This window comes from Camelus bactrianus, chromosome 16, assembly GCF_048773025.1.
Source record: "Camelus bactrianus isolate YW-2024 breed Bactrian camel chromosome 16, ASM4877302v1, whole genome shotgun sequence".
Lineage (NCBI taxonomy): Eukaryota > Metazoa > Chordata > Mammalia > Artiodactyla > Camelidae > Camelus > Camelus bactrianus.
Genome location: NC_133554.1, coordinates 36884056 through 37170380, shown reverse-complemented (window position 1 = coordinate 37170380; position 286325 = coordinate 36884056). Strand labels below are relative to the sequence as shown.

The 286325-nt window shown below is 41.9% G+C and overlaps 8 protein-coding genes and 3 long non-coding RNA genes across 44 annotated transcripts in view; 7 read left to right on the top strand and 4 right to left on the bottom strand.

The window, feature by feature from the left end:
• Nucleotides 1–34540, top strand: part of ATAD5 (ATPase family AAA domain containing 5) — a 35027-nt gene extending 487 nt beyond the window's left edge. Inside the window, exons 2-23 of one of the 2 annotated variants that reach the window (XM_045519071.2) lie at nt 2658–4579; nt 5200–5308; nt 7900–8055; nt 9694–9817; nt 10337–10418; nt 13363–13547; nt 15192–15349; nt 15840–15999; nt 16442–16771; nt 17696–17792; nt 18986–19065; nt 19287–19429; nt 19534–19684; nt 21173–21349; nt 21579–21712; nt 22140–22233; nt 23185–23249; nt 29046–29226; nt 31287–31468; nt 32097–32962; nt 33395–33550; nt 33663–34540. In XM_045519071.2, the coding sequence (XP_045375027.2) occupies nt 2658–4579; nt 5200–5308; nt 7900–8055; nt 9694–9817; nt 10337–10418; nt 13363–13547; nt 15192–15349; nt 15840–15999; nt 16442–16771; nt 17696–17792; nt 18986–19065; nt 19287–19429; nt 19534–19684; nt 21173–21349; nt 21579–21712; nt 22140–22233; nt 23185–23249; nt 29046–29226; nt 31287–31468; nt 32097–32962; nt 33395–33550; nt 33663–33741 (5631 nt within the window). In that variant the 3' untranslated portion in view covers nt 33742–34540. Of the gene's footprint in view, nt 1–2657; nt 4580–5199; nt 5309–7899; nt 8056–9693; nt 9818–10336; nt 10419–13362; nt 13548–15191; nt 15350–15839; nt 16000–16441; nt 16772–17695; nt 17793–18985; nt 19066–19286; nt 19430–19533; nt 19685–21172; nt 21350–21578; nt 21713–22139; nt 22234–23184; nt 23250–29045; nt 29227–31286; nt 31469–32096; nt 32963–33391; nt 33551–33662 lie in introns of both variants that reach the window. The other variant, XM_045519070.2, reaches the window with a different exon arrangement.
• Nucleotides 118–1849, top strand: LOC105071611 (large ribosomal subunit protein eL39-like). Its single transcript, XM_045519081.1, has 2 exons — nt 118–206; nt 1675–1849. The coding sequence occupies exons 1-2, from the start codon at nt 118–120 to the stop codon at nt 1847–1849; spliced, it is 264 nt and encodes an 87-aa protein (XP_045375037.1).
• Nucleotides 23399–42749, bottom strand: TEFM (transcription elongation factor, mitochondrial). 8 transcript variants are annotated; one of them, XR_006726067.2, is made up of 7 exons: nt 42585–42687; nt 41362–41825; nt 39003–39152; nt 36395–36840; nt 35983–36068; nt 32209–32310; nt 23399–29799 (listed from the first exon to the last, which is right to left on the bottom strand). XR_006726067.2 is itself a non-coding variant. In XM_010958346.3 (5 exons), the coding sequence occupies exons 1-4, from the start codon at nt 42634–42636 to the stop codon at nt 36403–36405; spliced, it is 1104 nt and encodes a 367-aa protein (XP_010956648.3). In that variant the 5' UTR covers nt 42637–42687; the 3' UTR covers nt 23399–29799; nt 36395–36402. The 8 variants fall into 8 exon arrangements, 4 of the variants coding, with proteins under 4 accessions (XP_010956648.3, XP_074199176.1, XP_074199173.1 ...); XR_012499529.1 differs by having other exon boundaries at nt 23399–32310; XR_006726064.2 differs by lacking the exon at nt 32209–32310.
• Nucleotides 42675–50613, top strand: LOC105071600 (uncharacterized). Its single transcript, XR_835540.3, has 3 exons — nt 42675–42755; nt 46444–46512; nt 47829–50613. It is a non-coding gene; the product is annotated as an uncharacterized LOC105071600 (long non-coding RNA).
• A 3419-nt stretch (nt 50614–54032) lies between these two features.
• Nucleotides 54033–55425, bottom strand: LOC123617807 (uncharacterized). The gene is made up of 2 exons (XR_012499528.1): nt 55179–55425; nt 54033–54285 (listed from the first exon to the last, which is right to left on the bottom strand). It is a non-coding gene; the product is annotated as an uncharacterized LOC123617807 (long non-coding RNA).
• Nucleotides 54374–77349, top strand: ADAP2 (ArfGAP with dual PH domains 2). Of its 3 annotated transcripts, XM_074343068.1 has the most exons (11): nt 54374–54555; nt 55432–55562; nt 57201–57292; nt 59157–59236; nt 60159–60271; nt 66717–66863; nt 69836–69919; nt 72753–72815; nt 74145–74222; nt 74946–75174; nt 76218–77349. In XM_074343068.1, the coding sequence occupies exons 1-11, from the start codon at nt 54462–54464 to the stop codon at nt 76250–76252; spliced, it is 1146 nt and encodes a 381-aa protein (XP_074199169.1). In that variant the 5' UTR covers nt 54374–54461; the 3' UTR covers nt 76253–77349. The 3 variants fall into 3 exon arrangements, with proteins under 3 accessions (XP_074199169.1, XP_074199170.1, XP_074199172.1); XM_074343069.1 differs by lacking the exon at nt 74145–74222; XM_074343071.1 differs by lacking the exons at nt 54374–54555; nt 55432–55562; nt 57201–57292 and adding an exon at nt 57601–57726.
• Nucleotides 77350–84456: 7107 nt separating this feature from the next.
• LOC105071603 (mitochondrial Rho GTPase 1) lies at nt 84457–184857 on the top strand. 14 transcript variants are annotated; one of them, XM_074343054.1, is made up of 25 exons: nt 84488–84902; nt 89267–89392; nt 90418–90580; nt 97720–97818; nt 121390–121448; nt 123090–123171; nt 125410–125453; nt 125766–125819; nt 125976–126028; nt 130124–130232; nt 130555–130656; nt 136012–136110; nt 136637–136745; nt 137514–137634; nt 140374–140458; nt 140825–140970; nt 141944–142044; nt 143451–143581; nt 144270–144353; nt 146031–146150; nt 147125–147327; nt 148388–148483; nt 150131–150253; nt 159587–159730; nt 161173–162269. In XM_074343054.1, exons 1-25 carry the CDS (start codon nt 84570–84572, stop codon nt 161288–161290), a joined length of 2904 nt encoding a protein of 967 aa, XP_074199155.1. In that variant the 5' UTR covers nt 84488–84569; the 3' UTR covers nt 161291–162269. The 14 variants fall into 14 exon arrangements, with proteins under 14 accessions (XP_074199164.1, XP_074199155.1, XP_074199154.1 ...); XM_074343053.1 differs by having other exon boundaries at nt 89267–89410; XM_074343057.1 differs by lacking the exon at nt 89267–89392.
• Nucleotides 184857–188900, bottom strand: LOC123617808 (uncharacterized). Its single transcript, XR_006726069.2, has 3 exons — nt 188761–188900; nt 188507–188607; nt 184857–185915 (listed from the first exon to the last, which is right to left on the bottom strand). It is a non-coding gene; the product is annotated as an uncharacterized LOC123617808 (long non-coding RNA).
• Nucleotides 188901–189847: 947 nt separating this feature from the next.
• RHBDL3 (rhomboid like 3) lies at nt 189848–230140 on the top strand. Of its 3 annotated transcripts, XM_074343064.1 has the most exons (9): nt 189848–190289; nt 191824–191847; nt 205684–205842; nt 209496–209720; nt 212698–212846; nt 214543–214655; nt 219937–220037; nt 226539–226599; nt 229715–230140. In XM_074343064.1, the coding sequence occupies exons 1-9, from the start codon at nt 190179–190181 to the stop codon at nt 229984–229986; spliced, it is 1215 nt and encodes a 404-aa protein (XP_074199165.1). In that variant the 5' UTR covers nt 189848–190178; the 3' UTR covers nt 229987–230140. The 3 variants fall into 3 exon arrangements, with proteins under 3 accessions (XP_074199165.1, XP_074199166.1, XP_074199167.1); XM_074343065.1 differs by lacking the exon at nt 191824–191847 and having other exon boundaries at nt 189850–190289; XM_074343066.1 differs by lacking the exons at nt 191824–191847; nt 205684–205842 and having other exon boundaries at nt 189851–190289.
• A 5513-nt stretch (nt 230141–235653) lies between these two features.
• C16H17orf75 (chromosome 16 C17orf75 homolog) lies at nt 235654–247168 on the bottom strand. The gene is made up of 10 exons (XM_074343067.1): nt 246962–247168; nt 246185–246265; nt 244295–244420; nt 243104–243247; nt 242843–242900; nt 241542–241661; nt 240829–240893; nt 240557–240693; nt 239597–239700; nt 235654–237817 (listed from the first exon to the last, which is right to left on the bottom strand). The coding sequence occupies exons 1-10, from the start codon at nt 247099–247101 to the stop codon at nt 237602–237604; spliced, it is 1191 nt and encodes a 396-aa protein (XP_074199168.1). The 5' UTR covers nt 247102–247168; the 3' UTR covers nt 235654–237601.
• A 12408-nt stretch (nt 247169–259576) lies between these two features.
• On the top strand, nt 259577–284398 carry ZNF207 (zinc finger protein 207). Of its 9 annotated transcripts, none has more exons than XR_012499527.1 (14): nt 259577–259762; nt 261205–261331; nt 265400–265538; nt 266415–266585; nt 266705–266780; nt 267278–267325; nt 268371–268441; nt 269925–270082; nt 271255–271347; nt 272332–272574; nt 273196–273355; nt 273499–273982; nt 276734–276788; nt 280637–284398. XR_012499527.1 is itself a non-coding variant. In XM_010958320.3 (12 exons), exons 1-12 carry the CDS (start codon nt 259722–259724, stop codon nt 273657–273659), a joined length of 1485 nt encoding a protein of 494 aa, XP_010956622.2. In that variant the 5' UTR covers nt 259577–259721; the 3' UTR covers nt 273660–274348. The 9 variants fall into 9 exon arrangements, 6 of the variants coding, with proteins under 6 accessions (XP_010956622.2, XP_074199149.1, XP_074199151.1 ...); XR_012499526.1 differs by having other exon boundaries at nt 280634–284398; XR_012499525.1 differs by having other exon boundaries at nt 276734–284398.
• The last annotated feature ends 1927 nt before the right edge of the window (nt 284399–286325 follow it).

Genomic DNA, 286325 nt, shown 5'->3' with positions numbered 1-286325 from the left:
TAGGGGATGGGTGGAAGGTGATTCTGATTTAGGATCTATGAGGGAAAAGGAGGGGCGAGGCTCCACAGTTGTGCCATTATGTGGAACAGTTGCTAGAGCGCGTCGTATCTTACAGTCATGATAGGTCCCTACAAACATTGGGATTGTGAGATGTTTGCGGGGACGTTAAGATGTCTCGTTAAGGACCAGCTCCCAGATCCTGAAATGTTGGTGAAACTTGATGTTTTGGGCTTTTGAAATGTCCTGGAGGATCCCAGGGTCAAGTCTGGGTTCATGATAAGGAATTATTAGAACTTTAGCGTTGAAAAAAATCTTTTAAGTTTTTCTAGTCACCTATCCACTGTTCTAGGAATACCAGTTAGATTGTCACTACAGGAATCAAAGTGCTTGATTTAAAAATCAGTTTCTCATTGTTCTAGAGCTTAAGATACTGCAGTTAGAAGTTGCAACCTGGCATGCTGTTATTCTCGTGTGTTCATCAAGTTTCAGTGAAATGCACTAAGCAGTCGTTATAAAGAGATTCTAATGCCATGAATTAGTGGAGTAGCATCTTACAGTAGACAGCTGCTATATTTTTACACCTTTTCATCTCAATCCAGCATTCTAACTGAAGTATGCATACTGGTATCCTTGAAGTGAGCCAAGATGTATGTTCACTTATTTAGAATTGAGTGTTTTTTTCTGCTTACTAATAGTTGTTATACTGATACTTGTTTGTTGAGTCAAGGCAGTTTTTCAGCTTGGATCAGGTGTGAGGAAGGACTTTTGATACTAGAATTATACAGTTTTGGGTTTTTGTTTGGTCAGTTTTTCTTTCTTTCTTTTTCCATTCCTGTTCCTTCCTCCCCAAATCCTGGTCAGTTTTTCAACCTTTTTTTTAGTTTCTGCTTTTGGTGCCCTGCTTCGAGAGCCTATTTCATAGTAATGATGCTTACTGTTTAGTATTGTAAGAGTAGGGTACTTATACACATTATTTAACTTAATATCAGCCTTGTGATGAGATGTTATTATCTATATTCTACAGACGACAGAAGGTTAAGAAGTCATTTAAAGTAAGTTAAATTAAGTTAGAAAAAGTTAATTAGAAAATTGAAAGTAATTTGCTTAAGGTCCCACACTGGTACGTGTCAGAACTAGCACTTGAACTTAGATCTGACTCCAGGGCCTATGGTCTAGCGTCTCTGATACAGCTCAGGATAATAATAACAACTCATTAGCATTTTCTTTAATACATTTACCATTTCATTTTAAGATGTAAAATTTAATCTGTCTGTAATTTATTTTGCCTCCTGTTTATCTAGATGGTTAAAAATTTGTCCCAGTACTATTTATTAACTAATTCTTTGCCTTATAACTTGAATGCTACAATTATATACCAAATTCTTAAATATATGCTTGTCTTTTTCTGATCTTCTCATCCATTCTATTAAGTGGCCTGCTTGTTCATGCATCAGTGCTATGCTTTTAATCATGGTAGCTTTACAATATATTTTAATTTTCCAGAAGTATAATTCCTTTATTACTTACCTTTTTAGAAGTTTCCCTGTTATTCTGGCAAGTTTATTCTAACAAATGAACTGAGGGCAGTTAGAATTAAAGAAAAGACTGATGGAGCTTTTTTTTAAGGGTAATAAACAGTGTAGCTCTCATCTCTTCTCCGCCATCCCGTGTGAGGTTGGGTTTGCCCCTCGCCACGTCTTCTCACAAGACTTTCAGGATCAAGCGATTGTTGGCCAAGAAACAAATGCAGAATCATCCCATTCCCCAATGGATTCGAGTGAAAATTGGTAATAAAATCAGGTACAGCTCCAAGAGAAGACGTTGGAGAAGAACCAAGCTGGGTCTCTAAGGAGCCCCCCACGTGAGATGGCACACGTATTTACATTGTGTTAGGGTCACTTACGTCTTACCATGTCACTCTGAAAGCATCACTGCTATCTGAATGGCTGGATGTGTTTAATTGGGAAAATGATTTTTCTCTTTTTGTTAGTGTTTCTGCACGAGTGCTTTGGCTCAGTAATAAATATGTAAGACCTTTCGTTGGGAAAAAAATAGTGTAGGAGGCAGGCAGCAACAGTTTTAATAGCAAATTAAAACACTGGAAAGTCTTATTTGTTTTATTTGTAGTAAGTGTCCATCATAATTTTTACTTATTAGTAAATTTTGGGATCCTAGACTTGTTCACTATGTACCTGTTTCTTGGAAATAGAGTAATTTGTTTATTTTTAACTCAAAAAGTATAAAGGAAATAGAAATAACATTTACAGAGTTCCTACCACGCATCAGACTTTACATGTTTGTATGTAACATGTTCATTATAAATTCTGTGCAGTGGTGTTACTAATCAAAGATCACAGAGTAAACAGAAGCCAGCAGTAATTAACACATTTGTACACAAGTGTACTGGTCTTGAAACTTTTCATTGAAGTATAATATATATATGGCAAATTGCACAAATTATAATTGTATAGCTTGATATGACATTGAGATTTGGATGTAGGTTCAACTTTAAAGCATTTTTTTCTTCGTAATATGTTTATCAACTAAGGGAGTCTTTTCTCATTCTATTACATAAAATAATAGGTCCATGTTTAAAATGTATGTTTTGTAGTATTTTGCTTGAAATAAGTGCTTTTTTTTTTCTTTTAAACTGATAGGCATGCAAGAAGCGAAGGAAAGATGATGACAGAAATTCTTGCAAAACAATTACAAAATATTTATCACCAGTGGGGAAGACTGGAGACAGGGTTTTCTCTCCACCAAAATCCAGTAATATCCTGGATTATTTTAAAAAGACTTCATCCACAAATGAGAAGACTCAGACAGCAAAAAAGAGCAAGATAAAGTCATCCACACCGTTGCCTGCTGACAGTGGCAAAGACTGTAAAACACCTTTGGAAATGTTCTCAAAGACAGAGTGTAAGAAGAGAGGGAAGAGAGTTAATTTATCTCATCAACTAAGTACTATTAAAACTGAAAATGAATCTCCAATTGAAATTAATAGTGATGATAGCAAAGAAGACTTTAGTTTAAATGACAATTTTGTGGAAAGTAGTTCTGCTTTACTCTACAAGAAACATGTAGAGATACTTGCAGAAAGTATTCAAGGTATCAAAAAACAATCAAGCACTATGACCTCCAAAAAAAGTTCTAAGAAAGTAAATCCTAAACAGGAGCCCACAAAAAATGATTGCAGAAAATTGAGGAAAAGGAAGTACAGAGATATAATAGATCTATCTGAAAGTTTACCCTTGGCAGAGGAACTAAATCTCCTTAAAAGAGATGTTCAAGGTAGTGAACGGGTAATACCTGGCCTAAGTAATGAGGTCGGAAGTCCTGCGAATGTTGCAGAATCAAGGGATAATATAACTGAAACAGCCCAGTTAAACGATAGTACAGTAACTGTCTCGTATGAGGAATTTTTAAAAAGTCACAAGGAAAATAAAGTGGAACAGATACCAGACTCTACAATGTCAATTTGTATTTCTTCTGAAACTGCTGAAGATACAGGCAAAAGTGGTTGTGTGAGTGACCCAGAAACCTATGAAATTTCCCAGCAGGCTCGCTTTAAGACAGTCACCGTTCTTGCACAAGTTCACCCTGTTCCTCCCAAAAAGACAGGGAAAATACCCTCAATTTTCCTGAAACAAAAGCAGGTGGAAATGGAAAGTAGTCTGTCTGATCCTGAGAATGAACAGACGATTCAGAAAAGAAAATCTAACGTCGTTATACATGAGGAAGAACTTGAATTGGCAGTGTTGGAGGCTGGAAGTTCTGAAGCTGTGAAACCAAAATGCACTCCAGAAGAAAGACAACAGTTTATGAAAGCATTTAGGCAGCCAGTATCAGATGCACTTAAAAATGGAGTCAAAAAGTCTTCTGATAAGCAGAAAGAGCTCAATGAAAAACCTTCAAGTGAGGAAGGAAGAGACAATAATTCTAAAAAAGTCATGCAAAGTCCTAATATTCATATGGTTTCAAATAATGACAATCCACAGTCACACACTGATAAGGGAAGTTTTCCTAAGGAGAAAAGTAAAAAGCTGAAGAAAAAGAATAAAAAAAGTTTAGAATCTGGTGCTACTCCAGGTGAAAATAAAAAGGGAAATAATCAAAGGAAAGAAACAATTTTTTCCCTTAAAGAGAAACAAAATCAAAACAGGCTTAGAATGAGTTTAAGACAAAAGAAAACAGCAGTTTTCAAAAATAGCACATTACGTACCCATGAAAGCCTCATTTGTGAAGATGCAGCAAATGATGGCCCTATAAAGATTTCCTCTCTGTGTAACACTAAGGCTCCAAGGAAAACCAGCATACCAGTCAAGGATAAAGTTATACACTCTAAAGGTGGAACTGAAGACAGCTTGGTAAATGTTTCCACACCCAGATCAAACAGAAGATCTGTAAGAAGTAGCAGCACACCAACTACAATAATCATTAGAGGTACTGATTATGAAGATGCACAAGACGATAGTCCAGTAAAAGCTTCCACTCCAAAAGCAGCCAACTTATCTGAAAAGCGTAGCTTATATACAGCAGAACTGATAACAGTATCCTCTGATTCAGAGAGCCCTATTAGGTAAACTTCTGTTTTGTTCTGAAATTCTGAGTATTCTGTGTATATTACTAGACGGGAAGGAAAATACTTCAAGCGTTGGAGAGTATTATTTTTCCCTAGAACACAACTGATTTATAAGAAAAAGAAAACAGAGTTTCAAACATGCTGCTTAATTTCCATATTTGATTTAAAGTCAGGCATGGTTTCAGAAGTACTCTATATGTATTTTAGATGAGTTTTAAACTCTTTATCGCAGTTGCTAATTCCTGGAGAAACATTCTCCAAATATGATTTCTGTGCATTTAACAAAGAGAAAAAATAAATTGTAGAACTTTATTTCTGAGCCATATACTATGAGGTATATACTTGCAGGGTGGTTCTTGCTAATGTAAGAGTGATCCTACGGGCTAATTTTCTGTAAAGCTTATGATTTATAAAAGGAAACTATATTTTCTAAGAGTTTAACATTTGGCTTACTTTTGAATTAGTGGCTTGAAACTAATGGGGGTGTGTTTTAGTTTTTGTTTACTGTTTCAGAACTGTCCAGAAACTGGAGCCCCACTCGGTTCTTTTCTATATTTAATTGAAATTCTTACACATTATAATCGTGAAAATGTGTCTGAATATCTTTTTTTTTTCAGAATGAAATTCACCAGAATTAGTACTCCCAAGAAATCTAAGAAAAAATCTAAGAAAAGATCTAAGAAATCTGAAGCAGCTGAAGAAGATTTTATGTCTCAAACTAGAAAGGTAATTGAAATATTAGAGAGTCCTATAAGTGATAATATATTTCCGGGAACAGCAGCTTCTACTATTGGAAGTCATACACCAAAACAAGATACACGTATTTCATAGACTGGTTATGTTAACTACAACCCTATATTATTTTTCATATTATTAAGAGATCAACATATCTTATTGTGAGATGAAAAATTAATAAAGATAGTATAGTTTACTTAGAAGAAATTTTCTTAGTGAGAGTTACATTCCAATCATTTTTCTTAAGACTGCTTATGGAAATAAGCATGATTGACTTTTTGGTTTATTTCTATAGATTAGAGGCTAAAAAGTGGGGTCTCTGTCCTGGTACTGTTGACATTGTGGGCTGGATAATTCTTTGGTGTGGGACTGTCTTGTGAATTATAGGATGTTTGGCAGTAACCCTGCCCTCATGAGATGCCAGTAGCACTCCAACTCCCCTTGTTATGACAACCAAAAACATCTCCAGATGTTGCCAAATATCCTCTAGAGGGAAAAAATCACCTCCAGTTGAAAACCACTATCCTAAAGGGAGAGGTAAGGTATTTAAGAATATGTTAGCTGCTTTTGCAAAATAAGCTTCTTATCCCCTCCATGAGAGAACTGGACTCTCTCCAGGGTGAGTAGGTACAAGTATGTATGTTTTGCAGAAGTCACCAAGGTGATTCTGGTGTAACCCTTGGGTGAAAGTCACTGCCACAGAAAGTTGGTTTCTCTTTTGTTTTTATTTAACAGCTGTTTGTTTTTTGGTTTTTTTTTTTTTGATTGCATGTTACATTCCAGGTACTATGAGTAGTACTCATAGCATTAATCTCATAAAGTAAATATTTAACCCTGTTTTGAAGGACAGTGGTGTCACAGGAGGTCAAAACATTTTGAAGAGTGATATACAGTGGAATTTCAGCTGGGTGGCAAAGGAGAGCAGGGCAGGGCTGATAAACAGGAAGAAAGTAGAGCTGTTGGGACCAAAGTGCCTGATGTAGTCAGGAGAAACCACATAAGAGCTGGGAGGACAGACAGCCTGGTCGGAAAGGAGGCTGCTGGGAATGACTGTTTTTTGAGGTGTTAGGATTATGGTTGATCTTCATTCTCTTCATTTTTCTGTTTTCTGTTTTTTTGTAAATATGAACTTTTAAAAACTTTATTAGAAAAATAACTATTATAAAAAAACAGATTTCTACTTACCAAAATGTGTATTTTTTTTTACACATTCACTAAAACGTATTTCTGTGTATAACTGTTTCAGTGATTCTATTGTTCATTTAAATGTAGGTGGCTTATTTTGAATACTAACTTATCATAAGGCCCATCAGCCTGTCAAAAATTTTGCTAGCAGAGCAACAACAAATCTGTCACTCCACTACTATAGAAGCAAATCTTAACATTCCTAACCTTACATGTGTTTTAACTATCCATGTCTCTTCTTTTTAATGCTTTTTAAAAAAAAAAAGTTAAAGTTAAAAAAAAAAACCAGCAAACATTTGTTTAAAAAACAGTAGTGTATAAAATTAAAAGAGAAAACTTTTTTTCCTCTTCTCTCTCCTACCCTCTAGGGGCAGCCCACTTTTAATAGTTATATGTTCATCTGTCGAGACTTTTTCCTATGCTGAAATAGATAAATGTTATTTTTAAAATATAAACTGTTTTACAGCGTGCTTGCTGTATGTTTCAAATCCAAAAGTAAAAACTGGTAGAACTCAGAATGTGGAAAACACATTATCTAGAAGATAGTATTTAAATGCACAAGATCACTTAGTACATCAATGGCAGAGCAAGATCTGAAGGCTGGACCTTACTCTTTTCTAGTGCTGTTCTCCATACCTAATGCCTTTTCAACCTCTCTCCAAAGGATTCAGCCTGAAAGTGACTAAAATCAAAGAAGAGATACCATGAAGATGGTGGGGAAATAACCAACAATCTTAATCTATACAGACATCTAATACACATATCTTTCTGGGTGTTTTTCAGATAAATTATATTTATCTGGATAGATTTCAAGTAAGAAATAAAGGCAAATCAAGTATCACTAGACACATTTTAATTTAATTTCCTTGGTAAGATTTGAATGACCTTTTTTTTGTCTTTCATTTAATGTGATTTGTGATTATATATTTCTATTTGTGTATTTGATGGGCTTCATTTTTTAGAGCAGTTTTAGGTTCACAGAAAAACTTGAGCAGAAGATACAGATTTCCCATATACCCTCTGCCCACACACATGCATAGCCTCCCCTGTTATCAATACCAGAATACTACCCTTGTTACAGTTGATGAACTTGACATTGACTTCATTATCACCCCGAGTCCATATTTAAATTAAGGTTCACTCTTGGTGTTGTACAGTCTGTGGGTTTAGACACGTGTATAATGACATGCATCCCCATTATAGTACCAGACAGAGTAGTTTCACTGCCCTAAAAATTCTCTGTGCTCCGCCTATTCATCCCTTCTTTTCTCCTTAACTTCTGTCAACCACTGATTTTTTTTTTTACTTTTTTCCAAAGTTTTGCCTTTTCTGTTTTTTTCTATTAAATATAAAATGTTTGCCAGTGACCTCAATTATTATTTCACATTTGTGTTTAGGTAAGCAGTGCTTCCAAAAATGTATCAAAAGCAAAACAACTCATTGAAAAAGCAAAAGCATTACACATTAGTAGGTCAAAAGCTGCTGAAGAGATAGTGACACCTTTGAGGCGTTCGTCCAGACATCAGACACTTCCTGAAAGGTCAGCAACACAAGTAAGTATTCCAAATATTTATTGGTTTAAATTCTGTCCTGTTCTGCTGTTTGGAACAGAAGAAGGAAACCACTCTTAAGTTATAAGGTAGAATTGTACGATGGCCTTGACGTGGTGGAATATCATTCTCAGTTCTCTTTTAAAAGTGTTTAGCTCTCTTTTGCATACAGAATATAGTCTGAATCCTTATCAAGTCCTTCAAGATTCTTCATAGGCTAAACTAGCTTTTCCCTTTCCTCAAACAATCCCCTTCCTTAGATACACTTTGCTCTTTCATACTAAATTATTCATTTCTCCCTAAAGGGTGCAATTTTTCCTTTTTTCAGTTTGTAGTCTCTCAGCTTGAAATGTATCTTAGGTACTCTCTTCTACCTGAGGAATTCCTACTCAGATTTTTTAAATCCTGCTAAATGCCACCATCTCCTCTTTTATTTTATTTTACTTTATTTTTGGGGGGAGTGGTAATTAGGTTTACTTATTTTTAATGAAGGTACTGGGGATTGAACCAAGGACCTCGTGCATGGCAAGCACACATTGTACAACTGAGCTTTACCCTCCCTCCTCTTTTTTTTAAAACAGCTTTATTGTAGAAATATAATTTGCCATTTGAAGTGTGCAGATCAGTCACTTTTAGTATATTCACAGAGTAGTGCATTCATCACTACAATTAACTTTAGAATATTTTATTAATCTCAGAAAACCCTCTTCCCCTTAGCTGTCACTTCCCAATCTCCCCACCCCCAACCCTAGCCAACCACTAATCTATTTTCTTTCTCTATAGATTTGCCTATTCTGGACATTTAATATAAATGGTATCATACAATATGTGGTCCTTTGTGTCTGGCTTCTCTCAATTAGCATAATGTTTTAAAGATTCATCCATATTGTAGCATAAGTATTTCATTTCTTTTTATTGCCAAATAGTATCCTATTATGTGGATATACCACTTTTCATTTAGCCATTCATCAGTTGATGGATATTTGGGTTGTTGCCACTTTTTGGCTATGAATAATGCTGTGAACAATTCAATATCTCCTTTTGAAAGCCTTCAAGACAGATAGTTTCCTTCCCTATGTGTACTTTAATTTACTTCCTTTTTTTTTTTTTTTGTCAATATTACTCTTACCATACTGTATTATACCTAGTTAAACTAACTATTCATGGACTAGCCCCTTCTCTGTCCCCAAACCCTGGTGTAACCTTGACACCAGCTCTTGAGTTTCATTTGGCTGTGTGTTCTCAGTAGCTGCTGTATTGCCTAACACATAGTAGGCGCTCCATAGAGGTATGCTGGCCACAGGAAAACTTGTCAGACTTTATCTAACATTTCTAGGATGTATAGAATTTTTATAACTTGTATTGATTCTTTTATCTGGAGTGTCGTCTGTTAGTTGCTTATTTAAAAAAAAAAATCTGTGGTCATAATGAGTCTACTCTTTGATCAGGTGACCTTGTATGATACACAAGACTACTGCCATTCATATCGTGGTTTTTTTTGTATCAGATAGTTTCGGACGGAGTTATATGGAGTTGCTAATGTAATTACCTTGTCTATGTCTTCTAGCACTGTAATCCTTTTGAAATTTGAATGGCATTAATTGTATATCACTAAGAATTTTTTTTCTTATTCTGTCTTAGGACTCTGTAATGATAATAGATTCAAGTTCTACCTCTTTAAAGCATCCTGAGAAAAATCAGAAGAAACTTCAGTGTCTGAATGATGTGCTAGGAAAAAAACTTAAGACTCCTAAAAACGTCCCTGGTAATCAGATTTGGTAGCATTGATGATGAACATTAGAACGTTTTGGTGGGGATTACATTGTTCTGAAAGGTCTCATTTTAATTTAATCTCTTATCTTATAAAATATAACCTTTTAATTAAACATTTCTATTTTAATGAGTAAAGTTATAATGTAGTGAAGGGTTTTACAGAGGGTAGCACTCAGCTACCCTTTGTAGTTACTGCATTTCTTTCTGTTTAGCCTGTTCGCTTCGTAGTTCCCAAACTGACTGAAGATCAAAATCATCTGGATAAATCTTTAAATCTTTAGGTCCTTTCCTAGACTTACTAAGAATCTCCAGAGGTGGGTTGTGGGAATCTGTAGTTTAAAAAAAAAAAAGCTTCCTGGGAGATTCTGATACTGATACTGCCAGGTGGAGAGATGAGCTTATTATATAGAAAATTTTTTGGTGAAAAAAAATTTTTAAGAGTTTTGAAAGTAGCTGGAGGTAAGTGGAGATGATAAACCTTGATGCTAACCTAAGTATTTATTTTTCTAAGGACAAATGAAAGTTGCTCCTTTATTTCTTACTAGAAGGGCTCAGAAAACAGCTGATCCAGGCCTTGGTTTTGATGAAAGCAGGTCAGTCTGATACAAATTTTTAAGTTGCCAAAATATTTTATGGAATGTATTTTGTTTTTATTCATTTACTTTGATGAAAAGGCATGTAAATTACCATTTGAAGCTTTAATAAGTCCCATTTTAAAAGATGACAATATTGACAATGCTACAACTGCAATTTGAAGATCTTGATCTTCTGTAGACATTTTGTGGCCATCTCTAGACAAAATAGTGAAAAAATAAACAGGCAAACAAATACCAGGACACTGACTTACGAACTTACTCAGTAAATATTTAAATACCTGCTACGTACCAGACACGGTTTTTGGTACTAGTAATATTATGGAAAATAAGACATATTCCCTGTCTTCATGAGGCTTACACTCTAGAGGAAGATAATTTATGATTAAACATTAATTGGGCCAACCAATGAAAAATTGCAGTTGTGCTAAAAAGGAGAGGTACAAAGGTTTATTAGATTAGGCAGATTTGGTCTGGCCAAGAAAGATTTGCTGAGGAAATGACACCTGAATTGAAGGGTGAGCAGGAGTTCATTAGTTGGCTAGCAGTGTTCCAGCAGAGGGAACAGTCTGCAGAGTCCCTGTGGCTGGAAGGAGCATGGTGAATACAGAAGGTTGGGAGAATTCCGGTGTGGCCTGAGCACGGAGAGCAGGAGTGAGAAGAATGTGAGATTAAGCTGGAGAGGTGGCTGCCTGCCCATGTAGGTGGGACTTTAGGCCATATGGAAGAATCTTGTCATTATGCTAAGAGCCATAAGAAGCAATTAGAGAGTTTTAAACATGAGTATGGACATAAAATTTGGATTTTGAAAGTTTAATCTGACTGCTGGATTAACTTGGCTCTTGTGTAAAGAATGGAATGTAGGAGGAGTTAGAGTGGATACAAGAGCCTTGGTGTGAGATGATGGAGGTGTGGACTCGGGTGTTGGAGATGACGCATGAAAAGATTTTAGGAGATAAGTTTAAGAACCCTTGATGATTAATTAATTAGACACGGGGGGATGGGGATGGGAGAGAGGAAGGTAAAAGGATGACATTTAAGTTCTGGTCTGTGCAAGTGGATGGCACATGGGAGAAGACCAGGTTTAGGGACATAAGTTGAGGTTTTTATTTTTATTTTATTTTTTTCCTGTTTCAGTTTTATTGAGGAATAATTACTTAGTGTTAAATACACAAATCTTAAGCATACAGTTTTGATCAGTACACTGTATCAAGATAGATATAACATCTTTCTTTTACTCCTGAACAGTTAAGTACTTTTTTTCTGTTACCCCCCCCCACCAACACCACAATAAAAGATTACCCCTAATTCTATTACCATCGAATAGTCTCATTTCTGTTGCCGAGGGTTAGTCTTGTCTGTTTCAGAAATTCACATAACCTTTATATATTCTTTTGTGTCTAACTGCTTTTGCTCAGTACACAAAACACAATTTTTAAAAAATCAGCTTTATTCAGATAGTATACACACAATCATTTGCATCCATATTAAGTAAACACTTTGAGGTTTAACAAATACACCTGTGTGATCACCACCACAATAAAGATAGAGAACATTTCATCACTCAGAAATTCCCTAGTGCCTCTTTGCAGTTAACCCCTGACTTCCACTCCCAGTGCCGTGCAACCTCTGATCTGCTGTTGACACGGATTAGTTTGCCTTTTCTAGAGTTTCATAGAACTGAAATCATACAGGAGGTCACTTTTTTCTTTTTGATTTTTCAGTTTTGGGATTATTTACTGACTTTACACTGTGCAAAATAAGGATCGAATCTTCTCTCCTTCTCTTGGCCCCAGCCCCCCCAACCACACAGGACCCTCTGCCCATCCTCTGAGGACGATTATATTCTGATTTTGCCTGGATCAGCATTCAGTGTTTACATCTTATGACTGTGGACATGCTAATCACAGCTGAACTGAACAGTGGAAAACTGTGATTACTTTTCCTTCCCTGTACCAGTTTGTTTTCTCTGGAGTGCATTATTGCCTCATTTTTTGTTTGGTTGCTAGCATCTCAGCTTCCCAGAATCCTTTACCACTGGTCCAGGAGGTACACTTTTGCCTCTGGCTTCTTTCTGTCAAATGCTACAGTATCCATAGGCTCTTTTCATTGCTGAGTGCTATTCCTTATATGAATACATCACAAGTTGTTTGTCTGTTCTTTCACTGATGGCCATGTGGGTTGTTTCCATTATTTGGTGTTATTCATAAGGCTGCTATGAACATTCCTATACACACGTGTGGACAAGTGTTCTCATTTCTCTCACATAAATTCTTAGGAGTGGAATTGCTCTGTTGTTAGGTGGGTGCGTATTTAGCATAAGGATCTGTCAAACTGTTACTACAGTTCTCACTCCATGTATGGCAGGCTAGGAAGCGGGTGTACACCAGCACCACACCCTCTGTCCCCTCCACCACGCCATAGTCCCACCCTCCTCTGCCCTTGCACCACTCTCCCACTGAAGTTAACATTCTTATAGTTAGCAAGGTAAGCCAGGTAAAACCGAGACACAGCACTAAGGGCCCTAATGTTCCTGCTATTATATAGGAAACAATATTACCTTAGAAGTTCTTGTATTAACTTTGAGAAATATGGCACCAATTCTGTTTTCTTCTTATAATATAAATGTATGTTTTTTTCTTGAAAAAAAAAAAAGAAAAAAGACAAGAAAAAACTCACCTACCAATCAAACATAGCCTCTTAACATTTTGGTAGATGTCCTTCAAGTCATTTTTCTCTTCGTATACTTATTTTTTATTTAATTTTTTAACATTGATAGATTTTCATTTTTATGATACGCAGGAAAAGAATTTGACCAGCTAACATGTCAGGTAGCTGATTAAATTTTTTCAAGTAAAATTAAGAAGTATTTATTTTATAGATAGTTTATTTTCTTAATGTTTATAACCTTAGCTCTTGTATATTCATGTCATTTTCTTAAAAGTCAAGATGCATCTGAGAAGTCTCAGGATTGTGATGTACAGTTTAAAGCAAAGCGTGACTTTCTCATGAGTGGTTTGCCAGATTTGTTGAAACGACAGATCGCCAAGAAAGCTGCTGCATTAGACGTGTACAATGCAGTGAGTGCCGGTTTCCAGAGAGTCGTTCACGTTCAGCAAAGAGATGATGGTGAGCTTTCTACTATTAAATATTTTAAAATGTTAGTAGTAATATGAAACTGTGTAAGTTGGCTTAAGGTGAGACACAGGTTTAAATATAATTCTTACGGTGATTTTAGTGAGAATTTAAAGTTGTGTTTCATCCTCTCTTCTTCAGCCTTGGACTGAGGAAAAGGGTGGGGCAAGAAAGCCACAGGCATCTTACCCCTGATACCAGGGGAGGGCCCTTCCCTGATATGAGGGGAGGGCAGGCACGCGTGCGAATGTGAGCGCTGACCTTCAGGGAATGTTGTGTCCAGAGAGGCAGTGTGTTCTAAAGGAAGGGAATTCCCTTCTGAAGTCATAGCAGTGTGTAAACAGACCATCTGTAAGAATCTCTCGGCGGAGCACCAGCCCGGCCTTTGCCCACCCTACTGCTGAATGTTCAAGGGAAATCTGTGTGCCTCCTTTCCAGCGCAGCTTTTGCTGTTTAGTTCCATAGAAGTGTCTTCTGGAATAGGTAACAAAGAGCAGGGCTTCATTGCTCTGGTCTGCTCTCTTCCCACATGGCTGTGCACAGACCTCTTGTAGGGTGGTGTTAGCTTGATCGTAATCTAATTCTCTTTGGATTCAATGCCATGGCAGCCACAGTCTTACTTCACTTAAATAGTTTTTAATTAGTAATGTACAAAGCCTTACATCTTTGCTTTGTTGTTGTTCCTAGGTAGAATTATTCTTTTGCCAGCATATAAACATATTCTTCTCAACGGCCTTTGTGGTTTGGTTTAGGGCCCTCCCTCTACTCCTGAAATGTTCACTGTGTTCTGTTCTTCTTTTTTCCCTTTTATGTTTCTGACCTTGATACTTTTGGAGTTTTGTTTAGCCTCTGTTTTGTGTGGGGAACTTCCCAGTCAGTCTTTCTTATAATATTCTACTTTTCCTTTTTTCCCAGTTCTCTTACTGGCCATTCCATTGATGAAGCCTTTCTTGTTACTTTTACTAGTGCATTTTTAATAGCATTTTCTAGTAGTGTGTTCAACTATAGAAATTAGTTATAATTTTGATAAACACATTTTCACAGGACTGCTACTGTAGAACTTAGCATATCGATTTGTAGATGAGCAGATGAGGCAAGCACAGAGAACTTCTTTTTAGAGCCTTAAGAATTATTGAACATCCACTATAGTCTGGCATTCTTCTGAGCACTTAACATGCATTTTTAGTTTTATCCCCATAACAGCGCTAGAAGGTTGAGTGTTATAATTGTCACCCCCACATTACAGATGAGGAAACTGAGGTTTAGGATCATGCCCACTTACCTAGCTAGTGAGTGGCAAAGTCTGGATTTGAATCCAGGTCTGACATCAGAGTTTCAACTTTAAACCAGGTTAACTGGCCCTGAAATTTTTACCCTGAGTAGTAAGGTTGATTTAAAAGAAAAGAAAATTTGTTAATATTTGCTTATTTTTAACAATTGGAAGGCAGGACCACGTAGTTTTTTATTAGTTGCATTTGTTGGAGGCGAGGATTTGTTCCCTGTGTACTCATTTGAATTTTGGTGCTTTTGTGTTAACTAATTGTTGTCAAGTCTGTTTACATTTATATACTTGGCGTTTGATAAATAGATAAGTATGAGAATGAAGGTGATTAACATAATTTTTCTCTTTTTCTTTAGGGTGCCACCTGTGGCATTTGAAACCACCCACTTGTCCTCTCTTAACTAAACTTAAAGAACTTAATACTAAAGTGGTAGATCTCTCAAAATGTGTTATGGCGCTTGGTGAATTTTCTACATTAGACTCAAATTTGAAAAATAATAATTCTGCTGTTGTGGTAAGTATTAGAGAGGTCATCCATTGTAGGATGTTTCCTTCACATCTTTCAGAGGAAAAAAAAAGTTGGATATCTGTTGTAGCCTAAACTTCATTTTTTCCTTGAATAATACAATTTCAAAAAGTAAATCCTAATTGAAGTACATACCTCTTTTAAATACTCCTAGTGCTTTAAAAACATTTCAAGGATTAATGATAGCCAGTTTCAAAAGAATGTTAGTTTATATAGTACATTTAGATACTTTGTAAGTCAGCATTATAGCCAAATAAATGTGTAGAATACAAGTATTTGAAAAGAAAGAACAATAAAAATATGAACTAAGTCTTTCTAAAGCTATGCAAATGCAGCTTTGCCATCAAGGTGGTGTTTAGTGACTGAAGCTAATCCTGCATTGGCATAGACTTACTATAGATAAAAAGTAGTTGGCAGTATTGTGATTATTATTAATAAACAATATGTGTCTAATTGAGCATTTTATTCTTTATTGCAGTTTATGGGGAGAAGGAAAGATTTGACTGAAGAAGTAAGGAATCTTTTGCTGGAGGAAATTGTGTGGTCAAATCCTGAATGTTCTTTGAGGAAATACTTCCCTTTGCTTCTAAAAAAACGAACTGAGCACCACGTACTTTCTGAGTGTCATCGTAAACAAGGTTAATGATCATTATTATCATTTCCATTAACATTTCAGTTTTGAAACCACTAAGCTTAGCCATTGATTCTTGGAAGTGGTCACCATGGAGAGAATTTCTTGTGGTTGACAGGGAGAATTGTTCAACTGAAGAAAAGCATCTAGTGCCATGCAGTGTTAGCTACCAGAGTTGCCAGCCCAAAGGCAGCTTTAATTATGTTCAAATATTAATAATGTACTAAGGGAAGCCTTAGATGAAGTAGTTTACATAGCCTGTACCAAAAGGAAGTCCAAATAACAAGATATCCAGCTTGCTTTCAGTATGCCATGTTTGATCCTTGCCTTTTCATTTACAAAATAATAAAACTATTAGATATTTTGAAGTGATATTAAGATTATTGTGCATTAAAGTTTGTTTTTTTGTTCATTAGTAAGCACATGCATTTCTATAATTTTCCAAATAGAATGTCCACAACTAGAGCCCAGTGTCAGTCAAAAAGAAACTAAAAGGAAACGAGTGGGAACGGAAAATCATAAATCCAAAAGAAAGAAGCCAAATGAGCATTCCGAAAGTCCAACAAAGATGAGTGGGAAACCAGAAGACCTTGACAAAAGAAATAACTCCAGTGGGTTAAAGCTAGATTCTTCCAAAGGTTTATCTTCTAAAACATCCAGAAAGAAACAGACTGCTTTGAGTACAAGGTGTGAAGTGGAAACAGAAGCAGTAGAAGATTCTGATATTCTGATAATAAATGACGACAGAGAGTCTGCGTCGGAAGGATCTTCTGTTCTGGGTAAATTGGCTTTTCTCCTTCTGGTCTTAGAGCCTTTTCTTTCTTTTTTTTTTTTTTCCTGTTTTTTTGCCCCTCGTTTTCCCCCTCTCTCTTTCAAGATTTGCTCATTGCAACATTCAAGCAATGTAGAATAAGAAGTGATAGCCTCGCTGATGAGAGTCTTCTGTGACCACATGGAACAGAGTGGTGTTTGGTCTTTGGCTTTTCTGTGCTTCCCTAAATACGTGTGTTTTTTTAAAACCCTAGAATCACACCATACCTATTATTTTATACCTGTTTCACATATTTCTGACATATTCCCATTTGGTTATCTATCTTTTCCAAAGTATTCTATTGAGTTGACTGTTTCACCCATTTATAAAGCTTTAGAATATGTTTTGGTATTTGTACAGCAAATCTATCATTTTTTAAACTGTTTTCCTGCATTGACCACACTAAATGAACTATAGATTCCCTTACCCTACAAATTCCATTGGGGTTTTGATTTTGCATTAGTAGATAGATTGATCTGGCATCTTCCCAACATTCAGTCTTCTCTATCAGGAGTGTGTCATATCTCTTCATTTACTCAGGCTGACTTAGTAGGATGTTTTAATGTATCCTTTTAGGGGTTAAAAGAGGCTCCACAAAAATTATGCTGCATTTGTTCTTTAAATTTTTTTTATGGTGGAACTTATTTTTCATATTTTGTATTTCTTGAGTGGCTACTAAAATTTTTAATGTGTACTTTGAAATCTTATTGTCATGAGACCTTAATGGTGGTTAGCTTTTAAGGGGGAAGGGTTTTGAAATGCCTTTCTAGCAATTTGTAAATATAAATATTTGTACAAATAATCATTTTTATGTGAAATAATAATGTGAATGTCTAAGAATATACGTTTATGTCTAGGGACAAAATACTTTAATACGTGTTTTTTGCTTTAGATTCTGGAACTGAAGACATGCTTTGGACAGAAAAGTATCAACCTCAGAACTCCAGTGAACTCATAGGCAATGAGCTAGCTATAAAAAAGTTACATAGGTTGGTAAAACTTATAAAGTAGCTTATAAATCTAGTTTTACTATTTCATTTATTTTATTTGTACTAAAATGTAGAAATTATAATTATAAAGTAATACATCACATGGTAAAATCTTAAGGAAAAAAAATAAGAATTTTAAGTGGAAAGTAAATGTGCCTCTCTTCTCCTGTTTCTACTCCCTAGAGGTAAATGACTATTAAAGGTTTCTTGTAAAACCTTCCAGAAAAATTTTTATGCCTAAATTAGTTCCTTTCTTCCTAACAAATAGGATCATATTACTACTAATTCAGGTCATAATCCTTTGTCTACAAGTCCCACCTCTAAAAAGTTCTGAAAAGTGTAAGTTTATTAACTTTATTATATACGTAAAGTTTATTATAGTCTTTATCAATCCCACTTAGTAAGAGTTCATATTTTTTTAACGAGAATTATTAAGTCATTATGGACGCACTGCCACAGACCCACTAGGGGTATTATGTTACACATGGTATGTGTACCAAATTGCCTTTCTAATACCTGAAAAATACTGAATTCTAAAACTCACTTGGCCCAAAGGATTTCATATAAGGAGTTGGGACCCATAGTAATAAACACTCTGAGATTGGCACTCTTCTAAGTACTTGATCATTCTTAGCTCATTTAATCCTTAGAACTATCCTATGAGGGTAAATATTGTTGTCTTCATATCATAGATGAGGAATGAGGTCGAGAAAGGTTGAGTTATTTGTCCAAGGTCACACAGCTGGAAAGTGGTGGAGCTTAAACTCAGGCAGTCTAGCTCCAGCCTAGAACTTCATCTTTCTACTCACACTTAGCATTGTGTATTAGACATCTTTCATGTCATCATACAGACCACCTCAGTTCTTCATAGTTCCTCTGTACTGGCTTCTTATGTAAGCGTGCCATAAGGTATCTTTTCCTCTACTGAAGGTTTTTCCTTCTGGGGGCTATTATAATGTTGCAGTGAATATCCTTGCACATAGACTCTTGTGTATTTAGGCAAAGGTACTTCATTTTAAAATATTCATGCCTATGTAAAATTATTTAACTATGTAGTTGATTCGGAAGCACCATGGAGTTCTTAAAAACTGACTGTATACCATCACTGTCCCCAACAATCATTTCAACATATAGTCTAAGAGATATTTATATTCTGTGAATTATTTTTATTAACATACATTTTCTTATGGTAGTTGGTTGAAAGACTGGAAAAGAAGAGCTGAGTTGGAAGAAAGACAAAATTTGAAAGGAAAAAGAGATGAGAAACAGGAAGGTATTTTGAGTCATTTTTTTTCCATTTCACTGAACATTTTTAGAGTTAGATTAGCTAAAAATTTTTATAAAGCTGCTTATTTGGCATTTTACATTTGGTCTTCTAGTTTTTGTTTCCAGCATTTATTGGCAAGAAGTTTGTGGGATTTGGTCATTGAGTTTGGTGAGATAGGATTGCTACCTAAGCAATTACTTTATATGTGTTTTTGAATAATTTTTCAGATGCCTTGGATAGCACAGATTTTAAGGGCAGTTCAGATGATGAAGAAGAGAATTGCCTTTGCAATACTGTTCTTATAACAGGTCCAACAGGAGTGGGGAAAACTGCTGCAGTATATGCCTGTGCTCAGGAGCTTGGGTTCAAGGTCAGTGACGACTACGGTGGACAAACGTTAATGTGATAATTACCCTTGGGGAAAGAAATGAAACATAAAGCATTCTGCCTTTTTTTCATACATTCTTCTTTTAGATATTTGAAGTGAATGCCTCTTCTCAACGCAGTGGTAGACAAATTCTGTCTCAGCTGAAGGAAGCTACTCAGTCCCATCAAGTAGACAAGCAAGGTGTAAACGCACAGAAACCTTGCATTTTTAATAGCTACAACATAGGCAAGTCACCAAGTAAGTAATTTTTTTCCTTAAGTCATAACCTTTTAAAAAATTAAAATTAAGAAATATAATTATCAGCATTTTGCCATTCATTTTTTACCTTTTCCTACACATACGCATGCCTTTTTTATTTTTCTTAGACTTTATGTTTTAAAACAAATCTCAAGACCATCATATAATTTTACCCATATATGTACAATATGTATCTCTAACGGATAAAAGCGTTTTAAAAAGCATTATCAAACCTAGCAAAATTAACTATATACCCTAATTTGACCTAATACATAGTCTAATTTCAGTTTTCTGTTGTTTCAAATGGTTTGTTCAAATCAGGATGCAAACAAGGTCCACATCTTATATTTAATTCATATTTCTTAAGTTTCTTTTAATCTCTTTAACAGTTCCCTCAGCCTCTCTTTTCATGTCATTTATTTGTTCAGGAACATTAGTCATGTGTCATAAAATTTCCCACATTTTGGATTTGACTGATTATGTCTTCATGGTATTAGTTAACACATTCCTCTTCCCTGTATTTCTTGTAAATTGGCAGTTAGATCTGTGGACTTGATTAGATTTCTCTCCATTTCGGTGCTAGCATACGCGTGTTGACGGGGTGTGTACTTCCTGTGGTATCATAGCAAGAGATACATAACAACTGGTTATCCCACTCTTAGTGATGTTTTAAAATATTTTTTTGAGATTACGCCTCCTTCCTTGTGTTAGAATGCCCTGTTTTTATGACATGCTAGTGATGTCTAAGATAGTTTTTTCAAGCTCAAAATTTTCACTGGGTTTTTCAAACACCTATGATGCATATGCAAGGATATATGATAAGACACATGGAGATAAGGGTACAAAAAAAAGAAGAGGATACAGTCATGGAACTGTGCATGTATGCTGGTACTGTCAGGAAGATCCTGCTCTGCTCTGAGGCCATATGATGGTAATTAGGACCTTTAAAGACTAAATCAGGTATTTAGGAGAAAAGGACATACCCTGGAATAAATGCCAGGCTGTGGTTGAGCTTCTGAAGGGTAGACACCAGCCATTTGTTTTTTAAGTTTGTATCCCTCTTTCATAGCATATCTAGAAAAACATTTGTTTGCTTGCAGTATCAGTTACTGTGGGCTAAAGTTGAAGTTGGACAAGAAAGTCTGTAATGTGCTCGGTTTGTACCATTATCACTTCACCTCCAGACTCTTCTGACCTCAAGCAGACGTAGACAAAGTGAGCAGAGGGATTATGAATGTTATTTGCTTCAAGAATGTATGTTTTTCTGGAAAGAGTATCTTTTCCAAATGACTGGTTTTACCTTCTCTGCCGGTAGTTTAACTAATAATATGGTAATATTTGAGTGTACAGACTGTAAGAATGGAAAAGAATTTTTATATCTTTGATTTTTAACTGGTACGAGTAGAAATGTAATCTGTGGATAACTCAATCTTGCCATCTGTTTAATTTTTAGAATGCTTGTCTTTAAGTGCAATTTATTTTTGGCAGAAAAATTAAGTTCCCCCAGAAAAGTTGTTACATCGCCAAGAAAACTTCCTCCATCATCACCACAAAGCAGTGGACCAAAGCGGGCACCTCCACCTAAGACTTTGGCAAATTATTTTAAAGTGTCTTCCAAGCCAAAAAATAATGAAGAAATAGGAGCACTTCTGGAAAATAATAAAGGTAAGACATTACATTGACAAAGACCCTGATAACATAAAAATATGATCATATTTCATGAGTTCCTATTGCTGTTTATCAGACTTCAGCTGCGCTGAAGGTCCTACATATGAGTCTTGATACTGTGTTTCAGTTTTGATGGCAGATTTCAGTTTGAGCTTATTCTGTGGAAATATCCAATGTTCTATTAAAATTTGATTTGATGTAGAATGTTAATGTTTTATTCATGCAGGAATCAAAAGTTCTTTCGAACAGAAACAAACCATTCTGACTAAGTCAACAAACACAACTAATTCAAATGTCAAAGAGTTTGGGGCTGAGGAACCCAGCAGGAAAAATGCAACATCTCTTATTCTTTTTGAGGAGGTAGGCTTACAGAGTATACATCTGTGGTCTCTCATGATGAAAGCTTACCATCTTGGCTGTAAAATAGCCAAGAAAGTCAGGAGTAACTGTCTCTATTGAAATTAAACTGAATGAAACTATCAATCATAGAATTTTTCAGGAACATGATTAATGCAATCCAATTACTGTTCAGTGTTTGTAGAAATTATTCTGACCCATACTTATCCAATTACAGGTGACTGCATTAAAGAAATGGTTTTAATGTTTGATAGTTTTTTTTACTCTTTTGGTAGTATAAGACATTGTAAGCTTTTGGCATGGGGTGAATTCACACTGTTTAGAAATTCGTAAATTTTGTCTCTAATGGATGTCTACTGTGTATTTACAACCGATATCCATTAAGTGTATTGTTACTCAGTACATTAATATTCTAATAATTGGTTCTTAGGTTGATGTCATTTTCGAAGAAGATGCTGGGTTTTTGAGTGCAATCAAAACATTCATGGCAACAACGAAAAGACCTGTAATCCTTACTACAAGCGGTAGGTAACCGGTGATTTTACACTTAGTTACTTTTGGTTAAAATATTTGGGGAAAGCTTCTAATTCTAGTTAGATATGTTTCTTTAGAAGTCTGCTGGTAATTAAGTCTTTTTTTCTAAAGTGAGGAGGCTTCTAGATCATTTTTAAACTAAGAATTACTGAAATGTGCAGTTGATTTGCAGCCTTGAGTAATGACAAAGTTAATATATTGCCTTGCAAATAGCAATGACTTGAAAATCACTGAATCATTATGTTGGGTGTTCAATATTTAGGAAGCCAACAACAGCCTAGAATGCAGACAGACAAATTTATGGATGCAATGGAGGGGTTTTGGCAAGGAAAATGACATATTCTTCTCTTTACCTCTTCCTCATACCTATAATATTAAATAACCAAACCTCATTTACTGGTCAGAATTTTTTATGGAACCCAGCCTTTCTGCAGTTCCTTAATATTGAACTTGGCCATTTCTTAGCTCCTGGTAACACTTCCATATGGATTAATTGCTTATTTTAGCTGAAGTAAACCATCATCAACCTAAGAGAATTGGTCTCCTTTCCTAATAATTAGAATTCAGTGTTTAATTTTAAAACTCATATAGTTTTTTCATTCTAAATATTATAATATTGTTTTCTCATATTTTTCATTGCAAATTCTCAGTAGAATATCTATGCTATCGATTTCTGTAGGAAAATGTGTTTGTTAGACTCTATTTACAAACTGATAGCCCATTTGATAGTTAATGATTGTACTCTAAAAATAATGATAAAAATCATACTAATCACAGTAGTTTAATTAACAGGTCAAGATAGAAATTCAATTTCTTAATGATTTACTTATAATTTGCATGTTTTATTTTCATTACTGATGAAGTATAGAATAGTGTCATAGAAAAAGTATGACTAGAAAAAGTAGTAGTCTAAATGTTTAAAAAAATTTTTTCCCCTATAGATCCAACCTTTAGTTTAATATTTGATGGCTTCTTTGAAGAAATTAATTTTAATACTCCTTCCCTGGTAAGTTGAATTTTCATGATCATAAACTATACATTACATTACATAAAAGGTGGTTTATTATAATATTTAGTTATAATTTTAAAATGTAGTTACTAAAGGGTGTTAAGTTTTTTGTTTTAGAAAACTTCTGATTATTATTTTTTGGTTAAAAATTTTTTTTTTTCAGAATTCAAATATTCAAATTTTTACTAGATGCCTGTGTTCATTAGGTCTTTTTCATAGTAGCCGGTGCTTTATTGAGGTGAAGTTTACATACAGTTAAGATGCACTTATGTATACAACTTGAAAAATATGAACAGAGGTAAACATCCATGTAACCATCACTCAGATCAAAATACAGAGCATGTCCCTCCCCTCTAAAAGTTCTCCTGGGTGGTTTTAGTCACCACTCCCTTCCCCACCACAGATAACCACTGTTCTAGTGTATTGGATTAGTTTTGTCTATTCTGAAATTTCAAGTAATAGGAAACATTTTGTGTCCTTTTGTAGCTGGTTTCTTTCACTTAACATGTTTTTTAGATTTATTCTTGCTGTTTGTTCTATCAGTGGAATTGTTGGCTCATATGCATTATGTTTGTTATTTGGTATTTATTTAGCTTTTAAAGAATCTGCCAGAGAGGTTTACAGTGCATGAGAGTTCTGGCAGCTGTTGTCAGTCTTTTAAACTTTGGCCATAGTAGTGGTATCCATCTGTGTGTGTGTGTGTGTGTGTGTGTGTGTGTGTGTGTGTGTGTGTGTGTGTGTGTGTGTGTGTGTGCTTGCTCTCTTGCTTGCTTTTTATTAATTAGCTTTGAAGTATGATTTACATATAGTAACATACATATAGTAAAAGACACCCACTTCAAGTGTATGGTTCAGTGAATTTTGACAAATGTAGATACAGAACATGTCCATCGAGACACACAACATTTTCATTACTTTCATCTGAAAGTTCCCTCCTGTGCCGTTGTGTTCTGTCCTTTGTCCTAATCCCTCGGCTTTAGCAACTACCGGTTGGTTTTCTGTCACTATAATTTTGCCTGTTGTAGAATTTCATGTAAATGGAGTCTAATATATAGTGTTTTTTATTTAGTTTCTTTTACACACCATGATGCTTTTTCAGATTCATATTATCTTTGCCAGTAGTTTCCTTTCCTTTTCATTAACAAGCAGTGTTCCATCATATGGACTTACTTTACATATATGAATTTGTGTCTGTCATATTCACCAGGTGATAGACATTTGGGTTGTTTACAGTTAAACTAATAAAAATAAAGCTGCTATGAATATTCAGTGAAGCCTTTGTCTGAACATATATTTCTATTTCTTTTACTTAAATACTTACAGAAGAGCCTGATGTATACTGTTTTCTAATGATTTGCATTCCTAGTAGCAGTGTATGAGAGTTCAGTTGTTTTTCACATACTCACCAGCACTTGAAATTGTCCATTTATTTGATTTTATTCATGTTAATAATTGTATATTGGCATCTCATTGTGGTTTTAATTTGTGTTTCCTAAATGACTTATGATGCTGAGCATCTTTTTCATGCGTCTATTTGCCATCAGTATTTCTTCTTTGGAGAAGTACCTATTCAAAGCTTTTGCCCATTTTTTAAATCAGTCGTTTGTCTTATTGAGTTTTAGCAGTTCTTTTTATATTCTGGTGCATGTTTGTATTAGATACGTGTTTTGTAGATATTTTCCCCCAGTTTGTGGCTTATCTTTCCCTTTTTTCTTTTTTTGTAAAGAGTAGAAGTTTTTAATTTTAATGAAGTCCAGTTTACAAAGCTTTTCCTTTATTTGTTGATGATTTTTGTATCCTGTTTAAGATATCTTTACCAAGCCTAAGCTTAGAAAGATTTTGTCTTGGAAGTTTTGTAATTATACCTCTTACATACAGGTCTTTGATCTTTTGAGTAGTTTTGTATGCAATATGGGGTAAGACATAAGATTCATTTGTTTTCCCAGATCTCCAGTTGTTCCAGCCTTGTTTTTTGAGTCTTTTTCTATTGAAGTACTTTCCATTTTGTCAAAAATCAATAGACTTTATATATAATCTTACTCTGTTCTATTTGTCCAGGCAAAAATATGACATTGTCTTAGTTACTATAGCTCTTTCCCAAGTCTTGAAGTCAAGTAGAGTAAGTCCTCCAACTTTGTTCTTTTGCAGAATTGTTTTGGTTATCATAAATCATCAATTTCTTTTAATTTTAGAAACAGCTTATCAATTTTTACAGGGTTTTTTTTGATGTTTTGATGGGAATTTCATTTCATCTATGCATCAATTTTGGGAGAACTGACATTTTAATAATAATTGAGTTTTTTTACTCATAAACAGTTTACTTTTGGGGAGAGGAGTTTAATTTCTTTCAGCAATGTTTTATAGTTTTCATTGAACAGACCTTGCACATATTTTGATAAATTTAGTCCTAAGTATTTAATGTTTTTTGATGTTATAATAAATGGTATTCTAAGATTTCAATTTCCAGTTTTTTGGTGGTATATAGAAATACAATTGATTTTGTATCCTTGCTAAACATATTTGTTAGTTCTAGTAGTAGATTCCTTAGAACTTTCTATACTATATTTTCAGGTCAAGTAAAACCATTTTAATTTCTTTTTTTCCAGTCTGTACCTTAATTTCTTTTTGCTCTATTCTAGTGGTTAGAGCCAGTGTGCCTTCAGTATTGAATAGAATTTAGAGTAGACATCTCTACCTTGTTCCTGATGTTGGGAGAAAAGCACTCTTTCTTTTTATCAATTAAGTGTGATATTTACTGTATATTTTCATAGATGCTCTTTATCAGTTAGCTGAGAGTTTTTATTGTAAATGGTGTTGAATTTTGTCAAATACTTTTTCCTCTATCTTTTGAGACAATCATATGGTTTATCTTTTTGATTCTATTCATATGGTGAATGATGTTGATTGATTTTTTTAATGTCAGACCAGTCTTGTGTTCTTAGGATAATATAGTCATGATGTGTTATGTCCTTTATATATTTCTGGATTTGCTCATATTTTGTTATGGATTTTTGTGTCTATGTTCATGAAGAATATATGATGTGTAGTTTCCAAGTCATATGAAATGGGTTAGGACTTACTTTTTAGTAGTTTCTTTAGACATTAAAATATGCATTCTTAGGGGTGGGGGTATAGCTCAGTGGTAGAGTGCATGCTTGGTGTACATGAGGTCCTGGTTTCAATCCCTGGTTCCTGTGTTAAGGAAAAAAAAAAAAGGGAAAAAGAAAGAAAATAAAGGAGAAAATATGCATTCTTAGATTTTCATAGTGTATTTGGCATTAATACTATAATAATTTACAGATAATCTAAGAACTTTATAAAAAATATAAGTCCATTTACCATCCCTCTTTTATGCTTTAGTTTTCAAATGTTTTATGTTTATACACATTATAAACTCCCTGATACAGTGCTTTATTTATTTTTGCTTTAGCCAGTCATATGTTTTAAAGAAATTAAGAGGATAAAAAGTCAACTTTTATGTTCACCTGTATACTTACAATTTTTATGTTCTTCATTTCTTTATGAAGATCCAGGTTTTTCTTTGGTTTTGTTTCTCTTCAGCCTGAAGAACTTCATCAACAATTCTTATAGAGCAGGTCTGCTGGCAATGGATTTTATTAGATTTCTTTTATCTGAAAATGTCTTTATTTTCAGTTCATTCTCAAAGGATATTTTTCTTCAACCTAGAAGTGTTGTTTTTTTGGTCACCATTGTTTTTGTTATGTCAGCAGCCTTTTTTTTTTTTTTTTTTTTTTGTCTCATATGCAATATATCATTTTCTTCTGGATACCTTCAAGGTACTCTCTTTAGTTTTCAGCAGCTTGCCTGTGATGAGCCTAGGGATTATTTTTCTTCATATTTATCCTGCTTGTGATCTTACATATCTACAATCCTTAATTATATCTCATTCCTCTAGTTAGGGAAATTTGTAGGGTTTTTTCAAATTTATCTTATGTTCATTTTCTCTTTTTCCCTTCTGGGGATTTAAATACAAGTTGGTTAGACATTTTACATTGTCCCACATGTCACTGAGGTGTGCTGTTGCCCCCCCTCACCACCACTGCCCACCCCCCCTTTTCTGTTTCTACTTCTGATTTGGTCATTTATATTGATTTATCTTCAGGTTTACTGACACTTTTTTCCTCTCACCTCCTATCTTCTATGAGCCCATCCAGTGAAATTTTTATTCTAATATTATGGTTTGTAGTTTTTCAATATCTATTTGCTTCTTTTTTTTATAGTTTCTTTTTTTCTGCAGGTTTTTTCCTATTTGTTTATTCATTATGAGCATGTTTTCCATAAACATAGTTTTATTATAAGCAGTTTTAAAACTCTTTGTTGCTAGTTCCAACATCTTTGTCATCTTGTGATGGGTCTCTATTGATTGCCTCTAAAGGGATTGGTTACTTTTCCTATTTCTTTGTATGTCTAGTAATTTTAGATTTTTATCCTGTACTTTGTGAATGAAATACTGTACATATTTTGGATTCTGTTATATTCTTCTGAACAAGTATTCTCCTGTAGTATATAGCAGCTAAAATTTTTATTCAGTTTTTAGTTTTAGCTGGGCTGCTCTGAGACAAGCCCATGCCTGTTAGGATCAAGCATCAACCAGTGATTTGCATTCTCTTTTATAGCCAGGATTCCTGATTCTCTACTTTCATGCACCTCCCCTCACTTTCCAACCTTTTATTTCCCTTCAGTTTTATTCTTCCTTTGGTTACTCTCTTGTCCATTCAAACCATTGTAGTTGGCTTTTTAGACTTTTTTGTAGTTGATTATAGAATTTATAGTTATTACTGATGGCAGGGTTTGTCTGATAGTAATTACTCCTTTTTACTGAAAGCAGAAGTCCCAGGTGTATGCAAGAATAATGTGTATATATTGTAAAGTCAGAGATATATCATAAGGGAAAATTTTTTTAACTTATTTATTTATTGGGGAGTTAGGTTTATTTATTTACTGATTTACTTATTTATTAAAATGGAGGTATAGTGGGGATTGAACCCAAGACCTCGTACATGCTAAACACACACTCTATCACTGAGTTATACCCTCCCCTATCCTGGGAGAATTTTTTTAATTGTCTTGTTTACTGTAATGTAAAAATGCTAGTGGTCTCGTAAAATCTGTGAAATGTAAGTACAGTTTTACTTCTTTTACCTTTTCAAGATAAAAAGCTTTTTATAAACAACAGTGGGAATAATACATATTCTGTTTGTTTTACAAAAAAATCACTATTAATTGAACACTAAATAAAGTGAAAAAATGTACTTGGTTCATTCCCTAACAAATCACGTGTTTTTAAATTTTTTTCTTCTGTTTCTTGTTTACATTTATTCTTTTATGCATGCACTGATATAATTTTCTAGCTCTGGTTTTTAAAAATTAAATAATAACTATTTTTCAGTACTTCTATAATATTCATATTTCTAATCTTAAGGGCTGTAAAAATATCCCATCAAGTTATACTATTACTTAATCCTAAGGGATTTTCTTAAGGTTTAGTAAAGTTGCCTCCAGGGTTCAGGTTGGACAATCTCCCATAAAGTTTCCCTTGCTGTCTTAGATTATGTACAATTAATAAAATAAGTATATGTAAAAGCTTTTAATTTGGTAGCATATTCCTTTATATTTTCTAGATCAAGTCATTCTCAATAAAAGCTTATGATATTGTGAATTTTAGCAAAATCTGGCTTACTTTTTGATATGTGTTATTGATGTACTTCTGTTAACTCTGCAATTGACCATGTTTCTTTTCTTTCTCCCTCTCTCCCTCTCCCTCTGTCTCAGCTAAATGTTGCCAGCTACCTACAGATGATCTGCTTGACTGAAAATTTTAGAACTGATGTAAAAGATTTTGTAACATTGTTAACTGCAAATACTTGTGATATCAGGAAAAGTATCCTTTACTTACAATTCTGGATTAGAAGTGGAGGTGGATTTTTAGAAGAACGGCCATTATCCTTTTGTCGTAAGTTGATTTCTTACAAAAGAAATTTCTGTAATGGGACCCTATATACAATATATGTTGTACCAAAATATTTGAAAGATTATACAAATCTTGAGCATCAGGATACCATGTTAATCTTAAAATAAACATACATACATCAATTTTGTTGATGAAAAGTTTTGTAAGCATTAAATGTGGATAAATACATTTAAATTGAACCTGGAACAAATGGTTATACATTTATAAACAGTTTCTTATAAACAAATAGAATTATATTATTTAGCAACTTCCTTTTCCACTTATTAAAACATGTTAGTGATTTTTCCATATGTCATTTATCCATGACTGTAAGTTCCCTTTTAGCTTCTTTAATAGTCTATAATTCTGTCGTTCCTAAGAACTTTATTTCAGAAATGCTTTATTTCTTATCAGTCTTCAGTCATTGTGACCTAATTGAATCACAGACATTTGCTGAGGACTTTCTTCATGCCAGGTCCTGTGTTTATATGAGTAAGACACGGTTCCTTCCCTGAAGAAGTTCATAGTTTGTGGTTTCCTTGCTCCATAGCCAGTTCTATAGTTACAGTTCCTGCTCTGGGAAATACACAAATATTTAAATTTTAAAAAGGTGAAGTTCTGTAATATTAATCCCTTAATGGTTTTCTGATTTGATTAAATAAAATAAAATTTTAACATTTTATTCTCTTTCCAAGTTTTCAAAGTATTTAATTCAGTTTAAGTTGGTAGTTTTAACTGTTTCTTAGAAGTAAACATGATAAATAAGACATGGAAAATATCCTGTTATAAACAAATTGTTAGTAACTATCACCATATTATTGGATATAAAATGCTATATCAAGGACTTTTAGAAGACAGAAACTAAGTATGGCATTATTTCTTTTTTTTTGAAGATCTTAAAATGCATTTAATTCCTTAAAAATCAGACACACACACTGGAAATTCAAACAGTACAAAAGTATATAAAGTAAAAAGTAAAAGCTCTTTCCCAGTTCTTAAAGGTAGCTAATGTTAGACCTTTATCTATGCATATACAAATATTGCTACCTACTTATTTAGCAAAATTAACCAATACTATATTTAGTAAGCAATTTGCTTTTTTTAAACTTGACAATTTATTCTCAGTACATACAGTTCTAGTCCTCTTTTTCATAGCTGCATGCTATTCCATAATAGAAAGTGAATGTAACATAATTAACTATTACCTATTAGGGGACATTTAAGCCTTCTTCAGTTTGTCATTAAAGTATGCAGTGAGTATCTTTATACATTATCCTTAAGCATATCTGTGAGTACTTGTCAAAGAGAATTCTAGAAGTATGATTGCTGGGCCAAAGGCTATGTACATTTTTTATTTTGGTAAGTGTTGCCAGGTTGCCTTCCAAAGATAATTGCTCCCACGAAGAGATTTTGTTTGTTTTTTTGTTTTTGTTTTTTGACATTTTGCTAGCTTTGTTGCTCTCATTCCCCCACCCGCTGCAAGCTCTCACTGAGGCAGAGGGACTGCCCGCCCTGCCCTGCCCAACTGTCCCTGCCAGTCCCCTCCTGCACTTCGCCCTTGCTTTGTCATGGGGTCTGAGCCCTCACACGGTGGGCACAGCCTGTGAGCCGTGGAGAGCAGAGGCTGTCTGGCGGGCCCATGAAGAGTCTGAGGTTCCTTTACTTGTACCTCTGGCAAAAGCAGGTTATCAATTATTTTAATTTTGCCAGTTTAAAAGGTGAAAAATGAATAGTATCTTATTTTGATTTCCATGATTACTGGTGAAATTACGTATCTTTTTATAAGTTTGTTAGATACTTGTGTTTCTTCTGGGACTTGCCTGGTCATCCTTGCACTTTTTTCTATTGGATTGTGTTGTAAGCCTACCTCATGTCCCACCCTCATTTAACCTATGTGGAAATAATGTTTGTATTATACTTTATGAATTAGATACATATATAGAGAGTAACAAAATGGGAGTTAGATCCAAAAGATGCCAAAGGATCTTGGATTTTAAATAACTGTTTGCTACAATTTGTTTAAAAATATGGGTAGCTAAGATTTCCTTTTCCTAATTTTGTAGGAGGAAATAGCAGAAATGTACAGCTTGTTTGCTCTGAAGAGGACTCTGATTCCAAAAATAACCCTAAAAATACTAAAAGGAATCCAACAGACCTTCCCAAATGTGACACTGGCTGTGTTGAGACCATGTTTGGCCTTAAGAACATTTTTTCGCCATCTGAAGACTTATTTTCATTTTTGAAGGTATTTTCAATGTCTAGTTTGAAGTGTTAAATTTATGTTTCTTTTTCATTTTCTCAACACTAACTTCTGTCTTTTGAATCATAAGATTAACTTAAATTTACCAGTAATTTTTAGACTTAAGATTTCTGATTTCAGCACATTATACCACTTTGACAAATGGTGCATAGGCATTGCTCTATATGTGTATTAGCAGATTTAGAATAGAACTTAAGAAATATTTCAGATTAAAAAAAGACTATTTCTAACAAGTAGTTATTGTTGTAATTTTTTTATTTTATTATTTTTTATTTTTAATGGAGGTACTGGTGATTGAACCCAGGACCTCCTGCATGCTAAGCATGCACTCTACCACTGAGCTATACCCTCCCCACCAGAACAGTAGTTTTTAAACATATGAGCTTCTAATTATTGAATTAGGGTATAACCGAGTATTAGAGAATTTAATTCTTCAAATTAACAATCTAAATCTATTTTTTGATGTATTAAGGAAGTGTACATCAATAAAATTATGAGGGGTAAGGGCTTATTACTTTGAAGATAGATAGAAATGACGTTATATTTATACGGGTAGAAAAATGTTCAGACTGTATGCTGTTACAACATTTTTTTACTCAAAATTGTTTTTCAGCACAAAATCAGAACAAAGGAAGAATGGAATAAGCTCATCCAGCTTCTTAAAGAATTCCACGTGCAGAATGTAGATTTCTTATATAGTAATCTTGAGTTCATTCTGCCATTACCTGTTGATATCATTCCAGAAACTGAAAACTTTTGTGGTTCATCAGTAAGTGTGGACACCAGTGCAGCAACAAAAAATATGAAATGTCTTGCTAGGAAACATTCTGAAGGAGAGAAGCCATTGAAAAAGTCACAAAAAAAGAAACGTAAGAAAAAGATAGTAACTCTAGATGACAGTGACTTATTTGACACCAAATTGGACTTTTCTGATGAACTTATTAGCCTTTCCTCTGTATCGCCTTCAAATTCAGAAGAAAGCAAAGCCAGAGACAAAAAAAGCAATCCAGAGACAAAGAAACTGAACAGATGTCTACAGTCAAATACTGAATCTATTCCTCATCCTCCTAAAACACCAGCAGAAAAAATAAGTTCTGGCCTTGTTTCACAGTGTTTAAATTCTCTCACTGAGTTCATGGACAACATGTCCTTCTTAGATGCCCTTTTAACTGATGTAAGGGAACAGAAGGAATTTGGTAAAAATGATTTTGGTTGGACAGATGGAAAAGTTAAAAGTGGACTTTGTGATGAGTTTAGTCTCGAGAACAGTGATGGATGGACTTCTCAAAGCTCTGGAGAATTAAAGGCAGCTCTAGAAGCTCTCAGCTTTACTAAATGTTCTTCTACTATTTCAAAAGCATTGGAAACCTCTCTGAATTCTTGCAAGAAATTAGGAAGAGATCCAACAAAAGAGCTTACTTTTTATGTTTCACAGAAGCGCAACAATGTACACTTTAGTCAGTCAGCTGCTAATTTAGAGTAAGTCTTACTTCTTTTTGCTTTTTATTTTTTAATAATAAATGGTAAAGGGGAAATTATTAATTTCTTCTTACTAATTTTGAAATGCTGGGCATTATTGATCATGCTAATCCCTTAATATTAATGTAGTTTCTAATGAGACAGTTAAGGAGGCCAGCCTGATTGCTGGAAGAGAAAATAATGAGACACTGTGGGGGGCGGGACTAGATTTGGGAGACTCTTGAATAACAGGGTTTGGATTTGCTGTGCATATAGCAGGTAGCTATTAAGGTCTTTTCAGTAGGGTAGTGACTGATGTGTTGAAAATGATACAGAAAGTTACTCTGGAATAGTTAATCTAGTCTAGACCAGAAGCTGGTTGTTTATGGGATTGTTACATTTTTATTGGGCATTAAAATCAAAAGATAATGCATTACTTTTCATTTACAGCAGTGCTTGGAAGAGGACAGCAGTCATTAAAAGTGTATTTTCTAGCCGATCTCTTCTGAACCTGGGTAATAGACAAGCTAGTATCATTGAATACTTGCCAACTCTCCGAAACATTTGTAGTACTGAGAAGCTAAAAGAACAAGGAAAAAGTAAAAGAAGGTAAAGTTTCTATAAAAAGAACATTTTAGTTAGCTATTTCAAGATTGATAAATATTCTCATCTCATGGAACTATTAATATTAAATTGTATTTTTCCTTGTAATTTTTGACAGGTTTCTGCACTATCTTGAAGGAATTCACCTTAACATTTCAAAAGAGACTATGAACACTTTGGCAGCTGGCTTCCCTTAATATTCTACCTTAACAATGCCTTGTACAGATTGTTATGTGATCCTTAAGACACCTTTTTATATTGATTTTCATAGCAGAGTTTATTTCTCTTACTGTACATTTAAAACAGACTATTTGTATATTTTATTAGTGTGTAAATATTTTAAATGAAAAAAATTGAAATACAAATTGTATTTATGATTGTGGTAGTATTTTTTTCCTGAATTTTCTGTATTATCTGATTTAGCTTTGTTGGAGTATTTTTTTTTTTAACTTGTGTGAGCTGTTTCTAGTAGGTAGAGTTCACTAAGATATTTCTAAAGGTGTTTCAATGTTAAACTAATCCATAATTTTCCCCTTTCCTGTTATTCTTAATCCATCTCTCTCCAACCAAGTGTCAGCCCTCTGTCAAGTTGTGAATGTGAATCACCTAGGTGATAATCTTTAAAAATATAAGTTTACACAATCAGAAATACAAAATAGCATATATAATACGTAAGTAAACTTCCTAGGGAAGAAATTATGCATCATTTTCAAAAAGTAAGATCTTCTGATAAATTTGAGTTTACTCATCCAGTGTATTTTACCATGTGAATCACTGAATGCTGACAAGGTGAAATCAAGATTATGAATTGTAGTTTTCATAAATGTTTTTTAGCAACCATACAAATGTGATATCTTGTATATTTTGACAACTCCTTATTTGTCTTGTATATTTTTCTTGTATTTTTATACCATTGATGTTTTATTTCATAAAGATTAATGATGTTAATATAAATATTTTGGACAAACTGCTATTCATTAAAACTATAACAAAGAATGATTCTACTGTAGGATTTCTACATGATAGCCATTTCCAGTTAAGGTTATATTTTTGGAGAAAGTATATACTTTTAATTACAAGATTTTAAAAAACCACATTGTACTTAAAATTTTTACAATCAGATAATCAGGTATCTTTAAAAATAGGTTCCTAATTCAAGGGTTTAAATTATATATTAGCTTAATATTCAATTATATTATCTAGTAAATTACATTCTCACCTTAAAAGCTAAGGATCCTAATTTTGTAGTTGAATAATACAAATGTATACCTATTCACAAAATTTTTTACCACTTATTTGTTCAACCTTTCTTGTATTGATAGTGTATTGATTCAATTAAAGGCTAAAGCTAAAAGACTGCGATATTTAAATGGGAGTTCCAGGTGTAATCATCTGGGTAAACATGGATATTGTATAGGCTTGGATATAGGCCATATCTTACAGGTTTCGTCCCTGCAGAAAAGAGAGAATAAGATGGAAGTCATTTTTTTTTTTTGGAAGGCATTTTTTTTTAAGTGTATGGTTTTATTTTTTTCTACTGAATACAAGCGTTCACTACCTGTAGATCAGTTACCTGTTAATTTGATCAAAAGTCAAGAAAATAATAAGGATATTTTCCTCCCTAATAGGGACACGTTTAATATCTTTTTTTAAGGTTTAGCTAATTTGGGGAAAAACATTTTTTCTCAGTTCTTAAAGGTGGTAAGTTCCTGTAAGATTTAAGATTTACTTTTGTGATAAAAGTAACTAATTTTGATGACTTTTCAGTACTTAGCATCTTATCCTGTGAATGTCTAACTTAGATACATTTTCACTACAGTTATTTCCAGAAATATGTGCGAGGTAGAATGCCACACATCTGACATGAACAACTGGGTGGCTGGTGAAACTGTTTACCGAAGTGTAAAACAGTGGCAAAAGAGGTGGTCTGGAGGAAAGAGGATGATTCCAGAAGTGAAGTTTGGGGTGTCTGCATTTCCAAGGCAGAGATGCATATGTATACAGTCACATATGCAGAGGTTTACACGTGCATGGCCACAAGTCTACAGTGCATATCAGACTCACTAAAAGAGCTGAGGTGCTGGAGGGGAGGGCTTCCATGTATTTTAAATATTTCTGATTATGTGGGTTTTTTCCCAACAAGTGTATTTCACTTTTAGATTAAAGGAAAGAAAAGACAATGCTTTGACATCAGAGCCTTGGGTTCATTATAGGTTAAACATAATGAGGGCCTGACCTAAGGCAACTGTAATGGAAAATGGAGAGGTGTGGAGGAAAAATACTAAGTACTACTTTCCTCAAAAGATGGTCTGTTAAGTAAAATATTTCAAAGTTTAAAAATGAGCCTGTTAGACAAAGCCTGTTTGTTCTAGGTTTAATAGACTGAGCCAATGAAAACTGCCTTTTGGAGGCAGTGCATCAACCCACATTGTACTCACACAGTAAGAGGATTCCGCAAGTTGTGTTATCTATTATATTTAGCTTTACTCCCACGATGAGCACCATCCAGAAAACTCGTTATTCCCTATTTTAACAATATAATAATGCAAATCCTTTAGTACAGATGGTATTTGCTTTTAAAAGAAGATAACTTTGTTTCTTGTTTTGGCTGTTTAGAGGGCATCTTATTTTTTTAACACTTAAACCTAAAAGATACAAAATCTCTTATTTACTGATTTAGCTTTGGTTTTTTATTGTGTAAATCATTCAGTAGCCAAAAGTCTGACATTAAACATCTAAAAACACTCAAACGTGTTAACTCCATTAACATGGATGTTCCAAACAGTTGGTTTCACAACTTTAGAAATACCATATAAATTAATACAACATTAGAGCATGTAACATACTAACCTCAGATTTCAAGATTCAGTGTTAAAAACTGCTAATTCATAGAAGGCAACAGCTTGTAATAATGAGTCGTATAACTCTTCTGCTCTGTACTGTTCAGTAGATGAGAACAGCTGTCTGTAGCGGACTATCTTATCTGGCGGGAAGAACACCCGCGGCTCTTCTTTCAGGACAGACTCTGAGAGGAGCTGCTTCACTATTTCTTTTCCACTAGTCCGCGTGTCACCAATCATCAGTTCAAAGTGCTTCCCCACGGCATTTCGATTCATGCTCAGCACCTGATGTTGGCCATCCTGGGCAAACGTCTTATTTAATAAGGCATACAGCATGGCTTCCACGATATGAAAATGTAACAGTACAGGAAACAGAGATGAGTTCTGAACTGAAGGCCCTGTTTTTTCCAGAACATAGAAGTCAGCTTTGGGCATCTTTGAAATGACTGAAGAAATCTTGACAAAAACAAAAACAAGATAAAATAAGTGAGCAGAAATATTCATTAAGTTTTAATGTTTGGCCCCCACCTCTGCCCCACTTCTGTTTTTAAAATAGAACCATGTAACTTACATTATACTGCTTTTGACAATTTTGAAGTAACTGAAAGAGCACTTTATGGAGGTGTCAGGACAGCCAAGTTCTGGTCGTGGTTCTAACAGGAGCAAGCTGAGCTAAGACAAGTCAGTTAATCCTCCTAATTACTAGTTTCTTCATCTGTACCTAATTTCTAAGATCTATATTGGCCTTAAGATTAGACAACTTAAAACTGTTTCCTTAACCTTTTGAAAATTTCTAGGGTAGAGCATAGGGTGTGAATAACGAGGCTAGAATCAATCACCTTTGCAACTGACCACATCAGATGCCTGACTGAACCAGGTTTCATAGATTTCATCAGGGTGATAATTACTGTGCATCTCCCGAGGTTCTGAACCTCAAATGAGACAATCTGTGATAGTGTTCTGAAGAACGAGCTTCATAAATAAAGTAATGAAAACTTCCTTTTTTAATTTTTATTTTTTAATTGAAGTATAGTTGATTTTCAGTGTTCAGGTGTATAGCAAAGTGATTCAGTTATACATATATACATAAATGTTTTCAGATTCTTTTCCATTATAGGTTACTACAAGATATTGAATATAGTTCCCTGTGCTACACTGTAGGACCTTGTTGTTTTTCAGCTTTTTAAGGAAATTTCATAATGTTCTCCACAGTGACTGCACCAGATTACATTCATACCAACAATGTAGGAGGGTTTCCTTTTCTCCACTCTCTCTAGCATTTACTATTTGTAGACTTTCTGTATATCTTCTGTGGAGAAATATCTATTTAGGTCTTCTGCCCATTATTTTTACTGGGTGGTTTGTTTTTTGATATTGAGCTGTATGAGCTCTTTGTATATTTTGGAAATCAATCTCTTGTCGGTTGCATCATTTGGAAATATTTTCTCCCAGTCCATAGGTTGTCTTTTCATTTTGTTTCCTTTGCTGTACAAAAGCTTTAAGTTTAATTAGGTCCCATTTGTCTACTTTTGCTTTTGTTTCCATTACTCTAGGAGACAGATCCCAAAAAATATTGCTCTGATTTATGTCAGAGTGTCCTGCCTATGTTTTCCTCTAAGAGTTTTATAGTATCTGGTCTTAACATTTAGGTCTTTAATCCACTTTGAGTTTATTTTTGTATATGGTTTTAGAGAATACTCTAATTTCATTTTTTTACATGTAGCTGTCCAGTTTTCCCAGCACCACTTATTGAAGAGACTCCTCTCTTGTATATTCTTGCCTCCTTTGTCATAGATTATTGACCATAAGTGTGTGTGTGTGTTAGTTTCTGGGCTCTGTATCCTGTTCCATTGATCTATGTGTCTGTTTTTGTACCAGTACTGTGGTGTTTTGATTACTGTAGCTTTGCAGTATAGTCTGAAGTCAGGGAGCGTGATTCTTCCAGCTCTGTTCTTCTTTCTCAAGATTGTTTTGGCTATTTGGGGTCTTTTGTGTTTCCATACAAATTTTAACATTTTTTTGTTTCAGTTCTGTGGGAAAATGCCATTTGTCATTTGATAGAGATTGCCTGGGGTGGTATGGTCATTTTAACAACACTGATTCTTCCAATCCAAGAACACAGTACATCTTTCCATCTATCTGTGTCATCTTCAGTTTATTTCATCAGCATCTTATAGTGTTTGGAGTACAGGTCTTTGACCTCCTTAGGTAGATTTATTCCTAGGTACTTTATTCTTTTTGATGTGATGGTAAATGGGATGGTTTCCTTAATTTCTCTAATATTCTGTTGTTAGTGTATAGAAATGCAACAGATTTCTGTATGTTAATTTTGTATCCTGCAACTTTACTGAATTTATTGATGAAGTTTCTTAACATTCAGAGTAATACACCACTGAGTCTCTCAGTATCTGCCTTTGATTCATAAGGCATTTCTTGAAATAGATGAAGATTCAATTTTTTTAAAAAATCATAGAAGTGATGGAAAACATAATTGGAATGGGTGAGTCATGATTACCAGAAGAAAATCGACCCTTACCATTTTTTTACATTCCTTTTAGGACTAGAAGATTACACAAGGAGTTCTAGCAGGTAGGAATTTGGAGGTGCAACTGCCTTACCTCTTCTAAATAGACAGATGATGGGTATGTTCCTTTCATCAACTGGCAACATTCATTTTGCTGCCAGTCCAGCACTGCCAATTTCCGATCAAGGTGAGCCCAGGCAATTCTCCGAGTACCAGAAACAATGGATACGATACTATTAACTGCCTAAAACAAAAAAGGCTGGTTTTATTACAAGCGTAAACATTTTAACAGACACAAAATTTAAGCTACAAACTCAGAAATCCCAATTAGTGTATGTAACAGAAATACATTTACAGTGTATGAACTGAGAATTGTTAAATACAGGAGTAATTATTATTAAAAGGTAAACAGTAGCAGTCAGTTTAAAGGCAAAGAATTTTTACTTGCTCTCAACAGGTAGCTCAAACTAGGCATTCAAATATTCAAATGTTGCTGGGGAAGGTGCGAGACACTGGGAAACAAGGGACATAACCATACTTTATAAGAAATGCCACCATACAACAGTTACACTGTAGAGAGGAGAAATGGTCAGGAAGACTTGCTGGAGGACTAAGACAATCAGTAAAATGGTACACGGGGAGGTATTTCACCCAGATGTCTGCAGATACAGGCTGACACCTTCCAGGCAGTGGAATAAAGAACGTGCAAGTGGGAAAAGGGCAGAAGGGTGTGCAGTTTTCTGCAAAACATATCTTGCTTTATCATGAGAGCTGCTGGAAGCCACCAAAGCATGTAACGTTCTGGCATACCTGAGATTTACATTTCAGAAAGATCACAGACAGCTCTGTGGCAGAGGGGCCCGAGGAAGCTAGGCTTAGGGTAGAGATTTGTGTTAGATATCTGTCATATGACAAAGTATGAAGAATCTAAGTCACTGACAGTGAGAAAGGCAAGAAACAGGGATAAAGGAGGAGCCCAGGAAAATTCCCGCTTTACTTCAGTGACTGGCGTCATTAATCAAGATAATGACAGCAAGCAGATCATCTTGGGAAGTCGAGGGAGACAAATTATTTTTTAAGGTACTGACTTCAGGTTGCCTACACAGCTTCTAAGGGGAGATAGGTAATAGATAATTGGATATGTGGCTTTAGCTCTGTGTCAAGTCTGGGCTGGTATATGGTACATAACATCACTCCCACATGACTCAGTTTATATGGGCAAATAGTATGCTCTATAGGTAGGGAAGCAGATAAACAGGAACATTTATAATTCTATACCCATCTTCATTCACTGCTAAGGTATGGATAAATATCCATTAAAGGCAGAATAGTTAGGATGCCCACACATCTACAAAATACAGGCAGGCCTTCTTTCAGTTCTTTTCTTTAGCTCAATGATTCTCAAGTTTTAGTGTGCATAAGAATTACTGAACCAGTTTGCACACAGTAGTTAATGGGCAACAGATTTTTTTCAAGGGCTCTACTGTGTAGTTTTTCCACACAAACTGACTTTAGAACCTAGCCTTCTAAATAAAATACAACTCCACTATAATCAGAGTATAAATAGTTTTTGCCGTAAAATTTGGTTGATATGTTCCAGACCAACAGCAGCAGGAGTCCTTGGGTGAACTTAATGAAATCTGCAAGTCCTCTGAAAATATATGCAATGTTCTATGTATATGTGCTGTTATTATTTTTTTCCTGAAAAGAGGGTCCATAGCTTTCATCAGATTTTCAGAGAGTATCCATTATACCCCCAAAACTGAGAACTACTGGCCCAGAAAGAATTGATTATTATTACAGGATAAGAGAATGTTTTATCAAATGTTACACAGTACCTAAGTTTCATTCCTCCAAGTTTAAATGTTTGCTGCGCCAAGTAATTCTAATATTTACTTCTTAAGACAACACTGAAAAAAGATTTGCTTTTAGAATGCTTTTTAAAAGGGAGATGGAGGAGACAGAAAATAACTTTAAATTCTGCTGGAAAGACTAGTATAATGTTCTAAAGTCACTCCTTGGCTATAACCCATCTTTGCATCTTCATTTCTCATTACTCCCAACATAGCCCTCAGACACAGTCAGGTATCTCAACATTCCTCTTAAATAAATCTTGCACAGACCTACTTCTCTACATCAACTGTTCTTTCTTCTTAGAATGCCTTCCTCTTCTTGCTAGCCTAGTTCTCTCTCCACGATCCAGGCTGAGTTCTTCCAATAAACTTGCCCCAACAGGCAAAACGCAGAGTTCTCGCCTCTAAATTGCTAACTTACTACCTGTACATCTCATTCTTTGAGATTAACCATATAATGGGTTATCTATTTATATGTGTATCTCTGAGCCCACCAACTAAGCTATAAGCTGCCTGAAGAACCCTGTCTTGGTGGCCAGAATAGTGCTTTGCAAAGCAAGTTCTCAAACAGTGTAAGAGGCATTAAGAAAAGGGGTATACCTTAAGTCTCTCTCTTCCTACTTCCGGTTTGATGAGCTTTCTCAAGAGCTGGTTTTCCGGTAACTTTTTTTTTTTCCCTCCAGTCTCTGGTGAAAGAATGGACTTACAAACTTTAAGGGTAGTTTTATACCGGAACAAGGGCACGTTCATTAAACTCTCCAAATTCTGAAATGGCCCAAACTTTTCTCTGTGCTCTACAATATTGATGGACTTTCTTCCCCGAAGCAATCTGAAAGCTTCAAGTTCTTTATTAGATGCTGTATTCAACACATGCAAGATGGAAGCCTGCTGTTCTGAAGAGAAGAGCTTGTCAAGTGCCTTTCCAGACTCCTTTGTATTTTCATCAGAAAAATCAACATGGGGAATAATTTTCTTTGGTGCAGTGGTTTTTTTCCGACAGCAGGAATTACGTAAGGTCTGGAATAAGGATGACTCCAATAGAAATGGAAAACATCTCCACCTCCCTAAAAGGAAAATTTAGCAAAATGTAAGCTGAGACGTACTTCCTTTTAGTTTTAGTAGCGGCCTAAACAGAACCTTTGCAAAGTGACATTGACTTTCCCATAATTTAAGAACTAGTGGACCCTATTCACAGGAGATATCTTCTGATTTTTGTGTATAAGTCCTACATTTTACTACCCAGAAATCTTATTTTATGTCCATCAAGAAGCATGTATTTAAAACAATGATTTCAACTGCGTTACGTTTTTAAAAATTTTAACCTTAGGGAAATCTTTTTGTAATTAATAGTTCTCTTTAACAATATTTATCTTCACTAGTTTCTTTCTCACCCAGTGGGACCAATGAAAACTAAATTTTATACGTTTATAAGAAACGTTTTATCTGAGTGAGTGGCGGATTTAACGAAGGTTTTTATCTTCTTCCGTACACTTTACAAGATTCTTCCATGACTATATTTCTACAAGCAAAAGAAAAACCATGTAAGGAGCAACTCTGTAAAACCAATGAAAGTCACTCCGACATCGCGGCCACAGGGAAACAACGCAGCCAGAAGCAAGCAGCCGTTAGAATGTGAACCCGCCGCCCTCGGCCCAGTCCCAGGAGCCGCCCGCGGACCCCTAACCCAGGGAAGGAAGCACAATCGCTGCGAGGCTCGACGACCAGAACCAACTCAGAGCGGACTCCAAGAGGGAGATGTGGACATAGGACCTGAGGGAGGAAATACTCCAGAGCCAGGGACTAAGGGAAGATGGGAAATTCACCTGGTGTCGCAGACACCTTACCTCCCGCTGAGAGGAGACCAAGGACGTTCATCTTCGACGAGGCTCCCACGGATCAGTCTTCCGCCACTGACTTCCGGTTCCTGTGTGCTTCACCCAAAAGGGCCCGGCCTTTCAGCGGAAAGGTTCGGGTGGAAGCGGCGTTCCGGCCAGGTACTAGATGCTTCGCTCTGGGCGGTGGGTGGGACGCCTGGCCCGGTGCTCCTACGCCCCCAGGCGGTGGGGCGCCGCAGGCTTATTTCGCTGTGTTTGGGAAACAGTCTCGTCCCAACTTGCCCCTAACGGCAGCTGAGTCTAATCTCTGGGAAGAAAACACCTGGGCCGGTTTTAGGCTGTAGTTGACAAGATCCCTTCTTTGCGGAGCCTCTCTGGTTTATTATCTCGGCATATAGGTTGATGAGTTCCCATTGGGGCCCTGCCTGGGGCACAAGGAGGAGAGCCTGGTTGGGGAGCACAGTCAGGGACACACATAATATCGGGTGTAATGGAGTAACTGGGCGAGATGCGAGGTGTTTCAGGAGCTCAAGACAGAAAGAGTGTGAAGGGAAGGGCGAGGTAGGAGGAGGTGGCTTTGGCACTGGGCCTGGAAAGTCGAAAGTCCGAGCAGTAACCCATGTGGAAGGGATGGAGGGAGATGAGGCTGGCGCCAAGTTTGATTGGGCCTTGAATGTGGAATGGAGCAGTTGAAGAGCTCCACTAGGTAGCCAGAAGCCACTGGGAATTTTGTGGACTCAGATTTGAGGTGTGTTTCTAGAAAATTAGCCATATGTCGAAGTGTGAGGCTGGGTTGGAGGTGAAGAGCGTAGGAACAAGGAGAGGAGTCGGAACAGTAGTGTGTCTTCTCAAGGGACAGGCAACTAGAAGGAAATTGAACCGGGAGGTTGCATGATCATGTCACCCAAGATGGCTGTTCTCTTGCTCTCTGTCCATCCCCTGCTAGACCAGTCTCTGCTTCAACCCTGCACCCTACTCACAAGGCTGACCTTCCCTCTTAATCATAGAGCCTAATGAGTAAATGCCTACATACCTGCCCCCAGCCCCAGCTAGTGTTTGTTCTAATCTATGGATGAGAACATCTCCACTATGATAGTTTATCAAAGGGGTGGTGAGAGGTGGGTTCCTCTACTGGTTTCCCTGGTAACTGATGAGCCAACCTGATTCAATTCACTGTATAACTGGTAACCTCCCTCCCCTCTTCCCCCCACCAAGGAAGACTTCTGCCACCATGGTGAGGTGTTGCTCCAGAACCCTTCTGCTTCAGGCATGTAAGGTCCCCTATCCATTAAACCATTCATGTCTCTGTTGCTGACTCCGGGCTCTTTCTTTGAACTTGAGGCAGGACAAGTACAGGGCTTGCAGGCCTAGGGGGAGTGCAGCCCAGCAGAGGTTTAAGGAGAATGGAAAGAAGAGGATTCTTTATGGGAAAGAATCTTTAGCTAACTGTGTGAAAAACAGGGAAGTCAGGAGAGAGGTAGCTTTTGGAGGGAAAGGGGGTGGGGTTTGTGTTTTTATGAGGCAGCAGTGTCTGTGTAGGTGTTGTCCAGGTGGAAACATAGCCAATCATAAGTATTTATAAGAACTACTCGTGGGAATTCTAGGATTTTTTTTTTCCTGGTTTATTGATTTTATTGCTATATAGAATTTCTTTGCACTACTGAAACAAAATTTGTTTACTCTTATTATGTATGTTGTTTTCAGTTTTACTCTATTGCAAACAAGGCTACAATGATTATTCTTGGAATGTCCTTGTGCTCATATGTGTGAATTTCACTAGAGTTTATATACAGGGAAAGGAATTACTAGTCATAGGGCACACACTTTAAGATTCTTGCCAATTTCTGGGGAACTTGGGAATCTAACAAGAAATAAAGTCAACTTTTTGTGCAAAATCCTCCAAATCAGTGGGAAACAATTTCCCTTAATGAGGTTTTAGGAGTTGAACTGCATCCATCAAAAAAGATTGTTGAAGTCCTTCCCTCAATACCTCAGAATGTGACCTTATTTGGAGGGGAGGGTATAGCTCAGCGGCAGAGCGCGTGCTTAGCATACAAAAGGTCCTGGGTTCAATCCCTCCAGGAAAAAAAAAAGAACGTAACCTTGTTTGGAAATAAGGTCATTGCAAACATAATTAGTTGAAACTAAAATGAGGTCATGCTGTACTGGGTTGGGGGCTGCTAATCCAATATGACTGGTGTCCTTATAAGAAGAGGACTATCTGAATGTGTGTGAACTTGGAGGCAGAGATTGGAATGATGCACCTACAAGCCAAGGCCTGAGGTCACTCCAGGTCTCACACACACCACAAGCTAGGAGACAGTCATGGAACAGATTCACCTGCAGAAGAAACCAACCCAGCTTGCACCTTGATTTCAGGCTTCCAGCCTCCAGAACTGAGAGAGAATAAATTTCTGTTGTCTTACGCCACTCAATTTGTGGTAACTTGTTACAGCAGCCCTAGACAAGCAACACAGGAGGCTGTAAGAAACCCTGGTGATGGATGCTCTCGGAGGTGATGTGGTTCACTGGCAAGAGGCAACAGTGACTTGCTAATTGCCCGAGCTTAGACAGTTTCTCATCCTCCCTGAACCTCAGCTTCCTCATTTGTGAAATGGAGATAGTGGTACCTGCGTCACACCACTAAGAAATCCTGCTAAGAGGATTTCTCCTTAGAAACGGGATGCAGAGAGCCTGGCATTTAATAAGGGTTCAATAAATGTTACTTCCTCTATTGAGGCATTACCTCTTCTTCAGAGCTAATTATTAATGACCTCTAGGGGAAACGGGGAAACTCCCTCATTCCTCAGCACATTCATTCATAATTACTTTGACCGGATTCTAGAAGTGGTGAGGAAAGAAGCAACCACTAGGTGTGATTTACTGTAAGTCAGAAATCAGTGGGTTCAAAATGAAAGTCGTCCTCTTCCCCAGAAACCAGCTTGTCACTTCCCTGTTTTTGTTGTCCAGAGGCAGATGTCCCTGGCTCCCCCCCACTGCTCGCATTATGTCTAGCCTGTTATCTAGTTCCTGTGTTTTCCAGACTTTTTGACCATGACCCAGGACACACTGATGTACTGTGAAACAAAAGTTTCATTAAAAAACACTTGTGTTTTGAGGGGAGGATACAGCTCAGTGGTAGAGCACCTGCTTAGCATGCACGAGGTCCGAGGTTCAATCCCCAGTAAATCAAAACCAAACAAATAATCATTTAAAAAATACTTGTGTTTTTATATAGGATGCACCTTGACATTTTCTATTCTCTTTGTTTTTTAACAACACTGATTGGTTTTTAAACCCATGGGACATCAGGTGGCGATGTCTAGTAGATGGATAGATATCTAAGGGAGAAGACTGTGCTGGGGTATAGATTCAGAGGTCATCACCGTAAATAGATGCCACTTTATCCCGTGAGAAACCATGGGTGGGGCCAGGGAGATGGGTAGTGTGAGAAAAGCACGGGAAGCCAAGGAGAGAACCTGGGAGGACCAGCACTGGGGGTGGGTAGAGGATTCAGATGCCCCAAAAGATGGAGAAGCAATGTTCAGAGAGGTTTAAAAGGAAACAGGACAAAGTCAAGTTAGAGAGACAGGACATATAGGATGTTGAGGAGGAAAAAGATTTTTTAAAAAAATATCTGGGTTAATTGTGTTGTCGAAGATTTAATTAACTATCAAATTGAGAAGAAAAAAAATGGAATTTTATTGGAGCCAAACTGAGGGTTTTTCTCAGATTCTCAGAAAGCTCTGAGAACTGTTCCACCTGTTAGAAGTCGAAGGCATAGTCGTATACATTTTTGAGACAAAGGATCGTACATTAAAATGACATACTGATATTTTACATACAGTTCGCCAAGGACAGAGTCCAGGAAAGCGCAAAGCGAGCAGCAAGTCACTGTGACCCCCTACAGAGCTGGGTAAGAACACTATTCTTTTAAGAAGTTACATTGCTAGTGTCAGAGGAAAGAAAACAAATTTGATTTTTACAGCTGAGCAGGCACGCCCATCTCTAAGGAGCTCTGGTTAATGTGTAATGCAGGTTCACCGTGCATGTGAGTGAGGGAGGCGGCCCAAACAAACACAGAGAAAGAATTTTATGTGAAATTTTTTCTTGCCCTTTCTTAAAATATAACTTTAATTTCATCAGTTGGAACCACTAAATTGATATTCATTTCATGATTCACTCTCGTGTGGCATCTTGCCGTTTAAAACACATGAAATTCTATCAGCCTTACTTGCAAAATGTCTTTTTTACCTCTTCTTTGCCACTTTAATCTGAGCCTCATTGTCTCCCACGTGGGCTCTTGCAATACCTCCCCCCATCCCCCACCCTCCCACCCCCAATTTTGTTAGCTTGTCAGCCTAGCCCCCTCCCTGTCCTTCGCACACACCCTCCCTGTCCTGGCCCCAGTGCTGACTGAACGTCCAACTCCTGCCCAGTGGAGGGGCCTCACCCTTCTCTTCCAGCTCTTTCTCTCCTCTCGCCACCAGGTACCCACAGTGGCACTGGACACCCACAGTGCTGGCGAGCCTGGCTGTAGGCAGGTGGCCATGTCTTCAGTCATGGTCATCCCGTTTCCCTTGGCTAACCATTAAGATAAGAACGGGTGTGGTTCTGTTTGGGGCCTCGGAGGGAAAGATTTTACACCCTGAGGAAGAGTGGGAGCAATGTGTTGGGGGGGGGGAGCAGGAAGCAGCCCCTCTGCTTCCTTCTTATGGCTCTGATCCTGGGACGATGAGCTCAAAGGAGCAGCCACGTCTCCGTGGACAGGCAATGCTGACAAGGGCAAGAAGGACAGGACTTGAGGACATTGTTTAACTGCCGGACCAACCCTGAAACCACCTACCTGCAGACTTTTGGTTCGGTGGGGAGTAACTGACCTTGTTGTGTAAGCCACGTTTAGATCAGTGTTCTGTTACATGGAGCTGATCACTTCCGGACTGACACCCACTCAGAGTGCTGTCTCACCTCTGTGCCTTTGTGCCTGCCGGTCCCTTTCCCCAGGATGCCTTCTCCCTAAAAGGGTCTGAATTCTGCTCACCTTTTAAGGGCCAACAAGGGTGCCCTGAGAAGACCCCTGTCTCCTGAGCCAGAAGCATCCTCTCCCTTTTCTTAAGCACTTGACTCAAATTTCACTCATAGTACATACGGTCTTGAACTATAAGATTTTTTTGTTTGATTTTGTTTTTGACCATGTGTCTTTGTCTCCTTATTTGACTCTGTTTTCCCAAGGTGATCTGGACGCTACCAAGTAGAATATATCAAAAATCTATCCCTGGTTTCCCAACATCCCTCCTAGAGGCAAAGGAGTTCAATGGCTACATTCAAACACTGGAACCAGTCAGTCTTGTGTTTTAACACTGTGTCCAGTCTTGGCAAACTAACAACATCAACTGGGGCAAGTGAAGTCACCTCTCCAAGCCTCTTCAGACGCCTCCAGAGTGCATGAGGGACTCAGGCCATAATTATATCCCTTATAATGTCTAGCACATTGCCTGGCACGTATAGGGATTCCGTGTTTGTTAAAAAAAAATTAATGAATGATTACATATATAACATCCCAAAGGTTAATTTTGTTTAGGAAGAGCATTAAAAATTCGTGCTGCACAGCTTCATGGCCTTGAGATGGGCACATTGCTAAAACAGGAGATGAAAAGCATTAACCATAAAGGAAAAAAATAGACAAATTAGACCTCTTTTAAGAACGTCTCTTTGTTAAAAGACACCAGTGAAAAGGCAAGCCCAAGCCCGAGAGAGAAAGAAGATATTTGCTATACATGTAACAAAGAACTTGTATCTAGACTGGACTTAAAGTACCTACAAATTAATAAGAAAAAGGCAAGCAAACCGACTGAAAAAATGGACCTAAGACTTGGATAGGTATTTTACTTCAAGAAGCTATTCTAATGACCAATGGACCAGATGAAAACGTGCTCACCTTTATGAGTCACCAGGGAAACGCAAATTAAAACCCACACTGTGATACCATTACACACCTGTGGGAATAGTGAAGGACAAAAAGATGATACTGAGTGATCTGTGGATCGGCAGGGACGTGGGACTCTCATGTGTGCTGATGGAAGCATGGACTGGTAGGATGGTAGAATCTCCTGGGGAGACCATTTGGCAGTGTCTCCAGAAGCTGAACCTACACCTACAAGATGACCACAGCAGTCCCACCTGTTGGTATCTATTCAACAGAATGCAAACATACGTGCGCTGAAAGACATGTAATAGGTTGAACTGTATGTATAAAATTGCTGACATCTGACAGCTGTTGATTTACAAAAACTGCAATTTCACACGGTTAAACCTAATACTAGAATGTTCATAGCAGCATTATTCATACTAGCCAAAATCGGAAATATCTCAAATGTCAAAAGTCTATGCATCTGTTGAACGAACTTCAGCTACACCCAGCAATGGATGTATTGGAATGGATGAATCAAATACGTGGATGAATCTCACAAACATAATGTTGAGCGAAAGAAGCCACATACTGATGTAAAGTACAAAAGCAGATAAAATGATTCAAGGTGATAAAAATTCATCAAACTGTGGGCTTATTATTTGGGCACTTTTCTGTATGTTTGATACACTTCAATGAAAATTTCCTTAAAAGTTTAATTCTCCAAGTCATTTGAATTAGATAGGCATTGCATTAGATTTGAATGTTTACTTAGTGATATGATCTACTTTATTTAGTCCTCAAAGATGCTCACCTCCTCAAACGTAGCCAGGACTCCCACGAAAGGGCTGCCAGTTCTTGGATAGATTATTCAGGCTGGGAGCACACGACATATCTGATTGCTCCCCCTTCCCCAGTGTTACTTTGTGGAGGAAATATAATTGGTCCTTAGTCTGGGATAAGTTTTGGACTTTTTCCCCCCTACTTTTATCTTACCTTTTAGTTGTTTTTTTTTTCAGTATTGCATACAATTAAATTAGGCAAATGATCAAAATAAAAACAGCATACACAAATTGAGAACCGGAATCAGAATTGGGCTCATACTCCAACCCTGCAACATATTATAAATGTGTATCTCAGTTTACTTCTGCAAGAACAGTCTTCTCTTCTGCAAAATAAAGCTCACAGTACCAGTCTTACAAGGTACTTGTAAAAAGGAAATTATGTAAATGATTGGTGAGACAGAAAATGTTATACAGGGAGAGATGGTATTAATTGGACAATTGATTACATAGATTGAGATGAAATGTAATTAAGAAATGAACTCAAGAGGAAAAATACCCAGACACTTTATAAAAGAATCCTTTATGTGATTGATTTAGGTATAACTAATGGAAATAGAAGTTTTAGACTTTTGAACCTAATTTTAAAACTCTAGTTCAATAGAGTGGCACCCCAATGTTCAAATCAAATTTCCAACAGATGTCACCCTAATCCCTTCAATTGTCATTGTGACTAACCCTCTGGCTTGTTACTCAGTGCTCCAGGTAATGATATAAAAAGTAAGCACTCGACTGTCTTGTGTTTATTCAGGCTCTTCGGATTTCACAACTGAATTTTTCAACCCTCCGGATCTCTGTTGGGTGCTTGCATTTTATTTAGAATGCAAACTCCATCCCTCTCTCTCCCCTTACTCAATTTGTTTTCCTGTTATAGCATTTTCTGTCTCCCCGCCTTGAAGGTGAGCTACATGAAAGCAGAATGGTTTGCTTTGTTTATAGCTATAACCTCCGTACCCATAACGCTGCCTGGCACATACGTCTGTGCCCCAAAAATGTTTAAAGAGTAAATGAGCACTCACGTTGACCATGTGGCAATGGGAGTCCCTCTGGGCTCTGGACTGGTTCTTGGTGAAGACAAAGTGATATTGAATATGCGATTAAAGAGATAAACTCCATCAGAGTCTTCTGCATGACTGCTTGACTTTCCACTGTGACACATGCCTGCCTCTTCTTTCTTTCCTTCCAAAAAGAAAACACTTTTGTGATCTCAGGTCCTCTCACTTTATTGTTTATTATAAAAATTTTTTAAACCACACTCTTTTCTTCATTTATTTCACAAATATTTATCGAATCTCTGTTCTGTGGCACGCAGGCTGGGGATACAACAGAAGACACACTAACCTGACCCTGTCTTCAGCTTAGATGAGTGAGGGAGACCAGTGAGCAACTACAGGAGAGTTTGGTGCTTGAAAATACATTGTTACAGAGGGAAAAGGCTTTGGACATAGAGATGCTCTTTACAGTATTATGCATAACAGCAAAAAATTGGTCACAAGCTATGTGTCCAACAAGGAAATATATATATATCCTATGGACATAGCTATTAAAATGATGTTGAAGCATCTAGTAATAGAAGAGATATAATGTAAAGAAAGTTTAAAAAGGATATAAAATTTTATGGTCCCAATTATAAAAAGATGTATAAAAGACCAAAAGGAAATTCTTGAAAATGAAGATCAGTGGTAGGACTGACTACTAAAAAGCATTAGATTGAACTGCATGATATTACTAATTTTTTTTTTAATGAAGGTACTGGGGATTGAACCCAGGACTTCCCTGCATGCTAAGCATGTGCTCTACCACTGAGCTATACCACTCCCCCTAATTACACTACTATTTTTTTAAAGTCAACTTTATACATTCCAACCTAATATTTTGTTAAAAAGGGCCCAAGGCAAACTTGGGTTCAAATCCCAGCTCCGGTATGCAACATCTCAGTTGTGTAACCTTGGACAAATTCACTTAAATTCTCTCTCAGGGCCTCAGTTGCCTCATCTGTAAAATGGGCATAAAATAAAGTCTCTACCTCAGGGTTGTACTGAAGACTAAATGGAATGATGCCTATAAGGGGCCTGACATACAGCAATCCCTGAATACATGGTGGCCATAATTGGGGGTGGTGCTTTCTTTCTTTCTTCCTTCCTTATTGTATTTTCCAAATTTCCTATATTACAGGGTTTTGTTTTTTTTTTTTAATTCTATAACTGATAAACATTATTACTAGTTTCCAAGGGGCTCTGGTCTGTTCCGGGAGGACTCTGAGCCCAGTTCAGAGCTGGGAAGGCGGCCGAAGGCTCTCTTCCAGCCCTGCTGCGACTGGGCTCAGCTCAACAGCGGCAGGGATCCCAGGATCCCGGGAGCAGGGCGGATGTTTGTGCTCTGAGGACCCCGGGAGGTTTGTTTACCGAGAACACTCCGTCCCAGGGCCCGACTGCCCCCTCACCCCAGCAGCTGCTGTATGGACTTAGCGCACAAGGGGGGCCGGCTCCGCCCACTCTGCCCCTCAGTTCCCGCCCGCCCGGCCGGATCCCAGTGCTCTGTGTCCCACGGTCAAGACAGCCTTGGCCCAGAGTTCTTGCTTTAGGCGCAGCTTCTGGTTTCCTGAACACAGCTGAGCTTGACTTTGATCGTGTCCAATCCCCACCAGCCGGGCTACAGTCTTTATTTGAGGTGATGAAAAAGGCTTGGAAATGATAGTGGTGATGGTCGCACAATACTGTGAATGTAAAGAATGCCACTGAGTTGTGCACTTTAAAATGGTCAAAGTGGCCAATTTTATGCTATAGAGATTTGTCACATGCTTTTAAAAAGTAGGGAGAAAAATCCAGCAATGCGAGGAGGACTCAAGGGACAGCAGGCTTGCCCTGTGAGGTTTTCGGACATAAGGGCGGCGGCCGCTGCAATAGGAGACCTGGGTGTAGGCTCCTGTTCTCACCCTTGCTTGGCTCTGTGACCTTGGGTACCGCAACCCCTTATCTTCCATGAGGATAGCACGCTGCCCTCAGAGGGCTGTCATGGAACTCAAACGTGATCAAGTAGTGTGAAACTCTGTAAAATACTCAGTACCGATTGGCGTCATCCCTCCCTCCCAAACCCTCTCCCCAAAGAAAGAACAAAGGAAAGAAAGAAACCCATCACCAACAAAATATAATAGTACTTTTTCTTTTTTCCTCTGAGGATGGCTGAAATTCCATCTTAAGCCTTGAAATTCCTTTACATAGAACGGGAAAGGAGGAAACTAAACAAACATCTTGATCACTAGCTTCTCACCATGAAGGAGTTGCTATATTTTCCCTTGAGGTGGCTTTTTTTTGGGGGGGGGGGCCTCCAGGGAGGGGTTGCTGAGGCTCAAGGTGCTGAGGAGAGCCATTCAGGGGGACAGAGGTGCTCCTATCCCACCATCCCAGTTCTGTCCTGGCATTGGCAGCGAAGAGATGATGTCCTTGGCCTGTCCCCTCTTCTTCCCCCACTTCTGCCTTAGGTTGCCTTTCCCATATTTCTCCTGGGAGATTTATTTCTGTCCCTTTTTTCATCTATAGCAGCGGAAATGAATCATCTTTCGGCCTGTTTGATAAACAGCCGCATGCCCTCTGACCCCTTCTGGACTCTCTCACTGGTTCCTCTGGAGCTGTTCCTGGGCTTGGCCTCACCCCCCACAGACAAGACCCTCCTGGCTGGATATTCTTGGTAATGCCCCCCCACCCCACCCCACCCTGGGCCTGTGGGCTTGACCTCCTCCACTCTGGGGAAGATGGGAAATGACACAGCATTCCAAGGGATGATCCCATGAGTAGACCACAGGGGCAGGAGAAGCAAGGGAGCCATTGCGTTTTGATGGCTTGTGTTCCACGAACTGGCTCATCTCAATGACCCTATTAGGTGATCTCTCCACCCTCATTTTACAGATGAGGAGTCCAAAACTCAGAGAAGTGAAGGACCCAAGACCACATAGCTAGTAAAGGATGGAACCAAGACTCAAAGCCTGAATTCCTGGATTCATCCCATTATACCATGCTGCCCCATGTGTTTGCATGTGTGCATGCCTGTGTGTTGGGGATGCTGACAGTTCAGCTAGAAGATTAGCTGTAATGCATCAGGATGGAAATTTAGGATCCATGTTCATTAAGCCTTATGCATATGACAGATGGGTGTTTGCCTACAGAGGGGATGGCAAGTGTGCCCAATGTGTGCATTACCAGAAGCCTGTGGGTCACGGAGGATGGTGTTAAGGAAGGACAGGGATGGGGCCACCTAAGCCAGCCCCACACCTCACAGTGATGGAACTTCACAGATAAAAGTGCCCAGCGGTGTCCTGGCTGGTGAAACCACATTTCCTGCTCAACAGAGCCATGCAACTATTTATTGGACTTGTAAAAATGTGCAGGTGCTTTTTCTAGGAGCTGTGTGGGTTACAGAAGTGAAACTTCTGACATCAAACTATCTAGTGTGAACATGTGTGTGTTGAGGACAGGGAAGGTGTGACATACATACATAAATAACTGTGATTCAAGGTAGATAGAAAGTGCTCAGGGCCAAAGGGATCACTTGATCCTACAATGGTCGGCATTCTAGCAAGACCAGAAGCTGGATTACTCAAGGCTAGATATCAAGGAGGGCTTCCCGAGGAGGTGACATTTGAATGTTTCTAAGTCTCTAAATAGATGTAGGATCAGGAGAAGGCTGTAACAGAAGTTAGATACTGTTTAATTTTCCAAGGGACATACACCCTATTCCCTTCCGACAGAGGTGGAAACTGTGGCCCAGAAAGGTTGACTAGGCTGTCCACTGTCACGAAATTAGCCACTGGCGGACCAGGATTTGATCTTCGGCCAGGGTGAGTGACTCCAAGCCCGGCACGCGGGTCCCTCCTGGCCAGATGTCCGCCTGAGAGAGGAGTTCAGTCCTCGGAGTTGGAGGTGAACTGGCCTTGCCGAGGGCCCTGCGGAAAGTCCAGGGGGCGGGGCTTACAGTCCTGGGGGCGGGGCTGCCGGCGCGGGCGGGCGGGAGACACTGGGGCTGCGTCCTACTCTACCTGTCCCGCGAGCGCGCTGGTCATGGGCGGCCGCAGGCCGGGGGGCTGTGGGGCTGAGCCCTGCTGAGCCCGCCGGGCCGGCCATGGGCGACCGTGAACGCAACAAGAAGCGGCTGCTGGAGCTGCTGCGGGCGGCGGGCACCGGCAACGCGTACTGCGCCGACTGCGGGGCGGCGGGTAAGGGCGCGGCGGCGCGTGCAGCCAGGGACCCAGGGCGGGATTCTGGCCCGCCGGCCCCCTCTCCTCCCTCCAGACCCGAGCCGATCCCGGACCCCCGCTGGAACCTCGCGTGACATATGACACCACTTCGAACCGGGCCCCGGACCGCCCTCTCCCCGTCCAGTACCGCGCTTACCCGAACCCAAATCCTCTGACCTCCCCACTCAGGATCCCAACACGACATCCCGGACCCGAGTGCCCTGACCATTCTGCTCACCTCCCCCTCCAGACACCCTACCCACCCGGACCTCAGCCCTTGACGTCTTCACTCAGGACCTAGCCACTTCCCACACCCTCGGACACAAACATCCCGCACACCAGAGGTCCCAGACTCCAGGTCAGGGTTCCCTGACGGCCAGTGTCCCCTCCCCCAACCCGGACGCCCAGGGGCCCTCCCGCGTTCCTGCTCCACAGCGCTCCGATCCTACGGACACAGCTGGCCCTGACTCGGCCCCCCTCCCCCCTGCAGCTCCCCAGACAGGCGACAAGCGCCTAGGTGCGGGTCTCTCCCCCTTCGCCCTCTCCTCTCGGGTTACCCCAGGTCCTGTCACTTCCACATCGCGCGCGCCTCGGCCTCTCACCCCCATCCCCGGGACTCCTTCCAAGATCTTCATCCTGGTCGCCGCCACTCCAGGGCCAGTGGGCTTACCGGAGAGTTTCGTGCTGGTATCTTAGTTCACCCAAGGCTGGGAGAGCAAGAGAGAAGACTTGGGCTGAGCTGGACACCGCCCCAGGCTATCTGCCAAGCCCTGTCTCTCCCAGCGCCCCCAGCCCAACCTTGGTTTCCTCATCCAGCCCTCCGCCCAGCTCTGCTCCTGCCCTCTCTCCCCGCAGATCCCGACTGGGCCTCTTACAAGCTAGGCATCTTCATCTGTCTGAATTGCTCCGGAGTCCACCGCAACTTCCCTGAAATCAGCAGAGTGAAATCTGTGAGACTTGACTTCTGGGACGACAGTATTGTGGAGGTAGCAAGGGGCCTACCTGGGGAGCCTTGGAACAGCAGGACTGAAGTGGAGGCACGGTCAGGGCACTCCCATTCTACTGGGAAGGAAACTGAGGTCCAGAGAGGGGCAATAAGGAGCCAGTTAGAGATACCTTAGACAGAGGCCCTGAGTTCAAATCCTAGCTCCATCACTTGCTTACTTACAAGCTGTGAGGCCCTGAGCTTGCTATTTAAGGCTAGTTGTGGACCCTCAGTTTCCACATCTGTATTAGAGGGATAACACTACCCCTTCACAGGGCTGCTGTAAGGATTAAACACAGGATCAATGCAGGTACAAAGTAAGCAGTAGATTAACAGCTACTTTTCTCATTAGCTGAAGTCCTGGACTGGAACAGAAGTATCCTGATTCTTGGTTTTTTGTCCCCCCTCCAGTCCTCCTGGCCAGGGAACAAGCCACTTTGCTCTCCTGCCCTTCAGAGATGAAGGACACCTTTGGCCTGGACATTTTGGCCAGACCTTCAAAGAGCAGGCAGTCTTAAACTGTGCTGGCTAGATGAGTTCGTCCTCATGTTACTGAGTGCCCATCTGTGCCAGGCACCGTGTTAGACCGCTGGACTGGATGCTTTACTTACTCATGCCATACAAGTTACTGAAGGCCTGCATGTGCTGGGTATTAGGGGAGAGCAGTGAGCAAGATACCGTCCACATGGAGCTTGCCTTCTAGTGCAGGACAAAGACAGGAAACCAGGAAAGTAGGACATAAACCTGAAGCTTGTTCCTTTGTGACTCATGGCTCCTGTTACACATTTTCTTCATCTTTACAGGGGAATCCCCTGTAGCTCAATTATTGCCCAAGTGTCCGTCAGTGACCAAATGGCACAGCTGGGATGTGAACCCTGCTCTGCTGAGATCCGAAACCCACTTGAATCCTGTGGCCCAACAGCCCGGTGGCCACTGGGGGAGGGGAGAATAGTGTTCACCGTGCCCATGGGATATGGATTAAAACCTAATTTTTTTTCCATATGTGCCCTCATCCCAGATGGGCTACTACTGTTCCTGAGTGGTGACTGTTGGCCAAGGCTACTCCTGGCACATCTGCCTCTGGGCCTCTCAGGTGCCAAAGGTCCCCAGTGATCCTCTGACTTACATACTCTATGGGGCAAATTTCTCCCATCCCCCAGCTCTATCTGACTCCTGCAGACTTGCAGGGATTGTGGCTGGTGGTCCTGGCCATCTGTGGAGCAGGTCGGAGAAAGAACATGAGCTTTGCCATTAGACTGGTCTGGGTTCAAGTTAGACTGGTCTGTGTTCACATCCCAGCTTTTCCACTTACTAGCTGTGTCACCTTGGCCAAGTGACCTAACCTCTCTGAGCTTCAGTGTTCCCACCTCTAAAATGGGGATGGTCAGATTACAGTGGTTGAGGGTATCAAATGAACAAATGTGTGAGAGCTGTTAAGTGCTCAGTCTGTATGCGGCATGGTTATTCCAGCACCTTGTTGCATGGATACCCAGCTCAGCGGGACACGTCAAACTCCAGTAGGAGTGTCTCCTGACTCAGCCTAGGAGCCAGTGAGAACAACGGCCTTCTGGGTAGACTGTGGTTTCATTTCACATTTTTTCAAGTTCTAACATTACCCCAAGTTGCTGTTGTCTTGCAGTTTATGACCCACAACGGGAACCTCCGTGTGAAGGCCAAGTACGAAGCCAGAGTCCCTGCTTTCTACTATATCCCCCAGGCCAACGACTGCCTGTGAGTGGGTGATTTCCTGGTCCTGCAGTTTCCCAGTACTTAAACAACCCAGGGGCTACTGATGCGGCATGTAGTGGCAGGGCAGACAAAGCTTTCAAATCAGAAGAACTTGTGTGGTTTCCTGACTCTACCGCTATGTAGCTGTGAGAGGTGGACAAGTTAGCTGACCTCTCTGATTCGTGGCATCCTCATCCCTGAAATGTAGAGGGTGATGCCTACATCATAGCATGGTGCTAGGGCTTAAATAAGATAACTTATGTAAAACATCTCACAAGACAGCCTCACACTGGTTTTAATCCCTCTCTCAGTGTCTGCTTCGGACTACTGGCTGGTCCCTGGCCCAGCTGAGGGATGTGCCTGGAGAGAGCTTGGCTCATCTGGCCTCACTGCTGCCGCTCAGCCCTTTGCTCCAAGGGGAAAGGGTTAGGCACTTGGTGAGCACCTGCTAAGCTCTAGGCTTGCTGCCAGCACCACAGACACCATGTTGTCATGATTCCAACAACAGCCCTGCACTTTAACCCCTTTTGGCTGAATGCTAATGGCTTCCAACTCTCTATTCTAAAAGCCCCTGAATTCCTCCCCTTCAGGATCTCGGTCCCCATTCCCTCTCCCATCTCTGATCCTGTGGCTTAGGGTTCCTCTGTGTGCTGGGGGCAAGGATTGTGCATGCAGTGGGGCTCTTGATTGTATGTGACAGAAACTCAGTTTCAACCAGCTTTGGCACAAGGGGATTTTTTTGGGTTCTGGGGATCAGACCACAGGAAGAGCAGATTTGGAGCCACCCTCAGGAAGAGCACCAAGGCTCAAGCACTATCAGGTCTCTTGAAATCTCTCTGGTTCCCCTTCCTGCCTCCCCTTTCTGCCTCTTTTTCTCAGCCAGGCTTCCTTCGTGTAGCCGGATGCAAGGCCACGTCCATGATCCAGGCTCCAGCTTGACCCTGGCGAGGGCTTCCAGCCCATCGCTCTCAGTTTTGCTCCTTTTGGTCCCCACATCCCAGGGCAGAGCTCTGATTGGCCAGTTGGGCCAGGCACTCAGCTCTAGGTCAACCCTATGACTGAGGGATGAGGTCATATAAACCCTGGACATTTACCTGGAAAAGGCAAGAAGGAACTAAACAATTGAAATAAGTCCACTCTCAGCTGCATGGATTTTCTGCAGGGGTCACGGATGACAATACCTGGTTGGGCTGACATCAAACACCTACTATGTGCTCAGCATGATTCTGGCCCTTTGTGTTGAAACCCCAACAAGTTCAGAGGAGTTAAGGACCTTGCTCTGGGTCACACAGTGGATAAATGGTAGAGTAGGACCAGGTCCCCAGGTGGTCAGACTGCTCTGTCCAGTGCAGCATGGCCAGATCTCACAAGCAGGCCACAGGAAGAGGCTCATGGACCCTCCTGGCTTAAGCTCATGAACCTTCAGTGGGATGTGGCAGAGGAGATGGTCCAGGGGAGGTGTTGCCTGTCTCACTGACCTAGAGGGCTGAGGTTGAGGTTGGAATAGCACAATGGTTTGCATACAGCCCCCTGGGAGAAATATATCTCCCTGGGGAGACACTGGCAATGTCTGAAGACATTTTGGGGTATCACATCTGGGGAGGGGATGGTCCTGGCATCTAGAGGGGAGAGGCCAGAGATACTGCTAAACATCCTACAAAGCACAAGATGCTCCCCCCTCCCCCCCACCAACCACAAAGAATTACCCAGCCCTGAATGTTAATGGTCGCCAGGTGGGAAACCCTGGGTAGCCTGCATAGGCAGTCAGGGACCTGCTGGGATGCTCCCTTCAGCCACAGGCGCTCAGAAAGTTACTGTGGGAAGAGGATGCATGAAACACAACTGACTAAAGGGTCTCTCCTTTTAGGGTCTTAAAGGAGCAATGGATTCGAGCTAAGTATGAGAGACAGGAGTTTATGGCTGATGGGAAAACCATCTCACCCCCAGGTAAAGTTATTTTCATCATCTTTTGAGGTCTGTTCTGATGCGTGCTAGAACACAAAGTGCCTGAACTAGGTCAGCCGACAGAGACCTGCTGCCCTTGCTCTGGCCACAGAGGACAAGGTATGAGTTCCTCTGCCTCTGAAATAGCAATACATCGGCCAGTGGGGTTTTATGGTCTGGGTGGCTGAGAAGACATTGGTCTCGGGACCTTGCAGGGCCAGAGGTGTACAGAGTCTTAGTATAAATTGCAAGAGGATTCACCCACCAGGCAGACCAAGTAGAAACCGACACCCCTGCTTCTGGCTAATGTAGTCCCCGGTGTGGCACAAGGCTTGGGAGAGTACATGGACTGGATTTCGCCTCCTTTCCTGCCTTTGTGCAGGGTGCCACCTCATCGGTGGCCCTGGACCTGTGGTAGTGTCTGCCCAATTGCTCTGAGTCCGAGGTGACATTGACCCAGAGAGCAAAGTGTACAAAACCACTCTTTGAGGACCAGAGGCAGCCAGTGCTCAACTCTCCCGGCTACCAGGAGCACAGGCGAGTCACCCACCAGCAGGGGCCTAGACGTCACTCACTAACCCCACACTCTGGAGAGTTTCATTAGGCTGATGTCAGCGTGAAGTTAGGCCTCTTTCAGAATCACTCCAGTTTCTCAGTACTTAGCCTCCTCAAGGGTTTCCTATGTCTTCATAGGAGACAGCCATGGAAGAAGGCTGGGGGGATCCCGACGGAAATCATACAGCATTGCAGATTTGGCCCCCAGACGGGACCCCTCATGTCCTGCAGCTGAAATAGCTAAATTAGATTTGTGACATTTCAGCAACAGGTGGAAGGTTCATTCCACCCCTGAGACCTACAGTACGGGGTGCGTGAGTTGCTGGCTCGTCTGAAAGCTGTGTTCACTCTTTCTCATCCTTGGTGGAAGGTAACCGAGAAGGGTTCCTGTGGAAACGGGGAAGGGATAACGCACAGTTCCTGAGAAGGAGGTTTGTCCTCCTGGCGAGGGAAGGCCTGCTGAAGTACTACACTAAGGAGGAGGTAAGAGGCCCGAGCAGTGGGGGCCCTCCCTCCCCAGGCACTGGCTCTCACCCCGCTGACGTCTGCATTTTGGTCAGTGGTGCCTTGTCACGTGGATGGCATCAGCCACTGAGAGTTAGGTGCTGCATTCTGCGACTTTTCTTGTCTGGACAATCAACCCAGCCCACTAGAAAGCATGCCTCTCTGTTCACCTAGAATGGCTTAGGCTGGTCCATGTTTAGTCCTTTGATGACCACTTGATGTTGCTTCATTAATTCATGCACTCGAGAAATGCTTGTTAAGCCCCTACTGTAGACTAGCCTTTCTTCCAGGCCCTGGGGAAGCGGCAGTGGATCTAAATGAAGCTCCTGTTCCCATGGAGTTTTCATTCTAGTAGATGGAGACAGGTGGTGACCAAAACAGACCTCAACACATAATCTATCCAGTGGCAAGAGGTTCTACAAAGTAAAATAAAAGAGGGCGGAGGGTGTGGGGAGAGGAATTGGATGAAGGCAGCCAAAAGGTACAAGCTCTCAGTCATAAGATAAATACATACTAGAGACATCATGTACAACGTGATATATAGGATTAACACTGCTCTATGTTATATACGAAAGTTGTTAAAGAGTAAATCCTGAGTTCTCATCGCAAGGAAAAAATTTTTTTCTATTTCTTTAATCTTGGATCTATAGGAGATGATGGATGTATTAAACTTAGCGTGATAATCATTTCATGATGTATATAAGTCAAATCACCATGCTGTACACCTTAAATTTATAGTGATATATGTTAACTATAGCTCAATAAAACTGGAAGAAAAAGAAAACAATAAAAGAAAATTACAAAAAAAAAAAAGAAAGGAAGGAAAAAGGAGGTGAAGGGTTAGAGCATGGGAGTGTGGATGCGGGAGAGGTGCTACCACAAGTGGGTCAAGGGAGGCCTCTCCGAGGTCCCTGGATCAGAGAACTGAGTAAACGGAGTGAGTTATGTGGACCTGTGGGGGAGGGGTGGGAGGAGAGGGAGCAGCACATGCAGAAGCCCTGGTCATGGCCGTGGTCAGCACGCAGACCTGAGTGCTGATTAGAAACGATGACTCCTCTGAGAGGGTGCAGCCCTGGTCTCACGTAGACAAGCAGACGCCTGGACGACAGTTCTCACTTGCACCTCCAGCCAGGGACTTTTCGTTCAGTGCACAAACTGCCCAACCGTGACCACAGCCCTGGATTGAGCTGGGAATGTTTGCTGGGTCTATAGGGCACCAAAGGAGGCCAGAATGCCTGGTGCAGATTGAACAAAGAAAGGATTGAGGGAGATGGGCTCAATGAGTGGAGGACCTTGTAGGCCATAGTAAGACTTGGTTTTTTTTTTCCCTTGAAACAGCTTTATTGAGATATAAATTCGCATACCATTGGATTCACCTTTTTAAAGTGAGATGTAAATTCACATACCATGGAATTCACCCATTTAAAGTGTATAATTAATAGTTTTCGTATTTTCATGGACTTGTGCAACTATCACCACAATCAATTTTAGAATATTTCCATAACCCCAAAAAGAAATCCATGTGTTAGCTCCTCCCCTCCCCGCCCCAGTCCTAGGCAACCACTAATCTACTTTCTGTCTGTAGAGTTTACCTCTTCTGAACCTTTCAAATAAATAGACCCATACTGTAAGTGATAGTTTGTAACATTTAGCACTATGTTTTTAAGGTTCATTTATGTTGTAGCATGTATCAGTACTTCATTTCTTTTTATTGCCGAGTAATATTCCACTGTATGGATACAATACATTTCATTTATTCATTCAGCAGTTGATGGACAGTTGGGTTATTTCCACTTTTGGCTGGTATGAATAATGCTGCTATGAACATTCATGTACAAGTTTTCATATGGATATATGTTTCTATCTTTCTTGGGTAATTCCCCCTGGGAGTGGAATTGCTGAGTCATACGGTAACTCTATGTCTAATAGTTTGAGGATTTTTTCCGAAGTAGCTGCGCCATTTTCCATTCCCACCAGCAAAGTGTGAGGGTTCGAATTTCTCTGCATTCTCTCCAACACTTTTTCTTCTTTTGTTTTAAGCCATTTTTTAATGGAAGTACAGTTAATGTATAATGTTGTACTAGTTTCAGGTGTACAGCAAAGTGATTGAGTTATACACACACATATGTATATATATACATATGCTATTTTTCAGATTCTTTTCCATTATAGGTTTTTATAAGATATTGAATACAGTTCCCTGTGCTAGACAATAGATCTTTGTTGTTTATCTATTTCATATATAGTAGTGTGTGTATGTTAACCCCAAACTCCTAATTTATGCCTCCCCTCCCCCACTTTCCCCTTTGGTAACTATAGGTCTGTGAATCTATTTCTGTTTTGTAAATAAGTTCATCTGTATACCTTTTTTAGATCCCATATATAAGTGATATCATCTGATATTTTTCTTTCTCTGTCTGACTAACTTTACTTAATATGATAATCTCTAAGTCCATCCATGTTGCTGTAAATGGTATTATTTCAATCTTTTTTATGGCTGAGTAAAGAATAGTCCATTGTATGTATATGTAGACCGCACCTTCTTTATCCAGTCATCTGTTGATGGACATTTAGTTTGCTTCCATGTCTTGGCTATTGTAACTAGTGCTGCTATGAACATTGGGGTGCATGTGTCTTTTTGAATTAGAGTTTTCTCCAGATATATGCCCAGGAGTGGGATTGCAGGATCATATGGTTACTCCATTTTTGGTTTTTTAAGGAACCTCCATATTGTTCTCCATAATGGCTGCACCAATTTACATTCCCACCAATGGTGTAGGAGGGTTCCTTTTTCTCTACACCCTCTCCAGCATTTATCATTTGTAGACTTTTTAGTGATGGCCATTCTGACTGGTGTGAGGTGATATCTCATTATAGTTTGGATTTGCATTTCTCTAATAATTAGCAGTATTGAGCATGTTTTCATGTGCCTGTTGGCCATCTGTATGTCTTCTTTGAGGAAATATCTCTTTAGGTCTTCTGCCCATTTTTTAATTGGGCTGTTTGATTTTTTTTTTATATTAAGCTGTATGAGCTGTTTGTATGATTTAGAAATTTATCCCTTGTCAGTAGCATTGTTTGCAAGTATTTCTCCCATTTTGTAGGTCACCTTTTCATTTTGTCTATGGTTTCCTTTACAGTGTAAAAGCCTTTAAATTTAATGAGATCCTATTTGTTTATTTTTGTTTTTATTTCTATTTCCATTTATTGCTACCATTTTACATTCCTACCAGCAATGTATGAGGGTTTTAATTTCTCCACATCCTCACCAACACTTGTTATTATCTGTCTTTTTGTTTACAGCCATCTTGGTGGACATGAGATAATAACTCACTGTGATTTTGAATTGCATTTCTTTGGTGGCAATGATGTTGAGGGTATTCTCATGTGCTTACTGGCCATTTCTTGTATTTCTTCTTTGTAGAAATGTCTATTCACATCCTTTCCCCATATTTTAATTAGGTTATTTGTCTTTTTATTATTGAGTTGTAATGGTTCTTTATATATTCTATATACAAGTCCCTTATTGGATATATAATTTACCAAAAATTTAGGTGTTTGCATTTTACTCTGCTGTTGGGAAGCCACAAGAGGGTTTTGAGCAGAGAAGTGATATACGTTGACTAAAACTTTTTAAAGAGGGCACTCTGGTTGCTAGTGGGGTGAGAGTGGGCAAGGAGAAGGCAAGAGTGGAAACAGAGAAAATAGTTAGGAAGCTACTGTAGTCATCCAAGTGAGGAATAACAGATTAAATCAGGATAATGGTGAAGGAGATGGTTCGAAGCGGTCGGCTTCTGTGTACATTTTGGAAGTAGAGCCAATAGGATCTACTGTAGGATTGGACACGGAGTGTGAAAGTCAGAGGAATCAAGAATGATCCCTGAGGGGAGGGTACAGATCAGTGATAGAATGCATACTTAGCATGCACAAGGTCCTGGGTTCAATCCCCAGTACCTCCACTAAAATAATAAGAATAATAAAATGAAACTCCAATACTTTTTTGTTTTAAAGAATGATTCCCAGATTTTTGCCTTCCGCAGCTAGAAAGATAGATTTGTCATTTGCTGAGATGGCAAAGACTTAGCTCCCTAAGGGGATGATCAAGAGTCCTTTTTCATTTGAGATGCTTATTAGTCATCCAAGTAGGAACTGAGGAAGACGTTGGATATATGAGTCTGGAGGTTTGGGGAGAATTTGGAGCTGGAGTCATCAGTCTGTAAACTGGTTTAGCAACAGGCCTGGCTGGAATCACCTGGGTGGGGAGTGAGTGTGGATGAGAAAAGATGTGTGAGGACTGAGTATTTTTGTTATTCGTTGCTGGGTGACACACCACCCTAAAATTCAGTGTCCTAAAGCATCAGTTTATTATTTCTCACGATCCTGTGGGTCAGGAATTTGAGCAGGCTGTGGCTGTATCACTGAACTCCATGTGGAATCAACTGAGTCACTCTGTCTGCTACATTTTCCTGGTGGTTGGGCTGGACTAGAAGACCCAGGAAGCCCTCACTCACGTGTCTGGTGCTTTGGCTTCCTCCTTGTGGCTTCCCTCTCTCCATGGGACTGTTCCTCATTCAGGAGCCTAGCTCAAGCTTCGTACTAGCATGGCAGCCAGCTTCCCCCAAGCAAATGGGGATGCTGCCATGACTCTTAAAGGTTCGGCCAGGAACTGCTGTCTGTTGGTCAAAACAAGTCATGCAGCCATCACCAATTCAAGGGGAGGGGACATAGATTCCACCTCTTTATGCGTAGAGTGTCATGTGCATACCAGGAGGAAAGGAATTGGTGAGGGCCATGTCTGGAGATTATCAACCATTATGAGCCCTGGGATAGTCCAATATTTAGAGGACAGAAAGATGAGAAGTTTCCAGCAAAGAGAATGTGAAGGAACGGCCAAGAAATTAAGAGAAGGACAAGCTCTGAGCACTTTAGCTTTCACTTTATTCCATTTCCTAGATGCAGAAATTACTGTTTATTTCTCCTGTTGCTTTCCTGGATGGATCAGAGCAATGCCAGAGGGTCTCTCCAGTGTGGCTGCAATCTGGGGCCAGGTGAAAAATGATGAGGGATGAAGAGTACTAACCCTTCAAAGGAGAGTACGGATTTCTTCTCAGCCTTCAGCTTAAAACACTGGAAAGTATTTCAAGTACAAAATGTTGGAAGAAATAGTGCTACTGCAGAGTTAGGAGCAGGCATGAAAGCCCAGTAGCTGTTGTGAGTTAGAATGTCAGTCTCCTCATCCTTCGTTGGAGAAAGTTGATCTGTTTGTTACAGCAGCTAAGCCTGGTCAGTCTAAAGCAGTCTAAAAATGCAATGAGTTGCTTTTGTTCTTTTTTAAATTCTTTCCCCAAGTGGAAAACTTTTAAATTATAAAGGTAACTTATTTTTATGTAAAAAATTTGGATAATACAAAAAAGTGAAATATAAAGAAAGTGAAACTCAGAAGATATCTCAACATAACAAAATATTAATACCCAGAACACATTAAAAAAAATTACAAATCAAGAAGAAAAAGACAACCTACTGGCAAAATAGGAAAGGAAATAGATTGGGAGTTTGCCTAAAAGGAAATCAAAATGCCTGATAAATAAAAGAAAAGATACCTGATCTCTCTGGCAGTCAAGGAAATGCAAATTAAAATCATAGTGAGATACACTAAGTACCCACCAGAATGGCTAAAATTAAAAAGGCTGACAACATCAAGTGTTGACAAGGATGTGGAGAAACTGGAACTCTCATATATTGCTGGTGGGACATGAAATGATACAACCTCCTTGAAGAACAATTTGGCAATTTCTAATAAAGTTAAATGTATACTTAGCCACATACCCCAGCCATTCCACTCTTAGATATTTACTGAAGAGGAACAAAAAAAAGTCTACACAAAAAAACTTATATAAATCTTGTTCATAGAAGCTTTATTTGTAATAGCCAAAACCTGGAAAGTACCCAAATGTTCATTGACAAGTGAATGAATAAATAAATTGTAGTGTATCCGTAGAATGGAATATTACTCAGCAATAAAAGGGACAAGCTAATAATAAATGCAATAATGTGGCTCAACCTAAAAAATATTATTCTAGGGGGTGTGTATAGCTCAGTGGCAGAGTGCATGTCTAGCACGCACAAGGTCCTCAGTTCAATCCTCAGTACCTCCATTAAAAAAATTTAAAAATAAAGTTTTAAAAAGCTAATTACCTCCCCCACACAAACAAACAAACAAACAAACAAAACCCAAAATGTATACAGTACTGTATGTCAATTATATCTCAATGAAACTGGAAGGAGAAAAAAATTTTAAAACAAACCCATGCAGTTCTGAATTGGGAATCTGTTTGCATTAAGGCATTAAAGGCTCACTGGCAAAGGGGCTGAGAGTCACCCTGCTGACCGTTAGCATCCTGAGTATCCGCTTCTTCTTCTTTAGGGGAAAGACCCCAAAGCTGTCATCAGCATCAAGGACTTGAATGCCACCTTCCAGACAGAGAAGATAGGGAACCCCCACGGGCTGCAGATCACCTACTGGAGAGAGGGCCACATCAGGAACCTGTTTGTGTATCACGAAAGTGGGAAGGTGAGATGACGGCGTTGTCATGCCGGCCCACAGCTGAGCATCCCCAGACTGGCAGGCTCAGCTCCCTGACTCCCTTTGCGCGCATCTTCCCGAGATTTGCTACTACTGTTGGCTTTAATCTATTGTCACTTTCTGGGCAGAAACAGAGGTATGAGGAAAGCAGAGCAAGATCAGGCAAGGGAACCTGGTGGGCACCATGCGTGTGTCTGGACGGTGCACAGCCACCAAGGGGCATCTAGTTACCAGGAGGGACTGTGCCCCCGGGCGGCAAATCCAGGTAGGGCCAGAGATTCCTAGCATGAGAGGAGGAATGCATAGAAGCTCCAGCAGCGGCAGCGGTGCATTCTTGCTTCTCAGCGTGTGGCCTGGCACCAATAGCGTTAACACCACCCCAGCCGGAAGCTTGTTAGAACTAGTCTCAGGCTCACTCCGGACCTACTGGATTAGAAAGTGCTTTTTAACAGGATCCCCAGGTGATTCTTATGCACACTGAAGTTTGAGAAGAACTCCTTAAAGGTCCAGGAAATCAGCGCCATCAGAGAAGAGCAGGTCCAAGGGAATAAGCCAGGCCAGGATGAGCAGGGTCAGGGGACTGGGCGAGGGCCAGAGAGGCCAGGTGGAGGTGGGGAGGGGTCAAGGTGGAAGCTGATATTTTGTGAGTTTCAATCAATTCTGTGCCGGGCACTCTTCTTGGTAATCACTAGACCTTATTTCTTCATCCTCAGAACAACTCCAGAAGTGGTTTATCCCTATGCTACTGAGGCACGGATGGACATGTTAAGTAATTTGCTCAGAGTCATGTAGTCGATGGTTCCTTAGCCCTGCACCCATTTTCCCACCCCATGTGCCTCTGCTGGAGAGAGAGCCCTTAGCAGCAGGAGCCAGGAACCAGATACCAGGACTGGATCTTCCCAAGGGGCCCTAGCACTGGGCTGGAACCATGGGTCGCCCTCCCTCGGCCCCAGCAGGATTCATACTCTTTCCCCAGTCTGGGCTGAGCTCCTGGTGGTGCGGTCTGAAGAGCCAGGGGTTTGCAGTCAGAAGTTGGGGCCCTGGTTATGCCACTCCCAGACGTGTTACAAGGGCAGGTCCCTTCCCTTCCTAAGTCTGCTTGTTTATGGATGATAACACCCACCTCCTAGCAGGGTTGTGAGGGTTGAGTGACCATGAACCACGAACAGGAGAGTATGTCATTACAGTGAAGTGCATTGTAAATGTTATTTGCTCACGATTGCGGCGGCTGCAGAAGACAGACTCTGGTGAGCGATTTCACATCTGTATCAGGGATGCATTCATGAATTCACTCTTTTGTGAAACCCTTATAAGGCCCCTCCCTACAACATGCACAGTGCTGTGCTAGATTCCGGGGAGCGTGTCGTGAGTGGGGCGGTGCCCTGAGCAGGCCTCCAGGATCTCAGAGTCTCTGGAGGGAGACAGATGGGGAAATAGGCACCGATAATGCTGTGTGACGGGGTGGAGGTCCTGCTGGGGACACACAGGAGACATGTAAGTGGCCTAGTCTGGGGTGGGGGGAGGGGTGGTCCAAAAGGCTTTCCAGAGAAAGGAGCTTCTATTTGAGAACTGGGTGAATCAGCTTAAAGGGGACACAAATGAGAAGGACACAGGAGTATTTATTTCAAGGGCCAGAAGTATGGCTGGGCCTCCTGAGAGATTAGAATCAGGAACTACGGTGTGTGTGTGTGTATGTGAGAGAGAGAAAGAGAGAAGTGATGTTGCATTTCTTTGAAACCAATTTCAAATTAATTTCTCAATCACTAGATTACATCTAAGTGCAGCAAGCCTATCAGCTTCTCAATTTCAAATTCCCAGGAGAAAGAATCTGATGAGCCCCATCCAGCCTCTGCATTGGTCCAGCCATGGTCCAGTTACTGTGGCCAAGAGCGAGTGGGATCATAGCAGCAAATGTGGCTATAACTGTGGTGGGTGGTGGGTGGGTGAGAATGGGTGGGGCAGTTCTCATAGAATCAGGGCTTGGGCGGAGCAAAACTCTATTACAACATCTAAACTCACCCTCAGGAGTAGCAGAATGTTCTAGGTAAAAGGTGTGTCAGAGGTAGAGGGCAGAGAGGTGGGTGAGACACAATGTTCCAGGAGGAAGGAGCAGCATGTATGGGGGTGGGGAGGAGGAATTGCAAATAGTTTTGGATGGAAGGAGCTCAGAGGGCAAAGGAAGTCACACTAAAGAACTTAAGACTTTTCCTGAGGGCAGCAGAGAGAACTCTAAGCTAGACTCAGTTAGATTTGCAATTTGGAAATCACTCTGGCTGCTGTGGGGAGGACCAAAAGGAGGGCAGCAGAGCAGAAGCCAAGCCGGCGAGATACACAGTCCACCCGGTGAGAGACGGTGGTGGACATGCGCTGAGCGGGGGATGCTTTCTTGTGGAGTGATACAGGAGGTCCAAGTCAGCCTTAGCCTAAGTTGCACTCCAGGTGATGAACCTCCCCATTGGAGGAATCTCCCCAGGGCCACCTGTCCCCACCTGAAAGCTGGTCTTTGACATCTGAGGACCCTTGTCCCCCACAGTGTGTCCCACGGACTGGCATCCCATCACCAAAAGCTTGTTAGGATTGCAGAATCTCAGGCCCAACCCCAAACCCACTGAATCCAAATCTGCCTTTTAATGAGAACCTCAGGTGATTCATACACACATCAGAAAATGCCAAGCACTGTCCCTGGCCATTGTATAACTCCTGTGTGGTTCACCTTGGTCCTTTCAGTGGCTCTGGGGATCTCCCTGCCAGTGGCTTCCCACGTGCTCAGGTGAGCCCCCTGGACTCTGGCACTGTTGTCCCAGGTGCCTGTGGTCATCCCACAGGCCCCCGAGTGGAACTGGGAGTTTGTGCGTGTGCCCAAACCTGGAGATCAGCTGGCTTCCTGCCACCAGCCTCAGCCACCACCCCCAGCTCTGTCTCACTGGCTGTCCGTTTGTCCCTTGCATTTTTCTCTGCAGGAGATAGTGGACTGGTTCAATGCTCTCCGTGCAGCCCGTCTGCAATACCTAAAAATGGCCTTTCCTGATTCGCCAGAGTCTGAGGTGAGCTAAATGTGGACCCCAGCTTCCGCGTCTCCTCTCAGCCACCTCCTCCTCTCCTTGTCTTCTGACCCCGAAGACACTCTGAAGCCAGACTAGGTTTATTTGCAGCAAAGACCTTGAGACTGGGGGTTTCGGGACCTCAGAGGGAAACCAAAAGCTTTCTCCTTGGGAGGCTGGGGGTTAGGCCTCAACACGGCAAGGCAGCCTCCAAAAAGCAGGCCAGGCTCTCTTCTTGCAGATGCGTGACCACCACCCACGGTGTCAAGGTGTTCAGGATTTGGGCATCTCTTTCTGACCCCTTTTCCCACTAAAATGTATGAATGGTCCCTAACGTACTGCTTACAAAGTGCTTTTGAGCCCATTTTATATTCTCATCCCTTTTATCAAGTAACTCTTTATGGCCAGCAGTTAGGTTAGGGTGATTATTCCCATTTCACTGATGAGAAACTGGGTCCCAGGAAGGTCAACTGAATAACCCACTTTGCCCTTCCATATTCTGGTCTCGGGAAGGCAGTGGCATCTTCCCCAGAACAATTCTAACAGGAGCAGTCTTCCTTTCATGGACAGAGTAATGGTGAACCTGAGAACTTCACTTTTGATTGTTCTCAGACATCTGAGGCATCCATCTCCATCTCTCGGGCTTGGCTGAGGAAGCTGTGGAGTGTGGGCCAGTGGATGCTGCCCCGAGCCAGGAGGCCTGGGTGCTCATGGATGCTCAGTTGCTCACTTGCTGTGTGACCCCTGCAGCTCCCGTCATCTGAGAATCTGTGTCCACATCTGTAAGATAGCAGTTGGTCTGGGTCATCTTCAGGGTCCCTTCCAGCCCTGAGCTGCCGGGCTCTGGTCCCTGTTTTCGGACTGCTCTAAGAGGATTTGGTAAGGGATAGGGCTGCAGAAACCATGTTAATCCTGGGACTTTCTTATCCCAAACCCTTAGGCCCTCCTTGAAAACTCCTTAATTCCCAGGATTGCAGGGAGTGAAGCGTCTGGAGCAGGGGTCCACGCCAGGCCCAGTGATGCCCCAGAGATGGCAGTTCTCTGGGAGCAATTCCAGGCAGGCCTGGGTCAGGGCCCTCCCAGTCTGCAGAGTCAGCACGCGGAACTGGTGCAGGCATGCCCCCGCAGGCACGGCGCGGGGCTGCTGGCTGCTGACTGGAGAGGACGGAGGACGAAGTGCAGACGCTTGGCCTTATTTGTCTGGACTAACTCTGCAACTTTGCTGTCCCCGGCAGAGGAACTTGGTCTTTGGCCAACATCCTCAACATCCTCTTGCCTCCCTCATCCACCATTGTTACCCCTTATCCACCCCCAGTTCTCTCCCCACCTGCCGCTCTCCCCATATCTCCTCCTCCATGTCTGTGTATGGTGTGAGGTTCAGGGCAACCACCCAGGCCTGGCTCGAGCTCAGGGATCCAGATGCCAGAAACGCAGGGAGCCCAGTGGGGTTGTGGTCCTCTAATAAGAAGTGCATGGGGGCAGAGGGTTTAGCTCAGTGGTAGAGCACATGCTTAGCGTGCATGAGGTTCTAGATTCAATTCCCAGTACCTCCATTTAAAAAAAAAAAAGGGCATGCCCCAAAGTCAGAGAGGCACGTCACCTCTCTGAGCCCTAGTTTACTCATCTGTCACAGTGGGGACAACACGTGTCCTCCAGCCCTGATGCATCCAAGGTACAGTATGTAGCAGCCCATCCACCTGCTTTTGCTGCTTCTTCCAATTGTTTCCCGAGGCCTGGACGTGCCCTGCCCTGGCTCTGAGCGGTTAGGGACCCTGTCTTCAAATGAAGAAATTAAAGCCTACAGAATGCATTTTAGGGACAGAGGAGTGGTGTCCTTTGTATTTTTGTCTCTGGCTGACAACTTTCTCACTTTCAGACTTCCCATTCCTCTTCCTAGACCCCACTTCCCCTTTGCCCCTGCCCTGGGCCCAGGAGCTCCGGAGATCCAATCTGCTCTCCAAAGCCTGGATTGTCATCCGAAGCTCTAGACTGGCCAGTGTGACCCCCCACTGGAGCACAGGAGACCAGCATCAATCCCTGGAAGCTTCTCTGAGAGTAGGCTGGCAAGTTGGAAGGAATCCTGCAGATCCCGTGATCCAGTATTCTTATTCCATAGAGGGGAACAGTCCCAGAGAGGCATAAGGTCTTACTGAGGTAACACAGCTGGTTGAGGTCAGACCTGGAGCTAGAACTCAGTTCTCCTGACTCCTAGTCCAAAGCTTTCTCTGCTGGTGGCCCTGGGTCAGAGTCCCCACCAGTGACCATGTCTTGGCCAGGGGCCCAATCAGAGGGCCCTGGCATGTTTATACTTTAGCATCATAGAGTAGTGGCAGGGGTACCACTAGTGTCTGTCTGCTGTCTGTCAGTCCTAGGTGTGAATCCCAGCTCTTCATCATACCCACCATTTCTCTGAGACCTAGTTTCCTCATAGATGCAATGAGAGTGATAATATCCACCTCTCAGGGTGGTTGGGAATTTTGCACCCAGAATGTGACACACAAGAGACCCTCAGAATATGCCCCCTGACACCAGGAGGGTCTCCTCTGAGCCTTGCCTGTGCCCTCCTCCTGGGGTTGCCGGAGGCATCCCTAAACTAAGTCTGTAAACCAAGCCTGAGCTGTGCTGGTAAGCTCGGCAGACATCTGGGGTGCTGCCGTCTGGTTCTGTTGAAATAATAAAATTGCATTCATACCACATTCCAAATATAACCCTATGAACCGTGTGCACACATCCTCCATCCCAAACTTCCCCTTTTTGGGGAGCCAAGTTTGGTGCAGAACCTCGGGCTCCTGGGGTGTGAGGCAGGGGGTCAGTGTGTGTGTCTCTCTCCCCCCAGCTCGTGCCCCTCATCACCACGAACTACCTCAAACAAGGCTTCATGGAAAAGACTGGTCCAAAGGTACATCCTCCTGCTTCCGCGAAGATCAGGGGTGGGGAGGTGGATTTCATGGCCCCTATCCCAGCAGGCAGTCAAGTGGAATTTGGGAAGTGGGAAAATGGGGAACCAGGGGGAGGGAGGAGGGAGGAAGAGGAAGTAAGTGGATGTTTGTGAGTTCCTGGGGTGAAGGACCAAGTGGGGCCCAGCTGGCTGGAGTGTGGTCCAGCATCACTGCAGGTGCTTCTCCCTGTAACTGGGCATCTTTCCTCTTTCTCAGCATCGCCACCAGCTTCTATCCTCTTAACCATCTAACTGGCACTACTCCTGGGAAAGCACAGCTGGAAAGGGACTCCTCAGGGGAATGCTTTTGACATTCTAGAACCTTTGTGTGCTCTGTGCTGGGGTTGGTCCAAGTGAGACAGGGGCTCGTGATTGGCCTGAGAAAAGACACCTGTGCTTAGGAGGCTCACGTGGGCACGCCCATCCCTCAGACCCAGCCTCTGCCCTCCTTCGCTAATGGGCCTCCTTCCCTGCCCAGCGGCTGGCTGCGCATGCCTCCTAATCTGTGAAGGAAGGGAAGCCTGGCCTCCCTGTGCCTCCCGTGGCGGGTCCAGAAGACTGGGGCTCCTGCTGCCCCAGGACATCTCAGACCCAGCCTGGATGCTGGGTGGGGCAAGGCTCAAAGTCAGAAGTCTGGCTGGAGACGGGTAGGGGGGGGACATGGGGGAGTGTGGTGAGGGAAGGAAGCAGGGAGGAGAGGGGAGAGGAGAAAAGGACAGAAAGGGAAAAGCAAAGGGGCTCTCTAAAAAAAAAAACCGCCCCAAACGGCAGCATTCTGATGCTTTTTTTAAAAAGTGTAATATGCTGACAGGATGGTTGTTAAGACAATGAAAGGTGTTAGGCAATCAGTGTAAAGAAAGCCTCAGGCAGCTTGAAAGCTAGTAAAAGGGTTGCACCTTTTCCTCCTTCACCACCTGTTGGCACCGCCCTCCCCGTGGTTCTTGCTGGGGCTTTCCTTCTCCTGGCCCAGGTTTGCATTCGGCCAAGGCCAGCGCTCAGCCGCCCTGAGCAGTAACCTCTTGTAACTTCCCGGCTTCCTTATTCTGAGACTTCTTGTCCCCAGCTGGAGAAAGAGGAAAAGGCTTTTTCCCACCCATGCAGACAGCACCCCAAGGCAGCATGGCCCAGCTAGCGGGTGGGGGTGAGGAGGTGGGCAGAGCCTTCAGACCTCAAGGCCTGGGAAGGAGGGTTGGGGTGTCAGACCACAGCCTTGGTCTGGCCCAGGCTGGCCCTCTGACCTCTGGGCTCCCCAGCCTGGCTGGCCCTGGTCCAAGCTTCCCTCTTTTGCAGCAGAGAGAACCTTTCAAGAAAAGATGGTTTGCTCTGGATCCCCAGGAGCGGAGGCTGCTCTATTACAAGAACCCGCTGGTAAGAGCCACGGCCCGCCCCTCTGCTCCGCACTCCAAGCCGAGGTGGAGGCAGTGCCAGCTGGGGACAACGGGGAAGTGACAGGGCTGGAGAGACACAGCGGGGGCCACACCTCTCTTCGCTTGTCTCTAAGTCACTCCTGTGCACGAAGCTCTTCTCTCCCCTCCCCTTCAGCAAGTCCTTTATGTGGGTCCCAAATGCTGCCCGCGTGCCTAGTGCCTAAATAGGTGTTTCCCATCCTCCGGTCTCCAGGGCTGGCGTCTAACCAGGAGGCGGTGAAGTGTGGCAGTTAGGGGCGAGGGCTCTGGAATGCGCTGCCTGTGCTCCGGTTTCAGCCCTGCTGCATTTCATGCTGTGCTCTGGGCAGAGCAGTTAGCTCTGTGCCTCAGTCTCCTCTGGAAAACAGGCTTCCTAACACTGCCTTCCTCAGAGGTTGCCATGAGGGTCAGTGTATGAATTACTACACTTGAATTCCTGGTGCAGAGTTAGCGCTCCATTAATATGAGGTACCGTTTTAATGGATGCAGTGTGTGATTTCTTTGATGGTGTGAGCTTTTAAATTCTGGGTCCCACTTAGCTGAAATCCCCAGAAGAGCCCCCCAGCCCACCCCACCCCCCGCAACACACACACCTCTCTTACTAAAACAGCTGAGGGCTGCCAGGCCTGCAGGTGGCCCTCCACCCCAGGTGTGGCCTCTGACGACCTGTGTCCTCTATTTCCAGGATGCCTTTGAGCAGGGCCAGGTGTTTCTTGGGCGCAATGAGCAGGGCTACCAGGTGTATGAGGACCTGCCCAAGGGCATCCGGGGGAATCGCTGGAAAGCCGGCCTCACCATCGTCACGCCCCAGCGGAGGTTCGTCTTCACCTGCCCCAGCGAGAAGGAGCAGCGCGAATGGCTGGAGAGTTTCCGGGATGTCCTCTCCCGCCCCTTGACGCCCCTCCACCTCCTCAGTAAGACGCAGGGCCTGGGGTTTGTTCTTTGGGGTGAGGGCAGCGGGCAGAAAGGGTTCATTTGGGTTCAGCTTCATTTGGGCTCAGCTGTGAGCCCTGAAACCTGGGTCCTGGCTCCTGACTGCCCTCTTCCCGTTTTCATCTCTTCCTGCCAAAGTCCAGACAGTGCACGTTATTGCCACAAAGCCCTCTCTGAACACGCTGAGTTCCTCTACTGGGAGCCTCTCCCTATTAGCGTCTGCAGGAGCTTCGCCCTGGAAGAACTGCTGGTTAGGTTCCCTGCTCAGTCTGGGAGCCGAGCAGCCTCTCTGCCTCTCCCTGAGTCTCCACTCTCTGCCCCGGAGTCCCTTTTCTCGTGAGAAAACCCTGGCCGGTTATTAAGGTCACACCCGCTGGGTGGCTCCTGGGATTTTCGATTCCTCCCCTCTCATAGAGGGAAGGCTATTTTTAGGGCCCTTCTTTTCTCTGGGTCCTCGCCTCTGTCTGCCTCTCTCCTGCTCCTCCCCTTCATCCCAGATATGTCACAAGCAGGCTTCTCTGTCTGCCGACAGCCCCATGAAAGGAGGGGGGACATTCTGAGCTAGGGCAGGAAACTTCTGGCCTGGGGCCTGGCTTCTGGGACACCAAAGAGCAGTTCTGTGTTTGGAAAAGTACAGACTGAGCAGGTGACCCACACGGCCTCTTGGGGGAAGCCCTTGTGTCCTTTGAGTCTGACCCGTATAAACATGAGCTTGCTCCCTTTTCCTAAATCCCAGAGCCCAAGAGCCTCAGTAAAGGGCTTGGATGTTGTCAGTGAAGCCCATCAGCTTGTGGTTTCCTTTTCCTGTGGGCCTGTGGGTCTGAGTCTCTGTTTCCCTCTGTTCCTGTGTCTGACTCTCTGCTTTTCTGTCCTTCTCTGGTGTGTCTGTTCAAGCCATCTATCACCTTTTCGGTCTGATTTTTATTCTGGTTCCTTCTGTCACTGTCCCCCTGCTGTCCCATCCCTCCAGTGGGACTGTGTTGGCACAGCCATGCCCCCAGCCCCCTTCTTACTCTCCTTGCAGCTGCTTCAACAGAGAGTGGCTGCAGCAGCAGGTGACCCGTCGGCCACCCAGCGCAGCTGGTGGGAAGGAGTTCTCACGTAGGCCTTGGGGACCAGCGGGCGTGCCCCACCATCCGTAGCCATCACTGGCAGTGAACTCTGCCAAGACCGAAGCTTTGGCCTTTACCTGCCGGCTCCCTGGGCCTCCCCACTGCCCAGACCTTGGGGTCTGGGGATCTGGTAAATGTCCTCAAGGCCCAGGACATCTGAAATGAACATGCTGCAATGGAAAAGCACCCACAGCATCATGCAAGTGTCACACTTGCTGAAAAACAACAAGCAAAAGTTTAATCTGAATCTAACTATAAGGAAACAGTCGGATAAACCCACATTAGAGACAGTCTGCAAAACAACTGGCTGGATGCTTCAAAAACATCAATATCATGAAAGATCAAGTAGTCTGGAAATGACCCTAGATTAGAGGAAGCGAAACAGACATGCCAAATGCGATTCATGATTCTTGATGGGATCCTGGATTTAAATTTTAAAAACTTTTACAAAGGACATAATTGAGATAACTGGGACATTTGAATATGGATGTACATATATGCTAATGGTATTGTGAGATTGCAGTGATCACGCTGCATCTGGGTAGGGGAACACTCTTGTTCTTACAAGATATGTGTTGAAGTGTTCAGGGATGAAATGTCGTCGTGTCTACAACTGACTCAAATGATTCAGCAAAAATTAAGTGTACGTATACCTGCATATGTGTAGGGTATATACATACATACTCTGTGTGTGTGTGTGTGTGTGTGTTTATATATACATGGAAGACAGGAAGTATCGTGGACACACACAGGGAGAGAAAGAGAAAGGAGGCCACTGTGCAAAATGTAGCAACTAGTGACTCGAAATGAGCTACAGATGGATGTTTATTGTCCAATTTGTGCAAATTTTCTGTAGGTTGGAAAGTTTACAAATTAAATGTTGAGGGGAAAATTTAAAAAAAAATCCACTTTTCACTCTTCAAAAGCAATGGGTTTTCTATAGGAATGAAAAATGTTTCTGGGAGGGGAAAAAGTATTCCTGGGAGAGTTCCACCTTTGTACACGTTTTAGAAAAAATAAAAGCCTAGATAATACAAAAAACAATGTCTGCATTGATCACCCGCCCACTCTGGAAGGAAGGAATCAATCTGAGGAGACAATTTTGGCTGGACCCCAGGGCAGAGAGCTCTCCCGCCTGAGTGCCAGGTCTGGCCCTGCCACCAGTGAGACTGCTGGAAAATTCACTCCCCCACCTCTGTGCCTCAGTTTTTCTCTTTCAAGTGAGGAAGCTGTATTAACTACTGAAATTCGATGGAAGCAATGAGTATTTTTGAGCAACTCCCAGGTGCCAGACTCTGTGCCGAGCCCTGAGAACAGGCAGGGAGCAGATGACGTGGTCCCTGCTGTCACAGATTACAGATGCTGGAAGGCAGCCCACACACGGGGCAGGACAATGAGGTGAGTGTTCAGAAAGGGGAAGTTCAGGCTGCTGTGGGACGTGTGGCAGTAAGTTTCCCCCTAATTGAGGGGGGAGAGAGCGGCCTCCTTCCTCTCAAGAAAGTGACCTTGAAGTCAAAACCTTAAACTCTTTAGAGGTTAGTCAAAGGGCAGGGGGCCAGGAAAACACTCGAGGCAGAGGGAAGAAAACATTCGAAGGCTCCCAGATGGGAAAGAGGAACGGAAAGAAATCTCGAGCGGTTGAAACGTGAGAGGAATAAATCACCAAGGTTTCTGCTCTATAATTTTTTTGTCCCTTCAGGCGATGTGGAGAAAGACACTGAGTGTTCTCTCTTCATTTCAGTAGAGCCCCAGAGGGTTGGGAGGGTCTTTAAGAGATCCTGTGCTTTTTCTGGGATGTTTCCCTTGGATCCCCCAATCAGAGGACAAGCAGCATCACTGGGTATCTTTCCTGAGGCTTCCTGACTACCCAGATGAAGACATGGGCGCTTCCTCTTCTGGCTCCTAAAGCACCTCGAAAATGTCTGTTTCAACACCTGCTGGGTTGTACATTAGGGTCAATTTACTTGTCTGCCTTTTTTTTACACCCATGAGCTCTGTTGGCTGTACTCTGCCACATTCTGAGGATGAGAAGGACAGTAAAGGGGCAGGTCCACCTTCAAAGAACTTACTGCCCAGAGAGGAAGAGAGAAGTAAACAGGCAGTAACAAAACTACCGGAGGAGGGACGTTGGGATTCTAAGGAGCCCCTCCAAGGAGCAAAGAAGAGACACAGAGATGAAGTCCCAGTAAAATGGAATTCCTGGTTTTGGTTGGTTTCTGAGGTCTGACTGGATCTCTGTCTTTAAGTTCCTCAAGGATGCCTCTGTACTCTTACATTCAGTCCTCTTCTCTCATTTGACTAGTTGCTACAAGGAGATTTTTGTTACTTGAATCAGTGCTGACTAATGATGTTCTCCAAAACAGGTGATAGCTATATTGAGTCCTGAAGAATGAGTAGGAGATACTTGGGTTAGGGTGGGGGAAGGCAGAGAAAGAGTGTGTACAAAGGCCCAGAGACAAGAGAGAACACGTCCTGTTGTGGAAATTTCAAATAATTGAATATAGCTAGAGCACAGATTGTTGAGGGGGAGGAGGAATAAGAACAGATTAGACTGAAGGTGGGGGGGATCTGCTTCCAATAATGGTGGAGTAGCTCACATCAGGACAACTATTCCACACATAACAATTAGAAACTCTGTACAGATAGTAACAGAAATTATCTGAAGGCCTTGGAAAATGACCTAAAGCAAGCAGAAACTAGCGAGGAGTTGGCACTAGGGAGCAAGGAATGGGAGGAGTGAGTTTCTCATTTTTTAACTTTTCCCTTGATGGCAGGTGCCAGTCAGTGCCTCAGGGGGCACTAAAATTCTGATGGAAACCTGCAGTCTTAATGATTGAAAAATAAAGGACAGAGTTTAGGGGGACCATAGCAGCTGAGAGGGAAGTCTGGGAAGAGACGGCTACAGAAAAGGATCCCTGAATTCTATATATGATCTGCCTTCTCTCTAAAGGGCCATAACAGAATCCAGAGCTTTGACAATATATCATTCGTAATATCAGGATATGACCATAAATTAGTAGACCTATGAAGAAACAAGAAAATAGGTACTATACTCAAGAGAAAAATCAATCAATGGAGACTAATTCCAAGATGACCCAGGCAAGAATTTTAAAGCAGCCGTCGTAACTATACTCAAAAAATAAAGAAAAATATGATCATAATGAATATACAGATATGAAATTTCAATGGAGAACAGAAACTATAAAAAAAAGGAAGTTCTAGAACTAAAAAATACAATATGTGGAAAAAATTCAGCTCAACAGTAAATTGGAAATGACTGACAGTGAACTTGAAAATAGGTCAATGGCAATTATCCAATCTGAAAAACAGGGTGGTGAGGGGGAAGGACTGAAGAAGTAGAAAGAAAACCTCAGTGACCTGTGGGGCAATATCAAAAGCTCTAACTTACATGTATTGGAGTCCAAGAAAGAAGAGAGAGATATTGAGGCAGAAAAAAATATTCGAAGATATATTGATTGAAATGTTACTGAGTTTGGTGAAAGACATGTAGAAACTCAAGAAGCTTGGCAAACTTCAAGTAGGATAAATACAAAGAAAATCACACCTAGGTCCATTGTTGCCAATCTGCTGAAAACCAAAGATAAAAATAAGATTTTGAAAGCCACCAGAGAAAAATGATGCATTACATACAAGGAAATATTGTTTTTTTTAACAGAAACAAAGGAGGCCAGAAGGCAGTGGAAAGACATCTTTAAAGCACTAAAAGAAAAAAAAAAAATCAGATCAGAACTCTAGAGAGAGAGCACTCAAGCAAACAAAAAACTGCAGAGAAAGAATAAAGACGAAACATCATTAAATTATACACTTAAAAATGATTAAAATGGTAGACTTTGTTGTTTATATTTTGCCACAATAAAAAAATCCAAAAAGGCAGATTTTTTTTTTAAGGCAAACAAAAAAGACATTTCCAAACAAACAAAGATAATTATATGTTTCCAGCAGAGCTACAGTATAAGAAATGCTAAAGAAAGTTCTTTGGGGTAAAAGGAAATGATACCAAACAGAAAATCTGATCTTTAGGAAGCAATAAAGTGTAATAGAAATGTAAAAATATAAGTAAATATAAGACTGCCTATTTAAAGCAAGAATTGCATGTGTTACGGCTTACGGCATCCGCAGAGATACTGTATATGACACCTACAGCAGGAAGGCCTGGAGGATGGAGCAAATGGAACTATACACCTTCAAGCTTCTTATAGTTTACGTTAAGTGGTACAAAATTAAGTCTAAGTAGATTATGAAAAGTCAAGGATGTATACTGTAATCTTAAAGCAACCACTAAGCATATAATGCAAAGAGGTATAGCTAAAAAGCTAACAAGGAAATTAACACAGAATTTTTAAAAGCATTTGATTAACCCAGAAGAAGGCTGGGAAGGAAGGACAAAATGAGTAAGAAATAGACGGGACAAACTGAAAATAAAGAGCAAAAAGGAGACTTCACCATATCAATAATTCGATTAAATGTTAGTGGATTAAACGTTTATTTGTTTTTTATGTGTGTGGGGTGAGGTAACTAGATTTCTTTATGGATTTTTAAATTAATTTTTTATTTTATTTTATTTTTTAGTGGAAGTACTGCTGATTGAACCCAGGACCTCGTGCATGCTAAGCATGCACTCTATCGTTGAGCTATACCCTCCCCTTTAAGCATTTAAATTAAAATGCAAGATGGGGGGGGTGGTTATAGCTCAGAGCTAGAGTGCATGCTTAGCATGCATGAGGTCCTGGGTTCAATCCCCGGTACCTCCACAAAATGAAATAAACAAAATAAAATGCAAGATTGTCAGAGTGGATAAGAAAGCATGACCCGACTACATGCTATTAAAGAGACATTTCAAATCAGAAGACATAGGTAAGCTGAAGTTATAAGCATGGGAAAACATACACCAGGCAGACAGTAACATAAGAAGGCTAGAGAGTCTATACTGAGATCAGATAAAGTATTTTTGCAAGACAAGGAGTATTACCAGAGATAAAGAGTGATGTTTTATTACAATAAAAGGTGTAATTCATCAAAAGACATAATTATCATAAATGTGTATGTGCCCAATAATACAGCCCCAAAGTACATGAAGCAAAAATGGACAAAATTTAAGGGAGAAATAGACAGATAACCATGGATTAAAAAAAGAAATCACATGGGAAATTATATTTATAACTGAATGATAATAAAAATACAATGTATCAAAATCAAAATGATGCAGCTAAAGCATTAATCAAAGGGAAGTGTATAAGAGTCTATGACCTATGGCTGTACTGGCCAATATGGTAACAATAGCCACACGTTGCCATTGCACATTGAAATGTGATTAATGCAACCATGGAAAAGAGTTTTTAATTTAACTTCATTTTATCTAATTTTAAATAATTTAAAAATGAAAAATTGGAGCATTGAAAATTTTTTCTTCAAACACAGCTTAACTGTTTTTGTAAGACTGCATTTCAATATTATTCACAATAGTCAAGACACAAAAACAACCTAAGTATCCATAGGAGGATGAATGGATAAAGAAAACATGGAATATTATTCTGCCACTAAAAGGAGGAAATTCTACCTTTTGTGACAACACGGAGGGACCTTGAGGGCATTGTGCTAAGTGAAGTAAGTCAGGCAGAGAAAGACAAACACTGATGTCACTCACATGCAGAATCTTAAAAAAAGTTGAACTCAGAAATAGAGGGTAGAATTGTGGTGGCTGGCGGGTAGGGGAAATGAAATGTTAGTCAAAGGGTAAAAACTTCCAGTTATAAAATGAATAAATTTGGGGATCTAATGTAAAGTATGGTAACTATAGTTAACAATACTGTATCCTATACTTGAAAGTTGCTAAGAAAGTAAATCTAAAGTGTTCTCACCACAAAACGAAAACAAACAAACAAATAGGAATTATGTGCCATGATGGAGGTATTAACTAACCTTACTGTGGTAATCATTTTGCAATATATACATTTGTGAAACCATCGTGTTGTACACTGTAAACTTGCACAATGCTCTATGTCATATCTCAACAAAGCTGGGGGGTGAAGTAATGTTTATCAACAGATTAATGTGTTTTTAAAAGAGGATGCCCATCCATATCATTCAGAGCTTTAATTCCAATAAAATTTTACTTTGTGTTTAAGAATTATTTGCATAAATTTACAATATTTTAGTTTTGATTGTTAATAATCACTGCAATGATAACTCAATGCAGAAGAAAATTTTAACAAGAGCCTTTTTGTCATAGGAAGTAAGAACAAGATTAAAAATGTCAAATATATACACGTTGTTGCTGAGGATTACTACAAAGTGATCAAAGTGATGACAAAGTTATAAAAGACTTTTGTCAAATATGTATGTTCTTCAGAATACAGTTAGTTCTGTGGAGAAAGTGGAATGGAAATACAAGTTTAAAGAGATAAAAGAATGATACAGTTTCCGATGTAAATGAAGAAATTGTCCATGTATTTTTCCAGCCACCCCTCCCTCCTTTCTTGTAACCACTGCATGTTTTTGCATAAAACCTTTAGGAGGTGTCCAAGAAAAAAAAGTTGAAGTTTTGAAGATCACTGGTTAATCCACTCTGTCAAGAAACTTGGGTGTGTGATGGAGAAAAGAAGTAAAGGTGGCTAGAAGGAGTCTTATATCAAAGGAAATTTTATTCCTTATTAAGATGGAAGATTTGAGCCTCTGTGCCTGGAATCATGCTTATTTTTCAGAAAAGACTGGTTCAGAGAAGCTAGGCGTTCACCTCAAATGAGGCGTCTCTGGAACAAAATCCAGGTAATCTATCAGTCAGAATAGGCTAACATGTTGCAGCAATAAGCACTCACTTAATTTCAGTAGCCTTAACTTATCTCACGTTTGGTATTTGCCTTCACTGCGTGTCCCAGTGAGGACCAGCAGGGGACACCAGAGTACATCTTCATCCCCATAGTTAGGACATCTGGCGGAAGGAGACGCAATGATTTAGTAACTTTTTAAACTGATGGGAAGTTAAAGTATTACTTCCGTGTGTTTCAGGAGTGTCAGAGAAGAGCCAATCCTACGAAACTCCTAGAAAGGGAAAGAGCTGGAAACTTTGATGAGCAGCGCTAAGGACTACTTCCTGTCATTTCCAGTATTGAAAATGGCCACAAATTTGTATTATCTAGTACCTACTTTGAGACCAGGCAATATGGGGTAAAATAAAATATAAGACACTTCAGTTCTTTTCAACAGATCAGAGGGACTTGGGTCCTGCTCTCTCCCATTCAGTTATTGCTGTGTAAGCCTGTTAAGTTCCTTTGCCTCTTTGGGACTGCTCTTCCAGCTCTTAACGTTGTCTGTTGTAACGCACGTAGGACCAGAGTAAGAGAGGAGGAAGAAAGCAAGCCCAGCCGGGGCCACGCGTGCTACTTCAAGGAAAAAACACCAGAATTTTATCCTGTAGTCTATTGGATGATAAGCTTTCAGCCAGCAGAGAGCAGTAAGGAGACAGCAACACAATTCCGTATTGTAATAGCGATTTAAAAAGTCTAGGGGGGTCACTCAACTTTGGCTGCACTTTAGAATTATCTGGAGGAGGTTTATAAAAATATCTGCGCAGGGGATCCACCCGAGACGATGAAACCAGTCTCCTCTGTGAGTGGAGCCCGAACATCGGTATTTTTTGTTTCCCAGCTATGTGCACCGGGTATTCCTTAATCCCTCACTACTTGTCGGAGTGGCTGGATGACACCTAGTGGGCGCATTCTCATTAAGAGTTCTTCTTCTTCTTCTTCTTTTTTTTTAATGGAGGGAGGTAATTAGGTTTATTTATTTAGTAGAGTTACTGGGAATTAAACCCAGGACCTCACGCACGCTAGGCATGCACTCTACCACTGAGCTATACCCTCCCCCCCTTATAAGAGTTCTTGAATCGAATCCGATCCTTTTTCTTCTCTCAAAAGAGTTGTCAGAGTTGCATTTTAATGGGGCGGGGGTGGGAGACATCAAGCTAAAGGAAATCTCTGGGACACCAGCGCGTTCCTAGCGGCTTAGGGCGAGCTGTGACGGAGGGCAGCACTGCCCCAAAAGCGCCGCGGGCTGCGTGGTGGGGGCTCTAAGTCAGCTTTCAGCAGGACTGGACGAAGGAAACAAGGGTGGGTCCAGGATGCAGCGAAGGAGGATGGGAGAGGGAGAGCGAAGGAGGAGCCAGAGAAGACGTCGCGCGGGCCGGCTGTCCCGGCGTGGCCCTGACTTCCGTGCGCCCCGGGGTAGGGCGGGGCGGTCTGGTGACCATGGCGGGCCCTGACAGCGGCCCGGCCATCCCCGTGTGGCTGGCCGAGGACGACCTGGGCTGCATCATCTGTCAGGAGCTGCTGGCCTGGCCCGCCACGCTGCCCTGTGGCCACAGCTTCTGCCGCAAATGCCTGATGGGCCTGTGGAGCTCCGGGCGCCGCTGGTCCTGCCCCACCTGCCGTGAGGGCGCCGCGCAGCCGCTGGAGCTGCGGAAGAACACGATGCTGCAGGACCTGGCGGACAAATACAGCCGGGCGGTGCGCGAGCTGGAGGCCGGAAGCCCGGCCCGTGACCCAGCGCCCAGGCCCCCGCGCCGCACCGCGCAGCTGCGGGTAGGGAGGCGCGACCCGCCGCTCCCCTCTGCCACCTGTCCATCCGCGCCTCCGGCGCTCCGTTCCCCCCATGGCGCTCTTCGCTCTTCCCTTTCCGATCTTGTCTACTTTCACATTAGTTTTCTCAGGCTAAAGGTGGAACCTGTTCTTTGGAAAGTTCAGAAAAATAAGTAGAAGAAATCCTATCAACTTCGGTGCTTTACACCCTGACCTATTTCCACATCTTTCCAGCCTTTCTGTAGTCTGTCTCTCTGAAAGTTTTTTTTTTTTATTGTGTCAATATATGTAACATAAAAATTGCCATTTTAACCATTTTAAAATTTACAATTCAGTGGTGTGATATTTACAATGTTGTGCAACCATCACCACCATCTAGTTTCAAAACTAATCACCACAAACAGAAAAATCTGTAACCATGAAGCAATAATTTATCACTCCTCCTCCCTCCAGCCCCTTTTACCTCTGATCTATATTTTTTTAAAAAATTGAAATATAGTCGATTTATAGTGTTGTAATAGTTTCTGGTGTACAGCATAGTGATTCTCTTACATATTACATATATTTACTTTTTTTTCTTTTTCAAGGTTATTACAAGATAGTGAGTATAGAATATGACCTTGTTGTTTATCTATTTTATTGTTTTTGCTTTCACGGGGGGAGGTAACTATATTTATTTAAGTTTTTTTGATGGAGGTATTGGGGATTGAACCCAGGACCTTGTGCATACCAAGCGCACACTCTACCACTAAGCTCTATCTTCCCCATCTTGCTGTCTATCTATTTTATATATAGCAGTTAGTATCTGCAAATCCCAAACTCCCAATTTATCCCTCCTCAGCCCCTTTCCTCCCTAGTAGTCAGTAAGTTTGTTTTCGTTTGTTTTCTATGTCTGTGAGTCTATTTCTGTTTTACAAATAAGTTCGTCATTTTTTTTAGATTCCACATATAAGTGATACATGTTATTTTTCTGTCTCTAGCTTACTTCACTTAGCATAATAATCTCTAGTTCATCCATGTTGCTGCAAGTGGCATTATTTCATTCTTTTTTATGGCTGAATAATATTCTAATATATATATATACACATATATATGTATATATATACCACATCTTCTTTATCCATTCATCTGTCAATGGACATTTAGGTTGTGGCCATGTCTTGGCTATTGTAAATAGTGCTGCTATGAGCACTGGGGTGTGTGTATCTTTTTGAGTTTTCTCCAGATATATGCCCAGCAGTGGGATTGTGGGATTGCTGGATCATATGGTAAATCTATTTTTAGCTTTTTTTTTTTTTTTTAAGTCTAATCTACTTTCTGTCTCTATGAATTTGCCTACTCTGAATATTTCAGACAAGTGGAATCATACAATATTTGTCCCTTTGTTTCTGGCTTTGGCTTCTTTCTCTTGCCATAATGTTTTCAAGATTCATTCATGTTGTAGCATATATCTGAACTTCATTACTTTTTGTGGCTGAATACTAATTCCCTTGTATGATTATACCACTTTTTTTTTTATCAATTCATACATCGATGGACATTTGGACTGTTCCCATCTTTGGGTTATTGGGAGTAACGTTGCGTTGAACATTGGTATACAAGAATCTGAGTTGCTATTTTCAGTTCTTTTGGGTAGGTGTGGGATTGGTTGGTCATATGGTAATTCTGTGTTTAACTTATTGAGGAACAGCCACAGCAACAATGATATTTTGCATTCCCACTAACAAAGTAGGAGGATTCCAATTTTCCCCAACTTTTGCTCCTGGAACTTAAGTCTGTTGTCTGTTTCGGCTGCAGTCTTTGCCCCAGACACCTGCAAGTTTATCTTGCTTGCAGCACTTTTGGGAAATGCTCACCACCTTTCTGGTCCAAGCTCCAAGTTACGTGAAACAAGTATGAGTACCCTGTGTCATTCCTTCAGGCAGCCCCCAGCCGGGTTGGAACAGACATACAGATTTGTGAAAAAGGTCTGCTCTGCTCCTTCAGGAACTGGGACTAGGGTTTCACACTGGGAATTTTCAATCCTGTCACTGAGCCAGGGGGGGACTGGGGCAGGGGCAAGTCAAAACACCACATAACTTTCCTACTGCCACATTGCTCTTTTTTTTTAATTAAAAATTTTTTTTACCCTTAATAGAGGCATTGGAGATTGAACCCAGGACCTTATGCATGCCAAGCACGCACTCTACCACTGAGCCAAACCCCCCACCCCCCAGGTTGCTCTTTTTTGATTCAGTGTTTTCCCGAGTTCTGACAAAGTTGGTTCTGACAGTTTCTGCTTGTTCCTTGTTTTGTGTGTGTGCGTGTGTGTGTGTGTTGGCGGACAGTGGAGGGTAAAAGAACTTATAAAAGAGCCCACTCCTCTTTTTAAAAATTTAATTAATAGACTGTTTTTTAGAGCAGTTCTAGATTTACAGAAAATTGAGCAGATAGAACAGAAAGTCCCCATATACCCCTCCCAGATTCCTTTATTATTAATATCTTGCATTGGTTTGGTACATTTTTTAAAATTCATGAATTATTATTAACTAAAATCCATAGTTTACATCAGGGTTCACTCTTCATGTTGTACAGTCCTATGGGTGTTGACAAATGCATGAAGTCATGTATCTGCAGTTACAGTATAACAATTTTACTGCCTTGAAAACCCGCTGTGCTCTATCTCTTTGTATACCCCCACCCCAACTCCTGGCAACCACTGATTTCTTTGCTATCTTTTTTGTGTTGCCTTTTCCAGAGTGTCAGATACTTGGAAATATACAGCATCTAGCTTTTTTTAGCCTGGCTTCTTTCACTAAGCAAAATTACGATTTGTGGCTTGATAACTCATTTCTTTTTATTGCTGAATAATATTCCATTACATAGCCATACCACAGTTTATCTATTCACCTTTTGATGGGTATATTGGTTGCTTCCATTTTTTCCCCACTATAAATAAGGCTGTTGTCTTCTTTTTGATTATAAATACAGCATTATCTCTTAGTTCCTTAAAACTCTTTATTAACATAGTTTATAGTGACTGAATATATTTTCCATTGGCTTTATATATATATAATATTTTTTTTTAATTGAAGTATAGTCCGTTTACAATGTTGTGTCAATTTCTGGTGTACAGCACAATACTTAAGTCATATAAGAACATACCTATATTCGTTTTCATGTTCTTCCATTGGCTTTTAAATTAAAACAATTGTCTGTGGATGGTAGGATATTGGATGATTTAAAACATTTCTTCTATCACATTCTCTGCATTTTCTAAATTCACCACAGTGAGTGTGCATTTCTTTTATGGACAGAAAAATCAACACACTTATTTTTTAAAGTTCTTAATTTCCTCAGGTGCCTGGATAAGGGTCCACTACAGAATTCTAGCTGCCTGTGTATTTTGGAGACCTGAAAATTTAAGAGCAGACAGTGTTACTGGTAGGCAGTCACCTCCCTCTATAAAATAGCCTGATTATAAACTTCCAAAACATATGCTATTTTGAGACACATTAGTGATTCTCAAAGATGAAAAAGGTTCTGGCTCCAGTTTTTGAGGTTCCATAATTTTAAAAATGAAAAATGTCCCAAAAAAGTTATTAAAAACTGCTTTATTTAGAGTTGATGAACATCTTGTATTGCTGTGGCTCTGTGTAGGACCCCCTTTGGAGGTAATGCAAAGTTCTCCATGGAGGTCTGGGCCCCGTCTGCTTCTGATGACTGTCACCAGGTCTTGAGGTTGTTGCCAGAATATGTTGGCTGCAAAACTTCCTCCCACTCCCAACCTGGCAGCTGAGCAGATTAAGCTCTTTAAGTGGAGTTGTTTAGCATTCTCGTCAGAATGTTTCTTTAAATGTGAAGGATGTCCATAAACAAACAAAAAGAGCTTTCATCTCTACATCACTTTAGAGTCTCCAAGATCCTTTCACAGTAAATCTTTTTCACTGTTGAAGAGAAGGAGGGATGGTCACTTTCATTTCTGAAAGGAGTGATGAAGACACAGGATGATTCAGAGGTGAGAGTGGAGCTCACTCCTGAGCCAAATCCCTTCCACTCACATTATCAGCCACCACCTCCGCTGCCAAATCTCCAGGCTCTCACCCCATTTCCTCTCTGACTTCCCCTGTTCAAAATGACCCCTAGGCTTCTCTTCATGCTTCACTCCAGTCCCCCTATCCCATAGATGAACTCTGGTTCCCTGATATGGCCACTAGACAACCAGCGGGGGGAAATGGGCATGCAAAAGTTCCAGGGAGTTTACCTCCCTACCTTCTAGTACATTTTTGTCACTTCCTTGCCTGCTTCCTTTATCCAGCGTTTACAGCTCCCTCTGTGTAGAGCTGGCTCCTGCATCCAGCTTTGCGTTCTGCTTTGCTCTTTTAAAGGTGGAGGCACACAAGAGCATCGCAGAAGTTGGCAGGGAGCTGGCAGAGCTGGTGGAACAGCTTGTAGATATTGTCAGGAGCCTTCAGAGGCAGAGACACATCCCAGAATCTGGAGCAGACAATCAAGTGAGCATCCTGGCTGAGGTAGGCTCATCTGGGAGAGGGAGGGAAGGGCCAGGGGGCGGGGCTATGGGCAGCTCCCCAGGACCCCGAGGGAGCAACGTGAATATGTTTGCAGTTAAAGGAAGCAGTAAATCTCAGTCATTTCCCTTGCTCTTCACTACCAAACATGGATGATGGGGAGTTTGGAAGGCTTGAGGTGAGGTAGGGAAGCTTCAAGCAGGCTAGGTTCCATCCTTATCACTCTACCTACCCAGCTCTGGGATCACCAGTGACCTCTGTGCAAATCCTGCGGACATTCTAGCTCTTTATCTTCATTGACCTTTCAGCAGCCTTTGACACAGTCGACTACTACATTATTATTATTTTTTTTAATTAAAAAAATTTGGTGCAATTTTTAATGGTTACACTCCATTTACAGTTATTACAAAACATTGTCTGTATTCCCTGTGTTGTACAATACGTCCTCATAACCTGCCAATACACCCAATAGCTTGGACCTGCCATTCCGCCCCCAATGCCCCCTTTCCTCTTCTGACTGGTAACCACTAGTTTGTTCTCTACATCTGTAAGTTTGCTTTTTTTCATAACTTCATTCTTTTTTATTTTTATTTTTTGGACTTAAAAAAATTTTAAGTATAGTTGATTTACAGTGTTGTGTTAGTTTCAGGTGTACAGCAGAGTGATTCGGTTATACATATATTTATCTATTCTTTTTCAGGTTCTTTTCCATTATAGGTTATTGCAAGATAGTGAATATAGTTCCCTGTGCTATACAGTAGGTCCTTACTATCTATTTTATGTCTGGTAATGTGTATATGCTGATCTCAAACTCCTAATTTTATTCCTCCCCTCTTCTTTCCCCTTTGGCAACCATAAGTTTCATTGTTTGTGTCATTTTTTTTAAGATTCCACATACAAGTGATGTCATATGGTATTGGTCTTTCTCTTTCTGGCTTACTTCACTTAGTATGATAATATCTAAGTCCATCCATGTTTTTTTGTTGTTGTTGTTAATTATTTATCAATAGGCTTTGTCAGGTGGGGTGGACCTTTCCTTGGCTTCTCCAAAACTAGTGACTTCCGACACACCTGATGGGAAAATGGGAGACATTCTGCGTGACCTTGAAGAGATCCAGGAAAAATTACGAGAAAACTTCACGTGGAAAGAGGCCCTTGAAGAACAAATGCAGGGTAAGTGCATTTTATTTGGTAGAGGAGGTTTAAATATGGATGCTGGGGAAGCATTCCATGACTTTGTTTTTTGGGAACAGGATCCCAGAGCCCAGCAGCCTTATCCTTGTGATGCAAATGAGGAAGGAGTGGGCCGAGGTATTTTTGTGGCTGGATGTGTTTTTGGACCTGCCTGGACCTATGATGTAACACAGGCCCTTAATAGATAGAAATGTGTTTTTTAAGACCTATAAATCCAGAACTTCGGCCTGATTTTGCTAGCTCACCGCCCATCTGTGTTATCTACCTGAGGAAATTCAGAAATTGGCAACTTTTTTCCACTAGTAAATGTCTTTATGAACAAAGCATGCAACTTTGTAAACAGTTCTTGATAAATTCTATTCAACTGTAATCTCTAGCGAGTGTGTTAATATTAAATAGTAACAATGTAGAAAAGAACCTTTTTGTCCTAACTCTGTAGGTTCTCTATTGTCCCCTGGTTATGACTGAAAACAGTTCACACCTGCCCCGTAGACAAGCATTCTGGTCTTCCTGCCAGCTTTCTGTACTTTAGAGACATATCTCTTAGAGCTTTTAAATAATTAAACCATCTTGCTCTGCTTATAAAGTTTCTTATTTAAATGGAGAGATATAATCCCTTGGGAAAAGTTTCTTAAGGAAACCAGTTAAAGCACAGTTTATCAGTTGTTTCAGAAATTATCTAAGAAATATCACTTATACGTAGAATCTAAAAAAATGACACAAATGAACATATTTACAAAACAAAAACAGACTCACAGAAATAAGTGCCCTCTTGGTTCCTGTGTGCTCCTAAATTTACATTGGATTCCTAATTTAAAATCTAAAATCAAGCTTTTAATAACCTTTAATGAAAAAGAATATGAAAATGAATGTATGTATATTCATGACTGGGACATTGTGCTGTACACCAGAAACTGACACAATGTAACTGACCGTACTTCATTTAAAAAATGAAATAAAAAAAATAAAACAAAATCAAGTTTTAAATTTGGCGAGTAAATTTAAAATTTTTAATTCAAAAATCAATATCCAAACAATATAAAAAGACATACAATAAAAGTCTCTTTCCCACTTTGTCCAATTCCTCTTTTCCCCCATCTCAGTTAACCACCTTTAACTAGTTTTCTTAAGTACATATTCAGAATTTATTTGTGCAGGTACAAGCAAACATAAATTTTATATTCTTATCATCCCCAATATATACTTTTTACACAAAAGGTAGCATAGTATATACACTGTTCTGCATTATGCTTTTCTTTTTTACTTAGTGTATCTTGATACCTTTACAAATCAGTACCTCGAGCATTTTCTCTTTAAAGCTACATAATATTCCAATTTAGGGATTTATTTATCCAGCCTTCTCCTGATGGATGCATGGTTGCTTCCAATTGTTTATAATTACAAACAATGCTGAAATCAATAACTGTACAGACATCATTTTATATAGGTGCAGGTATAATTGTAGGCTAAATTGCCAGAAAGGATTTCTGGGTCACAGGGCAAATTCATTTGTAATTTTGATATACATTGCCAAACTGCTCTCTGATTGTTTATACTGATTTACACTCTTACAGAAGAAATGTTTCTTCCCACAGCCTGCCAACAGAATGTGCTGTCAAACTTTTATAATGTTTTTCCTCCAACCTAAAGGGTTAAAAAAAAGTGATATATGAGTGTATGGAACTTTTAATTTGCATTTCTGCATGAATTGTCTACTTCTATCTTATGTTGTTGGTCCTTTAAAATTTTGATTTTTAGGAACTCATTGTAAACCAGTGAGATTAGCCTTTTGTCTGTAATATGAATTGCAAATTTTGTTCTCCAATTTGCCATTTATCTTTTGATTCTTTTTAGCGTGGGTTTTAGAATGCCATATAGACATTTTTATATTTCCAAGCAGTAAGTTTTATCAGTGTTTTCTTCTATGGCTTCTAGAGTTTAAGTTTTAGTTAGAAAACTTCACTACCCCAGGTGGTATGTGTGTTTATGCACTTTTATATTTAAATCTTTGGTTTCACATTTTGTATTTAAAATCTCTGATCCATTTGAAATTTATCCTAGCATGTGCCCTAGTGAATTTTTTATCCACATGGCTGGTCCCTGTATTTTTAATTTATTTTATTTATTTATTTTTTATCGAGTTACACTCAGTTTACAATGGTGTGTCAATTTCTGGTGTATTAAGTAATAATATTTACATAACACCACTTTAGAGACATATCTTTTGTAACATTTTTATATTTAATGGTGTTGCTCTGATTGAAATGTTACTCCTTATTCAACTGGAGAAACGTGATTTCTTGGGAAAAGTTATGACTGTTCATGATTATTTAAGTATGCATTTTTAATTTTAACTTCCGATTGTGATAAAACACATATAACAAAATCCACCATCCTAACCCTTTTTAAGTGTACAGTTCAGTAGTGTTAAGTACTGTGCAACCAAGTTTCAGAACTTTTTCATCTTGCAAAACTGAAGCTGTATAGCCATTCAGTAGTAAATTCCTGTACCCTCCTTCTCCAGGCCCTAGCAACCACCATTCCACTTTCTGTTTCTATGAGTTTGATTACTCCAAATAGCTTATGTAAGTGGAATTATACAGTATTTATCTTTTTGTGACTGGCTTATTTCACTTAGCATAATGTCCTCAAGTTTCATCCATGTTGTAGACTGTGTCAGGATTTCCATCCTTTCTAAGGCTGAATAATATTCCATTGTATACATATATCTACCACATTTTGTTTATCCATTCATCCATTGGTGGATATTTGGGTTGCTTCCACCCTTTGGCTATTGTGAATAATGCTGCCATGAACACGGGTGTATAAATATCTCTTTGAGATCTTGCTTCCTCTTTTGTATTTATGCCCAGAAGTGGAAAATGATGGATCGTATGGTAATTCTGTTTTTAACTTTTTGAGGACTTAAGTATACATATTAGGTATTTTTAAAATTTAACTTAGAAAATTCAAGTATGCCTTAGCAAGTACAATATCGTTCTTTCTCTGTGGTTATTTTGATTTTGCTTATTTGAGCCAGTCCAGGACATTTTGAAAACAGAAGATCTGAATATATCCATTTCCTGAAACATCATTCCCAGAAGTTCTCACAAGTTGTTTTTAAGACAATAGATTAATTTCCCTTCAGGTCAGCACTTTAACAGCTGCTAAGTAATTTGACTGCCTCACAATGATTTCCTTTGACCATGTGTAAGTACACCATGACCCGCCATGGCAATCACACAACCTAGACAGAACAGGGTTTCTCAAGGTGTGGCCCAGAACTCTCTGTAACACTGATAAGAATGCAGAATCCAGGGCTCATTGCGAGACTATTGAGTTAGCATCTCTGGCAGCAAGCCCCAAGGATTTGCATTTTGGACAACTTTCCAGGAGATCAAAACTAATAAAGTTTTGATAAGCATTTTGGTGCAGCTTACCCAGCAGGGGTGATTATTTGTAATAAGAATTTAATTGTTGGGGAGTGCGATTGACCTTTGAACAATATGGGGGTTAAGGGCACCAAATCCTTGTGCAGCCAAAAATCTGAGTATAACTTTTGACTGCCCCAAAACTTAACTACTAACAGCCTACTGTTGACCAGAAGCCTTACTGATAACATAAACAGTTAATTAATTTTTATGTTTTATTTTTATTCATATTTATTTATATTTCTTAACATATTTCTTATGTTTTATTATACTGTATCATTACAATAAAGTAAGGTAGAAAAAAATGTTATTAAGAAAAGCTTAAGGAATTGACAATACATTTCTAGTACTGTACTGCATTTATCTATACCGTAAGTTTATATCCTCTGTTTATGAGGTGAATCATCTGTCAGTACCTACATCAATATTGTCTTATATGATTTAAAAAAAAAACACTGTAGATGCATGTGAGAAAGAACTAGTGGTTACCAGTGGGGAGAGGGAAGGGGGAGGGGCAAGATGGAGGTGGAGGATTAAGAGGCATAAACTATCAGGTATAAAATAAACTACAAGGATGTACTGTACAATGTGGGGAATATAGCCAATATTTTATTTTATTTTATTTTATTTTATTTTATTTTATTTTATTTTAAAGTACAGTCAATTTGTTTTATAATAACCAAAATATGGTAGCATAGAACAAATACATAAATAAATAAAGTTTAAAAAAACACTGCAGATGTTATACATATTAGTAACACTAGACATCAGAAGTCAAAAGATAACACGGTGCTGGCACTTAGAGGGCTGGGAGATGTTCACAGAGCCCTGGCCAGAGGGTCAGCGGGATAGGCTGGTCTGGGCAGCAGCCACAGCCACTGATGTCACAACGGTTTGCACAAGCACAGCCTCCGGGAGCTACCAGTATGTAGGTCACATGGGGCAGGCTGTCTGCCAGTCCCCGCCCCCTTCTTCTCCCCTGCCTCTTCCTTCAGGTAAATGAAACTGTTCAAGTGGTAGTGACTTGTGCAGACTTACTACATTTAACGAATGCTATCTTTCCCTTTTTTCCCTCTTCCCTTTTTCTTTCTGTTTCTTCTGTAATTTTTTTTCCCCAACCATTGTGATTTATCTTTCATGCAGATTAGTTAGAGTTCACTGTCAGGTTTCTTCTGCCTGCCAAAATGATCCAGTGTGTAATAACAAATTTTGTAAAAGTATATATATGTATGACATATATATATATATATATATATATATATATATATATATATATATATATATGACAAGATAATATGAAAAAGAAATTCATATTTATTTACAGGTGTAACTATTCATGCATTGATAACAAAGCAGCAGCAATATGCTTGCTTTATGGTAGCCTAGTGTAATCAATACGGTAACTTCCCAGTAGCCTAGTCTATACACTAATGTGTGAATCGTTCTAAAATTTTTATGGCATTCAGTATTACAGTCATAATCATAATACAGTATTAGAAACGTTACATTAAAAAAATACTTACCTGTGATGATAGGCTGAGAGAGGAAGAGACAGGAAACTAACCCATTATTAATTTTATATTAAATATCACTCACCTTATGCTTATGTAAGGACAGGCTATCCACTTCAATCCAAATCTTGCACATAGTGTTCTACATGTATATTTTTGTATATTAATTGAAAAGATCCGCTTATAAATGGACCTTCACTGGTCAACAGTAATTTTTTTGCAGAACAATTTTACTTAAACAGAAAGATGCTGTAAAAGACTTGTTCCTGAAATTATTAAATTATTTTAAATTCCCAAGGGATCTTGGCTACTTTAAAAAAAAAAAAGCCTGTGGTTTATTCTGTTAGTAGAGAAATGAGATTCTTTAGATTCTATTATAAAGCAATTTCTCAGTAATTAAGTTTATGTAACACATATTTCTATAAAATCGACTGTTTAATAAAGCATTATTTTTTCTTCTTTCACAAAGCCTATCATAGTCAATGGGTAAGTTACTGAGTTTATATCCAGAGAGATGAACATATCAAGATACTTCATGTATTTAAGAGTTGCCAGTGTTTTATTTAATAGCTACTCAGTGTTTATCAATGGACATCATGTATATTTTTTTCTAGGTATCTTTAAGAACCAACCAGTCAAGTGTAGATTACTTTCCCGATCCATAGGGGAAAAAATACGTTAGCTAAGAAGTAAGTAACCAGCAGTTCTTGCAAACTTTTAAAAAAGTTATGATTGATGATAAATAAAAACCGTATCAGCTTGGTAGAAGAACAGTGGTCCCCACCTGGATTTTGAGCACGGCTCCTTGGAGGGCAGCTCTCCTACTCTCATGATCTAAACTGTCCACAGCCCACAACCTTAGAGGGTCTTTGTCTCTTTTCAGTCTGACTCTTAGGTTCACTTTGTGCTGCTGTCTCTTCAAGATGGGGGAAGAGTTCACCTTCACGGTCCATGCTCTAGCATTTCCCTTCCTTTCTCTTCTCCTACCTACTATGGTCATTGCAAGCACACAGTAGCTTTAAGGTAACAATTAAACTTCAGCACATTGAGAGGGAATTAGGTATCAGCATTTGTAATGAATCTCATGCCAACTCATGGCCCCCAATTGTACAACAGTTTAAAGAATTGACCTGGGGGCCATGGATATTCTGGGTGTCAGGGTGATGTGAACCCCTGGAACCATGTTGGTTAACTTATTTGATAAATATACATGAAACATTCATATGCACCTGATGCTGGGCTTGTGCTTAGAATGCACACGAACAAGGTCTCTGCCAGCAAGGAACTTAGAACATAGTTGGGAAACAGACAGTAAAAGGTAAGGACATGGGGCTGGACATCCCTAAGCTGGATATAGTGCCTGATCAATCCCTGGCACTCAAAACTCTGCTCATGATGAGGAAGACAAGCTTTGTGTGTTGATGGCAATGTGTGGATAACTTCTATTTTCCTTTTTTTTTAAATAAATACCAAACATTTTAATTCTGAGAAAATTTTCTGCAAGAGCAAACATAGACACTGAAACCACCAAATAAACTTTATAAACCCTAATGAATAAAAAGTTGCATCTTAGTCATAGAAAAGTTTTTAGAGGATAAACACCAAGCTATTAACAATCATGAATTCCATAGAGAGAAGCAGAACTTTCGGGGCGGGGTGTGAACAGTATTCACTTTCTATTGCATTTACTTCTCTGCAGTGTTGTTTTTTTTTTAATTGAAGTATAGTTGATTTACAGTGTTGTGTTAGTTTGTGGTGTACAGCATAATGATTCAATTATACACATATGTATATATTTTTTCATATTCTTCATTATAGGTTATTACAAGCTATTGAATATGGTTCCCTGTGCTATGTAGTAGGACCTTGTTGTTTATCTATTTTATATGTAGTAATTTGTATCTGCTAACCCCAAATTCCTAATTTATCCCTCCCCTGCCTTCCCCTTTGGCACCATAAGTTTGTTTCTATGTCTGTGAGTCTCTTTGTTTTGTAAGTAAGTTGATTCATACCATTTTTTTTAGATTCCACACATAAGTAATATTATATGATGTTTGTCTTTCTGTGTCTGACTTCACTTAGTATAATAATCTCTAGGTCCATCCATGTTGCTGCAAATTATTTGACTTTTTTTTTTTTTTTTTGATGTGACTTTCTTCCCATCCCAATTTTTTAGATTCCTTAGTTGAACTTCCGGAAGCTCCGTCTTCCTCCTCATGCCCACTGCCTGTCCAGAGCCACCTTGCACCCAAGAGGACCTCCTCGTTTGCTCAGTGTAAGTATGTGGTCTGCTTAAAAGTTGGGTTTGGCCAGCTGCAGAGAGGAGCTGCAGAAGCTTGCTGTATCTATCTCTCTGCTGCTGGGCTCGCTCCTTGGCTAGTGCCCCTAGACTTGGTCCCTCCCCATGGGGAGCCGATTACAAAGACGAAAGGGGTTAAACATTCCCAAATTCCAGGTTAAGCCAGACCCATGAGCATTCAGAACCCAGGCAACCTTTGGACATCCATGCCAGGGCCACCACTTAACAACCAACTGCCAATCCCCCAAACCTGTTTAAATACCATCACTGCCGCAATCTGGAGTAGGCCTTGAGAGCACAGATCCTGGAGCCAGACTGCTTGGGTTTGACTCCCAGCTGCTATGCTCACTAGTGGTGTGATCTTGGGCCAGTCGGTTGACTTCTTAGAGCCTCAGTTCCCTCATCTGTACGACAATAATAGTACTTACTTCCCTTGTGGGGTTGGTTGTCATGAGGGTTAAATGAGGGAATATGTGTAAGTTTGAGCCTAGAGTAGAAACGCTATGTGAGTGTTAGCAATTAGTTACTCCCTTAATAGGAAGGAAAGAGTATGAAATATACCAAATGAGTAAGACATGACCCTTAATCGGGAAGCTTATGTGTAACTGGAGAGATATAAACAGCCATGGTTATCAATCACTGTACTACAGGTAGAAGACGTTAAGTGTCACCAGAGAACAGGTAAAGCACTAGGGGTGTTGAGAAGAGCCAGAGGTGACTTACGCTGGGTGGGTTTCACAGAGGGCTTCCTGAAAGAGGGCTCATGGGTAAGTGGAAATGAAGGTGGGAAAGGGGGAAATTGTTACTAGAATGACATCTGGGGTATGTACAGAAAACTGCAAGTTGATGGACCAGTTTTTTTGTTTTTTTGTGGGGTTAATTAGGTTTATTTATTATTATTATTTTTAATGGAGGTACTTGGGATTGAACTCAGGACCTCGTCCATGCTAGGCACACACTCTACCACCGAGCTGTACCCTCCCCACTGATATACCAGTTTTAAAGCCAGTATGAGTAAAACTTTATCACACTCAAAGATACAAAGCTGCTTTTTGCGATTTGAGGACCTCTTAGCATGAACGGTCAGAGCTGGCTGGTCATGTTCTTATTTTTTTCCCCAGGGGCCATCAGTCCAACCTTTGACCTAGGGAGCCTCTCCTGTAGCCTGGAGGTGTCCGAGGATCACCGGACGGTGACTGTATCTCACTACCCCCAGCCCTATCCCTGGAGTCATGAGAGGTTTGCCTCTTGCCAGGCCTTATGCTCCCAGGCCCTCTCATCTGGACGGCAATACTGGGAAGTGGACACTCAGCATTGTAGCCACTGGGCAGTTGGGGTGGCTTCCCAGGGAATGAGGCGTGACCAGATCCTGGGAAGGACTAGGGACTCCTGGTGTGTAGAGTGGAAAGGGACTAGCCAGCTCTCTGTGTGGCACATGGCCAAGGAGACTGTTCTCTGCTCAGACAGACCTAATGTGGTGGGCATCTGGCTGGACCTGGAGGAGGGAAAGCTTGCCTTCTATTCCATGGCCAATCAGGAGAAGCTTCTATATGAGTGTCCGATCTCTGCCTCCTTTCCTCTGCACCCTGCCTTTTGGCTGTATGGCTTAAATCCCGGAAACTCTCTGAGTATAAGGGAAATAAACATATAAATGTTCCTTGGATGTTAAAACACATGGATTGCCTTTGAGCAGTGTGGTGATTTGACTTGAGAATCCCGCTTCCCAAGTTCAGGGATTCGAAGTAAATGTTTAACTCTGGCAGGTTTGGGTTGTTTAGACCCTGCACTCTCCAAAGAAAGGACAGGCTCTTGACGGGAGATAACGTCTAAGCCTTTGGAATATCCTGCCTGATAAGAGTGTATTTATTTACCTGCGGGCATTGGGCCAGCCAGCTTGACTTCTGGAGGGGCTGGAATCTAAGGTGAGCCATGTGGGCGGTGCCAGTTGAAGCCTTGGATACCGAGTCTTGGATGTGCTTCCCCAGCTGGCAATGTTCTGTGTGTGTTGTCACACATCATGTAGAGAAAATTAAGCATCGTCCCCATGACTCCCCTGGGAGAGGATAATAGAGGTCTCCTAGCCCCTGTCCTATGTGCCTTCTTCTAATGCTGGTTCTAATCTGTATCCTTTCACTGTAATAAACATGTGTATAAGAGCTTTGCTAAATTCTGTGAGTCTTAGTGAATCACTGAAACTGAGATTGATTTTAGGGATCCCCCTGTTGACTGAAAGGGCACGCTGTCACTGGCTGCATAAAAATATTTGTTGGGCCAACTGATGTCCTTCCAAGTCCAACGACCCCCTATTTCTAGGCTTTCAAATGTCTGCCTATGATCCCTCAACAGACAAAGTACATTCTTTACTGGATGTGTTTCCCCTAACAAACTAACAGCCCTAGGTAGTGCGTACTAATGTCACAATAGCTCAGGCTGGTTCATTGCAGCCACCTTATCAGAGCCATAAATCCCACCACCCTTCACGGACCCTAACCCTCTTACTCCTTTACCATTCTCCTTTACCATTCCCGTACTTGATCTCTGGTAAATTCTTTTACCATGCCACTGTTGTGTCACACAATATTATCACACATTTTGTGGTTTCAGACAATACACATTTATTACTTTGCAGCTTCTGTGGGCCAGGAGTCAGGATCTGAGACCTCTGCTTTGGAGTCTCACCAGCTGCAGTCAGGGTGTGAGCCCGGGCCACAGTGACATCCAAGGTTATAACCAGGGCAATGGTTACAGAACTGTATTTTCAAATTGCACACCTGGGCCTCTGACATCTTGAGCTTCACGCTGAATTTCCATCCGTATCCTTGAAAACAGATGCAAGCAGAATTCCTCCCACATGATCTGCTCAATTGCTCTCTGAGCCTCATGACCACCCCACATGAGGGGTATTATCATCTTTCTGCTAACACACAAGGAAGGGGAGGGGGGCCTGGACTGGTTCAGGGGTTTGTGCAGGATCAGTCAGCTGATCACGGCAGAGTTGGGAGCCAGCTCAGTGTTCCCACTCTCAAGTCTCTAACCGAAGCATCCTCTGGCAGCATCCCAGCTGAGACCAGGGCCCGGCCTTCCACTTGGATAGGACACAGCCTAATGCCATGAGGTGCTCTTTTTTTCTGGTTGTTGGTGGCAGCTCTCAGTGTGGTAGCCTTGGGTTATCTAAGCAGGGACAGGCCCTCTCTCTTTGTGCCAGATGACTGTTAAAAGGCTCTCTGTTTCCCCTTTCTGTGTGATGGAACCTGAATCTTCTACACAGAGTCACCTTAATGTTTTCCTTTTTAAAAGTGCCAAGAATTTAGAGGCCAAGGTTTCAGCCTCTTGAGGTCCTTTGGTTAAAGGCCATCCTCTAGGTGGTTTGGATAATGGGGCCTCTGTCAGCATGGGGTTTATTGGCTGGGCACATGATTTCCCCACACTGGAGCCAGAGTACAAGAACCTTTGAAGGTGGGGAAGGAAGGTTATCATTCTTGGCTTCTTTGCTTTGGTCTCAAGTTTTCTGTCGGCCTATCCGTTCCATGTGAGATATAGCACCCTTCCTCCCCCTGAAACATAAAATCCTGCCAAGGAGAAGAACAGAAGTTGAAATGCCAGGGGATGAAGGACTTCTCAGTTGGGTCTGCACTGTATCGGGGAGGAAATCATCCACCCATGGACAGGCCAGAAAGATCTCCCATCAGGGAATCCTGGGGCAGCTGCTCACCCCATCTGGAGATGCTTCTGTCAAACATCTAAGTGGTTGTGCCCATTACTGGGGTCTCAGGCTTTGGGTTCCCAGAAGAACCACCTGCTAAGTAGGAAGCCATCACCTTCTTAGGCTCAAGAAAACCGCTAATACAGTTATATCAATCCGTCCCTTGCTTCTCCTTGCTCAAATGCGTTTTTTTCTGGAAAAGTTTATTTTTATTTAATTTTTTTAATGGAGGTACTGGGGATTGAACTCAGGACCTCATGCATGCTCATGCATGCTAAGCAGGTGCTCTGCCCCCAAGCTATACTCACCCTCCTGCCAGGACAAGTTTAGTTGGAAGACTTTTTAAAAATTTTTTTTAAATTGAAGTGTAGTTGACTTTTTTTGCACTTTTTTTTTTTTGGTATGTTGTGGGGGCAGGTAATTAGGTTTGCCTACTTACTTATTTCTTGATGGAGGTACTGGGGATTGAACCCTGGACCTCATGCATGCTAAGCATGCGCTCTACCACTGAGCTGTACCCTCCCCCTGGAAGAGTTTATTTCCTAGCTGATTGCAAAAACAAACCACAAAATGAGACAATGCTGTGCTCTGGGGAGACCTCTCAGGCTCTCTTGCTCTTGACAAGGGAGAAGTCCCTTCTTCCAGGGCAGCTGGGGCTTTTGACAGGAGAGGGAGAATGTTCAGTGTCATTATCCCTACTCCTGCCAAGCCCTTAGCCTCAAACCCCAAATTTGTCTGCATTCATAATTGTTTGAAACCCTAATCACTGGGTCCTTCCAGACGACTGCCATCTTCTTCTTTAATTACACATGCTTAGGTTATACTGGAGATTTGTTTTGTTTAGGGATATATCTTCCAGCTATTGTTTTTTTTAAGGAAAAGTTTTCCTAAGCTTCAGTCTTTCATGTGCCATGATTCTTGTTACATTTGCATATCTCCTGTACCATTTTTCACTTAATATTTTTCCTAAACTCACTCACTTTCCTCCCTTCAGGTCCATGTATTTTAAAAAGAAACATTAAAAGCTTCAGATAAATGGAAACCAGAATCATGTGGCTTAAATAGAGGGATGAGCCTACATGTATGTTTCAAGGAAAACCAAACAATTTGTCTAGCTTGGTACCGTTGTCTGTCCAAGTTTCTGAACTTGGGGCTCTCTGTCTGTCTCTCTGTCTCTCTCTCTCTTGCTCAAAAGGAGATTATCAGGTATTAAAGATTTACGAGGCTTTCACCTTTACTTAATCAGGATGGAAGGATCATGGAAAAAAGAAACCTTTCTGTCCACAAGAGTCGCTTTCTGACGTCCCTGCACCATTTACACTTCCGTCTTATTCCACCACTTTGGGAAACATGATTGTAAGAGACTGGTCTGGTGCAATGTGGAAGACTGTCTTCCTTCCCTGCTCAGTGAAATTGTTTCACCTTTATTTTTCAAAAAAAAAAAAAACACTCTCTGGGGGAGAAAACCTTACGGCTTTGGTCAGTGACAGTCTTCAAAACACAATGTATGGGAGTTACTATAGGAGCTTTCCTTTTACCACCTTCTGTACAATTAGTCACCAAGTTCTGACACTGGATTTTTCCTCCTCAAATCACCTCAACTCTGGCCCCTCCTCCTTCCCTCTGCACTCTATAGTGTTCAGTATATATTTTTTAATTTTATTTTTTATATGGAGGTAGCAGGGATTGAACCCAGGCCCTCGCACATGCCAAGCACACACTGTACCACTGAGCTATACCCACACCCCCCATCTGGTTCAGATTCTGATCACTCGTCTCCCAGATTATTTTAATTCAAGCTCCTCTATCTCTGGTCAGAACCCCCTCCCCATCCAGTCTCATTCTAATAATGTGAATTTCCCCAAACGGAAATCAGATCATGTCCCTCCCCTGCTTAGAACTCCTTAGTGCTCACCGATGCCTACAGAAGAAAGTTCTGCTTCCTGTCTGTATGTTCACCTACTTCTAGCCTCCATCTCCTGTCATCCTCCCACACATGCCCCCTCCGCCCCAGCCTCCTTGCTTTGTGTCACATCACGAACTTTTTGCACGTCGTGTGGTTTGCTGGGAGTGTCTCCCCCTGCCCGCCTTATCCCGAGGGAAGCCACAGCTGCAAGCTGCTACCCTGGAGTGGCTCTGGACTCTACCAAGGGGACTGGAGTCTTTCACTGTCCCTGTGTCTAACATGGCAGTATGTGCACAATGAATTTAGGTCTGATCAGAGCTGACTCGCCAGCAGCAGCAGCAGCTAAGATAAGACCACTCAAGCTAAAACCGTGGTCATTTTCCTGGGAGATTTCTGAGCATATTTGCATTTTGGTGGGTGAAGGCATTGTGTGCTTGTCTGTTAACACAGCCAGGCAGGGAAAGCAGATTACTAGGAGGAGGACACAGTCACACAAGTCTGGCTGGTTTTGGCTAGCAGTGGGGTGGGGAGGGAGGAGGTAGAGAGAAATTTAGATTAGGAGATGCCGCCTCTTATGAAAGGTTTTGGACAGATAGGGAATGATTTGGAGGATTCTGGTGAGAAACAGGAATGCCCAAACTTCCTCATCCACAACTTGCCTCCCATGTAAGTCTGTGTTATTCATAACTGTGTCCCTAGCCCCTAATACAGAACACTGCACATGGTGGAAACAATAAATATTTGTTAAATGATTTTATAAACATGCTCTCCTACATTAATGTCTCACTTAAAGCATTGCAATTCTTCTAAATATTTCTATTACTTTTATTTAAAAGATATTATTAACTTTGACATTTTACAAAAGATGATTGTACTAAAAATTAATTCATAATCGGTAACACACTTTCTCTTTCTTTGTACTCTCATCTAATATTTGTGTACATCCATTACCCAATTAATATTTGTGCATGCTTGTAAAAGTTGAAAATTGCAAAGTGACATAAATGTATATATTGCATTTAGTTTTTATATAGTTGTAATTGTATGTATGGTTTTATATTTCTGTTTTTTTCACTTATTTTGTAAATACTTTTCCATATCTTTAATAGTCATTAGTTTTAATGACTGCAAAAGTTCCAATAATTTTATGTCCTTCTTAATTTAGCTATTCCTCGATAATTGTATATTTTCCATTTTTTGCTATTGTGTAATGAGGCTATAAATAGAATATGTATATATATTTATTCTTTTGAATTATTTCTTGGAACATATTTAATTGTGGTGATTTCTTTGCAGAGATAAATTATAAATTTACTTATTTTTGGAATTTTTTGTTTTGTGGAAATGGTCTAAAACCTTTTGAGAATCACTGGTTGGTATCGATAATAAGTCAGCCATAAAATACATAATATTAAAAAAAATCAGCAAACATTTTAATTTACAGTGATTAAAAATATATTAAATGCATTTTTGTCTTTCAGAGTTTACAATTTGGGTGGGCAGGCTAATCAATTTGCCCTTGGAAAGATAATGCAAATCAGCAAATGAATTCCAAATTTAAAAATGCAGCTGTTAGGGATAATATATGAGCAGATACTATATGTTAAGTAGGGTGATAATTGCCTTACTGCATTATTTTATTTAATTCTCAAATAGCCCTGTGAGCTAATGCCATTTGGCAGAATGGATTAACGTTTTTCAGAGAGGTTGTGTTACTTGTGCAATGTTGCACAGCTGGCAAAGTATTAGAGGTGGACCCCAGAGACCATGACATTAGGGAATTCAGGCCACCTGGGGGCAAGAAGGTCTGAGCAGCTTCTGAATATCAATTATCTCTTAACTGAGGGTATTTGTTTTACAATATGTATCTAAAGGAGCTTGAGAAAATTAAAAAGGAAACTGGATGCAACTTCATTAACAGATGAGTCTCTTGTCTGGCAAAATGTCCTTTCAGTATGGTTAATCATCATCAAATGCCTTTTAACAGTAATTGTGCTGAGTGGTGTATCTTCTGGCCAAATCAAGTAAACAGAAACCATGTCCTCTAGAGACCAATACATGTGACTATGCAGAGGACATGGATGATTGACCAATGAGCCAAGAACAAGTGCATTTAAAGGCACGATTAAAGATATACTCCATGTCAAAGCATTGGACTTTCCTGCTTCACCAGAGTAGTCTTGGCATGGAAAGGAGGAAGTCTTCCTGGAAGGAATGGGAAACAAAAGTGAAGATGGATGCCACTTTGGGTTTAATGTGAGAGACCAGAGATAGACGGGTCTAAAGAGTGGGACCCATGCCAACCCGTCTTACTTGGCTTCCTGCCCAGGACTATGTCTAACGCACCAATCGGAGACCAGCCTCTTGTTCCACCCAATGTCAGTCATTTAGCACACACTCTATCTTCTACGCAGCAGGCCAGCCCACTGTCCCTGGGTGTTCCACTGTCCTAAGACTCAGAGAGAGCTGTGTTACAGGTTCCTTCTTTGATAGGCATAAAAGATGGATCCTCTTATCTCCTGGCAAAAGTACTTTTCTGATACCTCCCAGTGTCTCCTGCACACTGAAGAGGCATGAAGTCTGTCTTGCGAAGGTAGACCACCTTCCCAGCATCCTAGAGGAAAATTCCACTAGTGTCTTCTAGATACCAAACTGTCCTCTTGGCTTTATCCGATCTACTTCATATACAGTAATCAATCTGTAATAAATTCCAGCAGTAAATTCCACTGCCAACAACTCCATTCTCTGGCTTGTTTTGCTGCAGGATGTGTCATCGTGTGGCTCTGTCCCCAGGCTCAGAGAGGTGTCTGGCAGTCACTTCTCTCACAACTTATTTATCCAATGTTTGTATATAACTGACTACATAGCAGGCACTATTCCAAGACTTTTCCTGTTATAGCAACTCATTTAATCTTTATAACAATCCCATGAGGCGTTATTCCCATTTGGCAGATGGGGCTTAGTGATATTAAGCTATGTGTCTGATGACACACAGCTAGTCATTGGCAAAGCTGAGGCTCAGACTTAGGCAGGCCAACTCCAGAGTCCCTGCTTTTAATCACTGAACTGTGCGGTCTCCAGGAGAATTTCAGAGCAACTCCTGATGAAGGACTGTTAATGTGAGAAGGGCACAGAGCTCAAGGCAAGGCGGGAGGCCAGAGCTTCAGAAGTAAAGCTGATAGAGAGATGGAGAGGTGCTGTAAAGAGAAACCCACCTTGCAGGAGGTGCACTCTGGCCTGTCGGGCTCCCCCTCCCACATTAGTGGTCTTCTTTTGTACCAAACCATTACAGTGCTGGTTGTAAGTGCTTTCTGGATGTAGTCTTCCTTCAGCCCTTGAGTCTGGATTTTTAAGTCAGTTTTATTCATGAAAGAGGTTTGAAGCATTATCTCTGCAATGTCCCCACCCCCCACAAATAAACTCTTCTTCCTAACCCCTTCCTAACCCTATTCCCCATGTCAAAGCCTTTACCCAGCACTCATGTACAAAAATCCATTTTGTAATATTTAAGATAGAAAAAAAGACATAATGTGCACAGACAGCTTTTCCTTGTTTATTCTATTTATCATGTCCCACTGTGTGCCAAGCACCGTTTAAGCATTAGAGATACAGCAACAAGTTCCTTCAAATAGAGAGAGTCGCAGGAAATGAAGGTTATAACGTCAGAAAACTCAGTAACAGTTGATTATCTAGTGCCACCTGTATATCCAGCACTGCGCTGGGCAAGCCTATATAAAGAGACGTATCAGAAGACCCTACCTAAAGTAAACCACATAGAGAGGAAAAATCACTGGTTAGAAAGAAATGAGTCTGATTATATACATAGTGTAGAAACTAATCGCATTATTTAGAATCGTGTTTTATAAGCATCACAGATAAAAAGCAGCTAAGGTGGCGGGCTTTGGGTAGTGGAAAGGACTGGATCCTGGGAAGTAGTCATGTTTTTCTCAATCAAGCACTTTCTGAAGGCTATGTCCAATCAGGTGGGGGCAACTGTTGGAAACCAGGCTGCCTTCCTGGAGTTTTTCGTCCAGTGAGAATATTCCCGCCCTGGATCACACAGCCAAGTTCTAGCTATGTGACCTTGGACGAGGAACTTCTCCTGCTCCTATTTTGTAAAAGAAATAGGGTCAGACCAGCGAATCTGCCACTCCAATTCCTGGTCCAAATCCTATGCTTGACTGCCCTTTTCGGAGAAGAGTGGGCCAGACTCCCCGGAATTGCGCTGCCGCGAGCCTGACGGCGGGGGCGCAGCTCAGGCCCGGAGAGCGTTCGCGTTCCGAAGGCGCTTGTCCCTCGCGGCGCCCCGTCGGCCCCGCCGCCGCCGCCGCCCGCGGAGCCGGAGGAGGCGGAGCTGGCGCTGTCCCGGCTCTTGAGCGGGGAAGCAGCCGAGGGGGCGGCGCGGCGCGCCCGGGCGGTCGAGGCTCGGGCGGGGCGGCGGGGGAGGCTGGCAGGCGGCGCTGGCCGCGCGGGGAGAGCGGCGCCGCGGGCCGGGCGCTCCGGGAGACAGGAGTCCGCTCCATGCGTGCGGGCCGAGACCGGCCCCTGCGAGCCGCCGACATGAAAAAAGACGTGCGGATCCTCCTGGTGGGAGAACGTGAGTCCGCGCGCCGGGGCTGCCCCTGGCCACTGCAGCCCCTGCCCCTACCGCCCCGCTGTCCTCCCTCCGCATCCCCAGGCCTCCCAGGCCTCCCAGCCCCTTTGCTCTTCTCTTTCGGCTGCCCTCGACCTCTCAACCTCCCCTGGGCCCTCCTGAGACCTCCCTCCCCTCTCCCCCATCCTCTTCCCCAGCCGTGTCTCCATTAACCTCTGACCGCCCGGCCTCATCCCTCTGAAGATCCTCTGCTCCTTTTCTTCTTAGAATCCTTTCCTCCCGGGCCTCCGCGTTTCCGAGGCCGCCTCCTTTCAGACCCTGACGTCTTGCGTGGAGATTCCCTTGTCACTGCCAGGCAGGTGCTGAAACAGGCTGACTGACCAATTGGGATGGCGTGAAGTGGCTCCCGGGGAAGCTAGGGGGAGGGGTGCAGAACCGTTCGACTTGTGGGCAAGGTCAGGTGTCTGCTTGTTTTTGCGCTGGCGGTCTTCCCTCCCTCTAGGCATTGACTGTAAGGTGTGGAGCGATGTGGTTTTTAGTGATGCTTGCTCTTTGCATCGCAGTTAACTCCTGGTACACTTGACATTTCCTCAAAAATTTACTCTCAACTTCAAGTTATACAAGTGCTCAGTGAATGAATAATTATCTGGGGAGGGGCCTTTGCTTGAGAGAATTATTGCTACCCTAAAGCGTAATTTCCCCCATCTTTTAAAGCATTATTCCATAACTATTTGGTAATTAATTTAAAAATAACAGCAGGCACACGTGCGACCCAAACAGACACAACATATACATGTGAGATTCCCCCCTCTCCTCTCCAGATTCTTAGATTTCACTTTTTGAAGATGTAATAAAGGAGAAGCGTCTTCTCTTCACTGACTTGGGGACGGTACAGCAGGGATATCTTGGTATCATTGTGCAAGTTACATGACTCAGTTGGTAGGATTAAAATAAGAAGAGGGCTGGAGAGGATTGGATTGTTTGTTTTAATTCTCTGCCATTGCTGTTTTGAAGCTTCCTATTCTAAAGCCCATTGCATTCCAGATTAGCCCCTCCAGGTCCCTATAGTACACTCCCAAGGAAGAAACCTAACACATTATTACCCTCTTCTGTAGTGTTCTTTGATATTTCTGTGCGCTTGCTGTTGTAGAAATATTTCCTTTAGAATCAGAATTTAGACGTAAGCTTAGCCAGTCAGTTTACTTTTTGGTTTGCTAGTTGCGAATTTTAGTTTCAATCTATAATTACATGTATGTCTCAGTCTGTGTTTTGCATGGGCTTTCTTGACGAAGTTTAGGAAGATAATTCATGTTGATGCAGTGGGAGCAAGGTAGGGGATGTGAGTAGATGACCCGCTTAAAAAAAAATCCTTAACGGTATCATAAAATAGTTTTGTAGTATAGTTACTTTTATAGTAAATTTTTAAGAGCAAAAATTCTATGTTTTAGTTTTAGATTTGAACATAGGGAGCAGTTATACATAATCATTAGTCTGTAAAACATCTAAATTGAAATGCCATACATATGTATGATATATTTGTCAGCCTTAGGACATTTAAGCTGAAATGTTAACAGTATTACTTGTTGAGAAATACACAAAAGACTTAAAAATTTGTTGGAAAAATTATAAGCCATATTTTGCATAAATGAAAGCGGCTAATAGAATTGATAAGTGTATGTGAGTTTTTTGATAGGTAGAAACAGCACAAGAGAAAACGTTAGTTTTTGAGGAAGCCATTTTTCTTGAAGAGGGTGATACCAAAAACTTTAGGCCAACTACCATACACACTTTTTTTCACGTTTAAAAGTATTAAAAAGAGTTATACTTATTTGAAATATATTATTTTTAAAATTATTTCACTTATTTATTATCATGTTATTTAATTATTTTAGTTTGGTGGGGGTGAGGTAATTAGGTTCGTTTATTTTTAAAGGAGGTACTGGGGATTGAACCCAGGACCTCATGGATGCTAAACATGTGCTGTACCACTTGAGCTATATCTCCCCCCCCCGAAATATATAATTTTAATTACTTACACTAAAGGCTGGTCTTCTGGGGGAGAATGTTTGAAGCATTATTTTTTGAGATTTAATGTAAATATCTGACAGCTGCTTAGCCTAGCCGTAGTGTTTGAAATGGTAGGTAAACATAGTGGGACCAAGATTATTTTAATACTGGTCTATCAGATGAAGACCAGTTGAAGATGACTGACTAAGGGAAATGGGAAAAGCAAAGAAAAAAGAGCATCACCTCTGGTATTGTTGTCAACCCTGTTCCTTCTCTGCCCTTCATTCAGTACATTTTATTGCTGTTAGTGTCTGCTCTGAATAACACGGCAGTGGCTTCATTCACTGAAGCTCCCAAATAGTTGTGAGTGGTTTCCACATTCTCTGGCTACACCTGTACTCTGGAGGTGAAGTGGACCTTTCCTTGGCCCATCCAGAATTTGATTCTGAGCCATCCAGGCTTTAATGCTGACTAGTTGCTTAAACATCTGTTGACTGCTTAGATCAGAAATTTTTAAGGTATTTATTTACAGAGAAAGCCTTATCTTAATTATTGTACATACTGAATACCATTCAGGCCAAATTAAAAGTCAATTACCAGTCTTTGAACAAAACAAAAATTTAAGAATCTTAAAAAAATGCAACTACATGAAACTTAGTTCTTTAGGTTATAAACTTTTCATGGTCAATTTTGTTGGCCAGAGTTTGTATTTTAACTAGATTTGCATTAGTTTGCTTTAAAATGTCCTTGTTATAAAAAGATTAGCATGAGCTTTATTACCCTTTTATCTAAATCATGTAGCTACATTGAAAGTACACAGGATAATTTTAGTGAAGTCTTGTTTTTAAATTAAATTGAGGTATATTTGTCTTCTGGTCAAATTCATTAAGAAAGTAGAACTGTTATCTTCCTTTACAATGAATCCTGTAGCTCTTAGCCGATTTGTCTAACTGCTTAATCATTGACACCTCTGCCAAGCTAGTTCAAGCTTTGGTTAGCCCTGGCCTAGACTTTTGTAATATTTCCTTAGCTGGTGTCCCTGCTTCTAATTTCGTCCATTCTCCATGTAGCAGACAAAGTCATCTTTAAAAAATATCTCAGATCCTGTTACCCATTTTTAAAATTCTCTGATGATTTCTGCATGCACTTAGAATAAAGGCCAAACTGTTTAATGCAGGCCTCCAAAGTCCTTCACAACCTGGCCCTCGCTTCACTCTTTACTGCTCTCTCCTTCACTGTTTTCTCTATGAGAAGGCCCTGACCCAGGCATTATCCCTGCTCTCCTGCGTATTTGTTCACTTGTTTGTGGGGTTATTTGTTTTGTTTTTTGTCTGTTGCTTGGGCTAGAAAGTAAGCTTCATGAGGACAGGGGATTTATCTTGTTTATTGCCAAATCCCCAGGGCCTAGAATAGGCCTGGCACAAAGTAGGAGCTCAGATAGTTGTTGAAAAAATAAGTTCAAGCTAGTTTAGTTTATTTAGACTTTCCTGTGTTCTGGCAGTAAAGTAAGCCAGTGACTTACAATGGCAATGTCATGTCTGTTTTGTGTCTGGCAGCCAGGAATTACAGTCCTTGCCAAAAGAGGTCAGCTTCTCCTTGAAACACCAGAGGCCATTTGAGAAGTTTGAAGGAGTGAGGGAAAGATTCTTTGGGTATAAGCTAGGTCTAAGAGTCACAGAGACCTCAGGAATAAGGTAGCGTTTACTTTAGAGAAAAACTTTCTGTGGTCCTTTTAGACCCATACTGTTCTCCATTCTGGTCTTTGTTAGAATGGCATATGAAGATTGAGCTGCTCCAGTTTCAGTTACACTGTGTTGAGTACCTGGGGGATAGGTGCTCAACACGGTGTGGTACCTGTTATCACCTGGGTGATTGGCCGCAAAGGCCCATTCTGCACAGTCTGTTCTGTTCATACAGAGTCTCTTCTACGTCATCCTGCATATGTGCTGAGACTTGGCCTCTCCTGTCTTGTTTGCTCCTCTGGCACAGTTGGGCACTAGTGTTGGTATAGTCTGAAGGAGAGGGGTAGTCCATGCATTTGTCCTTCTGCAGTCCACATTGTCTGCATATGGTCGATGAAATTTTCCTTTGGAACCATGCTCAGCCATTTCCCCCAATGCTGAAGTTTTCCAGTTAAAAATATAACTTCATGGTCACTCTCCTCCTCCCTGAGTATTCTACTTAGAATAACTTAGGAAGAGCCAACAGGGCTTCTTAATAAATAAGCAGATAAAAATGAGGAGTAGGTCCCTTTGCCGCTTGAAGCACGGGCTATTTGTTATCAAGAAAAATAGCCAATATGGCTGGTAGGGTGGTAATTGGAACCAGAGAATGTTACTTCCACTTCATGAATATGAGGAATTTGCTGTCGTTTAGAAGTAGATGTTCAAAAGATGTGATGAAAAGACAAAGAAATTTTTAGGCTGGATACATCTTGATAATTTGTTCTATAGTGATGAATTCTGTTCCCCATGGATGACCTACTTAGAAGCATGGAGTTTCAGACAGAACTGAAGCATGTTGTGTTGAACTGAATCAGGTGGCCTTGTGTCCTTGGGGATAATTGTGGCCATGCTTTTTGTTTTTGTAAATCAATTCAGTATTTCTTAGGCAGAATAGAGGAAGTGGAGACCATCAGATGGCTGGCTAACGAAGGATAATTTTTTTGTCCTTTGTTAGGACATTTAATTTATGTTTATATTAAAATATGAAAGCGAATATACGTATGTATATGCATGACTGGGACATTGTGCTGTACACCAGAGATAGACAGGCTGTAATTGACTGTACTTCAATTAGAAAAAATAATATGTATATTTATGTTAATACTTATGTTTATTGTTATAAAGTCATACTATATAAAGTATACTATGTATTATATTTATATTAAATATAAAATTTAATTGGTACAATAATTAGAGAAGAGCTTGGGATGTTGTTCTTTTATGAAGATAATTTTTATTTTCTGGAGCAGTTATAAATATGTAGTATTTATATTCTTATCTGCCGTTGTTATAAGGGACATTTTTGATTGTAGGCGTAATTAAATTGTTTTAAATTTTTAATAATCTAAAAATGTTTTCTTATCTTCAAGGCACTCATTTATTTCTCGGTTAAAATTAGCTTAAAAGTGGCCTATTTTAACTTTAATTTTAAGCCTACTGCTTAAAATTATTTCTTTGATAATCTCACTGAATGTTAGGTGGTAGGCCTTAAGGGAAGCAAAAAAGCCCCAGTTTGGATTCACCAAAGCATTTTGAAACTACATCACATCTGTATAATCCTTCATTAGTTAAAGCAGCCATTGTCCCACTGCTCTTCCAGAAGGAAGCCCAAAGTGATCCTACTGAAAACGTGCTCATTTTCTCTCACATTCACTGTAATTTCTCTCTCTGGCTCTAATTTTGAACTTGTTTTTAAAAAGGAAGTCACTGTCAGATTTTTATGTGGAAGAAGTTTATGTTCTTTGATTTTTTTTTTTGAAAGGCTTTTTCTTTCACAATTCAGAAACTACATGGAATTGCTATATTGTAGTGAGTGCTAAACTGCCTCAGACTCTTTAACAGATGTGGCAGGATGGGAATGAATAAATGAAAATGGCACACTCGGAAAGGTAGTATCCATGCGAATAAATGGATCATTCCCAGTCTTTGGTACCACTGTCTTTATGTCTGTATGATCAGGCGTAAGTACCGCTCTCTAATGGTCGCAGTCTTGACAGTGCCTGCTCTCTTCCAGGCTGTCTCCTTGCCTCTCAGGCCTGCCCTGCTGGAATGGAGCTGGAGGCAGGTCTGCGCTCTGGCAGGAGCCACTGCTGCCCAGGTAGCCAGAACTGCCCTGAGGAGCTGAGCTGTGAAGAAATCTGAATTTCCTCCGAAATTTGGTCTTTCTGTTCTGAAAATATCATTGGGGATACAGAGGATCCATGGGAAAAGCAGAAAGGGAGTATGACCAGGAAAAGCATTGTTCTAATAAGTTTTAAGGAGCGAGATGAGGAAGAATGGGTGCATTTTAAGGGTTATGGAGGGGGGGGGGAGCTCTAAGGATGATATAGAGCACCTGTTGAAGACCTGAATTTTGCTAAGGGATCTGGAGTGATGGTGATTAAGGAAAAACAAGTCTTTTGCTTTCTTGAAACTAGTAGACCTTTTAATGTTGTTGATGGACTTAATTTTGATAATTTTCTTTAACATTTTGAGCTATGGATTAAAAGGTAGGTTTTGCAGCGGAGGGCATAGCTGAGTGGTAGAGTACAGGCCTAGCATGCAGGAGGTCCTGGGTTCAATCCCCAGTACCTCCATTAAAACCAGTAAATAAGTAAACATAATTACCTCCCCCCAAAACAAACAAAATTTTTAAAAGTAGGTTTCTTCTGAAACCAGTGAGGGCCTTGGTGTGATGGGATCCAAACAAAATTTTTAAGAAGTAATTCTGACAAGGGGATTCTGGCAATCAAGGTCTTAAGGGTATTAAGGTAGGCAAATTTCTCAAGGACCGAGTGGGACTTATTTTTCTTTTAGTTACCACAGAGCATCTGAGTTATTGAGTATCTGATTCATTTTTCCCATTCCTAACATAGTAGATCAAGTATAACCATGTAGACACGTACAGTTGACCTTTGAACAACACGGGTTTGAACTGTGCAGGTCCACTTATCCACAGATTTTTTTCAATAGTAAATACTACAGTACTACCAGGGCTGTGGAACCATGGATACAGAGGCCCCACTGATACAGAGGCCGACTCTAAGGTATACTAGGATTTTCAACTGTGTGGAGGGTCAGCACCTCTAAACTCCACGTCGTTCAAGGTCAACTGCATAAGGTATTCAGGATAGTTCTTCAGAAATGGAAAAGTTTCTGGGGACGTCTGTGCCGGTGGTAGTTGTGGGATTTTTGGAGACCCTTGAGGGGAAAAGAAGACGTCTCTCTTGGGGCCAGAAAGACCCAGAAGTTCAAAGATGACGGGAATTGTACAGATGTTGGATTTTCTAAAAGTTTTGTTGTTTTAAGTACCTGGGAGGTATACTACTATTAAAATAAGTTGCACAAAGTACAAGGCCCATGGAACTTGAGCGGACTTCATGCAGAGGCCTTCTCCTGCCTGGTGATCCACAGAGATGTCTGTTGTGTGTTACTCGTCTTAAATCAGGCATCACCACTCTTTGCAAGGAACCTTATTAGGGCTGTCTCCCAAATGTGTTCTTGCTCTGCAGCATCTGTTGCTAAGAATAAAAAGTAGACAGGAGGTCCAAGTTCTAGGTTCCCTGGTGTGGAATAAGGACGGTGGCTTGGCTTATTTTAAAATGGCTACAGTTGACCTTTGAACAACACAGGGGTTAGGGGCACCCATCGCCATGCGGTTGAATATCTGCGTATAACTTCTAGTCAACCCTCTGTATACCGGGTTCCTGCATATCTGTGGTTCCACGTCGCAGATCTGTAGATGGTGCAGTACTGTAGTATGTGCTGTTGGAAAAAAAGGTTAGAGTGGACCCTTGCAGTTCAAACCTGTGTTGCTCAAGGCTCAGCTGTATTTTTCCTCCATTGTGTGTAATCATGTGTGGAATTAGGATGGACTACTGTCGATGTTGAGATGAATACTAACTTGAGCTGGCCGAAGGTTTAGAATTGCTGGAGCCCTAAATAAGGCCACGAGGAAAGAAGTCATTTAAGGAAAAATGTTATGAAATGCGGAATGTAAATCAGCAAGTTCTGGAAACTCCTGGACCCCATATTGGCTTGGTGAGTCCCACTTTGTTCTTATATATGAATGTTCCTGCCAGATCACTTTCCCACACATAGTTAAAACATAACGGATACAATTTGGGGGGCTGCCTGCCATTTCTAGGGTACTATAGGAAAAGTTACCTAATGTAATGTGCACTTTTTTGTCTGTTTTGTCTGCTTTCTAGGCGTGCTGCATGATAGTTTAGATAGTTTAGATTAATGATAGAACATAAGCATTGATAGCATTTAGTCCAATTTGTTTTTTTTAAACTGATGGGAAAATTGAGGCCCAGAGAGAGTCAATGACTACTCATGATCTTGCTGTTAATCACAAACCTGGTTCCCAAATTCAAAATTTCTGGCCCATTCCGGTGCTCACTTAACTCCTTTAATTCAAACTCTTCCTCCTCCTCCTCATGACAACTAGTACCATTTGTGTATTGAATGTGTGCTAGGTATTGTCCCAGGCATTATACATCTGTCATCTTAATCCTCTTACCAGTTCTGTAAAGCTGTTTAGCACCGTGTTTTGTAGATGAACAAAGCGCTTCGTGACTTGTCTGAGAAAACACAGCTAGTAAGTGCTACAATGAAGATTTCAGTCCAGTTCTGTCTGATTCCAAAGCCTGTATTCTTTTTTTTTTTCTTTGTGGGGGTGAGATATTTATATAAAGCGTGTAAAGAATTAGTTAACAAGTATGCATCACCCAGCTTAATAAATAAAACATTACCAATCAGTTGAACCCCCCCCCACCCCATTGCGTTTCCCTCTCTTTCCCTCAAAAGTAACCACCCACTTTCCTGAATTTCAAATCTGTTCTCTGAGCCACTAAGCTCCACTCAGTGCATTAAGCACTCAGAGCATTTGCTAGGAACTGGGGATTCAACAGTGAACAAGAAAGACATGTTCCCTGCCCTTGTGGAGTTTCCTGTGGGTAAAAGTGAAATACTAAGCCCTTAGTCTTTCTGGAGATACTCAGTAGCTGGTAGAAAATGTCAGGTTTTTAAAATGTCAGGAGATCGCTGATAACATGCTGGGAGGTTGCCTAGATGTCTTTGCTGATGATTCATTTTTTTCCTCCTAGGGAGCGTAGGTTTAAGTATAGGTTTCTTTTACGAGCTTTTTGATTTCCTGCTATGTTTAGAGACTTCTGGGAGAAGGAAATACTCCCTTCTCTTCCTGCCCTTCCCTGTGTCCCCTTCCCTTTTTTACACAGAGTGATTGAACATAGCACATGATCCGTACCTCTTCTATTGCTATTTTATCTACCTTGTTTTATACATTTTCCGTAACATCCCCACATAGTATCTAAGACCAAACTTCATACGTAGAAGACAGTCGGGTAAATGCTTATCAAATGAACTCAATAGGAGTCTGCATAGGAAAGATGGGTCATTAGAAGCAGAAGTTAACACTCTATGTGTTTTTCTAATATTTTTCCTGGTTTGGTCCAGGCAGGGGATGTCTGTGTCTGAGTGGAATTGTACTCTTGGATAGAGTGTCTGTTACAGTGTTTCTCCATTTTTTTGAGCCATAACTTCTTTTTATAAATACAAAACTGACATGCCCTCTGCATTCTGACAATTTTCTAACACTGATTAGGTGTCTTACAATTCAGTTTTGACCCTGGGTTAGCATCAGATCCCGCAAGTTAAAGGGCAAGGTCCTCAACAAGATTACTACTTTTACTTTCTAGACACCAGCTGCAAAGTGGGGTCCCCAGGCTACCCACACTTCTTCCTGGCTAACTACAAATTAAGGGCTTCCCACAACACCTTAGGTTCAGTAATTCGCTAAAATGATTCACAGAACTCAGGAAAGTGCTGTACTTACGATTACACAAATGAACAGCCGGATGAAGAGACACACAGGGCAAGGTCTCTAAGGGTTCTGAGCTCAGGAGCTTCTGTTCCTGTGGAGTCAAGGTGCACCACCTTCCTGGTACATCGATACGTTCACCAACCAGGAGGTTCCCCTGAGCTTTGATGTCCCAAGATTTCATAGAGGTTTCATTAGGTGGACACAGTTGATTAAGTCATTGGCCATGTGATTACACTTAATCTCTAGCAACCCAACCCCCACCTCCCCAGAGGTTTTTGAGTGGGTCTGAAAGTTCCAACCCCCTAATCACATGGTGGTTTTTTCTGGCAACCAACCCCTAATCTGAAGCTGTCTAGGCTCTCCACTCCTAATGAAGGTGTTATTAGGATAAACTGAAGTTTGGTTGAAATAGGACATAACAAAGGACACTCCCTTCACTCAGGAAATTCCAAGGGATTTTTGAAACTCTGTGCCAGAAACTGGGCATGAAGACCAGATATATTCTTTATTACATCACACCTTCTTTTAATGTTTGAAATTTCAACATTAACTATTTTTTACTAAAAAGAAATTGAGCAAAGTAATTTTAGAATTTTGTTGATTGCCTCAGCAGCTACCTACTATCCAAAGCTCTTCAGTTGCTGTCAAGAAAAGCTTTGAATGGGAGAGTTCCAGAAGCTGCAAGAGGTGGGCTAATTTCCCACATGGCAGTGCTGCTGTGCTTGGGCAAGGTGAACTCAAGTCATGTAGTTCCGCCTGGTTGATGTGCTAGAGGTTCTTCTCCCTTTCATATAAAATTGGAAAATTCTATTCATGGTTCAAGTGTCTTCAAATATCTGGTATTGTGTTAATGCAGACTCATACGTATTAAGTATGTACCTTATATTCTTAACAGTTTGGTGTAAGTTACATGGCGCAGGAGTGGTTCAGAGGAGGGCGAAGGCTGTAGTAGCCCCGGGATGTCTTTAGGAATGAGGTAGGGTTTCAGCTGTGCTTGAGAGATGGTAAATATTTGGTAAAGTAGACGGGAGCGAGGGGATATTTTAGATGAAGAAAACTGTGTGAGGGGGTCAGGATTCATCATGGCTTGCTTGTGCTTATACAGAGCAGAATGGTCTTACTTGAGCAAATTGCGTATGTGGGGAGTAGTGGGAAAGATGAACTGGGGTTAAATTTGTATGATTTTCAAAGGCCAGTGGAATAGTTTCACTTTGATATGGTGTAAGTAGTTGAGAGTCAAGGATGGCTTTTGATCAGTTAAGTTAGGAAATGAAAAGAATGTGTAAAAAGATGGACTAGCGTTTGTGTTGCTGAAGGTGAGTGGGAAGGAGAGACATTGTCGCCCTTCTGCTGTGATGCACCGAGGACACAACACTTCAGGGGTATTCCCACCAAAAATGCAAAACTTAAAGTTAGTCGTGGGATAACATCATAGAAGCCCAGTTGAGAGAGATTTTACAAAATAAAAGGCTTGTATTCTTCAAAAATGTTAACGTGAAAGATAAATATTGAAGAATGCTTCAGATTAAAGGAGACTAAAGAACATGACAGCTAAATGCAACATTTGACCCTGGACAGAAAAAAAGAAGATTTTTCTTTTCCATGAAAAGTAATAGTGGGACAATTGGTGAGATGTGAAATAAGGTCTGTAGATTACATAACTGTGTTGTTTTGGTGTTAATTTCCTGATCTTGACAATGCACTGTGGTTATGTAAGAGAATGATCTTGTGTCTAGGAAATGCATACTAGCGTGCTTAAGGGTAAAGGGACATCTGTCTGCAACTTACTTTCAAGTGATTTTTTAAAATTATATATGTATGTATATATAGAGAGAATAATAATGGAAATGTGGTGAAGTAGTAACATGTGGGGAATTTTGCAAAAAGATAGACATAACTCCCTTGTATCATTTTTGGAATTTTTCTCAAAGTCTGAAATTTTCTGAAAATAAATTTTTTAAAAATTGAGCCAGAGCTTCTGGATTAGTCACCAATGAATCAGGGGCTATTTTAATTAACTGACGTAGTTGTGTTTGCAATGCTTGCTGACTTTTGGGGGTCACCATTCCTTTTCTGTAGGACTAACTTGTGGTACCAATATTTTTTAAAGTATGGCATAAGAAAGAGAAAGAACACTGCTTAGCCATCAGGAGATGGGCTATTCTCTTAGGTCTACAGCTACTCCTTGAGCGAGACCTCGAGAAAATTGCTGTCTGGGTGCCGGGCTCCTCACCTGAAATTTTTGTGGGGAGCTGGGTAAACTGACACTGATAACCAGGTTCTAGCAGTTCTGTGATGATGGGCCCTGGGTTCACTGGCCCAGAGAGTTGGTATGTTACTGTCAGCCACTCTTCCCACATATGTAGATTGAAGAGGTGGTGGGCAGAGCTGGAACCTGGGAACCATCTGATCTGCCCTGCAGCAGCAACACTTGCTTGTTTCCAGCACACCCTCGATGCTGTGTTGTGCTTTCCTTTCCAGCCATTCATTATTTTTCCAGAGACTTGGCTGGTGTTTTTAGTCACCCTTTCTTTTAGGCATTTAGAAAAGGAATGTGACTTTTCTTAACTTTAGCATCTTCCGATTCTTTTATATTTAGACTTGACTTCTGGAAACTGTAATTTGCTATTATGGCAGAGATTAATAGGCAGGTGGACTGCTTTCCCCTAGAATCCCAGAAGGATTTAGTTGATAAGTGTTGACTGTCTAACAGTAGTAATTACACGATCAGAAAGTGATGGGAGTGGAAGTCAGTTTTCAGAAAGAAAATTAAGTTTGTGCATTAAAAATGTTGCTAGGTTAAAAAAATGTAACAAGAAAGTTTATTTATTCTCACTACCCTTTAAATATGATATCCTTAAAAAAAAAAGAATGTAAAAATGTACAGAATTAGACACTCATCTTTTATTGGTGAGGATGTAAATTAGTTTATTCTTTTTTGAAGGTAATCTAACAATACTTATTAAAAACAGAAAAGATCATGCGTGTTAACTTGAGTTCCACTTTTAGGAATTTATCCTGTAGAAATCCTCATTGCAACATTGTTTATGAAAGTGAAAACTTGAACACTATTAATTGTTAGGAGATTACATTAATAAATTATGACACATCATACAATAGATTCTTACACAGGCATCAAAAAATAATGTAGGAAGCTTTTAAAATGTTAATATAAAGTGCATTTATTATTGCTATTTTTAAAAATTGTGATAAATATATATAACATTATTTAACATTTTAACCTTGTGTAAGTGTACAGTTCAGGGGCATTGAATATGTTCACAGTGTTGTATAACCATTACCGCTTTCTACATCTTAAACTATTACTTCATCCCCAGCAAAAACTCTGTATCTACAAAATAATAACTTCCCTTCCCCTCTCCCAGGAGATTTTTATATATTGCCATGGAGTACTGCCCAAGTACATAATTAAGTGATAAAGGAGGATTGCAAATAGTAATAAATACTGTTTCTACTGTGGTGAATTATTATAATATGTTAATATAATATAAATGTAGGAAAATCTGGGATACTACATATATTAAATGGTTAATGGGAGACATTGTGGGAGTTTTTTAATATTAAATATTTTGGTAATTTTTAAATTTAAAACAATGTTTTAAATGTACAACTTTTTTAAGCAGAAATAGAGATATAATTTAAGTATTGTACTACAACCTGGTAATTTGGATGCCTCTGATTTTAACTAACAAATAACACACTTTCCTGTATGGTTGCTAAACTTGAGCTTATACTGTATTAAAGTAATCCTTTTTCTTTTCACAGCTAGAGTTGGGAAGACGTCACTGATTATGTCTCTGGTCAGTGAAGAATTCCCAGAAGAGGTGAGCGTTTTTATTTCTTTCCTGTATTTTAAACATTTTAAATTTGATCAAAATTGAGTTAGAATAAAATACTTTCTACCCTTTTTTTGCATGTGTTTCCTTTCTGACAGTTATGACTTTTAAAAAGGCTCATACAAGGCACCTCTGAAATACAGTATAGGAGAAAGAATCAAACTAGTTCTGAGTTCACCTAAGTCCTTTGTGCTTCCTACTTTTGACCTTGGCCAGGACATTTGTCATCTCTGTGCCTTAGTTGTCTCACCTGTAAAATAGGAGCTGAAGGGGATATTAGAAATAAAAATGAAATGTTACTCGTAAATAACATTCCCAAAATAAGTTGCCAAAATAGAGACCAGATTAGTATCCCTTTAGGTGAAGTAAGGGTGAAAGATCTGGATGCCTGCCTGCCTGCCTTCCATCTGACCCTCCCCAGTCTTTGAGGCATTAGAAACACTAGGATTCTGACACATATATTTGAAAACCTCTGATAATACCCATCAGCATCATTTTACAAATAAAAAACCTAGTTCAATCCACCTTTGCCTACCTCAAAGGATTGTTGTGGGTCTCAAGTGAGATACACTTAGTGATACTAGAGTGCCACCAAAAGTAAGGTGGTTTTACTATTGCTGATAATACATTTATTTACATTTTGGAAGTTCCAATATGAGGGACTGCTGGCTAAGGCCTTATATAAAGTTAAGATATTGTTACAAAGAATGGGATCGATGCAAAAGGGATGGAAATTATTTCTTTTTATCCTTTCTTCACATGGTAGGTACTATTAATGCCACAATTTGCATTTATCATTTCTTTACTCTAATTTAATTAGGAATATGTGCAATTTCATTGTTCAGATAGGAATTTAATGAATTTTGTGGTTATTTCAAGAACAACGGCCACATGATCATTCATTGTTTCTTTTGCTTTTTTTCTTTCTTAAATAAGATAGTTAAATAAGTAATAACAATTTGTAAAATGGAGTGTATTTTCTTGTGTGGTTTGTGGCATCAGTAACATGAATTATGATCACTCAGGGTATAATACCTAAAAGTTTTCTAGAATAGTTTAACTTAGTTTAGAATTGTCATTTTAGCATAGTCCTCATGGGTGTGGATAAGGAGTTTTTAACTGAAACTAAAAAATCATGCAGTCTTTCTAAATAATGGCGTCATTAAGCATAAGGTTTATGTAGCCAATCAGTTATTGTCTAGAAGAAATGAATTTTGATAACTTATTATTTTATTTGAGGATTGTTTTAGATTAGCATAGGTCTTCATTTGTAGAGTATCTTAAACCTTCAGCAAATAGAATGAAAACTACATTTTGAAAATCTAATTTTAAAACACCAAATTAATAAAAGTATTGTTTTAGGAGCAGAAGTATCCTTAATAAGTCCTGTGCCCATACAGGCATAAATGTGCATTTTTTTTTTTAAAAAAAGTGTTTTGTCATATAGCTTTAATATATATATTTGTATCTGTGGTAAAGCATAAAAATATGCAGTTAAAAAGTAAATAGCTATAAAGGTGAGTATGGATGAAAGGGGCTGATACATGGATAAATTTATGTAATCTATTAACAAGTTTGATTGATAACATTCAGAGGCGTTTCCTTTTCTTTATTTGTTTGCACATGAAGGTTCCTCCCCGGGCAGAAGAAATCACCATTCCAGCTGATGTCACCCCTGAGAGAGTCCCCACGCACATCGTAGATTACTCAGGTGATGAACATCTTCTTGTAGGTGAAGCTGTGGAGTTAATTTGATAGCCCTCAAAAAAAGGTGCTTTCTGAGCTTTAAAAAATATTTTAGGAGGGGTAGTCCTTTTTCTCTGGCAGTAAAATTTAGTATTCCTGTCTCATTTATGTCTCCCTGCCAGCCCCCACCCCACACCCCACATAAAGCCTCCATCTTGCAGTTCTCTGTCCCTAATTCACTGCGTTGGGTTCTGTGATAATGAAAAGAAAGGAAGGAGGGATGGTAAATGACCAGATAAATCATACCCTCCTTGAATTAGCATGTGTGCAGAGAGAAGTCCTAAGGCAATTTTGTTATCAAGCATTCAAGCATGCTCTGATGATGTAAAAAGAGTTTTCATCTGAAAATTTGTTGAGGTCTAAATTTGTTGTTTAATTTGTCAGACTTTGTCAGAAAAAAAAATTTAAAACAGTTATCAACTTACTTACATTATGTGATAATATAAGCACATCTATATTGCATTAATTAATTAAATAATTAATTAATGGAGGTACTGGGGCTTGAACACAGCACCTTGTACCTGCTAAGCATGTGCTCTACCACTGAGCTATACCCTCCCCCTATATTGCTCTTGATAATGTAAAATTTTTCTATACACTACTACTTAACTTTTTAATCATCAAATTATTTTGCTTTGTTCTGAGACGTCTTTTGAAAAAAAAAAGGGTCAGTTGTAACAGCTGTACAACTCTGATGAGCGATGTTGATATGGGGGACACTGTGAAGGCAGGGGGTATATGGGAAGTCTCTGTACCTTCCACTCAGTTTTGCCCTGAACCTAAAACTGCTCTAAAAAATAAAATCTACTTTTAAAAATAGGTGTAACTATGTTGGTAATACTTTGTTTTGCCTAGCTGGTTTTCCATGTATTCTAAAACAAAATACTAGAACTGTGCAGTCTGATACTTGTGACTGTTGAACTCTTAAAATATGACTGGTCTAAATTGAAATGTGCTCCCAGTATAAAATGTAAGTGGATTTAGAAGACTTAGTATGAAAAAAAGGGTGTAAAGTCTCTCAGTAATCTTTTATTGATTACATTTTGAAATTTTACTATTTTTGGCATTTTGGGTTAAATTAATTCATTTTACCTCTTACTTTTTGACTGTTTAAAGTGACTGCTGGAAAATTAAGAATTGCATGTGGCTTGTATTGTAATTCCCTTGAACAACACTGTACTAGAGCTGAAGGGGGTTGGGTGCTTTCTGCAACAATACCCTCATAACTAGCTGTATTTATAGAATTATTCTTTTTCAGTATGTGTAGCCACATACTTAGATTCCACTAAAGTATCGGAATTGAAATCTTAACCCATTGATTTCTCAACATACGAGAAGATATTTAAAATACAGACAGTTATTTAGCATAAATTGAAATACCATTGTACTCATTTATGATACTAGTTTGTATGTCAGAAGTAACATGCATTTACATTTGAAATATGTGTAGTTTACTATACAGGAACCATACCACAATAAAGGTGTTTTAAAAAAAAAGAAGTAACATGCATTTTGGGGGGAAGCATTTACGTAAGTTGACCTGAATTAGTGTGTCAGTAATTGCTTTGCTCTTCATCCGTTCGCCTCTCCATCCTAGCTGTGTATCATGCTCCTCCCCTGCGCCTGTAGGATTATAGGCACCTCCACCCAGTGGGACCAGTTCTAGCCAGAGATATGTGCTAGTGAGGGAATTCTTGACTCTTCATGATCATGCTCTGCTTTTGCTTCTGGGACCTGGTTAAGATTCCTCATGTCTGCTATCTAGATCTTAAGCTTGTGTTGCCCAGATCCTCACTTGGCTTTGTGACCCTGTGTGTATAAACTCTTTGTCTGGGCTTGACTCTTCCGCACCCAGTATTCTAGCTTGGGTTTCTGATCTCTTTTACCAGACCCTTCTCCGCTTTGGATCAGATGCTGACCTAGATTTATCACACAATGCCTTCTGCTCTCTGTGCCTGACTTATCTTCGTGTAGACTTGTCTTTCAGTGCCAGCCAGCTTCCTTATCATCATTCAGCTCTTTCCTTTCCCTTGCTTGCCCTGTGTTTGCCACCTCGTCTGGCACTACACCATGTAAATGACACGAGGGATAAGGGATGTTTTGAGGGATGTTAGATGGGTGTTGCATGGATTTTAGCTTGGCCATTAGTTTTTATGAAAGTATTTAAAATATAAAAAAATTGTTTTGACTGTGTCATTTGTAGAAGCAGAACAGAGTGATGAACAACTTCATCAAGAAATCTCACAGGTGAGTTAAAAAAATAGTTGTAGCTTTTTCTCTGGGAAAATAGTGATGATTCTGTGAGTCTACCGTTTCATTCTTTCACTTACCAAGAGGGCTTTTTTCAGTTCTTTGCTGTTACTGCTAACTTTGAGTATGTATTTTTGCTGTAAATCCTTAGAAACCTTTTCCTGTTAGAGTCATGGCTAGTAAGTTTTTCAATTTTCAAATTTTCTTCTTCCTTTGACCCAAGTATGTTAACGAGTTGGTAATTAAATGCCACTGGGTACATTTGAATTATTTTAAGATACCATCAATTTGTTAATTTTTTTCTTGCAGGCTAATGTCATCTGCATAGTTTATGCTGTTAACAACAAGCACTCTATTGATAAGGTATGAATGTGACTTTTTTCCACTATATTTTGTTGTATTTCAGTGGGGGCACTTTCAGAATTGATCCTCCATTTTAGAATTTTGGGGGTCCAAGGGCAGACTGTTTTTCAAAGAAGGTCTTCATCATGGGTTAGCTCTTGTTAATTTTCATTTTAGGTAACAAGTCGATGGATTCCTCTCATAAATGAAAGAACGGACAAAGACAGCAGGTATTTTTTTCTATCAAACTCTGTACATTGAAATATTTCAAACTTAAAGAAAAGTTGCAAGAAATAATACAATTAACATCTGTAAACTATTCACTTTGGCCCACCAGTTATTAACAGTTTGCCATATTTGCTTTATCTATAGATCTGTTTATACACACACACACACACACAAGCACATGCACACATATACCTTTTTGGGGAGGAATTACTTGAGGCAGCACATATATTTGAGAGCAAAGTAGAAAATTGAGCTCTGATACTATAATGTGCCCTTTCTCTTGAGATGCCCTTTTGAGGAGGTTTGGCATTCCCCCAGGTCATTGATTGCTCACCGTGTGATGTGTGCAAAGTGCAGGACTTGGAGGAAAGTGAGTGGCCTTTGAAATCTGGCTTGGCCGCTTATGAGCTTTAAGAGTTCATAGAGCCTTATCTCCTCATCTGTAAGTGGAGATGAGGATAGTACTTCTCTTGGCTACGTGTAGTTATTTTGGGAATCCAATGAAATAATGCATGTATAGGTGCTTTATAAGTTCTCTGAAATCATTAGTTGTCTTCATTTCTGAATTCACACAGGAAGATTTCTTTGAAAGTCTTTGGAAGATATATTTGTGGCAGGAAAAAAGCAAGAGAACACACATTCTGTATTCTTCTGATTAGAATGGTGGTTCTTTATGTTTGAGTTTTAAATCCAAATGGAAACAATGTTTTCTTGTAGTATCATTTAATTGAACATGTTATTTGTGAAGCATTTGAGCCTTTTAAAAATTTTTTATTGAGGTATAATTGGCATATGACATTATATCAGTTTCAGGTGTACAACATCATGATTCAGTATTTGTATATGTAATGAAATGATCATCGTAAGTCTAGTTACCATGTCACCACACAGTTAACTTTCAGATTTACTCCTTTGGCAACTTTCAAATATGTTCTGTATTATTGTTGACTGTAGTCACCATGATGTGCTTTATATCCCCGTGGCTTATTTATTTTCTAATTTAAAGTTTGTACCTCTTGACCCCCTTCACCTGTTTGACCCACTCCCCACCACCCACTCTCCTCTAGCAACCACCATTCTGTCTTCTGTATCTTTGATCTTTTTTTTCAGATTCCACATACAAGGGAAATCATACAATATTAGTTTTACTCTGTATGACCTAACTTCACTTAGCATAATTCCCTCAAGGTCCATCCAGTTTGTTGCAAATGGCAAGATTTTATTCTTTTCTGTTTCTGAATAATATTCCATTGTGTGTGTGTGTGTATGTGTGTGTGTGCGTGTGTAGTACATCTTTATCCATTTATCCATTGAAGAACACTTAGGTTGTTTCCATATCTTGATAATTGTAAATAATGCTATAATGAACATGGATGGGGTGCATATATCTTTTCATGTTAATGTTTTCATTTTCTTCAGATATATGCCCAGAAGTGGAATTGCTGAAACATGGTAGTTCTGTTTTGAATTTTTTGAGGAACCTCCATGGTGTTTTCCATAGTGGCTGTACCAATTTACATTCCCACCAACAGTGCATGAGAGTGCCTGAAGGTTCCCTCTTCTCCACATCTTCACCAACACTTGTTATTTCTTATCTATTTGATAATAGCCATTCTAACAGATGTGAGATAATACCTCATTGCTGTTTTGATTTGCACTTCTCTGATGATTAGTGATGTTGAGCATCTTCTCAAGTGCCTGTTGGCCATCTGTATGAGTTTTTTTGGGAAAAATCAGATCCTCTGCCTACTTTTAAATTGGATTCTTATTTCTTGCTATTGAATTTCATGAGTTCTTTGTATATTTTGGATATTAACCTCTTACTGACATATTGTTTACAAATAATTTTCTCCTATTCAATTGGATTTTTCATTTCATTGATGACTTCCCTTGCTGTGCAGAAGGTTTTTAGTTTGATGTAGTTCCCCTGTTTGTTTTTGCTTTTGTTGCCAGATCCAAAAATTCATCACCAAGACTGATGTCAAGTAGCTTATGCTTTTATTTTCTTCTAAGAGTTTCATGGTTTCAGGTCTTACATTCAAGTCTTTAATCCACTTTGAGTTAGTTTTTGTGCATGGTGTGAGATAGTGGTCTACTTTCATTCTTTTGTGTGTGGCTGTCTACTTTTCCCAGGACCACTGTTGAAGAGACTGTCCTTTCCCTATTATATAGTCCTGCCTCCTTTGTCATAAATTAACTGACCATATTGTGTGGCTTTATTTCTGGGTTTTCTATTCTGTTCTATTGCTCTATGTGTTTGTTTTTATGCCAATACCATACCACTTGACTACTGTAGCTTTGTAATATAGTTTGAAATCAAGGAGCATGGTGCCTTCAGATTGGTTCTTCTTTCCCAAAATTGCTTTGGCTTTTCAGGCTCTTTTGTGGTTCCATACAAATTTTAGGACTGTTTGTTCTATTTTTGTGGGAAAATGTCATTGGGATTTTGATAAGGATTGCATTGAATCTGTATGTTGCTTTGAGTAATATGGACATTTTAACATTATTAATTCTTCCAATCCTTGAGCACAGGCTATCTTTCTATTTCTTTGTGTCTTGTTTTGTCAGTAACTTGCAGTTTTCAATGTACAAGTCTTTTCCCTCCTTGGTTAAATTTGTTAAGAATTTCATTTTTTTAGATGCAATTGTAAATAGGATTGCTTCTTAATTTCTCTTTCTGATAGTTTTTTTTTTTTTTTTTTAGTATATAGAAATGCAACCAATTTTTGTGTGTTGGTTTTTACCGTACCACTTTACTGAATTGGTCTGTTCTGACAGTTTTTTGGTAAAGTCTTTAGGGTTTTTGATACATAAAATCATGCCCTCTGCAAATAGTGACAGATTTAGATAGCTTTTATTTCTTTTTCTTGCCTAATTGCTCTGGCAGGGACTTCCAGTACTTTGCTGAATAAAAGTGGGGAGAGTGGGCATCCTTGTCTTGTTCCTTGAGTCTTATTTTAAAATATTAGGAAAACCAGACTAATATCTATGTATTGTACACATCTGGCCCTTTACTTCATATTTTAGATTTTTGTTTTTAGTTGGGCATCTTTATGCCTTGAAACTCTAAAGATCTGTTTCAAGACAGATGAATGTGGTGACTGACCACCTCCCGTATTTACTTTGTGACTGAGGTGGCATGTACATTCTGTATCTTGCAGCTCTGAGGGCTCCTCCATATGCAGAAGTAGGGAGAGTAGTGTAAGGAATCCCTCTGTATCTGTCATCCAGCTTCAATAATGAACAACACAGAGCCAGCCTTGTTTCATTTATTACCTCTCCCCTTGGGATCATTTTGAACAAATCAGACATTATCTCATACTGTGAATATTTCAGTATATATCTCTGAAAGATAACAAATGACTGCATTTTAAAATGCCGGTCAGATCATGTCATTCCCCTGCTTATAACCCTTCTGTGGCATCCCATTTTGCACTTAACACACTCTCTGATGCAGCTGTACGTTGTGTTCTATCTGGCTTTTGCATCCCTCTCTGGCCCCATTTCGTACCCCTTCCCCTCTGAGCAGTACTCTCCAGCCACTCTGGCATTTTTCTGTTCTTTGGACTCATGGGGGTGTTTTTTTCAGTCTGGGGCATTTGCACATGCTATCTGTCCCTTTTTCCCGGTCAGCTCTTTCTTGGCTCTTTACATGGCAGTTTCCGTTTCATCCTTCACTTACTAGCTCAGGTGCGACCTTCTCAGAGAGATTTTTCCCAATTGCCGTGTATAGGTAGCCCCTCCCATTACTTTATCCCATATCCCCCTATTTATTTCCTTCACTGCACTTACAGAATTGGAACATATGTTGTTTATTTCCTTATTGTCTGTTACCTGATTTTCACTATTAGAATGAGCAGGGACCTTGTCCATCTTGTGTCATTAATGCTTAGAACAGTACCTGGCTTATAATAGGTACTCAGTAAATGTTTGTAGAGGATGAACATGCTCTCTAGGTGGCTTGAGCTGCCTATAGTAGAGTTTCATATTGAGGAGATTAAATAAAGCTTATTAGTTAGAACAGGTTATGATGTACATTAAAACATAAATCCAATGTCTTTTGCCTTCCTTATTACAATGTGCCCTGTTTATTTCAGGCTGCCTTTGATATTAGTTGGAAACAAATCTGATCTGGTGGAATATAGTAGTATGGAGACCATCCTTCCTATTATGAACCAGTATACAGAAATAGAAACCTGTGTGGAGGTATGTCTTGTCATTTGATTTTGAGATTTACCGTTGGTGAATTCTCACTTAATTGAAGTTCAGGATAGGAGTGGGGGAAGATGAAGATGTGGGATGGAATAAATTTCCTGTTGTTTGTGAAGTAATGTAAACCAAATAAAACAGACCTTGATGTTGGCCTCTGAGCTCTTTGTAGACAATCATATTGTGATAATCCACTAAGAAAAATGCATTTTTCAGTTTCTTCAAGGAATCTTATTATTACCTTATATTGATAGTTTTAAAAATGTATTTAGCTCTCATAATTGCTTTCGGAATGAAAAATTTTAAACTTTCTTTTCAGTGTTCAGCAAAGAACCTGAAGAACATATCAGAGCTCTTTTATTACGCACAGAAAGCTGTTCTTCATCCAACAGGGCCCCTGTACTGCCCAGAGGAGAAAGAGGTAAACCCTCCATCCTGCCAGGCTGTGTCAGTAGGGGCTGGAATGTGTAGGTAGTAACTCTATTCTGATAGTGATATTAGTAATTCTTTTTTTTTAAATTATTATTATTTTAAGATTTTTTTTTTGGTGGGGGGAGGTAATTAGGTTTATTTATTTCTTTATTATTTTTAGAGGAGGTACTGGGGATTGAACCCGGGACCTCATGCTTGCTAAGCATGTGCTCTACCACTTGAGCTATATTCTCCCTCTTGATTTTTAGTAACTCTTAAGTATTCATCTAAAATGCTGAAATTTTAATTTATTGGAAGTCCAGGGACTTAACTAATGGTCTACTTGCTTTACTATTATAAAATTCATGAACTTGAAAACACAAAGAAGTGAAAAGCTTGTGTAGTTATTTGACGTGAGTACAACATGTAATACAACTTGATACTCCCTTTTATTTCATAGCTTAGAAACACAGTAATTCCTTAATGAAATACCTAAATTTAAGAATATTTCGCCATTGACTTAAACATTTTTTTTCATCGAGCTATAATTCCCCATAAAATTCATCCTTTTGACATGTGCAATTCAGTGGTTTTTAGTATATTCAGAGTGTTGTTCATCCATCACCACTATCTGATTTGTGAGCATTTCAACACCCCAAAAGAAACCCTGTACCCATTAGCAGTCACTCCCTTTCCCCTTTTCCCTCAGCTTTTGGCAACCACTAATCTACTTTCTCTCTCTGTGGATTTGTCTATTCTGAACTTTTCATATAAATGGATCATATAAGATGTGGTCTTTTGCCTCTGGCTTCTGTCACTTAGTGTAATGTGTTCAAGGTAAATCCATGGTACAGCATATATTAGTATTTCATTCCTTTTTATGGTGAAATAATGCTTCATTGAATAGCTATACCACATTTTGTTTACCCATTCATCTGTTGATGGATATTTGGGTTACTTCCTGTTTTTGGCTGTTGTTAATGGAGCTGCTAAGAACATTTGCACTTAAGTATAAACACCTGTTTTCAGTTCTTTTGTGTGTTTATTTATCAGTGGAATTGCTAGGTCACATGGTGGTTCTTTGTTTAACTTATTGAAGAACCACTAAACTATTTCTCCACATCTTTGCCCACACTTGTTATCCATACCCCGACGTTTTTGTTTGTTGGTTTGTTTATAGCCATTCGGGTAGTTGTGAGTGGTATCTTGTTTGAACTGCATTTCTGTGTTGGCTAATGATATTGAACATCTTTTCATGTGCTTATTGGTCATTTGTATGTCTTCTTTGGAGAAATGTCTATTTTAAGTCTTTTTCCCATTTCTTGATGGAGTTATGTTTCTTTTGTTGTTGTTGAGTTTTTAAGAAGTAAAAGTTTGGGGGGAAAAAAGTTTCCTGAAAAGATTTTTTTCAGAAGTTTATAGTATATGTGAGTGGTTGGAGGGCTGACCCACAGACCAGATTTGACCTGCCACCAGCTTTTATATAGCGTGTGAACTAAGATACACTTTACATTTTTTTATGATTGGGAAAAAAATCAAAAGGAATAAAATTTGTGACATTCAGATTTCATCATTCCTAAATAAGCTTTATGTATGCAACACAGCCACGCTCATTCCTTCACGTTTGTGCTGCTTTTGTGCTCCAGAGGCAGACTTGAATGTTGCGACAGCTCGTGTGTGATAACTCTCACCACTTACCACTGCTGCTCAGTGCCCTGCTAATTGCACTGACACAGTTTGAGCTTGGCAGCATTTCAGGTACCACTGTACTGCGACATTTTTTTTTTTATCAGTACATGCCTATCATGCCAAAACAAGAAAAAGAAGTGGATTTTCAGATGGCAAAGCAGATATATTTTCTGAGCCACAGTTCCAGCATCAGTTTTTTTTTAGATAGACCTTGATGCAATGTGCAGAGGAGGTTTCTGTGTTTCCTAATCTATTTGACTGAGCAGTTGAGGAACTTGCACCTAATCTGCAGTGTAATGACAGGCTAAGAGGCAAATATCAAGAAAAGAATCTAATATAATTCTATAAATGCCTTCCAAGTGATGAATGTGCTCAGTGAAAGTTGTACGTTTATAGATGTGCAGCACTGTTGGCAGTGTGTATCTGTGCAGAAAGACATTTTCAAAGATGAAATATGTAAAATCTCATTACAGATCAGCATTAACAGCTGAACACTTGTAACTGATTTTCATGATAGAGAACACTAACTTTTTTTTAAATTGAAGAATAGTTGATTTACAGTATTGTGTTAGTTTCAGGTGTAGAGCATAGTGATTTGGGTTTTTTTTTTTTTTTTTGCATATTATATTCCATTATAGGTTATTGCAAGATAGGAAACACTAACTTTGAATCCCATTTAAGCCAAATGTTATCCCTCTTATTCCTTTCTTCTCTTTATTAGACCTGTATAGCAAATTTATAATCAGTTATTATTATATTTTTAATCTTGTCAATAAAAGCTTTGTGGAAATTTGATTATCTCTTGCTGTGTAAGTGCCTACATGATATCCTTGATTTTGCCTGTTGGCCCCCAAAGCCTAAAATATTTGTCATGTGGCCCTTTACTGAAAAAGTGCTGACCCCTGGTATAAATATTAATCTGACTTATCCTTTAATCTGACCCTGATTTACTTTGCCTTAATCCTGGTTTATTGTCCCTTAATTGGAGTGTTTCTTTCTAACTTGCTCTTAATTCAGTATTTCCCAAATTCACCTCATAATGTCATAATAGTCAAGAATAGGTGTTCTTGTTAAAAATACAGATTCCATTCTGATTCAGCCGGGTGCTATATCTTATGATCGAGAAAATTTGGGAAATAGTCTTACTGTAGAGATTCACCTTGAGCTTAGCCCAGCAGTGCATTAAATCCCCTCCAGTACTTTGTTCTCAGTTCTTTAATTGCTACTTTTTTCTCAGGCCTATTATTAGTTCTGCTAATCCACTAATCACCCTCCTCCTTTCCCCACAAGAGTAAAACAGCTACTACCATCTGTTGTTCGTTTCTTAGGTGGACCTGCCTGAGGTGAAATCTGCAGCTTTTAGAGACTGTATGTGCCTTGTTTTATACAAGTACAAGCCTTGAGTCTGAGCTTACATCAGAATCTTTTTTTTTTTAGACAACATTAATAAACTTTTAACACAGGTTTGAAGTGGAATCATCAAAAAGATCATATTCAGAATTAAAGCCTAAACTGGACATTTGTTTCCAGTGATGATGGACTCTGTATGACCCATGGAGTCCTCTGATTACCTAATAATGAGAAGATCTGTGTGAGGGTTTTTTTTTGTTTGTTTGTTTTTTTAATGCTGAAGTGTAGTCAGTTTACAACATTGTGTCAGTTTCTGGTGTACAGCATAATCAGTCATACATATACATATATCTTCCTTTTCATATTCTTTTTCATTATAGGTTACTACAGGATACTGAATATAGTTGCCTGTGCTGTACAATATAAACTTGTTATTTACCTATTTTATATATAGTAGTTAGTATTTGCAGATCTTGAACTCCCATTTTTATCCCTTTCCAGCCCCATAACCCCCTGGTAACCATGAGATTTGTGTGAGAGTTTAGATTACTCATATGCAAAATGAATTTATTTTATTACTCTAAACATGGTTTATAGCTTTATTGAAGTATAGTTTTTAATACTTTTAAAAAGTAGTCATATTTTGGTAGTGTATTTTAAGGTGGTTAATATTTAAATATCATATTGAGCCAGTACCTCAGAGCACTTTTGGTTCTGATGCATTTCAGGCTTTAATGAAAAATGCATCACTTTATTTTTCTTCAGATTGCTTTTTTTAATGTAGCATTTTATGATGTGAGGAAAAACCACTTGTAAATAAGTTATTTTCAGAGTCTGTTTTTTGCATCATTCTAGCTATTGCTACTTTTCAAAACATTTAGATTATTATGTAACATTTTTAAAAGAAGAGTAACTACAATGTGGTCTTTATTAATCTTGAGTATTTAATATTAAGATCATATTTATAGATGCAATGTCTTATTCTAATTTGTTTTTAAAAAATTATCCAAGGTTGTAGATGTGATAGGTTATAGTCCATTTAGTACTCTTTTATAAAGAAAGCCCTATCCAGTGCCCCCTAAATGTTTGACTTCTTTTTCTGTTTTCTTTCTAAACTGTTTATATCTTGGGTTTTCCTTTTTTTGCTATATCAAATTGCTCTCCTAGAGCCCCCAGTGAAAACAAAAAAAGAAAGGATTGTATATGTTTTGTTCCTTTGCTATTTTTAACAGCATTGCTTTTATGCCTTTGAGTTTGATATGATAGCATGATCAAAACTCATCATCACGGTGAGGAGGGCATATCTCAGTTGTAGAGTGTGCCTAGCATGCGTGAGGTCCTGGGTTCAATCCCCAGCACCTCCATTAAAAATAAATAAATAAACCTGATTATCCTCCCCCCCCCCGCCCCAGAAAAAATCAGTTGGAAAAAAACAACTCATCACTGCTGTTTGCTCTGGATAGCCTATCTCAATGAAGTCAGTAAATGAAATGACAAGCACACATTTCCTCACCTTGCCATCTCATTTCTCTGATTCAGATGTCCGTGAGAGGTCTTCCTCCAGGTTTATACAATGTTCAGAGATATTCCTGAAAAGTTTAATTTTCTCAGAATTGTTGAGGAAGCTTGTGGGCCTTATTTTTAAATAGTCAAATATTTTTTCTATACACTATAAATCCTAAAACAAAAATTAAGGAAGTTGTCAAGATACTTTTCCAGCAGCCTTACTTATTAAAGTTTTACAGAGTCACAAAAGGCAAAATTCTTTTTTAAATGTATGGGAAGTTACTAAAAGCCTTTTACCCTTATCAACCAGTATTGTTTCGTTACCTGCTTGTGAATAAGTACATTTTATATCCTGGAGGCTTTGATGTACACACACGTACACACACGTACACACAAGTGACAGATCAAAACATTTAGAGAAGTTGAGATGGAAAGCGCTCACCATAGCTCAGATTCTTTAGGGAATGAGAGAGGGCATAAATAAATAAACATTTCTTCTTTATGTGACTGGAAGAATGAATCTTCCCTAAAGATGAACTTCTCTTTTGTTCATATTGAGAGGATGTGGAAATGAAGGGAGAGTTTAGCCATTTCAGATATCAGTCTAAGTAAATATTGCATCATTTGCTTAGAATGGTTTGAGTATAAATAAAAGGAAATGGCTTTGCTTTAGTTCATTTATCATGTTGGTTGTGTTTGATGTTACGTGTTTGACAGTGAAAACATTCAGAATTCTTCTCAGCCTGTTTATGAAAATCATATTTAAAAATCTCAACTATTCACATTAAAAACAATTGTTTCTTTTCTCAATGATTTATAGATGAAGCCAGCCTGTGTAAAAGCCCTTACTCGTATATTTAAAATATCTGATCAGGATAATGATGGCACTCTCAATGATGCTGAACTCAACTTTTTTCAGGTAGCCTTCTTTTATTTCAGGCATTTGTGTATCTTGGTCTCTTTTTTCTTTTTCTGAGAAAGGCTGTAAAAAATTTATTTGATTAAACAATGATATGTTGATAAACATGCATCTGTGTCATGTAAAAACTCGATTTCACATCAGGCAATTTAATCTTTACCTAGGGGTTAAAACTCTCTTATGCTTAGTAATTGAGGGGACTCTGAGAGTATAATTTCATGGTGTACGGTGGGTGTATTAAGGATGACTTGAAGTCTGAACTCTGCATTATTTCTCTTTCTCAGTTTTATATAACAGAGCTACACAAAGAGCTCTGTGTTTTAGAAACATGGTGGGGAGAGTAGGGAAAACATGTCCTTCTAAGTATGACATGTTTTACTTAATACAAAACAAAGACTATCCTAGTTTAGAAATTGTTTCTTGTCGTTGCAAGTCTTTGATTTAATATTGCTTTGTGGATTAATATTTGTATTATTTGTGGTTTTAACGCTGATGTGTTTTTAACTTAAAATTTTTTTTTTGCTAGAGAATTTGTTTCAACACTCCATTAGCTCCTCAAGCTCTGGAAGATGTCAAGAATGTGGTCAGAAAACATATAAGTGATGGTGTAGCCGATAGTGGATTGACACTGAAAGGTGGGCTAATGGTGTTCCCCCCTGCCTTTGAACTTAATATTTTCAAAATTTGGCAGAAGGTGAAAGTCTTTAGAGTATTTTCTATTTTGGGGGAGATATTTATATTAGCTAATATACCTAAAATTTAACCTGAATATTTGAGTTGGAAGAGACAGGCCATTAATGGGGATGATGATCTTAATCTTACTTTCAGTATAAATTAGAGGTAGGGAGATGGGTTGGATCTCAGGAATGCAGAGATCCATCTGTGGGTAAGAGATTTCTGAAACAAATGTATCTTAAAATTCTTCTCATAGGCATCCTTTAAATAGAAATTATTTTTAGGGAAGAAATACATTTTGTCTACCAGTCAAATTTACCCAATACAGAATGTTCCCTGTAAAATATGTTATCGAGCCACAGTGAGGTAAGAACTGCAGCTGGTAACCAGAATTTTCCATCGTATCAGTAAGTGCAGAGATGTACAAAGTGACTGCGTTTGTTTTTATCATGTAACTTTGTGAATGTCAGTATATTCCTTGGGATATGTTTTGGCCCTCTCATCCAGTTCTGTCTCTTGCTGACCCGGGTGTGTATGTGAAATGATTCTGAAATCAGCTCTGTTTCACGAAGACATTTGTGAACTCTGTTTTGATTTGACCTTCATTATGCAAAGCAAGTTCACACGTGTTCATGAGTCTGGCTCTTGCCGTTAATGTGTTTCATGCTCTTTCTCCCACGTAATTCTGTACCCTTTTCTCATCCACTGTGTTTACTACTTTATTCCAGGTTTCCTTTTTTTACATACACTTTTTATCCAGAGAGGGAGACATGAAACTACTTGGACTGTGCTTCGACGATTTGGTTATGACGACGATCTGGATTTGACACCTGAATATTTATTTCCCTTGTATGTACTTTGGCTTTCTAATTGATTTCACTTGCCAATATTTGTAAGTTTTATTTAGCACAAAGGTAGGTAGGCTTTGAGCTGCTCAAGAATAAATTTAGAATTATAGAGAGGTTTGTAGCAGGATTTCTCAACCTCGACACTGTTGACATTTTAGCCTGGATAATTCATTATTGTAGAGTCTGTTCTGTTCGTTACAGGATGTTTAGCACATCCTTAGATGCCAGTCATACCTCTTCCCCTAGTGGTGACTTCCAGAAATGTCCCCTCAGGAGGGAAGTCACCCCCAGTTGAGAGCCACTGATTTATAGCATGGCTCATACTCTTCCTCACCTTCTAATGGAGAACACAGGTATCTTTTAAAATCTGTTTTACTGAGGAAAGAGATAAAAGATGCTGGACAAACTTGTTTTCAGAGTCAAGGATCAGAAATATATTGGTTAGCATTTTTCTTTTCTTCAGTCCTGAAAATTTAGGTTTTTTGTTTGTTTGCTTGTTTTTGGTTTGTTTGTTTTGAGGGGGAGGTAATTAGGTTTATTTCTTTCTTTATTTTTATAGGAGGTACTGGGGATTGAACCCAGGACCTTGTGCATGCTAAGCATGCACTCTACCACTGAGCTGTTACCCTCCCCCTGTACCTAAGTTTTATAGGCTGTTTTTAGCTTAAAATAAAATAGTTTTTCTAAGTTTTAAGTTCTGTTTAACAGTAAGCCCAGTGTCACCCCAAAATAGGAGACTGCTTTGCTATAGGATGCCTCTTTCACACCCCAGGAAAGTGGGCTTTTCAGGAAGGTGACTTCCCAAGATCTGGCCTTTGAGTCTTTGGCCTTTTCTCTTCACTTTTTCAGTGGTGGATTAATTTTTCTTTTTATATTTTTTTTTTACTGAAGTATAGTCAGTTTACAATGTTGTGTCAATTTCTGGTGTACAGCACAGTGCTTCAGCCATACATGAACATACATAAATTCGTTTTCATATTCTTTTTCACCATAAGTGACTAAAAGCTATTGAATGTAGTTCCGTGTGCTATACAGCATGGACGTGTTATCTATTTTATATATATTAGTATCTGCAAGTCTCGAACTCCCCGTTTATCCCTACCCCCTTCCCCCACTGGTGACTGTAATTTGTTTTCTATGTCTGTGAGTCTGTTTCTGTTAATTTTTCTTTTTAATTTTTAGTATAGCATTGCTAGCTATCCACATAAGGGTTCAGAAAAGCTTTGTTGTTGTTTTTTCCTTGCCTATCATTGAAGAAGCAAAGTTTTTTTCTGGTTGGATTCCTGGTCCATTAATTAGCTCTAAGTTGAAACTTCCTTTGTCATGGTTATTAAATCTTGGCTCAAGTATTTATCAGATTTTTCAATAAACATATATTGAATGAATGAATTTGTCCCAGGTCACGTTCGTCCAGTTTTCTTTTCTGTGCCATTTATAGTGGGTAGATGAATTCTGCAGTATGTTGCTTGTTGCTTTCTAAAAGCATGGCAATGAGGAAACTCCATCTTTTATGGTTTTGTGACCTACACAAAGATCTCTTTTCATTTATTTATGTACTGTTCCTTTAATTTTCTGCAAAATAGCCCGCCCCTTCAGAGCCACCACTTGAATCTTTCTAGCCTTCTTATTAAACTCTCTGCCACTGTCCTTCACACTGCTGCTAGACTAACAGATACATAAGCACGGATTGGGCCCTGTCACTTTCCCTTCAAGGTGGGATAAATCCCAAGCTTCTTAAGCAGGTGTCAGAGGTCACTCATGATCTGCTGTGCCCTGACTCACCCCCTGCCTTCATTCTGGAGGTAAACCCCAGACCGTTTCTAGTCCGCCTGTCAGGTATCGTTTCCCACTCCAAGCTTTTGCCCGTGATGTTTTCACTCTCTCTTCCTCCCTCTCCCTCCAACCTAATTCTTGCTTCTTAACTTTCAAGTCTCAAGTCAGGTGACAGTGTCTCTCAGCAGTGCTGACACGTTCCCATCCCCAGGCCAGAGGTGTTCCCTTTCACACGGGCTCTCCCAGCATCCTTGGTTTACCGATACTCCGCAGTTGCCGCATTCTCTTGAGATAGTGAGGTTATCTGTTTTGTGGTCTGTCTCCAGCTTGGATGTGTTCCTTAAAGGTAGGGGGCCTGTCTTGTTTTTGTGTCCCTCATACCTCAGTGCATTTGATACATGTTTATTGAATGGGATTGAGGCTGTGTCAGAGGTTAAATCAGGCAGAAGTAACATCTCTTCACATCATTTTCAAATCATTACAATGTTGATATTTTATGTAGCTCATAATTTTGACTGATAATTGGTTTATAGGAAGAGCAACGCATTACAGTTTAATCAGCGTTATTTGTAAAAAAAAAAAATTGGGGGGGAGATAATTAAGTTTACTTATTTATTTTTAGAGGAGGTGCTCGGAATTGAACCCAGGATCTTGTGTGTGCTAAGCATGCGCTCTGCCGCTTGTGCTATACCTTCCCCCATTACAGTTGTAAAATGTAAAACTTTTAACACAACTTGCCCTTCAGATATTTAAGAAAACTGTTTATGTCCCCTTGGAATGAGCACTGTTATGACTCTTCTGAGAATTGCCGTACCACTCCAATGGCTTTTCCCTGGGAGAGTCTAAATGGCTGCAGCAGACATATTTCTGTCATCCTACAAAAAGACTTGTTGCAGTTTCATATTCATTTCTTAAATTTTAGTATTTGTTTAATGGTTTGTTTTACTTTCTTTTTTTTCATCAACAGGCTAAAAATACCTCCTGATTGCACTACTGAATTAAATCATCATGCATATTTGTTTCTCCAGAGTACTTTTGACAAGCATGATTTGGTAAGCTTTTAGCTGCAGTTTTCCATGGTACCTGGTGAAGTACTTTTCTGTGAATGATACAGCTCTTTTCCCTGAGCTCTAGGGGCTCATGTCACATAGCCAGAAATTACTCAACCTCTCTTAACTTCTACTAGCAAAAATACTTCTATTATTGACATAATTGTTTTCTCAAGATTAAAAAATGTAGTTTCTGATAGACTTGCATAGGTTGCTTATATATGTGTAAGGGATTTTCCTGATAAAATGTAAAGATTTCTTTTCGTTTGCTAGTTTGTAGAAGCATCTTCACTAGATTCGGGGGCTCTTGTGCTGGGAGTTACTCTCCCAGGTATTTAACACCATGTGTACTTCCTTGTGTGTCTGCAGGATAGAGACTGTGCTTTGTCACCTGATGAGCTTAAAGATTTGTTTAAAGTTTTCCCTTACATACCTTGGGGGCCAGATGTGAATAACACAGTTTGTACAAATGAAAGAGGCTGGATCACCTACCAGGGATTCCTTTCCCAGTGGACGTGAGTACAGAGCTCGCTGCTTTCCTCCCGGGTCACAGCTAGTTTAAACTTATGGTGCTTTAGATTCATTATTTTTTACGTTTGTCAGATCTTACAAAATGCTTCAACATAACTGCCTGTGAGCAGGATTTACAGTGCTGCTATCTCTGACATGAACTATAGATGTTCTATAAATTTATCAGGAAGGAATGTGTTTGCTTTGGGGTAATATACAGGGAAACAGTAATAAGTCATATCGAAGTGGAACTAAATTCTAATGTTTTGATTAAGGGAGTTGGAAACATTGTTATCACACAATTGTTATATCTTGGTACAGGGAGATCATATTTTACTTGACACTGCAGGCGTATTTTGAGGGTTTGTTGTTGTTGTTTGTTTTTAATGCAGTCCTAGACTTAGTGAGGGTGTCTACAGTCTAGTTACAGCCAAGTTGACCTTTTGTCTAGGGTGCTGAGGAAATCCCCTGGTTGTGCATAAATGACATAATTACTTTAGCCGTGGTGAGACTAACTTTCTCAGCACCGGGATCTATGCTTTCTTCAAATCGTAAGAAAGGCTAACTTATTTCAGGTGCCATTCAGTTATTTTTACACCCTTCTCAGACCTTTTCAGATTAACTAGCCAGTATTTGCAGTACAATATATAACTTGGGAAGCAGAAAATATAAAATATCCCTGCTCTGGATCTTACTAGTATCTCACTGTTCATCTGCATGGGTTTGCTCTCTCCTGGCAGATGGAGTAGTTACAGATAATTCCCGCCGCCCCCACCTGTGTTCTCCTCCCTTTCTTCTCTGCCATAAGAATGTCATTGTAGGAAAAAGAAAAGCCATAGTTAGGCACGTGGGAAATTAAAGGAGTTTGACAAAAGTTATCTGGGTCTGGTAGCAAAACTATTTGAGCTGTTATAATTTTTTTTATATAAAAATATTCACTTAGGAACTTTCCACATTTTAAACTCTTCCCTTTCCTAGGCTCACGACCTATTTAGATGTGCAGCGGTGCCTGGAGTATTTGGGTTACCTTGGCTATTCAATATTGACTGAGCAAGAGTCACAAGCTTCAGCGATCACAGGTAAGTATCCGAGTACCATTCAGTTTGTAATTAGAAAATTTTTTAAGATTCAGTTTCATAAGTAAAAAGAGTGAAAATAAACTCATCTTCATACTCTGCCCACGATTTGGTAATTTTTCTTGAGTTGAGATGTTTATCAAAAAAGGAAGAGTAGAGGTTTTACTTCCACTCTGCCCATGATGGTTCTGCACTGATGAAAATCTGGGAGGGCTGTGGGCATTAAAAGAATTTACCAGTCTACCTTGCGTTTTAATTTTCTTTAAACATTAAAAACAATGCCTGTTAACTCATGATCCTGATACTGAACTGACTGTACATCTCTCAGTTTCATAACCTGTCTCCACATTAATAAATTTTTCACAGGTCTTGTAATGTTAACCAGGCATCTTTGCCAAGGAACGTGCTCCACTTAAAGAAAACCCACAGAAACACTAGGAAATAGCAAATAAGGGGACTGATCATTTCAAGGAGTTCTTACATCCTAATTGGTAGGAAAAAATGCCATGTCTTACAGGAAACCCCATAACAAGAAGACAGCCAGTGTTAAACTGACAGAGCAAGTACCCCTTAAAGTACTTAACCAATTAGTGTTTAATTCAGCACCAAAGAGTAAGGAACAAATTACTAGCCAGCGTGAGGTTCTTTTACTCAACAAAATATGGTGAACATCTTTCTGTATCAACAAGTATACTTTATATATTGTTAGTATTAGGTAATGTGTCATCATATGGTTACTCTATAACTTAACTATCCCACAATTATTATGTGTTGTGTTTTTTTTTTAATCATTTGCAGTTTTTTGCTACTATAGTGTCTCTGGTGAGTTTTCTTGTGGTTGAATCTTTGGGTACATCTTAATGAGGCCTCTTGACCTCAGGAAGAGATGCCCCATTGCTCTGCTGGTACAACATTGTTTTCAGGGTTGCCTTTTACAGATTTACGTTTGAAAGGCCAGTTAACCTTAGAGTGCCTATCCCTTCCCATTTGTAGACCTAAGAGAGTGCAGTTTTGAGATAAGATCTTTCAGTTTATAATTTGTTATGACAATAATTTATAACTGAAAAGATAGATGGGATATAGTCTTGGCTATATACATTGCAATTTTTGTTCATTTCTGGGGTATCATTTTCCTTACAGAAAGGCACTAATTTTATGATGAAATGAATATCATTTAGTTACCAGTTTACTTTACAGCCGACTTTCAGAAATGCATCTTTTCCAGTAAGTGAGGCTCTTCTGTATTGTATTTTGTACTTTATTTCACACACAGCTTGACTGTTGCACAGTATGTTTATTGATCAAACACTTTGTAAAAATGATAAATAGCAATTGCCTATTTTGCAGAAGGTGAAATGACGGTTCAGTGGGTCCAAATGGTGCATAATTAACTTTTTTTTTCTTTTCAGTAACGAGAGATAAAAAAATAGACCTTCAGAAAAAACAGACTCAAAGAAATGTATTCAGATGTAATGTAATTGGGGTGAAAAACTGTGGGAAGAGTGGAGTTCTTCAGGCTCTTCTTGGGAGAAACTTAACGGTGAGAGTTCTCAGAAAATAGAACTTTAACCCGACAAATTTTTATAGTCATCAGTTTACATGATTTTTTCATAACCATTAACCTTTTTAGATGGTTGCTAGAACTGAGTGACCTATGGATAATAGTACAGCTAAAGTGTAACAGTAATCTCATTGAGCTGGCTTTATCTTTGCTTCATTGATGTTAGCTATCATCTGTCTTTTTTTTTTTTTTTTTAACCAGTGTTTCGATGGGGATTAAATAAATACACATATGAAAGCATCAAATACAGTGCTTGGCATGAAGTAAATGTACAGTAAATATTTTGAACTGATACTGATTCTAATTCTGACTACTGCCTTAAGTAAAGAGACTGACATTTTTCCAGATGACATAGCAGACCAAATTATAGTGTAGTGAGAATTGCCAGCAGGTGGCTCTGGAATACACTTTCCATAAAACAGTTTGCTTCCTTTCCAGCTACTGCTTTCCTTTTATGCAGAATGAATGCATCTTTTGTTTTAGACCTTAAGAACTAAGAAACAAAATCAATATCCCCTTTGTACTGGTAAATAATACATAGCGTAGGAAAGAATGTCCTTTTTTTTTCCTGTAAAATACCCACACATATACACAGAGTGCGTGTGTTGATGAAAACTAGTTACTGTAATTTTTTACTGTAAGCACTGAGATTTTTGGTTGTTTTCAGAGGCAGAAGAAGATTCGTGATGATCATAAATCTTACTATGCGATTAACACTGTTTATGTATATGGACAGGAGAAATACTTGTTGGTAAGAAATTTTCTGGCATATAAAGATGATTAATTATTGGATACATTTTTAAATGGCTGTTTGAAAACAGAATTGGATTTAATTTAGTGGCTTGTGTGATTTTTTTTTTCCACCTGGTTTATTCTTTGAAATTAATTTTAATTCCCTTGATCTGTATAGTGAAACATGTATAGATATAAGTGAAAAATTGTCTATTTGTCTGCTTAATTGTATGTTATACCACTATAAGAAAGTAAAAAAAAATTAAATATGCTTTACTCTCTCTTCTACGTTAATTTTTGAAAATTATGTCCTCTACTATTACTAGAAATTAATAATGAAAACCTTAGTGCAGGTGTGTGGTAGTTTATCTGTAATCTGAATCGAGTTTTATCTATTTAGCAAGGAGGAGTATAGTTAACAAATCTGTTAGCATAAAAAATGATTGAAAGAAGGGTATGACTGAAAACATAATATGAAATAGTACAAAGAGATGTATGTTCTTTTTGGATCCAGTCTGATTTTGGTTTGAACCCTGGTCCACCACTGATTAGCTGTGTGGCAAGTTGCTTATTCTCTCTGAGCCTGAGTTTCTTATTAAGTTAGCTAATAAGAGAAGCTCCAAACAAGTAATAGATACTAAAGAAAATTCATTCCCTTCCTTTTTCTTTTTGGAAATATTTATTCTGCTAGACAGATGATCATGTTGAATTTTATGTATACTTTGCTCTTTATGATAAAAGTTCTTTGTCAGTTTCTTTTCTTTTTTCTTTTTGCAAATAACAAAAGAATTTATTTGGCGGAGTTTTAAGAATTGGGAGACACAGATTTGGGTAAACCCAAAGGAGTGTTTGAGAGAACAGAGTCAGTGGCTGATCAGTTTCTTATTAAACCTGTTTAGCTCCCATCTTTCTCCTCTAAGTGTAATTCTACATATTGGGTGTGCAGTGAATCTTGCTGATTATTCATTTCTCTGCTTTTATTTATACAACAACTCTTTGCAAATTGATTTCTTTCATGTCTCTGAATATTCATGCTGTAGTAGTGTTTTACTTGGAATATGTTGAGTCACCTCTGACTTCACACTTCCCCGTTCCTCTCCTCAACGAAGATTCACTCTTATGTAGCTCAGTACTGAAGTTTATTCGTGTTGGATCATTATCATATCATAGATGGGATATTTCTTTAGAGGTGTTATAATAAACTTTGAAAAAGAGTAGGCAGTGAAGTAGAACAAAATAACCTTAATGTACGGTCCTTTGCTTTGTGTTTTTGATTGGTAGGGAGAAAAGGTGGTGTGGTAGAAAGAAAAAAGACTTGGGAATCATATCTGAGTTCAAATTTTGGTTTGATGATTAGTTAGAGATTAGTTAGATGTGTTATCTTTGGCAGTTGACCTAGTCTCTAGCTTGTTTTCTTGTTTATAGTATGTAGAGAATTCATGTAAAGGGCCTGCCCAGCACACTTCAGTCGCTCACTAAATGCTACTTTCTGTAGAACCTTAGTCACCATTTTTCATTTACAAAAACCAGAAGCTACTTATGTATCTACACTTCTGACATCTAAAAAACAGTCTGAAATTATGCTTAACTAGTACTTTTTAATTAAGAAGTCAAATCAGGCAAGTGATAAAACATGATGACTTTAATTATGTATGAATATTATACTTATGTTTCTCATTATCTTTCTTTTTACAAGTTGCATGATATCTCAGAGTCGGAATTTCTAACTGAGGCTGAGATCCTTTGTGATGTTGTATGCCTGGTATATGATGTCAGTAACCCCAAATCCTTTGAATACTGTGCCAGGATTTTTAAGGTTTGTTGTTCTTTTCGTCTGAGTTTAACTTTATAAAGGGTTTAATGGAATTGTAATGTGTTTTCTAACCAGGGAAATACAAGAAAATTACTTATGGAACTTTTTGAAAAGTACCTGTGTGTCCTATACCTAAAGGATCTGGTTTCATTCTGAGGTGATAGAGTCCCAGACAATTTTAAAAACAGTTTTTTCTGCACATGACTCTGATGTGCAGTCCTGGTTAAGAACCTCTGCATTAATGGAGGGTCTTGGCTGTTAGGACTGCACACCAAGAATAATAATAGAGCAAGGGAATAAACCTAAACCAGAGGCTTGAAAAATTACCAGTTACTTTGAAAACATCAACACAATTCAATAAGAGTAAAAAACTATATGTACAAAGGAATTTATTCTAGCAGTGTTTTTAATAGCAAAAACCTGGAGATAATCCAAATGTCTAACAATAGGAGGACGGTTTACCAAATTAAGATAAAATAATCCCATGAAATTTTAAGTAGCCATTAAAAATAATGGTTTTGAATTCTGAAAACATGGAAAATTCAGTATTATATTTTTAAATGATTATATCCAGCATGACTGCAACTATAGAAACATACATATATACACATACAAAAAATGTATGTGCTTAAGGACTAGAGGTAATATCAAAAAATGAAAACATTGTGCTTTAAGATAGAGGAATGTAAGTGGGTTTCTTTTTATTTCAAAGTATTGTTTCTTTTTAATAATTTCTTTTTCAAATTGCAGTGAATCTGAAGAATTGTTACAGGTTTATATTGTTTCCAGCATTAGAAAAGTGGCCCTGGTCTTACTATGCTGCTGACCTGGACCACTGCCCGTCCTTGCCTCTTACTTCACTTTCTCTTTGAAACGATTGATGCTTTGCCTATCCAGAGAAAATTTTTAGTGCACGTTTAATTAAATTTAGTAATTTCTGAACTTACCATATTTTGATTTCATTTTTTATTCTATAGCAACACTTTATGGACAGCAGAATACCTTGCTTAATCGTAGCTGCAAAGTCAGACCTGCATGAAGTTAAACAAGAATACAGTATTTCACCTACTGATTTCTGCAGGAAACACAAAATGCCTCCACCACAAGCCTTCACTTGCAATACTACTGATGCACCCAGTAAAGATATCTTTGTTAAATTGACAACCATGGCCATGTACCCGTAAGTACTTGCTCTGCCATCGTTTTCACGTTGCATGGTTCATGATAACATTGCATGCCCTTATTAGCCATGAGGGTGGAATCTTTGTCACATAGAAGTTGTTCAGCAACAGAAAGAGACTTTGTAATGAGAAGGTACAAGTTTGAGTAAATGCAAGTTTGGTTTGGGTACCATAATAAAATTATGTAAATGGTGATTCTGACCATATTTGAATATGTTTGAGCAGGCTGTAACTATCTTAATAGGATAGTACAATAAAACTCAGCCCCTCACTCAGCATTAAAAAAAAACAATGTTAACTGCAGTAAAGTGGGGTTGATGTCATGTTGCTTTACGCTTATAAGGCATTTTCATATGAACAAAAAGTTCATTTTTGTATTTTTCTGTTGATTAATTGACCTTGAGTATGTGAAAGATTCTAAAATCTTTTATTTTTAATTTATGTTTAAATTATGGGTATGTTTGAGTTCAGGATATAATGTCTTTTTTAAGTGCCATAAAAAGTAGTTGTAATTGGAATTCCCTCTATCATAAACGTTTTACATGAATGTTATGAGCCACAAATTTTATGTACATTTATTGTATATCTATACATGCGTATGCACAAGCACGTAACTGTGGTCATCGTCATAGTTTACTAACTGTCTTAAAATTGCATGGTTCTTAATGGCATTCTCCTCAAGTACTGTGTTTGTACAAATTCTGTTTTGCAACAAGATAGTTTTTCAGGCAGTGCGTTTCTCAGGACTTTATCGTTTATTCTGTGTATTGTTATGCTATTCTCTAAATTATTTTTCTTATGAAAACTACAGTATAAAATAGAGTAATACTCAAAAATTGCTATAAACTGAGGTTTCTCAGAAGGGCATTAATTTGTACAGATTTTTCAAATCAGAGTTAACTTTATTGGTATTCCTTTAATACTTGTTTTAAAAAATGCAGCAAACCCTTGAAATTCTATTTGTGTTGGAAAAGAAGTCATATCTATTATTATAAGATAAGAAAAATCTTCTTTATGTTTTGAACTTTGCTTTAAAACTCTCGTGTATGTTATCTACAGAGAGGATCATTACAGAGACAGACTCTCCCGAGACACGGGCAACACTGATAGAATAGAGAATTTGAGAAAAATCTGGGTCTTTCTAAAAACTGCTTTGTAAGTTACTTTTTCTTTGTGGCTTCTATGGGATTTTAATGATATTTTCTTATAGATGACCAAATCTCCTTTCGTGCCATAATTAACACTTAGTAACTATCCAGAAACGCACTGCTTGGTCAGGCTCACTGCCTCCATGTATATCACAGTGTCTTTTTTTTGCTATGTAAATGCACTCTCTTAATCTTATACATAACTAACTGCAACTGTGTTTTTAGATCTGCATCTTTAAAACATTTTTACTGCAACGTGTGCGAGTGTGTGTGCGTGTGTGTGTATATGATAAATGTACATACACGGACACTTGTTTACATGGTTAATCCAAAACTACTTCTCTTACGAAGCATCTCCCTGTTGCTAAGCATACTTTGCATCCCTCCTCTTTGGTGGGTGGCTCCTGTGTGTGTTGAAGAGTCAGATTCAACTTATAAAATAAAAGATGGATTCCAGTATGACAGCTGGCAGGAACGTAGTAGCAGCGATATGTTCATCGTCACAAGTCAGATTTTAAAAAGGAATGTCTTGAGCCTAGAAGAGTCTTTTTAAAAATTAATTCTTGTTTTTCTTCATGTCGGGATTAGGCATTATTGGGATGCTGCTAATCTCCACAACCATGCCACTGTGTGCTGTGGTCTCATCAGATCTCACAAGCTGAGCCAAGTCAGATTGGGCCAGTCATTTGACTGAGAAGCCTCTAAAAAATGTTCAGGTGTTACAGGAAGTGATGGCATTGATTCATCAGGGGGCGCTCTTCTGAGTGGGTTCTGCGCCAGTACCTCTTCAGGGGTGGTGTGATGGCCTTGTATGTCTGAGTGGCTCTGACCACTGAGCAGTCATTGGAGACCCCCAGCTTTGGTCGTTAGAGCAGAGGTGAAATGGGTTGGCCCACGTGCCTGTTCTAACTAGTGCAACTCCACTCAACCAGAAAGGAGTCAGAAAGCCTCCCTAAATTTCATATCTAGCATCAATTGGATCCATTGTTGATTTTTACATCCTTACTCAGAGTTTCATTCTGTCATACTTATGCTGTGTTTTGGTAGCAGATGAAATTAACCCTATATTTTGGGTTCAAGTAGAATCTTACAAAGCACTTTGATTTCCTTTGGGAGCCATGGTGCTTGATGAATTAAAGACGATGTTGTTCATATCTCCCCAGGGTTGAATATACTCGTCTTTTGATTCTTGTGTGTATTTGTCTCTCTTCTCCTTCCTGGTTTCCAGGCATGTGTGTATGCTGAGGGAGGAGGAGGAGGGAATGGCTATTTAAATGCTAGCAAACTTTGACCTTTTGGTGGGTGCTGTGGCTTACTCAGTTTTTCTTTTATTAATTTAGATGAGGGTGCCATCTATTGCTGTGCATATTTATTCCACGAAAACTCTTGTAATAATAATTCCATCCCCCCTCCAAAAAAGCAAAAGTGTTAGCTAATTTTCCAGATTTTCTATAGGGAGGGAGGAGGGATCTGTTGCTGTTGAATATATTTTTGGTAAATGTGGAATTCTGCACAACTTTAGCATGCCCCACACTGTCCTTTTCCTTAGTGTTGCTTATGCCTAAATCTTTTTTTTTTTTAAGTTGGCACACTCTGACTTGTGCCATATTTGTAAGTAAGAACTCAACTCCTGTCCTTCTGTGTGTTTTCGCAGCCATGCCCGGTTACGCTGTATGTGCACCTGCAACAGGTGTACATTTTGCATCTGTCAGAACTTCCTCAACTCAGACTTGCTGCAATCTGTAAAGAACAAAATCTTCACTGCAGTTCTTAACAGGTTCTTAACTTTATTTACTGGGTACCAGGCGTTCTGTTCAAATACAAAAGAAAAAAGCGGATAACTATTTATTATACAGATACTCACTACAGAGACAACAAGCCGACTGATGCCCAACTAACTTCCACTAAAATCCTCACTGTAGTGACGTTTAGTTTTGGAGTCATTCTTAATGTTTAAAAATTAATAGATACATTTAGGGGACTGAAAGATTTTGCCTTTTGTTTTTCCATTAAGGAGGTTAAAGTATTTTTTATATTAGAGGATAATATGTGTAGGGAGATTAAAATCTTTGGCTGAGAGTTGTAGAAATAGATGAGGACTTCGGTAAGGAAAAGACACATTGATCCCAAATGTTACACTGTGCTCAGCTTTTATTCAAATAGTACAGCTTACCAAAACCATACTAATGTGAACAGTATCTTGGGTTTGAAAAACTTCTCTATTTTTGTAATCACTTACAGTTATAATTTACTTTTAAGTATCTGGAATGTTTATTTGAAATAATATGATTTCTGGAAATGAAGATAATAATCAGTATTAAGGATTCAAAGGAATATGGAAAAGAAAAGCAAATCTATAGGGCTAGTTTTTGAAGTCTTTATAATTGAGTCCAAAACATAAAGTATGCCTAGAAAATAACACAGTTTTAAAAAGTAAGAGAAACAAAAACAACCAAAAGATAGGTTATATACATTCCCTCAAAGCAATGAACTTGGAAGGTTATGTTCTTATTCCAGTCATGCTACCTTTGTTCAAATTGATTTTACATTCTGGGGCATTGAAGAACCTATGTAATATTAATTTGTATCTGATGTCAAATTTTTATGTGTCTAAGAATGAATCAGATTTTTGAAGTCATTCAAATGTCATTGAGAACAGAGCTTGATTAAGACAGATGATCAAGCTAAATAGATTTTGGTTAGAAATGGATCCATTATTTGGACTCTCACTGGAGGCTAGGCTTTGGCTGTACCAAATGGGTAGGGTAGTTTGTGTCCACCAGCACGATAGGAGACGTAGCTGTGAAACAGAGAGATCATGTTTTATGTGAGTCAGAAACTAACTTCGAAGACATTCTGAAAGAGTCGCAGTGATGCTTTGAGCGCTGGCAGCTCTGGAATAAGAAAGCAGCCATCTCAGGTGATTGCTTTGAAGGGATCCCCCCACTCATTTGGTGGTAAAGTTCTGCCTCTGTCCTTTGAATGGCGTCTTACAAAGAGTAACACAGACAGATTCTCTCACGACAACCATGAGAAAACGCAAGGCTAGTTCAAACCAAACAACATTCAGGAGCTCCGGTGTCAGAAATGGTAGAGTTGGAAGAGGTTCTAGAATTCCTCTGGCCTAACCTTCTATGAGAATGCCTTCCTGCAAGCCTTCCTGAGAGCGAGTACTGTGTATCTGCTGATGGCTTTCCTCGTTGGAGAGGGTTTTTGCTTTTGCTTTCTTTTTTTTTTTTTTAAACTAAAATGATTTCCCTGTAACTTTCTCTCCTTTAGTTTTAATTCTACCCTTTAGAACAACATACGACTCTTCTACTCCCTCCTCAGCCTAGCAATCCTTCAGACATTTGAAGACGGCCATCATGTCTCCCCTAATTTTCTCTTCTCCAGGTAGAACATCCCCATTTCTTTCAGCCTTTTCTTGAATTAGATAGCTTAGTGACCTCATCATTCCTGGTTGTCCTCATCTGAAAGCCCCTTAGTGTTTGGAGTACCTTTTAGAAAGTGCCACTGAGAATGGAGGACAGTGCTCCAGGCGTGATCTGACCAGTCCGGAGCAGTGGGCAGTCATGTTCCAGAGTTAGGACAGCACCTGTCTACTAACGTGATGTTAACTTTTTAGCAGCCGCATCCTGCTGTTGATGCAAAGTAATCTCAGGGTAAATTGAAATCGAATTTTTTTCATATGAGCTGCTATTAGGGCAGTGTCCCTTCCTCTCTAATTGTGTATTTGATATTTTTAGTTGGCTCTTTGAATCTAAATGCTGATACATATATATCTCTGTTAAACCTCATGTTCTTCTTTTCTATCCATTTGTTCTAGCTCAGTCATTTCAAACATTATTTCTGTCACCTGTCCCATTGTATATCTTTCTCAGCACTGTGTCATTTGCAAACTTGGTAGATATGTCTTCTTTATCTTTCAAGTAATTGATAAAAAATAATGACGAATATCCAGAGACTGGAGAGAGAGCAAGCTCAAGCATGCAAGCCAGCCCCTTAGTGTTCCCCTGGAGAACTCTTTTCCCAATGACACAGTTTAGAATTCTTGGGGAAAGATTATTTTGTCAATTAAAAATATTTTATTATCCGGCCCACATTTTATCTGATTATCTTACAAGAGATTTCGTAGGGGGCTCTTTTGAAACCAATATGTAATTTCTATCACATTCCTTTGATCTACCAATGTAGTAATTTTATCCAAATAGAAAGTGACATCTATTTGGTGTCTTATTCTTGGTGAACTCACCTTGGCTCTTACTAATTGCTGATCACAAACCATCTATTTTATTCTGGAAGCTCTTGATTGTCCATAATTGCAGACTGATTCATTGTCTGCATCTTGAGTGACAGTTTTAGTTGTAGGTTGGTTTAGTCAGCTCCCCAATGAAATAGGTTGGGTGTGCATTAATGGATGAGATTGCTCATAGGAAAGTACTCTGTACGTTGATCCTCAAAGAGAAATCGGTGCATTTTGGCATATCTATTTATAAACTAGAAGTAATTTGATGGTAATGTCAGCATACATCACTGACATCTGATAATCGAGAATGGAAAGAATGAAAAAGATGAGGAGGGAAACCAGCATACTCCTTCCTGTTCCCTGGTAGTATTTCAGTAATTTTTTTTATTGTAGTACAGTGGAAATTTAGGAGTTCTGTACTAAAGTTTCTTCTAGTTTGTGAAAGGATTGTAGATGAGATAGATGAGGGTGGAGGCCAGAAACTTAAGTGCCTACAGGGTCTGGATGGATAATGTAAGTGAAAGAAGGTGGCCAAGGATAGGAAATAAAAAAGGTGGGAACTACGACACGTCCTGTCCAAAAGAGGCAGCCACCACTTGGCTCTGGCCATTGGCTGTTGTCCAGGCCTGGTGTTGCCAGGACTTGTGATTCTCTGAGACACTACAAGTCAGGATATTTATATGCAATTTACTGATCTTTAAATAATGATAATTAAATTTTTAAAGTTGGAAGTACTAATCAAAACAAAGAAAGCATGTTTACAGGCCACAAGTTTGTACCTTCAGTCTTAAGATATAGCTTAGAGTTGTGAAAATGCAGGCAAAAAAAAAAAGTATACCTAAGCAATGAAAATGTCTCCTCTAAACACCCCCACATACAATTTTACCTTTTTGTCTTCAAAAACTTGAGAAAGTTGTGGGGTGATGGGGTGAGAATGGAACCACTTACCCTATTATTTCTTGGATTCTGGCAACCTTTGGTGGTTGGTCACCATTGGTTTGCTGTGCTAGGTATGCCTTAATGTTATGTAAACTGAAAAAGGGTTCATTGATTGAGTAAAAGTCATTTAAGAATTTTTCAGTGTAAATCAATGGAGAGGATTCTTACTCAACAATAAGTCTTAAGTCTTTGGTTTTAGAAATCTGCCATGCCTAGTGTTTGATTTAGAAGTATAAATGAGCAGTTTCATTAAATGTCTGCAAAGAAATTAATAGGCAGATATTGGTACCTCCATGTTGGTCTCAAATTAGCACATTGTCTTAGTGTGCTTATAAAAGATTTTGGTCACCTAAATAGAAATTACTTCCAGAGATAATACATAATTTGGGGCCACATTCCCCTCTTTATGTCATCTTCCCACCACTTTGATTCATGCACTCAAGTACTTAAGTACCTACTTTAGATAGGATCCTGCTTTGAGCTGGGGCAAAATATCAAGATGAAAAAGATACAGACTGTATTTAAATACCTTGCTAAATATTATGTTAAAAATTTTTTTTAAACTTTGGTTATATTTCCGTGACATTATGCTAACAAAGGAAGTGCTATATAACCTGATCATGAGAGGATTTATGCCTAATCAATTAATTATACTTAAACATTTTCAACAGTTCCAACATTTCTGAAATTGTACATTTTTCCCCTAGCTATCTGTTTTTGACCCGAAGAGGCTGACTTTGTTTTTAGCTTATTTACTGATACTACATATTTTAAGCAGAAAGTAGTAATACATTTTTTTCTTTCCAGTTTAATTGATTGTATATTGATTTCAACATGTGAGAGAAGTGTTCACCTACATATCTGACATGTAACTTTTTCTTTGGTAATTATGGTCCTAGCCTTTAGATCTGGATAGGTTTATGTTTTTCTTTAGAATAATGTATAAATAGCTGGAATTATTTGAATTTAAATACATTTGGAGGATGATTAATATGTGGCCAGATGATTTAACCTTTGGCAATGCTTTCATTTGAAAAAGTGTAATTCATGTAATTGGAGAAAAATACCTTTTGATTATATTTTAATTTTCAAATACCTTTTAAATCTGAACGGTGTTAAAATGATTTTGTAGGCGTGGGCTTGATTGTTGGTTTGAACTACCCAGAAATTTTAGTTTATTAAGTATTTATTATTCTGACTTCAGAACACTCCGACTTTGCGTGAGGATGTTACTGTACTATGTGCTATGTACTGTGCTATGGCTTTAATTTGTCCCTTCCTTTAGATGTTCATTTTCATTTGTTTGTGCCACTTAGTCATTTTTTTTAAACTCCTCTTGATCCCTTTCCCAGCTGGGTTTCAGTGTATAACCCTTCCACTTCTAACCTAGCATTTCATCAGCACTGTTTATTTTACAGTGTATTATTTTGATGTGGTTTCCTTTGGCGCATATTTTGGTTTTAGGATTTCTTTCACCACGTTTTTGCATTTGCACTAGCCGTATAAATTATTTGTTCGTATTACTCCTTAAGTTTGGCAATAGCATCTTTACTTTAGCAACAAAGTGCGTAGTTGACACTGAGTATTTACAGAGATCCAAAGTTATGATGGACGGTCATCATACCCATTGTATTTTTTATCCTTTTTTTAATGTATTTTTTAAAATTAGATGATGTGACACTTATTTTAATCCATTGATTAATGATGTCATTTGCTCATATTGCTTTAATAATCACCTAAGTTCCTCTACATAGTTTAAAATCACATTATTTAACATAGGAGCTCTTTTTTTTTTTGAAGAAGGGATTTTATTGTTGTTACACCAAAATGAACTGTCTTTTCACAGGATTGCCTTATAAAGAGGATAGGTTCCTAGAAATCTTAACGTTATAGAGATTCTCTTGGGAATGTTGAGTGCTTAGGATATTAAGTTACAGTAAAATACTGTATTTTAAGGAAGTGCATCCCGTGTTTTACTTTCATATGAAATGTCTGTGTTCATGTGGAAGATCCTTACAAGGCTTTTCTTTGAATTTGGATACATAATACATAGTTGTACATTTAAAATTACAGTAGAGCTTGTGTTACAGATTCTCATTATGTAAGCTGCTGCTGCTTATAATTTAACACTTTTTTGCTATTTGGTTAGTATATTAAAGGACACAACAGGGTGGAGTTTACCTATTCTGACCTTTAAGTATCAGTAGTTAACGTATAGATATTGTGTGTTTCCCATGTATCTGCAGTCATCTATAGATTTTTATTATTCTGATGCTTAGTGAATCATTTTCTTGACATTGATGCACACCTGTGTCCTTTTCCTAAGTATGTTACTATTCAGACATGCTCAGTTAACAGCTTTCTTATGATTTGTGTTGCAATTCATCTTTGTTGGATAATGTGTTGATTTCTTGACCTATTTTGAGGGACTGTATTATTAAAATATTTCATGCCTACTAGTTCAATGAAGAGAATTGTCATTGTTAAAATTATTATTAGCAGTAATGGCATTATTATTAGAAATAAATATTTTAAAAAGCTTCACCAGGTAGAAACTTTGAAAGAAATAAAATTAGGGAGATCCAGGAGACTTAAAACAAAAACTTGAAAACAGAAAACTTAACTATAGCTTTGATGACCGCAGTACAATTTTCAACTTGAGATATGTAATTGCAACTAGGGAAAAGCTATGTATGATATCTATAAGCCCTAGTAACTTTGTTATATGCATATACTGTTTCAAAGTATTATGTTACCTGGGAGGACTGATAAAGGTGACTGGGTAGAACTGCTCCTCCTGCAGTCTCTAACTTCCCTGCTTTTGAGTATGTTCTGAGCTTTGTTTCCTCTGCGTAACAGCCTGCAGTCTGAGGCAAGGCTAATAGATGTCTGGAGCTCTCTGAATGCCCCCTCTTCCTCAGATTCTGACTTTTACAGGCGCTTAGGGCTCTGCAGTGCAGGCAGACCTCATTGTATTGTGCTTCACTTCATTGCGCTTTGAGGATATGATGGTTTTTACACATTGAAGGTTTGTGGCAACTCTGCATTTTCAGATGAAGCTTATTAGCATTTTAAAGCAATATTTGTAGTATTTTTTTAATTAAGGTGTGTATGTTGGGTTTTTTTAAACATAATGCTATTGTACACATATAGACTACAGTATAGTATGAACATAACTTTTCTGTGCACTGGGGAACCAGAATATTCACGTGACTCACTTTATTGCAGTATTCACTTTATTATGAAACTGACCCCATGGTATCTTTGAGGTATGCCTGTGTCGTTTCTATATCCCATGTATAAAGTGTTGTAACACATTATATAGAACAGTATTAAAATAGCTATTTGGGACTAGCTAGAATGGGTTTCATTACATTGAACCCTTTAGACCAATTATTTTGTTTCTAGATGTTGCAATTGACAACATTCCCTTTATTTGTTACTGGTTAAATACACTGAACCAGTAAAGATTTTAGTTCATGTTCTTATATTTGCTGTAAATTGCAGAGTTCATCAAAGCATCTTGTATACCTTCTTTAAGGCATTCTCTGCAAAGTACGTAGGAATTTTGGCCACTCTGTTATATACCTTACGTGACCTTCGCACAAAGTTTTAATTTTCCTCTTTATTGCCTGAATTTTGAAGCGTTTCCTTCTCTCTGCCTTAATAAGTAGCAACCTCAGTAACACCCAGGCCCTGGCATGTTGATTGACTCCCACACCTTGTCAAGAAGCACTTGTCATTCGATCACTGTCTGGGCCCTCGGCACTTCTAAGACAGAAAGCCAGCATCCAGTACACAGGAATTTCTACCTAAGAACTCAAAAGCTCTGACAAGCTTCTCGTGATTAATTAAGGTTATATTTCAGCATCTAGTCGTTCTTTCTTATGTTCTAAAAAGAGATACTGCTGAACCTACATTATCTTATTCCACATAGAGTGGGGAAATGTGATTCTGATACATCAGCAGATTAGGAAAAAAGAACCTTTATACACACACATCCACATAAACACACATACACACATTTTTGACCTTATAATACTCATTTTGGGGAAGTCTATCTTAAGGAAACTTATTTTATTTTATTTTTTGCTCAGCACGCGCTCTACCACTGACCTATACCCACCCTCCTCCATGAAACTATTTTAAATATAGAGAAAAATCTTATGTAGAAAGGTATTCATCACTTCAGTTTCAGTCAGCAGTAAATGAAGATAGCCACCAATAGGAGGATGGAATATAATGCAGCTATTTAAAGTGGCATTTCTATAATGTATAGATACGTCCTTAGTTTTTAAAAGGATATAAAATTATATTAAGTTACACACATTGTGTTTGCAGCTATGTCAGACATACATAAATACCCCAAATTTTAATTAGTTGCCTTTAAATGACTTTAATTAGGTGACTCTAGGTGATTTTTTTTCCTTCCTACTTTTATTTTCCATGTGTAATGTGTTTATATTTTTTAATAGTAAAAAAAAAAAACTTAAGGAGAAGAATAATATGCAATAAGATATTAAAATTTACTCTAAGATAGTTTATGTGAGTCATTTGAAAAGAATTATACTTTTGAATTGTGGGAGAGTTACTTTTGCTCAAGTTTAGACATGAACTAGGAAGCAGCTTTATGAAACTGTTACTCTGCTTCTGCTTGAGACCTGAGATGACAACTGTGACTCAGTTCTTAATATGTAGGAGGTACAACTAAGACCACACTATGCTTCATTCAGGCATTGTCAGTTGAGCAATGACAAATGTGCCGTTCATTAGAAACGCATTCTCTTTTGTAAGGAGAGCCTGGTTAGTGTAGCTCTTAAATGCATATGGTGAAGGTATAAAATAATTCTCTAAGTAGCTTCCTGTCTAAAAGTAGTTTTCCATATCTAAAAATATCTTAGCTACTGTGACATGGATGGAGTCATTGAAATATAATTTATGAGTTAATAGTTGCCTCGAGTTTTTAAACTAGCTGTATCTCAAACACATACCTATATTGTTTCTCATCAATAAATATGAACTACTGTTTTGTCTATTGAAGGCTATTCTATAACTTGGGGAAATAATACTTACTGTCTTTAAATGCAGAAGAAAGCTAAGCAGTAAAGTCAGGCAGAATACATTATTTCATGACTGGTAATACTGTCTCAAAATACAGCAAGGGGAGCTGTGTGGAACAGATTCCATACCTGAAGAGTATTTATGAGAAATCATCTCAACTGATGTTATTGCCATTATAGCTAACATTAATCCTAACCCCTTTCTTCCTTAAATTAAGAAATAAGTGTAAAAAAAAAAATTCTCCGTCAGTGAAGATGCATGAAAACCACAGAGACCCCAAAGCTGATGCAAAACTCTAATGCACTTTTAGCCTGTGCACTTCATAGCACTAAGTTCTTACGTCTCTGCTGACTTGGAGTTGTAAACTTTGACACTCTCAGCCTAGGTCCATGACAGTCTCTGAGTTTGGGATGTTGAACTTATTTGTTTTTTACAGATGTGTGTTTGCAGTTTTTAGTAGTCTGAAATTAGAAGCATCTCCACACTTCATGACTAATAGTTGTTAGCCTCGTTTTGAGTGAGGACTTCTGGTCACCACATATTGTCAGGTACTGGGATTCTCTTAGTGTTTCAGATATACCGAGACCAGCCTCTGGGGGGCATATGGAGAATGTGTATAACGGCCTTAGGTTTTTTGCCTGGTATGTGAGTGTTTTTAAAAGAGTATATATTTATAGGTAGATTTTTTAAGTTTGGTACTTTTCTATAGAATACATTTATTTTAAATGTGTAGAAAGCATGAGATGCCTCAAAGAGGGTGGCAGCTCTATTTATGTGTGGGATGTTTAATTGAGAGATCCTATTTTCAGTCCCCTTCTTTTGTGAGCTGTGCTGTGAACTACAAACTGTGCATGTGTACAAAAGGTTAAGAGCCCGGGTAGCTGAGTGGGGTGCCGTGCTGTTAGCAGACGACGAAGGCAGTGTTACTCACCAGGTGCACGCCGTCAGCTCTGTAGAAGATTCCATCTTCATGGAGTCATCTCATGGTCCACTTTTTCTTGAAGCCAGGTAACAGCTCCCACAACCAGTGGGTTGGCCTTGTTGGAGTTTTTCCAAGTGGAAAAACTAAAAACCTAAGCTCTTTTCTTCCCTAACTTTTTTTTTTTTTAAATGAAACATTGCCTGTTGGAAGAACTAACTTGCAAGGTGGAATGAACCCGTGTTATTACTTTGCTCTGTAAAATAATAATTACATAAGGAGTGATTTTTTTGTTTGTATTTTTGGCTAGAAACTGTGAAGGATAAGAAGTTGAAGTGCTGTGTGTCGTTTAACTGTGGTGATAAGCATGGAGCACTCTGCTTGTGTTATAGACCTAATTCTTAGGGAGGTACTGAGTGCACCTTTTGTGATAACTAATCTGATTGTTCACTCTGACCTTTACGGAGACAAAGTAGTTTTGTACAGTTTATATTCTTGGCTCTTAACTCTTTTGCATATGTCAGTGTCTTGGCCTTTTAATGATGCCTGACTCTTGCTTCAAATCTGTTTAACATAGTTATAAAATAAGCTAGACAGTCTCTCTAAGCTCTTAACTCTGTAAGTTTTCTACATCACCTCAGTTGCGTTCACTTAACTAAAGTGTCAGTGACACTTGCTCTAAAGCTTTTTCCTCTTCATGGTAAGCTGTCATACTTGAGGCCCTTGAGGGTGCTTAGCAGCGTTATTAACTGAGCATGCTCACAAACTCAGTTTGTGATACAGGCTGTCCCTGTTCTTGTCATGCATAGTATGGCTTCTTTTATGTCATGACCTTTCAGTCCATCATGTTACATTATGTCCTTTAGTTGGTACCATCATCACTGCCTGTCTGACTAATACCAGGGTTTGGTTTGGTTTGTTTGGTTTTTTTTTTTCTTGTTCTTTCTTCAATCAGCAGTAACCAAATTACATGTGAACTGGTAAATCTTTCCCCCTCCCCCTCTGGAATTTCTTTTGGTAAACTTTTATGGGGCTCAATGTTTCCAAAGTCGATTTTAAGCATTGCTCTTAGAAAAGTATTGTCACTTGTCACTTAACTGCTTACAAGATAGCTTTTGGTTGGTTCCTGGGGGGCAGGAGATTGCACATCAAGTTCCATGAGATTGACTCTCAAAATTGTGAAGTCTCAGTCTTACCTCTCATTTTGAAGGACCATGGTGGTATTAAAAATTGGCAGTTTGATTTGTCTAAGTTCCCCATTTCCCATGTGAAGAAAATGTCTAACATTTTAGATGTCGCTTCCTCTCAAATAATAACTAATTGTAAAGACGTTTGTCTTTATTAATGTGTAAGATAATGGTTATCTAAGCAATGTACATGTGGCTTTATTGATACATGTTTTTGAGGAACAGTACTGTATGCAATTAGCCTGACAAGTGTGCTAATACTTCCCTAAAAGTAGACTGTTAATATAACTTTTTTTTTCCATACTAATCTTGTTTTAAACATTAATTATATTTTTTGACTACAGGCACGTGACACAAGCTGACCTCAAGAGCTCCACGTTTTGGCTTCGAGCAAGTTTTGGTGCTACCGTTTTTGCAGTTTTGGGCTTTGCTATGTACAAAGCATTATTGAAACAGCGATGATTTGAGAAAAAAAAAATGCTGGCCCTACCAAAAACAAATACTTTTATGTACATTCTGAATGCTTTAAATTCCGCTAGAAATACTGAGATATTTATACATGCAGAGTTACTTTATTAATATTTGTAATTCATGCATTAGAGTATTTTAATGCTAGTTATAACTGCAGTATTGGCTGGCATATGGAAAGAAACAGCTTAACAGCCAAACTAAGGTGGCTGAATTTCAGAGGCCAAAAGGGAATCTTTTGTAAATAATGTACATATTCAGGCAAGATATGGTCTCCCAAACTGAGTTCTAGGAATGACGTTTCTAGACGTTTCCACGTGGTGTTTGCGCTCAAGTTGGCTCACTCTCCTAGGTTTAAGTCAGCTCAGAGATTGTATTTACTCATTGATCACTTATTTATTTCACATTTACTCAGAATGATCTTTGAGTACTTTCAGTACACGAGGCACAATTTGCCATTTTCTCTCCAGTTTTAAAAAACACAACTTTCTTTCAGTGCTGTCCCTCGCGGTAGTCCGGCCTCGAAGCCATCGTGTGGTCTAGAAAATTGTTCAGCTGAGTTGTGAGGCTCTCCTCGAGGGAAGGAGTAAGCTGAAGGCAGTTAGCAGAGGTGTCACCTGTGCGATTCTGTGGCTTCCTTTGTCAGGACGTTGAATTTTATAGCCCTTTCAATCAAATGAGAAAAAAGATTTGTATATTATCAGTGTTTTTAGTTTAAATAAACAGTCGCCATTATTACTATTGAATTTTCTCCCAAAGTGTAAATCATCCTATAATGGCCCTGTCTGTTAATAGCGTATTACAGTAGCTGCATGTGCCATGAAGCGTGCTCCCTCTGGCTAGGATAACCTAGAAGCAGCCCTTTTTTAAATGGTAAAATAAATCTAATGAATATAAACTCTCATGATAAACCTATTTTTTTCCATCATTGACCTTTTCAAGTATTTAAATAAATAACTGCTGTGTATTGTGATCTTGAGTTTTTTTGTCTTACGAAAGTAAATGTTTCTGTACAGATGTGTATGAAATCCTCTGGTTTCTGTCTTTCTTATATTGCAAATTATTTTTTTATACAGAAAGATAAGACTTACTAGGAAAAGACCAGTGTGATTTGTACATATAAGGGGAAATCTGTTTTAAAGGTGTGCGGAAATCTATTCTTAGAAAAGGCCAGTTGTTTTTTCCTACACATACATGACCAGTGTGGTTTTTGCTGTGATTTACATGTTTACTTTCTCCTGTAACATGGGTTTTTTCCCCTTTGCTGTTCTGAGGGATGTTTTCCCCTAAGACCACATTCCTTGAGCAGCTAGGAAGAGCATAATTTACTAACTATAAGCTTGTCAAATAGTATGTGCCCTGTTTACTTGTGTACTTCCCTGCCTCCCTCCCTCCCATTTTCATTCAGAATTTGAGAAGGAAAACTAAGCAAAAATGGGGTGACTCCTCATTTTCATTATTTTTTGAGAGTTACCTCATTTACCAGATAAATTTCAGGTACCCAGCATCCAATGACGGTTAATTCTCTCCTTCCAAGTTCTTCCCTGTTCAGACTGAAATACTGTTTTAAGTGAGTATGCCTTGTAGATTGTTGTGGTTGTGAGAACCAGAGCAAAGAGGGTAGTTTCTCCAAGAGGAGGAAAGCAGCGTGTTCACACATTTAGATTTTTTTCTCTTCATCTTTTCATCGGACGCTTACGAGTCTGATTCACAGGAAGACAGACCGGCAGCGGCCCTGTTTGCCGCCTGCTCTTGACACGCCCCCTCCCTGGAGGCAGCCTGCAGAGGGAATGCCCGCCGGATTCTCCTCTTTCACCCCCAGGCTCCTGTGGATCTTTTTCTTTATTTCCAATCCACTTGAGGGACTGGTTAACGTGGGGAAGCGTGTGGATCAGTACAGTGATGGGCTTCTTCTCATTTCTACCAGTTACTCAGAAGATGCAAGCTGTAAGGGCACTAAGGAAAAATGGGAACGGGAGGACTGAAGGGAAACCTTTCACTTTGCACCAATTGCATTATCTTTTAAATGGATAATTCTGAGACTGCTTGCTACAGTGTTTTAATGAATTTTGAGGTGGTCCTGTGAAGAAACATCACTTTGAAGGTTTGTAGTCCCTTGGCAGAAGGTAGTAACTTAACCTTAATTAGCACGTCAAGGGTCTGTTACTTCTTACCATTCATACGTCTTTCTCTTTCACAATTTGACCAAAGAATGATCCACGTCGCACATCATCAGAGCTTACGAGTGTGACAGAGCAGTGGGTTCTGATGGTAGGAGTCTGGGGAGCACAGAGCCATCCTGACATGGCCCATGAAAGAAGAGCTAGGCGGGTGGTGGGGATCTGTTCGCCCAGATCTCTACATCACCTGTCAGGGAAAGGCACCAAAGAGGACGCACCGTGCTGAGCCAGTCCTGAATGAAAGCAGAACTTTCCTGACCTGAGGGAAGGCAGCTGGATGATGACTAGCAGGGGGGAAACGGAGGTAAGTGCTCAAACTGCTTAGAGCATAAACCTTTCCTACCCAGGCCCTCACAATGTGACTTGTGTTAGCTCTGATGCTCCTTTTGGCTGAATTGTAAATGTCAGTGTGAAAGTGTCTCTAAAATATGTAAGCAAATCTTAAAAATGGGTATGTGACCTAATTTTCATTAGTACGCTTATTTGGCATCATCCTCAAATTTTTAATAGTCCGTGTGTTTTCAGGAAGCTGATTCGAGACTAGATGCTTTTTGAGAAATACCACATGTCAAGATGCTAAGTTCAAATTTAACGTTTATAGCATGAGAATGCTCCAGGCAGGTAGCCTGACCGTTCCAAAATCCTTGATCCCCAGGTTCACAGTCCCAGTAGCCCACTTAACTAACACCTCCAAGCTTGCCAACGAATTCTTGTCTTTTTAACTCTATTTATCAAGTCTCTATCAGTGAGAGCGAATGTCTGTTACCTGTTTGGCTCTCAGCTCTGTGGAGGTCTCTGACCTGTGAGTATCACAGTTACATGTCTCAGATCTCTCTTAGCGCATCCCAAATTCAGAACCTATGTCCCCTTGCCTCCCGTGGCACACTCACACTTGTCACACCATTTGTCCCAGTTATTTTGGATTCAGAAAGCACCAAGCACCTTACTAGAAGGCGAGATTTTGACATCATTAGGAAACAGTTCCTACCTCTGTAGTGCCCTTCTGGTTCCTAGCAATTTTTTACAATGATGGTGTTTTGCTCTGCGAATTTTCTCTTCTCCTTTAGCGTAGTCAGTTGCAGAAGTCAGACAGTGAAATCGACAGATTGTCATTCCTTCTGGTTTTGAAAGCTGTGTGTCTGATGCACGCACACAAGGAGGCGTTGCCAGTATTATCTTCACGCATTGAAAAATCCAAATTCCGTAAGAACACCTCCTCTTCCAGCATTTTCCTATTCATAGTTTATATATATATCTTTTATGATCAGATAACCCTTGGAAGTGTCTGTTACTGAATCATATGGGTCTATGTGCTTTGATGTAACTTAGAGGGTCACAAACTTTTTTTGTAAAAGGTCAGATAGTACATAGTTGAGACTTTTTCAGCTGCTCAACTGTGTCATTGTAGGAAAGCAGCCATAGACGTTATGTAAACAGGTGAGCATGACTGCATTCCAATAAAACTTTATTTATAGGCACTGAGATGTGAATTTTGTATAATTTTTACTTGTCAGAAAATACTCTTATTTTGATTATTTTAGCCACTTAAAAATGTAGAAACTATTCTTATTTCACAGGCTGTAGAAAAACAGGCTGTGAGCCAGATTTGACCAACTCCTGGTGTAACTGATGAAAGCATTTAGTAATAAATGCATAGCAGTGGGGGTGGGTATGGCTCAGTGGTAGAGCACGTGCTTAGCATACAGGAGGTCCTGGATTCAATCCCTAGTACCTCCATTAGGAGAGAAAAATACACATATGGTGGTGCCTAGACCTGCCTTTCGGCAGAGCCTATGAGTAGGGGAATTCCAAGAGCAGGTACCTGTGAGCATTGCAGGCACCCCAGAACAGTAATAAACGCATAGCAGATTTTTTTTAATTACCTGTAGTTTTGGAATTTGAAAAAGCGTCCTACTAGGAAGAACTTAAAACTACTGTAGTCATGTTTTATTGTAGGGAGGGAAACTAAGATTGGAGCTGCAAGAAGTGTTTATCTCACTTTTACTGGTGGTATTGTTCACCAGAACTTGGTGCTCTAGCTGAGTCGGAGGGCAGTGTGGCATCAGAAGGTAAAGGGAGCGTGGAACCCGCTTCTTCGGAGCATTCAGCCGTGCTTTTGGTACTTTGTCCATGTGTGTTTCCCATTTGTGTGGTTGTGTAATTGACATGCCCAGAAGGTAAAACAACCCCACAAGAGAGTTTAGTTTAAAGTCTAGTTTTCTGGGGACTGTCCCCTTGTGCGCATGACAATGAGATAATGCTTCTTATTTCTTTAGATTTTAAAGTCAAAATTTCAGAGCTTAAATAGACCACAAAGACCATCTGTCCAACTTCATGCTTTTATAGTGTAAACTGAGGACAAAGCCACACTGTTAGTCTGTGCCTGAGCTAGGCCCGGGAACCCAGATGTCCTGGCCCCAGTTCAGCACTCCTTCCACCATAGGAGCCAGCCTCCACAACTTGCCTGGGTTTTATACTGTTAGTAAATATGCTGGATGTTCTGAGTAAAAAAAAAAAAAAGCCAGGCCTGGGGGAAAAAAAGAGAGAGAGAAGAAAGAAAAAAAAAACAGTGAAGAGTTTTGACATTTCTATTACTAAGAAGGGTTAAAGTTGGCAAAGCAAATTTTCTGGACGCCTTTCAGTTCCTCTGAGGCATTTTGCCTTCCCTTCTGGGAGCTGTCACCGGGTAATTGATGGTGTCTATTTAGAGGAGTGCAGGCTTGGCGGTTAGGTTTATTTCAGGTAGAGATAATTGAGGGAGGTACGGATGTTAACTATTCTTTTAAAGGCACTTTTTATGATTTTTATTTAATTGTTCTAAAATTGTTTATTTTGAAAAAAAAATACTGTTTCACTTCTTATTTGTAAATGGAAAATTACCTTGGAACAGGGGTTTTAGAAGAGGGAAAAGCTGCTAGTTTCTGATTAACTCAACTGTTTTTTGTCACTGCTTCTCCCGTCTGCCTCTGGGATTTCTATAATTGCAGCCTCTTTTATCCCAGCAGGTTCTGTAGCCTGTCTGGAGCATAAGGGGCTGACTGTGTCTACATATACTTAACTTACTCTTTTGTTCCTGATTCTCTCGGATCTCTTACTTTCCCCCCAGATTCTCAGACTGTGGTCACAACGCCTGGGAACTTGTAAGGAATACAGTTTTCAGGCCCCACTCCAGACCTACTGAATCAGAAACTTGGAGACTGGGGCCCAGCAAAATGTGTGCTAACAACCCCCCACCCTGTGATTCCTGCAAAAGTTGGAGATCCGCCTCATTGGATGCTGAGTTAGAGGAAGTTCCGTACAACGTCTTTTCCCTTGAAGAAGTTACAGTCTATTTGGATAACTAAGTTAACAGTGGTTATGTTTTTTTTTTAAGACAGTAAGTTAATTACATGTAAGTATAATGTTGATTTAAAAAGGGAACACACCTAATGTCTTCCTTTTCCTCTTGTGATAAAATTCAAATCTTCAGGTAGTTTACAAAGCCCAGCAGACCTGGCCCCACACCTTCTTTGCAGCCAAATCTATACTCTCCTGTCCAACTACACGCTAGTCAAAGAGGTCTTCTTTCAGTTCTAAGAATGCACCTTGGTCACTCTCTGTTGAGTGCTTTGCCACTTGCTGCCTCCGTCTAAGACCACGTCCTCCGAGCTTCTCGTCATTGGGTCTTGGAGGGTCAAGGCCCTTCATGAGGCCAGTGTCCAGGGGCTGAGTCTTGGTCCACTTCATCCTCCTGTTGGCAGCACAAACACCCTGCCCTTACCTCTGCTTTGTCTGGATACTATTTCTTTTTCCCTCTCTGGAGATTCCATTAAAGGGGTTTAAGCAGTGGGGCGATGTGTACTAGGCAGGTCTCAACAAACTGCCTTTCCTCTGTCCCTGAGGAGGACCTGGGGTAGCTGACCAGTCTCCGTCCTGCCCAGCTGTGCCCTACTGGCAGTGAACTGAGTCCTGATTTTGCGCCACAACCCCCCCTCCTCTCCCCCTACCATTGTGTGCCTGCCTAGGAGGATACACATCAGTCTGCTTGGGTCTAACTTAATTTTCTTGATTTATGCAACCCTTTCTTGAGAAGCAGCTTTACTCAGTCACTGCAGCCCTTGTGGAAACACTGACTAGCAGCCCTGGAGACGAAATGATCTTTTAATGGTACTGGAAATTCACTACGTTGCTAGGGGAAAAGTAGAAAAGCACGGACTTAGAGCTAGGAGTTTGAATCACAACTTCGCTGCATTCATCGTGCGAATTGCTTGACTTTTCTGGTTCTGTTTCCCTCTCTCTAAAATGAAGACTAGGAACTTTGTGCACATTCACTGAGATCTGTCCCCAGTGGCATTTCATCTTCCCCCTGCCCCAGGAGAACAGATCTGTGTCCCTACAGCAAGCACCACTGGGGGGCAAGCCTCTGCCGCGCCTGCACTTGAGCAGAGCTGAGCCATTGCTTCGGGGCAAACTGCAGAGGCATGGGTAACAGCCAGTTTTTGTTCCTACATGTGTCTGACGAATGTCTTGATTAAACTGTCTTGAGTATTGGGGTCAATAAAATGTCCTTCACCCCTGTTGTCTTGGCAGGCGGCGCAGAATAGCAGACTTCCCTATCTTGATGGCTGCTTTCTCTTTCTCGGCCCCTTGCTGGCTGTTCAACCTCTGTTCAGCCTTTAAAGTGTCAGCATAGCCCATGGTTCTGTCCTGAGCTTCCTTACCCCCTCCATCCATACTGTCTCTGGGTGATCTCACCCTGATTTTATTTTTTTAACTTTTTATTTTGAAATAATTTGAAACATTTTAAAAGTTGCCATAATCATAATAGGGTTTGCCTGTTCTGGGCATTTCATAGAAATAGAATCATACAATATGTGGTCTTTTGTGCCTGGCTTCTTTCTTTTTAGCATAATATTTTCAAGATTCGTTCATCTTGCAGGATGTATCAGTACTTTGTTCCTTTTTTTTTTGGAGGGAAGCTGAGTAATACTTCATTGTATGGAAATGCAGGCATACCTTGGTGATATTGCAGGTTCAGTTCCGGACCACCGCAATAAAGCAAATACTGCAATAAAGTGAATCACTCAAACCTTTTGCTTTCCCAGTGCATATATAAAGGTTATGTGTATACTATACTGTGGTCTAGTAAGTGTGCCATAGCACTATGTCTTAAAAAAAACAAGGTCCATACCTTAATTTAAAAATACTTTATTGTTGAAAAAAATGCTAACCATCATCTGAGCCTTCACTGAGTTGCAATCTTGTGGCTGGTGGAGGATCTTGTCTTGCCTCAGTGTTGATGGCTACTGATTGATTAGGGTGGTGGTTGCTGAAGGTTGGGGTGGCTGTAGCAATTTCTTAAAATAAGAAACAATGAAGTTTGCGGTATTTGTTCACAGATGATTTCTCGTGGCATGCAATACTGTTTCATAGCATTTTACCCACCGTAGAAATTCTTTTATAATTGGAGTCAGTCATCTCAAACGTTGCCACTGCTTTATCAAATAAGTTTACGTGATATTCTAAGTCCTTTGTTGTCATTTCAACAGTCTTCATGGCATCTTCACCAGGTGTAGACTCCAACGCAGGAACCCACTTCTTTGCTCATCCGTGAGAAGCAGCTTCTCATCTTTGGAAGTTTGATCACAGATGGTAGCAATTCTGTCCCTTCTTCAGGCTCCACCTCTAATTCTAGTTCTCTCACTATTTCCATCACATCTGCAGTTACTTCTTCCGTTGAAGTCTTAAACCTCTCAAAGTCATCCATGAGGGTTGGAATAAACTTCTTCCAAATTCCTGTTAATGTTGATATTTTGACCCCTTCCTCGATAAGCACAAATGTTCTTGCTGGCATCTAGAATGGTGAATTGTTTCCAGAAGGTTTTCAACTTATTTGCCCAGATCTTTCAGAGAAAGCACTGTCTATGGCAGTTCTGGCCTTATGAAATGTATTTCTTAAATAATAAGACTTGAAAGTTGAAATTACTCCTTTATCTGTGGGCTACAGAATGGATGTTGCATTAGCAGGCAAAAAAAAAACACATCAATCTCATTGTATGTCTCCATCTGAGCTCTTAGGTGACCAGAGCTTGGGTGCATTGTTAATGAGCAGTAATATTTTGAAAGGAATTTTTTTTTCCTGAGCAGTAGGTCTCAACAGTGGACTTAAGATATTCAGTAAATCATGTTGTAAATAGATATGCTGTTATCCAGGCTTTGTTGTTCCATTTATAGAGCACATTCTTAAGGGCCCTTGGATTTTTGGAATGGTAAATAAGCATATGGCTTCAACTTGGAGTCACCGGCTGCATTAGCTCCTAATGAGAGTTAGCTTGTCCTTTGATGCTTTGAAGCCAGGCATTGACGACTCTCTAACTATGAAAGGTCCTAGATGGCATCTTCTTCCAGTATAGACTTTAATCTACACTGAAAATCTGTTGTTTGGCGTAGCCACTTCCATTAATTATCTCAGCTGGATCTTCTGGGTAACTTGCTGCAGCTTTTCCTTCAGCACTTGCTGCTTCACCTTACGCTTTCATGTTGTGGAGATGATTTCCTTCCTTAAACCTCATGAACCAGCCTCAGCTAGCTTCCGACTTTTCTTCTGCAGCTTCCTCCCCTCTCTCAGCCTTTATAGAGTTGAAGAGAGCTGGGGCTTTGCTCTGGGTCAGGCTTTGGTTTAAGGGAATGTTGGCTGGTTCGATCCTCTATCCAGACCACTGAAACTTACTCCACATCAGCAATAGGCTGCTTCGCCTTCTAATCATTCGTGTGTTCACTGGAGTGGCGCTTTTAATTTCCTTCAAGAACCTCTCCTTTGCGTTCACAACTTGGCTAGATGTTTGGCCAAAGAGGCCCAGCTTGTAGGCTCGCTTAGCTTTTGACATGCCTTTTCTCACTAAGCTTAATCGTGTCTAACTTTTGACTTAAAGAGAGATGTGCGATTCTTCCTTTCACTTGAACACTTAGAGGCCACTGTAGGGATTAATTGGCCTTATTTCAATATTGTTGTGTCTTGGAGAATAGGGAGGTCTGAGGAGAGGGAGAGACGGGAGCAGCCAGTTGGTGGAGCAGAAGGAACGCACACCTTTATTGATTATGTCTGCTGTCTTACATGGTGCAGTTCATGGCGCCCCAGAACAATTAAAATAGTAACATCAAAGATCACTGATCACACATCACTACAACAAATTATAATAATAATGAAAAAGTTTGAATATTGTGAAAATTACCAAAATGTGACAGAGACACATAGTGAGCAAATACTGTTGGAAAAAATGGCACCGATAGACTTGCTCAACACAGGGTTGCCACAGTCCTTCAATTTGTTTAAAAAAAAAAAAGAGAGTATCTGTGAAGTGCAATAAAACAAGGTATGCCTTTAGCATATTTTGTTTTATCTGTTCATCAGCTGATGGACATTTGGACTGTTTCTGCTTTTTGACTAGTATGAATAATGCTTCCATGAACATTTGTGTACAAGTTTTTGTGTGGACGTATGTTTTCGTTTCCCTTGGGTGTATACCTGGGAGTGGAATCGCTGGGTCACTTGGTAACTCTGTTTTGATATTTTGAGGTACTGCCAAAGTGTTTTCTAAAGTAGCTGCACCATTTTGCATTCTCACCAGCAGCCCCTGAAGTTTCTTGTTCGTCTACATCCTTGTCAACACTTATCATTATCTTATTTTATTGTAACCATTCAACCATTTATTGGAATATTCAACACCAACCAGTGTGAAGTGGTATCCCATTGTGATTTTGACTATTACTGTTCTTGCCCAGAATGGTTACTACTATGATACTCACCAAGTTTCCTACCTCTGTCATTTCTTCTTCATTTATTAGTTGCTATGTAAGGGAGAACAATGCCTTTTCCCAGATACATTTATTCAGTGACTTATGTGTATCAGTATGTTTCCATATCTTGGCTACTGTGAGTAACAATGTAATGATGAACATGGTGTTACATCTATCTTTTCAAGTTAGTGTTTTTGTTTTCTTCAGACAAATACCAAGAAGTTGAATTGCTGGGTTGTATGGCAGTTCTTTAATTTTCTGAGGAACCTCCATACTATTTTCCATAGTGGCTGCACCAGTTTATATTTCTACCATTAGTGCACAAGGATTGCCTTTTCCCCATATCCTTGCCATCATTTATTTCTTGTCTTTTTTTTTTTTAATTAAAATACAGTCAGTTTACAGTGTTGTGTCAGTTTCTGGTGTACAGCATAATAGTTCAGTCATACATATATGTACATATATTCCTTTTCATATTCTTCTTCATTTATATTTCTTGTCTTTTTGATAATAGCCTTTCTAACAGGTGTGAGGTGATAGTCCTTGTGGTTTTGATGTGCATTTCCCTGATGATTAGTGATACTGAGCATCTTTCCATGTACCTGTTGGCCACTTGTATGCCTTCTTTGGAAAAATGTCTATACAGATCTTCTGCCCATTTTTAATCATGTTTTAATTTATTGTTTTGCTGTTGAGTTTTATGAGTTCTTTATATATTTTGAACATTCATCCCTTATCAGATGTGTGATTTGCAAATATTTTCTCCCATTCAGTAGGTTGCCTTTTCACTTTGTTGATGATTTTCTGTGCTGTGCAGAAGCTTTTTAGTTTGATACAGTCCCACTTGTTTGTTTTTGCTTTTGTTGCCTTTGCTTTTGGAGTCAGATCCAAAATATCATCACCAAGACTGATGTCAAGGTGTCTTAATCACCACTGAATACTCAGAGCCTAGAACAATACTTGACACATAGCTACTGCTCAATAAATATATTTTGGGGGGACGAGGGAGGTAATTAAGTTTTTAATTTATTTTTAATGGAGGTACTGGGGATTGAACCCAGGATCTTGTGCCTGCTAAGCACACTCTACTACTGAGCTATACTCTCCCCACTCAATAAATATTTTTTGAATGAATGAGTAAATAGGCAAATAAACGAACTTAGGCTACTTGCCTTAAAACTCCAGGGAAGTCAATGCAACTTATTGGACTGAGTGAGGAAATAAAACTAAAGGGAAATCCAAATATTTTCTGCTGAGATGGCTCTGCCAGCAGAGATGCTGTGGGGAGGGGTCTTGGGAAAATCAACTACAGAATGGCATGCACGGACTCAGGTAATTCAGACTCAGTGGTCACAGGTCTCAGAATTGGGGTCTAAGCTTTTCTTTGGGTCATCTGGTCAACTATCCTCCTTCACCTGAGTGCAACAGTCTCTCCTACGAGACTGTAGTAAGTTTTAGTCGGAGGGATTCCGTACTGCTTGGTCGGTCATTCATTCACAAATGTGTATTTGGAGGCTTCTGTGTATAAAGTGCTGGGCTTTGGTGTTGTGGGAAACAAAGGTGAGATAGTTATGTTGAGGGAAGGCTCTAGTATTCAAAAGATTTGTATCTTCCGAGAGGTAATGTGTAAGTCTGCTACAAACAGAAAAACAATGAGAACTATAAGAAAGAAAATCCGGTGCAATGGGAATTCAAGCAAAGGGGGAATTGTCCCAAGCTGAGGCACTCCACTTTGTGGAGGAGGTCATGTTCAGTTTCGACCTTGAACAGTTGATGCATAAAAAGTATTTAGTGACTATAACTCAATAAAAAAAAAGTTAAAAAAGTATTTAGTCAGTTTCACTCAGTCTGAAGGAGTTAAGTTCCTGTGTGCCTCGTACTTCTGGGGCTGGAGGTCAGCAGTCACCTCTTGGAAGGAATTTCCATCAATGTGGTATATGAAAAAATTTTGACACACACTTGTATAAAAAAAAATGTCAGAGTAGCAGCTGAGTTTGAAACACAATGTATAATAATGCACTTAAAATGGGCATTCACATCAAGCAGCATGAGAGCAGTGTTCATACCTGTTAGGTTTAAGTGGCAGCTGAAACACGTGCCAGGTTATGTATCTGCCAGGCACAGATACAGCATCTTACATTGTAATCAGGATTCTCCCACGTCTTGGGATTCACATTTTGGGAGTGAGAGTTACTGTTTACCAGAAATGTCATTCAAAGTCCAAATGAAGAAGCTCTGGCTTGACCAGCAGTCGGTGAGAAAGAATTAAGAGAGGCTGTCACCTGCCAGAGAGCCCTCCTTGTGTGGCTGGGACCGTGGAGTTCCCAAATCCAAGGCAGCTGGGGGGTCAGACAAGGAAGCTTGCCTTTAGGTCTCTGGGCTGGTTTCTCTTTGCTGGTGGAGCCACCTGTCTTTAGAGCTCCCTGCTGCTCCATCTCTGCTGAACTGATCTTTATGCTAAATCAAAAATTTTAACTGGCTTTCTCTTTGTGAATCATAAATTCTAGAACAGAAAACGTGTGTCGTTCTGGAAAGTGTGAGAAACGGGGACAGACATATGTGTTGCTTCACTGGGTGCTCGTTTAGAGAAGGAAGACACTGTCCTCTGGTTGTGCACCAGCCCAGTATGGTTCCTGGTCTTTGCACAGCACCCCTGTGAGGATTAACGTCCGCCTGCTACCTCCGAGGAACAGTTCAGGTGCTGCTTGAATTGTATTTTCACTAAAGATCTCAAGAACAAAATGGAAATCCCTAGATTCTGATACTCCAAGCAAACCTAGTTCTGGGAGAACTGACAGATAAGGCTTTAGGTGAGCAGACAGTCCATCATCACCTTGCCTCACCTTAGATCAGTTCGCATGTACAGGGATGCTTGGTGGGTGGTGTTCATGTCTTTCCTCTGTGTGTGATACTTAAGAGGTGCTTACATTAAGGGAGCACCCCATCTGCATATCTTTACCCATTCATCAACACGAGTTCTTAAATTCCCCTCCAGCAGGTTGGATTCCCCTTCATTTTGTGGTTAGGATGGCTCTGTTAGGGTAACTCGTCTTAAAAAACAGAAACAACAAAAAAGGCAACAGACCCTTCTGAGAGAGGGTATGGGGCTGTAGCAGACAAGGGTACAATGTCTGTCACAAAAGGTAACCTCTTTTGCTCATCAATGAGTCGTCTGTGCTTTGACTTCTCAAGGTCCTGGCGAAACAGGAGCCCAGCAGGCAGTGAGCTGGGCGGACCCTTCCATGCACTTCCAGCAGTGGGCAGTTTTGGGTAGAGGGCAGTGCAGCATAGGAAACCCTGGGCTGCAAGATGAAAATGTGGACTAGCGTGCTTCCGCTTTCAGGATCCAGTCTGAGGCCCCAGGGATGGTGGGATCCTCAAGCACTTTGACCTTTTGCCAGGATGGGAACAGAGAAGTGGCTCGAAGCATCAGGATTTGGTAGGTCTCGTTTTCCTACCCCACCCCAAACCCCCCTCCCCACACAAAGCCCCAGAAGGAAGGAGCAACTTAGCCCTCTTCCCAACAATGCTGGAGCATCTCCCCCACCCACCTCAGGGCCCCCCGCCTCCGGGCTGTGTGGGAACCCTGACCCTTGAAGAAAAACTGCTGCCCTATGAACTGCCCCCATTCTCCTCAGATGCACCCAGGGCTGCGCTTTGACTGAACTCATCAATCCTTCCTTTGGAACCTGTTCTTCCAGCTTCATTTTCCTTCCCTTGTTTCCTTTCTTTCTAGAATTCTGAGAGCTGTACTGTTCATTGTTTCTACCCATCATTATTAAGGGAGAGAGATGGAAACATTCCCATGGTAACAGTTTCATCTCAAAATATCTGAATGCCATTAGCTGCTTTCCCACTCCAGGGAGAAGACTAGATTCTTTCTCTTTTCCTTCCTCACCCTCAGAGTGCAGTTGACAGATCTTCTCTGCACTGCAGGGAGGCCTGCCCAGGTCAGGAAAAGAGGCAGGAAAGCCCAGAAAGCCAGATAGATCTGTTTCTTAGCTGACTTTACTTTCTGAACAAAGTGGAAACATTTCAAAAACTTAAAATTATATGGCGCTCACACGGACCCAGAGAATTGCTGGGGGAAGAAGCACTGATGAAAATACTGACTTCTCCGGGGGAAAATCATCACCTGAGCACACATGAGCAGGTCCAGCCAGCACAGACCCAGTTCAAAGCCCCCAGTGCCACACTGTCTTTCTCACTGCAGAGCAGCGTGGTTTGAGCCGATTCAGATGTATACGCCGATCATCGTTGGAGAGGCGGGGAGAGAGACAGTGGGACGAGAGAGCAGTATGCTTTATAGTCACGACAGCCTTTGTGGCTGATGAGGTTTTCGTATTGAAATGGGATGAAATGGGCTAGGAGGAAATAGAACACTTTTGTCTTATTTTATGTATATTTGTGGGGTTTTTATCTTTTAAGAAATTTTTGTTTTGAAATAATTATAGGTTCACAGGAAGTTACAAAAATAGTACAAAGAGGAGTACAGTTAAGTGGCAGGATGCAAAATGAATATACAAAAATCTGTTGCATTTCTATACACTAACAATGAGCTACAGAAAGAGAAATTAAGATTCTCATTTACAATTGCAGCAAAAAGAATAAAATACCTGGGGATAAATTTAACCAAGGAAGTGAAAGACTTGTTCACTGAAAGCTGTATGACGCTGTTGAAAAAAAATTGAAGACATTTTATCATACAGAGTCTTTTTGGGTCTTTCTCTGCCATCTATAGTTGGTTTTTGTGGTTTTTTTCTTAATTTTTAGGGGGGCAGGGGGAGGTTTTTTTTTTTTTTTCCAGTGGAGGTGCTGGGGATTGCACCCAGAACCTTGTGCATGCTAAACATGCGCTCTAGCATTTGAGCTACACCCTCCCCCCCATCGTCGCTGAATCTTTTCTCACAATGCCTTCCCATCATGAGCGGCTGTTGGATTTTGCCTGCTGCTTCTTCTGTATCTGTTGATATGGTCATCTGATTTTCCTCCTTCAGCTCACTCATGAAACATGTATACTTGTTATCTCACCATTTAGATGGGCCAGAAATTGAGCAGTTTAGTCAGGTGGTTCTGGTTCACCATCTCTTGTGGTCATCAGAAGGCTGCGCTCGGGCCTCAGGACCCCTTTCCAGGACAGCTCGCGCCTACTGCTGTTGGCAGGAGGCCTCAGTCCTCACTCACCACAGGGGCCTCTTCCCACAGGGCTGCTTGAGTTACATGACATCTCCCTTCACCACAAGAGCAAGCAATTCAAGAGATGGAGAACGAGGAGGAAGCTGCATTTTCTTTCATGACCTCAGAGGAGGCATACATTGCTTCTGCCATATTCTGGTTGTTTTTTGTTGGTGGTGGTGGGGGTGGGGGTAATTAGGTTTGTTTGTTTGTTTGTTTAATGGAGCTACTGGGGATTGAACCCAGGACCTTGTGCGTGCTAAGCACACGCTCTACCACTGAGCTATACTCTCCCCCTTGCCATACTCTGTTTATTAGAAGTGAGTAACTAAGTCCAGCCCACACTTAGGGGAAGGGAGTCAAGCTCCACCTCTTGAAGGAAGGAATACCAAAGACTTGGGAACATATTTTAAAATCCATTGCATCATGGTAGTTATGGAAAAGAATGAGGCAGCACATCGTATACTGATATGAAACAATCTCTAAAATACATACCCAGTGAAAACAGCAAGATGCAGAGCAGTGAGTAAGTCTGGATGCCATTTGTGGTTTAAAAAAGCAATGAGGGATATATATGCAAATATACACACACACGGTTCCATATACTGTTACCTCTTAGATCATCTATCTTAGATTATTAACGTCAGATTATCTCTTAGAGAATACACAATAAGCTGGCCTCGAGGTAGGGGGGAGATTTGCTTCTGTCTGAATTTTATTTGTGCAAGTATTACTCTTCTATAATAAAATAAAATTTAATTTAAAAAATAGATGAAAATAACACAGAAATGAATGACATTACTGAAAGAATTCAGAGTAGAAGGATGACCAGTTTGGGTGGAATTAATTGGAAAAAGCTACCAGGGTGGGACGTTTTCTGGGGGACTGGTTTACTTGCTTGCTTGCGTGTTTCCTTTGAAGCTTTCCTCGAAGCCACGTGTTGAGACAGGAGGCTATAAGCAAGATGTTCCAGGAATATAGACTGAGCTCTCTGGAGGAGGGCACTTGGGAGAGGGCTTCCTCAGGCTCCCACACCAGGTATACCTGCATTTGTACGTATCTGTCGTACTTTCTCTCCTGTTACTACGGATAAACTGTCCACAGGGCAGCCCCGTTACTTCAGCACTGGATTCCCGCCCCTCTGTGTACATCCTCCAGCAATTCTCTCTGTCTCTGTCTCTGTCTCTCTCTCTTCCCACACACACACTTTCTCTCTCTCCCCGTCACCCCTGGAAACTTCAACTTTTTTTTTTTTCTCCCGGATATTTCCATACAAATATATTGCTGTTTTTAACACCTGAAAAAATTATCTTGTCCTCATTCTTCTGTTCCCTTTTTTTACAATAGCATTGCTGGAAAGTCTCTCCAATGTTTTCTCCTGTTCTCTCTTTTTTTTTTTTCTTTTCCATATCTATAGTTTATTTTTCATGCAAGTGTAATTGATTTATAAGTTGTCTCTTTCTAAAACTTGAGATGTGATTCACCCACCATGAAATTCACCTGTCTAAAGTGTATAATTCTTTGGTGTTTAACGTAGTCACAGAGCTGCACAACTGACTATCACCACTGTTTAATTCAAGAACACTTCATTTATGGGAGTTAGGGAGCCAACTGCATTCTTTTGCATGTGGATATTCAGTTTTCCCAGCACCATTTGTTGAAAAAGCTATCCTTTTCCTATTGAATGGTCTTCTCTAGATCCATCCATGTTGCTGCAGATGGCGATATTTCATTCCTTTTTTTATAGCTGAGTAGGATTCCATTGTGTGCCTGTGTGTGTGTGTGACATCTTAAACCAGTCGTCTGTTGATGGGCACTTGAGTTGTTTCCATGTCTTGGCTATTGTAAACAGTGCTGCTGTGAACATTGAGATCCATGTGTCTTTTTTATTTAGAATTTTCATTTTTCTGGATATCAGCCCAGGAGTGGGATTGCTGGGTCACAAGGTAGCTTTCCTATCCTGAATTCTTGCTTTATTTTTCTCTGTACCTCTTATCACTATCTTGTATACTTTTTATATAATTAATTTTGTTAGCTGTTAGTCTCCCCAGCACTGTCAGCTCAGTGAGGGCGGCATTTTTGTTTGTGGTGTTCACCACTTTACTCTCAGCTCCTTGTGCAGTACCTGGCACATAGCAAACACTCAAGACATTTGTTTAGTGAGTGCGTAACAAGAGTCTGTTTGCACAATGGGTGGGTGGGAGAGTGTAAAAAAAGGAGGGGAAATTAGCACATTTTATAGAGCTGTTTCCAAAGTCCTTTCCACATATTTAATTCTTGTATCCAAGAGGTATAGTATTATTATCATCCCCATTAAAAATAGAACTTTTGCTAAAGGAGTTTGGGTAACCAGTCACAGACCCGGTTAAGTAGCAGGACTGAGACTTGAACCAACGCCCTCTGTCAGTTACCTGGATTGAGGCTGGTACCCCGTTACCTTAAGCTCCTTTTGGCTTTGATTTTGCTCCTGACCATTTCGCAAAAGAAGGAGCAGAGCTTTTGCCACGGACTTGGTAGAAGCACTTCCACATTTCCGAGTTACAGCATCCTATGAAAACTCCAGCCTGACAGAGTGAGCGCACCACCTGCAGATGCCCAGGAGAGCCCGAGACTTATTTTTAGCCAGAATAGGGAAAATGCCGAATATCTTCCAGGAGAGTTGGCAGCTGGCGGACTGCTGATACAGCTGTGTTTATGTAAGCTGGTGGCAGAGGAGAGTACGAGGGTTAGAAAGGAGGCCGGAGGTGCTGAATCCACCGCTCGTTCTGACATCCAGTGCCTTTTTGCAGGGAAGTGGTGGGTGGTTGCCAGGGGTTGAGGGTTGCACAGATAATTTGGAGATTGCAGGGCGCGTGGGCACAGCTGGCTCCCCCTGTGTCAGAGCACTCGTCAGAGCGGTCCCTTAGGAGATCTGTCCACCGGTTCCTGGCCTCTTCCCACCCTGTTATCCAGGAGTAAATAAAAGAACAGAAGCTCATTCAGATGGTACAGCTGTAAAGCACAGTAGTTCATCTGACTGTGACCGTGTTTCTCAGATGTTCCAGATGAAAGTGATCCCTAACACTCCATCCTACAGAAGTTGTCAAACAGTGGGCTCCTGTTTTCTCATAGAGGCAGAGAAGGAAGCTTTAAAAGAGTCGTCTGCAGGCTCTATTAAGGAGAATCAAGATTGAAGCTTTTTCTAGTAGAGATTTTTTTACCTTTAATTATGAAAATGTTCAAATAGAAACAGAAATAAAGCAAACAGCATAATGAACCCTCGTGTACCCATCAGCCACCTTTCACAATTATCAACATGGCCAGTCTTATTTCATCTGTTCCCCCACCCACTCTGAAGTTATTTTGAACTAATCCCAGACAGCACATCATTTCTTCTGAAAATGTTTCAGTGTGTACTGCTAAAATATAGGGAATAAAAAAAAAAAAACAAACCACGATACCATTTTCACACTTTAAAAAAAATAAACAATTTCTTAAGATCAAAATACAGTGTTCAGCTATCTCCAATTGTCTAAACAAGTTTTTTTTTCCCACTTTGTTTAAACCAGGATCCAAAAAAAGATTCATCTCTTTCCCTTTCTCCTTTGCAATTTACTGCTGAAGAAACGAGGTCATTTGTCCTGTAGAGTGTTCCACGGTCTGAATTTCTCTGATTGCATCCCTGTGGTGGTGGTCAACATATTCCTCTGTAAATTTATTTGTTAACTACCAATTTGTTTCCTGTAAATTGGTGGTTAGATCTAGAGACTGGATCAGGCTCAGATTCAGTTCTGTGGCAAAAATACTTCATAGATGGTGCTGTGTACTTCATCAGAGGCAGTGAATGCCTGGTTTCCTTTTGTGATGTTGGCAACCTAGAATCATTGCCTAGACCCCATTAATTGACTAATGAGTGCCTAGTGCATTTTAAGGAACAAGTGTGGCTGCAATGGCTGTCTCTGAGTAATACAATCAGAAAAGCATTTCCTGGAAAATGTGTTGTTCGTTTCATTGGTATTTCCCAGTCATGAGGACAGCCCTGGACGGCCTGGTGGCTGCACCACGGTGCTGGTCTGGAGCCCCTTAGGGAACCGCCTACCCTAGGCTTTGTGTGCCTTGGTTGGCTCTGCGGGGTGTTGTGGCTGTTTTCCCCCACTAGAGGACACTGTGGCTCCGAGACTTCATGTGGTTCCCAGCCAGTCTTGGCAGCTCTCAGAATCCAAGCCATTGGCGTGCATTTATTCGGCACCAACTGTGTGCCTCGTGTATCAAGGAGAGAAAGAGGTCAAACACGAAGTCTGATGACACTGTTTCTCAAGCTAGTTTTCTTTGTATTTAGGTACTTCTCCATCTGTTGGAAACCACTTTATCCCCCCACAGGGTGGCTGCCTCCTGCTGTAAACTGCAAATTTGGTTCCTTGGTGTTGGATTTAAAAAAAAAAAAAAAACCTGCAATAACCAGTATATGAGCTTTTTGGAATGTGAATGTATCCAAGAAAGATGCCAAAGTATATTCATTTCTGAAATAATATATTCATTTATTCAACACCAAGTATTGAAGATCCAAGGGGAAGGGGAGGGGCACTGATGTTGACTGAGAGGTACTCTGTGCCAGGCCCTGTATCATTCTTCTCACCTACATGCTGGCGAGCTGGGTCACATTAGCCTCATTCAAGTCCACCGAATCTGAGGCTCACTGAGCCTAACTGAACTAACCTGCTGGAGGTTATCCTGCCAGATACAAAAGGAGGTCTGTATGAATAAAAACATATGCTTTCCACTAAACCCCTGGATATCAGGCTGACAGGCATGGTTCTAAGTGGTAGAGAGTGTGGGGTAATTCCAAAGGCATCCTGTCCTCTGGGGGCCATGATACAGCACAGAAGTTACAGCAAATGGACAATTACAAGTTCTCTAATAAGTGGTCATCCTCACGACAGGCAGACTCTGCTTGCTCTGATGCTGTTCTTAGGCAGGAGGAGGCCAGTAACCACTAGTAAATGAGCATCACTGGGTGCTGCAGTAGGAATGCCTTTGTGTTGACTGCCCACTTGTCCTCACCCCATCTGCCCTGCAACCAAGGCTTTCGGGGGCATCCGTGTGGTTCAGGCAATGACCAACCAGTCCACCTGAAATATGTAGCAAAGCCAAGACAGACGTACCCCCTACTGCTCACAGTCTAGTTTCACAGAGGAAGACAAAGGCAGACACATGTGTTATCGGGGGAAAGCAATGGCTCTTGAAAATTCTGTGCTGAAGTAGCAAATAATTTCAAATGCCCTTCCCATTATTCATATTTTCAAACCCACTCCCAGCCTCATCCTGATTACCTCACAGTTCAGCTCTGCCAGCACAACCAAACTCACATCGTGGGAACCTAAGCCATGTAATTGACTAAACACGGTGAGTTACATTAAGGAGAGAGAATGGCAGCTGGCAGTTGGGAAAGTGGACTGGCTTAAGCTGGGAAAGAAGATACAGGTGGCTGGTGTCTAAAGAAACAGAGCTAGGAGTGCTTGGGGAGGCTCCACCGTGATCACCACCTCAACCTCAGGCAATCAGAGCTTCAGGGTTCTTGGGGGAGAGGACGGGCATGGGTGTGCTCCTCCAGACAAGCCCCAGGATAATGAATGAGCCATCAGCCAGCGCCTTTGCTCTCCAGTGAACGGACCTCCCCCTGCAGACCGTGCCTCTGCAGATACAATTGTGCCCCAGGAGCCATCTGGCAAATGTTCCCACTCCTTCGGCGTTTCTGGTATTTCCCTGACTCGCAGCCCCTTTCTCTTGGATATAAATTGTTGCAGCAAGCCAAGCCTGCAGAACGCCTCACAGGCTTTCCCTGAGCCTGGTTAACCCCATGGCTCACAGCCTATGAGGCTGCTCACAGCTAACCGATGCTTGGATGCGTGCGTTTCTCCTTTCTGCCGTTCTTGTGTATTTGGGAGTATGCAGAGCAGGCATCCAAGCTGCAGACTGGAGCTGCAGCAACCAGATTGAGAGGCTGGGGGAAAAGCACATTTCCGCTGCAGGACGTCCTTCACGGAGAAGGGACAGGTTAACTCCATCTCTCTGCAGAGGACAGCTCCCCGAGGAGCCACAACAGGCCACCACAGCTGTAGGACAGATCACGTGCTCCAGCCGCACGCGGGAGGCTGCCCAGCAAACCCAGACTCCCCACGCCAGCCAGCCACCGGGCCCCATTTTGCACAAAGCCACGTTCCGCCTCTGATCCAGCTCCGGATGGTGTGCAAGGCTAGAGAATTGTGGGTCACCTTGGAGCCACTCGAGCCAGCCCCCTATTTCCACCTGCGTTACTGATCCTAATTTAGAGAACAGATAAAGGCAGGAAATGGAAAGGGAGACTGTTAGTCTCATCTCCTTGGTAGTGTGCTTTTATGGGCAGGGAGGCCGAGTTGAGCCATCAACCATAAGCCCCTCACCCCCATCCAGGGAGTACCAGATTGTCCCAAAGGGATGTGAGAGGAAGCAGCCAGTGCAAAGACTCCCAGAATATCACCATCGCCTGAACAACGAGCGGGCAGTTTCCATGCAGATTCACACCTTCCTGCCTTAGTACACACAGTTCCCTTCGTCTTGAACGCGTCAAGCCTCATCCACCTGGCCAGCTTCTACTTGGTCTTGTAAGATTCAGCTCCAGCATCATTTGCTTGGACCCCCTTTCTGTCGCCACCTGCTTTGCATACATCTCTGCCCAGTACCCATCATATTGTACCTGCAGATTTTTTTAGCATGTCTCCTCCACCCGTCTTAGACTTCACTGAGGCCGGAGGCTATGTCTCATTCATCTCTGTATCTGGAGCCTCAGTCCATAAAGATGTTTATCAGCAGGGTTTTGGAAGGAAAAATCAGAGATTATGAAATTTCCAGATAAATTCTTCTGCTGAAATCTCCTAGTCCCCACCCCCTACATGTTTCACAAAGGATAAAACTGAGGCTAGGAAACTGTGCCCTCCCCAGAGCCACATGGCTGAATAGTGACAGAGCTGGAACAGGAACCAGGTCTGCTGAGGAATTACGTCCTGACCTGTATTCCCCCATCCAGCCTGGGTGGAAGGGCTGATCCGAAATGAACAGGCTTCTGGGCAAGTTGCAGGAGGGCAAAGGATTAGAGTGATAACAATTGAATTTCAGAGCTGGAAGCGGTGTCACAAGTCATCTAGTCTGACCTCTGCATTTGCAGATGAGAACATGGAGGCCCACGGGGTTGAGCTGCTTTGCCCAAGGTCACACCACAAGCTGGTGGCAGAACCAGGACGAGAATTCCCTAACCCCCGGGAGAGCCAGCCTCCCACCCAAGAAAGCTGCTGGACAAAGCCCTCCCTGACCAGCTGCTCTCCGAGGGGCATTTCCCTGGAGTCCTTGACTCTTCTGGGCTTTTCTTTCCCTCTCTTGGTGGCACAGGGCTTAAGTAGGGTGCGTTCTGCATAAATAATAAAGCCTGCTTCCCTTCCAGGGAGGAAGGCCACGTCTGGGCGGGCAGCGTGACAGATGGTATTTACAACGTGCGCCGAGAAGTTCTCACACAGCCTCACTCGGGCTGTGTGGCTGAGAGATGCAGGAAACAGATTTGAGTGCCCACTGTCTCACTCCTCTGCCTGGCGTTCCCAGGCAGCTGCCGCCGCCGCCGCTGGTTTCTGTTCTGTCTCCCTGCGCTGGGGGCCTCTTGCTGTTCTGGATACAGAGATCCAGGATGTTTTGCAGCTGCGGCTGCTGCTGCATTCTCATCAGCAGAGAGCCTGCTCCATGGACCTCACGGCATTTCCCACCGTAGCCCCTCGCCAGAGTAGGTGCCAGATGAATTGACATTCTTCCTAAAGGAGGCCAAGGAAGTCCTCTGAGGCCAAACACCGGACAGAGTTCCCAGGAACTGTGACAGCTGGGAGCTCTTCCCCAGGCCTGGACAAGAGTAGCATTGGGAGACAGGTTTGCTCATTGAGCAGATAAATGCTGTGAACCTGCTCTGTGCCAGGACTCGTTCTAGGAGTCAAAGATTCTGCGGTAAGCAAACAAAACCAAGTCCTCGTGGAGTGGAGTGGACACTCGAGCAGGAAGGTTTACCATGGGCCTCACGGCAAATTGCCTCCAGACTCTCCCCGTCCCTTGTGCTCCACGCTGGGCATCCTCATGTCTGGCTCTGGGCGGTGGGGAAGGGCAGCCAACCATCCCCCCTCCTCCCGGGGACACCGATTGCACACGTCGCTTAAGACAGACGAAGTGGAAAAACAATCCAATGGCTTTTGCGCCACAGCCAGAGACACCCCCAGAGTTCTGGCTCACACCAGCCTGGACCAGCCCCACCTAGGCGCCCTGATTTAGCCCCACCCGCTTGCCCTGGGAGAAGAGAAGCCCACTGCGGGCAGAGGTCTGGGCCAAGTGCTCTCACCACCGCAGGGGCTTTTGTCTTTCACTCTTGAAATAAGAAATTTGGTGAGGGGAATGGAGAATCAAACCTGCTCTGGGCCCAGGGATTTTACCTTCCCCGTTTGTCCTTGTTCTGCTATCCAGAAAAGGCCGGCGTTTTGAGGATGAAATGAAATGACAGATGTGTAAGTGCTTTGAAATAAAGGCAGCAGGGATACAACTGTATTTTTATTATGCAGAAGAATCCTTTCTCCATAACATAAAACTTGTTTCCTGTTGAGGGCTGAGAGTAATAACTATGTAATTAGACTCCATGTCAGATCAAGAGACATGCTCTATTTCTCATTAAACATTTGTTCACCACCTACAGTGTACAATGTTGTGTATTGTGAGAGGTGCAAAACTGAATAATAATCTCACCTTCAAGGAATATATATTCTTGTACAAGGAAGATAAAACTTAGATAATATAATGCAAGGTCAAAAGAAAAAAGTGATCCAGAGGAAGGAGTGGTCCTATCCAGGCATGGAGGGTTGAGGAAAGTCTTCTGAAGGAAAGAGCATTTGTCAGAGAGATGCACATGGTTGAACTGGGACGTGCTGTTTACCAAGGACACAGGACCTATCTATGACATAACTAAAGGTCACAAAGAGTGTTGGGGGCTCACAGAGAATCCAGAAATGGGGCCCTATGGACAGCCTAGCCCCAAGGAGCCGGCAGACAAGGAAGATGAGGCCTGGCAAGGCAGCTGAGCATTTCTCTGAATATGGGATTGGCTAAATCTTGGACCTGTAAACGTTTCCTCTGTGCTTTTCTGAGCTTCACTCTTGGGTGCCCACACCTCTCTTTGAAAGGGTTTGGTGTCTATGAACCTAGACGTCTTTCAGTAATGATTTAAGTTCCTCAGAAAACTGGGGGCCCCGGAGTGAGAGAGGAAGAGACTAAAGGAAAGGAGGGGGAAAAAGTCCGTTTAGCAGTCTTGTTCTGTTTGATCTCAGAGACAGCGGGCAATGATGGAAGAATGCTGGAGCCGGGGATGGAGGGCGGTTGGATTCCAAGTGGCGGTCTCCTCCCTGGGCTGCGCCCGCTGTTCGGACTTGCCGACTTCAAACAGGACTGGGGGATTCCTGGAAGACAAAAGAATTCAGGGCAGGGGCTTGGATCTCAGTCAAAAATAACTCCTGTCTTCATCCCAGGCAGCTTGGGGCTGTTTGCAGGCTTCTCAGAAAATGGAACTCCACGCGGGCGGAGGGGACTGTTAGGGTCGGAAGGGTGTGGGCCTGGCCGAGGGAGACATCAGAATGGGAAACTGGGCTTGAAGAAGAGGCCCAAGCACAAAGGTTCTGGAGAAAAAGTCACTCCCATTACCCCCCCGCCCCCGGTGCTGCCATTGCTTTGAGCCGTAATTACAGCCCTGAATGTTTCTTCGCTGGTTTCTCATTAGCTCATGATGTCCACAAACAAACTCCTGGGCTCCCCTCACCCCCTATTCCCTCTCCCAGCGGTTCCTCCTGGCTTTCCTGGTTCACCAATGGCAACCCCATTGTCCCCGCCCCACAAGGTTCAGAACATCAGATCCATAAAGAAATTTCCTCCCTTTCTTGGTAGATGCATCTTAGACACTCAGCCCCCAAACAGCTCTCCCCTCTCCCTTCCTCTATCCCACTGGTCTGTAATTAGAGGATTATCTAATTTTCTCCCAGGAGGCCAGGGCCTGGGTCTTATTTCCTTTGTATTCTCAGCACCTCAGCCAGGGTCTGGCAAAGAATGGACACTCGCAATGTGTTAGCAGAATTGCTCTCTTGAGCTGCTGCCAACTTAATCTTCCTAAAATGCAGCTCCAATTAGAAGCCACCACTGCTTCTCCATTGCCCATTAAGCAAGGTCCAACCTCCCCAGACGGGCACTCAAAGACTCCGGCGGCGTGGTTCTCACCCACCTGGCCATCCCTGCTTCGTGCTCACCCACAGAGTTGTTCCCAAGACAGTCAGTGGCTTTCCCAACTCTGTACCTTTACTGCAGTGGTCCATCCACCAAGAAGCCCTTCCACACTCTACCCAGAAGCTGCCCTCTCAAAGTTCATCTCAATAGCATACTCCTGCCCCTCTGGACTGAGTTTGACCCATCAGAATCTGAACTGCTCTCTCCCAGGCTCTAACCCTGTCCTGCACTGACTTAGTGTCTTGTTAGGAACTTTACAAGAGGTCCTGGATGGAGAGCACTTACAAAATGAAGAGCAGGGTATGAATGCCAATCAGCCCATCAGCAGGTAGCCCCAGGGTACGAACATGTAGGAATGCCTGGCCAGGGCAGCGTTCAGCATAAGTGAGCAGGCACCATGCCCTTTCTCTCCTCTGTCTCCAGTATGGCACAGAATGTGCTGGCCCACAGGCTGTCTTAGGTTGGAGTGGGACAAAAACTGTCAGATATCCTGGCCACTCCCACCCCTTAGAGGTTTCAGGCCTTGGGACCCAGGCCCCGGGTCCCACTGCCTGCTGGGAGTGGTCTGTTCCTAGTTGCAGATGCCCCTGGGGCTGAGGGGTTCAGTGGGCTGGCTGGCTGGTGAGGCTGAGGCAATGCTGAGGGCAAAAGGTGAGAGTGTGGCCTCAGGTTCACAGAGAATGTTGGATGTCACAACTTGTCACAGAGTCCAGATGGCTGTGCTCCTTCCAGCAGGGGCCAGGGAAAGGGAAGCGGTCTCCTGAAGGGAGGATTCTGGCTAGAGGTCAGGAATTCTTCCCAAAGAGACTTTTGGGAACACTGTCTGCCGAGGTGGGGTGAAATGTTCCTAGGGCAGATGGAGGAGTAGGAGACCCTTCTGGATACTACCCAGAGCCTCCCCCTCCCCTTTATTCTAACCGCTGCTGCCCTCATGAACCCATCTTTGGATGGCACCTCCCATGTCCCTGTGCTCAGGCCAACCTCCCTCCTGTCTGTCTCCTGCACTACAGCTGGAGGGATCTTTTTAAATATTACTCTCCTGCTCACAGTCCTTCGATAGCTCCCCATTGCCCTTAGAGTAAAGTCCAAGCCCTTTTCTCAGGAAGCACACCCTCCCCTCCAGGCTGGGCTCTTTACTTTGAGTGCCTTGCTCTGAGTTCCAGCCTGCCAGACTGCATACAGTTCCCCTCCCAAACCATGCTGCCTCCCAAGTATGTACTGTTCTCTCTGCCTGGAATGTCTCCCCTCCAGCTTTTCCACTTTGCCTGGTTCTGGGGCATGTCCTTTGGGAAGCCTTCTTGGACACACAGGAATCCCCTCCTTTGGGTTTCTATAACCCTGGACTTCCCTGGCTGTCACCCTCAGCTGAACAGTTTCTGGAGGTCAGGGTCTGGATCCTGTACACCTCTGTATTCCCAAAGCTCTGTTACTGGCACTTAGTAGGAGCACAAGAAATGTTCGGGGAACTGAACTGAGCCTCCTGAGGTCCCTTCCGCTGGAGGGAATGACAGAGTTGGATCATTTGATAAGCGCTGTCTCTGGGCTGGAGAGAAGGCAAAATTCAAAGGGCAGCTGGGGTCAGAACACTGCCCAGGGCTGCTGGGCACCTCACAGAGGCCAAGACCTCCCTGGGTCCTTCTCTTCCCCTCCCCTGGAACCGCCCGCTTCCTGGCCCACTTCACCAGTCCCAAAGATCTAAGTGTAACACAGCCAGCACCCATGCAGGTCCTGTAAGTGATATGGGGTGCGGAGGGTGGGGGGAGGCAGTGACACTGACCTTAGGGCCCCCAGCCACCCCATGTCCTTCCGGGCTTCATTCTGCAAAGGAGTCGATCAGCCTCTCTTCTGTCCCCTGAAGGCTGTTTTCAAAATCACACCCTATGCAGACAGTTTTATTTACAAGAAAATCTTGGCAGGATCTTGACTTGTTAGTAGAGTAGGGATGGGGGGAGGGTGGTGAGAAACAAAAATAGTTGGAATGATCACACTTTCTGAAACCGAGATGAAAATTGGTGTCTGTAGCAAACTCACCTAATTAGAACGGAGTTAATTTCCTTCTCTGCGTTTAGGAGGAACAGTCATTGTCGGGTGGGATGGTCACAGGTTGGATCCTGGGGCCGGGGTTCTGTGTTCACTTTATGAAGATGAGAGCATTAATTGCAACTTTCACCAATGGAAATGAGCATCAGTTTCTGAGAGAGAGAACAAAGGCCAGTAAGGGGAGTGGAAGGAGACAGCCTTGGTGTGGGCTGGGGACTGACGGTTGGACATCACCAGAAATGAATCCCTGAGCCCCCTGGGAGAGCCCAGCACCTGTCCCAGCCTGCCATTGGCACCGCTTACAGGCAGAGCCTCTGCTTAAGGGAGAGTCTCTCCTGGGAGTTCTCTCCTGCAAGGAAGCAGGACCGATTTTGCTTTTTTTCTTTAAAAGATTCCCTACTCCTCTGCTCTAACTTGATTCCTACTTGCTTTAGCCCCTCTCCCAGGTAGGGCACTTCCCTAGTCTTACATTTGCCACCTGGTCCAGTAAAGCCAGGGCACTGTCACACAGCTCTGGGTGTTGGGAGGCCAAGGTTCAGGGTTTGGGGTCTGGGATTCTTCTGAATTCTTCCATCTCTAAACTACTGGGCTACCTGGTCCCCCCAGGATCTGAGACCGAAGTGAAGAGAAATAGGGTGGTCGAGGGACGCCGTCCTCCCAGCATCTTGCCCCTAATCTATTCGCAGTTAACCCCGACATTGCCAACTTAGTGAATATCTCTCCCCTGCCTCCTTCACGAGTCTGCTGCCTCCAAGTCATCGTTAACCCAGTGGGTCTCGGCAAGTGGACACTGCACCCTCCGGCCGGGTGCGGAGAGGCAAATCCGGACCCGGAGTGGAAGCAGCTGGTGATGTGGCCGGGGATAGCACAGCCCCATCCCCGCCCTGGGCCGTGCGGCTACTTTGCCCAGCCCGCAGCAGCCCTCCTCCTCCCCAGGCCGCGGCGCTCTGACCGAGTCGGCCCGGGGGGTGGCGCCCGGGGGGTGGGGGCGGGGGCGGCGGTCCCCGGGAGCAGCCCCGCCCCCGCCTGCGCGCCGCCCCCGAGGAGTCCGCGGGGAGGTGGAGACTCGCGCGCAGAGCGGGGGCCGCGGGAAGCGGGAAGGGAGCGTGGGGAGCCGCGGGGCCGAAGCCGGGGCCGGCCCAAGGGCGCCCTCGCCTCAGAGCCAGGCGTAGGGGCCGCGACGGAGGCGGAGGCCGGCGGCGCAGCGGGCGCCGAGAAGTTTGCGGCTGAGGGCCCGGCGTCCTGGGGTCTCGAGGCGGCGGCGCGGGGGCCGGGGCCATGGGGGCGGGCGCGGAGGCGGCGCGGCGCGCACAGAGTCCCCCGTGCCGCACGGCCGCCGCGGCGCAAAGTTAGCCCGGCGCCCCAGGAAGAGCCCCGCAGCCGCGGCTGGCCCCGGACGCCGCCTCGGCATGGGCGAGCACCCCAGCCCGGGCCCCGCAGTGGCCGCCTGCGCCGAGGCGGAGCGCATCGAGGAGCTGGAACCCGAGGCGGAGGAGCGGCCGCCACCGGCGCCGGAGGACGTGAGTGCCCCCTCCCCGGCCTGGGCAAACTTTCTAGGGGGCGTCAGGGGACACCTGCCCCTCCCCCCGGCTTGCCCCTCGCGGGGCAACTGGGAGGTTTCAAGGTGACGCGGAAGCGCCCCGGATTGGCCGGGTCCCCGCGGGCGGGAGGGGGCGGAGGGACCGGTCTCCCCGAAACGCGCGCGCGCCACCCCCTGCTCGGGCTCCCGGGGCTTCCCTGCGGAACGCAGCGCCCACTGCTGCGCTGGGGACCCGTCGGCCGCCAGAGCCCCCTCCTCGCGGCTGGTGCAGTGCCCGGGACACGGCGTTTTCCCGCAGAGGCGGCCGCGTCACAGCAGTGGCTCCCCTCCCCTCCCACTCGCGACCCGGGGCTCTCGGAACCCAGGGAAGGAGCGGGCGCCGCAGAGTCCCCGGAATCCAGCGGCGCAGATCGTTCTGGCGACCCCCTTCTCTGCTATCGGATTAGTCCGCACCCGGCACCTGTCCTGTCGCAACACTGATTGAAATTCCAGCTGGCCCTTGTCCCTGAGCCCGGCCGGAGGAGGGAGAGAAGGAGTGCTGGGAGCGGTTTTGCTCCCAGAGGGGGGTCAGGAGTCCCAGACCGCGTGGTTGCCAGCGACGGCCCCCTGGGTGAGGATAGGGAGGGGCTGCCCCAGAGGGCTCCCTGCCATCTGCTGCCTGAGTCTCCCTTGCTCTGGTCCCGGGAGCCATCGGCAGAGCCAGCCCTGGGGAGCCCTGGAAACTGGAGTTTCTTAAGCTTCTCCCTCCCGAGGTTAACCTGCTAACGGAGATGAAGAACTGGGCAGACGCTCTGCCCTGCCCCTTCCCTCTCAGGGTGGGGACGGGGAAGTGAAGCCTGGCCCGCACAACGTACCAGCGTCAGCCGGGAAGTCTGAATGGGGTTGTACGCCCCCTTTGGCTCCTGTGCTTGAACCCCTCCCTTGTTTCTGGCCCCCTCGTTCTAGCAGAACTCCTGTACTCGTCACTTAGACTCAGACTGAAGGAGACTGGGTGGGCTTCAGTGTATTTAGGAGCCCCCGCCTCCCAAACTTCAGGCAAAACGTTAGTGCTTATGCAGGGGTGGGATTTCCTGAGTAGGGCTCTCTGGCTGCCAGCAGGTTGAGACAGCTGCAGCAGCTCTGCTGGAATTGCACCTGGGCGTGCATTCCAGGCCTGGGAGTAGACACACAGATAAGCTTTAGGCAGCAGAAGTTATTAAAGGCTGTTGGACAGAGTTGGACATCTTTAGTAATTGTTGAAAATTACCCTTCTGCTCATTCCTCCTCCTGCCTATCCCAGAATGAGGGACGCTTTCCCTCTCAACCTGAGTTCTCCCAGCTTTGCTATTTGTAGACTTCGTTCGGGAAGCTCTTCCCAGATGTTCCCTGGCCTCTTGTCAGTGGGTGCCTGAATGTGGGCAGCAGTTGGGAGGCTAGGTCAGAAACAGCAGGGGGCTGCAGAGGCCTTGGTGATAAGTGTGTTTCTTTCTTTCTCTCCTCTTCCTCCTCTCCTGCATGGCCTTCCTCTCTACCAGCACTGGAAAGTCCTGTTTGATCAGGTATGTGAGCAGTTAAATGCCCCCCTCCTTCCTTCCAGTCCTCCCGGCAATCAGTCTCCCTGCTTGCGTGGGCTTCCCTAGCTCTGCACTCCTGAGATGGTGACGTGGGGTGGGGGTGTGGCTTAACGCATCTCTGGGACCAAAGGAACAGTAATGCTCTCCACTGCTCTCCAGGTTTCAGGAGGAGGTGGAGGGGACTCCCCTGAGAGATCCTTCCCTCCCTCCTCCTCCCAACTCCACTTCACCAGAGCCGGCTTTATACCATGGAGAAATCGGACAATATGTATTGAAGCCTGGGACCTTCTCCATATGCCAGGGGATTGCAGTTGGGGCTGGGAAGGTGGGGGAAGGGCCTATGTTAACATCCCCTCTCCTTTTCTACCTCCACCACCAAAGATCCATGGCCACCACTGAAGTAGAATCTCTGCCATCCTTGGAGGGTGACTCACAATATGAGCATTTTTTTTTTAATTGAAGTTTAGTTGGTTTACAACGTGTGTTAGTTTCTGGTGTAAAGCATACCCATTCAGTCATATATATACACACACATACTCTTTTTCATTATAGGTTATTACAAGATACTGAATATAGTTCCCTGTGCTGTACTGTTAAGACCTTGTTTATCTTTTTTATATGTAGTAGTCTGTATCTGCTAATCCCAAACTCCTAATTTATCCCTCCCTCTCCCTCTTCCCCTTGGTAACCATAAGTTTGTTTTCTATGTCTGCGAGTCTGTTTCTGTTTCATAAATAAGTTCATTTGTCACAATATGAGCACTTATGAAAGCTGACTCTAATTTTGCCTCAGGGATGCGAGATTTATAGATGGAAAATGGTACATGATTGTTTGCAATGCCTAGAGTCTAGGTGTGGGGAATGGAGTTGGAAGTGCCACATGTTGGCTTTGGAACCTGAAGATGGACATTTGACCTTCAGCAAAGAAATGGTTTTCTTCTTTGCTTGGTACTCCTGTTGCATGCAGTTGTGTGTTTCTTTCTCCCTCCTGGGTTCATGATACAGAAGGAGAGGAGGCAAGAGCTGTCTCAGTGCAGGGGAGGAATGAACGCTGAGGTCCTGGGGTGAGAATTACACCAAGAAGCTTGTGTGACTTTAAGAGACCAGTCTGGTTGGGCCAGAGGAAATGTACTGGGTTGGAGAGAGAGATAAAGCTGAAAAAGTACCATTGGAGGTAGGAGAAGCCTCTGAAGGTTTTTTAGCAGGTTTGTTACAAGATCCAGGCACTGCTTTGGGTAGATCCTGAGTGAGTGGGATAGAAGTCAGGTGGGTTGCAGGGATGAGAGAAATTAGCCAGGAGCCTGTGGCTATGATTGGATACAAGCACCTTGACTTGGAAGTTGATGGTAAGAAAGGAAGGAAAGAGGGACATGGCAGTGGGAGGACTGGAAGCCCTTATTAGACCCTAATAGATGAAAGGACCCGTGTATGTAATTCTGAGATTCTGAACCAAGGAGGAAAAGGAAAATTCAGGGTCGGGGTTGGGGGAGGTTGCAAAATTCGGTTTTGGAGCAGTTCAGCTTGAGGAGCCCCCTAAATGCGGATGGCCAAGTGGGACTGAAAACACGGAATTCAGCTTGAAAGACATGCTGGACCTGGGGCGTCATCCACCCTAACACGAGGCCTGGCAGTGGCTTGGGAAGCATCCAGCATCTCCTGTCCCTCTGGGGTGGCACACCTCTCCCTGGCTCCCGAGTGCCACCTACTCTCCCTCCGGCTCCTAAGAGTGCAGCAGCGGCTGGCCTGACGCCCTGAGGCAGGAGGGGGCCGCCTGCTGCCTCTGATACCACAGCCAGCAAGCTGCCAGCCCTTCACACCTCCTGCCAGATTTAGCACCGAAACCTAGAACAAAGTGTATCATTCTTCTTTCCCTCTGTCTGTGTCTGTCTTTCTCATTTGATTCATTTTCTTTGCCAGTCCCTGTGTGTGTGTTTACATTTTTAAAAGGAACTATTTGGGTGAACGGAGGAAAACTTTCAGTCGGAAGAATTTGGAACTCAAGGGAGCAGAGAGAATATGTAGCCCCTGATATCCCTGGGTGATCTATGAAATCCAATTTTTCCCTCTGGATGGAGACCCTGGGTGTCACATGGAGCACCCCCCGGCTTCTGGGAAGGGATACCCAGAAACCATTCTGGACAGACAAAATTAATTCTGGGAAAGGAACTCCCAAAACTTACTCTGGACAGTTTTTTCTCACGATAGGTTCTGCCTTGTGTCTGTACTGCCCACCCCTCATGAGGCATTAGAAGCCTCTTTCTATTATCTTGACCTCTGGGAGATATCCACTCTGCGTCTGTTCCCCCTACTTTCTGGAGCCACTCTGGACCGTTCCCCTGATAGGGCTGAATGAAGACAAGGTGTGAAGCCTCACAAATGGACACACAACTTCAGAAAGACACCGGGTTATTCAGAATATGGAAGGTTTCATCCTCTCTGCCTCTTCCTCTGGGCTTATTTAAAGGAAGGATTTGGTGATGGCGAACTTGGTGCACTCAGGAAAGTATGTTTGGCCGGAGGTTGCAGGCAGCCTCCCCACAATTTCTTGCAGACGTTGACGGCCCTGATGGGGCGAACTGTGCTGAATGGAGTGGGATTCACATGACACCTGTCAGAATCCCTGCAAGTTAATATGGCCCCGGAGCTCACCTTCCAGAGGCCATTGGGTTGGGAGGCTATCCCCAGTCGGTCTTCCTTCCCTTCCTGGGTCAAGGCGACGGATACCAGCGGTTGTGGTTTCAAACTGGGATCTGCTGGGACCTTTTTCCAGGTTTTAGGGATGGAATTGGGCCAGTTCTTCTGTGCTCTCTGATTCTTCAGCATGTAGAGTAGCTTTGACCCAACAGGAAGCTAATTGGACCCAAGGACTAGAAGCTATGACCTTGGTCTTTTGGTCCTATGTGGTCATCCCTCATCTGAATGGCCAGATTGCCTTTTGAGAAGTTGGAGGTGAAGAAAACAGGTGACCCCGGCCCCTTGGAAGTTTACCTGGCCGCCCCCTTCCACCCTCCCCAGCATCCTGGGCATTTGTCAGGTCTGCTTTAGCAGGGGTGTAACACGCCACCCTCCTCACCCCCCTCCCTGTGCTTCCACGCCAGTCCCAGAAGTCGCAGCAGGCAGGAAACCCAAAGCTCATCACTTCGGCCCCCAGATGTTCCAGGGGCTTGTTTCCTGTTTGAACTTCTCTTTGAGGAAATTGTCTTCCCACATCCTTGGGATCTTAATGGTTTTCCTAAGTACTGGATTTTAAAGTTACCATAAATATTAACCTGTTGTCAGTGTAATATCGTGGTTAAAAAGATCCTCTTTGCCTATAGTTGAATCTGTTGGGCTTTTCCTTCACGATTCCTTCTGTTGCTTCGGAGCTAAGACAGTTCTCTTTCCTCTCCAGATCTCATAAATATGCGCCTCTATTTTCTACCACTTTTTCTCTGATTAAAAAAAAAAAAATCGTCTAATCTTTTAGTCCATCCAGATCCTATTCCAAACCAGTTACCCTAGCATCACCGTTTATATATTGTTTGAGAAATTTTATCATTTGGTAAATTTTTGTGTGTGGTTGAGTTTATTTTTGATTTCTCATCTATTCCCCGATATTTACCATTTTGCTCAGGTAGCGTGCCCTTTGGTTATTGCTCTATATTTGTTTTGCAGGTTTCCTACAAGCTCCTCTTTTTCAGGTTATGCTTTGATAGTCTCATTCTCAGTCCCTTCCAGAACTCCAGGGAGGTGCCCTCAAGGGCCCAAGGTCAAATAGCAGATAAGAGACTGGAGCCCATTAACCCTTACAGGGCTTCTGGGGTTGGAAAACCATTTCCAGGTTCACACTTAAAAATGCCTTCAAGATCTCTGAATGTTTAGTGAGCAAGAGGGCTTGGAGCAGAGTTCTGTTAAGTCAACAAAGCACAATTGCTTTCCAAGCTCCAACAAACAGGAGGGAAAAGGGAGAATGAAAGGACCTTGATCGTGTCTCCCTTTCCCCCTTCCCTTGGGAGCATGCATTTCCCAGACTCCAAGAAGAGACCCCAGCTTCACTAATCTCCCGGAAGTCTTGACTGTCCCTCCAAAATTATGAACGTGCTATGACCACAACCTGGGTCTGCTTAGGTAGGCTGGGGGGGAGAACCCTGGCTATGGCGTCAGATAGACCAGTGTTCAGGCCTTACTGGCTTTGTGATAGGAGTCAAGTGACATTAGCTCTCTGAGCCTCAATTTCTTCATCTCTAAAATGGGGATAATCATCTTTAACTTCTGTGGGAGTTAAATAGAAGTGGAAACTCTTCGTAGTGTCTGATACCCAGTGGACTTTTGACAGCTGTCATTTGACTGGGAATCAGAATTTAGTGGAAGAGACACAGGGCCACTTCTGAGACCCGGGCCTCCCTGGGGAAGGTGGCTGCCTCTCTAAACCAGCTCCTTCCCAGTCCTGGCTCCTGGAGAGAGCCACTCCTGCACCCAGAGGGTTTTTCTGCTTGCTTTCCCTTAGTGTCTCTCCTGTCCAACCCCCTTGTCTCCAGCCTGAGGAAGGTCTTCCCTTAGCCTTACCCTAAGGTCTACCTCATTTACAGTGCTGGAGGCTGGCTTAAGAGGGTTCTGGGAGCTGAAAGGAGGTTGACATAAGACTGCTGAACGGCTTAGTGAGAAAACACCTGCCCCAGAGACGGGGCATTGGTGGTGCCCTCATATCACAGGATTAACCAGCAGAGAGGGGTTCCCTTGCTCGTGCTCTGCACCTCCAACCCCTTCTCCGGTGGCCTCCAGACTTGAGAGTTTATGGACTTGCTTCCACCACAAAGCCAGCTTTGCTGCCATGCTCCTGCCCCAGTGACCCCAGCAGTCAGGCTGAATTAACCCTTTTATCCCCGACCACTGACCACTCCCACAAATACATTCGATGGCAGTTGAGCAGTGGGGCCATGGGATCTGAGACTGTACGCTGCCTGGCTGCCTGCCTGACACACACACATGCTGGAATGAACAAGTCAGACGACATCCCTGCACACGTTGTCTTGGGTTCCAGTGTCCTCCCCAGCAGCAGGCCCTGACTGTGGGGCTGCCTCGCCTGGGTCGGCCCCTCTGGGGCTGCTGCTACGAGGATCATGGATCATTAGGTGGTTAGAAGCATCTTGTCCAATCTGCTCATTTTGCAAATGAGGAAACAGAGGTCAGTGACCTCCTGAGGTCACTTGACGCAGTAGTATCAGAGCTGGTGGCCCAGCTCTGCCCTCTCTCTCTGACCTGTGTTCCTGCCACTGGGCCTTGCAGACCTTCGTCTGCTTCCTTGGTGCCCTCAGTGACTAAGGCAGTGGTGAGGACCCACATCTGGCTCAGGTCCCAGCTCTGCTTCTCCTAGCTGTGTGACAGTGGGGAGGCCAGGTCACCTCTCCGAGCCTCCATTTTCTCATCTGGAAGCTGCCTGCCCTCAGGGCTGTTGCGAGGCCTGATGGGACAGCGTGTGGATAGCACTTGGCATGGTCTGTAGCGAGCCCCTGATAAATGTGGTGTTGTTACCCCGTCACTGGGATTTCAAGACGTTAACATCGGTTTGAAGATAGTTCTAGGTCCAGACCCCCTTCTACCATGTCAGGCTGGCTTCTTCAGGGCAGGAGCTGGAAACCCACCTCCCCCCTGGACTTTCACAGAGAAAGGAGACAAGCTTTTGGATGGAGGCTATCTGGGGGAGCCTGGCTGCCCGAGCGTTTCCCTTCTGCTCACTCTCTCCACCTGCATGGCCAAGGGTGAGGGCGAGAACCGGAGCACAGAGCAGGCCTCCTCCACCCAGTCTTCCGACTTGGCAGTTCCTGTAGGTCGGTTGTGAGATTGCACCCAGAGCACTATTCCGTGTTATGGCAATGAGCTGCCGTGTGTCTCAGATCGTGTCGAACTAGGGGTAGCAGCCAGCCTCATTCTACCAGCTTCTTTGAAGCAAGGTACAGGTTTGAGTCAGAAAGTGTTCCTTTGAGAGAGCAAACATTGAATGTCTGCTGTGTACCTTTATGTCCTCGTCTGGTTTGGTCTCTCCATAGCCCAGTGAGGTGAGTGGTGCTACCCTCTCTTTACAGAGGTGGAAACTGAGGCCCCGGGGGGCAGGGCTTGCCTGAAGACACAAAGCAGACGGGGACCCTCTGCAGAGGGGTTTGTGTGTGTGTTTGTACACAAGGCTCCTAGGGGGCTTATGAAACGGGGCAGAGGGCCACAGGAGGTGAAGGAGTTTGGTAGCCCTTTATCCTGCCCACTCTGCTCCTGAGCAGAGGTCTGCGTCCCCCTCCCCTCCTTCTCCCTGGGTCTCTCTTTTCTTGGGAACCAGAGGGACCCACTGGCGGCCTCCAGGAGTAGCAGCAGGAGGAAGTGGGTTTAGGCTGAAGGGGGTGGGGTGGGGCAGATGGAAAACCCCTCCTCCTTGCTTGCACACACTCTCTGCTCCCTTCTCCCGGCTCCCCTGGGGCCCCTGCCCTTGTGGCTGTGACTCGGCTCCAGTCCCCAGGCAGCCGGCAGTGATGGCTGGCCCCGGTGAGGCTGCACAGGCCTCACAGCTGCTCCTGGGACCAAGGGGCCTGCCTCTGAGTCACAGCCCCCCGCTGCCCCCTCTGAGTCTGGGCATCTGCACAGCCTTCATCAGGGTGGGAGGCTCTGAAGGGGGAGAAGCAGCATCTTCCAGGAGACTCTCTCTCCAGGTGGAGATGGACAGGGCCTGGAGGAAAGAGGCACCCCACCCCTCACTGCCCACCTGACCTCAGCTTCCTGCGGTCCAGAGAAAGTTTGAGAGCTCTTCCACTCACGGCCCAGGTGTTCAGAGAGCTGGGTAGTTTTCCGGAAATATGCCAACTGTCCAGCGGCTCAGCCTGGATTCAGGCCAGGATGTCCTCTGCTCCTCTGCTGAGGGAAGTGTGCTTTAGCTTCCTAAACAGCCTGCCAACCTCAGATCCTGGGGTTCAGCTGTTTGACTTATGGGGGGTGTTCAGGAGCCTGGCTTGGAGCTTCTGGGAGAAGCCCCTTGAGGGGCATAAGCTGCCTTCCTCAAGCCCCTGGGGTGGCAGCTGGAAGGACAGGAATAATATAACCAGGAATCCTAGAATTGCTGTGGCTTCTCCAGCTGTCAGGTGCCTGGTCAAACCCCAGGGAGCATCAGAGCTCCTTGTGTGTCCATGTGGGGAGATGGGGACAGGAGGGGTCAGAACTTGGTTTTTAGGCACCACTCTTGCTTCCTCCCAGAGAGGCCTGGTCTTTGAAAATCCACTCCTAGCTTCAGCTTAAAGCCGGCCAGGTGGTGCCCTGTTTTACTTCCTGAATTGCCTCTCGGCAATTCGTTCCTCTCTTTGTGCCTCAGTTCCCATATCTGTTAAATGGGACAAATCACACTTACTCTAGGGTTGGTGTGAGAATAATAGCAATCAAACATTCGTGAAAATGAGTATTTCAGGTCGGGGGTGGGGGACAGTCAGGGGATGGTGTGAGGCGCATTTTCTCTATGGGGCAAATTAGCATCCTCATTTGCAAGGCAGGGAACTGCTAGAGAAAGCTGCTACTCCTGTAACCTTGCCTCCTGACCTCAGCAGCTGCAGGCCTGGACCTAATTTATAGGGCTGTAAATATCCATGAATGGGCCGGAGTTCCCTGGTGGGCTCTGGCTGTTAGGTGGGGACAGCTCTGCTGAGCCATAAACCCCTGGGCAGCCTTGTTAATTCCACTCTGCTCAGAAGCCTGGTAAGGATGCAGGGAGCCAGTGGATGAACCATGGTAACTCCCAGTTGGGAGGGGGGCAGCTGCCTGCACCCTCCTCTGCCCCAGCGTGCACACCATGTGGTCCTTTACCAGGGCTTTCTGTCTTGGCAGGGATGGGAGCCTTCCTTAGATTCCAGGTCCCGATCTTCCAGACCTGAGAGGTCTTCACCAGGAGGGCACCCCAGGTGCTGCCTTTGGGCTCTTTGAAAGTGCCCACACCCCCTCACTGAGCACCTGGATTTATGTCAATCAAGGAGAGGGAGAGGGTCCTTCTGGGAGAGAGAAGGGACCGGACGTGTAATTATCCTGGACAGGAGTTTGTACAAATCACACGAACATAATTGATATAAAATAGACTTGTTCCTTTTTTCGTTCTCTTACGCTTTGCTGCTCCTGGGTGGATTCTGAAGCCTTGGCCCTGAGGCAGGGAGGGAAAAAGTGGTGCCGCTGTCCTGGGTGCTGAGCAGGCAGATCCCAGCCCCGTGGGGCTGGTCCCTGAGAGCTCAGCTCAGCAGCCCCTTAAGCCAGTCACTGCTTCCTCGGCCTCTCCAGGGGCCTAACCCCTCCTCAACTGGCTGGAGCTTGGATCTGGCAGACTTTTAGTTTTGCTGGAGGACTCCGGACAAAATGTCAGCTGCCTGGAGGACCAGAGCCACTCATGAGATGGGGGTGAAAGGCTGGTTCAGAATCACCAACAGAGGGGCCAGGTTTTACAAAAGGGAAAAATGACTCTACTGTGGATTCATGCGTTTTTCCCAAAAAGTGTTCCATGGAATGCTGCTGTGAAAAAATACTGTGATCCAGTAAGTCTGGGAAATGCTGGGCTGAACAAAATCAGGAAGGCTTCTCCACTGTAAGATCTTGAAGAACCCTTCATATGTTTTTTGTTTGTTTTTGTGTGTTTTTAAAAAATATTTTATTTATTTATTATTGCACTATTTAATTATTTTATTTTGGCAGGGATAGGGGAAGTAATTAGGTTTATTTATTTTTAGAGGAGGTACTGGGGATTGAACCCAGGACCTCATGCATGCTAAGCATGTGCTCTACCACTTGGGCTATACCCTCCCCTCGCCATATGGTTTTATGCATCATACCCTTCCAAAAGGGTTCCCCAAACTTATGGGACTGCAGAACCCTTATTTCAATGCCCCTTCTTGGGCCTGGTGTTCCACAAAACACACATCGAGAGACCCTGGGCCAGTTCTATTTTGTATAACTGAACAGGACAGAGAAAAACAAGAAAGAGCAAGGCTGGACCAGCCACCCAGTGGAGGAACCCTGAACTGTTCCCATCTTGACCACTAACTTGCCCTCTGTACCTGTTTCCCCGTCCATAAAATGAGCGCGATGCCTCACACACAGTCACTCCTTAGTAAATACGTGTTCAGTGAACGGATGGGAGGACCGAACTGGGAGTCTCTCAAACTCTTGCCTCCTAATGATGGGAGAGTGCAGGCCCCTCCACCTGGATGTAAACCCATCTGCACCAGTTACCAGCTCTTCAAACTTGGGCAGCTTGGCTTTTGATGCCTCGTTGTTCTCCCATGTAAACAGCACCTACCTCATAGGGTTGTTGTGAGGTTTAAATGGGGGGACCACGTAATTTATTATCCAAATTGGGACAGTGTGGGGTGGGAGAAAGGGGCACTGGTAATAGTTATGCTCAGACAGTAGGTGTAAACCATGACTGTCTCAGACAAATCAGGACATAGGGGGACCCGAGGTTTCAGTGAGGTGGCCCCTGACACCTAGTAGGCGTTCTGCATATACAGCTACTGTTGTGTTGCTGTTCAGCCGGGTGGGATGCGGAAGGCTAGTACATAGAACACTTCAGAAAGCAGCTGCTCTGGCTGAGGACCAAGGGGGGCTGCTCGGCGACCCCCTCCCCACCTCTCTGGATGTCCCCCACCACCTAGGACTCTGCAGAGCAGCTTAAAAACCACTGAGTTCCTTTCGGCTCTCCTGGACCATGAGTTATCATTTCCTGACCTGCTGCCCTTCTCTGAGGTGTCCCCAGCTCCCTCTGACAGCACAGACCTCACTGCTGTAAGTGAGCTGCCTCATCCTGACCCCGAGTTTCCCATCAGCCCTTTGACTGAGTGAGGATGCAAAATTGAAGATCGACTGCCCCCCGTGGGCTGTCTGGGTTGTGGATTTCTCTTCCCCAAACCCCGTTTGCATATTGGGGGTGCTTGTGTGTGCAGAGCTGGGAGTGGACCCCCTTCCGTCTCCCTGAGAAGGGAGAGTTCCTACCATGTAATTGATGAAGAAACTGAGGCAACGTGGTTAATGATCTGCCCAAGATGGCATAATAGCTGGGGGGGGGGGGCATCTTTCCTGAACTCTCCCCCAAATCCTCCCCCTGGCTGGCGATAAGGCAGAGAGAATTTGGTGGGTCCTTTCTGAGCCAAGGTCAAAAGTGCGCCAGGAGGGGGCCCAGGCTGGGAGATGGGGTATACAGCAGAGCCTGTGTGGGGCCCCGGGCAGGAGGAAACTGGTGACCTAGAGGATTAAGGGGCCAGAGGGCTGGGTGCTGGTGGGATTAAGCGGCCCAGAGCCTCAGTCTCACAGCTCTTTTCAAGGCCAAGGCAGGTGGGCGGGAGCTGTGGGAGGGTCACTCCTAACTTTGTGCCTTCCTCCTCTTCTGCGCCAGAAGCTCCACGCAGGCTGAATGTGGACTTGCCCCCCCCCCCACTCCCCTGACAGCGCTGGGAGTCAGCTATTCAGGAGGCAGCTGCGAGGATGCTCCCGACTCTTGGCTCCCCTCCGCGGGGCCCCTGCCTGCCTGTCTGAGGCCCTTTCAGCCCCATTCCTCCTGCTGCCCTACCACCCCCAGACTAACCCCAGTCAGGCTGTCTCCAGCCCACCCAGCCTAGACCTCATCCTGAGAGCATCCTCCTGTCCAAAGTGGGTGAATTCAGGACATGGAGCACCCAGGACGGGGAGCTTCAGGGCCTTTAGCACACCATTAACGAGGAAATTACATTTGTAAGGTTTGTTTCCCCCAAAGTTCCAAACAAACCATGGTGCTAGTATGATCCTGTCCCCATGGCTGCCCTTGAGGGGGCCCAAAGGTGTGTCCCGGAGGGTCTGCCAAGCCTCCATGACACCAGTGCTCCCTCCAGGCTTTAATGAGGCAAGTGGAACTGGACAGAGTCCGGGCGGCCTCAGTGGTAAGTGGCTGAGACACGAATGGGGTTTACCTTGCTCCTTGCAGCCTCTTTTAGAAGCTCTTAGCTTCCTTCTGGGGCAGTGGGACCCACCTTTCTCCACCTTCTGCACAAATCCTCTCTCCGTGTTTCTTTTTGTCTCCCTATCCTTCTCTCTGTCCACCTCCCTCCACCCCCAACCCCACCCTGGCCAGCTTTTGCTCTTGCCCTCAACTTCCCAGGTGTTGAGGGGGATGGAAAGTGTCCTGTGTTCCTCTGTGGAGCCCAGATAGCCGGCCCCTCTCTGCCTCCCACTACCCCCAGTCACCCTCCTTCATCCCTGAGGCCTCATTATTAGGGTAGCGATGACCCTCCATTGTCTGGCCTGTCTGGCCCTGGCATGAAAGGTGGAGTTTTGGCAGAGAAGGGAGGCTCGGCCTGATTCCAGCTCCTTCTCTGCAGTCTGGAGCCTGAGATGTGCTTGGGGCAGGACTGGCAGGCCCTAGTGGGGGGCGGGAGGAGGAGCCACAGCGCGGGCCCCTGTCACTCGGAAGACAGCAGGGAGCCCTGGTGGGGGCGGGAGAGCAGGGGAGCAGGTGGTTCTTTGTCTGGAGCTGGAGCGAGGGAGAGGGGCCCTTGCCTGATCCCGGCCCCTGCACCCCGCTGCCCCCCTGAGCCTCCAACGGCCCCTAGGAGCGCATTGGCTTCCTCCCCCAGGCTGGGGCAGGAGAGGCTCCCTGCTGTGTGAAGCCCACTGTCCCCTGTGGTGCTCACCAGGGGACAGCTGGGGAGGCGTGGATTTTCCCAGGGCTCCAGGCTGCTTCTCTACCTCCACCCACATCAGCGCCCCCCCAGTACAAAGGCCACGTGGGACCAGAAGAGGCCAGGCTGGGGAGTCCCCATGGCCAGTGCCAGTGCCAGCCTGTGGGGATGGGAGGGGTCCCAGGCACCAGAGAAGGAGACTTCCTGGCTTCCGTGACCACTTTGCCTCTCCGGGTGTCATTTCCTTACCTGAGGAAGGAGATCAGAACCATTGCTGTCTGAGGCTCTTTCCTGCTTTAAAAATCTGTTTAGAGTGGGCCTGTGGGGCTCCCGAAGCCTCCTCCTCTTCTGGGTCTGCACGCACATCTTCGATCCTGACATTTTGCTTCTGAGCAGCAGAGCAGGCCCTGATGCTGGGGTCAGCAGCAGCCGGCGGGCTGGGAGTCTGTGCAGGCTTGTCACTTAACCTCTCTGTGCCCATTTTCCTGGGCCTCCACTTCCTCATCTGTAACATGGGCACAATCATAGGACTGACTCATGAGGTTGCTGTCAGGGGTCAAAGAAATCATTTGCGTAAAAAGTGCTTGGAATGGTGTTTGGCCTCATGAAAACACTCAGCAAATATTTGATGTTTTTACTCTTCAGAATCTTTCTGGAGCAGGGGTAGGTGAGTTTCCTGAAATACTCAATGGCGTGAACCAAATCGGTGTCATCTCTGAAGTTTGGCATTTTTGCTGGAGCGTGGGGGACACATGTAGGTTCCTCAACAGGCCTCCTTAGAGATGGCTTCTCAGGTCGAGTTCTGGGGAGAATTGAAATGGTCAGGACTTGTAACTCTTGGCTGTTTCTCCTGGATTGTCTTTGAGAGGCTGCACCCAGAATCAGCCTAAAATAGTCTTCACTGACCTTATCCAGAAAAGGGGGAGACGTTGGTTTGGCCTTCCGGGCTCCCTTGTCATGCACACGTGGACGTTGACAGTGTCTGTTTGCCTTTTAAAACCTAAGCATCCCACGGCAGCGTCTCCAAGTGTGGTGAGTGCATGGGGAAGCACTTTACGAGGAGGACCAGCCTTGGCATCGCTGGGAGACCGCTTGCGTCTTTTTCTAGCAGGATGTGTGCTGGAGTGGGGGTGGAAGTCAGGTGGGTGCTGTGAGGAAAGAGGGGCTATGGAAGAGGGACAGAGTGGTGCGGGTTGCTTTGGGAGAGATGAGTAAGCCCCTTTTCTCACTGAACCCATGAGCCTTTCTCTGTAAAGTGAGTACCTGCCTCTTCACCTGAACCTGCACTCACTCCACAAATCTCCACTAAGTGTCAGTTATGCCGGGCTCTGTGCTAAGGCCTGGGGACAAGTTGTGATGCCAGCCTTCAAGGAACGGGCAGTCCAGAGAGGCGCTGAAAATAATAAGAGGACAGTGCAGGGCGGAGGCCGGAGGGCTGTCCGAGGTCCCGGGAGGGCAGACCGCGTGTGAGGGAAGGCTTCCTGGAGGCCCAACACCTGGTTAGTTGGAAAGTGTGATTGTGATCGTGATCGTGATCGGAGTCTCCCAGGGAGACACGAGGCAGGGAAGTGAGCCCTAGGCAGAGGCTCCCACGTGTGCAGAGCTGCACAGGGCAAAAGGGCAAAGTCAAAAACCGACCAAACACCCCGAGCGCGCGTCTTCGGGGGGCGCCCCGCTTGGCGGTGTGCGCAGGGCAGTGGGGTGTGCGTGGGTGCGGGGGTGGGGGTGGGGGTGGAGCCCGCAGCCAGATGTGGAAGGACCGCCCGGGCTGTGCTCCCAGCTCCCCGGGGTCTCGTGCCTTCCCCACTCGGCCCCTCCGGACCAGGCCCCAGATTTCCTTATCTTCCTCCACTCATCACTTCTTCATTCCTGCTTTCCTCTTGTCCAGGGTCGGCAGTAAGGGCAGGGATTAACCTCTCTGAGCGTGCGTTTCCTTCCCTACGCGGGAGACACCGGGTTGGGCGATCTCAAAGGTCTCCGGGGCTTTCTAGGGTTGTAAGTGGTTGTCCCCGCTATTTGAATGTTTCCCATGGGCGCCTTGGAAACATCCCAGATGCCGCCTGGGCCTCTGTTGGCAGAGGGGTTGGGAGCCCTAAGTGGTGATGGAGGCGGGGCAGGCGCATGCGGCAGTGCGGGGGAGGGGCGGAGCCCTGCTGACCCCGCTGCTGTGTGTGTTTCTCCCTCAGTTTGACCCTGGGAAAACGGGCTACATCAGCACAGGCAAGTTCCGGAGCCTCCTGGAGAGCCACAGCTCCAAGCTGGACCCGCACAAGAGGGAGGTGCTCCTGGCTCTCGCCGACAGCCAGGCCAATGGGCAGATCTGCTACCAGGATTTTGTCAACCTGGTGAGCACTCTGGGGCCCTCGCCGCTGGGAGGGGCCTGTTTGGGGTGTGGCTTAGAGGGTTCTTTTGGATAATTAAAGGCATCCGTTGGCCTGCAGCGTTGAAAAAGTCCAGGCTTCGGCAGTTGAAAGGAAATCACCAAGAAAAAGAAGCTTCTGGCAATTCCAGACCCCCCACTGTAGCAGCAAAGTGGCTGCAGCTGTTCCAGCCCTCAGCAGGAGGCCTGGGATTTCCCGCCTCCCATTGGCCTCGATTAGGCCAGTGGGATGTGCTCATTGGCTCAAACCAATCAGTGCCCACCCCTGGAGCTGCCAGTGGGGTCAGTTCCGCCTAAATGAAGGGCTGGGAGTGGGAGGTGGGAGGTTATTGTTGGCAGGAGAGGAGCCGGGGAGCGATGTTCGGAGGATCAGACCAGACCTTTCAGGAACGATGGGGCTTGTGGGTTAAGGCTGGAGCTCATCAGACGTGCTGGCAGATGTCCTGCGTTGGCGGAGGGGCTGGAGGCAGGAGGCCCATGAATCCTGCACAGTGGTCTGATGTCTTGGAGATAGGACTTTTTCCTCACCGGGGGTTCCTGCTATGCTGTTCTGGGGGCTACTGCAGTGGGATTGGAGTGGGGATCAGTGGGGTTAAGCAGGAAGCATCCCACTCTGGGACGGGTGGGGTATGTGTGGAAGCTTCGTGAACCAGCAGGAAGAACACAAGGCCAGAAGTCTCCACTCAGTTTCCCTATTGGTGGTACGGAGACTGTCACCTCTCTTCTTGTCACCCATTAAGTGACTGATGTGAAGTCCCCAGGCTCCTAGAATTCAGAGGTATCAGTGATGGAGGACCCAGGACCTGCCATTGTGCTGGGTTTGGGGTTATTTTCATTGCCTCTTGACTAAGGATCTGCCTTTGCCCAGAGGTTAGCATGATTGCAGGGAGCAGCTGTAGAGCTTTTAGTGGTGAAGGAATCTGCTGTTCTGAGTGGACCCAGGGAGCAAACCTCGAAGGTGGGGGCCAGAGCTCAGTTAAGCAGGGGGACTGGCGGGATCCAGGGGTGGGCAGTGGAGGTGAGCCCTGTGGCTGGACCAGGCCACGGGTTTGAGCCTTCATTGGCTCATCCACAGCCCCAGCACCAGCGTGTTTGCTGCGTGCCCTGCTGCAGGGCTCAGTGCGTGAGCTGCTTCTCCAGCCAGGGGTCCGTGGAGTCCTCTGTGGGAACTCACAACAGCAGATTACTTGTTACCATCAAGATTACAGTGTTTGAATTCTGAGCTGGAGTGGGCAGCCATGGCTTGGGTTCCTGTGGGCAGGGCTGCCCTGGAGACCAGCACTAAGAAGGGGATCTCCTGGTGGAAGCTCTGGGCCGGGCGGAGAGCTCGCGGGCTGGAGTCGGGGGAACCTGTCCTGCTCCAGGCTCTGCCTTTGCCACTCAGTGGGAAAGAGCCTGTTTTCCATTTGTGGAATGAAGCCAAAGGATACCCTCTTCAGGGTTGTGGCAAGGATTAAATAAGATGAAGTATTTGAAAGTTTTTGTTGTCTCTGATGTTCTTTTACCAGATTAACTCCTCTGCATCGTTTGTGAGCCCCTCCCCATCCCAACCCAGGCAGAACAAACCAACCTTATCCAGAGACCACATAGTGCTTTGTGCAAGCCTCTCTTATAGCAGAGACCACGTTGTTACAGCTGAGTGGCCAGGGTTATCATGTACGGGTGTGCAGGTTGTGGACTGTACAAGAAGGATACTGGGCAGAGATGAATGAGAACTGGAATGTGACCTGAGCTTTGTTCAGCAAGGCCTGGAAAAAGTGTATCCACCGAAGAAGAGACTCACTTATCTGATTGGCACAAAAGCGCCATCTGGGTTTGAATCCTAACTCTGATTTACTAACTATGGGTCCCTGAGAAAATTACTTTCCCTCTCCAAGCTCTTGTCCCCATCTTTATAATGTGGGGATAATATGCACCACATAACAAAGATGATGTCCTCTTTTGCTGCTGTTTATACATCTGTCTGTCCTGTAAGCTCCATGAGGCCAGAGACCAGGGCTGCTACTGTGCCCAGCACAGTTCTGGGCACACCAGGGCGCAGGTGAAGGGTGAGTGTGCATGTGCACGCACTGCTTCTCCTGTACGCGTGCTGAGCTCCTCCCCACCATGGGTCTTCCGGGTGTGTGTTTGTGAGTGTGTGTGCAGTGCAGGCCCGTGAGCACGTGCATACCCGGGGACTAGGGGACCGGATGGAAAGAGTGGCTACAAACTAATTTGACGACGTGATCCTGTCTCGGGCTTGCAGTGAACGTGGAGCTCCAAGCCCTGCCTGCGTTTCCAGAACCGCCAAGCCACTGAGAACCAGATGCAAGCTTTGCAGACATGGGGTGGGGGTGGGGGGTGAGAACAGGGAGTCATTGGAAGGGGTCATCCGGGAAGGCCTGCTGGAGAGGCGAGCCTTTGGCTGGATTTTGAAGGTGCTTACAGAACCCAGGAGAAGGGAGGGGATGCTGCAGATGGAGGCTTATTCCACTTGGCCTGGTCTGAACCCAGCTTCTCCCCAGCTCCCTTCCCCCGTCAGGGCTTCAAAGCCCTGTGCTTTGGTCTGCCTGGCTTACCTCCGCAGCCCGGTCTGGACTCCTGTCTTCAGGTGAATGCAGCCTAATGTCACTGCTGAGCCCACAGTCTCAGGAATACATTGGCAATCCACACCCAGAGATCATGAGACAGCCATCCAAGCAGCACAGTGGGCTCTGGAGCTGGGAGAGCCACATCTCTAGGACATCTCCCCGTTAGAAGGGTCTAGAGTGTGGTCACAGAGGGCAGGTGGAAGGTAACGGAGGCCTTGGGAGGCTGAAAGTCAGCAGGGATGCCTCTGGTCTCTGGGAGTTGGGCTAACCACTGGGCGAGGCAGCCAGGACTCTGCTGGGGGTGGGGTTAGTCCTTGGGCCCCCTGAGCCTCGCAACTCCCTTGAAGGCACTCAGGAGGGATGACCTTCCACAAGCACAGCCTTAGGTTCTGGCTCTGGGGACCTCCCTGCAAACTCGCTTATCTAACCAAGGGCTGCCTGCCTCTTCCCAAGCTGAGGATATTGACTGCTACTTATCCTTCAGTTCTCACTCATACCACCTCCTCCAGAAAGCCCTCCCTGACCACCATGGGCCAGGGTTGGGCTCCCTCCTGTGTATTCCAGCGGCACCTTCACTTGGAACCATGACTGCTGGTTGCTTATCTGTCTTGAGCACCACTGCGTCCCCTGCATTGGCAGTGTGCCTGACACTTAGCAGTTGTTCAGGAAATGATGATGGGTGATGGAGGGGTCTGTGGAAGGGAGGTATGGTGAACATGAGTACAGGCCCTGGAGCCTTACTGGTTTTGGACTTGACGGATTCCTGAAACTCTATGTTCTTCAGTCTCCTCACCAAGAGAACAGGGATGTTCGTGGTCTGTATCTAGCAGGTGGAGTAGTTGCCTCAAATGAGCGAAGCTGCAAAGTGCTTAGGACAACCCCTGACACTGAAGGGCTCTGTGAATATTGCTTCCTGTAACTATGACAGAAGAAAGAGGAAGGTGGGATGAGGCCTGGCTGATCTCAGGAATGGGCTGGCTGAGAAATGGGTCGGGGCTCTCCCCAGACCCCAGTGCTGACCCCCTCCTCCTCCCTGTTCCCGGTGTAGATGAGCAACAAGCGGTCCAACAGCTTCCGCCAGGCCATCCTGCAGGGGAACCGTCGGCTCTGCAGCAAGGCCCTGCTGGAGGAGAAGGGGCTGAACCTCTCCCAGCGGCTGATCCGCCACGTGGCCTACGAGACCCTGCCCCGGGAGATTGACCGGAAGTGGTACTACGACAGCTACACCTGCTGCCCCCCGCCCTGGTTCATGATCACAGTCACACTGCTGGAGGCAAGGACAAGGGTGGGGAAGGGCTGCTTGGTCTTGGGGGGACCTGGGGGGGGTCAAGAGGATATCTGAGATCATGAGAGGGACGGGCAGCATCTTATCCACCGAAAGGCGATGATTGAGGACCAAACGGCAGTTGTCACTGCAAGTCAGGCCCTGTTACGGTGCGTGCAAGTGTTGTTAAAACCCCTGGACCACAGAGAGATGGCAAAGATGATAACTTCAAGCCATATTCGCTGCAGCCGAATCCCCATGTGACCACCCCCGCCGGAAACAACAGCAAGTAAAACAGTGTCATAAGTTCACTGATTTGGGGGATTTAGCCAGGCTAACTCATTAAAACAATTTATTTTAGTTCCTCCCTGAGTGAGTAAGGTGGACAAGTCATTTGCTCCGCGGGAACTCCCCTCTTCCACCTGTAGAGTAGGAATACGCAGACCTGCCCTCCTTCTCCCACAGGACTCCTCAATTTAGACCACCAGAATGGCTGGCGGTGCTTTCTGAACACAAAAGCGTTACACAAATACATACGGGAGGGAGTGTTTATGAACAGGCAAATGTGGGCTTAACGTATTTTGCAAGAACATTCTCCCCTTAGGGAATCCTTCGTGCCTATTGTTATTCTAAAAGTCTCAGCTTATGCGGTAGAATCCAAAGTGCCACTTTCTGAATCAGTGCCCATGTGCGAGGGACTCAGAGTTCTTCCGGCTCTTCAGCCTAAGAACCTGTGTGCCGCTCACCTCCCCGCAGCCCCAGCTCTTGAACGGACGCTTGGCCTCCCTTTGGCGTTTGATAATCACTGTTCTCTTCCAGAGCCAGGGGCCTAATTACCACCCCTGCTTATGGTTCCTGCCGATTCAAACGGCAGGATCGTTAAGCTTCATAGCATCCTTCTTCTTTTTTTTCTAAATCAGAATATCTAATCTGCAGGCTAGAGCCTCTCTGTGTTATTCCAGCTTCACCCAAGTACATGTTGGAGTTGTGATTTTGCTGAGATGTTCTTGGACTTGTTCTCCAAGCACTTACTGTGTTGGTCTATTTATTAACTTCTATTTGAGGGCCAATAATAACAAGCTGGCTTGGAAGCTGGATTTGCTGCCAGGCCACCCGCACGCATGGTGTTAGGTGGACAGAACAGCTCCCAGAGACCCCAGGGAGTCCAGCTGCCGTTCCCAGGCCCAGCCCAGGAGGCCTGAGCCCTACCCTAATTCCAGCTGCCTTCCCTGAGTGCATGCCGCACACAGGGCTGGCTTCTCCTGTGCACTTTATCATTTTCAAACCTCACGATCATTGTGGAAGTGTGGGCATTCATATCCTCATTTCTAGATGGAGAAACTGAAGACCAGTGAATGAAAATAATTTGTCCAAAGGCATCCAGAGGAACCAGATCTTGCATCCAGATTGGTTACGAATTTTCAAAAACCTCAGCTGTGTAAACCCAAACCACCAATCTAAAACTGACAAATGATGAAATAACTGTTTCAGAGACCTCATACGAAAGCTCAAGGCTTTTATTTTACATACAGGTCTAGTCACCTGGTTTTCTGATTCCATAATGGAGTGAAAATAGAAGGAATGTGGTGGGAAGCGACAAGAAGGGGCCCCCACCAGCAGTCGGAAGTAAGAACCTGGTTGTGGTACCTGGTTAACAACATGCTGACAACCTGGCACTGTAGGAGAGGACAAAAGAAAATGTCAAAGCACAACTGACTCATAAAGAAACGCAAGAATTTGGGGTCATTTAGTATAGGAGCGAAAACACCATCAGTTGCTGGAGAAGACATCATTCCTCTAGCCCAGACCAACACCTGAGGCATCCTTAAGATTAGAACAAAGGGACATGAATTATGCATTCTAGAACGAGTTCCAGGGGAAAAAAATGTAGTTAAAATAAACACCCTTTTTAGGGCTTCAACAAATATGCTCAGTCATCTTCAAAATCAGCTTATGCAGAGTGTTGGTGAGAATGCAGGGAAGTGGAAATCCTTGGGCGCTGTTGGCGGGGATGTAAAATGGTTCAGCGTTGTGGGAAACAGTGTGGCAGGTCCTCAAAATATTAAACCTAGAATGACCACGTGATCCCACAATTCCACTTCTGGGCATGTAGCCCAAAGAATTGAAAGCAGGGAAGGGTTCAAAGAGATCGTGGTACACCCATGTTCATTGCAGCATTATTCACAATAGCTAAAAGGTGGAAGCAACCCCAGTGTCCATCGACAGGTGGGTAAACAAAAAGAGGCAGATACGTATAATGGAATGTTAGTCAGCCTTCAAAAGGAAGGAAATCCCGACATGCTACAGGGATGTACCTTGATGACATTATGCTAAGTGAAATAAACCAATCACAAAAGACAAGTACTGTATGATTCCACTTACATGCGGTCCCTAGAGGAGTCAAATTCATAGAGACACAAAGTAGAATGGTGGTTGCAGGGGGCCAGGGGGTGGGGGGGAATGAGAATTAACGTTTAACAAGTATAGAGTTTCTTTCAGTTTTACAAGATTAAAAAAAGTTGTCCGAATGGATGGTGGTGATGGTTGCACATTATGAATGTATTTACTACCTCTGAACTGGGCACTTAGAAATGGTTAAGATGGTTAATTTTTTGTGTATTTTACTACAGGTTTTTTTTTTTTTAAAAAATCAACTTAGGTGCAATGGCCTCACCCCTCAAGTGGGTATGTGAGTTATTACTGAAATTAAAGTTTAAAATCCTGCAAATTCTTCCTGCTTAGCACTAAGGTAATGTGGAGAGAGACCATGAGACCATTTTGTGAAATTTTAACACAAAATAATCAAACAGAAGTGGGGTGAGAGATGGTGGAACACACGCTTGGGTGCTGGTCATGGGAGTGTCCCTCATTCTCTGCGACGGAAAGGCGACAGCTTCCGTCGGGATTCCAGGTGTTAGCACAAGAGGCATCCGTGGGCAGTTCTGCACCTTGTAATGGGCTCTCTTCCTCCTGCGTTTTCATCCAGGTTGCCTTTTTCCTCTATAATGGGGTGTCGCTGGACCAATTTGTGCTGCAGGTCACCCACCCACGATACCTGAAGAACTCACTGGTTTACCATCCACAGCTCCGAGCACAGGCTTGGCGTTACCTGACATACATCTTCATGCATGCAGGGTGAGTGCCTGTCTTCTTTCACTCTGTCAGGAGTCCCTATGGGAGAATAAGTGGTCCAGCTAGCCTGGATTGAAATATATTTTTTAGTTTATTTTTATTCTACCCGGACACAGGATTTGAGCAGCTCCTTGAAACTCATCTAATACCAAAACATATGAGTAAATTATGAAGAGGGTATGGGCAAAGGGAAACAGAGGGAGGAGGATGCTAAAAGCCAGCAGTGAGATCAGCACACACATACACATGTAATTCTGTATACTTGCTAGAAGTGGGTTACAGATTTATTCTGAGCTTCCTAGTGGCCAAAGCAAAGAGGGAAATGTGGTCAGCCACCAGGTTCATTGTCCATAAACTGTGTGTGTGAGTGCCCCCATAAGTGAAATAAAGGAAAGTTTTATTGAAACCACCTCCCTTGCAAGGAGATCTCCATATATGGTGACGTTAGTCTTCTTGAGGCACTCTGGCAATGCTTATTGCTTCTGTTTATGGAGCCACGTGGCCTCTTTTGGGGCCTAGAGTGCAGTCAGTTCTCACTGGTGCCTTTTACCCACAATAAGGACCTCCTGGCTGGCCAGGTGCCCACCCAGCTCCAAGTCCCTTGAAGAGCATGATCTTGGCTGGAGACTGTTTTTATGTAGGAGAAGCGTGGAGTTGGGATATCAGAGTCCTCAGACACGAGAGCTCTCCATTGTTTTCTACCGAGTCTCTAGAGAAGTGAAGGAGCTCATTGTTAGCCTGGGAAAAGCCCTGGGGGTGCCTGTTCCTGGGGTTGCAAATGGGCAGAGGGTCACCCTGGCCCCCATGGCTCCATCATTCCCTTTCCTTGGCAGAAAGACCTATAGTGGCCAAGAAGAAGCTCCACTGTGAGACTCCCTTCCCACTGAGCCTCTAAAGCGGGCACAAGAGCCACCCCTAATTGGCTGCACTTGCTGGGGAGGGGGCTTTGGGTGAGGAGACATCGCGATGGTTGCCAACGGATGTCTCCACTCTGAGCCTAAGGAGATGGTGGGCCCGGGGTGTTTGCCTTGCCTTCTGTGTCCTGGCCTCGACCTCACGGGGCTTAGGAGAGGAGGTGGGGGGCCACTTTGTGCTTCCATTTTCTCATGAGCCAGAATCTGGATGCAGCAGGAACTGGGGGACAACTTTGATTTACTAAGTTCTACGAGATATCTTTCATGCTTGCACTTGTTTGGAAAACATCTTTCTCTTTAAATATCAGTAGCTCTTACAAATATAGTAGCAAGCCAGAGTGACTGAGTGGCCTGGATAATGGAGCAGGTCCTGCACATCAGAGACCTGGGCCATGGCCCCAGCCCAGCCACTACCCAGCTGTGTGACTTTACACTGGTCAGTGCCCCTCTCTGAGCCTTAGCTTCTCTTGTGTCAACTGATGGAGTTGCTGGATCTTGCCCATGGTTGGCCCCTCTCACTCTGGCAAGTGCAGACACTGCCAGTCACCACCCAGGCCCCATACCTGTGTTCCTGTCCCGACTGGTGGGGAGGGTGTGGAAGGAACCCTCTTTCCAAGATGATCTGTCTGCATTGTAATTCCTCCCCTCCCTTTCGCACCGCCACCCAGACTGTGAGCTTCTCAAAGGCAGGTGTAAGGTCTTCTTCACTACTAGGTCTCCAGCGTCTTGGCGTGCTGAATGCATGCATGCATGCATGCATGCATGCATGTGGTCTCTCCGTACAGGATAGAACATCTGGGACTCAACGTGGTACTGCAGCTCCTGGTGGGGGTGCCCCTGGAAATGGTGCACGGAGCAACCCGCATCGGGCTTGTGTACGTGGCCGGCGTTGTGGCAGGTAGGCAGCTGGGCCCCGTGTCCACAGGGGTAAACTTCCCCAGGGAGGGTGGGAAAGCCCATGGGGTCGAGCAAGCCCCAGGCTGCCAGAGGACCCTCATCACCGAGGCTCCTGATGACTAGAGTGGACCTCTGGGCACATCTCCCCGCCTCTCAGGGGAGGCTGGAAAGGGGACCGCCACGCAGAAAGGGAGGCGTGTAGCAGCAAAGGGGGACAGAGCACAGGGTTTGGAACAGACAGACTGGAGTTTCAGTCTTTACACTTCTGTGTTGTTGCTGTGTGAGCTTGGGGAAATGCCTCAACTTCTCTTGGCCCCGTTAAGCTTTAGGAGGAAAGTAATGCGACCTGCATGTCGAGTGTGGGAGGGTGGGGTGAGGTAGAGTGAATTAAGCCATCCTAGGGCAGTGAGATCCCTGTGAGGACATCCAAGGGGTAGGTGGAGCCAGGTACCTCCCCTGGCCAGGCTGGCAACTGTCCCCGAAGGGGGACCTAGCGTCTGCCCAGGCTGGCCCTTGAGGAACCCGCTGCCTGGCAGGAGGCAGTGAGCATCCGGGCCAGCTGGACAAGTCTGGGGTCCTGGCTGACCCAGCTCACGTGGCGCGTGATCACAGCAGTCGCTGTGGCCTTGAGGAGCGCGGCCAACCCCCAGCCCCCGCCCCCGAGGGAGGGGAGGCGGGCTGCGATGAGCTGGGGGAGCAGAGCAGAGCTCTGCAGGAAAAGTCTGCACCAACTGGGCTTCTCCACAGAGGGATCTCCCTCGTGATGTTTCCAACTTTTTTGCTGGCTTCTTTTTTTTTTTTTTAACAAGGCTTGCCGCCTCAGCTCTTTACCTTGACAGCTGTGCCCAAGGGAGCTTTGTGTGTATGTTTAAGTAAGATCTTAATCCTTTCTGAGTGGCATTAAAGTTGTCATCAGGAGAGCAGGGTAGCATCGGCCTTGTAAACAATGGGCAGGCAGGGACCCTGGGAGTCAGTGAAGTGGCTTCAGGAATCAAAGAGGGAAGGGTCCCACCCCCCACCCCCCCACCCCACCCCACCCCACCCCATGAGAGGCTGGTCTGCTAATTTGTGAACCCTCAGCCTGGGAGGTTGGCCCAGTGCCCTTTCCTTCTCTCCTTCTGTGCGGAGGTTAAAAACTTAGACCTTGCACACCTTGGACAGCACCCACACCAGCTTCTCCCAGAATCCAGCACCTTCTGCATCCAATGGTCTGATGCGCATCTCTGTGTGCCAGACTTACTCAGCCACCCACACACACTCTGAGTGTCTGCATCTGGGGGTTTATAGCCACATTTTCCGCACCTACATACTCAGAGCCCCAGATGGTTAATGGCGAGGAACAGGAAAGATGCTCGTAACACTTGCAGTTAGTAGTCAATTAGATGGGAGTGCCAGTAGCCTCGAAGAGAAACGTAAGATTCAAGATGACTCAGGCCTTGAACTAGATGATACCCAGTGGGGAGACACTGATACCCAGTGCAGGCATCCCTTCCCAGTGATACCAGCGCAGAAGGGGATGGCGTACAGGCAGAGGGGGCTTGCCATCTAGACCTGAGGGTGTGGGGCTGCATTGCAAAGCAAATGACGTGCACCACTCTACCTGAGTCACTCTGCCTTCAGAGCAGAGGGCATTCTGGTCACCACATGTCATACCATTGATCTCCAGGACTGAGTTGATTGATCTGCCTGCACCCTTTCCTCCTTCTCCACTCCATGTGCGTCCCCCCTCAAAAGGGGGACCCGTTCAGATAGCCAGACCCTGACCGAGAGCCAGTAGTTACCAAGTGCCTGCCCTGTGTGGGCCAAATTTAATCCTCACAACAACCCCCTGAGGCAGGTACTCTTCCTCTCCACCTGTTGCAGATACAGAAACCAAGGCTTTAGAGAAGCTAAGTGACTTATTCCAGAAGACACAGTCATAAGGGGTGGAGCTGGGCTTTAATCCCAGACTGTCTGACCCCAAAGGCTGTGCTCTAAACCACCGCCACAGTATTACAGGAACCAAAAGGCAGACCTTATCCTTGGTGTGGATAGGTGTCAGAAACCTAAGGGAGGTCTTAATAGACATCGGGCACAGGAGGTCTTAACAGACAGGAATGAGAGAGGCAACTCTCCCCGCCTCCCAGGGTGAAAATATTCCAAATCCAAGGCCGTCGCATTTTGTCACAACGATAACTGACCTCTGCCGAGCACATCCGATAGTCCAGGCATGTGATAAAGGGGTCACGTGTGTGATCTCCTCTTCTCATCACAACAGTCTTATCAGGGTGCCGACACTCGCATTTTATAGATGGTTCAGGGGTGAAATCACCAGCTGCCCAGCCAAGAAATCCTAGGACTGCAGTGGAAACCCTTCCTCCGCCCCATGCTTGAATTCAAGCCAATATGTATGTATCTCACTTCCGGCTAACAGTTACAGGGCTGACAGATGAAATACCTTAAAAACCAGTATCTTCACTGCTCTGCCAAGCTTTTATCCTAAGCTACATAGCTTATAAGCTACGAGTGCATCCCTAAGCCTGGCTCAGGGTTTGGCACATGTTAAGCAACAAACAGTTGTAGACTGAATGAAAGAATACATACATAAGTAAAGTTATGTTGCTTAAAGGTAGATGTTCTGCTGACGTTTATTTGGATTTTTTTTTTTTAATGGCCAAGGGAGATGCTGAAAAACACCTGCTTTAAATATCCCAGGCTGGACATTATGTGCATTACGGCAAAGTCACCAATCTAGCCCCATGCTGGCGTGGATCCAGGGTTTTGGTGGGGTGATTCACAGCCCGGACCAGCACCGGTCCTTTGATCTGCTGCCATGCAGAGGTGTGGCGCGCCACTCTGGCTTGCCTTTCTCTCCTCTTCCTTTGCCCCAACCAGCTCTGTGGGTCACACTGGCCTTTGCCGAACGTCATCCATTAGATGCATCAGGAGTCATGCCTGGCCCAAGCTTCCTGCCCTGGGGTGGCCTATCTCACTCTGTTGATACGTGTATATGCCCACATTTACACTTGACTCTCCCAGTCCCTCTAGGCCAGGGCTAACCTGCAGTCACTTTAGGAAAGTCTTCCTGCCGCAAATGGAGGGCAGGTGGGTCCTGACCGTTACCTTCCAGATTGTGGAACCAGGATCCGAACCTCAGGCCCTGGATCTTAGGCCAAGGCTTGGATTATTGTATTCTGATCTGGAAGGAACCTTGAGGTCCCCTCCAGTGGGTGGCAAACTTTATTCCCAGGCCCCCCTCCCATTCAGCCAGAATGACTCTCTGTGCTCTGCTCCGTGGGGTAGGGGTGGGGGTCAGGTTTCCTTTGAAAAGAGGATCTCACTGCTCAAAATTCAGAGAGCCTTAGACCTCCTCATTTCACAAATGTGAAAACTGAAGCCCAAAGAATTCAGGAGCTGTACCCGAGATCACACTGCTAGCCAGTCACGCCCTCATTCTGTACTCCTGCCATGATCCCTGCTGACCTCTGGCCCTAGGGTCAGGACTCCCATCCATGGGTAGGGTGACGGAAAGGTCAGTGTGTGGAGGCTGGACCCTGGGGGCTTCCCTGATGCCAGGGAGGCTGAGGGAGCAGAATCCTGTCCGGTTTGTAGGGACTCACATGGAGGAGAGAGGCCAGCCCAGGGAGGCTGGGGCTTCCTCTGTCCAGACGTTAATTAACGAGGAGAGGCTGGGCAGCCAGCCCTCTGCAGCCCGGCAGTGCAGCCTTCTCAGCCAGCCCCGCCAGGAGAGCGTGGGAATCCTTTGTCATGCAGATCCCGCGGCCTGCCTGTTTGCCACCCTGGGATTTTTTTTTCCTGTTATATATGGCTGACCCCGTGGCTAGTCAGTTAAAAAAAAAAGTTATCTGACAATAGATCAATACCTAATTAAAGCCGGAGGCGAGGCATGAAAGGGGAGAAGAAAGATTTATAGCTGCCCTGGGAGGGGAGAAGGACTTGGGATTTCTTAGTTCATGACAGTTTGTATTTTCCTGAGAGATGACATCCCCCGCCTTGAAGCTAAGAATCTGTTGTGAGTACCTCTTCCTGGAAGGAGCTCCATGAGCCGAGGAGCCTTGAGAGCTGTCTGTGGGGGCTTGGGGAGGTGGGGTGGCAAGGTGGGGAGAAAGTAGATGACCTTGCAGGGGTTCCCCAGGCCCAGGGTGTCGGGTACCTGGTTCCCAGGCTGGGCTCAGCTTCTTGCTAAGTAGTGGACCCTCCGGCCCTACAGAACCTGCAGAATTTGGCCTTCTGCCTGTTCCTCTCTCCACCCAGGCAGCAGCTAATTGGCTCATGAGCCTGCGGGCATTTTCCAGTGGTGATTTCTGCACACTCACCCGGGCCAGCCACCTCTCATCCTCTGAGCCCTGGGTTCTACCTCCCAGTTATTTTTAGTCTCCCATGTCTTTCCCTGGAAGCCAAAGCATTGATCACACTTAAATGAGACGAGAACAATACATTTCCCATCTCCTCTTTGCCCGGCTTCCCTCCCAGGACAAAAGTTTGTCATCCCCCGACCAACAGTCTGTACCTTTCCTTTCCCCCAGAGAGGGTGACATCATCTTTTTCTCTTCCCTGGGACTTTTCAAGGACATTTTCCCTCCAGCTGTGGAGATCCCGTTGGCCTCTTGTAATTTCACTCGGTTGGACATGGTGCTCAGCAGGTTTCTGGATGCTGTTGAGCAGAGAGAACAAGGGTGGAGGTTGACCTCGGTCCCAGCTTGGGGCGTCGCTGCTACAGAGGCTAAGAGCACAGGGGCTCCGTGTCAGGCAGACCTGGACTCACATCCTGGCTCCAGCCCTTCCTCCCCATGACTCGGGGCTCAGCCTTCTCATCTGTGCAGTGAGGCTGCTAGTGCTGGCCTCAGAGGGCGATCTTGAGGGTCAAAGGGAAGGATGGACGTAAGACCAATGTCTGATACACAGTGCCCCGCAAGCGGTGGCTGTTTCTGCTGTAACTACTACTACTGTTGTTGCTGCTGCTCGAAACTGTGAGAGAGCCCAAGGCAAGGCAGAGCTGGGCAGCCAGGCAGGTGAGCTGGGCTGCAGTCCCAGCTCCGCTTTGGGCAAGTCCCTTCCCTCCTTTGCTTCTCGTCTGTAGAAGGAGAAGTTTGCACCAAACGGTTCTTTCAGCCATAAATGAATCTTCCAGGAGGCTCCAAGGTGACAGGGGATCAAAGGAAGAAGAGAGGGAGCCTTTGCCCTGGGATCTCAGCCCTGAGGCTGCAGCATCTGAGGGCCTGGGACTTGGGATGGGGAGCTGACTCCAGCATCCCTGAGTTCTCCATCTCTCTCTGCACCAGGGTCCTTGGCGGTGTCTGTGGCTGACATGACCGCGCCGGTCGTGGGCTCCTCTGGAGGGGTGTATGCTCTCGTCTCTGCTCATCTGGCCAACATCGTGATGGTGAGCACTTCCTGTCCCGGCGGGCCTTTCTTGGCCTCCCCTCTGCCATCTCTGGGCCCGGGCATTAATCCGCTGGAGCTTGGTTTTAGATCCTCGTCCACACTCCAGCTCAGGCTCGGCAAGCCCCTGACGGCCCTAGCTGATAGCCAAGTTCAAGGACACTCCTCACGCTCTGCTGGCCCACTTCCAATGCAGTCTTTCCATATATGATTCGTATTTTCTCCAGCCATGGCTTTGCCTATGAATTTGCCCAGCTCCCTATTTCAACTCTTTCCTATTCACTGGCTTGAAAAAGTTAAACTCCTGGAGCACTAGCACGCATCATAATTGTAATTCAATTATGAATTGAAAATTGTTGTTTGTCGCAGATTGTTCAAAGTAAAGGGACCTTAGAGATGACTTTATCAGAATTCTCAAATAGGAAAGAAGGCTCTGAGAACTTAAGTGATGTGTCCAAAGTCACAATCAAGTTTGTGGCCAAATCGGGACTTGAACCCACATTTCCTGGCAACCATTGAAGTGTGGAAGGTTCACTACAATGGGGCACCGTCATTCCCTGTCTCATGCCCTTCCCTACCTGTTCCTGAAAGGCAGTCTTGCTTAAAAGCTGAGTGGGGCTGTCATTCAGCCTAGATCTGAATCCCAGCTACCCACTTCCTAGAGAGTGACCTGGGGCAAATGACTTCACTGCTTTGTGCCTCAGTTTCTCCATCTGTGAAATGGGATGAGTTGGGATAAATGAGATAAAGTGAAAACAACCACTCAGTATAAGTGTTACCCTTCCCTGCTCCTTGCAGAAGAGTACGGGGTAGACGCAGAGTGGGGACAGGATCTTCAAGGCAAGAAATTGGAAGCAATCTGATAATCTTGGAGGAGGCCAAGGAGAACTGTTCCCTTCTTTTGGAAGCAGTCTGAAGTTTGGAGGCCGAAAGAGGAGTCACTGGCAGCACTTGACTAACCCTGCTGAATGTGCCCACTGGCCCAGGAGCCTCCAGGCAGGGCCCAGGTCTTCCTCATCTGTTTCTCCAGTGCCTGGCATAGGGCTGGACACCTGGCAGACGGCGCCCGCTAAATTCTGATGAAGGAAGGGAGGGAGGGGGAGAGAGAGGGACAATGTCCAGAAAAGGCATAACTTCTCTTCGGGATCCTCTTGCTCTCACGTCCCTCCTCCGTCCCACGGCCCCCCACGTGGCGGGTGTGCGAATGCTCAGTTACAGCGGTCTGTGGGCTTCCTGACTTCTCCCGTTTCTTCATTATTGCCACTCTCACCTGGCCTGCTCCTCAACACCAGCGCCTTTCTTTTCACCGAAGTCCCCTTTGTACACTGAGAGAGAGCATGAGAGGGACAGACAGAAAGGGAGAGAGAGGGGAGACAGACAGACACTGAAGATGCTTGCTACTTGCCTGAATTTTGGCATCTTCAAGCAAGCGCGTGGAGAGCTACAGCAGGGTTGGGGAAGCCCACGTGAGGGTTGTGTGTGTGTGTGTGTGTGTGTCTGTGCGCGTGAGTGTTTACACACAGACGTGTACGGCTCGGTCTGCTGAGCACCTGGGAGCCCAGGGCCGCCTCACATGGCCCTTTAAATGGGTCATTCTGTATCAGTGCCACAGCTTTCCCCAGACACAGCGTTTCCTCTGAATTCTGCCTCCTCCACTCCTCCCTCCCCCTGCCCCAATTCCCTTCTGCAGGGGGAGGAGATGCCAGCCCCTCCTTCCCCTTCCCCTCAAGACGTGTCTGTGTGTTGAAGGTGTCAGAGCAGTACAAGTCCAAGAACGCGGGGAAGAAGAGACAGACAGGAGTTTATAACGGGCCCTGTTTCCAGCCCTTCCCACCGCCTGGGAAGCAGCCCTGGTGTCACAGAAGTCCCCGTGGTGAGGGCAGACCACCCCAAGGACCCAGGACCGTGGGGTGAAGCAGTGGGTGGAGGAGAGGGGTGCGAGAGCAGTTTTGTTCCTGTTTATGCTTCTTTCTACAAGAAGCCTGTGGCCTGTGGCGGTGGAGATCAGCCGTCCCGTCCAGGAGCCCGGCGCTCTTCCAGAAAGACGTGGCTTCCCATGGGGTCCCCCTCCCCTAGAAAGCTGTGTAGTGCCTACTGGACAGTGAAACATACCCATTTTCTCCTTAAGAAGGTCAGTTTCCTTTCCTAAAGAGGCTGCCTTTCCCCAGACTAGCTCAGTGCCCGACAATTCAGAGATCCATTAGGACAGAGCACGTGAAGCGGCCATGTCTGTGGGTCGGAAGCGCGGAAGCACTGGCAACTGCGTGTGGTTCAACCTCACTGATTCTTAATTCCAAAGTGAAGATTTGGTCTGTGTGTGTATACACAATAAAGCACCTCATTGGATCAAAAAGGAGAAAAAGCATGGACTTGATAGCCAGAAAATCTGGATGTGAGGACTGGTGTCACCATCTGATTAGCTGTGAGTTCCTTAACTTCTCAGGGGCTCCCTTGTCTCATCTGTAGTCCCTTCTTCGCAAGGTAGTTGAAAGACGTGAAAAGAAATGAATGTGAAAATGTTTTTCATGTGGCAGATCATACAGCTGGGAGATCCTGTATGTATGTGTGTGTTTAGATATTTTATACATATAATTTTTATCCTTATAAATCCCACCTGATGTCTGTCAGAGAAACATCAGAAGAATCTGTCCTTTTCTGTGTCCTTTTTGACATAGAAAATCTTGAACACTTCTGTTCTCAGGACTCTATTTAAATGAGAAATTCTGCCTTAAATGAAAGTATGTCTTATTTTTCATAAAAAACATTACGAGTTTCAAAAAGCTTGTCATTTACATGAGGGGATTAAATCAAGAAACTATTTTATGGATGGCATAAAAGACCAGCAATCAAGACTTCTTATTTTAAACACTGGAAGTATAAAGACACACATAATTGAATAATTTATTAATTGCCTTTTGCCAGGGCCCCTGGGGCAGTGTTCATTTTTAAATATACAAGATAGTTTCTTATACTTTGCCCCATACGATAGATGTTTTTCTAAACTGTTTGAGATCTAAATTGTCACAGATTGAACCATACCATCACAAAGCACAAGGAAGGATTCTTGTCTAAAAGACACGGAAGATTTCTGTGTGATAAGATTCATTTTATTAAGTAAAAACCCTTCTGTAGGACAAGTCATCACTCCCAAGTTATCTGTGTCATGTTCTCCTGTTTCCTGTGTTGGGTTTTCTTGAAGTGATTTGACAAGAAATTGTTTCCACTGGGGATGTGTGAAGCTGCACTGGAACGGAGTATCCTGCCTTGGTTTCAGCCTCTGAGCCCTTCACTGGTTGGGTGAGGAAAACGCCAAGGGGACTGGTTACTACTGCCTTGTTTGCTGAGGATGAGTTACCTTCTCACCCTGCTAGGCTCTGGGAGAGAATGAAAGTAAAGGACCTGAAAAAAAAAGTCTCTGTTCCCCAGGGGCTCTCAGGCTTTTCAACATTTATAGCTGCAGCAGTGCTGGCTTCGTGTGAGATTTTTTCCTTCTCCCCTGTTGTTTCACTGTGCTTATTTTATTGGAGGAATCATGGGGATGGGGGGATGAGGCAGCTGGTGGAAAGGAGTGACTGGCTGGTTGTTAACCCCTCAGCTGCTGGGAGGCTGGTCACCTCCTGATGTTCGCTTAGCCCTAGAGCTGCTGGGGCAGCCAGCAGGGGCAGACAGCACAGATAGACAGACTGTGGCCTGGCCTCGGACGTGTGGGCGGACAGAGCCCTGGATGGGAACCCTATCGAGCTTAACATTAACTTACTGTGATCTTGCACGAGCCCTCCTGGACCCTCAGTCTCTTTTTCCCTCAAGTGCAGATCAGAGCGTGTGACTGGATCAGCTTGGCAAACTCCAGTGCCTTCCAGTGCCTGGCAGGTGTGGTAGAGGAAGCCTGCCTGGGGAGCAGTGGGGCAAAACTGGAGCTCCCCAGCCTCATCCAAGGTCATTGAGAGTCCAAAGATTTAAGTCCATTATGCAGGGCAAACTCATCATCTTTTCCCCAGGTCTAGATACTGTCACTTACATGACTCCTACCACATGCCAGGCAGCATTCCTAGTGCTTTACACATATTAATTCACAAATTCATTTCACCTTCACAACAAACCGCAAGGTAGGGAATTGAGACGGATACTGTTGTCATCAAATTTTCAAATGAGGGCGCCAGAAAGAAGGAATTCTGAGCCACCCACCCGTGGTCTTGCCAGACCCAAAATACAGACAGTGCTTTTTAAGACAGGTCCCAGATAGGGCCCAGAGAGGGCCTGGACCTTGGCTGAAGGAGAGAGCAGTAAATACGTTCTAGGCTTACTTTGCCCACCATGTTACCACTCGGAACACAGTGAGAGACACCGTCTTCTGGTATCTCTTTTGTTTTTAAGTTTGGTCAGTACATTCATATTGTGCAACCGTCGTCACCATCTGTCCACACAACTCTTTACAGTTTTGCAAAACTAAAATGCTCCCCACGTAGCAACTCCCATTCTTCCCTGCCCCCAGCTCCTGGCAGCCTCTATTCTACTTCTATCTCTATGACTTTGACCACTCGGTATCTTGTATAAGTGGAATCAAACGTTATTTGTCCTTTTGTGAGTGGCTTAGTTCACTTAACGTCATGTCTTCAAGGTTCGAGCATGTTGTAGAAACTTTCCTTTTGAAGGCTGAATAATATTCCATTGTGTGCATATCCCACCTTTTGTTTCTCCATTTATCCATCCATGGTTACTTGGCTGGCTTCCACTTTGGGGGCCATCGTGACTCACACTGCTATGAACGTGGGTGTCACTTTTAAGGAGAATGAAGGCCTGTGGATGGACATCAAAGGGAGGCAGAGCCTGGCGGGGCAGTAGCAGGAAGAACTTTTCAGTGATGAGAGCCCCTTCACAGGGCTGTCCCAAGAGGCGGTGAGCTCCCTGTCATAGGGGCTGGAAGGCCATTTTGTCATCTTCTTGGCAAAAGTGTCCCCTTTAGGGGGAGATGGACTATCAGGTAACTCCCAAAGACTTTCTCTTCCCTAGAGCTTCACCCTGGGGAAGAACTGAGGGGCCACCCACTGTCAGAAAACTGAGCTCTCTCGCACTGGGTTGCCAGATCCAGTGGAGGACACTAACACCCGTTTTGCTCCCTGTCTCCCGGCGAGGCTCCTCTGTGGGCAGATGCCAGCAGGTGACAACATTGTCCCGCCATCTACTTAGCACAGAACACGTTAGCCAGCAAAGCTTAGACTTTCCCACCTAAAGAGGGGCCGTGTGTCACCCACCTTGCCTTTTGTGCTGAAGGACGTGCAGGTCACTGAGGAATAACTGGGAGAAGGGAGGCGATGGGCACGGAGCCCAGTGCGGCAGGATTTCTCCCTCTTTGGGCAGCTTCCCTGCATCCCGCTTGGTCCACCGAAGCATCCATAGGCGTTATTGTTGCGTTCAGGGCCTCTGTGAAGTTTCACACATGTGTCCTTCAATGTCAGAGGAATTTGAGACGTGCCCCTGAGCTGGGCTGGGGCCAGGCAGGGGAGGCAGGTGGTGGAGGGACAGAAGCCCCGGCTGTCCCCACTTGCCTCCTTCTCTAGGACTCACGTGTTCCAGGGAGATTCCAGGCTCCTTTCTGCTTCTGGGTAAATGGAATCGTGCTTTGAAAGCACTGCAGGAGTGCCCCTCAAAGGGATCCTGTGGCGAAGTCTTTTGTAAAGCCAACAGTCCTTTTGTAAGGTGAATAATTGTACTCTGATTATCTGCCTTGGAGGTTCAGAGTGTTCGGAGATTCTCAGGGGAAAGAAGGATTCGTCTGAAGACCATCTGCGCCCCCTCTTTCCAATGCCCAATTCTCTAAAGCATCCCCCTGGAGGGACACGAAGCCCTCGTTTGAAGCCTTGAATGATGGGAAACTCACTACCCCCCCACATAGCTCATTCCATCCTTGGACAGCTCTGCTTGTTAGAAATGGAAGCTTATCCTGAGCTTTAAAAAAAAAAATCTCTCTCTGAAGTTTTCATCCATTGAGTCTTCCTCTATCAGGTTACACTGAATGTGCCCTTTCTTCACCGTGACCCACTTGATAGGGCCAACAATGAGCTTGACCCCCGAGGCTTCTCTTCATTCATCCCTCCGATGCAGGGCTTTGAGTTCTTTTATCGTCGTCATGGTTCTTCTTGGACTTGGCTTGGTTTGCCATCCTGCCTCCCTGTGCGACCATGGGACCCAGCAGTTGATGCCACCGTCAGGTGTCTGTCCGGATAGAGGAGGCGGGACTCTCCTCTCGCAGGAGCTAGGTTCCTGTCCTCTGTTAGTGCAGCTCAAGAGCTTTTGTGCCAGTAATAAACCTTCCATCGTCTAACATCTCAAAGCCATGCTGGTGTGACCTGCAATTAAGCCACAGTCGCCTCACTCAGGACTTCATGGACGTGATTTTCTTTCCTTTTTTTTTTTTTCAATGTCGGGTTTCCCTAAGCGGGATGCATCTGCAGAGGAGTGGTCTGATCTGGAACTAATGGAACTCTCTCTCCTTTTTCCCTAGAACTGGTCAGGCATGAAGTGTCAATTCAAGCTGCTGCGAATGGCTGTGGCCTTGATCTGTAGTAAGTTCTGATGGGGCTGGCTGGAGGCGGGAGCCCTGTCCTGGGCCTGGGGTCGTGGAGTGGGTAGGGATGGCACAGTCCTTGCTCTTCAGGGCCTTGTGGTCAAAAAGCAAAGGGAGACATGTCCACAGGGTGCGACAAAGTGGGGCTGTTATGAGACAGTCTGGCCTACAGTGCTGCTTCCTAACCTTTCTTCAACTTTTCATTGACCTGTAACGTGCAGACAGAAAAGTGCACACGGGGGACGTGTCCAGCTTAATGGTCGGGCTAAGAAAAAAATAACCTCTTTTTTTGCTCTTATTTGTTTTTTAGTTAAAAAAATTTTTTTGGTGTCAGTATTTTTATTTAAAAAAATGTTTTCCATCCAGTTTTATTGAGATGTAATTGGCATACAGCCCTGCGGCACAATGACTGGACTTACACACATCATGACATGGTTAGGACTGTATATTTAGCAAGCATCCATCGTCTCCTACATATACCAAATGAAGAAATAGAAAAAGTATTTTTTCCTTGTAAGAAAAATAACTTCTTAATACGCTTTTCGGTCATGGAGTCGATCCTTTGCGATCTCCTGTTGGAGGCTCAGGATGCCTTCCCAGAAAAAGGCTCACGCGCGCACACACACACACTCTCTCTCTCTCTCTCTCTCTCTCTCTCTAAAACTTACAGTTTAGCAGACTCACAAGCCGTAGCTAATCCATGAGCCCCTAGGAACAATTGCAATGGGGCCTTTGCTGGGAGAAGTCAGTCTACCTACAGAGGGTGTTTTGAGTGTGAAAGAGACGGGTGTTCACCTGGTAGACAGGGTGTTAAGGGGGCATTTCGGGTGCAGCATGAACAAAGACACAGGGAGTGAAGGGTCATGGCTGGCAAGTCGGTTCACCAAACTGACCCATGAGGTTCAGGTCTGTGTATGATTGTATAAGCAATCATAAGAGTCAGATCACGGGGAGCTTTAAACGCAAAGAGAAAGATTGGATTTCATCCTGAAGGCAATGGGAGGCCACTAGAGGGCTGTAAACAAGAGAGGTGCTGACAGCTTTGAGTCTGAGGTGACTGGTCAGGCTGCACTGTGAAGGAGTTGAGCGGGGGCGGGGTAAGACCTAAGGCCAAGGGGCTCATTCTGAGATGAGTCCGAACAGAAGAGAGAAGAGGGGACGCAGATCACCGTCAGTCCCCAGAACACGGCTCTGAAGAGCGGATTATTGTCAGGCTTACCTTACAGCCTCAGAGTGCGAAGTTCTTTGCCCTGGTCACCTCACCTTGAGATGGTAGCGCCAGAATTCAGATCCAGCCTGTACCATGTCTAATGCCCAGTACTTTAGCCAGGCTAGGCAGGAGCTCCTGGACTGTCACTGCCCCAGTCAGCCACCTGCTATGTGGGGAAGAGGGAGATTGAGCGAGAACAAACGTGGGATGGAGGAGGGGCCTGGGTGGGCCCCACTCAGATCCGCTCTCACACCCCTTATAGCCCATGGCTTCCAGGGCCCTCTGGTCTCAGTTTCCTGGATGGGGTTGGAGTATCTCTAATCCCAGAGAGGACCCTCCAACCCTAAAATTCACAGACTCTTTGAGCCAGGGCAGTGGGGGGGCAGTGGGGGCGCATGGCTTCCTTGTCCGCTCAGACTCATTTGTCTGTTTGCAAGGAAGTGAACAGAAGCAGAAGTCTTGCTGTTTAAAAGAATCCAACTCCAAGTATCATAAAAACTAAAATGCTGTTTCAGAGCCGGGACCAGTGCCTTTCAGCCTTCACTTGTGGACCCCCAGGACCTGGAAAACAAAGGCAGGAAGATAGCCCAGGCCAGGGGAGGTGCTGTGGGGAGGGAACGGTGTCCGTCCCTGGCTGCTCCTTTTCCGCCATCTATCGGCCATCCCTGGACTCGCAGGGCCCAGGCCAGGAACATAGGCAATTCCCGGGGGAGTGGTGTCCCTGGAGGCGCTGGCACCTCTGGCGTGGTCAGGGTGGAGAGGGGCGCACTGGCTAATTAAACGGTAACTGAGTAAGCACAGAATTCCCCCGCAGGCTTTCGGTCTGTCACATTTGCCTTGGTTTCCTCATCTGTCACGTGGGGATGACTTTGGGTGGTGGGTGATGAGATGGCCCAGCTCCCCAGCATCTGCCCTTTCAAGAGAGAACATCCCCATTGGATTGGCGACCCAAGAAGTTCGTGCCGGAAGGACAGATTGGAGAGCGGGATGGGGGCGTTTTAGAATCTCTTAAGATTGAATTCCAGCACCTTGTTGGGACCGTTTATTTCCATTTCTTCCTTGCCCTTTGCCCCTTTCATCCCTTCCTTCCACCCACAGAAGCTCTGCTTCTGAGGGTCTTGAGATAGTACAGGAGGCCACTTGATAAACTTTAAAGAACTAACACACACTGAGGTTATTACTGAGTTTCCCAAAGTGCAGCCCGGTTCAGAGGGGCTGAGACCTGATACAGGTGAGGGAACTCAGCCTCCAAGGCTCCGGCCGCAGGGGTGTGAGGGCCTTTGGGCTTCTGCACGAGAGCTGTTCCCTGCCTGTCATGTTCTTCTTAGCATCTTCTCCCTCTCTCTCTTTTTCTTTGGTGGGGGAGGTAATTAGGGTTTATTTATTTTAATAGAGGTACTGGGGATTCAACCCAGGACCTTGTGCATGCTAAGCACACGCTCTACCACTGAGCTATACCTTCCCCCACCCCGCCTTTTTTTTTCAATGGAAGTGTAGTTGATTCACAATGTTGTGTTAGTTTCCTTAGGGTCCTCTCCTGATATTCAAATGTCACCTCTTTAGCAAGATCGGGCCTGATACCCCAAACTAAAGAATCCCCCTTCTTTAAAGCCAGCATTGATTTTAAATCACCATTTTTCCCCCCTATAGAGTTTCTTTTACTGAAATTATCTTATATGTTTAATTGTATGCTGGTCAATTGCCAGGCCGTGTAAGCTCTGGGAGAACAGAGGTTTCTCTGTTGTCTCCATGATGACATCTCCAGCGCATCAAGCGAATGCTGCTTGGCCTGATGGGGAGTGAATGAGTTAGTGGGTGGATGGATGGAGCGAGTGCAAGGCCGCCCCCTCAGCCCCCACCCCCTGGCCCTCCTGTGACTTCTCTGTGCTTCCTCCCCTTGCAGTGAGCATGGAGTTTGGGCGGGCCGTGTGGCTGCGGTTCCACCCATCAGCCTACCCCCCGTGCCCTCACCCGAGCTTCGTGGCGCACTTGGGTGGCGTGGCTGTGGGCATCACCCTGGGCGTGGTGGTCCTGAGGAACTACGAGCAGAGGCTGCAGGACCAGTCGCTGTGGTGGATTTTTGTGGCCATGTACACCGTCTTCGTGCTGTTCGCTGTCTTCTGGAACATCTTTGCCTACACCCTGCTGGACTTAAAGCTGCCGCCGCCCCCCTAAGGGACTGGAGGACCCTGGCAGGGGAGGGGAGGGAGACGCTGCATCAGCGAGGAGCAGTTGCTTCTTTTTCTCATCACCAGCGCAGTGAGGCCGGGAGGAGAGCACAGGAGGCGCTGGGCCCCTGTGATATTTGTATTCAGATTTGCACAGACAGTGGAGCCATTTTTCTGAAAGGCACCTGCTGGAGGAGTTGGATGTGGCTTCCATAGTCTTTCTAGACTGTTCTGAAGACATTGGGCCAGGTCAAAGGCCTGGGGTGGGGTGAGAGTGGCCATGCGCTTGGGCTGTCTGTGTCCCATGTGTTCAGGAGTCCCCTCCCTTGTCACAGATTGGGCAGCAGCTTTCTCCCTCATCCCCCACCCTGAGAGACCCTAAGAATGAAGGAAGGCCTGAGGCCGTGGTGGCCAGGCGGGCCCTTGTCCAGCCCAGAGGTAAGTGTTGGCCGGGAAATGATCCCTCCATAGCTGTTGGGTCTGGAGCTCCGGAGTAGAAAGGGGCCTGGGGAAGCCCAGGGCGTCCTTTCGTGCCTGTTGGTGGGCACTGGGGTGTGGCCTCTAGTGCCTGGGGTGGGCAGAGGAGGGAGATTCTATAACTCCAGGCCCCACCCTTTCCCTGGGGGTACCCAGCAAAAGGAACCCACGTAGGAGGGAAGAATGAACTTCACCCCAAGTTCCGCCCTGGGGGAGGGCGTCACCTGTGGACTTCCCCCGGAGTGCTGAAGTCTCACGCCAGTGCCCCAGCATCCCTGCCCTGCTTTACCTTTAGGGTCTTTTCCTTCCCTTCCAGTGCCCTGACCCCGCCGTGTGCCTGTCCTTTGCTTACAGAGACGATGTTCAAGTATGTGTGTGCGTGCGTGTTTGTGTGTGTGTGTGCATGTGGTTTGGTGGGCAGATGCACATGTGATGGGAAAAACAGTGTGAGGCCAGTTGGAGGCTGCAGAGGAGGCCCGGAGGGGCAGTGAGGCGGTGTGGGGGAGTCTGTGTGAGAAGAGGGAGGACACTGGGGTGGGGGTTGCTTCCCGAGGATCCTTGCTTTGAGCAAAGCTGGCCCCTTCTTTCCCATCCCCGTGCCTCCCACTTCCCAGGCACTTCCCTGAGAATCGCTGACCAGTGGGAGACTAGCCGTGGGGGAGGGAGACCTGGAGCCCTTCTGGGGACCCTCAGGCTGCTGAGGTTTTCCTTGCCTTTGCCAGGTTCCATTCTGATTCCAATCCAGAATAGCCTTCCTTTCTGAGAAGATTCTGTTCTGTCTCCCCTAGGAGGGAAGGGGCTTTGGGGGTGCAGGAGAGACTGGAGCGGGAAGGTTGAGGCCACGCGTTCTTCTGAGTCGGGGGCACAGGAGACTGCAGTGAAAGGAATTCCAATTCAGACAGAAAACTGCTTCTGGAGAATTGTTGGGTACTTGGATGAGTGTCAGAGGTGAGGGCAGCCTGCAGACTCAGGTGCTCAGAGTTGGAAGGGAACTTGGAGGTGATCAAATCCAGCCCCCTAACCATTGCACAAGTGGGGAAACAAGGCCAAGGGAACGACCCCGATGGGAGGGTGTGGGGAGGACACACTTGACAAACTCTGCCATTCCTGCTCTGGAAACCACTGGCAGCTCAGGAGAACCACAGCCTGGGGGGCAGAGGGACTGGTCTGGGCAGGAATGAGGGCAGGAGTTACCTCCTGCCAGCCACATATCTGTTGGAGCCCTTACGTATACTGAGCTCCAGAGTCAGCCGGGCCAGGCATTCGGGGATCTTGGGCCACTGCGTCTTCTTGGCCCCAGTAATCACCTGAACATGAGCAGGGTTTTCCTACCCAGGGACACCCCCATCACCCCCAGGCTATACCAAGACTTTCCCTGTCTTTGCCCAACGAGAAACAGATCGTCCTGGTCCCCGCACATGGCTCTTGAGGTCACAGTGCACGTGTGCCAATGCTGTGCCGATGACAGCCAGCCCTGGGGGCTGGGCCCAGGTCTCCGGCTGAGCTGCGCCAGTGGGGGCATCTTGTCTGTGCCCTGCCAGCCTTTCTCTGCCCTACTGAGAGAAAGGTGTGCTGGAAGGGTCCACTTCTTAGGAGAGGGGGCTGAGATGGAATTGGGGCCAGGGAGACCTGGGTGAGGATGGAGAATGGGGCCTGGGCCGTGGGCTGCTGCCATGCTAACCCTGAGTCATGCTGTCCCCTTTTGGAGGGACAGGGGCAGCTGGTGCCAGATCCTTCTCCTGGCACCCGAGAGTTTTGTCCAGTGCAGCCTGGAGAGGGGCTTTCCTCTCTCAGGGGTGAGAAGACTTTGAACCAGAAGGTTCTAGAAAGCCCTCAGAAAAGCACCCAGTTTTGTCAGGGCTTCAGATGGAAGCCTGTTATGGAGAAGGACTGCCTGAGGCAGAAGTCCCATCTCCCATCCTATTAAGCCTGCCCTGCAAGGTCTGGGACGAGCTAAGGGAGCCTCCTCTACAGCTCAGGCCACCAGCCCCGGCTGCTCCCTGTCCAAAAGCAACCTTGAAGCCCACCTCCACCGCTCTCTCCCTGTATCCCTGCCTAGTTGGGAAAACAGAGTTTCTGTGTTTTGGAGACAGCGCTACCTGTATATATATCTAAGGGGAGGCACTGTCTCAAACTCAGATTTACTGCACAAACTGCTTTACCTATAAACCGGCTCTAGGAAACATGCTGAGAAGTCAGCATAAGTGTTTCTATGACGTCTAAGCAGGGCCACACAGTGGTGACATCAGCCACTTCACATGATCCAGGTCTCCAGCTGAGGGCCAGGAGACAGCTGTTTGGTAAGGAAGGTTTACTCTTTGGGGCCTGGCTTGCTCCTCAGCAGGTCCCTTTGCGCCCAGCACCTGCCAGCACTCCATCCCCATCCACCCTCCTGCCTCAGCCAGTATTCTCCACCCCTCAACCTCCCCTCCGAACCCCCGTGGCCAGCGTGCTGGGAAGCAGAGGGTGGAGTGAATCTTGTAAAGGCCAGCCGGCCTTTCGTCCACTGGATACAGAGATTGAAAGCTGGGGGTTCCCTAGTCAGCAAGTCTAGACTCACTCCCTCCTCAAACGGAACAGGAATCACAGAGACGGGCGGAAAGGGAAACAAACCTTCAAAGGAGAAATTTCATTTTAATGACACCATTAATCACTCGTTTTTTAATTAGGAAAAGGTCCCTAATGAGACGCTTTTGCCAGCTAATAGGATTCTCCATTTCCATGAGAACCACTCTTGCCCAGAGGATTAGGGGAGTCACTGCTTACCAAGCCAGGATCCTCCCCTAGTGTCCAATTTTGTTTGCAAATAATGCTGATTCCCAGGTGCGGCGGACGCCCTTTCCTGGCATCACTCGCGTTGCTCCCTGTGCTGGCTGGAAAGCGCCAACACTCCTCTGCCTTAAAAGACTGCCAGACACAGATCTTACCCCCAGGACTTGAGTAAGTGGGAGAACACAACAAAACACAAGCTGCAATGTTTGTTTCTAAGTATTTTTGTATTGTGTACATTCTGTATATTTTTGTTGTAACATATTATTTGAGCACAGATTCCATTAAAGATTCTTTTTTTTCTTTAAGCCATTGGTCATTCAGGAAGTGGCCTGAAGGGCTGGCATTGGAGCCTGTTTCATCTGGGGCTAGGTCAGGGCGGGTGGGAGAGGGCTGACGGCAGTGGGGCTGGGGCTCTGATTTACGCGCTACAGATGGGGCGTCCGTGCTCAGTGCTGGTGTTTCCAGCTTGGTGGCTCTTAACCTTTCATGAATTGCTGAATTCTCTTGAGTGGTTGCTGAAAGCTATGATTTCTCTTCCCATAAAAATGCACAAGTAGACAATGTTGCATACGATTTAGGGAGAGAAGGCTGGGAAATAAGGAAACTCATCCACGGTTTCAGGTCAGGAATCTCTGTGCCAGCCGTCCTGGTGGGTGCCCACCTTCCCCTCCCACGTCACACTGTACTCCGATGAGAGATCAATATTTTCACTATTATCATTGGAGAAGTCTTCTTCAAAATACCCTAGGTACTTCCTTTTTTACCCCAGTAGCCTCGTGTTTAGGTCTTTCTCGGGGCCATCTGCACTGTGGTCTTGAGGAAGGGATGGGAATGTTCTCAGGGTAAAAGGGCATGGACAGTTCATACAAAAGGGGACGATAAGAGGAGCATAAATGTGAAAGGTGGAGTCTGGTGCTTGGTGAGTGGGCTTTGGCTGGGTGAAGCCTGGGAAAGTGAACTTGTGCTCACCAGTTTTCTAAGCTCATGGCGGTGTGCTGTCATTTTGCCGTTCATTTCTCTCACTTGAGGATTAAACCACCCTGTTAAGTTCACGGTGGGAGTTATTTCCTCTAATGTTTTCATATCAGCTTCCTGTGTAGCATTTTAAAATATTTCTGAACGCTGCAGAAGTCATCCCAGAACAGACTTCAGAGCACAGTGCAGGCAAAAGGTCCAAGAACCCAGTTCTGTTTGGAGTGTGAAGAACCGGCTCCCCTAGAAGGGAAGTGGGGACCCTGTGGGAGCATCAGTGCTCCTGCACGTTCGGTCCAGGCTCCGACACCCAAGGCAGTTGAAGGTAAGCTTCCTGGCAGCCAGAAGCTGTTTCTTTACCTTGCCTTTGGCCTCCTGCACTTCCCTCTTCACTCTTCTGCCTCCTCCCTTCTACCAGATTCTCATTCTTACCATAACTTAATGAGATGTTTACCAATAATGCGATAATTATGAAGACAATTTACTGGGTTCCTACTATGGGCTAGGGCCCTGGCATATCTTATTCTCATTCAATTGCACAGGAACTTGGTGTGAAATGGGGAGAAGTACGCCCATAGTTACACACGAGGGGATGGCTTAGAGGAGTTTAGCAGCCTGCTAGTAGGATATGGCATGGCTGGATTCATACCCAAGACTGCCTGGCTCCACGTTCTCAGCCCTCAGGTGTTTGTATGTGACTTTAAGGACACGAAGTCTGTAGACGCATCAGGGTGGTGGTTTAGAGACCCAGTCTCGTTGCGCTGGGCCTAGGGCCATTCAGCCATAGTCGTGAACCTTGGAACATTCATACAGTGTTCACTTAACAGGATCTCCGCTTTGTCAGCCCTCTCAGAAGCAGTTGACAAGAAAATCCACAGGTATTGATTCATTACTGCTCCCTATCACCCCCGATTTCCAGAATCTAGCATTTATGCCAATGCAGAGTGATTTAAAGTCTGTGAGACACATTTAGGAAGTTTAGCAGATAAAGGACTTGGAGCTGCCATCCTAGACCTCCAAGTGGAAGGGCTTCATTGAAACCAGCGGGGTTTCCATGGCTGAGAAGATACGTGGTTGGGAAACTTTAGTCCTAGTAACTGAATCCTATTTCTGAGAAGCCTGCAGGCTTTCTTGGCATCTGGTATAAGTGATCCTCTGGTCAAGGACAGACATTCTGTCATAGTTAATAATGAATGAGAGAGAAAGGAATTGACTTGGGTTATTGAGTTTGACACGTGTAAATTTACTGGACAATGAATAAAACATCGTGATGGAAATTGCTCTTACCCTCTTGCCTCATGCCTCCTGCAAGAGGCAGAAAGGTGTACCCCAGCAGGTGATTGATTTCCTTCAACAAATTCCTCAGCATAATAAGTACAACTGCCCCATAAACTTGTGAATTAATAAAAATGTCAGGTTGGAGAATTGAGCTCACTGAGTAAAAATGACCGAGTTGGTGAGAAGCTAAGATGTTTTATTATTACTATTAAAAATATAATTACAGGTAAACTGAGACCAACTGAGATGCATGACAGACATTTCCTCTGTACGTACAGCACACAAATAGTACGTAATGTATTCCACACCTGAACAAATCCTTTGTAAAACTTTAGAAGTTAATGTATTAGCTTATTAAAATGTCAGTACAGTGCATGTTTCTAGTCATGAGCTCTTTGAGTCTCTTCTCAGGGCCTGCAGGATGTTCACCTCCGTCTCACTAGTCGCCTCACCTGCAGTAGTGATGCAGCAACCCTTTTAAAATGAGGCTGTACTGTATACAAGTGTGTCATGTAGTGAGCTGACATTACAAAAAATAGATAGAAAAGTACATATAAAGAGTATGTAGTTACGCCTTGACTCGATCCACAAGTGACTGGAAGCAGGTAATACATTTGTCTGCAAATGCTATTTACAACATGGATCCTTGAATGATACGTGGATTTGAAGATGAAAAATATGTTTTCCAGACTCAAATTGTTGATGTCCTAATGTTGTTTATTTAAAAAATTGATTTCCAAGTGAGCAACCCTACATCAGAAACGGTCAGATTCAAGGGTTGTGCCATAAAATTGTTTCCCATAGTCATTCTGAGTTTAATGCTATAAAAAAGATGCTACTTGGATTTTTTTTCCTACACTGACTACAATCCAAGTTATTAAAGTTTAAAACCACATGAAAGCCTTTCTGAGGATCCTGAATTGTATTTCTCGTTAAAAGAAAAGAAATGGCTTGGTGAGTCATGTCTCTAGACTTCTACAGAAGAGAACGCAGAATCCTGTTGTCAGTCATTTTGAAAGTTAAAACTCAGCACTTAATGTGAATTTAGATGAGTTTAGGAGAGGATTTTTACAAGCTTGTGTTCCACGGAGCAGTCAGGGTGGGTCTCCCGAGGGCAGTGAGAACACAAGACTTCTGATCTTCTAAACAAAAATCATTATCAAATGGATTTATTAAAGAGCTCTGCAGAACAAACTGCAGCTGTATGTGTGCAGCTACGGTCGGCTTCTGTGGGAATTATTATAAATGGCTCTAACGGAGGGCACTTTCGATTGATTCAGAGTAAAACAATATAAGGCTTGTAACAAATGTACAAAAAACTAAAATCAATGAGTAAGTCTGACATGAAGAATCTCTGCTTGCTTTATGTAATAGTTTGCTTGTAAAATTTATGTACTTTGTTTCTTTCTTTAACATTCTGCTTAAAAATTCCAGCATTTCCATATAACAGAAAAAAGAAAATATAGGCTGTTGGCAAACACCTGTGAACAAATGAATGAAGGAAAGTGATGGGGCCAGTTCTGCAGTAGTTTTCCATCAGAGATGTTTTACCTTAAACTAGTGTGTCTGTTTTTAAAGCTCATTTCATTCCTTACACACTCATGATTTATTTGCATATTGACATCAAAGCTGGCCTCATCATCCATGCCATTATCAATCAGACTGAAAAAGTCTATCAAGCACCCACAGGATGCACAGATCTGTCTTTGAAACGATGTCTTATTGTTAATTTGTCCTAAAATTAGGAATACATTTTTTAGAAGAGGCTATAGTACATTGAGAAAGAAGTATCATGATCTTTCTGGGAAGAAAAGTTGCTAAATATTGCAGCAAACTCCTCAGAGAAGCCACAAAATCACCTCTGAAGTTTTTAAACAATAGCTCTCTGAAGTCTAGAATTTATGGGTCCAGCAAATGTAAAAACTTCACAACTTGAATGCACACCTCTCTAAGACTCAGTGAAGACGTTCCTCAGATTTTTATGTCTTAAAAGTACAAAAAAAAAAAAAAGCTAGAATGTTTCAAATAATCTTAAACAGCAATCCTACAACAATTGTAACAATTGCAGTTTCGAACACCAAGGCTTAGGTAACTTCACAATACAGTTTTCTCAAAACATGTGATCAGAAACTTGGGGCAAGAGCTTCTTTCATAAATTCTTCAAGGACGGCTACCACATTTTTGGCTTCAGGCATTTCTTCATGTTCCACCTTAACAATCTTCAAAAGGATGTCTCCACTACCACAGTTCTTTAGGAACAGGAAACACTTAAACAAAGCGTAATGATTCGTTTCTGCCTGCCGGATAAATCTCTTCAAATTATTTATGTCTTGTATGGCCTAGAGAAAGATTACCCAGTTAAATATGTGTTTAGTGAGGTAATAAAGCCTGAAAAAGATCTCCTATCTAGCTGAGAACTCAACATATGTTGCTGAGATTTTTGCTTTTTATTTTAAATATTTTCATCATTTTCTTCTGCTAATACGCTTTGCCCTTGGGAGAACAAAATCCCTTATATAAAGTGAAAATGGTTTATAAATCTCCTAAGGTGACAACATGCCTCCCCACCAGAATTTTGAACCCTTAGGCACAGAACCTCTTTTTTTATGCTTTCCAACGAGGATATGTTACAAATTATAAGCCTGATGTTCCTGAGAATTGGAAATGCAATGATACATATGTAGGATCCACTGAAAAATATAAATAAATGCCTTCTAATGATTCTAGTTTTTGTTCTTTTTAAATTAGAAAATTATTTTAATTATTATGAATAAAACTTATGGTACAAAATAGATACAGAATAATGCAAATTTATGGTTAAGATCTGGACCCTATTTGACAATTTATCAAAAAAAAGATATTGTTTACATATAAAGAATGACAGGTAACATCTTTCATTAGCATTGCCTTTACAATTTATAATGTCATTATATCATCATAGTGGATAGATTTGCTCCATCTAAATGTCTATGTTTATTTACAAATAGTAAACTAACTTGAAAAAGTGTTCAGCCTGAATAATAAAGACATACAGATTTGAACAGCTATGGAGTGCCAATACTGAATTAATAAAAATAAATAAGATGGATAAAAACTGTTATATTAGGTTCTGCATAGAAAAGCCCCACACATTGCTAGCCATTCTGGAATTTGCTCCTATTTTTCTGAAGTACAAGCTGGCAATTTGCAATAGAAACCAAAGCATTCATATCCTTTGCCTCTGTAATCCCACTTTGGGGAATATACTCTACAGTGATAATCCAAGTGAAAAAAATATGATGCAGCAATGTCCCTTCTGAACATCTATCTGAAGAAAACAAAAATACCTACTCAAAAAGGTATCTGCACCCCCATGTTGACTGCAGCATCACCGTCAACAGCCAAGACATGGAAGCAACCCAGGTGTCCACTGATGGATGAGTGGACAAAGAAACTGGTATATACACACAATGGAATACCACTTAACCATAAAAAAGAATGAAATCCTGCCATCTGCGACAATGTGGAAAGACCTCAAGGTCACCATGCTAAGTGCCAAATGAAACAAGTCAGGCAGAGAAAGACAAATACCACATGATCTCTCCTACATGTGGAATCCAAATAAATAAATAAAAACACGCTCCTAGACTCAGAGAACAGACTGATGGCCACCAGAGGCAAGAGGTACGGAGTGGGAGAAAAGGGTGAGCTGTTTGGTTTTGGTTTAAATAACTGTATTGGGGGGGTAATGTATTTTATTTGTTATTTATTTTTGGTGGAGGTACCAGGGATTGAACCCAGGACCTCATGCCTGCTAAGTTCGTGCTCTACCACGTGAGCTATACTCTACCCCCGTAAATAAACAGAATTTTTTTAATGCACGTAAAAACAGTGATATATACCATTGTCACCTGTCAGATCAGCAAAGATAAAATGTTTTGATACCCAGTGGACTGGGTGTGAGGAAACTGGCACTCTCAATGCTGTTGGTATGAATGGAAATTGAGGATTCTAATTTTGAGAACGTCCTAGTTAACAGACGTCATAGCTGTAGAGCAGATCTGTTACTCGGTCACTAGTACCAACTGAAATTTAGACAAAGATTGTATGTGGCACTTGGCAGACAGCCCATTAGTTACCTTTAGTTTAAAGTTCTCCAGGACTTGTCGAAAAAGAAAAGGGTTACCTCCTTCAGCACCATTCAAAAAAGCCTGCATCCAATCCTCACAAAACCGATTGCTTCCTAGAAAATATTTTAGAAAAATTACATAAATGAAAATGAAATCTTACAAAGCACAAGACATTTATTCTTCCTTTTTATTTCTTTTCTTTTTTAATTGAGGTATAAGAGACATATAACATTATATTAGTTTCAGGTGTACAACATAGTGATTCAGTATGTGTATACATTGTGCTATTCTTTCCTCCTTTAAAAAAAACACTTGTAATGAATTATTTAAGACTTCTATAATGGTCTAAAACAAGTGTACTCACCACCTGGTTAAGAAGTACCAAAATGGTCGCAGCTCTCGTGTGCCTCTCTTCGCAGGTGCATCCCCCTCCCTTCCCATCAGAAAGGTGTATCATACCCATGTCTTTCTTTAAACTTCTGCCACACACTTTTTTTCATCTCTAAGCCCTATATAGTATTGTTTTGCATATGTTAAAACCATGTATTTTTCTTTAATGGCTCTTTCACTAGGTAGTAGGCTTGTGAGCTATCCTGGGACATGTAGCTCCGGTTCCCTCATTTCACGGCTACGTAGTATCCTATTGTGTGAATACAGCAGTTTGTCAATTTTCCTGTTGATGGACATTTAAGTTGCTTCCAGTTCTTCGCTATTTCAAAGTGTCCTGATGAACATCTTGTATCTGTCTCCTTATGTACCTATACAAGTGTTTCTCTCTATACCTAGGAGTGGAATTGTCAGGCAAGGTGTGATTTCCATGTTTCTAGAATAGCTATTGTTTTTGGCGATTCGCGGATAAACATGTAACACTGCACAAGGCAGAAAGGGTAAATTTGCATTGCTGTTCTCAGGGCGAAAGCTGAGATCCACAGGCGCGCCAGGAAGGCTGCTTCCGAGGTCGTGGCTCACCTGCATTGTGGAACTGAGGCCGGGAGCCACTGCAGTCGATGATCACAGACCTATGCTGCTCCTCCGTCATGGCCATGCACAAAGATGTCATGGTGCCTTCGTGAATAAGGCCTTGGAGACTGGCCACACTCAGAAACCTGCCATACACACAGTCCTTTTCCACAAACAGGAAGGGAGGGAGAAGCAAATTCATTCTGCACTAGGGGACATTTAACAATGTACATATCAGGCTTGCCGTGGAAAGGGTCTCTCTCGGCAAAACTGTTCTTTACCTGTTAATGTCTCTCTTTGTTTTTTCATCTGATTCTTTAACCTCAACAGGAGTATAACTCAGAGCCTATGAGAGAAAAATAAAGCCTAGTTCATCCCTGTATCCCACTTTTTCTTGTTGAGCAGCTACTTGTGACTAAACGTCACCTCCCCCAATAACCACCAGGCTAAATGATGCTTGCCGGGCATGGCCCTGGAGCTCTCCAGGGCCTCGTCCCCCTGCTGCTCACTGATAGTCTGAAACCTGGCTTTACCCCCGATCTCACGAATCATCCAGCCTTAGCTGCATCTACCCGCCACGCATATCTGAATGAAAAGCCTGACCATTTACTAAAGCCTTCCCCATTGTCTGGATATTTTAGTGAATTTTCCATTTTTCATTGGCACATTTTGAATATAGTTAAAATCAGTTTGAATTTTTGTTTTCCTTCACAAATTGTTTTGGAAATTACACCTCTCCCAGATCACTTCAAAAAGTACTTTAGAATGTTTCCTCCTATTAGGAAGACTCAGTATTTGCAATTCCCCCTCAGTAGTGCAGCTTCCTAGATCTGAGTAAATAGAGTGTGGTCCATCCTGATTGCAAGCATGGTCTGAATGAATATTCAGAGGAGGGAAAGTAATGTTTAGAGAAAATAAGTATGTCTTTAAATAATCCAAATTCTGCCAAAGTGATTCTCAGTTAAGGAAGTGCTTTTGTTTGGGCAATACTTACAGCATGGAGCAGAAAGCTAAGCTTCTCCTGAAAGAGAAGAACCACCCTTTGGATTGGGCATACAACATCCTCAAACCAGCTGCTCAGGTAGGACTGTATGTGGTTCTCCCCGGCCCTTGCCTAGACCAAGAGAGAACGTCATTTGCTTTAATATAAGCCTTCACCTTAGTGGACTTCACATTTCCTTCATGATACTCTTGACAGTGAAAAGAACTGGAGACAGACACCCCCTTCTTTTAAACTAACACCACCAATTCACAAAAAGGAATTGTGATTTAACTTTGCTGGGCTTGTTGGGCAGAATGGGGATTAATTCTGTACTGCATTTCTTAAGAACACACTAAGAAACACATCATATAAAATGAAGAGATGGAACTGATAGGGTTCCGTGCTATTTCTTCACCTAGAGGAGTTGGGCATTTGCACGCGCCTCTCCTCCCACTGTACTTCGTACTCTTGGAGATACTCTCTCTCTGATTCTCGTCTCCCCAGCACTGGTGCAGTGTCTGAAGCAGCCATGTGTGAGCTTATAAAGTGCCTGTTGAATGACTGAAGGAATGCAGACAGATGTGAACAGGGAAGGATACAAGTCCAGGCATCAGAGCGCTCAAGCCCACTCCAGGTGTCAGAACCGCTGCCTTGAGCTCACCTGGCTCCCTGGGCGGTGCTGCTCGCCCTTGAACCCATATCCCCCGCTCACTCCTGTGCTATCCTTTCCTCTCCTGCAGTGTCTTATAAGCACATGCATGACAAGTAAAAGGAATTATTACCACATGTAATGGGTAGAAAATTTATAAGAATTGTGACTTAAACTACCGCCACAAACTAGTTTTTAAAAGGTACGGATAGAGGAATCGATATGGATTGTATCCAATTCATAAAAGATTGATTAATGAAAAATGGTATGTTTCTGAAAATCTTTTTTGTTGTGTTCAAGGACAGTCATATCACTGCATAGCATGTCTCTGGTGCCAGTGACCTTATGGGCCATTAGTCTGACCAAACTATAAATCTCACATGTCTAGAAATCAGGAGAAGAGCACCCTCTTCCTCACTTGGCCTCAAATTCAATGAATTGAATTTTTCATGGATACAAAACAACAGAAGCAATCTTGTGAAACTTAACAGCACTTACAGGACTATGTTCCCTGCTTCCCTTAACAAGCACCTTTCTACTAGCCCTCAAAGTAGCACATTTTCAGAATTTAAGTGTCTGTGTCCACCTGGATGATTCGACAAGTACAGCAGTTACATAATGTTAATCACCTCAGTCTTTAAAAATATTAATGCAATCATCTTACCTCACAGTTCATGTTATTTTTCAGCCCTTGAATGTACTTGTCCAATTCAAGCCTGAAAGTATGTTCTTAAGGAAGCAATAAAGGATGAATCAAGACAGGGTTTTATCTCTCAAAAGGTAATATAAAATCTCTCAAATAATTGTCAATTCAAACAAGCCGAGACAAACTGGTCATCTGAAGGAATGAAATTCAAGTAATAATCCTCCACTTGCCTTCCAGCATTTTCTCACCTGCTATCCTTAAAGACCAAAGAAAGGATATAGCTCAAGTCCTTTTTCAGACCCTCCTAAAAAACAGACCACGTACTCTGAAGAATTAGGTTCCGAGTCCATTGTTGCTGTTTCAGGAAGCAGCTTTTCTTGTTGGAAAAGGCAGTAGTAACAACCGACTTGGTAACCTGGAATTCTAGAAAAGGGAAAAAAGAGGTAAAATGTATTACTTTGATAATTCATGCCTGTAATTTTGTAGACTGCTCTGAGCCCTGGTCATCTTGCCCGGGCAGCACCATTGCACTGCTCAGCAGGTCAGAGCTTCCCAGGCTTTGTGGTTTAGTCATAACAGCAGAGGAAAACGAACAGACACCACCATGGGCTTCAGCTAAAGCAGCACCCGACTAACATGGAATGTCTTTGAATTCTCCTGTCTTACGTGAAACATTCCTGCAAATTTCAGTCTTGTTCATAGTTTATCCATGTTCACATAAATATAATCATCTTTTCTCCCTCCCTCAAAACTTCATGAATCACAGAAGCCCTAGGCAGATGGGCCGTGTTCACCCTGTGGCCTTATCTCTGGGATGTGGCCTTGTACTCCTGAACGGACTTGATGCCAATATCATGGTCTGAAGTGAACTACAAGCAAGGGGTGTAATGGAAATGTGGCTGGAATGCAACCTATATTTAAACCTGAGTTCCATCAAGGTGACCAGCCTTGGGACCTGAGGGCGGGACCCACCTCCTTGGGTAAGGTAAGTATGATCCACTTCATCTGTTCAAAGCAGTCCTAGCTTTACAGCTTATTCTCCCTAGTCTTCTGACTCCTCTGGGACCCCAGTCCACTGCCCTTACCTCTTTTTCACAGTCCCTCAAGAAGGAGTTTATTTCCTCACCTGAAAATGGGATTAAGACTGTCTGCTCTCTCACCCCTTTGCAAGGAGAATGGCATCAAAGTTTGTGCATGCACTTTACAAACTGTAAAGTATACAATTCGAGTTTTGCCAATGAACTCTTTTCTTCCAAGTACAACACTAAATAAGTACACTGAGGAGGCAGAGTCCCTGTCATTCATTTAATTCCATTCCACAAATGCTTGCGTGTGAGGCCCAGTGCTCAGCTGCCAGGGAACAAAGATGAACTCGCAGGTTCAGCAGGAGCTGATCTTTTGGGGTTTCTCATCATTTCTCATATTCAGCTCAGAAATAAAATCTCAGGGCACAGCACATTTTACACTTACCTCAGCTCCACAGATGCAACATTACCCAGCCCTTCAAAGACGGCTCCCTTAGAAAGACGCTTAGCAATGAAACTGCGCAGCTCTGGCTCCACTTCAGATGGTAGATTAGTATCTGCCAAGGAGAGGCTTGACGAAGGAAAGACACACATTCCTTACCAGTGGACACTGCATTCACACTCCGTAAGTCAGACAGGATGTCGCTAAAAGTCCTCTTTAAGGACCTGAAAAAGCTCCCTATCTGACTTCTGCTGGTGAGGCTCCTAGGATGTTTGTCACCCAATATGATCTACCTCATCTGTTCAATAATCTTTCCAGCTTATTCTCTCTAGTATTAGGACTCCACTGCGCCTTACCTCCCTTTCACAGTCCCTCCAGTTTCTCATTCTCACTTCCCTCCTTACCTAGCTGAAATTCCACGGTCAGTCATAATCACACCCCTGCACACATTCTCAGTCAGCCTCTTTATTTTCACCTCCCTGTACTTGCTCAGCAAAACTTCAGCCCGACTTAGTCCGGCTTTCTCCCTACTCTGCACCAGCACCCACGCAGCTGAAAGTAGCTGGACAAAAACCTACATTCACAGTGTCTAGTCTCATTTTACTTACTTTTTTTTTTGGAGGGAAGGGAATTAGGTTTATTTACTATTTTTAGTGGCAGTACTGGGGATTCAAGCCAGGACCTATACATACTAAGCACACACTCTACCATGAGCTGTACCCTCCTCCTTCTAGTCTCATTTTAAATTAATGACCACTGACCTCAAGTGGGCCCTCACTGCTGCCCAGCTATCACTACCTTGCCTGGTTCACTGTCTTCTACTCTCCTAGATCACTATTTCACGCCTCTTCTCTCCTCAGTCCTCCCACTACCTACTACCCATGAGTAACCACACCAGCTTAGTGATCATTTTTATGAGCTAAAAATAACAATTTCAGCTTGGTTTAGATTGGAAAATAAACAGAAACTATAATTTGAATATGCAGGGAAAAAAGATCTTCTAGCACCAAACTTCCCAATAGAGAATCTGAACTTCTCACATCTTCGGTTTCATATTATGGAAAGTTTCAAACATATAAAAAGTAGAGAGAATAGTATAATGAACCCACATGTACCACCCAGTTTTGACAATTATCAGCTTATGGCCAGTGTTGTTCCACATGTACGCCCCTGCATTGTGCATACCCTCCCACCTCTCAGAGTTATTTTGAAGCAAAGTTCCAGGCATCATATTATTTCATCCCTAAATTTCTCATTAGGTATCTCTAAAAACTGAGGACTATATATATATATATATATATATATATATATATAACCACAATATTATTACAACACTGAAAAATTCCTTAAATCATCCATCATCCGGTGAACATAATATTTTTGTATTATACCCTACTTTGCATCAAGTGTTAAGGTTCATTCATTCACTTATTTAATAAATATATATGAAATGTCTACCCTATGCCTGGTACCACTCAAGGTACTAGGTAGAGAGAGATCAATTAACAAAAGAAAGGGCAGTCTCTGTTGTCTTGGAGTTTACATTCTAGTGTGAAGCAGAGAAGCTATGAAAGGATATTAACAGGGAGAAAAAAGGAGGATATTAAATTTCTTGATACCCATATGATATTGAATATTTACTGGAGTCCCAGTCAGGAAGCTCAGAATAACTGGCTGGCTAATCACCAGGGGCACTATCAGTATCTGGATCTGCCCCAGCCTTGAATGAATGAACTAATGAGGAAAGCGAGATGAGGTCCCTAGGGGACAGGTGGGCTTGATGGTTTGACTCAGGAAAAGCTGAGTGGGGATAGGGTACCCACTGACATCTGAAGGCCAGAGATACCCTCAAGATGAAAGCACATACACGGGTTATGGCCAAACTGTTTTTACCTGAAATCATCACCAGATGGAGTTTCTGCGTTTGTGCCGCTAGGGCTTCCATCATCACTGTTCGCTCGCTGCTGTGCCAATCTGCATGCCACAGAAGCAATTCAGCTATTAACTATGGGCTCTAACTCAAGTGGTGTATGGGGAGCCCCACAAACAGTCAACTAAAAATGCTGCAAGACAGAAGTGCGTGAACCCTCCAGTGCCTATTTTCATTGACAGGGAAAACCCATAGAACAGTGCTGACAAGAGTCCCTTCTCTCTCCCGGCCACCTATGGGGTGGAGGAAAGGCTTAATCAAGCATTGGGAAGATTCAAGGAAATTTTCTGTTAAAAACAGACTTTACAGGGCCAAAAGAGCCCCAAGAAGTCTGCCCGGGTGGAGGGAAAAGAGGCCGCAAGGACAGAGGGTAAAGAAAAGGTGAGGGTAGGGGTACGGATGTGGGGACTGGAGATGGAGGGAAGGGGGGGGGGGGAGGCGACAGGAAGGACAGGCAATGGGAATCGACATTATTCAGCATGCGAGACTGCGCTGAACAAAGGGCAGGGGCGACAGAAAGGGGCCGAAAAGGTGACAGGGAAGCACAGAGCGAAGAGGCATGGGAGGGCACAAAAGTCCGGGACGGGGGCGGGGAAGTACGGCGTGAGGCAAGGACTGCCCTGAGGGCCCCAGCTCTTGGCCCGGAGGGAAGAAGACGGCGTTCCGGAGCCGCCAGGCTGTGGGGCTGGGGGTGGGCTGCGGGGCCGGGGCGGGGCCACACGGGCGGCCGGGCGCTGCACCTGCTTCCGCGGTAGCTGTAGAGACAGTAGTGGCTGCTGGGCGGCGGCTCGAGTCTCCGCTCCTCAGCGGAGCCACCCTCCTCGCTGCTCTCTAGTTCCTTTTCATCCCCATCCAGTGATTCCCGCAAAGAGGGGAGCATCGCGGCGGCCTCGGCGGCCTCCGAGCGGCCGTGTGTCCCCGCCAAACCGCTCCCCCGCTGCCGTACAGTCCTCGGTGGCTGGGCCCGTCCGGCTCCCGGCCCTCGCGCACGTGCGTTCCGTTGGTTTCTCGGGTCTCAGGCGAGGAAGCTAGTCTGCGGCCGGGGCCAGTGGGTGTGCTAACTTACCTCTGAGGAAAGACTTTACCACTTCTCTTTTATCTTTTTCTCTTCTGCCTCCAGTTTCAGACGTCTAGGAGACTCCATATGTGATAAAGGTGGTGCAACTAACCAGCCACCTGGAAAGGAGTAAAGCTTCTTTCCTCCTTCCCGGCGCGGGAACACACAAGCACCTACGCCAGTTTGAGGAAAGAGGGAAGAATTTATGTTCTTAAATCTCACCCCCCAACACACACACAAAAGAGGTGAAAATATGGGAGACTTTAATAAAAAAAAAACAAAACTCTTGAAGGAGGCCTTTCTAAACATTAACGAAACACTTAGAAAACCCCAGGAAAAGATTAATAAATCTGACTAGTAAAAAACTTTTCTGTGTGGCCCAAAGTCAAAACACGAACAACAAACTGGGAAAAATATTTGCAACTTACATGATAGATGAAGGGCCATAATTTGTCAATAAACAGAAAAAAAAAATAAGCAACAGGCAGTTCACAGAAGAAGAAATAAAATGAAGGATACATTAACTTCAACTAAAACTGATTGTACAACTTTTCACCTAGCAGATTAGCAAAGATTTTAAAGTCTGATAATAATTCTGCACTGGGATATGTAAGGAAGGAGTCATTCTCAAAAACAGTTCATAGGAATAAGATTAATGCACATGCTTTAGAAAGGAACTTGAAAATATCTATCAATATTTTATTTATTTTTATTGAAGTATAATTGATTTACAATGTGTTAGTTTCTGGTCTACAGCACAGTGATTCAGTTGTACATATATATTCTTTTTCATTATAGGTTATTACAAGTTATTGAATGCAGTTACCTGTGCTATACAGTAGGACCTTGTCATTTATTGTGGGAGCACAATCACGGGCAAACAAATTGTAGGGTCGCACTGCGCGTTGCTTAAAACAGCAGGGCATGCTTTGCTTATCTAGAACTGGCTGTCTTTGATTCCTGAGATTCCTACGCTTCCCTTTTATTATCTCTTAGCATATCTTAACCTAGAACAGTTTAACCTTTTACTTAAATTGCTTAAGATTTATGACTTATGCCTTGCTTTGTTCAAATTCCAATTACATATGTCACTCTGATTGAAGAATCATTCTCGGTAAATTTGAGAGTCTAAGGGGGTCTCGCAGAGTTGATCTAATCAAGATGTCAGCCGTCCTGCTGTGGTTCCTTCTTTATGTTTCCAGTTGCAGAAGATCTTTTTTGCTAGGTTCCAGTCTTTTCTCGATGGTTATTTAGCAGTCAGTTGTGGTTTCATTGTAGTCACGAGGAGAGGCAAGCTCATGATCCTACCACTCCGCCCTCTTCACCGGAAATCTATTCAAACCTGCTTTAAATGTGGCAAAACAGGACATTTTCAGAGGAAATGCCACCAATCTAAAAAAGGAATAATTAATAAGCCTCCTACCAAAGACTGCCCTCTATGTAGCAAAGGAAAGCATTGGGCCAACCAATGCCATTCTAAATTTGATAAGGAGAGGAAACCCCTTTCTGGAAACAAGAAGAGGGGTGCCAGCTCCTGTGCCCCCAACCCCAAGTGGAGTGGTGCCATAATGAAAACCCCATCTCAGATATTCCTAACTCAGGCCACAAAAGGGTCTCCGACCTGTGAGCCTCCATCTCAGGGAGCTCCAAACTGGACCTGTACACTACCTCAGAATTAATTTTAAAGGAACAGGACAATATATACACTGTCCCCATAGGAATTTGGGGCCCTCTGCCACCTAATTCCAAGGTTCTTATCTTGGGAAAATTAAATCTTACAAAAAAGGGAATTATAGTTCTTCCCCACATTATTAACTCTGATTACATGGGTGAAATTCAAGTTTTATTAAAAGCATCTTGGTTGCGTGTTATACCCCACCCCAAACCCAGATAGCACAGTTACTCTTAACTTCCTCTTACATTCCTGATTCTCTCCTGAGTAAAAGGGAAAACAAAGACTTACATTAAGTCAAATAAACCTTTGTTAACTATCTCAATTAAAGGTAAATTCTTCCAAGGTCTTATTGACACTGGAGCTGATGTTTTTGTTCCTGCTTCACATGAATGGCCCGAACATTGGGAAAAGATTTCAGGCCTTATGACCGTTACAGGGGTTGGAGGGACCCACCTACCATTACAAAGGAAAAGACCTCTTAAATGCATGGCCCAGAGGGACAAATAGGTTATATTCAACCTTTTATCCTACTCATACCTGTTTCTCTATGGGGCAGAGACCTTTTCCAACAATGGAAAGTAATTATACAGTTTTTTGGGTAGGGGCCACTGTTAAAATATCTTCCTTCCTTTTGGTTTGGAAATCTTCCACACCAAAATGGATCGAACAGTTGCCCTCAAAGGGGAGAAACTTATTCAAGCTACCTTACTAGTTCAGCAACAATTGGAAGCCAGACATACCGAGCCCTCTACGCGCCCTTGGAACACTCCTATTTTTTACCACCCCTAAAAGGTCAGGAAAATGGCTATTACTGCCTGAGCTTCGGGCTATGAATGCCTTTCTTCAGCCAGTGGGGGCATTACAACCTGGTCTTCCTATAATTCCTGCAGATTGGCCTCTTATTGCTTCTTTACTATTCCTGTAGCTGAACAAGACCGTGAGCGCTTTGCATTCTCTCTACCTTCACCTAACAATCAAGCCCCCCATCTCATTATCAATGGCAGGTTTTACCACGGAGAATAATGAATAGTCTTACAATTTGTCAGTATTTTGAGTACATCAGGTGTTACTACCCACCCGTAACATTCATCCCTCCTGCCTGATCTATCATTATATGGATGATCTTTTGCTTGCCGCCCCCACGCAGCCTCAGCTCCTGTCTGCCTATCAACATATGCAAACCTCTCTATTAGGACGAGGACTTCAAATAGCTCCGGAAAAAATATCAGATTCAAAAACCCTGGCAATATTTAGGCCAAAGAGTCTTCAATTGAACTATTCAGTCTCAGCCTATTATCTTGGACACTCCACACTTACGTACATTAAATGATTCTCAAAAAATTTTAGGGGCCATTCATTGGATCCGCTCTATCTTGGGGATTTCTACAGGACAACTTTCCAATTTATTCAGTATCCTCGAGGGAGATAATGCCTTAGATTCTCCCCGAAGCTTGACTTAGGAAGCTAAAAAGAAAATAGCTCTCATTGAAGAGGCCATCCAACACAGGCAGTTGCACAGAAGGCAACCAGGCTATCCCATGTTTTATTTCTATTTCCTACCTTCCATACCCCCACAGGGTTATTAGGACAATTCATTGATGGTATTGAATGTTTAGAATGGATATTTTTATCTCATTCCCTTAAAAAAGCTCTTACTTCATACACTCAACAACTTGTTGATCTACTGTATAAAGGCCGATACCGTTGTCAACAATTAACTGGTTCTGACCCATAATTTGTCCAGGAATATCTTTAGAAGACTCCCAACACTTACACAATCTTTAGATTTCCAGGCCACCATAGCTGAATTTACAGGACAATATATATATATATATATATATTCGTACCTTCTGATAAATTACTTCAACAATTAGCCCTTATTAATGTCACTATACCTCAGAAGGCTGTGTCTACACCTACTCATAGTGCTATTACAGTCTTCACTGATGGCTCTGAAAAAACAACTAAATCTGCCATGGTTTGGTTTGACCAAAAATGGCACAAGGTAATTTCTACAGGACAAACCTCTACACAAAGAGCAGAACTTAAGGCTGCCATTATGGCACTCCAACATGTCTCTCACCAGCCTGTTAACCTGGTCGCTGATTCACAACACGTAGTTTATGTTATTCAAAACATAGAACAAGCCTCCATCAAAGGATTAACTGATTCTTCCCTCCTTTCCCTTTTCCTTACTTTGCAGTCTCTTATAGACAAACGACAACACTGTCTCCTGGTTACACATATTAGATCTCATGCAAATTTACCTGGTCCCTTAACCACTGGTAATGCCATTGCAGATCACTTTGTCGGTTATAGCTTAGCTTTTAAAGCAGCTCAACAATCACATGAGTTCTTTCATCAAAATTATAAATCTCTTGTTAAACAATTCTAGTTAATTGTATCTCAGGCAAAACAAATCGTTTTAGCCTGTCCAGACTGTCAATTATTATCTGGAGGACAAAAATCTTGGCTGGCATAAAGCCCAATCAAATCTGGCAAACTGACGTAACCCATTATACTCCTTTGGTCGACACCTTCTCCAGATATATCTCCGCCTCCATTCACACTGGAGGAAACACAAAACGTGTCATCAGTCACCTCTTACATGCTTTCGCACACGTGGGAAAGCCACAACAAATAAAAACTGGTAATGGATCTAGTTATATCTCCTCCAGATTCAAACTTTTCTGACAAAACTGGGAATTACAACATACTGCAGGTATCCCTTACAATCCTACTGGACAGGCCATTATAAAACATGCTCACTCTACATTAAAATCTGTGATTAAAAAACAAAAAAGGGGGAATACACCTGGCATGTCCTTCTCAGATATATTACACAAAGCAGTATATACTTTAAATTTTCTGAATTGCAATTCTCAAGGCCTCACAGCGGCAGATCGCCATTTTAATATAATTATCAGCAGCCTCTATAAGAGCAAAAGTATTCGTAAAAAATGTGACACATGAAAACAATTCCTGGGAAGGACTTTATGAGTTAATCACCTGGGGGCGAGGCTACGCTTGTGTTCTCTTACCTACAGGACGACATTGGACACCAGCCCGTTTTGTCAAGCCCTACCATGAGCTGGAAAGATCAGCCCTGCAATTCTCTTCCTCAGATGGCCAATCTCTCCTTCCAAGACCATCGACTGAAACCCTGTCAGAGAACAGCCAAAGCTGCAGATGTGATCTGGGGACAACTTAAAAGACTCGATCAACAAGCCACTGAAGTCATGCAATGAGTTGGAGCACCTCCCAGTCCAGATAACATGTTCACAGCATACTTAGCAGTGGTAAGGTAATACCGTTCCTGCTCTTTGCTTTTCTTTTCATTCCCTCAGCACAAGCCCATTTATACTGGACACACATTATCAACCCTCCTCTCTTCAGACCTGTTTCCTTGTGGGGTGCTGATCCTCCTCTAAGCAGCAATGACACCCGGTGCACAGAAGGCACTTGGCTCCCACCTCAAGGACCCCTTCTGGAACAACATGATTGGTTAACTCTAAATGATTCTCTTTCCCTTTTTAATGCCCTTCCTCCAGTATGTTTTACTACCACCTATACAACTAATTGTCAGTCTATCAAATCTCGAACCTATTTACATTATCTCCCCAAAATTAATAACCAAGAGGCCAACCTTACCTTTATTTTTGCAGCAGCAGTAGATGAGGACATTCCATCCAATCGTTCGACCCCTCCACCTGTAAACCATTGTCAGATGACTAGGGTCTGGTCTCCTAACAGTCAATCCATCTCAACAGTGTAGATCCTCTATTGCTTACGAGCGGCCCCTTTCTCCCAACTACACCCTTTTTGATTGGGGCCCTCAAAGTTATCTATCTTCTATGGGGAAAAGATTAAATTTTACAGACTCAAGTAACTCTTCCATCTATTGGACTAATGGGGGCCTTTCTGGCCCAATTTTAAGAACTTCTAACAGTCTTATACATAGTCCTTGGCATTCCACTTTGTGGCACGTTGCCCTTCCCTTTCTTCCTCGGAATATTTCTCATGGCCTACATAATAACCACAGCAGTAAATTTGCTGTTAATCTCACCTCTCATATTTCTGATCACATTCTATCTTGTACTCCACATCCTTATTTTTCTCAATGTCTTCTCAAAAGATCGATATTACCTTTGATAACAATCTTTATGTTCTAAAAGTACATTCCCCTGCCTGGTATACATCATGCATAAGTTATTTAAACGCTACCAAATTAAATATTTCTCATGTTGTCATGTTAAGGTGACAGCCCCAAGTGTGGCTACCTGTTAATCTAACCCGTCCCTGGGAAGGATCCAACAGTCTCACTAGTTTTACTCAAGCCATTTCCAAATGGAGATCTAAATGTTCATTGGATGGCTCATTGCTTTTGTCATTTCTGCAGTAATTATTCTTGCCACTGCTTCTGTAGCCACAGTTTCCCTTACTAAATCTATATATACAGCAAAAATTGTAAATCATGTCACGACAAACATTACTCATGCTATGCTCACTCAAACCCAAATAGATAATGGCATTATGCAAAGATTACAAGCAGTTGAAGCATCCCTTGAATGGCTTGGAGACAGACAACTAGCCCTGATTGACAGACAACTCATACAGTGTGATTGGCAACATGATAAAATATGCGTCACCCCCTTGCTCTACAACCAGTTGCAACATTCCTGGGATTTGGGTAAAAGGCATTTACAGGGAGCGTTCTCCTCTAACCTTCAGTCCAGTATCGACACTCTGTCTACCCAGTTACATCAACAATTGGTTTACATACAAAAGGAAATTCAAACAAATATTGAGTAAGAAATGTCTGATAATTTAAAATGGCTAAACCCCACCAACTGTTTTCATGGCATCAACCTACGTATTGGATTATCAGAGCTTTTTGCTTGTTAATCCTTTTTGTTTTCTCTATAGTCTGCAAGTTGATCTTCTCTGCAATTACTGCCTTAAAGCACCAAAATCAACTGATGATCGCCCTTCTATTTATCTATTATGTATATAGTAGTTTGTATCTTCTAATCCCAAACTCCTAATTTACCCCTCCAACCCCCACTGGTAACCATAAATTTGCTTTCTATGTCTGTGAGTTTCTGTTTTGTAAATAAGCTCATGTCTGTCATTTTTTAAGATTGCACATGTAAGTGATATTTGTCTTTCTCTGTCTGACCTAGTTCACTTAGTCTGATAATCTCTAGGGCTATCCATGTTGCTACAAATGGCATTATTTCAATCTTTTTTATGGCTGAGTAGTATTGAGCATATATATCACACACACACACCACATCGTCTTTATCCAGTCATCTGTTGATGGACCCTAAGGTTGCTTCCATGTCTTGGCTATTGTAAATAGTACTGCTATGAACATTGGGGTGCATGTGTCTTTTGTATTGGAGTTTTCTTTGAATATACGTCCAGATGTAGGACTTCTGTATCATAAGATAAATCTATTCTTATTTTTTTAAGGAATCTCTATAGTGTTTCCAGAGTGGCTGCAACAAATGACATTCCCACTGACAGTGGAGTGGTCCCTTTTCTCTGCACCCTCTCCAGAATTTATTGTTTACGGGCTTGTTAAGGATGGCCATCCTGACTGGTGTGAAGTAATACATCACTAGAATTTTGATTTGTATTTCTCTGATAATTAGTGTCTATCAATATGTTAAATGCATATACCTTTTGACTATCAATGCAATATCAGGACATCTTCAAATAGATGCACTCACGTAAGTGTGAAAATACATAAGTCCAAAGATACTCCTTGCAGCATGGTTTGTAATGATGAAAAATTAGACACAATCTGAATGTTCGACAGTGGAGGACTAATGAAATAAGTTAAGGTACATGTGATGGCAGGCAGAATAATGAGCCCTCTCCGAACACTTTCACATCCTAGTCTTTGAAACCTGAGAATGTTACCTCAAGTAGCAAAAGGGACTTTGCAGGTGTGATTAAATGATCTTGAAATGAGATTATCTTGGATTATTCAAGTGGGCCCAATGTAACCAAAAAAGTCTTTATAAGAGGGAGGCAGATCAGAAAGAAGGCAATTATGATATCTAAAGCATAGATTGGAGTGATTTGGGACCACAAACCAAGGAATTGGGCATCCTCTAGAAGCTAGACAAGGTAGTAAACAGATTCTCCCCTTTAGCCACAGACAGAATGCAGCTCAGCCAACCCATTTCAGACTTTTTTTTTTTTTTTGGTTTCCATTACTTTATTTTTTTATGTATATAAACTTTTGTTTATTGAATTATAGTCATTTTACAATGTTGTGTCAAATTCCAGTGTAGAGCACAATTTTTTAGTTATACATGAACATACATATATTCATTGTCACATTCTCTTTCACTGTGAGGTTTTTTTTAATTTAAAATATTTATTTATTTATTTATTTATTTATTTATTTATTTATTTATTTATTTATTATTTTTTGTTGTTGTTGGGGTAGGTAATTAGGTTTGTTTTTTTTTTAATTTTGGAAGAGGTACTGGGGATTGAGCCCAGGACCTTGCATTTCAGACTTCTGACCTTCAGTACTGTAATATAAATTTGTATTGTTTTAATCCACTGAGTTTGTGGTAATGTGTTATATCAGCAACAGGAGACTAATACACATATGTACCAGAAGATTATGCAGCTGTTTTAAAAGGATGAATTAAAACATGTGCACATTTAGAAAAACAACCCAGTATTTAAGTTTTTGTTCTAAAGGAGCTGGCAACCCAACTGAGGAGACAAGGCATGCACATGGGAAAGGGAAGAATGTAATTACTACCAAGAAAGTAATGTGGAAACCTAAGATGAGCTTAGAAATCTCATTACTGGCCTCTTGACTACGAACATAATCTGAAAACATTCATCTTTGGAAGTTGGTCTATCAAATGCCAACAGAAATAATCATCAATATAGCATTTATAGTTTTAGTATTGCCATTTATTTAGCAGTAATCGTAGGTCAGGATATTTACCTATTTTATTTCATTTATCTTTGGACCAGATCTGTCGATGAGGTTTGTCCTTGTTTTACAGCTGAGGAAATTGAGGCTCAGTCAACATAAGTGATCAAACTATGTCTATCTGACCCCCAAATGCATACTCTTAACTGTTATTTTAAATTGTATTCTGCTTGGGTCTCAGAAACAACTCTGAATAAAAGACTATGATGGTGAGTTGTAGAGGGGCTTTATAATCTATCTTCTATCTCCTTCTGACTTCGTTTCCTATCACCTGCCCCCTTGTTCACTCTGTTCAGGTCACATTTCTTGGTGTTTCTCCAAAGCTCTAATTTTTTTCTAATTTAATAATTTTCTAACTGCTCTTCTCTCTCTGCTTGGAATGCTCCCTGAGTTTTATGTCTTATTCCCTCACATCATTCGGATCGCTGCATAAACATCAGTTCCTCAGAGTGAACTTCTTGACTGCCTAACACAAAACACATCCTATAAGCACCTCCACTGCGGTCCCATTAATGACTCTATCCTGTCCCCTTAGACTGTTCAGTCCTTCATTGCATTTGTTACCTCTGACGTTAGGTATTTATTTTCTGTCTGCCTCCTTCAGTAGAATGTCAGCTTGTTCACTGCTATATCCTCTGGCCTAACACATGGCCTATAGTGCTCAATGACTGTTTACTGAATTCGTTTTAAGACTTTGTAACACCTAGGCATCTCTTTCTTGCTTGTTTCACCTTACACTATATTAAAGATATCAAAGTACACCTACATCCCATGTTAACGTCATACAGAAAAATAGCTAACATTTATTGAGCACTTATTGTGTATGAGGGCTTGTCTTAGTGCTTTACAAATACTTGTTTAATTCTCACAACCCCATGAGGTAGATATTATTGTCCCATGCTACAGATGAGTAAGCCAAGGCCAGATTTTCTTAACTTGTCCATGGTAAAATAGCTAGTAAGTGACAGAGTGGCATTCAAACCCAAACACTCTGACACTAGAACTCCTAATACCACAAAATTGAGTTGAGGATGACTTGTTGACCTAGAATTATGCATTGTAACCATTTATTTGAATAGTTATTAATCTCAGGGTTGTTTTGTTTGTTTTTTGTCTTCACTTCTTTAGAGCTCCTTTAATTTCTTACAATGTTTTGGCTTTTCAGAATATAAATTTTGAACTTCTTTTGTTAAATTTATTCCTAATTTTTATTCTTTTTGATGCTAGTGTAAATGGAATTGCTTTCTTAATTTTATTTTCAAATTGCTCATTGCTAGTGTATAAAGTACAATTGATTTTTGTTCATTAATCTTGTATTGTGAACCTTATTGAGCTCTAACTAGCACTACATTTTTAAAAAATATATATTCCTCAAAATTTTCTATATACAAATGTATTAGTTCTCTAGGGTTGCTGTTAACAAAGTACCACAAAATGAGTTGTTTGAACAACAAAATTTATTGTCTCACAGTTATAGAGGTTAGAAGTCCAAGGTCAAGGTGTCAGCAGAGTTGGCTCCTTCTGAGGGCTGCAGAAGAGTCTGTTCCAGGTTTCTCTCCTTGATGTATAGTGCTCTCCTTTCTATGTCTCTTCATATTGTCTCTGCATGCAAATTTCCTCTTTTTTAAGGAATCAGTCATATTGGGTCAACCCTAAAGATCTCACCTTAGCTTGATTACCTCTGTAAAGACTGTTTGCAAATAAGGCCACATCATGTAGTGCTCAAGAATAGGATTTCAATATATTAATTTTTCTTTGTGGGCTTTTTCTTCTATTCACACGATCATGCCATCTATGAATAGAAATGGTTTTACTTCTTCCTTTCCATCCTGGATTCCTTTTATTTCTTTTTCTTGCCAAATCACCCTGATAGACGTGAAGTACAGTATTGAATAAAAGTGGCAAGAGTGGACATCCTTACATTATTCTATCACCTTTCTCCTACATTTTTGGTTTTGGTAGGGCACCGGGCACCATCTAAAATTATCTTAAGTAAATAAATAAACCGAATTACCTTCCCCCCCTCCAAAAAAAGAAATAGAAAAGGAAAACGGAAACACAAGTTCATGTTGTATAACACAGGAAACTCTATCTGATATCTTGTAGTAACTTATGGTGAAAAAGAATATGAAAACAAATGTATGTAAGTTCATGTATGACTGAAGCAATGTGGTGTACACTAGAAATTGACACATTGTAAACTGACTATACTTCAATAAAAATATATAAATTTAAAAAGTCAAAAAAATTATTATTTATTTTAGGAAGAATGAATAAATAACTTCTTAGGATCACTGCCCCACTTCAGACCAGTTTCATCTCTCACCCAGATTACTGTCACATTCTCTATGACTTGCCTCTAAGCGTCCACCAATCCACTGTTCACCCTGGAGCCAAAGTGATTCTTCTAAAATTTAAATCTAATTTAGCTCCATATTTACACCTCTGTGACCTTGGGGGTAAAGTACCTCAACTCCCTTAAGCCGCCTTTTCTTCAGCTATATTAACATGGTGATAATAATGGCACGTAAATCACAGGTTAGTAGAGACAAGTGATGTAAAACTTACTACCTCGTCTGGTACTCAGTAAGTGCTCCGTGGATGTCTGCTATTATTTTTTCCTTTTAATAGTAGCATATTAATAGTAATAACTTAACATTACTAGTAACTTCTATATGCCAAGCTGTGTTTTAAGTGCAGCCAGTGGAAGTTTAAGAGCCTTGTCCAAAGTCATGCAAGTAGGCAGTGGCACTGATGGAAAATGAACCCAAGCACTGGGTTCTTAACCACCTATATACTCTTATATGCGTTATTCTCTCATCGCCCTTTTAAAACTCCCCTGTTGCTTCCCAGAGACTTCAGCATGAAATCCAATCTCTCAGACTGCTCTAGAATCTCCAGAAGTCGCCTTTGCCAGCCTCCCTAGGATTCTCTCTTGCTACCAGCCCCTTCACTACGAGCTCCAACACTACTACCTCTAGCTTTTTTCAGGTGCTAAGCCTCAGACTTGCACTTTTTGCGCCCTTGGTGAGGAGCCTTCTCCACTTCGCTTGTTCCCACTGACGCTTTAGGAAACTTCCTTGATACCCCAAAGACCGCCGAGTTCCTGTAATCCGTTCCCCTCCTGTGAGGTCCCCCAGCACCTCGTAAATCACCATTTAAAATTAAAAAAAAAAATTTCCATCATCGCGCTGACCATGATGCATCGTCTGTTTATCTGTCACCAATATGTGAGTTACAGGCAGACTGCGACTTCTTTGACTTAATAGTAGGCAAACGTTCAGCACTTACTACAGAAAGGAGTAATCCGGCATGAAAACCTGGGGGTTGTCTCAATTATCCTTTACTTGTGGTTAATTGTTTGTACTTAATTACGCTGACAAACTTTAAAGTTTTGGGATTTTTTTCCCATCAATTCGGGAGTGTCTTGGCGTACCTAGGTCACCCGTCCTTTACGAAAGAAACAAAACCGGAGGGATTAGCACGCCCAGCGAGCGAGAGCCGAGACTACTCGCACCAACAAGATGGCGATCACCGCTCCCCCTCGCCCCGTGGCCGCTAGTCTCCACCCACTCAAGGCGGAGGCCTGCGTCATGTGACCCTGCCCTGCCTGGCACCGCCTCCGAGCCGCAGTGCCTGACGGGAGACAGAGCAGCGAGCGAGAGCGTCGGCCATTTTGTGGCTGTTTCCTGTGGGACGCGGTGGTGGCGGTTGGATCGGAGGAGTGAGCGAATTTCGACTCATTTTTTCTGCTTGTTTTATCCTCCTTTTTTTTTTTTTTTTCGGTAGAGGGCAGTTATGGGACGCAAGAAGAAGAAGCAGCTGAAGCCGTGGTGCTGATATCCTTTGTCGGTGTGAAGTCGAGGCCGAGCGGGGGCGCCGGCTGGTGGTGACTGGGACGGGGAGGCCTGGCTTGGGCCTATGGCGGCGGGTGTCCGGGATCTAGGCCTTGGGGTCTGTGGTTTGGTGGCTGGAGGTGGGTTTGGGAAGGCTTCTCGGAAAACGGAGTCCCTTGGGCGGGAGGTTCTGGCCTTTGAGGATCGTGGGACTCCGTGACTCAGGAGGTTCTTGCTTCGGTGCGAGCGCTGACTCTCCGGGAGGCGGCTTGGACCCTTTTCAGCAAGGACAGTGTCCCCGAGGACTTTTGCCACACTCCGTTGTTTTGGTGACGATTCAACAAAGGGACTTTCCTCGAGCAAAATATGCTAATTGACTTTGGAAGATTAGGGGAGAGCTTCCGGAGTCACCCACTTTTTCCGTTCTTGTAGAATCGGTGGTTTAGTAAAGGCTTACGTTGGTTAACCCTGAGTTAGACCCCCCCCGGCCTTTTTTTTTTTTTTTTTTTTTTTTTTTTTGGCGGTGGAGGGGAGTTAGCTGCCGCGTCTCACCCACTGGCGCCTTGATTTCAAGGAGCGTTCTCTTACAGGGTGGGGTTTCTTGTTATCTTTTTACCTGGCTTTGTTAGACTGAAAAAAATGCCTCCTGTTACTTAGTAAAATAAAACGTGGCGTCCTCTTAATACTTCTTTTTCCCCAGAATCGGTAATATACGTTAAAATTGATTTTATTTACTGCCTTGTACCTAAAAACGGTTTATTACAGAACTGCGTTTATTTCTATAATAGTTGAAAAGTGATTACGGATTTTGTATTTAAAAAAAAAACTTGACTATCGAGGTAAGAACTCTCAGAATCATGAATGTAACTCGTCTCTGAGTTTAAATACATTGCTTGGCAGCATACATTCATACGGAATTGCAGCCAACTTTATGGATTGTTAATAGAAAGTTGTGTCTTTTTTTTTACTATGGACTTATTTTCAGATTCTAATAATGTAAATGTTAAGTTTTAAATATGAGGTAAATTTTTACTGAATCTAATTCTTGAAATTTTGTTAACATAAACTTTGGTTTTGTTTTATCAGTGAACCCTTCCAGTTCACAGTGTGCATTTATAAATGTTGAAATAATGAACTAAAGAAACGTTAATTTCACAAAAATTTCTGTTAAACGTGGGAGTTTGACAGAACTATATTGCTTACTGTGGTGGTTATTTAGGAGTGGTGAAGCAGTATTATGGGCCTCCAGGACATTGAAGATTCTGAAATTATGTGGCAGGTTAATCCGTAGTGAGTAATAAATACAAAGAGCAAAGTTTATATAAAGTATTCAAAGAGGTTTTAGCTGTTCCCATTTTTAATGTTACCATTATTCTCTTTCATGATTTATTTTTTTAGACAGTGTCATTATTTTGCGATTTTTGTGCCTTAACAGTAGTGATTAGGTATTGTAATAGAGATTTTGATGATGAGAAGATCCTTATACAGCACCAAAAAGCAAAGCATTTTAAATGCCATATATGTCATAAGAAATTGTATACAGGACCTGGCTTAGCTATTCATTGCATGCAGGTAAGGAGTTTTCTTCTGTATTTTATTTTTGCTTTCTTGTTTGGAATCAAGGTGTGTGCCTGGGGTGGGGGGGGGTCTTGAATTTCTCTTTGATAGCTGTAGGGTTTTTTTGTTGCTTATTGCAAAGGATTAGATAAGATAACCAGTCAGCTTTAAAAATAAGAAAACCTGTTTCTTAGCCATTGAAATAAACAGTTGATTTTTAATGTTTACAGAGAATTTATATCAATATCTTTCAATTATGGATAAGGTCTTTCATCCTAGGTTAGGTGGATGACAGTTTGGTTGAGATCACAAAGTATTTCCTCGGTACTTGGAATACGGAACAAGGATCAGTGATTAAATTTTGTGGGCTGTGTGACCAATTCTAATCCCATAAGAATTAATACATAATTAACTGCCATTACTCACTGCCTTTTTCAAGGATTTGTTATCAGTTGCCTGGGGCTAGGCTTATTTCAAGCATTTATTTTATGGACCTCTTTTGGAATGGTAGCATTGTGTTTCGTTGAATAATTTCTAGGTTTCTTGAGTTCTTTACTAGGTAGGGAGAGCTGTGTAATTTATACTTTTAAAGATCAAATAGGTACGTTTATATCTTGCTCACCATTGTTCTACTTTTGCGAGTCCCTGAGCTGCCTGAATTTTTGCCTAATTGGACCCTAGAGAGATGTGAGATGGGCAAATCCTTATTCATTGAAAACTACTGTTGGTAGGAGGCAGGGAGGTAAATTTAAAACCAGACATTGCTTCCCCAAGTTTAAAAGGAATTTTATTTAGATCTTTTTCACTCCAATAATTTTACTATAACAACAATTTAATATCCATGCAGAAATATGAGAGGCTACTGCATGCTGGACCCACAGTTTTCCACTGTGGCAGTCACTAGTTACATGTGGGTATTTAAAAGAAAATTTAAAAATTCAGTTCCTCAGTCACATAGCCACATTACCAGTGCTCAGCCACATGTGGCTGGTGGTTGACTATTGAATAGTAAAGATAACAGAACATGACCATTTACCAAAGGAAGTTTCTGTGAGTGTTTTAGGAACTGATTATACAGCAGTGAATAAAACAGTTACCTTTGTGGAGTTTAGATTTGCATTGTGGAGGAAAATAACCTATAAATGTTTAGTTTGTCTTACATGGATAGTAATAGAGAAAACTAAAACTAGGTAGGGGGCATAGGGGAGGGCCACAGAATAGTTAGGAAAGGCCTGAATGAGAAGCTGACATGTGAGCAGAGAGCTGAAAGGAAGTGAGGGAGAGATTTCTGGGAAGAGCCAATGAAAGACCTTCACATCAGGGGCGTTCTCCCATATTGAGGGAAAGCAATGTGCTACTTCTATATAGGAGGGCTTGCAGGCTATTGTAGGCCATTTTCTTTACATTTGAATGAAATGGGAGTTTTAATTGAGATATAGCATGCTTTGGTACGTTTTACAGTCATTTTGGCTGCAGGGTTGAGAGTAGACTGTAGAGTGCAGTAAGACCACTTAGGAGACTGGAGTATTCCATATTATGGGTGAAAGTTGATGGTGACAGAAACCAGAGTTTGCTCATGGGTTAGATGTGGAGTATGAGAGAAAGTGAGTGAAGGATCTAAAGGTTTTTGGTTTGAGCAATATGAAAAGTGAGTTACCTCGTCTGTGTCTGTGGATTCAACCAACTGCAGTTGAAATTCTGATTGAAATTCGATTAGTTGAATCCACTGGTGTGGAATCTGGATCGAGAGGGCTAACTATACTATGCCCTTTTATATAAGGGATTTGAGTATCCTTGGGATTTGGTATGGAAGGGTATTCCTGGAACCAATACCCCATTAATAGGGAGGGACGACTATATGGAAATGTGGAAAGCTACAGGAAGAATAGGCTTAGAGATGAGGATATCAAGATCATTTTATGTTAATTTTGAGTGTGAGTATGTCAGTTTGGAGACTGTTGAATATCCAGATGGAGGTGTCATATAAGCAACTGAATCTACAAGTCTGTAGTTCACAGAGAGGTTGAAACTGAAGCTAGAGATTTGGAAGGATACAGTATAAGGATAGTATTTTAAACTAAGATACTAGATATCCTTCTTAGGGAGTAAAATATAGATGAAAAAGAGATGCAGGAACTCCACCTTGGGCCACTCCCAGCATTTAGAGGTCAGAAGATGAAAAGAAACCTATCAAGGAGATTGAAAATGTGGGCAAACCAATTCAATAAGCGCAGCTAATAGGTAAGCGCAGGACTAAGATTGGATCAAAGTGGAGGTCATTGGTCACTTGCCAATAGTGATTTCCTAGAATGATGAGGCTGATTGGAGTGCTTTCAAGAGAAAATGGGCGGGAAAGTAGAGGCACCCTTTCAAGGAGTTGTACTGTAGGGAAGTGCAGAGAAATAGGGTGGAAGCTAGAAGGAGATTAAACAACGTCTTACTTTATTTATATGTTCTTAATAAAACTTCACAGCAACCTGTGAGATAGGCATGGCTGTTAAGTCATGTTAACATGTTAAGACGTGCTCCAGTTCTGTATTTGATTAGCCTAGGGCATTAGTAATTTAGATGTTTCACATCAGTACTAGCTCCTATCTTTTCAACCAGGACTGTATTTATTTTTACTAGGCAAGATTCTAAGAAATCTAATTCTGGCTGTACCATAGTGTTGGGACGATTTTAAGTAAATTGTTATTTTCCTTCTCTTTCCACTATCTTTTAATTAATTTAATCCTGCTCTTACCACTTAGAAATGTAATGAAAACTAATGTGTATGTGAATGTAATTATTTCTTTAAAGGACATATGAGTTACTTCATCTGAGTTTATCAGGAAAAGTAATACTTAAAAGTATCAAGAAAAGTTTTTTTTCCAAAAAACTTAGGAATTGGTGATTAAGTCTCTTGTTGAATAACTGTTCATGGATCTTTTAATCACAGTAAGATAATTTCTAAATTTTTGATTTGCGTGTCGCTGTTTAAAATTTTTGAGATACATCTCTAAGAAGAAAACAGTTTTCTTTAGTTACCTATTTTTTCCATGAAAGTGTCTAGGAAGGAAAGAAAAATTGAGTATTACTTTGACAGATACATCAAAGTCATTACACTAAGTAAGTGGTTCTCAAGCTTGAGCAGGCATCAAAATCACCTTGAAGGCTTGTTAGGTAGATTCCTGTTTCTACCCAAGAGCTTCCAATTCAGTAGAGCTCACATATAGCCTGAGAATTTGCATTTCTAATAAGCTTCCAGGGGTTGCTGATATTCTAGGCAAAATATTTGGACATACTTTAACCTAAGTTAATGCTTTTTGCTGAAGAAGCCCAAGACTGACAGGGATTTTACCATATTGACAAAAGTTATCTACATTTGAGGGAACGTTTGATCTAACAAAAAACATACAGTGAAAAAAGTCCTAGAGCTCCAGGTTTTAAGAACTTCTTTTCATGACCTACCAAATAAATTCAGCTAGTGACAGGATTACTATTGTGGTAATGTTAAGCACCTCAGATGATTATGGGTAATGAAATTGTAAATGTCACTTTTATGATTTGTAACCGCAGGCTTGTTTCAAAATCCATTCTTGGAAAATTTACTTTATTCCAGTACTTAATAAAACTTCATAAGCTTTACTTAATTGAGGAACTTCTTGGGACTTAATTTCTGATTTGAGGAGCACTATTAGTTTGTTGCTAATAATTTAAGCAAGTGAGATTATATGGTAAACTTGAAATAATGTTTATTGAGTCCTTCCTATGTATTACTCATTGCCAAATGCTTTTTATGCACACAGTATTTTATTTAATCCTAAAAAGGACCCCAGAATTTAGGTAACATATAGGTGGAGTAAATTGAGGCTTAGAGAGGTCAAATGATTGGCTCAATATAGCTTACTAGCTATAAAGCTGGGGGGGTTGAATCCATGTAGTCTCACTATAGAACCAGTCATTCTTAAGCATTATACTAAGTGGTCTCTGAGTAATTTGAAGTTACTCTTTAAAAGATGCTGTCTTTCATGAAGCGCTTTTGTCTTTCTAATGGAAGTTTTTTGTTTGTGTGGGTGTCTTTTGTTTGTTTTTTAATGTTAGGTGCATAAAGAGACAATAGATGCTGTGCCAAATGCAATACCTGGGAGAACAGACATAGAACTGGAAATATATGGTATGGAAGGTATTCCAGAAAAAGACATGGATGAACGAAGAAGACTTCTTGAGCAAAAAACACAAGGTAGGTACCAAGATGTATGTTTTTTTTTAATATAGCTTCACTAGTAAGAGTATTATTACTACTTTCAAATATAAATTTAATGGTAGATACTAGATGTATTCAGATTTCCAATTTTGAATTTTATTTTTCTTTATGTTATAAGTTACATATTTGATTTGTGTATATGATACTATTTGGATCATTCTGTACATTTTATTTTATTTTTACTTATAACTGAATTCCAGATGGATTTAGCAAGTGTTGAGGCCTTTGAAAATGAAGGTAGCTTGTTTTGATTTATGAAACCACTGATTGTAAATTTTTTTTAGTACTGTATTTGATTTGGGATTTATAGCCCTGTTCTATCCAGATAATAGAAACTTATTAATTGCCTGTTAAATTTTTTGTTTTGAAAAGGATTACAGAGAGGTCAGATTGGTTTGTCATAATTTACCTTTTGGGGTGAAATAGAAAGCTGTTTTTTACTTTTTTAAATTTATTTTTAGTTTTTAAATTTTGGGCGTAAAGGGCTTTTTTTTTTTTAATTATATTTTTATCCTTAATTGCGGTACTGGGGGTTGAACCCAGGACCTTGTGCATACTAGGCATGCACTCTATCACTGAGCGATAACCTTCCTCCTCAAAAACTGTTTCCTAAAATAAAACTGACTTAGGAAAATTATTTTTACTTGCCATAGAATAGGAGAAGGATGTTGTCCTTGCTTAATATAGAGTGAAAAAACATTTGAAGAGAACAGCGTTAACTGCATTTTTTGGGAAGAAAACTCTCAGGCATTAATTGCACTGAAATAAATTTTTTGAATGCTGGATGTCTTAAACTTGCTTAGTTTTTCTTTCTTTCCACTCTGTTAGAAAAACTAATTAAAACTTTTTTAGCAGAGAGTCAGAAAAAGAAACAGCAAGATGATTCTGATGAATATGATGATGATGACTCTGCAGCTTCAACTTCATTTCAACCACAGCCAGTTCAACCTCAGCAAGGTTATATCCCCCCAATGGCACAACCAGGACTACCACCAGTTCCGGGAGCACCAGGAATGCCTCCAGGTAGCACATCAGGTTTCTTACAGTTTAACAAATTCTTTGGTCTTTATTGATACAGTTCAGAAGTACTAATTTTTTCTTCTTAACCCCCCCCTCTTTTTGGCTGAAATTCTTGTTTATAGGCATACCTCCATTAATGCCAGGTGTTCCTCCTCTGATGCCAGGAATGCCACCAGTTATGCCAGGCATGCCACCTGGGTAAGAAAACTCTTAATTGGCTTGTGGGCTTGTGCCTGGTAATCTTTTTCATCTTGGGTGTTACATGAATTAAATGTTACTTTGTACTTTTTGCTTCTAAAAGGTATGGGCTCTATAAATATTAAGCTTATCTAATAAAGGGGTCTACTAATAAATTTAAGGAATATAAATTTGCCTCTGAAAAGAATAGAACTTGGGGTTTTAGAGTGTATGTAGGCAGCCATCTACTTCAATTGCACCTGGTGTAATTAAAGCAGTTGGTTGTAGGTTTTGAGTTTCTGAGATTCAGAACTGTCCATAACACTTTATAGTTGTGACAAGAAGCAAACTCTGTAAATGATTTATTTGTCAAATCATCAAGAACTAAAATGAATATGAGGTGCCCGTGCCCATCACTTTTACTTAAATATTGTTGGATATGAGAGGTATACAGTACACTTTCCCACTGTATTTTGAAAATCACAGTTAGATTTTGATTTTGTCATACATTTTCACAGATTGCATCATCAGAGAAAATACACCCAGTCATTTTGCGGTGAAAACATGTAAGCATCTCATTCATAATGTAATTCAGGAGGTATAATCATAATGTCATTTTCTTGTGTGTTTAATGGTATCTATTCAGTTTACTTCAGAAGTTTTCTAACTTTCCTTACTAAAACTTCTAAAATTTGTAGACTGATAGACACAGATCTTTTGAGGGAACTAAAACATCTGTGAGGAAATAGTAATAGACCCATATAAATAAGGCATTTTCTAAGTGTGCAGCTGTTTTCCTCAAACTGCTGAAAGTAATGGGACTTAGTAAAAAGGATTGGTATTAAGAAAGAATGTATATTCTTTTGCCAAATTACATACTTTATTATTATAGAAGGTAATTGAATTTTTTCTAATAAAATCTATATATAGAAGTTATTCTTCTGGTAAGAGTACTTAAGAATTCACTAACTTGTAATTTTTTAAGTGAATTGGACACTGATAATTGAAGGTGAGATTTTTTTAAGGGAAGGAAGATAAATTGGGTTATGTTTTTAAGTCATGATTTAGTGTTAGATAGCTTTCTGCTTAAAATTAGGCAGTCTGAGTTTACTTTTGATTATCTTTAATTATGATGGTAGTTCTTCTGTGCCCCTCCAAAAAAAAAAGAAATCTTTATTCCACGGGGTACATTCAATATTTTCCTTTCGAAAAATCTGACAACTCTAAAATAGAGAGTTCTTTTTTTATATTCTGTGGATATTTTCCAAGTGAGACAAAAGGTGATTTTGCTTTCCAATTACACATATTTTAGATAAAATCTCTTTATTTATATTAAGGAGAGTATAATTTTTGTCCTCAATGGCTTTAAATGTATTAAAATGCACTGTTAACAAAGATTGAATTTTTTCCCCCATTTTACTGGTAAACCCAAGAGTTTGCTGGTTTTTAAGGAATTTATTTTGATAGGATTATCCTAGTGTGTTGTGTTCTTTCAGTATTAGAGGTCTCATTCAAGTCTTACCTATTGTTTCAGGCTTTAGCCAAAATACTTTCTAATGTTTCATACTGTTAATTAACTTTAGTTGTCTCTTGAAATTTGCTTTCTAATAGAATGATGCCAATGGGTGGAATGATGCCACCTGGACCAGGAATACCACCACTGATGCCTGGTATGCCACCAGGTATGAAATGTTAGATAATTGCCTTTTTAATAAGACAGGCATGTTTTATTCTTAAGTATTTTGGACAGTAGGTTTGTATGCATTGGAACAATGTAATTACAAAATTCCCATAGGTCAGTGACTTCTTTTTAAAAATACTGTGAGAAGTGTTATGATGGACTTCTTTCTTTTTTCTTTTTTTGTTTTGAAAAAGATAGTAAAAGTACTCTTCCAGGCAACTGGAATGAGCCTATGCACAGAGCCTGTGCACTGAGGCTCACATATTTAACGGTGGTTGTATCTGTTAGGAATATTTTAGATGAGTAATGGAGACTCTTAGCAAGTAATAGAGAAATCCAAAGAACTATATTTAACAATGTAGCCATTTATTATCTCACTGAATGTAGGAGTGGTAGATTCAGTGGCTTTAGTGATAATCAAGAACCTGTGCTTGCTTAATTTTCGCTTTGCTGACTTTAGCTTTTTTCTCCTTCGTACGTGTCACTCAGTGGTTACAGGATGTCTTAAGAAAGGATGTCAGAAGTGTACACTCCTTTTAGGGAGCAAAGTAACTTTCCCAGAAGCTCCTTAGCTTCTTATACATCATTGACCGAAGTAGGTCTCATGAACCCTCTTAAGTGCAAAGGTGCCTGGGAAATAAAGTATATTGACTTTATAGCCTGTAATATGGGGAAAGGGATTTGGTTAGCCCAGTAAGTGTGCCACAAAGGCCTTCATGAGGCGCTCTGAGCCCATTGCCTAGTTTTTAATCCTAGCAAGTTTGGTTTGGAATCCATAATGGAGTTGGATGTACTCAAGTGATAGTTGGTGTAAAAGGAACAGGAAAAATAAGGTAGCAGCAAAATTTGAATCATTGTCGGTGTAGCCATTAATTTGTAGACGACAGCTTTACATACATTGTGCTCTGAGATGATTTTAGGCATTTGAAGGAATACAGAAAAATAACCAATGTTCGTTTCATAATGTGAAGTCAGTAAGAGTTTTAACTTACGTTGAGGAAGTTTAAAGTGTACACTAGTGGTGCATTTTAGGAAAATGTAGTGTTTAAAGGAATAACTTAGTTTCTGGATTAATATTTATAGCTGTATGTATCTATTACAGTTTTTACTGTAATTTGCATTAGTTCAGGAAACATCTATCTGGTAGATGATTGAAATAATTATCTTACATGTTTCAAAAGTTTGCTGCATCAGTAATACCAACAAGCTTAAGTTTTGCTTTACCTGTGCATGGGGTCTCGAGTGGTGTATTTCACTTCCCCAAATTCTGAAGAGACATGAAGGAATACAAAGTTTGAGGCAAAATTGTTTCGAGGGGCAAATATCTGGAGTTCTTTGGGTTTCATGCAGTTCAGCAGTCAATTGTTGTAGTATAGAATCTTTTTTAATATAGTACATTTTAATGGCAAAGTTCGGGGGAAATATTTTTTTCTGAACTAAATGTGTAAACAACTGGGTCCCTCTCCAATATTTCTTGTCTGCAGGTATGCCACCTCCTGTTCCACGTCCTGGAATTCCTCCAATGACTCAAGCTCAGGCTGTTTCAGCACCAGGTATTCTTAACAGACCACCTGCACCAACAGCAACAGTTCCTGCTCCGCAGCCTCCAGTTACTAAGCCTCTTTTCCCCAGTGCAGGACAGGTAAGGTGAAATTCCTGAAAAGGGGTGCACTTACATTTAAAGGTAAAGTACAGTTGTTTACTGAAATCTTTGAAATCGTCATAGGTCAATTTTTTAAATTTGTAATCTTTTTAATACAACTTATTAAATATTACTAAGAAGTGGCTCTTCTATTCCATGTTTGCACATGTTGATTTCCTCTACTCATAAAAGATTGACTGGAACCAGAGATAGTGTAGTAGGTTATTTTTCATAGTTGTGAACTCTGGTTATTCTTATCTTCAGTTAGAAATGAACGTTTAATTTCTGTGAACTTCAATACATGTTCTTAGAGGTCTTCCTTTACCTAATGGACTCGGAGTGGAAAGAAACCAAAGCCAATGATGAAAATCCTGAGACCTTAGCAAATAATTTTTGGGCTCTTCCTTTAGTCTAGAATAGTGACAAACAATGCTGCACTGTTACTGGAAGGGCATCATTTAATGGCTTTTGACCTAGTCACATTTGTATTTCCTACTGGTCTTTTTTTTCCCTCAGAACTCAGAAGCGAAGATGCTTCTTTTATATATAGTATGTACATGACTGTTGCTTTTGCTTTTTTTTTTTCCCAGTTTCATTCAGAATTAAGCAGATGTATTTATTCATTCAGAATTAAGAGGATCAGGATGTATGTTCTTTGTTGTTCACCTTACAGTTACTCCTTAGATGTTTTCTTCCATTTTTTTTTCTTTGTAGTTGCTAAATTAAAAGCATTACTTTTAAGTGCCTTTTAAGCACATTAACTTATGTTTTCGAGGTGGTGGGGGATCTGTTTATTGAGAGACAATCTTGGCAAAAATTGTATTCATTGATAGACAATTGGATTGAAGTGTCAGTAAGAATGCATCATCATTCTCAGTTTAAGATAATCAGTTTTGAAGTATCATAGTGCAGAACACATTAGTTTTAGGGGGAAAAAACCTGTGATTAATTAGATTTATTGGTGTAGAATTGAAAAACAACTTTTTGAGGCTCATACTGTCACTCTGTTTATTGTAAAAGCAATAACTGCCTCTATATATAAAACGGATTTGATTGCATTGTATTTTGCCTTTACAAAAATGCAATCTATACTGAAAAAAAGTCTACCACATGGCTTATTTTCACCCATTTGTTTGGAGACTTTTCATTGTTTCCTTTCTTTTATGCTACAGATGGGGACACCTGTAACAAGCTCAAGTACAGCTTCATCCAATTCAGAAAGTCTGTCTGCATCTTCTAAAGCTCTGTTTCCTAGCACAGCACAAGTACGCAGGAAGTTGCAGTTTAAAATTGTTGAAATGGCTTTATAACTTAACCCTTTGGACCCTACTTTAAAACAAAATCTTTTCCCAAAAATACACTATTTAATTTTTTTAAGTACAATTAATGGCATATAAATCAATGGTTTTTGAAAATTTGAACCTCATACTAACAGAAAAAAATGTACCCCAAACTCCTAAGGTTCTAAAGGGTTAAAAGCATGTAAGCAGTAAATGCATTATAGTGGCCAATGGTTAGCTTGATGCATGATTAAGCTATTCTGTTTTTTGCTGTTTAATCTAATGCATCAGATAATAACGTAAGGAAATTTAGTACTCTGCATTTGGTTCTAAAAGTTGGCCTAATTTACATGTTTCAGATGTTTGGTGTTACGAAAGGTTAACACTTTTATTACCTATAACTTTATACTTAAAAGCTCTACTAAACCCTTTTGTCCATCATAATCATCCAGCCATTGTTAATTGGGAGGGCATTGTATTAGTATGTAAGGGATACTTCTGAAGGATGTGTCACCATTGATAATTGTTTATGCTATTCTTAGTAACTGAAATTCATCCAAACATTTGTATTCTGTAACTTAATTTTTTTTTGAGTTGGTTGATTAAACAATTTAGAGTAATAAAAATAGAACATATGCTGTTCCATTATATGATACTATATTTCATCAATTGGGAATAAATACAAAGCTTTGTAAATTGAGTAATTTTTGGCAGGGAGATAGATGACATCTGAGAAGTTACATAAGCAGTTCTTGTTTCTACTGCTATGTTTTGGATGTGCTTGAAAAGACTTCAGCATCCTTTGATAGTATTTGTTACCTTGAATTTTGTGGATTGTTTATGATGTTAACTTTGTTTTAATTTCAAGTTTGCTCTCTTGTTGAATGTTGGTGTCTTAAGTTAAATTGGTAGTAAATAAATTCAGTTTTGGGTTTTGAAGTTTTGTTGATGAAAGATTGTGTTTTACAGGCTCAGGCAGCTGTCCAAGGACCTGTTGGTACAGATTTCAAGCCCTTAAATAGTACCCCTGCAACAACTACAGAACCCCCAAAGCCTACATTCCCTGCATATACACAGTCTACAGCTTCAACCACTAGTACAACAAATAGCACTGCAGCTAAACCAGCAGCTTCAATAACAAGTAAGCCTGCTACACTTACGACAACCAGTGCAACCAGTAAGTTGATCCATCCAGATGAGGATATATCGCTGGTAAGTTGTTTACATTTTTTTACTAACAGAGTTTGAGTACTGTTGTAGCAGCTTACCCATTTAAAAAGTTTTGATTTGTATAGTGATGGTCTTACGATTTGACTGAATGCTTGCTAAGTGATATTTACTATTCTGATTTTTAAGAACCACCAAACAAAGTGAATATTGCATGTTTTGATCTTAGATACGTTCTCCCCCTTCCCTCCAGACTATTTGTGAAAGAAGACAGTAAGTTGGGTTCTTACTCTCTTAAGAATTATTTTTGTTAGACATAAATTTGGTAAATTAATTGAAGAAACAGTGAAGTGTGAGGTAGAATCTGCAGATCACTAACAGTCCGTATGCTTTCTTCATTAGACACTTTTCTTGCTGAAGCAATTTATAATTCCTGGAATGTTGTTCAGATATCCCATGCTTCAAATATAAAAATAGGTGAAATTTTTTTAAGGCGTCAAGATTTTAAGTAGTTGGACTGGTTTGTGGGATAAAAGTAACTGGGGTGTAAGGGTACATTTAAAAATTTAGGCTTACTCATAAATTATAAAGACTTTAGATGCTTGCCTTATGGTTAATGAGCCTCTGCATTCAGGTGTTTCACATTTTGCTTATTTTTATTCCTAGGAAGAGAGAAGGGCACAGTTACCTAAATATCAACGTAATCTTCCTCGACCAGGACAGGCTCCCATTGGTAATCCACCCGTTGGACCAATTGGAGGTATGATGCCACCACAGCCAGGCATCCCACAGCAGCAAGGAATGAGACCCCCAATGCCGCCTCATGGTATTCCTCTTTTTATGTTTATTATTATATTTAGTGGATTTTCTCAGTATACACGTAGTATTTATCTGCAAAATACATTGCAGTTAAAAGTACCACGCACAGACCAACTCAATCTATTTTTATGTTTTAAATGTGTTTTTTAGGTCAGTATGGTGGTCATCATCAAGGCATGCCAGGTTACCTTCCTGGTGCAATGCCTCCGTATGGGCAGGGACCGCCAATGGTGCCCCCTTACCAAGGTGGGCCTCCTCGACCTCCGATGGGAATGAGACCTCCCGTAATGTCGCAAGGTGGCCGTTACTGATCTTACTTCATCCAGTCTAATAGGTTTGGAGATTAAACCTTTTCTCAACTTGTGCTGTTTATATAGCCAAGCTTCCGTCAATAAGGCTTCATTGTGACTTTAACACATATTATCTTCCCACATACCAGGAACTATTGGACATTTATTTTACATGGGAAAAATTATTTGGAATAATAAAGCAGGAACTTTTCCTGAAGTTGCAATTTATACTGTATGGCTTCTTTTTCATGTTTCATCTAGGTTTTTAGAAGTGAAGTATAGTAAATTTGGTTCGTTATATTGTGAAGGCGCTGGAATTACATGAACATACCACCTTAATAAAGGCAAGTTCTGTAAGCTTACATTGCTATTTGTAAAGTTATGCCTTCACAGCATTTCATATGCTGTTGGACTTTATGTCCCCAACCTTGCTTGGTGAGGGCTGTAACTGTCTCCAAGTACCTGTACATTGGAAGTCTGAATGTGTAACAATATTTAATGTATTTAGAGTTCCTCATGTTGCAGGGTTTAAGAAATCTGACCCACCAAGGTCATGTGACTTTTCTGTACTGTTAAACTTCATTGTAATAAAATGAGAGAAAAATTTATGCCTTTTTATTCATAACCCAGCTGTGGACCACTGCCTGAAAGGTTTGTACAGATGCATGCCACAGTAGATGTCCACATAATAAAATTCAGTTACCAATGCAGTTTTGATATATCACTGGATTCTGTCTTTGAATTGTAGGTTCCTTAGCTGCATGTTTTAAACTGGATAGTATGTGTAGAATTGTATGTTAGTCTTACACTTGACGGAAAAACTTAGATATACATATGAGTCACTACATGGGTATGAAATCTTTATAATGTGTCACCTTTCTACCCCCTTGGTGTCAATACGTGTTAGATACCATAGATGTTTAAGATGTAAACCCTGATAATCCCTCCCTGCTGATGATGTTTAGAGCCTAGTGCCAGACCCACTCATTTCCTGTTGATTGTTTGTGAGACTGCAGTACTTTGTGGACCTCAGAAGCTTGTCAGGTGCAAAATTCTAGAAGCTTAGGTGCATGCAGTAATAATAGCCTTTTGTGCTGTTAATGATTGGCATATATTCTAAGTGTATTGACAAGAATCTAAATGTGCCTCTCTTAGGATGGTTAACTGATGGATTTGAAATTTATTTGGTTTCTGGAAGATTACATTATTTCTTTGATTAAATGGCTACCTTTTGTTCCTGTTAAGCCTAGATGGCTTTCCTGTTAACCTTTTCATCCTTGGAAATTCGAATGTTAAACTGTGTTCCTGTGAAGAACTTTTCTGTAGAGATGACTACTATTATTCAGTATCTTGTGTTGCAGGTCTCATATAATAGCTCTTGTTGACCTCTTTTTTTGCATCCATTTTTTTATCTTTACTTTTGCAGAGTAGTTTTATTATTAAGTATCAAATGGCCTGTACAAAGTATAATAATACAATGAATTCAAGTTCCTTGGTGTAAAGTTAAAACTTCTAAGAAAATAATGTTTTTTTGTAACCTTTTTGGGAAGGTGTAGATAGGAGACATAGAATCTGAAGTTTTGTTAAAAGAAAAGCTTTAACTTTAAAAGAAAATACTGAAAAATATTTTAATCATCGTAAAAATGTCTGTGTATAAGCGACAAGTAAAAGTCATTCATTTAAACAAAACATTGTAAATATTTTAAGCTGATTGCTATTTTTAAATGTATTTTGCTCCAGTGGTTTTATAGCTCCTGGGCTGTGGTACCATTGAGGTTGAGAAATTTTCATAGTTTGAAAAGGCAACATTCATGTATCACTAAGAATGCATTTCTTCCTTCTGCCAAGCCCCTACCCCTTTTCCCAACAAACACCTGCCTACCTAAATAGTTTTAAAATTAATACCTTAGATTTGACAGCACATTTATCATACTGTCAAAGATTTGTGTTGAAAATCTTTAAGGTAAAAATGGCATTATTAAATTTAGAATGATTAAATAGGAATTGTTCTGCCAAACCAAATGTCTCAAGCATTTCATGTACAAACTACAAATGGATTACAGCAGTTGGGGAGAGGGAACAGGAAGAGGAAAAAATGTGTTAGTAATGTTTCAGATGTTATCCAAAGCTTGATTTGTATTTAATGCAAAGAGAACCAATATACCAAGGCTTGTTGTTTTCTGAGGTCTGAAAAGAGAAAACATTGCTACTTTTAAGTAAATGATAGAATTCTGGTTAAAAGTTAACTCAGAATGTTATGCTTGGCACTTTAAAAACTTAAGCACACCATCTCTTACAGTTTAGTATACGGCTCAGGTGGTGCCCATTTGGTATATTTAATGTGTAATTTTTGCATGCATCAGAACATAATTAAGCTTCTAGAAAATACTTTATACCTAACTGCTTCTGTGGTCCATAGTGTGGTTAAATCACAAGTGGAACAAATTATGTTGAAATAATTAACTCTTACTTTGACTTAACACTTTCTTAAGTGATAAATGGGGTTGAGTTGAAGTAAACTTCATTGGCCCTCACAGAAGACCGCTTTTGGGACTTGGTATAGGCAGGCAGGCATTGTGATGTCACAATTTAGAAAGTTATAAGATTAATTGGGCTGCCAGCTTTTGCTCTACCTCATATCCACTGTTACCACTTAAAAAAAAGTTTTTGTCTGGCACTAGTTTCTACTGTGTAGCTTTTATTCCTGTTACCACAATAACAAGACCAGCAGGTGAGGATCTGCTTTTGAGTGACTGCTGGAATATCATTTGGTTTTATTAATACTTAGTATTTTAGTAATCTCTCACACATTTACCATTAAGAATCAGGTAAATATTCTTTAAGTACTTCTGTTCCACTGATCAAGTTACATATTGAACTTAAACTCAGTTGAGTTAAATTTAGTTATTTGGAGGGCAGAGATTCCCAATAAAACTATGGGCTCAGAATCGAATTACAGTGACAATAGTTTTTTTTTTTTAAGAGCTGCTCTTTTTTCCTTTGCTTGCTTGATCATTGGGATTAAAAAAAAATGCATGTCTTTTAAATTAATTGGGTAATGTTTTTCTAAAATTAAAATTTTCTTCTTCCTATAGCCCTGCCATAGGACAGGCTGAGGCTGAGTCTCAGTGTTGCCCTGTTCAGTCTGAGGCAAGTGGGATTTATTTTATTCCTTATAGGGGCTTTCACAGCTTTATGGCTGTTGGATATTTATGTCCCCAAACTTGCAGCAAGTTTGGTGAAGGCCCCTAAATTTAATTAAACTTAGGATTTTTATGATCTTTTGGCAGAGAAGGCTCTATATTAATATTCACGTTTGACTGTGGTGTTAATAAAAAGTATTTGATAAATGTAATTTTATGTAATTATCTTGTGTTACATAATACTTAACAGCCTCAGTAAGCTGGTATTGTTGAACTTAAGTAAATTGACAAAATTTGATAATCTTGATTTGGAGGCATGAAATGGTTTTCAAATTATCCCTTTTACTTTTAGGAAAAATCTTACTGGTTATTTTCTCCTTAAATTTAACCTCAAGGATAAGTTTAACATTGGAAATGCCACTGGATACTGAAATCTGCATTTTTAATCCCAAAGTTACGCATTGAACATTACGGTTTTGAAATGTCATCTGGAAATGCTTGTGATTTTTAATATTTTCAAACTTCACCACATTAGAGCAAATGTTAATGTAGAGCCCTGTGAAGAGTGGGAAGATGGTGTGTGTCTGGTATATATGCATATACACTACACATTGGATATAATAAAAAAGAGTTTGGGTATTACAGACCTACCAGAATGGATGGATTACTAATTTTCAGGCAGCCAAACTGAAATTGTATCACATGGTAAAGTTAGTATATTGAACAATGGTTTTGGGATGAGTATTCTAAGTTTTATTTTATCCTTACTGAGCAATATTTGATGTAGTATGCACACATGAAAAGAATTTATGTTTGTTCCCAACTAAAAATTGCTTATTTTGTTTTTTATGTATATATGTTGTTGGAGGCAGGTAAAGAGGGAACTGGAAGAGAGGCCAAAACAAACTTGGATTACTTTTTGTTCCTTCCTGTGTTAAAGCCATCATTCTATTCAGATAGCATTTTCCTCTGAACAGTAATGGTTAACATATAGTAAAATGTTTAGCAAATCCAGGCTTGTGTTTCTATGCAGTTTTAATTCTTGGAAGCATAAAGAAAAAATATGCATTAAATGAATTCCAAATTTTCACCTGTGTAATTAGAACATGTTTTCTCTGTTACTGAATCATGGAAAAAAGATCTTAATGTTTTTAAGAATTATATCACAAAAAAAATACCATTGGAATAGTTTATAACTCGCACCTTTTAAGTCTCTTAGTTGGAGGTGTTTTCTTTTGCATCCACCATCCCCTCATATTCTGAAATATTCAAAAGTGAAGTTGATTGTCCTAATTCTAAAGTGATTGTTGAAACAATTATAATTGAAATACACAATTACACACTTGATTACTGGGTTGGGAGGGATTTTCAAAGGGTGACAATTTGTTGAAGGTGATATAGATATCTTAAAGATGTAGCTTTGATCACTGTAGTTCTGTGACTCAGACTAATAATTTTGAGAATTCCTTAATTTTCAGGTGTCTATTAGGTCCACTGGTATAACTTAGTAAACTGCTGAAGGGAAATGTTGAAGCCACTTCTTTACTGAGATAAAATTTTGAGTAAAAACTGACACTTGTTTTGGTAGGGGATTTTGAAAAAAAAAGTAAACATGTACCCTAAAATTTTGTGTGAATCAGATATGTCTTTTTTAAAAGGTGGTATTTATCTACCTAATATTGCATAACCTTTGTATGTTATTCCAAAATGAAACTGATTCTTACTGTAACTTGGAAGTCTTCTAAAAGAAGGAGTTCATTATAAATAAGACTTGACTATTAAGACAGATTTTTGTAAGTAATCATTCTTCCAATTATATTTCTGCTTGTTCTCATTTGAATATTAGTGTAGGTACTCCTATTAGCCTTCTTAGTATTTTGTTTTGTGTAATCTGAATCACTATAATAAATAACCTTTTTTTATAGCATAGGAATCATTTAACTTTTCTGTGTGGTATTTCTTGGCAAAATAAAGTTACTTTAATGATGTATAGTATGCACATAGTGGATATCCACAATTTTGTAATTAATGTTGAATTTTCAGAACTATACTTTTTAGTATCTTGGTTCTTTAGACATCCCCTATCATGAATCTAATTCAAACTAGTCCACAGCAAATGGGGAAAGCAGGACCTCAGCTTGAGCTCCCTAATTCTCTAAATATCTTCAGCAATTCCGAATTCTTTCATGTTCTTGGCATTTTTGTTGAAAAGTAAGTTTGAAAGAAGCTTTTTTTTTTTTTTTTTTTAAACTAGACTTCTTCATTAAGGACTCAGAGAATTGCTTTTTATAAGCATTGTTTTTTCTGCTCTGGGCGTCATACATTTTTGCATAATTGGCCATGAAAGGAGGAGCCTTTCAGTTTCTTCCCAGCTCTGGAAAAATAATAGCTTGATACCAGTTTGAAATTTCTGAGTGACCTCTCTTTTAATCTGTTCAGTTAATCTCATGCATTCTCATAATCAGGATGTAGAAATCATACTAAAGCAGAAATGGAAGACCCAAAGGAGATCTTCACTGAAGCTAATTCGAATTATTTCTATTTGAAGCAAATTGAACAATATTACAAATGATGACGGGTTTATGGTTAAGTTCTTTAGGAGGCATATGATCACCTGCTATATTAGGAGAATATGTTTGTGAATATGTTGTAATTTTGTCAGATTAACTATAGAGAAGATGCATGTGAGTAAACTTTATTAAAAATGATTGCTTGGACCCCAGCCATTAATTCCAAATGCTGTAATGATGTGAGGTTGTAATACGACACAGCTTCAGTAATGTGCTGTGTTTCTCCCAGGGGTTTGTGTAATGCTTTGTTTATAAACCAGGGGTTGAGGGGGGAGTCCTTTTTTCTAATTCTCTAGACCCTTTAGCTTTCTTGTGTCTCGTTTTTGTTTTGTTTTTGAACCATTAATACAGTTAAAGGTCATATGCCTTCACATTTGGTTAAATACAGGGAACTGGCAGTGAAATTTATTGATGCCCAATGTGGATAAAATGAATGTTGTTTTCCCAGCTTACTGTATACAGACTAGTAGTGATTATTTAGGAGAAAAGACATTCATTGGCCATTGTATTGTTAGACCTTAGATGTAATGAAAGGTAGCAACATTCTGCCCTTGGTTTGCCTGTGTTAAGGCTTCACCAAATCATTTGTTATAATGTAGTTTATTCTTAGCATTTTATTCATAAGTAGTTCCACAGTCATTCAGAGATGAAACTAAACAAAATTTGCCACATCATTTTCTAGTCTCTACTAATAGAACAAGGCTGCTTAACTATCCAAGTAGACCCAGGAAATAAAGTTTCTGTAAGTTTGAGTTAGAAAAATACGGGATATACACTTACTGAGCAAAGCCTCCCTTTTAGCTGTTAGCTTGTTAGTGTACTTCTGGAGGAGCAATAGAATTTACTTTTCAGCCCATGTTTTTTAAAATTGAAAATCTTGAAATGAAGTCAGGTATTTTGGAAATTGAATTTAAAGTATTAAAAACTGCGTATCTCTGTGGGATATGGCTACATACACTTAAATTAGAAATTTTTGTGCAGAGATTTTTTTTTCCTAGTTATATGTAACCCCCTTTTAGAGTAACCCAAATTTTTGTAATGCACATGTTGGAATACATAGTTTATTAAAATTGAGATGTGTCCAAGAGATACACAGTGTCTTTAACTCATTCTCTAAGGTCACTCTAAATTTAATAGCCAATGTAAGGTAATTTTTATAAGATTTAGGGAAAATTTTTTAAAATGTATTAATATCAGGCTCTGAGGAAATTAATGCACATTGACTTTTTAAGCTATGAATTGAACTCCTCAGTTTAATACAATTTGTGTTTTTGTTAACTAGCAGCAGAATTTCAGCATTTGCTACTTACTGGTAGAGAAGAAAAATCCCACAGCCCTGCCAGTACAGGTTAGTTTAATCTGTAAGTACCTGATATTCCTATTTTTTTCAAACATATACATATAACCCACACAAGGAAGAAAGCTGTGCAGTTACTTAAATGTGAGTACAACTAATAGTAGAACCATTGGACACTTTCAAACACTCGATACTTGGGCCGAAGTAGGTATAGGTTTGCTCACCTCAGTTGTAATAAAGGTGTAATACTACCCCTTTATTAAGTGGTTATGGTTGAACCTAAATAGATACATTGACTATAGAAGGAAAAGGCAGTGAAAGTTTCAATTGGCTATATATATGCTTATATTGGTATGATATGGAGTGCAGGGTTTGGGTCCAGAGTCTTCTACTTAAGCCACTCCTGTGGTGGTACTCATATTTACCTTTAAATTTTTTACAGTTTAAATCAACCTAAGACAAAAGTCAAGTTTCCTCCCCTCTAGCAGTCATGAATGGTGTGCAATCATAAGCTATAAAATGTGTTTATATTGCTTTTTTGTTCTTAAATGTATTTTATTTACTCTTGCTGTAAATAAATACTAACTTTGTTCATCTTTTTTGTAAACTATATAAACTATTCTGTTGGTGCACCACCACTGTGGGTTCATTTTACTTTGAACTAAGAAAAACCTTACTTTTTAGTACTCAAATGAAAGCTTGACTACCCATCAAGAAATCTAGACAGATTCTTCGTGTATTTCTTTTGAGGGGCAGTGAGACCGTAACAGGTTATGAAAGTTATGTTAAGACTTTTTATTGTTGTTTTTGTTGGTTCTACCAAAATTATTATCTTGAACCATCCTTGAGAAATTTATTTTAACCTTTAAATACTGTGCACTTAATGTTGATAAATTTTAAATACTGAGAAGAAAGTGTATAATTTAGTGTATAGAAGCCTGAACCATCCTTCTAATCTGTAGCATTAACCAGGACGTGTGGCTTCATCCTTTTCACCTTAAGTGTAACAGTGTCTCATTTGAGATCTGTCTGTAAAACTAGCTGATCATCTACTCCTGTTAAACTGAGAGTGGTGATTGGCCACTGGAAACATCATCTTAATGTTATTTTATATGGAAGTCATGCGTTCAGTTTTTAAAACTCAATTATCATCAGCTGATAATAAAATATATTTTATAAGATACCCATTTGTCTTTATATATAAAATTGCCTAAGGGCTCAAGTTTCATTGCCTTTCACAGTTTAATCTGTATAAGAAATGTCGTAGATGCAGTGGAAATGGTTTTCCTTAAAACCATCTCTTAAAAGCTGCTTTACTGGTGAGTACTGTTTTATACTTTTATGTATCTTTATTTTTCTTTTTAAATTTAACAAGTTGGACACTTTGATCAAAGTGTCTGAATTTCTATACTCTTCAGCTATTACCTGAATCAAGAATATTAAGGTGATTATTTTACTTCCTGACATTTCCCTCATCTGAGCTCACTTTTTTCTTGACCTTCATTTAGTAGATTATAACAGCAATAACTTTAACATATAGATTGTTCCCTTTTGTTGAGATAGGAAAAATATTTTTACTCAAAACTATCTAGCATTTACAAAAATTTTTTTAACATACGATTTTTTTGTTTACAGCCAAAAGTTGTTTTTGTTTTTTTCCCTCAATGCTTTTGGTTTCCATGTTGCATAGGTATAAAATTTTAAAGACCAGAATTTCTGTTTGTCCTTGTTGAAGCTGCTGTTGAACAGTTAAGCTGAGAGTACGGTTGAAAGAAGGTTTGTTTGCCTAAGATGGTCATGCAGACTAACTGCTTACAAGAGTCTCTCTCTTGGGTGAGGTTTGAAAATTTCAAGTGTATTTTTAAGTCACTCTAACCTTGCATGAAGAACTTAGATTGGAAATACTGATTTCTGGGACTGTGTGTATCAGTGAAAGCCTCTGAGTATATTTCTAATTACTTTATCCCCTGTTTAATACCTTCCTTCATTGTAACCGTGGATTTTTTTCCTTCTACCTTTTAGCCACATCCTAGCTAATGTCAATATATGCTAAGGATGTTTTCTCATTGTATTTCCTGCCTTTGTAAGCCAGTGATGAAGAGTCAATTCATACTTTTTAGTATGAACAATAATAGTCTTTTAAAATTGAAAATTGGTATGAGTATGTGATAATGGTGATATATTCTTCTAGATAAGCACTAAACAAAGTACAGATCGTCAATTTATGTCTTTAAGATTTAAAGTGAAGTAAGTTTCTAAGGAACTCTGTCCTTTCCTAGCAAGGATAAGCAGACATTGAAAATTTGGTAAGTATGTAACTTTAAATGCATGTAATAGTGATGTGAGTTAAGTAGCCAAATTTCCATAGTTTAAGATAATATTTAGGCATGAACAAGAATTCTTGAATCCCCTTTGTGACTGTGTGTAGCATTTTTACAAATTTGTGTGCACACTGATTAAATTGAAATGTATCTTACTCCTTTGTCTGGGTCATTTTTTGTTTTGTATGGTGCTTTATTAACTTTATATTTCAAGCTTTTTTCAGGGTAGAAATAAGTGATGGGTAAAGAAAATATCTTCAGGAATTATTATTTACATGTCCCCGTCTTAAAATCCAGTGATGCTTTTAAGTTTACTTAAGCCTTTTGTTTTTCAGCTCCAGTTAAAACTGACAGTAGGCAGCTGATCAAAAATGGGAAAGAAATCTTTGTGCTCTTTCTGGAATATTGTAGGAGTCATCGTATAATAGCAAAATGTTATTAAGCCAATACTGGATTTTCATGGAAGCAGTGCTTTTTAAATTAAGAGGAAAAGGAATCTCCCTGTGACACTTACTGTTAAGAAGAAGATAATAAATAGAAGTTAAAGTGAAAACATTTAATTACTACAGTATCTTTCCAAACTGGTATATAGCATTATTTTGTGAAGTGGTGCAAGATTGCAAAGGGTTGTAGGAAAGGGGAGAAGCCCCCTGCCCCCATTCAGTCTCTAGGCTTCACTCCAGCATTGTCCTGGCAAGGAGGGAAATGAAGAGCAAGTCATGCATGGGATATGATGGTAAGGAGGACCTGAACAAAACAAACGAAAGAGAATAAATGCTAGTCCAAGTCTGTGATTAAATGGTTTAGCTAAACAAACAAGTGGTGACTAGTAGCATGATTTTTAATGTAAGTAAATGAACTCACTGATCTTAAAGGTAGTAACTAAATACTAGCTTTAAAGTTTTACCATCTTTAACGTTCTACTAATTAACACTTGGATTTTGTTGATGGGGTATTTTAAAATGAAGTTTTCTTAACAAATAGTACATTCTGTCACTCTGACATACCACCTAGAAGCGAGTGCATAAGAACTGAAATGAATGACCACGTTTATAGTGTTCAACTATGTTAGATTTTATCCTACTGGTAGGGTTTGGGTGAAAGAGATGTTTCTAGATGTTCCTTAGTGTATGGAGCCATGCATTAATCAGAGCTCACAAAAGGTATTGAGGTATTTTTTTCTCTCTCTCAAGGTGGTGTGGGGGTGTTTGCTAGGTTTTAAGAAAGTCAAAACTACCATCTGATAAATGGTGCTTTCTTTCCATGTCCGAAGCAGTTTACAGTTTGTGTTTTCATCTAAAGGTTGAAGGATTTTTGCTTCCTTGTTATTAAAAGCAAGCCTCTTTGCTCCAGGATAATGATTGACCGTTAACAAACATTTGAGTGCCTGTTAATTTACAACAATGAATAAAATTTTTCATTTCTTATATATGATATTTGTCTGAGCCCATTTTGTTAAGTTGTATCCAGAACAAATTACATTGAGTGAATTATAATGATTATAATGATACACTTTAACTGTCCTTCACAGTTTTTGGTGTGCCTTGGGAAGTAGAAGGCAAAGTTACTTTTATTAAATATAGAATGCGTTTTGGGAGAAAGTAAAGGGTAAATGAGTTTTGGACTGTGGGTATGAGGTAATTGTGAGAAATGTATTAAAGTTGAACAAGTAGATGGAGCCAGAAGCAGCATAGTAATTTAGATGAAGCATAAAACTAGACCTTGCAATCAAATCCTTGTCTGCTGTTTAGTAGTTCTATGATCTGGAACGGGTTAACTTCTCTAAAATGGTGGTAATAAGTTTCCTAGGCTTTTGAGAGAAAGTTACTGTATGTAACAACCTACCCTTGTCTGTCAGACCAGTGGAAATGGTGGGACTAAGGTTGGGGTAAGCAGTTACTGAAAACCTAAAGATTTTATTTCACTTAGTAAATGCGTATGAGTGCCTACCATATGCTTGGACACTCTTGGTATATACGGGGAGACAGGAAATACATCTGAAAAGAGACCTTGGAGCTGAGGATTTAAGAAGCCAGCCCTTGAGAAAAGTCTTGTTGATTAACAGTATTACAGGTAGAAGGGAGAGTAGGTGCAGAAACTGAGATGAGAAAGCATAGCATCTTGGAACAAAAAATATAAAAGTATGAGTAATGGATTGGGAGGGTGTGTGAGAGATGTGAATAGTGATTGGAAAGGTAGACCAAATCACAGGTCATGATTTGAATTTTATTCTAATGGAAGTCGATGAAGGGTTTTGATCTGGTGAGTAATATATAATTTTTAAAATCTTATTCTAAGTTGTGTGAGGGTGGGGAGTTGGTGGGCAGCATGGGGACTAGTAGAAGGCAAGAAGAACCTGGGGTAAATAGATCTCAAGAATAATCGATGTGCATTACTGTGACTGCATGACCATTGGAGAAGTTAGATGATGCCAAACCTAAGAACAGAAGAAGTACAAGAGATTTGGAAGTTAAACTTTTTTATTCATGATTTAGTCCACACCTGACCTATTGTAAGACTTTGATTTAGGAAATGTTTATTAGGGTCTGGTAAGGCATTGAGGTGGAAAAACAACAACAACAACAAAAAAAATAAAACAAAAAATTAATTAGAGACTTAGGAAGGATAAATGCTAGCACGAAGAAAGTGAAAATGCCCTCTGAACAAGTTTGGAGGACGGTAATTCCACCTGCATTGTGTTAGAAGAAAGGTGGCATTTGAACTAGGTTTTGAAGGATGTTAGGGTTTGGACAAATTGAAGAAAGTGTTAGGGAAACAACTTGAAAACAATACGGAGAGATGTAAAAAAGTTGTAGAGAATGAGGTAATTTGAAGTGAGCATAAAAAGATCCTTGAACATCACGGGTACACATTTCCACTAGGAATTGGAGTGCCTTTGATTTTTTGCATAAAAGTAACTTAATGAGAGCTGTGGATTTGGTTTCTCTTCAGAAGCAACCAAAATCTCCGAGATCATCAGATGCTGTCACCATTTCCTCACTGCCACTATTACTCTGGTGATGTGGAGCAGTAGGATTCAGAAACCATAACGGCCTGACTGCTATTGACTTAGTCAAGTTACAAGAATTCCTTCTGTTTACCAGGGCTAGGTTAAAACATTTTGAAAACCCTCTATCTCAGACCATTACTTTCCTCAGTCACTTTCCTGTAAATGGCCTCTCTTTTTTCTGCCATTTTTTTCCTCAGTGGTAATACATTGATCCTGTCCCTCAAAAACCTTTGTTACGCCCATTTAAATCCTGTTTTGTACAACTATACTATACCTGAATTCTTCATAGAATAGAACCTTACTGAAAACTAGTTCTCCACAAAGGTGTAGTTTCTAATAGTTACCT

Bases quoted from the DNA above. Each gene is read 5' to 3' on its own strand.
- LOC105071611 (XM_045519081.1), top strand. From the start codon at position 118: ATGATAGGTCCCTACAAACATTGGGATTGTGAGATGTTTGCGGGGACG. The intron at 207-1,674 runs GTTGGTGAAACT...ATCCCGTGTGAG, and splicing joins CAGCTCCCAGATCCTGAAAT to GTTGGGTTTGCCCCTCGCCA.
- ADAP2 (XM_074343068.1), top strand. From the start codon at position 54,462: ATGGGCGACCGTGAACGCAACAAGAAGCGGCTGCTGGAGCTGCTGCGG. The intron at 57,293-59,156 runs GTGAGTGGGTGA...CTCTCCTTTTAG, and splicing joins CCCCAGGCCAACGACTGCCT to GGTCTTAAAGGAGCAATGGA. The intron at 60,272-66,716 runs GTAAGAGGCCCG...CTTCTTCTTTAG, and splicing joins AGTACTACACTAAGGAGGAG to GGGAAAGACCCCAAAGCTGT.
- C16H17orf75 (XM_074343067.1), bottom strand. From the start codon at position 247,101: ATGCTCCCCTCTTTGCGGGAATCACTGGATGGGGATGAAAAGGAACTA. The intron at 242,901-243,103 runs ATATCCTTTCTT...TTAAGAACATAC, and splicing joins TCTGAAAAAGGACTTGAGCT to TTTCAGGCTTGAATTGGACA. The intron at 241,662-242,842 runs GTAAGATGATTG...CTCTTGGTCTAG, and splicing joins AAAATAACATGAACTGTGAG to GCAAGGGCCGGGGAGAACCA.
- ZNF207 (XM_074343048.1), top strand. From the start codon at position 259,722: ATGGGACGCAAGAAGAAGAAGCAGCTGAAGCCGTGGTGCTG. The intron at 268,442-269,924 runs GTATGAAATGTT...TCTTGTCTGCAG, and splicing joins GATGCCTGGTATGCCACCAG to GTATGCCACCTCCTGTTCCA. The intron at 273,356-273,498 runs GTATTCCTCTTT...TGTGTTTTTTAG, and splicing joins ACCCCCAATGCCGCCTCATG to GTCAGTATGGTGGTCATCAT.
- LOC105071603 (XM_074343053.1), top strand. From the start codon at position 84,570: ATGGCGGGCCCTGACAGCGGCCCGGCCATCCCCGTGTGGCTGGCCGAG. The intron at 90,581-97,719 runs GTAAGTGCATTT...CCAATTTTTTAG, and splicing joins CCTTGAAGAACAAATGCAGG to ATTCCTTAGTTGAACTTCCG. The intron at 143,582-144,269 runs GTGAGAGTTCTC...GGTTGTTTTCAG, and splicing joins TTCTTGGGAGAAACTTAACG to AGGCAGAAGAAGATTCGTGA.
- TEFM (XM_010958346.3), bottom strand. From the start codon at position 42,636: ATGAACGTCCTTGGTCTCCTCTCAGCGGGAGGTAAGGTGTCTGCGACA. The intron at 39,153-41,361 runs GTATACCCCTTT...TTTTTGTTTTAG, and splicing joins TAGGAAGAGAGAGACTTAAG to GCAGTTAATAGTATCGTATC. The intron at 36,841-39,002 runs GTAAGGCAGTTG...GTTTTTGTCAAG, and splicing joins CATCTGTCTATTTAGAAGAG to ATTTCTTCAGTCATTTCAAA.
- RHBDL3 (XM_074343064.1), top strand. From the start codon at position 190,179: ATGGGCGAGCACCCCAGCCCGGGCCCCGCAGTGGCCGCCTGCGCCGAG. The intron at 190,290-191,823 runs GTGAGTGCCCCC...CCTCTCTACCAG, and splicing joins CGCCACCGGCGCCGGAGGAC to CACTGGAAAGTCCTGTTTGA. The intron at 212,847-214,542 runs GTGAGTGCCTGT...CTCTCCGTACAG, and splicing joins TACATCTTCATGCATGCAGG to GATAGAACATCTGGGACTCA.